The 276794-nt window shown below is 48.1% G+C and overlaps 10 protein-coding genes, 3 long non-coding RNA genes and 1 pseudogene across 23 annotated transcripts in view; 10 read left to right on the forward strand and 4 right to left on the reverse strand.

Moving 5' to 3' along the window:
* Nucleotides 1–1256: 1256 nt before the first annotated feature.
* On the forward strand, nucleotides 1257–7724 carry CCNG2 (cyclin G2). The gene is made up of 7 exons (XM_063157139.1): nucleotides 1257–1611; nucleotides 2559–2696; nucleotides 3431–3681; nucleotides 3833–3911; nucleotides 3993–4091; nucleotides 5170–5375; nucleotides 5874–7724. The coding sequence occupies exons 1-7, from the start codon at nucleotides 1501–1503 to the stop codon at nucleotides 6004–6006; spliced, it is 1017 nt and encodes a 338-aa protein (XP_063013209.1). The 5' UTR covers nucleotides 1257–1500; the 3' UTR covers nucleotides 6007–7724.
* A 14495-nt stretch (nucleotides 7725–22219) lies between these two features.
* LOC134419043 (interleukin-8-like) lies at nucleotides 22220–24219 on the forward strand. Its single transcript, XM_063158029.1, has 4 exons — nucleotides 22220–22304; nucleotides 22559–22688; nucleotides 23199–23282; nucleotides 23770–24219. The coding sequence occupies exons 1-4, from the start codon at nucleotides 22244–22246 to the stop codon at nucleotides 23777–23779; spliced, it is 285 nt and encodes a 94-aa protein (XP_063014099.1). The 5' UTR covers nucleotides 22220–22243; the 3' UTR covers nucleotides 23780–24219.
* Nucleotides 24220–25071: 852 nt separating this feature from the next.
* Nucleotides 25072–26017, forward strand: LOC134419044 (C-X-C motif chemokine 5-like). The gene is made up of 4 exons (XM_063158031.1): nucleotides 25072–25154; nucleotides 25298–25427; nucleotides 25578–25661; nucleotides 25744–26017. The coding sequence occupies exons 1-4, from the start codon at nucleotides 25091–25093 to the stop codon at nucleotides 25766–25768; spliced, it is 303 nt and encodes a 100-aa protein (XP_063014101.1). The 5' UTR covers nucleotides 25072–25090; the 3' UTR covers nucleotides 25769–26017.
* Nucleotides 26018–26324: 307 nt separating this feature from the next.
* LOC134419045 (interleukin-8-like) lies at nucleotides 26325–27753 on the forward strand. The gene is given in 5 exon segments (XM_063158032.1): nucleotides 26325–26386; nucleotides 26848–26983; nucleotides 27243–27326; nucleotides 27432–27476; nucleotides 27478–27753. Coding segments are annotated over 5 exon segments (429 nt in total). The 5' UTR covers nucleotide 26325; the 3' UTR covers nucleotides 27581–27753.
* Nucleotides 27754–29084: 1331 nt separating this feature from the next.
* CNOT6L (CCR4-NOT transcription complex subunit 6 like) lies at nucleotides 29085–49708 on the reverse strand. Its single transcript, XM_063157140.1, has 12 exons — nucleotides 49664–49708; nucleotides 36900–37021; nucleotides 36607–36793; nucleotides 36135–36220; nucleotides 35707–35796; nucleotides 34859–34927; nucleotides 34450–34607; nucleotides 33926–34080; nucleotides 33515–33666; nucleotides 32580–32804; nucleotides 31916–32118; nucleotides 29085–31819 (listed from the first exon to the last, which is right to left on the reverse strand). Exons 2-12 carry the CDS (start codon nucleotides 37009–37011, stop codon nucleotides 31607–31609), a joined length of 1650 nt encoding a protein of 549 aa, XP_063013210.1. The 5' UTR covers nucleotides 37012–37021; nucleotides 49664–49708; the 3' UTR covers nucleotides 29085–31606.
* LOC134418617 (uncharacterized) lies at nucleotides 41849–47199 on the forward strand. The gene is made up of 6 exons (XR_010027825.1): nucleotides 41849–42541; nucleotides 43658–43786; nucleotides 44769–44885; nucleotides 45244–45307; nucleotides 46288–46344; nucleotides 47100–47199. It is a non-coding gene; the product is annotated as an uncharacterized LOC134418617 (long non-coding RNA).
* Nucleotides 49709–51699: 1991 nt separating the features above from the next.
* MRPL1 (mitochondrial ribosomal protein L1) lies at nucleotides 51700–56608 on the forward strand. Its single transcript, XM_063157141.1, has 8 exons — nucleotides 51700–51808; nucleotides 52395–52650; nucleotides 52834–52917; nucleotides 53547–53618; nucleotides 53804–53915; nucleotides 54342–54442; nucleotides 55626–55707; nucleotides 56344–56608. The coding sequence occupies exons 2-8, from the start codon at nucleotides 52483–52485 to the stop codon at nucleotides 56505–56507; spliced, it is 783 nt and encodes a 260-aa protein (XP_063013211.1). The 5' UTR covers nucleotides 51700–51808; nucleotides 52395–52482; the 3' UTR covers nucleotides 56508–56608.
* Nucleotides 56609–60905: 4297 nt separating this feature from the next.
* FRAS1 (Fraser extracellular matrix complex subunit 1) lies at nucleotides 60906–166651 on the forward strand. The gene is made up of 74 exons (XM_063158094.1): nucleotides 60906–60996; nucleotides 63368–63399; nucleotides 93194–93301; nucleotides 94607–94699; nucleotides 95870–96029; nucleotides 96533–96666; nucleotides 99119–99202; nucleotides 99800–99901; nucleotides 99997–100188; nucleotides 103353–103442; nucleotides 104222–104369; nucleotides 106134–106277; nucleotides 106561–106695; nucleotides 111357–111500; nucleotides 112789–112929; nucleotides 113363–113503; nucleotides 114279–114452; nucleotides 116061–116201; nucleotides 117705–117848; nucleotides 123512–123664; nucleotides 125215–125361; nucleotides 128142–128288; nucleotides 128926–129066; nucleotides 129156–129296; nucleotides 129531–129674; nucleotides 130012–130279; nucleotides 131507–131591; nucleotides 133261–133575; nucleotides 135849–136002; nucleotides 137725–137903; nucleotides 138757–138873; nucleotides 140670–140784; nucleotides 141220–141357; nucleotides 141541–141573; nucleotides 142559–142690; nucleotides 142956–143081; nucleotides 143453–143700; nucleotides 144882–145030; nucleotides 145240–145393; nucleotides 146502–146637; nucleotides 146921–147117; nucleotides 147452–147605; nucleotides 147925–148188; nucleotides 148297–148485; nucleotides 148912–149031; nucleotides 149451–149630; nucleotides 151332–151456; nucleotides 151903–152043; nucleotides 152556–152786; nucleotides 153064–153177; nucleotides 154183–154333; nucleotides 154795–154954; nucleotides 155194–155356; nucleotides 155568–155814; nucleotides 156331–156675; nucleotides 156921–157081; nucleotides 157181–157277; nucleotides 157436–157606; nucleotides 157703–157908; nucleotides 158360–158516; nucleotides 159031–159231; nucleotides 159801–159988; nucleotides 160136–160411; nucleotides 160540–160772; nucleotides 161058–161218; nucleotides 161887–162101; nucleotides 163104–163254; nucleotides 163526–163633; nucleotides 163791–163950; nucleotides 164291–164407; nucleotides 164500–164666; nucleotides 164975–165180; nucleotides 165474–165620; nucleotides 166017–166651. Exons 1-74 carry the CDS (start codon nucleotides 60906–60908, stop codon nucleotides 166584–166586), a joined length of 12093 nt encoding a protein of 4030 aa, XP_063014164.1. The 3' UTR covers nucleotides 166587–166651.
* Nucleotides 166652–168027: 1376 nt separating this feature from the next.
* LOC134418620 (uncharacterized) lies at nucleotides 168028–172246 on the forward strand. Its single transcript, XR_010027826.1, has 2 exons — nucleotides 168028–168180; nucleotides 169908–172246. It is a non-coding gene; the product is annotated as an uncharacterized LOC134418620 (long non-coding RNA).
* Nucleotides 172247–172668: 422 nt separating this feature from the next.
* Nucleotides 172669–182343, reverse strand: LOC134418621 (uncharacterized). 3 transcript variants are annotated; one of them, XM_063157142.1, is made up of 9 exons: nucleotides 182321–182343; nucleotides 181861–182227; nucleotides 178401–178524; nucleotides 177182–177252; nucleotides 176958–177080; nucleotides 176137–176351; nucleotides 175612–175766; nucleotides 174397–174522; nucleotides 172669–172910 (listed from the first exon to the last, which is right to left on the reverse strand). In XM_063157142.1, the coding sequence occupies exons 1-7, from the start codon at nucleotides 182326–182328 to the stop codon at nucleotides 175727–175729; spliced, it is 948 nt and encodes a 315-aa protein (XP_063013212.1). In that variant the 5' UTR covers nucleotides 182329–182343; the 3' UTR covers nucleotides 172669–172910; nucleotides 174397–174522; nucleotides 175612–175726. The 3 variants fall into 3 exon arrangements, with proteins under 3 accessions (XP_063013212.1, XP_063013213.1, XP_063013215.1); XM_063157143.1 differs by lacking the exon at nucleotides 172669–172910 and adding an exon at nucleotides 173403–174066; XM_063157145.1 differs by lacking the exon at nucleotides 172669–172910 and having other exon boundaries at nucleotides 174073–174522; nucleotides 175612–175763.
* Nucleotides 182344–183468: 1125 nt separating this feature from the next.
* Nucleotides 183469–187607, reverse strand: LOC134419132 (ras association domain-containing protein 6-like; annotated as a pseudogene).
* Nucleotides 187608–196415: 8808 nt separating this feature from the next.
* On the reverse strand, nucleotides 196416–206758 carry LOC134418622 (albumin-like). The gene is made up of 15 exons (XM_063157146.1): nucleotides 206602–206758; nucleotides 205798–205858; nucleotides 204951–205083; nucleotides 203884–204098; nucleotides 202857–202989; nucleotides 202588–202685; nucleotides 201676–201805; nucleotides 200694–200908; nucleotides 200437–200569; nucleotides 199525–199622; nucleotides 199268–199406; nucleotides 198418–198641; nucleotides 197801–197933; nucleotides 196828–196884; nucleotides 196416–196582 (listed from the first exon to the last, which is right to left on the reverse strand). The coding sequence occupies exons 1-14, from the start codon at nucleotides 206684–206686 to the stop codon at nucleotides 196834–196836; spliced, it is 1848 nt and encodes a 615-aa protein (XP_063013216.1). The 5' UTR covers nucleotides 206687–206758; the 3' UTR covers nucleotides 196416–196582; nucleotides 196828–196833.
* LOC134418623 (uncharacterized) lies at nucleotides 206035–217558 on the forward strand. 4 transcript variants are annotated; one of them, XR_010027830.1, is made up of 5 exons: nucleotides 206035–206112; nucleotides 209070–209272; nucleotides 209379–209458; nucleotides 213616–213703; nucleotides 217084–217558. It is a non-coding gene; the product is annotated as an uncharacterized LOC134418623 (long non-coding RNA). The 4 variants fall into 4 exon arrangements; XR_010027829.1 differs by lacking the exon at nucleotides 206035–206112 and adding an exon at nucleotides 208737–208766; XR_010027827.1 differs by lacking the exon at nucleotides 206035–206112 and having other exon boundaries at nucleotides 208905–209272.
* Nucleotides 217559–238615: 21057 nt separating this feature from the next.
* Nucleotides 238616–276794, forward strand: part of ANKRD17 (ankyrin repeat domain 17) — a 52405-nt gene continuing 14226 nt past the window's right edge. For 4 of the 6 annotated variants that reach the window (XM_063157147.1, XM_063157150.1, XM_063157149.1 and 1 more), the window contains exons 1-16: nucleotides 238616–238684; nucleotides 256593–256746; nucleotides 257333–257489; nucleotides 258779–258926; nucleotides 259192–259339; nucleotides 260423–260656; nucleotides 261580–261674; nucleotides 264626–264863; nucleotides 265007–265198; nucleotides 265568–265677; nucleotides 266379–266466; nucleotides 267020–267147; nucleotides 267544–267687; nucleotides 268323–268425; nucleotides 269920–270675; nucleotides 275815–275963. In XM_063157147.1, the coding sequence (XP_063013217.1) occupies nucleotides 238652–238684; nucleotides 256593–256746; nucleotides 257333–257489; nucleotides 258779–258926; nucleotides 259192–259339; nucleotides 260423–260656; nucleotides 261580–261674; nucleotides 264626–264863; nucleotides 265007–265198; nucleotides 265568–265677; nucleotides 266379–266466; nucleotides 267020–267147; nucleotides 267544–267687; nucleotides 268323–268425; nucleotides 269920–270675; nucleotides 275815–275963 (2877 nt within the window). In that variant the 5' untranslated portion in view covers nucleotides 238616–238651. The remainder of the gene's footprint in view (nucleotides 238685–256592; nucleotides 256747–257332; nucleotides 257490–258778; nucleotides 258927–259191; nucleotides 259340–260422; nucleotides 260657–261579; nucleotides 261675–264625; nucleotides 264864–265006; nucleotides 265199–265567; nucleotides 265678–266378; nucleotides 266467–267019; nucleotides 267148–267543; nucleotides 267688–268322; nucleotides 268426–269919; nucleotides 270676–275814; nucleotides 275964–276794) is intronic. The other 2 variants (XM_063157148.1, XM_063157152.1) reach the window with 1 other exon arrangement.

Below are 276794 nucleotides of genomic sequence, written 5' to 3' on the forward strand. Positions count from 1 at the left end.
CTGTCAGAGTTACCTCCCCAGACTTTTGTCTCCAGTGTGTATACACATCCAATCGCTGCACTTTGGGATTGTCCCGGGACATTTATCCCTTTGTGTTTATCCATGAGCACGTTGGAACAGCCCCACAAAGCCTCCAGACGATATTTATTTTGTTTTTTCTGGTCCTGAGGACTCCATTAAGCAGAGGAGCCCTTTGATGCAGCCTTTGACTTTGGGGGTTGACCCACCACCTCCTTCCTGACCCACTGGGGCTTCGATTCATTCCACAGGAAGGGAAGTTTGGAAGTGCGCATCACAAAACCACTGCAACATCGGGCTGCACAGAAATCTCTCGGTCTGAAGTAGGACACGGAGGGGTTTTAAATCCAGACGGGTCTTTGGGAACCCTCAAGGAACAACATGAGGAGAGTCCCACAGAGTTACATGGAGAGTTTGATCCATGAGGGCTGAGCATCCTCAGGCTGCTCCAGTCAGGTCAGCGTTCATCTTTATCCTGATTCGGGATACGGGAGCTCTGTGGGACAGGCGGTGTGGGGACAAGGGAGGGCTGAGGAACAGGCGGTGGGGGGACACAGGAGGGCCGTGGGGACACGGGAGGGTCCTGGGGACACGGGAGCTCCGTGGGACAGGCGCTGTGGGGACACGGGAGCGCTGTGGGACTCAGGGCGAGCGCTGCCACCCCCTCCTCCCCCCTCCATCGCCTCAGGGCACGCGCGCGCGGGCTCGTCGCGGTTGCCAGGGCTCGGAGCACTGGGCGGGGTGGAGGCAGAACTCGGCTGGCCAATCAGAACAGACCCCGCCTCGGGCGGTGGCCAATCGCCGCAGGTAAACAACACTCCCCTCCGCGAGGCGGGGAAGGGGCGGGGCGAGCGGCTCCGCCGGCCAGTCAGAGGCCGGGAACCGCGGGCCAATCCCAGCGCGCGAGGATTTGGGCGGTCTTTTCAAAACGGATGAGGAGCCGCTGGTGTCCCTTTAAAGGCGTGATGCGTCCCTCGCCATGTTCCTCCGCGCGGCCTCCCCGCCCCGCTGCAGCAGCGCGGTGCCGCTCCGATCCCCGCTGTGCTGGAGCTCCGCGGTCCGGCCGTGCCCTCCCCGGACCTCGGAGACCAGTTGGGGCGCCCTCGGGCCGCGTGAGTGGGGGGTGGACTATTTGTCTTCCGTGAGCCGCCTCACCGGCGGGGATCGCTCCGCGCGGGACAACAGAAGCCGTGGGCGGAGACCCGGCGCCGCCATCTTGGAGCGGGGCCGGGGCGGAGGGGAGCGGCTGGGGATGGTGCCGTGACAGTGCCGTGACTCCCCGCGGGGGTCCAGGCCGCCCTGCCTGGATGCGGGGTCAGCGGCCGAGCCCACCCCCGTCCGCGCGGTGACGGGAGCCGGGCTCGCCTCCCCCTCCCCGAGCGGTGAAGGGCTGCGGGGGGGGCCCGGTGTCCCCTCGGCCCCGGCCTGCGGGGCCCATTTGTTTCCCTGCTGCGGAGGGAAAGGAGGCGAAGGGAAGGGAAGATGAGCAGCGAGGCGCTGTGGCTTTTCAAGCAGCTGAACCTCCATCTGGAGCTGGAGGGGAGGTTCCAGCCCCGCGAGAAGGGACTCAGCCTCATCGAGGGCGCCGCCGAGGTGGGTCAGGGTGTCGGGGGGCTCCTCTGGGCTGAACGAAAATTTCAGAGAAAATTCCGGCTAATGGAATTTAAAGCGCGCTAACTGCGGAAAGTTAATTCTTTTCTCTGTATGCGCCGCTTGCCTTTTGTTTTAATTGTGTATTCGTCTGTAGGTATTAACGTTACCTTATCCAAGTGCTGTGACCTGCAGGGCAAGGCGTTTAGTGCTTTAGGTGTTTAGTATTTATTGTTTAAATTTGGAGCGAGCACGGGAGCGAGAGGTTGTGTATTGTTACCGTCAGGGGAGCTTCCTGCCGCTGCAGGGGAGGTGGGATGTAACAAACAGGGGACCCACTGGCTGTTCATTGGCGCTGTCTGGGGAAATGAACCCAGAACCGTTCAATGCTGAGCAGCAAAATGTAAATAGACCATAAACGTCTCCGCGTTAACGACCAAAGTTCCTTACTGAGTTCGGGGCAGGCTTATTATGTGCCTTCGGGTGCATATGAGTTCTTTGGGAATAGCCTTAATATTTAACAAAAAAAAAAAAAATATCCCTGAGATAAGTCTGCTTGTTTGTTGTGAAAGCAGAGCTGTTGCTTAAATATTGACATGCAAGGCAGAGCGCTGTGTGGTCATTTTTAAGGGCGGGAGTCACTGTGTATGCCTGCAGTTGGTGATTTATTTAAGTCTTAAATGTGTCTTAAAAGAAGCAAGTGGAGAGCAGGAGATGTGGTTATGCTGGCTGTTGCACCAGTGAGGCTCAGGACCTGGCTGTAATCTCTGAACCGCGGGTGTGATTTGAGTCCTAAGTGTCTAAATTTATTTTCTTTTCAATTCAAGTGAAATAAAGTATTTAAGGAAAAGTTTGCTCCTGTTTGAGCTAAATAAAAGGCTCTTTGGGGGGTGAGGCACGGCGATGGCTGCTGCCACAGAATAATTCTGAGTTTGCCTCTCTTGCCATAGAATGAGAACACTCTGTGTCCAAGACAAAGGAATGCCAAGGTGGAAGATCTTTGGAGTCTGACCAACTTCTTTGGATTTGCAACTGAAACGTTTGTTTTGGCTGTCAACATTCTGGACAGATTCTTGGCTCTTATGAAGGTATGAGTGTGGCTCTTGATTCAGCAGCAGCTCCGAGGTCTCCTTTGTGAACCTGCAGTTGAGTGCAGTTCCTTTCACCCCTAAGGACAAGTAGCAGCTTGATTTACTTCCTCTAATAACTCTGTAACCATCACCATGCAGGTGTCTGAGACAGGAGGAATTAAGGGAGACAAGCCAGGAAGTGTTAGAGGCTGTCTCTGGGCGCTGAGCTAAAGCTTAGCTTAGCCTTGGGACCGACACCAAGTGATCATTTCCTGCGTGGTTGTGCTGCTTTAAGGCAGGAAGCTTGGACCGAAAGCAGTTCCTCATTATTAGATCAGCAGAGAAAACGAAGTTGCATCACTTCTCTGGTCGGGCTGGCCTTGAAGTGGCACGGAATGTACAGCGGTAGAGGGGAGAGGGAGAGCAGGGGCAGGAACAAGCTGTGGAGGGATGGGGCTGCCCAGAACAGGCTCAGACTGGATTTGTGTGGGCTGGGCGAGCACTGCCGCTCGGAGGAGCAGGGAATTGCAGTTCCCACCGCGATGTATTTGTGTCCCGGTGAGGAACAACCTGAGGAGAGGCTGCTCAGCTGTGGGACTTGACTTCCTCAGCCCCAGTGGCGTTTGCTCCAGCTCAAGTGAGGGGACTGCTTATGGCTGGGGCAGGAGCAGGAGCTGGCCAGCACGGGGTTTGGTGGAGATGATTCCAAACACACTTGGTGATGCACTCATGGCTCTTCCTGTGGTTTTCAGGTGAAACCCAAGCATTTATCTTGCATTGGAGTTTGCTGCATGCAGCTGGCCGCCCGTGTGGTGGAGGAGGAATGCAACATCCCGTCTGCTCACGAGATCATCCGCATCAGCCAATGTAAATGCACTGTGTCCGACCTGAAACGGATGGAAAAGATAATTTCAGAAAAGTTGCACTTTGAATTTAAAGCTACTACTGCCTTAACCTTCTTGCACTTGTACCATACTATTGTACTCTGTCATACCTCAGAAAGGTGAGCTGGTGGTGTTTGCTGAGCCCCTGTTAATCCTCTCTGAGATGATTGCAGCCTTGGCTGTAGAGGAGGCAGCTCCTCAGTTCTTGCTTCCTGGTGAGGGAATGCTTGTTCATGCAGACCCTTCCTTCTTCTCTTGGATGTCTCACAGGAAAGAAGTGTTGAATCTGGACAAGTTGGAAGCACAGCTAAAAGCTTGCAACTGCCGTCTGGTGTTCTCTAAAGCAAAAGTGAGTAGAAGCAGTTGCTTGTAGCTGCTGAATGGGTTTGTGGTGGCTGTGGTGCTGAGTGCTGTTTCCTGGTCCTTTCAGCCATCTGTCCTGGCCTTGTGCCTTCTCACTCTGGAAGTTCAGACTCTGAAATCTGTTGAGCTCTTGGAGATCCTTCTGCGTGTTCAAAAGCATTCGAAGGTGAGTGTTCTCAGCGGGTTGTTTGGGCTGACATTGTTAATGATGGGTGATGTTGCATTTAGGGTCCCTTAAATGCATCCCTAAATGTGTCTTTACAGGGTCTGTTTGGCTGAAAGAAGCAATTAAAAATAAGCTTAAATGTATAAAATCAGAGGAACTGCTGACCCAGTGTGTATTCAATGCATGCTTTAACAGGCAGCTGATGGAACTTCTACAGCTCTGGCTGTGTGGTCTGGGGAAACTTCCAGTCTGTTCTGGGACTGCTGGGCTGCTTATTCTTTTTGCCTGAATCATTAAACCTGGGGGTATTATTATTATTATCATCATCACCATCACCTGAGTGTTTTCTCCCTGGATGGAGGTCAGGCACTGAACAGGTTTCCCCCCCAGGGAATGGGCACAGCATGAGCCTGGCACAGCTCAAGGAGCATTTGGACAATGCCCTTGGGTACAGGGTGGAATTGGTGGGTTTGTCCTGTGCAGGGTCAGGAGTTGAACTCCATGATGCTTGTGGATTTCTTCTAGCTCAGGATATCCTATGAACTAAAATGGGATTCATGGCCTCTAGCTGTGTGCTGCCTCCCTTGATGGCCTAGAAGCAGCTTTTCACTCTTGCAGTCAGATGGAACAACCCCAGTTTCTTAAGGGATACAAGTAGTTCCTTAAAGTACTGTATTATTCTATTTTAAAATGGTGGTTTAAAGTTTTTCTTCTGTTTTAAAGCAGTTTAAACAACTTCACTTCGATTTGAAAATGGAATTTTAAAAAACTTTTATTCCATTTTAAAATAGAATAACCTTTGTTTCATTTTTCCTTTGGAAGCAATAAAGAAAATGGTAACAAGGACTGACAGGCAAACTGTCAGCCTAACTCCACCTTGAGCAGGGACTTGTCTGGAAGGTGTGTAGGAGTTGGTAGCTCACTTTTAAAAGCAACTTTGACAAAGGTATCACGGTTATGACTCACTTCTGTTTGACTGATATTTTTTCCCAAGAAGGTAAAATGGAGGCAGGAGTTATCCTTAGAGCCTATATGTTATGGACTAACTAACTTCTGGGTTTTGGGTTTTTATTTTCAGATAAGTGATAGTGACCTACTTTACTGGAGGGAGCTGGTCTCTAAATGCCTGGCAGATTATTCTTCTCCTGAATGCTGCAAGCCTGATCACAAAAAACTGGTTTGGATTGTTTCGAGGCGCACAGCCCAAAACCTACAGAACAGTTACTACAGTGTTCCTGAGCTGCCAACGATCCCAGAGGGTGCATGTTTCAATGGAAGTGAGAGGTGGGTAACTCTTGGCTGCTTCATTTGTGGGGAATTCTCCTTTTCCTCTATATAACTAGAGAGGAATTAATTGCTGCTGCTTGGGAAATAACAAAGTGCTAGCTCTGACAGTATTGCTGGGCTTGGAATATGCCTTCAGCACATGGAGGGAAGGGGGAGATGTCATTGTTCAGAGCTTCTTGGCCGGGTGGGGGGAGGCACTGTTGGGTTTCAGGAAGGCTTGCAAAGGTTTTCAGTCCCCAGAAGGAATTGATGCTTGCTGCCTGGAAAACTGGCTGCTTGCTCAGTAGGGTGGTGTTGGCATCAGGAGGATTGTGCCTTGTTAGGATTTCAGCTTTAGGAGCCCTAAGGAGCTTTAGGCTGAGCAGCATTTATTTAGATGCAGGATGTTGCTGCTAGCAACACAAAGTGTGCAAGAAACGCCAGGATTGAGGAGTGCTTTGCCACTTTGCAGGGGCTGTGCTTTGTTAAAATTACCTTTCCCACTGTTCCTTCTAGTGAAGACTCCTGTGAAGACATGAGCAGCGGGGAAGAAAGCCTTAGCAGCTCTCCTCCGAGTGATCTGGAAGGCACCTTCTTCTTTGAACTCAAACCTAAACCCAAGTGGCAAACTCTCAGCTGTGGCTCTTAGCACTGAGTCTGGATTTTATTAGGCTGAAGTGTTGAATGCACCATAGAGTCTTTTGGCAATAATAAATGAGGTGGTGATCTGTAAACTGTATTAAGGCAAAACTTGCTGTGGTATATCAATGCTTTGAATGCCTGCCTTGGTTTTTTGTTGTTGTAATTTTAAGGAATTAAAAAAAAAAAAAAGTAATTCAGGTCCCCAGATCAGCAAAAAAAAAAAAAAAAAAAAAAGTTGTTGTACAGTTCTGTTGTCAACAGCCATGAATGTAGTTCTGTACCTGGTGGTCCAAAACCCTCAGCAGCTTAACACCTGAGCTGATTTCAGGGTCTTGTCTGAGAAGGATGGAGCAAGAGTGAGAAGCTTTCCTGAAGGTTAAATGGGAAGCACTTGGTTGATGGAAGAAACTTGCTCCATGGGTTCAGTCAAGCAAGGGAGGGGCCCAAGAGGAACTGTGCAGGTGTTGTCCTGGGATGTTCTCGGCATTCCACATGACAGAATCCCAAGCTTGGCTTGATTTCAGTGTTGACCCTGCTTGGAGCAGGAGATTGGACTGCAGTCCCTCTCAAGGGCACCTCCACTCCTTCTGGGAGTGGTGTCCTGGGGTTAGATCCAAGTGGCTGGGTGGGTTACATGGAGAATGTATGTGTGTACATAGTGCCAGGCTGGAATGGTTTACTCTCCAGTGGGCCCAACACTGAAACTGCTTTTCCTTTTCAGCAGGGTCTTGAGTTGTGTGCTCCAAGTAGCAATTTTTGAAGCTTGGCTTTTATAAACTTCAGGGATCCCTATTTCACACCAGGAGTATGTGTGGTAAGCAGGAGGTTTCTAGTCAATATAGTTTTCACTTTGAGGTAGTATAAATTGTGTGGCCAGGAGTAATTCCATGTTTTCTTTAGTACGGATGTTTTTACACTGAAATTCACATAGTATACTTCAGTGTGTTTGAAATCCTAACATGTCAATCCATGCTATTAGCTTAGACTTCTTAACTTGGTAAGCCTTGCTAAGTCTACATTCCTTTGAATATTTAACCCTTGTAGTTGTTTTTCAGTATATTCATGTTATTGATTGAGTCATAATCAGACTTGTTTGCATGCTGATGTAAAGCAGTTAGTGCAGGAGAAGTGGAAATTACGCAGTTAAATATCAGGTAAATGTGATGGTGAAGTAGTTAATGTAATGGTTTTTCTTCTGAACTTTGTTATCAAAGCACAAGTTCCAGTCTAATTGTGTTTCTCCCTGGTGAGGACATGGCTAAAGCAGACTAAAGTAGCTCAGAGTAACGGTGTGAGGTGTGGTGGTGCCAAAGTAGAAATGAAGGAGCAGACAAGCTAAAAGCTGTTTCCTAGGTGCCAGCGTTGCTTTAGAAAGGTAAGAGTGATGCTGTAAGTCCATAACTGTTATGTGGTTTCAGTTTTCTAAAAACACACAAAAGTTTACAAAAAGTGTATATGAAAATGTAAATTAAAAAAAATGTACAGAAAAAAAATTTAAAACAAAAAAAGAGCAGAAAATACTGTATTTTTTTACATTGTATGTAACTTTTTGTAGGTCTGTGGCATGTAGATAGTAATTTATTGTGTACTCTGTATGATACAAATAATGTACCTCTGAAGACTTCTTGCTGCAAGTCTCTGCTCACTACAGGAGTGCTTGGGTAAGGAACGTACTGAGTCTTGTTTCAGTTGAGAACAAAAATAAACCAAGTGCTCTGTTTGTTACCTGCTGTGGCAGTCGGTTCCTTGAAGCTTTTGGCTTCGTTTTTTTTTTTTTTTTTTTGTGCTGTGCAGGGTGTGTGATCCCACAGCTGGGTTCCAGCTTTCCCAGGAGTTGTGGCAAGAACAAGGGGAGACTGCACAGCACTGGATGGAAATCTCACCTCAGCATGAGGTATCCCGTGCTCACTGGCACATCCAGAGCTCCTGCCACGGGTTAAGGGTCATTCCAGCTCTGGGTTCTGCAGGAGTTGTCCTTGCTGCTGTTTTTTTGTGGTGCAGCCTGGTCACCACACCTGGAGGTGCCACTTGGGTCCCCTCAGCACGGCACCCTCCTGGCTCGGGAGTCGGCTGGAGCGCGTGCGCAGCGTGGGTGAGCTCAGGCCAGGGTGGGAAGCCATGGGCTGTGTCCTGGGCTTGCACAGCTTGGGTGTGCCATCCAGCCCCTTTCATGTCTGTTCCATGTGGAGAAATGGGCTTGGGAGAAGGTTGTGGGCTTCACTTCTGTGGCTGGAATGATGGAGGCTCAACTTTGATTCTGTCAGGGCAGGTGGCTGTGGATCTCCCCGAGGAGGTTTGCCTGGCTTCCCCCAGAGAGCGGGGATTTTGGTGGTTGGCTTGTTTGTAATAGCAGAGGTGTGCATGGCTTGTAGGTGCTGTTTGGGGCTTGTGGTCACGGGGGTTTAAATGCCTGCTCATTTTCATAACTGCTCTGTCAGTAAGACTGGTTTGGGTGAGGGCTGAGAGGGCTCAAAGGCAATGGTTTTGTGGGGAAGCCATCCCCTGAAATAACTCCTGCCTGTGTCCACTTCCTGGGATGTTGCTTCCTGTGCTGCTGAACCTATTGGAAGCATAATGCTGAAAGTTCACACAGGTTTCTGAGAGCATCTTGAAATGTCATCCTGCTGCTCTCCTCTGGCTGGACTGGGCCACAAGGGATCTGTAGTGGAAGCACTTCTGTTCCTGGTGAGTTGTCATTGCATAATTAAATAATTATAACAATGGCCTTTTAAACAGGAAACTTGACTTCCTCACCACTTGATGACATATGACAAGTGACACTCAGCAATAAAGTGTTCAGAATAAATCATTGCATTCAGACCCTGGTCCTTAACAGCTCCCCTTTTTTTTCCTGGTGGAATAAGGAGGATATTCCTGCCAGAGCTTAGAGCACTCTGAATTTAGAGCAGCATGCACTAAAGAGCTCTCTTTGGCTCTCTCTAGGCCATCTCTTTGCTTGGACTAACAGGTGAGTGAGTTATTCTTGTGATCCCACTTGGCTGTCAGGGCTTTGGAGCTCAGCAAAATGGGAATCAGTAAATGCTTGGCACATATATAGTGTTATTTATCTTAAAATACATGTTGCAGCTGTGGGGTGTCACATGGCTACGCTTTGTGGTGTAAGCCTGTGGCTGGTGTAGTGCATCTCCTGAAAGCAGAAAGTTGCCATAACAACTGAATGAAATCAATTAGAGTAATAAGCAATTAAAATCTCATCCTTAATGTTGCATAAACATAGCATTTCGCTCATGAATTATTAGTGCTCTTGCCTCTAGACCTGTACATTCTGGTTCTGATTTGCAATCTCAACCATTTTTGAATTAATGAAGCATTTAATTTCTCCTTCAAAGAGTGCTGGTGGGTTTTTTTTTTTGGCCATGGCAAGTAGGTGGTTCATCAGGGACGTGAACACTGTTAAACTCCTAAATGGAGGAAACGTTTGTGATGGGATTTCTGGAGTGCTCAGCACTGGCTTTGTTTCCACCCAGTGAAGTCAAGAAGGAGAAGAGTAGCCTGTGGTCTAGGGAAATTTAGGTCCTGGGCCTATGTGGAGGGATAGAATGTAAGAAAATAAAGATAGTGCAGAAGGCAGTCTCACCCTGAGGAGTTGCAGCTGTACCGATCACCAAAGATCAGGAACAGGCCTGCCCTTAACAGGCCACAGCTGTGTCCAGTAAGAAGATGAGTGCTACAAAAGGGTGGGTTAGCTGGGTGAGGGGAGAGCTGGAGTTGGTTGGCTGTGCTGAGAAGGAGGAGCCAGTGCTGCGAGGAGGAGGAGCTGTCTGTGAGAAACCACAGAGAAGGTATGGGACTTTTGCAATATGATGACAACAGGCCTAGGAAGACAAAGGCAGATCCTTCTTCTGTTCCCCACTTCCTTCTTGACTTTCTGTGTATTCCTGAGCCTCTTGCTTCCTTTGTTCCCTCTGTAGAACAAAGCCAGGAATAGCTCCTTGCTGTAGTGCTCAGTTGTCAAGGATAAATCAGCTTAAACCAGGGAGTGGCAGAGCTGTTGTGGAAAGGTGTGAGGGCCTGTGGGGAAGCAGGGTTTGCTGACTGTTGGCTTTGCAAGGGCCTGTAGGCTTGTTCTGCAAGAATTTTGTATGGCTGGGGGTCAAATGTTTCAAAGGTAAGAGTGCAGTTTATAATCCAGAGTCTCCAAGGAACTTAGGAAAACATGTCTATTTAGACCACTAGCTAAATAGTGGTCCTGTCATGTGCAGTGGCTGAGTCAGGGATTTAGGAAGCCTTTGACATCCAGAGCTCAATTATTAACTGGTAGGGAGCAAAAGCACTGGAGGTGATCCCTGGCTTTCTCCTGGCAGGATGACAGAAGCCAAGGCCAGTGGTCTGAGGGTTTGTGCCACAGATGATCTGAAGGTGGGTGTGGTGTCTGTGCCAGCTCCTTGCCCAAGATACTGGCACAGTGGATCCACAGGTCATCTGTGTGGTGCCTTGTGCTTTCCTCAGCTTTTATTGTTCCATTGAATGTAATCCTGCTGCTCTTATCTTGCCTGGGCAATCAGGAAAGGGCCCACACTGAGTGCTGTAAATGCAGCGTGAGCTGAGAAATTAAACAGGGCCTCCTTGAAGGAATTTGGGTTTTTTTCTGGTCCCGGGATGTGCACTTGGACTGTTTACCTCCACAGCCTCCAACTGGCACTGGAATAGCTGGTGGAGTATTCTTACAAGCCCAGGCTGGGATTCACTCCTGCACTGTCTGATTCCCTGTTTTCAGCATGTTTTCTTTAACCCCAAGCAGGTGATGATGTGTTCTCCTCTGATCCATGTGCAGGGACACTCTGTGGCTCCTAGTGCCTGTGAAAACACTGATTTCTGCTCCAGAGGGAAAAACCTGTGCACTTACTGTGCCAGGCAGTGAGGAGGGCACAGTCATAGGATGTGTCCAGTGCTTTTTCCATAGTTAGCTGAGTGCTGAGCAGCTGTTGCAGCTGTTAACCAGTGTGTAATTCTCAATGTAAGAGATTGGGATGCTTTGGATTTCAGTGGGAAGCAGCTGAAGGCTTGCTTGACTGTCAAATAAAGTCCTATTTAGGCTGTATTGAGGTACATTTTAGTGGTGTTCATCTGGAAATGTGCAGTACTGCCACACTTGTTGGGGAGAGACTTGGTGGAGATTTCACTGACTGCCTTACTCTGTTTAACAGCCTTTGCCCACAGTTGCCATGGAAGCCTTGCCTTCTGTCTGCCCTTGGGATTCATCCCTGAACAAAAGGTCCACCTGGAGTCACAGGGCTGCACTCTTCCTATAAAGCCTTGCCTCCTTAGAGGCTGAGAGCCCTGCTGGCTCTGCTCATAAATCATTTTCTGCTTCGCTGGGGTCAAAGCTTTTATGTTACTCTTCCTTCAGATCCTCCCAGGCCCATCTTTCAGATGCTGCAGCGTGTGGGGCCTTTCAGCCTGCACTGGCCATGGCTCGATATTGCTGCTCTGGGATCAGTTTATATCTTTTGACAGCAGGGAACAACTTATTTTAATAGGCAGTAGTAGGTGACAGTGCTCTGTCAGCCCTCAACTGATGCCCTGAGTGCCTTGTTACATAAAAGGCAGATAAAATGCTTTGTGAAATGTCTTGCTTCTTGGGGGTGTTGGGTCCTCAGCCCTGAGGATCAAAGTCCTTTTTCAAGTGGCTGACATCAGCATGCACTTTGTGTCCTTCCTCTTGTCCCTGCCTCAAACCCAGCCTCAAGAGAAGTGTGTGTCTGCCGTGGAAATTCACCCAGCTCGATGAAGCTGCTTTCCCACCAGCTTGGAAATCCCCTCACATCTGCATGCCAAGTTGGGCCTGGTCATTTGCCAGGCTCAGTCTAGGGCTGTCACCTTGGCTGTGGAACAGGGAAGGGCTGGATTAGTCCTTCTGTTGTTGTGTCACTCAGGGATAGCAGGATTCACTTTTTCTGGAAAGGCTGAGGTAAGGAACTACACAGGCAGGCTTTTGCCACAGATCTTTCAACACATTCACACTAAATCTTTAGTCTGGACCACATCCATTCTGTGCTCCAGCTGCCAGTCCGCCTCCTGGGATCCTGGAAACACCTTGTCCAGGCTGGCAGGTCACCTGTCACCTCCACCAGTAACCTGGACTGGAGTCCAGTTGTACAGTTGCAGTTGGAGCAGGGATTGCTCCTCCAACAAGATGTCTGCAGGTATGGAATTCCTTGATAAGTGCTGCTCAGCTAAGACTGATGAAGTTCCCAGCAGAGGGCATTTAGGAAGGCTGTTTGGATGGCCAGACTGGAGCACCATTTTTCCTGCTGTGTGCAGAGAGGGTGAAGCTTCCAGTCACTGCACACCTCCACCTAGCTCTACTTTCTGAAGAGATTTATGAGCTCCAAAATTCATGTCTTGCACATCTTCCCTTATCCCAAAGGGAAGGCTTTGGATGTAAAATACCTAATCAACACCTGGGTTTTGCAAATGGTAGCTTGAGCAAGTTCTCTTTAGTAACAGGTTTTTGGAAACAAGCAAGCAAAGCTGTCCTGTCTTCCTGTGAAATGAAAACGAAGTCAGAATGCTCCTGAACTTCAGGAAATCTGAAATTCAAATCTGCACTTGTAGCTTGGGCCTGTGTCTTGATTTCCATTTCAGAAGTGGAAATACCCTGCTGTAGATTGAGCCAGGAGTAATTGGCCAGACCTTGTTTCTTAACAGAAAGTTTTGAGCAGACAAGATAGAAGGAAAGATCACAGTGTGAGATGGGGGATCTCTGACCATTTTATCTCTAGTCACAAGCATTTTTAGAGCTGACTGGCAGTGCTAGTTGTACGTGCAGGGAGGAGGATCTGGGCTGGAGCATGATTTCCAGGGAATGGGGGATTAGGAGAAACCACCTCCTATGCCTTACCAAAGGCAGAGAAAGATAGATTCTCTGAGTGTAGGATTTTATCATTAAAGGCCTGAAAATAAACTATTCCAAACACATTTGGAAGGGTACCTGAGCGTGATGGCTTCTTTGAACCTTGTGAGAGCATTTCCATGCCCTCCTGGGGAAAAGGAACCTCCCTGCCAGATAAATCATCTGGGACAGAGGTTTTCAAGTGCAGCCTGCAGGGTGCTGGAGGCTTGACAAGCCTCTACGTGCAGCCTGTCAGGGGATTTGTTTTAAACCAAGGAATTGTGTTTATCTGGGGTATTTATGGCACTGTGTGTGAGGGAGATGTGGCCCAGGCCTGGCCACATCCCCCCTGATGGAGAGGGGGGCTGTCAATGGGGCTAATCCTGTGGGAGGGCTTTTCCTAGCAAGAACCTGCTACAGCTTTCTTTAGGTGTGAATAAGGGCAGGTTGAATCTTTCTCAGTGCCTACTGAGAGTTGTAATGATATTTCTGAACTCTGTTTCTGGCTGCATCTGTCCCGGGGAACTGCCCCAAAGTGGCTGGAATAGTGAGGAACCCCCTCTTTTGCAGTGTGCATCTTGTTTATAACAGTTAAAAACAAGCTTGGAGCTGCATCTTTTGTGTGCAAATAGGAACAACTCAAAAAATCTGGCTGCAGAGCCCCTTCAGCCCTCAGGGCTGTGTAAAATGGGTCACTGGAAGTGTGGAAGCAGAATGAAAGGAAAGCCAAGCCTGTTAATCCTGGGGTTTTTGGCTCCTTGGGCACAAATTTAATGTTAAACTGCTTTCTGACTTCAGGGATTGGCATGTGCTGCAAAGCTTTGCTACAAAGAGGGGAGAGAGCAGCAAGGCAGAAATGAAAGGGTACTCCTGTGCCTCTGAAAGCAGCAGTGATTTAGTGATTTTACTAAAACATTTGAGAAGGCATGGCAGAAACCTCTAGGAAAGGACTCTGAGGCTAAAATGTCAGTAACTTGTCTTCTCATTAGCTCAAATGATTTCCACCTGCCTCCTATCAGCAGGCAGTTGAGGAGGGCAGGGAAAGAAGGTGGTTCTCAGGTGGGGATGGTTTGCAAGGAATTGGGCAGCACAGTCATTGCCAGCTGCCCTTGCAGTGAGCTTCCTCCTGCTGCTTGTGGGAGCCCCAGGGAGCACAACCATCTCTGTCAGCAGAGAGGCCTGGGGGGACAGTGTGGCTCCAGAGGTGACATGGCTCCTCCTGCACTGCTCCTCTCACAGCTGCTGACGTGGCCACACTTCTCTCTGTAAGTACACATGGTTTTTCTAATTGTTTTGCTGAGGTTATCCGGTGGCTCCTGTTGAATTGCAACAGGAATTTGTTTGTTCGTAGCAATATGTGCCTTGGCCTCACCTTGTTTCAGGGGCAGGGAGCAGTCTCTATGTGCACAGTGTTTCTCCTGGCCAGGTGTTGCTTGGAAAAACACAGGCTGGTTGGTGTCAGTGCCACTTCTCATGGAAGCAGTTGAGTTGGAATTCACTCTTTGTTAGAGTTCTGTGCCAAGCAATTTTCCAAATGGTTGAAAAGGTGGTCTTAAGGGAAGGGTTTGTTTTCTCTAATGGATTTGGAATGTGGAGAGCAGTTGTTAGCCTGTAATGAACAGCCTTTTGGGTTTCTTGTGTCTTGTTTTTTCTGGTTTGTTCTTTCTGGGGAGAGGTGTAAGATTTTGTGTGCCTGACCAGTCTTGTCATGCTGGAAGTAGAAGGATAATGAGAGAATGAGTGGAGGAAGGAGCAGAGCCAGGATTCTGCTTTTTCCATGCAAACTTTCCCTTTGTGTTTTTGAAATAGCCTGCCTTTCTCAGTGAAACACTGTCTGCAGAACAGAGGGTTGGGACAGCATTTTTATTTCCATTTTAAATGCTTGTAACTTGCTGTGGAAGTTCATTTCATCCCTGGAAATGTGCAAAGCCAGGTTGGATGGGGCCTGGAGCAACCTGGGATAGTGGAAGGTGTCCCTGCCCATGGCAGGGGGTGGAAGTGGATGGTGTTTAAGTCCCTTCCCACGCAAACCAGTCTGTGACTCTATGTGCAGGTGGCTGCAGCTGGCCTGCAGTGACCCTGAAATGCAAGAATTTACTCTGGTTACGTGCGCCTCAAGAGAAGGTTTTTTCTGTAGGTGTGGCAGAAACGTGGGCTTGAGGCTGGGCAGGAGGATGACTAACCTTAGGAGAGGCTGGGGAGGGAAGGGGTGAGCGTGCTGCTGTTCATGCAAACACACTGATAGCCGAGCACTGAGAAAAGAGGGTAGAAAGGGAGGGAATAGCAGCAGGGAACAGCAGCCGGGCAGGGCGGATGGCTGTGGTGTCACCAGCGAGGAGGCGGGGCGGGTGGCCCGGGAGCTGACACGGACGCGTGGTTGGATGCGCACCCTCACCTGGATTGCCCCGCTCTCAGGGAGGGCAGCTGGGCAGGGCTGGGAGGACGCGTCAGGAGATCTGCGGGGACTGTGACCTCCTGCACGTCTTCACGTGTCCGGTGGCTGCAAGGCAGGACGCAGCAGCCTTCCTCTCCCTGCCTACAGCTGGAGTAGCAAAAATATCTCGATGGCATTTAGCACCGTGACCTTTGAACGCTTCCACAGGCTGACCCAAGAGCAGAGACAACGCTTTGGGTGAGGCAGGGCTCGATGGAAATGTGCTGTGAATCACCCTCTTGTGTTCCTGTTGGTCTCTCACTCCCAGGCATGTGAATTTGGGGCAGATAAACATCATTTCCTTTAGCATGACGAATTCAGCTGGGGAAGGCCCATTGCTGTTGCCTCCAAAGGCTGGATAAGTGTTGAAGCAGTGGGATAGACTTAAAGCATTGCTTTACATTGGCTGTAGTTTCCCAAATATTAAAATTCCCGGCTTCTGAAGGTGTTTTGCTTGGAAATGCATTTTGTCCACATTCCCTGCAGAGCTCTGCACTCCCTGGGGAGCAGCTGAATGCCCTCCAGTCCCATGGGGTGACTTTCCCAGTATCACTCCCCTCCAGCTGGAATGATAACCAGTCATACCAGGCAGGAAAAACCAGGTTCAGGGTGGCTGGGGCATAACTGTCAGACAGGCTGCTTCTATCTGCCACTCTCCAGGGCATGCATGAACCCTGGGGGAAGTGCTCCCTCTTTGCCCAGGCTCTCCATCCTTCATCTTTCCTCTCTGGAGCTCTGACATTGCAGGCTGGCACCCGTGTTAGCACTTGCTGTGCTGGGCTGAATGTGTCTATGGGATACAAAACCCCAGGAGAAATCGCAAAGATATTTGCCCTGCACTCTCCTAAACTTGGATCCCACTGTTGCTCCTCTTTGGGATTCAGTGGAGAGATCCCAACTGTGTGCTTTGCCAGGATTTAACCACAAACAGTGCAATCACACCCTCAAGAGATAGAAGCAGGCAGCCTGTGCTCTGCTTGTCCAGCTGCTCCAGCCGTGGTGTTTGTGGGTTTGTGTGGCACTCAACAGCTTCCAGCTGTTCCCAGGTGTGCACCTGGACAGTGTCAAGCTCCTGTCTCTGCTTAGCATTGTTTAACCTCCAGCTTTCCAGCTGGGAATAGGGCCAGGGTGCACAGGCTGGAAAGGCACAGCACATCAGCCTGCATCCTCATGCCTCTGGCAAAACTCTAGGTATGCTAACAACTTGTCTCTGACCTTGGGAAAGCAGGAGTGGTGTGGATTTCATGCAGTCCCCAGCCATGCAGGAGGAAGCAGGCAGCTCTCTGTGCTCCTCAGCTCTGAGGGTGATCCATGCAGCATCTTCCTCAAGGTCCCTTTACATTGCTGCAGGGTCTGCGGGGTCTAACCTGCATTTCTGGATTTCCAGCATGCCTCTCCCCACCCAAAAACCTCCTCTAAACTCTGCTTTGCTGCAGAACATCAAGACAAGCCAGTTCTGCTACTGCTCTTGCCTGGGAATTGGGCAAAGAGCACCAGCCTGTGTGTTTTGGGAGAGGAGGAAGCCCTTCTTTGACTTCAGCTCTTGCCTCGTCTGTCCTTCCCCTGGTCTGCGTTCTGGTGGTTCAGAAATGCTTCTGAAAGCTGCCTTTCAGGAAAAAACAAAAAGCCCGCTGAGATGAGAGTAGGCAGGTGTAGCACTGGAATGATGTTCGTTCCTTTCTTCTGTACAGTCAGTTAACTTGGATTGTGATCCTCTGCCGGGATCTGGGTGCTTGGGCAGATCCAGCTTTTCCTTGCTCGGCTGCTCTCTGTGACGGCGGTGTCTGCTGCTCCCTAGTGGTCCCGGCTCTGAGCCTGCATGCACTGCAAAATGAGAACCTAGCTGGGGCTTTTTTATATATATATATAATGTATATAAAATAGATATGTATATATAAAATATATATGTATATATAAATAAATGTGTATGTATGTTTTAGATTTATTTTTACACAACATCCTCCTGCCACAGCAAGTCGAAACCTTGTAACATCCACAATACCAGCATTTAAGCTGCCCTCGTTCCCCCAGCCCTAACCTAGAGGCAAGAGGAAAGTCCCTCATTTTGTTGTGCTTAGGTTATATTGGGAAACATCTTTCCAAGTGACTTCCTTGTACTCCACACGGCCAGAACTGGTGGGTGAAATGCTCACTCCTGGCTGCCTCAAAGACCATGGGAATGTGGGGTATGGATGGCAGGGGAGATACCCCAACAGCCTCAGCAATGTTCTGTATCTAAGCCAAAGCTGTGCCCTGGGACAGATGTGAGTCTTGAGGCCTTGCTGGTTTTCAGGGTGTGTGTGGTAGGTGACAGGCAAGATAAAAGCTGAGCAAAGATCAAAGCGGGTTTCATGGCTTTCATGGCTTGGTGCTCTTGGTTTCACTTTCATGTGTCTCCTGGAGCCTTTCTTCTCTCCCTTTCATCTCCCTCTGCGTTTCCACCTGGCAGGGTGCAGCTTGGTGACCTGCCAGCCTGGGACACGCTCGGGCCACCTTTCTTGCAGCCCCCAAATCTGGGCAGTGCTGGATGGCTTTAGCCCAAGAGGACTCCTTTCAGTATCAATTTTTTCAGCTGCTGAGATTTACATCCTTTGCAGAAGTTGGACTGGAGTTTCTCAGTCTCTTCTGGCAGCATCTCTGGGTGTGAGTGCTGATTCAGGGGTGCTGGTTCCAAGAGAAAAGTTGACAAGGGGCTTTCCAAAAGGGAGGGCTGCTCATTTCATTGGTATTGCAGCTTCCTTCTCAGCGAAGACCTGGATTTCCCCTCCTTGCTGTGTGCACTTCTACTTGCTGCTGGAGAACAGCAGCTCTTGGCTTGTTTGGGGTTTTTCCCAATAGAAAAATATCTACTCCTATGGTGTCTTGTGGGTGAAATGTGGGGAAAACATCTTCCCCAAGGGAAAAAAGTGGGGAGGTACTTGGCAAGAAGAGATGGGGCCTCAAAACATTAAGTGGACATTAATGAAAGTAACAACCCTAGGTTGTAAGCCCATGATGCATGGTCTAGTTTGGGTCCATTTCTGGTGTGTTTTTACCTTGTGTGTGGTTGAGGAGAGAAGCACTGTTTTCTGTGGATGGGCTGCTGTCTTCTGACTTAACCAGAAAATGGGTCAAGGCCATGTTAAGCTGTACCAGATATAATAGTTACGGGTTATTCTGCAAGTAATGTGGAGACAACTAAATTATGGGCTCAACTAAGATGGAAACCCCAAATAATTGGAAAAACATAAAATGCTGAACTGGACTCTACCCAAACTTGTAGCTGCATTTATCAAGATATCAGGCTTCAAGGGGAAGGGGAGGAGACTTTGCCATAACACTCCTGGAGAGCCAGGGCTGTTGTCAAGTGTTTGCCTGAACATGCTGCCCAGTAGGAATAACTCAGCTCCAGCAATGGCAGCCTTTGAGTTCAGCACAAACTTCCCAGCTTGTGAAGCTTGGGCTGGATGTAGCTGGAGGAGTTTTGGTTTTGTGGATAGACCTTTTGGTTTTGTGAATAGAATGCTTCTTCCCTAGCCCCAGAAGGAAGTGCTCAAAGCCAGAGGCCTTCCTCCATCCAGCGGGGATGTGTAGAACGCCACATCGTGCCATTGACACGAGGGCAGCAAGGCCAAGTCGCCAGGCACGGCTCACTTAGAACACCCCCAGCTGCTGTTCCTTGGCTCCCTCCTAGCCCAGGATGAAGGTTTTCCTCCTCATCCCCTTGCTCCATGGTTGAGCCCTCGCTGTCCCAGGGTGCCCCGATGCAAATGGCCAACGGCGCCTGAGGGCCCGGCGGCACCTGCGGTGTCTAGACCGGTTCCTGTGCCCACATGCAAATTGTGGGGAGCCAGCTGGGCCACGTGGCCCTGGTGACACTTTCTGGGAAAGTCCTTGGCTGCCATTCCTGCCTGACATCCTCTGTGCCAGGCAGAAGTGGCACTGAGGAGTAACGGTGCTCCTGTGCTCAGTTTTGGGTTTGTTTCGGAGTGACTCGGGCAGGAAACCAGTGGAGAGCTCTGGAGCAGCACGGGGGTGCTGGGGTGTTCCTCATGGTGCTTTTCTAGCAGCAAGAATGGGCTGCCACGGAGGTCTGGGGGTTTCCTCCTGCGCTTACTCAGTGCCATTTGTGTCTCTGGAGTGGCCAGGACTTCCCAGAAACTGTCCCCTTGGGTCTGTGCATCCCTGTTTTTGCATTGCTGTCCTTTCAGCAGTAGAAAGCTGCTCCCCAGAGGTCCACATGATGGACCAGGGAGGCAGTTATGTTGGATTTAGGTTTCTTAAGTGTTCTGTAATTTCTCTTGTTCTTGCTCCTAGCCTTGCTCTGTCTTCCTTATCCAATCCCTTTCGAAGCTGCCCTTCTTTAGCCCTCAGCACACCAAATACTTGGAAAGATGCCAGAGCAGGTTTCTCACGTGCTTGTAGTGGTGTCATGACACCACTCTGCTGTCTCCAAAAATGGCCCAAACTCACAATTTTGTCCCCTTGCATCAGCAGCAAGTCATGCATCTTCACTTGAAGGCAGCAAGTAAGAGTAAGCTCAATGTGTTGTTCACGCAGCCTAATTTTGGACTGATTTCGTTAGGTTTTGGCTAATTCTGGTGCTGTCATGTTGACACTGAAATGTGTGTGGGTTTCAGGTTTCTCAGGTTTGGGCAGGAAGCATCTTTATCTTTGAAGCAGGAAGCATCTTTATCTTCACAAACCACAGTGGTGAAGATTCACTGCACTTGGGGTTTTTGGGGGATAATTTAAAAAAACCCCCACAGGTTGGTTTTATTTTTTTTTTCTCTCCTGCAAGGAGCCCTGAGTGAGTTATGGGCAAAGGAGGAGTAAGTTGAAAAATCACTTTCTCTGAAGTGATTCTCTTTGAGAGGTTTGTTTGCTGCAGATGTTTGTGATGCAGCCTCTTGTGAGTCCTCCCTGAAGGGCTGGAGAGCTGCATCTCCTTGGCACTGACGTCAGGGTTGGGTTTCTGCCCATCCTGGTAAACATGGAAAAGGTTTTCCCAGTGGCCTTTAGGTGCTGCTTGCACCACTTCTTTGGAGGGCTCTGATTTAGGAAGGATTAAAAAGTATTACAGGTGTAAGAAATATTACAAAAATCCAGTAAGAATTAGATAAAAAATGAAATCAAAGTCTTGCCTGCACAGGGGCAGCTGCTGCAGAAAACAGAGAAGCTGTGAGGGTGCTTTGGATGTGTTTCAGTTGAGGCTGGCCTGGATGATGCCACACATCCCTACTTGAGGGCCACTCTTCTGAATTCCTGGCATCCAGGAAGCAGTCAGCTTAAATGCAGACATGGCTCACATCCTCCCCCTGCTTCTCCCTTTGCAGAATTACCACTTGTGCAGAAATATCTGCCACCACCATGGCTGTGGCGTTTCCTTCTGAGAAACCAGCCCAGTGCTCATCACTTACATCTTTCTTATCCAGCACAGCACTGTGTCTGCTACCCTGGCCATTCACACAGCCTCCCAAAATCCATCCAGCTGATGCTTCTGGAGCTCCTGCTTCTTTCCAGGGTGGGCAGGAGGTGGCCACAAATCAGGGACAGGATTTGGCTCATCTTGCTCTGTCTGTTGCATGTGTCCAAGGATAATTTTCTTCTTGTACCAATTTCATTAAGCACTGCCACGAATGCTGCTGGATTCCTCCAGTGCTGGAAGTGCAGCAGCTGAATGGTCCAGCTCCATCTTTTCTGGGGAAAGTTGCTTTCACTTCTCTTGTTTTTTCCCAGTTCTAAAAAGCAGGACCATTTTATAGTTAGGAACTTCAGAAAGATTTTCAGATGTCTTTTATGCCTTCATAGCAGTTTGCATAGGTGACCAGTCATCTCTCTGCTAATTTGCTGCCTTTCCCACCATTTTTTCTAAGAGACTCCTGCCACAACCCAGCAAAACCAGTCCTTGGTTGTGTTCCTTCTAATAAGTCTCTGCAAGGAAATAGAGAACTCTGGAAGTGTTAAAGAAAACCCAGTTTTAAGGTCATCTCCTCTTCCACTGCTGTGACAGCAAGGCACCCATTCTTTCTGTAGGATTTTGGGAATAGCTCGTGGAAATTGTCCCTGGCCTCTCTGTGACCCTGGTGTACAGGGAGTTAAACTCCTCACTCATCTCTTGTACTTCACAAAACTTTTGGACCTATCTCAGAGGAAAAACCCAAGATTTTCAAAGAGAGATGTGTAGCTTGAATGAAAGACTTTAAAAAAAATATTTACTATTTTGGTAACAGCTATATAAAATGCTGATGTGATTTGAAAGTTCCAAATGACAACATTATCACACAGCCACATCTCTTTTCTTGTGGCCTCTTCCTTCCTCCTTGCCTCGCCACATATCCCCTTCCCCTTTTGCTTCCCGGCTGGTGACTTCAGTGAATTTATTTAGGGCAAAGCCCGCATCCCACCAACACCTGAGGGCACAGGGTGCTCCTGTGGCCATCCTGGGTGAGTTACTCGCCCAGCCAAGTGTGAAATTTGAAGGATTTGAGTGCAAGCATAGGGCAGGGAGATCACGATTGCTTTTCCTTGGCACGGCGTGAGGCGTTTTTGCTGATGAGAGAGGCGGCAAAAATAGCGTGGGGAAAATATAGCCCCAAGAAAGAAATATGTAAATGTCTGAGTATGCTAAAATCCCCCCTGCTTAGTCAGGGGCTTGGGCTCTGCTTTCATTCTGGGCTTTTTTTTGTGGCTGAGGGGTAAATGCTCAAGGGAGTGAAGGGTGATGTGGGGGGGATGTGTGGGGAATCCAAACGTTGCACTGCGTCCCAATGGCTGGTTTTAGTTAAAAATATTGATCATTGAGCTTCTGGGCTGTCTGTGGGGAGCATGTGAGAAATGAACTGTGTGTCTCTGCTGGCCGGGTGTGACTGCTGAGCTGTGAAATCTGTACCCATGTCGGGGTGTGACCCTCCCTGATAAATAGGGCTGTTTGTGCTCCTGCAGAGCATCTGTGGGGCTGAGCCTTCCCTGAGGATGGGAGCCCCCCTGCTCCCCTGGCTGCTGCTGCTGCTGGTGTCCCACTCTGCCCACGCAGGTGAGCTCCGGTGCCTTTGCTGGCATCATCCTGTACCCAGAGCCACTGGGGAGCTTGGCATCCTCCTGCCTGTTTGGTGAGGGCTTGCCTTGTTGTTTGCCAGGGAAAAAGCACCACCATCCTTTGCAGGGCTCTGGTTCAGCTTTTGGGAGCGGTGTGGGAGCAGGGAACTGAGCAGGTGCAGGTGACAGCCTCTCACTGTCGTCCCTGTCAGCCTGTCTGTGCCTGTAGCTGCCACCTTCTCTGTCTCTCAGCCATCCTGGAGGTGAACGGGAACCTGAGCTGTAGGTGTGCCAAGACAACCTCGGAATACATCAGTCCCAAGAAATACGAGAGCATTGAGATAAGGCCCGTGGGCAGCAGCTGCAGGCGCACGGAGATCATGTAAGTGCCGGGGGCTCCTCTGCTGCCACCATCCCGCTTCTGGAATCTAAACCTTTCCAAAAGCGCCGCCTGCTTCCTGGCTGAAAAACGTCAGGGGCAGAAATGCGGATCCCCAGGGCCTAAAGGAATCTCTCCAGCAGGGGAAAGCGTGGTTTCCTCGAGCTGGAGCAGGGGTGTTTGCAGCCTGGAGGAAGCACTTCCTCCGACACTGAGGCAGCATGAGCCATAACAAGTTTTCCCAGATTTTTCTAGCTGCTTGGTGTTGATACATTTGTAAATCTCCAGAAAAAATTCTTGGAGCAATGTTCTGGGCTTCAAGTGTCTGCTCCACGTAGGAATGTGTTGCGCCTTGCTTGTTCCCAGCCATGCTGTGGCTTTCTCTGTCTCTGGCAGCTTTCTACAATTGTTGGTACTGTGAGCAAAATGTGACTCTTCCCCATCAGCTCTGGCTGCTTGAATCCCTGCCTTTGGAGGGGACAGGAATGCTCAGGAACTCTCCTTGCATTTCAGCATTAAGTTGAGAACCTCTGGGAAGGTGTGTGTGAATCCCGAAGCCCCCTGGGTGAAGAAGCTGCTGAAGCGCATTGCCAGCACGTAAGTTGTTGAGTGGAAACTCCTTTGGCTCAGGTGTCCCTGGACAGCATCCTAGTACACCCACGGTTCTGGGAGGCTCTCGTGGGCCCAGGAGCTCTGGGAGAGCTGCTGCTGTCCAAAGGACCCTCTTCCAAAGCAATGAGGGGCAACACTTTGCTGTGCAAAGCAGTGTTCAGCCCCACATGACCCATCTGTGGGTCGTGCTGCCCCTGGCTTACACACTGCAAGTGCTGCATTTAGATTTGGGGGAGCAGCACGAGGGGAGCAGTGGCGGGAGCAGGGTTTGCTCGTGGCTGGTGCAGCAGTGTGATGATGCTGGGAAAGCTGCCCTGCTGTGTGGTGCCTGTGCTGGGTTTGTGGCCATCCTGGCGAGCGATGCCTGCCCCGGGGAAACAGCAGCGACTTCCCTCGGCTGGGGCAGGAGCTTCCTCTCCCAGACCCCATTTTCTCTATGTTCACACCTTTCTCCTCTTTCTGCTTTTCACAGGAAGAAATAAAAGGTTTCCTGCTAAGGAAGTTGGTGCCCAGAGCCCTGAGGCAGATTGGCAGATGATGCCCAGGTGTGCAGACCTGACTGCTCCTCACTTTGCCCTGTCTTCCTCCCCTTCCCAAAAGCCCCACATGTGGCTCTGGTGGCAGTGGCTGTGGGGAGGGTGCCTCACTGCTGGCCCCAGCCCCGTGGCAGGTTTGGGGGGAAGTTCTCCCCTGCTCTTGGTCCCTGGATCAGCGTGAATATGAATCCTTCATTTATTTAGTTGCCTGTGGACTGTGAAACTGTTCCCTGTCAGGGGCTGCTCCTGCTTCTTTAAGAATGACTTTGTGACTTTTTCCATGTGTAGCGCTCGGCAACAGAGTGTGTGTCTGAGGCTTGTGTGGCACAGCGTGGCATGTCCTGTTCTGGAAGCTCAAGTCCAATAAAATGCAGGATTTTTCTTTCTGTTGTATTTTCTCTGGATCTCCTAGCTTTGAATCTGTGTATGACATAGAATCATAGGACAGCTTGGATTAGAAGTAACCCCAAAGTCCATCCAGTCCCACCTGCTGCCATGGACAGGGACACCTTCCACTATCACAGGTTGTTTCAGGCCCTGTCCAACCTGGTGTTAGACACTTCCAGGGATCCAGGGGCAGCCACAGCTTGTCTGGGCACCCTGTGCCAGGGCCTGCCCACCCTCACACGGAAAAATTTCCCCCGACTATCCCATTTAACCCTGTCCTCTGGCATTATGAAGCTATCCCCTCTTGTCAGGAGTCCCTCCCATCATAACCTGTTATCTCCCCTGGTGGTGATTTGAGGGCACAATGTTGGTGGTACTGTGATGGGACACTCCAGCCGAAGCGCTCCACATCCAAGTAATGGAGCTGGGATTTGTAGGTGGCTGTTTTAAAAACCAGTCCAGGCCAGTAAGGAAATATGTCAGGAATGAGAGTGAGCGTCTTGGCAGAGTTTTGGGGTAAAAAAAATCAAAAGCAAATGTCGCTAGGGCACTGCTGGGTTGTGCCTTGCAGGGGGACAAGGTGGCTGTAGGAGAAATGAGTAATACCTGATCATGCAGGACAGAAAGGCACCCCAGAAAGCCTCCAGACTGGTGGGGCTGTGTGTGCTGAGAACAAAGTTGGAGGAAACGACCAAGAAAGGAAGGGGAAAGCAGAGCCAGTTTCGGGAAGCCAGGCCCCCTGCTGAGCCCCAAGGCACTTTTATCGGCAATTGCAGACTCAGCAGCGACCCTGGGGCCTCCTGTGCCCCTTTACTTCTCCTATTTCCCACTCAAATAGAGGGATGCTGCGGGGCTCGGGCTGGGGCCGGCATGGCTGTGCGGGCAGCCCTGCTGCTGGCCGTGCTGCTGCTGTCCCACCGCCCTGGGGACACAGGTGAGCCTGCCCTGCCCCGTGGGTGGCCCTGGGCATCGTGGGGGCTGCGAGGCTGGCTGGGTTTGGGCTGGGTGATGCAGGAGATGCATTGCCCTGGGAGGCTTTTGGGGTTTTGTGTGAGCCATGGCCGTGTGGCCCCCCAGCAATCCTGGAAGCCAACGGCAACCTGAGCTGCCGCTGCCTCAAGAGCACGCGAGCCTTCATCCCTCCCGAGATGTACAGCAGCATCAAGGTGTGGCCCGTGGGGAGCAGCTGCCGGCGCCCCGAGGTGGTGTAAGTGCTCCCAGGGCTGTGTGCCCTCTGCCCTGCCTGTCCTCCCGGACCTGCTGTGGTTTGGTGCTCATTTGCTCATTGTCCTTGTGACAGGGGTGGGAGGCTCAGCTGTCTGCAGGAGGGGAAGTGTTGTGTCTGTGTGTTTTCCAGGATTACGCTCAAGAGCCTGAAGAGGGTCTGTGTGGATCCTGACACGCCATGGATGAGGAAACTCTTGCAGGACCTTCCTCACCTGTAAGCTCCTCTTTCCCTCTGAGCACCAGGGGCATCCCGTGGGAACCTCTCTTCACACATGCTCCCCTTCTGCTTTTGGCAGGAGGAAGAAGAAGGCTCCCCGCTGAGGAAGCTGCCACGAGAGGCATGGCCAGATGTGCTAGGCCCAAAACTGCCTCCCTTCCCCATCCTGCTGTTGCCTTACCCCAGTCCAGAGGGAAGCATGCTGCTGCCTGAGCCCCTTTTAATGCTTTTAATGCCCTTAAACCCTTAAAAATGCCCATCCCTGCTTCCAGCCTCTCCCCATCCCGTAGCCATGTGCTGCGAGTCCCTTTTGAGCATGACCCAGTAGGCCCAATAAAGGTGGCAGCCCGCTGTCCCTGTCCCTTGCCTCCCTTCACGTGTCATGCCAGGGATTGGGGTGCTCGGGGTGGGAGGCATGGAGGGCAGCAGCCCCTGGCCAAAACCAGGTTTGAGGAGGTGCCTGCGACATTTTCTGCTTTTTGTGGTGCAGGGGCAGGAACAGGTCAGCTCTAGCAGGGGGAACGAGGGCAGGGAAGTGGAGCTGTCCCTTTGTCCTCCCCCTCCTCGGCCTTCCCAGCCCCAGAGGGCGTTGTGAAATCCCCCCTGGTGCGAGGGGCTGGCTATAAAGCGGCCCTGGCACAGCTCGGGGAGGGCGGTGAGGATGCGGCTGCTGGCAGCCCTGGTGCTGGCCCTGCTCCTGAGCGGCTCGGTGCCAGGGGGCGGTGAGTCCCTTCGGGTGTCTGTCCATCCATGGCCCCTCCAAGCGCCTGGACAGGGGCACTGGGTGTCCCAGATGGGGCTGAGCATGGATTTTATCTACTAAGCTTTCAGTTTTGGTTCTTGCCTATCTTTGAGCTTGTCTTCTAAATCCTATGGCTAAGCTGGAGGGGGGTACTGGGGGTGGAGAGGGGGGGTTTGCCTCTTGGGTTTAAACTGCTTCTCTTCCAGACCCCCACGAAACTCGAGTGCTTGGTGGGTGGGCAGTGGGTGTATTTCATAAAATGCTGGCTAAGTTTTCCAACCCTGCAGGTAAACCCCTTCCATATACAGGACAAGAAGCTTTAAGGCTGTGCTGGGAGGGATTAGCCCTGCTGGGTGTCAGGGATGGGATGGGATGGGATGGGATGGGATATGCCTCCCCCTCGGGGGCCCGAGAGCTGGTGTGGGCTGCCCCGGAGCACAGGTCTGTCACTGGAGAGCCTGCTGACCAACATGAGGTGCAAGTGCATCAAATCCACTGCCCACGTCATCAACCTGGGGCTGATCCTCACCATCCACGTTACCCCACCGGGCATTCACTGCAGGAGGAAGGAGGTCATGTAAGTGCAAAGCCTGGGAACCAATCCCTGCCAATTGCTCCTTTGTATACTGGTGCAGAAGTATGTGGAGGGGGGAAGCCCATAAATGTCGGGGTGACTCTTGGTCCCAATTTCAAGGGTGTCCCTCCCTGCGTGGCTCAGGGTCATCAGGTCAGGGCCCCAAAATGTTCATGCTGAGGGAACAGGGGCGTTTTCTCTGTGGGTTAGAAAAGCTTTGGGGAAGGGACATGCATGGGGTGAGGGGCTCATGGCCTTACAGCCTCACCCTGAAGAAGAACAGACAGGTGTGCGTGACCCCCGAGGCGCCCTGGATCCAGCTGCTCATCCACAAGCTGATGCAGAGGTAGGCGATGCCCAGAGGCTGGAAAACACGTACCCAACACCTTTGCAGGACCATCCCTTTCCCCTGACTCTCCTGGTTTCCTTTCTTTCCCTCCACAAACTCCAGGAATGGCATCAAGAAAGCGCTGCCACGGCTGCGGCGGGAGGCACCTCCCCTCGGAGACCTCCGGCCCGTCCTTCCCACTGGCCACATCCCAGGAATCCATGGTTATGAGTCCCTCGTGGGACAGGAATGACACAGCCCCGCTGGGCTGAGTGGCACAACGCTGGCCCTTCTCTGCTCCTGGGTTTTGGCTGAGCAGGAGCCTTTCCCTGCTTTCTCCTCAGGCACCCTCTGCTTCCTTCCCTTTCGGGTGCCTACGCTGTTCCCACATGCAATCACAGCCCATCCCGGTGGCAGCAATAAAAGGATCAATGTGCTCCCCCTCCCTGGCTGTGGCAGCTCTTTCTGCCTGGATTTGGGTAAAAATTGGGATTTTTGGAGTGGAGAGTTAAGGCTGGACTGTGGCACCGTGAAGCCTTTGGCTGCCTTGCCGAGTACGCTTCTGCTCCAGGAGTCGGTGCCTTTTCCTGACAGCTCCTGGCAGGAGCAGGTAATTGCAGGAGTTGGATATGGTCTGCTGCTGGCTCCTGGCTGTGGAAACACAGAAGCGGGAAATTTCCCAGTGACTGGCGGAGGCTTTCTGTGGAGTCCCATTTTCCCAGCCTGGCACAGCAGTCAGCGTGCCTCGGCCACACGCACTGAGGTGACACAGGTGTGACTTGTGACCTGTGCAGGATTATCCCTGTTTGCAGTCTGGCTTGGCCATTCTGGGAGGAGGTGTTTAAGGTCTGCAGGAATCAAATTTGTGTTGCCTGCCCACCCCACTTGATGCCAGTAATGTGTCCCTGGGCAAGCTGGGAAATGCCCACCCAGGCTCTGTATCTCCCTTCTTCCTGCCCTGTGCTCCTCAGGAACCACAGCAGGGATAAGAATGGTTGCAAAAGGGCTGTCTGTTGACTCCAGAAGGATGTGGTGGGAAGAAACCAGTGGATGTTTAGCCTTATCCAATGTGAGTGAGCAATATCCCATCTGCACAATGAGCAAATTAAAAAAAAAAAAAAAAAAAAAGTAATTTTTAAAGGGAAGAAAAATGTAGCAGTTCAGGGTTTGATGACCTCCCTTTCCCTAGCTGCCCGAAGGTCCCGGGCAAGCAGTGTTTCCTCATGCCAGAGGCCCCCAGGTCCCCAGATGTGAAGCAAAGCTGCTATTCTCATGAGGCAGGGCGTAAATCCCCCCAGAACTGTAGTGTAAGCTTGCCCGGGAGTGACCCTGCAGCTGCCCCTGCTCCACGTGCACTTCCGCCTTCTCAGAGATGGCACCTCCTGCCTGCAAAGGCAGCACACAAGAAAAAAATCTGACTTAAAACCCCCTGAGCTCTCAAAGCAACCACTGCAAGGTGGTGTGGGAGCCTCCAAAGAGGATGGACGGACCCCAAGCACTGGGATCACTCTCACCTTCACCATTCCCACAGGGAAGGGTTGTGCCAAACCTGAATCTAGAGGTTTATGATCGCCACCTAAAATTATTTCTAACTGAAGTAAGTTCTTGGCCGATGCTTGGCAGAGAGGATTAATACGTGAGTGGTTCCCACCAGGTTCTCTTGGGATCTGGGTTACCTTGGAACACCAAAGGGTGAGGGGGGAGGGAGTGTGCGTGACCAAACTTGTGGAAGGTTCAGTCTCCTTGCAGTGAAAGAAGGAAGCAGAAATATTCAGCTGCATTGTACAAAATTCTCTTTTTATATATATATATATGTATATGTATATACACACACAAAACCCCGTAATCGGACAGATTCACCAGATTGAGTTTTTTTAAAAAGTTGCTTGTAGAAGGGTGTTGGATTTTGTTTTCTCTGCTGGCTTTAGGCAGTGCTGTTGCTGGGGAGTGGACACCAGGCACCGTGTTTGGGAAGCAAACAGAGGCAGTGAGCAGCAGGGAAGGGCCTGGAGCCTTTTTTCCAGGTATTGCCTGCAACATGCCGGGAACCGAGGCCGGGAAAAAAAGCACCATCCCCTCACTGCTCCTGCTGGGAAGGGAAAACCAGGAGGAAGCCACACAGGAGAGGCAGGTAAACATATGCATTGACTGAAACATGAACAAAACTGGGTTTTTTTGTGCAATGTCTGTTAAAAAACCATTTTGTGTTAAAAACCATGTGGCGTGATGAGCATTGGGAAGTGCAGCAGAGAAAATCCAGTGGAACACCTTGGTGCAACAGAACACTTCCATGGCTAGAAACCCAAGGGAAATCCAGCAGGAGCAGCTTACAACATTTGCCAAGGTTTGGGTTTTCCCATCCCCATCCTCTTCCACCCCCACATTACAAAACATTGGTGCTGGGTTTGGATTTTTATTACTAAATGGGCTCCTCTGCAGTTCATAGACAGTCACGGGCGAATTGGAAATTCCATTTTGTACAAACAGCTCCAAAAATACTGGGAGTGAAGTATGGTTAGGAAACACTGCTCATGCTGGGACCACTGTGCCTGGAGGAACCGGGGGAGCAGAGCATCCCCCCCTCCCCAAAAAACATACAGCAGCTGAATACAGAAAGGTAATGTCCACAGAATTAAGTTTTTCATGCTATTCTACTTTCCAGTGCTCTCCAATCCATGTGCCATGGCCAGGTAGGGAATGCTGAGGTATATTCCAACAGAGATACCTCCACCCAGAGGAAAATCCATCTCTGGAAAGGGATTTTTTTCCCCTCTTTTTGTTGTTGTTTTTTTTTTTTTTTTTTTTTTTTGGGTTTTTTTTTTTTTTTGTTTGTTTTTGGTTTTGCACAAAGCAAGTGCTATGCAGGACTTTCCCCCATTGCTTCCAATTGATCCCAGGCCATAGATGACACCCCCATTTTTTAGGTACTTTTCCAAGGGAGTTGTCACTTTGCTGAACCCATTTTTGCCTTCTGGCCCACTCCACCCCCTCCCTGGCCCCTAGTCAGAGTCAGGGAATAGTTTCTCCTCTAAGTCAAATTGATTTTTTTCCCCCTATGGAAAATGTCCTGTGTATAAAATGATAAAGGAAATGTTTAATTAAAGAGGAGCAGCCTGACTTGGCAGTTTTGCAAGACAGAAGATGGCTCTTTTGTATTTAAAACTAATTTCACAATTCAAATTGGACTTTTTTTGAAGTATATGAACGAGACATAAATATAGGCTTATCAATCTGCTTAAAAATTTCATTCACATCATGGAAAATGCTTTTCATTTATTAAAAATATCACATTTGGAGACTAGAAACAGTAAAGTGCATGAAAAGTTTCAAATAGAAATTCAAGAAAATCTTATAGCAGCAAAAAAGCAGAATAAAGAAAAACTTAAAAACACAGACACGACCTTTTCCTATCACTTGCCTTTTTTTTTTAAACATTAAGCAGCCAAACAACTTGGGTTTTTTTTGTTTGTTTTTTTTTTTTTTTTTTTCTCCAGAAAATTGCATCGTGTTTAATGCCTCTTGAGGCACAAGGTTTTGAACTGGCCACCCAGAGCATTAAAAGGAAAGAAAACAAAGATTTCCAACACATCCAAAGAGCATTAACATTTGGGAAGGAACCAGCAGGTTTTTACTTCAGCCCTGACTGACAACAGCTCCCAAACAAATTGGAACCAGGAGGATTTAGAGCTCGAATTTGATCACAGATACTTGGCTATCTTTGGTTTTCTGATAGTACTGAGATGAGGGGCAGGGCCATGCTGCCAATCGTTTATAGTCAGGTAATTAAGTGCTTTGATAATGTGCAAAATTTATGTTGAATGCAGAGTTGAGTCTCCATTTTGGATTTGAACAAACAGTATTTCTAACATTCTTCCTACAATACAAGCATCTCTAGTTTTGTTTCTCTTTCTCCTAAAAGGTTGGCTCAATTTGCCACGTTCTGGAAAAAAGCATTACCTTGAAATATGTTAAATGCAAGTTTTTTACATCTCTTTTGTCCATTTAGAAGTGCAGCTTCCTACTGAAAAGAAAAAGCCAGTTTAAAGTAAAATAAAAAAAAAACCAAAACACAAACAAAAATTAAATTAAAAACGGGGAAATAATACTTTGGGGAATAATACTTTGGTTCCAGCCCTAGTGCCAAATGATACCGACGTGCACCAAAATGTGCAAAAATCTCTTCTCAAACACATAAGGAAAGGAGCTCGAAGAAGCAGCTGAAGGTTGGCCATACTTCACTCCTATCTAGAGGGATTTACAAGTGTACAGGTCCGTGGGGCGGGCGGGAGCTGCACTCACTACCTGCGGGAGGGCAGGTGCACGCCGTTCACCAGCGGCAGCAGCGGCGGCTGCAGCTCCAGCTGCGTCAGCAGCGAGAAGTGGTCCGAGGGGATGTGCGGGTGCGGGCACCCCGTGATGTTGTTGTCCACCAGCCACTGAGGGTCCAAAGGGCCCAGCACTCCCAGCACGTTCATGTGAGTGTTGGAGTAGAAAATGTAGTCAATCACACCCTGCGGAGAGAGGGAGGGAGCGTGGTGAGGGCGGGGCCCGCCCTCGCTAACCCCGGGGCAGCCGAGGTCAGGGAGCCGAGCGGGAGCGGGGCTTACTTTGAAGTCGAAAGTGTAATTGGTGTAAGGCATCAGGTTGTTCTCGTAGGCGCTCTTGAGCTGGAAGCCGTGCGTGATCCTGCCTTCCGAGGCTCCGTTCTTGCCGTTGCCGCTGAAGTTCATCAGACACTCGTTGTAACGCAGCTCCTTGAAGTCCTTGTGGTTGTCAGCTACGATGCCATTGCTCAGGTATTCCACTACACCTGTGGGCAAGGGGAAGGGTTTAGGAAGCTGCTTTGAAAGACAGCTTTGGGATATTAAAAACCAGAAGGCCACCAAGGCACCATGAGTTCAGAGTTAGCAAAGCAACCCAAACCCCCCTCATTGGAAAGTCTTCATCAGGAACTCACTTCTTTCCTACTTATTGCTGCTTCAGGCATGGGTGTTTATGTAATGATTTATTTAAGATCTAATTGTGCCTTTCTACACTTCTGCAGGTGCAGCCAGCTCTCCTGGAGTGTCTAGCTGAGCATGAAAAGCAGGCAACTCAGCCGGAGGACTCACAGTCTCTTCAGCCAGATTTCCAAAGGCAGCATTTCCTAGGAAAGCTTTCATCCATGCCTTCCCTGGGCAGTGCAAACAACCCCCTCACCTTCAGAAGAGAAAGCGGACCTGAACGTTCTAAGAAGGTAAGTTAAAAGTCAGGCCTAAAAGCCAGCCTTACCTGAGTCAGGCAGTGAGTTGAGATCTGCACACAGCACCAGAGGGATTGAGTTGGGATCTGCTGTTGGGCTACTGGGCCTGCTCGAGGCTTTCTCCAGGATGTTTTTCAGTTCTGAGACGAACATCATGGTTTGGATGAGTTTCACATCTGAGTACTCGGGGTCCCAGTGCATGTGGGCATTGGCCACAATGAGCAGCTGCTTGTCCACGTGAAGCGATTTCATACCTGGACAAACAACGTTAGCAGTGAGAGGCTCTGTGTTCCTGCTTGTGCATACTCGGGGTGTAGCTCCTCAGAGCTCAGACACAGCAGCAGATGGGTGTGTTTTCATTGCTTAAACCTGCTGAAATGCCTGTAAACAGCCCAGGGAGCTCCTTCCAGCCTCCTCTGAAGCCATGAAAACCCCAGCCATGGAGACAGAGCAGGGTGACAGAGCCATGGGGACATAGCAGCTACCTGTGTTGGAATTGTCTGCTGCATCTCATCAAACTTAATGAAAATGTAACAGTCAATCAAGAGGCAGGAAAAGATACCTGATAATCTCCTCCTTCCACATCAGCACATTAGCACTGACATCTAATCACTGGGGGCGGGTGGAAGGAGTCAACCCAGGGGAGGAAAAGAGAGTTGAAAATAGAAGTTGAACATTGTTGCCAACTACTGGTAAGAGCAAATGTGTGTAAACACATTGACCTTGGGAAAGCTGAGCTGCTCAAGCAGAAAGTAACAGAGTAAGTAAGCAGGGATAGAAACCTGAAAGGAGAAAAACAAATGCTGGGCTGCGAGCACAGCCAGACCATGTCATCTCTGCCTGTCTGAGCCACCATGGGCTGGGTTTGGCTGCACTACCAATGGGAACAGCGTGGATTACCTAGGAATAACTCGTGCCTGTCCCTGGAACTAAGTAGCAGTGAGGACACCACAGTCATACTCACTTGCTCCAAATAATTCCTTGTGCACCTCCAGCACCACAGCTACCCCGATGTTGTCCTTGGTCATCACTCTGTTCAACATGGCTTCTGAGCCCTCCGAGTTGGCCATGGCCACCTGATTGAACTCCACCGTGTGCTTCTGCACCAGAGTGAACCTGGGCAAGGAGGGGAGAAACAAGTGAGCAGCTGTGACACAGCCCCTGTGGCAATGTCCCCATCTGAAAAACATCCCTGTCTGCTCTCACAGGCTCCCCCTCTTCCAAACCACTGGGCACAACCCGAGAGCTGCGTTCTTCTTTTGCAGTGAAAACTCTGAGAGTTTTCACTCTCAGGCTTTGGGAAGCTTCCATCCTAAAGACTGGGAGCTGTTCTGAGGTTTAAGTGTAAATTTTGGAAGCTGCTGCTGCCCCTTACTTTTCTGTTTTGAAGAATATGGCGCAGCCATCCACATGCTTTTTCTCCTGCTCCGACATGATTTTGGCACGTGACTTTGGAGAAAAGAATCCGTCATATCCCCGTTCTTTCAGGGCTGGCAGGAAAAGGGTGAAGTATTGCTCCGTTTCCACTTCCTGCAATTGTACACAAACACCTCAGGCTAAAGAAGTGAAGGAAACCCTTCCTTGTGCCTGCCCAGGCTTGCAGGCAGAAAAGCTGCACAATCCATGTCCCTTCCTAGACCAACAGCCTGCTGGGAATGGATGTACATTCCTGCATTCCCTGGAATCCCTCCCACAGGCAAAGTGAGAGGTGTATTTTGGATAGCAGCAGACCACACCTGGTGTGTTTGACACTGGAATATGGATATACAGCTTGCATTGGGAAGACCTGGAATTTGCTATTGAGCAGGTGACTATGGTGCTCCCAAGGGAACATTTAATCCTAAAGGTGGAGGTTCAGGTTTGCTGTTTCTGATGGAAAATGCAGTTATGTTTTACTACCTGAAGACTGATGATGTCTGCATCACAGTTGACGATTTCTTCCATGATTCCCTTTTTCCTGTACTCCCAATTGAGTGCCCAGGACGGGCAGTAGCCATAGAGCTGCCGGGTGGCGTATTTATCACACAACACATTGTAACACATGACTGTAAATGAAGCTGCAAAGAGAGAAAAAAGGAAAGGTTGTCAGCCTCTGGAGATTGTCTCTTTGGCTTGGACAAGAGTGACAAAGCCCAGCGTGGAAAAGAAATGCCCAGCATCCCATTCAAATGGCAAAAATGGTATTTACAGCACAGCCATATGGTAATTTTTCTAGTACAAATGAACAAATTGCTGTTTTCACTCTGATCCAGGAAAATGAAGTCCAAGGTAAGTTTCCCAGTGTGTCACCTTGTGAACACAGATTTACCTGAGGGCAGAATTTGGTCTCGTTCTTTTAAAGTAATCCATGGCCTTGGAGGCAGCTGCTCTGGGTGAACTGCAAAAAATTAAACCAATTATTAATTCAGAGTTTCTATTTGTAAGTTACAGTTCCCAAGTCAAAGTGATGACTGAACAATAATGTGTTTTGCATCCCCAACTCCCCGAGTCTTCAGGGGAGGCAAAAATCATTTAAATGAGTAGCTCTAGTAAGAGAAAAAATGTCATTTGTAAGATTGGTGACTATTTCTGTCTCTTCTTCTCAGATTTAGAAGCACAACCGAAATAAGTGAATACTGAAACATTGAATAATCTGCTGAAGAAGGAGGGTAAACCCTGGCATGGTTCAGCCATCCCTTCTCCAAGAACCTTGCCCTGCATCCATCGTTCCTGCAGTGCCTGAACCTGGGAGACATTGAGTGGCAAAGCAGAAGGCTCAGTTACAGAACCACAAAGCAGGACTCAGGTCAGGTACTGGATGTTCTTAATGGCTTCCGTGTTTCTTGAGCTAAATTTGACATTCGGCTCGCATTCAAATGATTATTTCTGGTGGGGAGAACCAAAATGGCTTCAGCAAGGCAGACTTTGCCCTTGGCTGGTAATTGAAGGGTTTCAAACAGAACAGAGAGAACATTTGGCTGTAACACAGGAGACCCTTAGACAGTACAATCAGCCTCTTCCACTGGGGCTGAGGGTGTGTTTTGGGATATGACTGGAGCCACCAGACGAAAACACTGTGGCAGGGAAGGAATACTCTCCCTGCAGTGGTTCAGAGTCTTGTTTTAACAGCAAATGCTACTTTTAAAGCCTTTTTGCACCAGATCCCTGGGGCTGTACCTGCTAGATTGTCAAGCATGTAGTTCAGTAGCTTTCGGGTTCCGTCTGGATCCTGGTAGAGGCTGAGAATATCTTGGGATAAAGGATTGCCTGTCAACAGCACAAAACAACAGCAGGGGGATCAGCTGCCTGCCTTTCTTGAGGCTTTCCACCCAAAGAAAATTTCCCAGAATGAGAACAGACAAATTAACCCAGCAGGTTAAAGGGTTTATTTCCCTGACTGCAGATTTGAAATGAGCTCCTAAGGAAGTTTAGCAGCACTAAGAAAGAGAAGCATTGTTCCCCCAACTGCCTGGTCATTTTTGGTACCAACTTAATGCTTAAAATAACCTGTAAGAAAAGCCTGAGGTAACAGAGGAAGGTTTTGAGGCCAGCCCCCCTCAGGATTCCCGAGAACTCGTAGGAATATAGAATTGGGAAGAGCTCACCTTTCAAACCCAGGGTTTGCAGCTGGAAGAGCCGTCCAAGTTCATAAGGCAAAACCCGTAACAGATTGTTATTTAAAAGCAATTCCCTGCAGCAAATGCAAAAACACTCTGGGTGAGGATTACTGCAGAACAAACTCCTAAGGTGCTGTACACTGCTCGTCCTCAAAGAGAACACTTTTCACCCTGAACTTTATTATGGAAAGATATGCCAATCTTCCCATGTCAGAGCAGGACTGAAATAGATTCATTAGGGGGGAAAAGGCCACAAAGCCCAAGATGAAACCAGGTATGGAAACAGTGATATATCAACAATCAGTGAACCCAAAAGTAATTATTAGAACCAAAGCTCTGCACCAGCCTGGAGTTTTTCAGGATTATTTGAAATAACAGGCACAGGAAACAAACTGAAACTCTCGGTCGCAATCCCACGCCAGAGATTTGTTGGAAAGTCAACCAGAATAATTCCCCTCACCTGAGAGACACCATGTTTCCTAGTTCTGCTGGTAAACTTCTGAGTTTGTTGGATGACAGATCCAGGTAAACCAGATTGTGAAGCTTGGCAATATCAGGTGGAATGCGAGTAAGGTTGTTGTCATTGAGGTGCAGAGCAGTCAGGTGTGTCAGCGACCACAGCGACGTGCTTAAGCTCCGCACTCTCCCTGCAAGAGCAAAGCAAGGAGCTTAAACCTCTTCAGTCTGGACCCCCTCTGGATCTGGAGTGGCCTGGGGCACCAGCTGTGGGAATTTAAACCCCAACCAACTCACCCGAGATCTCTAGTTCAGCCCAGTGCGACTTCTTCCCGTTGGCCACCTCTTCCGCTGACATGATGGTGTAAATTCTGCGAGGATCTGGAGGATCATATTTTTCCTTTGGCATCCCTGTTAGTCTGAAACACCATCACAACTGTTACTGCACAGCATTCCTTCCTTTCTGTCCTGCCAGGAGCTGACCTTTCCCAGGATACCCTGCAACACCACAGGGTTTATGCACAATACCATAGTCTATAGCAGTTTACCAATGGCAATGGTAAATACCAGAGTTTATGCACAACAACTGTGGGGCTGCCAAGCAGGGCTCACACCTGGGCAGAATCCCAGGACGGAGAAGAGCATTTCATCCTAGGAAGTTGGGGTTTCTGCAGTCACCTGCTGGGTTTCCCAGTTTATCCCCCATAACCCACAGAGTTTTTTGCTGTGTGAAGAGCCTGCAGACAAGATCAGAAGCATTCTGCTGTTCCTGGATTGCTCCCTCCTGTAGCTTCCACAGGGAACCAAGAATTGAAGGGAAGGCTCTTAACTTCAGCTTACAAAGTCCCATTTCTCCACTGCACTGCACTCCAGTTCATGGCTCAAAATTGCAGTCTGAGGGGGAATTAGCTCCATTTTCCCACTAACTATCCAGCTTTTGTGTTCTGTCTTTTTCATCCTCGGGATCAGTGAAGACCTTTGTATTCCTAATGGCCCAGGAGCCACAAAAAGAGCTCAGGTAAAGCTCCCATTTAGCTGTTCTGGGGCACAAAGGGCTCCAGCCCAGTGCAAAATGTGAATATCAGAAGCCTAAGGAAGAGCCTGTGCACGCCAAATTCATCCAGCTGTCCTGATTGTCAGCTCTGATGTCCAATTCAAGAACCATCCACTTGCCAGGGGACACAGGGAGAGGTTTTATTCCATGCCTCCCTAGGCTGTTGTGCTGGGCAGGACTCTGTGTGTGATTTAAAAACACCAGTTTGCTGCTGGCTGATCTTCTCCTCCCCAGACACACAAAATGCACGAGCCTTGATTTTGTACAATTCCAAAGCAGCTGCTCCAGAGGATGCAGCTCTTCCCTCATACAGACTCTCCTCCAGCCAGCTGCAGTAGCTGGGAAGTTCTTCAAACAGCTCCAACTTGAATCTGAGGTAACAAGCTGAGGGTTCTGTTCAGCAAGTCCAGCTAGCCCAAGATGCCACCTTCCCTCTCTGAGGGTCAAGTTCTGCAGTGTTTTCCAGCTGATGCTGACAGCCAGACCAGCGTTCTGGCACGGGGCAGGAGCTGGCAGGGCTGTCCCCTGCCAAGGCTCTCACTCACAGGGCTGCTGCTTCCTTCCCTGACCAGGGCCCAAGGGAACTGCAGGGGCACATGTGAGCCCACATCTATTTATAGCCCCCTGTGATGTCCAGGCGAGGTCACACGGCCAGCAGAGCTATGGGATAAGAGGATTCTGTGCTCACACTGCCTGGCACAGGGCCATGAAGGGAACCAGTTACTTAAGGACAAGGGATTACACCTGGAATCCTTCCATTTTTGCTCCAGAACCCCAAAATCACAACAGCCTTTCCCCCCCCCGCACGAGCAGGCTGCGCTTTGGGAGTGCCAAATCTCTGGTGCTTTGCATTTTGCTGGATTTATCTTCGCTCCTCAAGTGCTGGTGTGAAAGTGGGGAGCACTCACACAGACTCCTCATAGCCACAAGAGCCCCATTCCACCTGCCCTTGCTGCTGCATCTGTCAGATCTCAAACTGATCTGTACCTCTACGGCACCTGGACCCAAGACACAGAGAACTTTGCTGTCCAAACCCAGGATTTGGGTGAGTGCTCTGTGATGAAGTCCTTAAAACCACGGTGCTGAGACCACCTGAGCCACCCCCTGCCCATCCACAGCAGCCCAGAGATGCCCACTGAGCCCATCTGAGAGCTCCAGGAGTGCTCCCTGGCAGGGCACCCAAAGAAATGATGTTGAAATGCAGAAGTGCTCTGCCATTGCAGAGCCATCTGTGGCCATCAGGGGCCTGCAGAGGAGTGAGCCCTGAGCTGGGAGGCAAAGGACATCACATTTTTCAGCTGTTAGTCACTTGAATATTGCTTTGAAATCGTGGTGAGTCAAACAGGCAGCAGTGTCATTGCCACAGTTACAGAAAGGGGAAAACAAACCTAAATCAAATGCGCTTTTTTCTCCTCCTTCTGCATCACAGCAAGACTTGAAAGTCACCATGTGTAATTTTGTTCTTAGGCAAAAAATGGATTCTGCCCAACTCCTGCCATTCCTATCTCCCACTTTGCTTGTCCTGAAACTAAAATAATATCCAGAAATCCCAACCTGGTTTTGCTCAGTCTTCAGGGAGCTGTACTGAGTTCCCTGGATCTGTTAACTCCAAAATCCAGTGTGCATCAGTGCAAATTTTGGCAGGCCTTTCTCCTAAAGGCTCCCCTTGGAAAACTTCTGAAGCTACTAAAACTTGCTCTCTGCTACAGATCCAGCCCTGATTTTGTGTAAATTAAACACAGAATCTCTTCCTCATTTTGTGTAAATTACAGAAAACCCAGAGAGGAGGACATCAGCGCATTAGTAAGAACAATATTTATAAACTCTGGGGGTTCCTAATGGAATTCTGTGGGTCCAAAAAAACCCAGAGGGGACTGGCAGAGCAGGATTCTTCAGTTGCAACTCTAAATGTGGTCCTGGGTGAGCCTAAGCTGCTCTCTGAGGTGGATATAAAAAGGGCCAGGGGCAGGTACTGTGTTCCCACCAGTAAGTCTGTGCCTGCCTTTTCCTTGGACTTTTGGGCTTTTATGCTGTTTTATTTGCTGGGCTGTTTTTGTATGTATGTATGAGGCATGCAAATGACTATCATTTAAAGCCTGGAGAAAAGAAATGAGTACTGGAACACTACTGAAGGTGTGAGGAGTGTCAGAGAGCAAAGGCTGAGTTACTGGGCTGCAGCAGAGGCTTTAATATGAAGAAATGTTTTTTGGGCAGCAAACAACAGGAACTTCTGGGTTTGAGACACACAGTCCCTTCCCCAAAGGGTGCAGAAGATGCACTGGTTAAATGACAGTGCCCATAAAGTGTTTTGTTCAAGTTGTTTGATACCTCAGTGCCTCAGAGAGGAGACAAGTGGAGAAGAGCTGTGCCTGCCTCCTGCTGCAGCCCTGTGTTCATGGATGTTGGGCACAGCTCCACCCTCGCCTGCAGCCCTGTGACATTCCTTGTGACTCTTTCCTTTTCCCCCCCAGCCTCTGTACATGGGTGAGTCAAGCTGCCAAAGCATGTTGGAAGCAATCCAGCAGGCAGGCCTGAGTGGCTCTTCCTTCCTGTGAGCACAGCTGAGTGTCCATGCCCTCCCATCTGCTGATCCCTCCCAGCAATGAGCCACGCTGTGGCTGGCAGGGCGTGCACGTGTGTGCACACACGTTGTCCAAGGCTGGGAGCTGGGAACAGCACCCTTTGGATCTCCTCATCCCCATGGCCATTCCTGTGCTTGGGAATCAGGCCTGAGTGGCTGCACAGGCTGCTTGTCTGCACTGCTCTGCTTTTAGGGGAATGGGACAAAGTCTTACCATTTTGGCCTCCCCGAGGAGAAGAGAAGCACAGCCAATACCACAAACACAAAAACTGGATTTCCTCCTCTGTGGGGCAGGAAAACCAGGTGATTGTTCAGGGGTATGGGAAGGGCATTCAAAGAGACCTGCCAATGCTGGGGTATGTACAGATGTGTCAGCTTAAGGTAAACTATTTGCTATATCCCTATATACAGCATCTAGTGGGTATAAATCAGCAAGAAAATATTGGAGAATGGGGAATTCTCATGGTCTTTGGCGGGGATCTGAGCTTTTGTCATGGTGCTTTCCTGCAGGACTGTGTCCAACCACCTCTGTATACACTGCCTCTGCCAGGAATTCAAGGAGCACCCTGAGTCTGCCCTCCCAGGTACTGTGTCTTTCCAGCTTCTTTCTCCAAATACCCTGACTGGGGATACAGATTAGCAGGGAATCAAATGTAAATGCCTCATCATGTTTTTTTTAATTGTAAAAACCCAAACAATTAAAAAACCATGTTTGAGGAGATTTGAAAGAATCCCTGAGGGAAGTGTGACACAGAGCACAAGGAAATTCAAGTTGAGACTAGGGAAAGGCAAGAGGTAAGCAGAAACCTCCAGCTGTAAATTTAGTGGTGCTGGCGTCCCAGGGGGCTCCAGGTTATCTCTCTGAGCCCAGAGAAGCACAGACAAGTCATAGAAGCAAACAGCAAAAGCCAAGGGGAGGGGTGGGAAGGGAGGGAAGGAGCTGTATTTGATTAATTCCAGAGCCAACTGGCACTCACTTGATGGAAATGCTAATTGTCCCACTGACATACACCCACCAGTTATTCCCCTCATCTCCTCTAAATGAAGCAGGCTTTTCTTAAATCACAGGTAACACAAGCACATCCAGGTTTCCACCCTTCCTCTTCCTCCATGTCACACCCTCACTTACAGGACCAGCTGAACTATTTACTGCATGGAAATCCTCCACAGCATTACACAGCTGCTTTTTATTGTTGTGCTTGGTTAAGAGTCAGTCCTCCCTCCAAAGGAACAGTTCCTCCCTGCTGGGAGCAGCCTGTTACCTCTCAGGGTGTGCATGACAACTCCTGGAACCCACACCAGGTCTGCAGGTGCATTTTACACTTGGTGTTTCCAGAGCAGCTCTTGGAGCAAGCACAGGGCAGGCTGCTCCCCAAAATAAGGCTCTGCTCACCAAAAATGCATGCAAGGGGCCACTGTAGGGCAAGAAGTGTTCCCAGCAGTCAGCCTGTAAATAAATGTCATCAGAAGCCCCCAAAGGGCTGCTTTAAGCAGTGTGCTTGTTTGTTTACACAACTATCTTGCACTGTTTCAGAGAAATGACCCATTTGCAATGCTGCTCCATCCCCTGGGGAGTGCTGGGCTTCTAATGAGATCCAGGACAGAGTGGCTTAAAGGATTAGGAGCTGAAGTCACCAGGAGTCTGGGGAAGGAAGAAGCCAGTGCTGGATCAAGACAAAACACCGTCCTGGGCTGTGGGCATGGCAGAGAAGCAGCCAAGGATGGCTGCAGCTCAAAGCAGGAGGTTTTCCTGGGACTGGGGAGACAGAAAACCCCAAAGAGCACGAGTGCTGTGAGCTGGGAGTGCCTGGTGTGCCAGTGTCCCTCTGGGCCAGGAGGGGAAGGGCTGCTCTACTGACAAGGCTGATCTGACACCCGTGCAGTCAGTCACTCAGAAATGATACACAGAGCCTGCTCAGGCACTGTGCCTCACTCAGCTCCTCAGGATCAATACCTGGAGAGGAGTCAGCTATTGACCTGGCTTTTGAGCAAAACTCCACAGGAATTATGAATCCATGCACACTGAGGTCTTCTCAATGAACCAAGCTTAGGATACAGCTGGAACCATCAATACCCTTTCATCCTTCAAAGCAAAGTTTGTGCTAGGAGAAAAGAAATGAGATTATTTCCACAGCCAAGGTGTCATCTTCCCTTTTCAGTGGGAGACTGCCAGCACTTCCACAAAATAAGCAAAGCCCAGCAACACTTCAGTTACTCTCCCTCAACAATCCAAAGAAAATGTGCCACTGAAAAACTCAATTCAAACAGCTTTAGGGTTACAAGGCTTGCCTTGTTCAACCACAGGTAAGTTTGGATGAGTCAAAGCTCAAGGTTTTAAAAGGAAGGAGGAGAAAAAGGGGGAAAAAAAGCCAAAGGAAAAAGCACACACTGATAGTGGAAATGTTTTGCAATCACTGGCACAATAAATGAGCCTTTTCAGTCTGAACAGGGCCCAGGATGCTGCACAGTGCTCAGAGTAGCTGGGCTTGTATGCTCAGAGAAGAGAGAAGAGATCTGTTAAACCCCCCCAGTTTATAGGAATAAACCCTCTTCTCCAGAGGGTGTGTTTAAATGTACTTTACATTTAAAAAAAAAGTTTGCCTAATAGCCTGAGCAAAGCATACTATTTGAATATTGAAAGATAGTTCAGCTGCTTCTGTATCTGATTATCCCAGTCTTTCCCCTGAGCATTTCCAACTTACTTAAACTTCCAACCAGAATCCCACACTGGTTTGGGTTGGAAGGGACCTTTAAGCCCATCCAGTTCCACTTCTGCTGTGGGCAGGGACACCTTCCAGTGTCCCAGGCTGCTCCAAGCCCTGTCTAGCCTGGCCCTGGGCACTGCCAGGGATGCAGGGGCAGCCACAGCTTCCCTGGGTAACCTCTCCTCAGCTTGTGTGGGCTCCTCTCTGCAGCCATGTGCAGGGATTTCACCCAAAGCCAGGGAATACCTTTGGCAAGTTTCGCTGCAGCTTTTCAAGCAGGTTGGTTTTCTGGTATTTCTGAACATACTGGCAGGTGAGAGGTTAATTACAGAGCTCTCTGAAAGGAAGCTGAAGAAGACAAATGCAGTCCAAGGCCTGGTGCTACCTCCCCTGCTGTCCAGAAGTGGAGAGTAAAGGAAGAGCACAGACACAGTGGGTAGGTCAGGAGGCAGGTAAGGAGTCAGGAATGCTGGAGCCTTGTTGACAGCCTGAGGTTTTCAAGCAGTAATTTGCCAAGCAGAAAATACTTGTGAGTTATACTCATCTCCCCACGTCCAGGGTTGTTTTGTTCAGACCTGCAGCTGCCATGAAATAAATGGCCAATGACTTAAAACTGAATTATTCCCTCTTTACCTGCACCTGGGGGTTCCTAGAGCAGGCAGAAAAACACCTTGCAGAAAAACACCTAGACTCAAACCTCCTGGTCTGTCCACAGGTCTCAAAATACTCCACAGATGTGCTTCTCTCATGCACTCCAAACATTCCTAGTTCCTCTGGTGCACTCCACTGCTTCCCTGTCTTTTGCTCCAGACTGAGGAGGAAGAGGAAGAGGCTCCTTGCACAGGTACAAACATGTCCCTGGAGACTGACCTGCTCCCAGTGGCAAGATATGACTTGGATGGGGGGAAAAAAAAAGGCAAGCCCAGCTCTTCCTGGCACCTGGCAATGTTCTGGTATGTGAGAAGTCATCTGGCCCTGCTTTCCTTTTGCTTTCTTAACCTTCCAGAACAAAAAGGGATTCAAGGAAAGGCATTCACATGTGGGAATTTTTGCCTGGGCAGCCGTTCATCCTGTGCTAGATCCTTCCCACTGCCAGGGCCAGTTGTAAAATAATGCAACACAAGAAACAGAAATTGAATTTTGAGCTACAGGGGAAGCAGGAAGAGCAAAGGATATTCTCCACATGTCGAGGCTGACTCAGGATAAAGAACTTTTTTTTGGTCTCATACCCTTGTGATCTCACACAGGATGGGGATATCCAGCAAAGCACACAAAGTATGCTCCCTGCTTTCCCCCTTCCTCAGTTTTCCTGGGAGCATCCTATGGAGAAAAAAGAGCTACAAATCTGCAGAAGGAAGGCTTCAGCCCTCTCTTTAGATGGTCCTTAAATCCAGAGCCTTTTGAATGGGCCTTTAGATTGATTTCTTAGGAAGGAAAAAAAAAAAGCAAAACTAATTTGTGATTAGAAGGCACAAAGATGTTCACTCAGATGGAAGCATTCCTGAAAAGCGAGGGGAAAACCACCCAAGCAATTCATTCAGCTGCCCTAAAGGGTAAACAGCAAACTTGAACACCAGCCACAAATCCTGATTATTATTAACAGCTTGACCAAAAGCTTATGGGTTTTGTACTTTCTTTTGTACTCCTGGAATCTGATCAACTTAAAAAGATGTGTTTGACACCAGAGCAAGGAGGAGGCTGCCTCTGCAGCAACACAAGGCTAAACATTCCTCCCTCTCCTGCAGCCTGACATGCTGCCTCAGCCCAGGAACTTTTCCTGCCTTTAAAAAATCATGTAAAATGTTTAATTGGGCCTTTCCTTCCAGGCCATTGGAAGCAGCAGTGTGGGGAGCTGTTGGCCTGGAGAGCTGATTGTGGAAGGGCCAGGATGAAGGAGCTTTGCTTTGCATTCCTGTTCCCAACACAGCCTCTGCAGAGCACAGGTGGGTGCAGAACCTGGCAAGGGGAAAGGCCCACGGGACAAGAGCTGCCTCCATAAAAATTCCTGCTGCTCCTGGCTGGGGGCACAAGAGATTTCCCTTTATGCTTTGTTTAGGGTGTAAGGAATAATCCAGATTCAAATCAACAGGGATGGTGGCAGGGTGTTCTGAAGGATTTGTCTCTTCATGTCTGAAATTTCCCAACCCTCCAGCTGCAAGTGGGGGGGAACCCAAAACCAAACTCCTGCTGAAGGGAAAATTTTAATTTAGAACATGCATTTACACCCCAGCCTTCATATCCTGCAAATCTGCATTTGGAGTCTCACAGCCCTTTTATTCACAATTTTTCTGTCTTTCTCAGAAAAACCACCAAGCTCCTCCCCAGCCAGGCAAGCAGAATGGGGAAGACAGCACATCCCACCCAGGTGAATGCTGAGCATAAACGGTGCTGTGCAGTCCCAAACAGCACTAATGACTGCCCTCAGGAAATGCCAGAGCAGGGGTGAGCACACAACACCTACAAACTGCAGGTCAATTACTCCCAACAGCTCACTGGGCTTCTCTTCCCTCCCCTGGTGTGGGTGCAGCTCCCAAAACCCCTGTGCTGGCTGACTGCACCTGACTTGGAGCTACAATTGCTTGGAGCTGCTTTTTGTTGGTCCTGGAGCATTTTTCTAAGTGCTGGTTGAACATCTGCCCCTCCAAGGGATAAAATGTGCTCCCTGTAGGACAGCACACAGAGCATTTCTGCCTGTCTTTAATTCTGTTTGCCATGACCACCTGCCCAGTTGCTTCCTGGTGGTGGCTGAACACTCCAAAAGCTACATCTCTGTAAGGAGATGTCCAAGAGACTGCAAAAATTGTTCTCCTAAACAGGATTCTAGGAAGACTTTCTTCCAGTGCTCCCTTTTACTCAGAGTAACTTCAGTTTGGTTGTTGTTTTGGGCAGAGTGTGAATTTTTTTTTTTTCTCGTTTTCAACTTGGAGAGAGGAATTTTGTCCCACACAGCAGCCCCCCAGTCAGGCTCAGCACCTTGCCATTGGAGGTGGGTGTCACGTAGCCCTTTTGTGAATTTACTGAGCTGCCAGCAATGCCAGTCAGCAAGTTCAGCTAAAGGCCTTCATGGCGCTCTCTGCATCCAGCCCCGAGATCTGAAGGCACAAATGGGACCAGAAAATCCTGGGCATGTCAAGTTCTTTTTGCCCTTTCCTGCCAGACACTTCAGTTTACTTTAATTTGAACTTTTTGGGGTGGTCTTGTGCTGGGAAGTTTGATGACAGCCCCGAGGTGCACAAAAGACAGGGAAGGAGAGCAGCAGAATTCCAGAAACATTGTCACCACGTAGGGATCTTGATAAATAAACCTCCTTTTTTGCTGTTGTTTTTTGTTTTCAAATCATTAAAGGTGACATGGAGAAGCTGCACAGACAAATCACTGGAAACCCAAAGAATTAATCAGAAGGTGAGGTTACACCACACTGTCACTGGAACGAGCACCCAAGCCCTGATTACAGCCTGCCACCAAGAGAACCACAGAATCTGGACAAAAAAAAAATATTACAAGAGGCTTAGCATTTAATGCTCTAAAGCACTAAATCCACAGCAAATCCTCCTGAATCTAAATATGCCTAAGACATATTTTAACTTATTTTTTAAAGTTTTCACAAATGCCATCTTATGCTCCCAAAAAACTAAGCTCCACTGTTACTTTTGCTTTCTCAGTAGTCTGCAAATCAGGTTACAGTCCTGTGCCTCGAGTGCCCTTTTGGCACTCCCCAAACCTCTTCCCACTAAACAGTAAGCAAGTAAAAAGTAAGCACTTATTTGGATTTATCTCCCCTTTTAAGCCCAAGTAACCCAAAAGTGTCCAGCAGATTAGAGCTGATAAAAGCAGAATTTTTGGGGGTGATTCAAGAAAGTTCGCCTGGAAATTATGCAAGTTACTGATGGCTAATTTTACCACCTAAAACCTCGGGGAGGGTTTTAATAAGAAGAAACACATCCCTCCATTTGTGCACACTGGCTCAAACAAAAAGGCCAGTGGCTGCTGTGATCTACCTAACTCTAAGTTTTAATTCTTAGTGGTTTAGATTTAAATTAAGTAGAGGCTTACCCAGTGTGGAAATTAATTAATTTTTCTCCACTGGTGCTTTTTCATTCTCCTAATAGAGTCCACACACATACCTTGGGATCACTTTCTGGCTTTTGTTCTCCCAGGACTGGTGTGAAAGCTAAACTTGGTCAAAACCACGACTGTTAATGGGAAACAACAAAATGCTCCCACGGAATGGAAGTTTTATCCCATGGAAAGAGAACAGCCAACAAGAGAATTCCCACTGCAAATGTGATGGGGCTCCTACAGGTTCTGGATGGGAAGAGGATGGTAAATACACCTGGAGCAGCCTTCCATTTCTCTCTCCTTTCCTTCCCAGGCAGGCAGATCCATGGAAGGAGCACTGCTCCCAGGGCTGGGGAGAAGCACTCTGGAGGCAAGGCAAACAAGCTCTATCAGTGAGAGTGCACTTGTGCAGATAACTGTGCTCCTCCTGCAGCTGGGCTGCTGCTGGCACTGCTCTGGCACTCATGGGTCACGCTCCGGCACGGCACACACGGAGCTGTGCCGGCAGGAGCTCGTCCTGCTGGGTGGGAAACTCCACAGCCACTGCAAAGTTCTGCCTTCCCCATGCTGCAGCCAGGGTGAGTCTGACCAGCAGGCTGCTGGTGGGGAGTCTCAGCCCTGACACATTAGGGACTGGCCCTCCAAGGGTGCCACAAAACTAAACTCTGCACAGGAACACCTATGGGCTGCTTACACTGAGTTTTGTCCTTCAGTTAAACGCACAAATGAAAGGAGAAAGAGCCCATGTAGGAAGAGATAAAAGGGAATAAATTAAATTGTGCTGTACTTCAGCACTCAGAGCAGCCCCCGCTTTTAATAGTAAGAAGGGAACAAAACTGAAAGTGTTTAGCAGGGTTTGTTTAGCAGACAGCAGAGCACTGCAGAATTTCCACTGCTCTGTGAAACCCTACAGGCACACTGCAAGGGAGCTTCTGGAGTCACCTCCAGTCTCCTCAGGAGGAGATCTGGTGTCTGGGCTGGAGCTCCAACACAAGTTGTATTTGGGTGAGCCGACCCCATGCTGCAGGCTGGATCACTGTTCCAGAGCAGGGAGCAGTGAGGTGCCAGCAGTGCACGCTGTCCACCTGCTCCAGAGCCAAATTCTGCAGCCAGGCTGGAAACACCTCCCTCGGTGGGCAGGGAGCAGGACAGGCTGTGGGACAAAGCAAAACTCAGCGTCCTGCCAGCCTGGATCTGCTGGGAGGCACCACAGCCGTGTCCAGGGATGCTGCCCTCCGGGACAGGGATGTGTGGCAGGACCATTTCCTTGTTTTTCACAGAAATGAAATCCCTGGCAGGCAGTGCTCTGCCCTCACCAGAGCTCTGTGGCCCTCCAAACCGGGATACGGGATGATACAATGATTCTAGGAATTCCCTGGGTTGAGAGGAATAATGTGCTATTTTTTTTTCTTTTTAAAAATAAGCACGTTGCCATCATTTTCATTATCAGCCATGTCTACACACCATGAACAACTCCTGGGTGGGTGTTTGCCCCTCTGGGTTAGCTGTGAGTTTTGTGGGTGAGCGTCACATTTTAATTGTAAAAAATTCCCTGCTTAACCATGGCCGTGTAAAATCTTTATCAGCACGGTAACTCAGGAGAAGTTGTACCTCCCCAAAATAAATACTCAGCCTATTCAAAGTTTCCAAAAGGGCCCGATAAAAGCCATTGGTCTAAAGATTTCCAGAAGGTCAGAAAAAATGTGGCGTGGCTGGGAGCAACAGAGCCCTCCACCACCACATTGAACAGGAGCACTGCAGCTTAACAAGCGAGCCCCAGACTGGAACCAAACTCAGTGCTCAAGTGCGTGCTTTCATTTGCGAGCACCACGCCTGGGCTGGCAGCCCAGGTTTTATTGCACTCCTGTCACCCTCCTCCTCCCACGGAACTGCTGCGGACCACGGGGAAAAGGCGGCGAGACCAGCATCTCCCCAAAACTCCCTAAGCCCTAAAGTACCCTCACCCCAAAGACACCGTCACCCCAAACACGCTGGGGTCACCCACTAGTGCCAGGCCGAGATGCCATCACGGCACGTGGCGGGGATTGGGGCCAAGCCTTGGCCCCGTGGCCAGGATTCGCCCCACGGCCACGCACCACCCTCCAGCCCCGGTCTCCTCACGGCTGGGATCAGTCCCGGGGCTGAGGTTCACCTCCAGGCTGGGATTCACCCACAGCTGGGGCTCACTCCATGGTCGGGATTTACCCCATGGCCGGGATTTACCCCACAGCTGGGGCTCACCCAATGGCCGAGGTTTACCCCACGGCCGGAGTTCACCCCACGACAGGGATCTGCCCCGTCGCTGGGGCTCACCTCACGGCCAGGGTTCACACCGGGGCCCGGCTTCACCCCACGACCGAGATTAGCCCCAGGGCCACGGCTCATCCCACGGCCAGGATCCGTCCCCCCGCGCCGGGAATCGGCCCCACGAGCACGGCTCTCCCCACGGCCGCCCCCCCCGGCTCCGAGGTGAGCGCGGCATCCCCTCGGGCAGCTCCGGCTCCGGTGGCAGCGCGGCCGCGGCCTCCGGGGCTGCTCGGCGGTGCCGATCGCCATCTCCCCGCGGCGGGGGCTGCGCCCGCACCCCCCGCACCCGCGGCCCGGCCGCGCCGCTGCCGGCGGGGCCCGACATGGCGGCGGGGCCGCTCCCGCCCGCTCTCACCTGCATGCGGCGCGGCGGGGCGGCGGGGCCGGCGGCGGCGCGGCGGGGCGGGCGCACACGACATGCGGGCGGCGGCCCGCGGGCAGCGGGGACGGAGCCGCGGGGCCCGGACGGCAGCGGCGGCGGCGGCGAGGAGGAGGAAGGAGAGGAGGAGGAGCAGGAGCGGCGGCCGGGGCGCGCAGGGCGGAGGAGACGGGGGCGGGCGCGGGGAGGCGGCGGCGGGCGGTGCCGGGGCCGCGGCGGGGGGAGCGCGGGCACTCGCGGGGCCGTGTCAGCGATCACGGAGCGGCTCCGGTGGGGGCACGAAGGAACCCGCCGCCCCCTTTATCCCCTCGTTTCCCTTCCTGTTCCCCACTCGGTTTCACAGCCGCGGTGGGAGAAGGAAGGGACGCCTGGGAATGCGGGGCGAACGGCGGGGATTTGAGTGTGCGGGCATCTGCTCGGTGTCTGCCACCTCTGTTTCTCCTCCTCCAGGCAGTGGGGTTTATTGGGCGCCCAAGTGTCGGTGGCACGGATCCTCGTGGGCAGCCGGAGCAGGGAAGTGCAGGTAAAAAAAAAAAAAAAAATTAAAAAGCACCAGGGAAGCAACAAGCGGTCGGTGGAGCACAGGGAGGGACAAGAGATCAGGCTCTGGGGCTTTTAATTGGAATTTGCTTTCTGCTGCAGCTGCCCGAGGTGATGCTGGACCCAAGAAGTTCATTGTTGGCCGGAGAGCGGGAAGGGCCTCAGCGATGGATCAGGGGCTGTTGGTAGGAAACAGACTTTGGGGAGAGTGAGGTGTTTGTGATGGGTGAGCATTATCTGCGAGCCCGTGTATCTCCAGAAATCCATGCTCCATCCGTGCTCCAGGCAGAGACCTGCTGGGTAAAAGGCCAGAGGCTCACAGGGGACTGAGGGACAGGGGACAATGCCAAGTACCTGTCCAAAATAATTTCATTTTACACCTGGAGCCTTAAACAAACGGCTGTCACTCCTCAGCTGAGGTGTTTTAGCCGAGGAGGGTTCCTTTTCCTCCCGTCGCCCTCCTGCCTCCCCATGTCCATCCTTTCCGAGGACACTGAGCCAGATGTTGGATTGGATGAACACAGTTTTGTTTCAGTTTGTTTTACACAGCCACCCTTGTCTGGTTTAATAATCCTTGCACACAGATCCATTGGGGAGTTCTAGGCAGCCACATATCCCTGATGTAAGAGCACTTGGACACACACTGATTGGGAAAGACTAGGAGATTGGAATGTTTTTATTCAAAAGCACATCAGTGTGGAATAGAAGCCCCCTTTAACCATTACAATTTGTGGTGTGGATCTGAACAGCTCAGGACATGAAAGTGAATGTTTGTAAGTGGATGCTGCTCCAGGACAGTGAATTAGGTGTCTCTTTTCCCACCCACCCCACAAGGGAGTAGGGGTGCGATGGCAGCCGCAAAATCTCTTTTTGGAATTACACGTGGCTTGCAGCAGGCAATGTTCTCGCACACAGCCGTGGCTGAACAGGTGTCAACGCCCCCATGGCTGAGGGCCGCGGCTCTGACTGCCCTCAGGAGCCGCCGCCATGTTGCTTCAGGGAAGGGGGACCAGTTAGGCCTGCAGCGCTACGAAACAACCCGAGTTCACCCTGAGACCCCTCTGAGGCCGCTGAAGAAGCGAGCTGGAGGCTTTTGACCAGCCCTGGGCAATGGTCGCCTCTCTCGGGGCAGCGGAACCCGCGCACCCGCGGAACGGTAGGCCCGGGCGCGGCGGGTTGGGGGGACGGCGCTAGGTGGCACACCGCTAAAGAGCCTGGGCCTGCGGGCTGCCGGAACGCTTCTTCTCGGCCCCGGGGAGCGGGTTCCGCAGGGAGCGCTTCCGGTGGCGCACTAGGGCGGCTCGGCAAAATGGCGGCGCCCGGCGCCCGCTGCCTGTGGCGAGGTGAGGGAGCCGCGGGCGCTGCCCCGCGCTGCCGCGGCCCTGAGGGGCTGCAGGGGGGCCTGTCCGGGCGGGTCGGGGGTGCGGGGGCCGCGGCGCGTGTCTGAGGCAGTGTTTGCTCTCTCCCCGCAGCGCTGGCCCCGCGGTGCGGCTGGGTCCTCCCCGGGCTGCAGCAGCGCCCCGCTGTCCCCGCCGCGGTGAGCCCCGCCACCGCCCGGCCCTACGCGGCTGCAGCAGCCAAGTGAGTGCGGGTCCGGCGTCCTGGGAGGTGTTGGGGGGTGTTTGGGGAGTTTGGTGTCCGCAGGGATGGTCCGACAGCCGGCTAACCCTCAGAGGCTCGCGGAGAACAGCCTGCGCTCGCAGGGAATGTTTTCTGTGCTGATGGCATAGGGAAAGCTTGAGGCTGTGGTATTGGGCTGTGCTTTTGCGGGGTGTAGCAGGATCGCATGTCAGAGTAAAAGCTGGTGAGCTTCTGGAGTCTGTTTGAAACCTTTCCTGTCTTTTAATTGGCTTTTCATTGTTTAATTTGCCGTCTCTGTAATAACAGCGTGGCTGGGAGAAGCAAGAGTAGACAGGGGAATGAAGTGTTCTCAAGTGCTGCAGACTCTTTACAGAGGGATGGAGGGTCCAGTTATTATTTTAATATTGCTTTCCTTGCCTGGATACCCTCTGAAAATAGGGAGGAAAATGAGAATTGGGTGTTCAACTGAATGCAAAATGCCACGGGAGAGGGAGGAGAAAACCTTGCTTTATAAAATCAGAGTGCTGTGAAAATACGATAACTGATGACCTCACAACGTGCCTGGGGTTTTTTTTTTTGGTTTTAGAGCTGCCAAAAAAGATGGCAAGAGGAGCCGGCAGGAGAAGGCGAAGGAGGCGGCCAAGGAGAAGCCCCTCCCTCGGAGGCGGCCGCTGATGAGCAAGCCCGTGGACGACGTGTACCTGACGTGGCTCTACCGGAGACCCTCCTACGGGCTGGAGCAGGCCGTGGGCATGCTCAAGAGGTTCCAGGAGCTGGACTTCACCCACCCCAAGCAGTTTGTGTACATCAACGTCTTCCTGGACATGGCACTGCAGAAGAAGGTGGGGAGGCAGTTCTGACACTCCTGAAGGCTTTGGAGCTGCTCAGACTGAGGGCAGTTCTTCACCTTGTTTACATTTTCTTTATTTCATTTTTAGGGGACCAACTCCCTGTGGTGATGTAATTCACACTCAAGTCCTAATTTCTGTTTGTTTGCTTTAATTTTTTTTTTATTCCTTTGCCAGAAAAAAGTGGATCCTTTTTCCAGCGGTGTCGCTCTCCCCCATCGCTTTACGGAGGATGTGAACAAGGTCTTGGTGTTCACAGAGGTGGGTGAGCTAGAATTCTTTCCTTTTCGTGGGGTTTTGTGCTCACAGAAGTGGGTGAGCCAGAATTCCTTCATTTTCATGGGGTTTTGGTGCTCACAGAGGTGGGTGAGCCAGAATTCCTTCATTTTCATGGGGTTTTGTGCTCACAGAGGTGGGTGAGCCAGAATTCCTTCATTTTCATGGGGTTTTGTGCTCACAGAGGTGGGTGAGCCAGAATTCCTTCATTTTCATGGGGTTTTGTGCTCACAGAAGTGGGTGAGCTAGAATTCCTTCATTTTCTTGGGGTTTTGTGCTCACAGAGGTGGGTGAGCCAGAATTCCTTCATTTTCATGGGGTTTTGTGCTCACAGAAGTGTTTAAGCCAGGGTTCCTGTGTTTTAATGGGATTTTTGGTGTTCACAGAGGTGGGTGAGGCAGAATTCCTTCATTTCCCTGGGTTTTGGTGTCCAGCACACTCTTGCAGCTGTCCTTTGCCAATGAATCATTTTATCTCTGTGAGATGATCCCAGAGAGGTGCCATGGGTTTATTTGGTGGCTCTTTGGACTGAATTGTTTGGAATTCTCTCCCTGAGCTCTGCTGGCAGCTAATTTGCAGTGCAACTGTTTTTAATTCCTTTTTTCTCTCAACAGAATGAGCAGGAAGCTGAGGTAGCTCGAGAGCACGGGGCTGCCATCGTGGGAGGAGTTGAATTAATCAAATGGGTGTGTATTTTTCTTAAAGAATTACATAAAAATCCTAATTGAAATTGGAGCCTGGAGGGGAGGGGAGGAAGCCTGATGTCCAGTGAGCTCTGGCTGGGAGGCAGCAGGCAGAGAGATGTGTTTCTGTGCTTGGATCCTTTTATAAACCAGCTTGAATGCAAGGAGTGGAATTGTGCTTGTTGCAGATCCTGGAGGATGAAATCCAGGCTGATTTCTACGTGGCTGTCCCTGCCATCATCCCCAAGTTAATCCCCCTGAGGAACAAGCTGAGAAAGAAGTACCCCAGCACCAAGAGAAGTAAGGAGCAGTTCTTGCTTGCAGCTTTTAGCAGTTCCTGAGGGGGCTGGAGCCCTGGGGGTGCCCCTGGAATGGTTTTTGTCAGGATGTGGGGTTACTTTGGGAGTTAGGTTGTGGCTGCACCGCTTGTCTTAGTCAAGGGAACTTTAGGGATCCATTTTTTCCTGCAACAGGCAAACCTGCGATAAGAACCCAGGTGCATTTGGCTGCTAGGTGCCCTTATGGTTATTAATCCTGCTGAGAGGGGAAGGAGGGAACAGGGAGACTGTGATCTCAGTGTGGGCACCATTGTCCTCTCTGTGAAACTGTGTTTTGCACTGGTGTTTGCTTTAATGAACAGATTGAATGATCTCTTTCCTGGTGCCACACCCATCTGTGCCAATAAGCATTGCTCAGCCAGCTTCTTTTGTTTTTGTTTTTGAACAGATTCCCTGGGCAGTGACATTCCCAGAATGGTGCAGTTCTTCAGGGAGTGTCACGAGTACTCGGTGGAGGACGAGAGTGTCATCAAGACAAGGATAGCCAGAGTAAGTTGTGTGCAGAGCTCTTACATTTTCTGTCCTGAGCAGAACTGTAGTATTCAAAGAGGGAAAAGAAAACATCTCTTCAACCTCTCTCTCAAAGTTTTTGACCACTTTTTCACTAACCTCTGGAGAAAATACAACTCTTTTTTGTGTGGCATCTTCAGCTGGTTTTAAACTTTTTGGTTGTGTTTTTATTTATTTTTTTTTTTTGGTAAGGAATAAACTATGGGTTTGTAAATCCATGGTCAATATGCAGAAGAGTCAAAAAGTCTTTGCTTTAACCAAATAATTAAAGAATTCTAATTTTGATAACTGGAATTGGCGTAGGAAGCAAGAGCTGTTTGTGTTACTTGAAATAGAAAATAATTTTGGCTTATTTATTCATTTTCTCCGCCCTAAGCTCAGGTGGGTTTTTTTGTTTTCCTTCTGGTTTGCATCTTTGTAATCCTGCCTGATGTTTGGTGTTCCTCTGACTGAGGGGGCACAGGCAGGAAGGGTAGGAAATGCCTGGAGCTTTGCCTGGCAGTGCTGGAGACAGATGAGTTTATAAACTCTCAGTAGCTGCTCTGAGCTGTGCATGGACATTCCAGGGGCTTCCTTGTCTGTATTTTTGTGTGTAGCTGGAATTCTTGACCTTGCTGTTGGAGGAGTCTGACTTAGTTAAGAAATAAGAAGGGAACTAAAGGATTTACTGTGGGAAGCTGGCATCTTCATTTGGGAACTATTTTGGAGTGCTTAGAACCCTCTGAGCATGACCTGTCCTCATCATGGAGGTGATGAGCTAGTTCTTTTGATGGTTCTGTTCAAGCTCCTGATGCCTCCAGTTCTAGGTGCTGATGCATTTTGTGGCCTTTGACAGCTCCTTCATTATAGTGAGCTTTTTGCAAAAGCACTTGTGTGTATGTTGGTTTTTTAAGAGTTGTTTTTTTAAGAGTTTTCAGCCCTTAAAGCTACATGTTGTTACAAAGCCCTGGGAATTTTGTGTCCTGAGTGGAACTAGGGAGAAGAGTGAGCAAATCAGCATTTGTATAAGGCTGTTAATGGGATTTGTCACTCCTTCACAGGGAGCACACAGAAAGGAAACCTATCCGAATGTAGAATAAACATCAACAGCAGTGCTTTCAGATCCATTCACCTGGGCTCCAGGCATCATCACCATGACTAACTTGGCACTGTCCTTTTGCAGCTGGATATGCCCACTGAGCACATCATTGCCAACCTGAAAACAATTATCCAGGATATCTGCACCTTCAAGCCATCTAATTTTGGTAAGGTTTGTTCAGGCTGCAGCAAACCCAAGTGGGAGATGGGAGTTCTTTACTGGCTAGTCGTGCAGTTACCTTGCTGCTCTCCAAGTATCTCTAAAATTCCTGCTCCTCCAAGGGAAAGTTGATTCTTTCTTTCCTTTTTTTTTAAATTTTAATTCCTTAGCCAAAGGAATAATCAAGTCAACTTTAAGCAGAGTGCATCTGCTTAGCGGGACAGGAAATGGTGATTCCTGAAATAATTTTAGTCAAGGAGTTTTGTGTAAGCTAAAATCCCATTTTTTTGTGTTGATACTTGCTTAATGTCTGCCAGAAGAATGATCTTGCTTCTCTCCCAGTGATGCTGCTCAGAGTAGCTGCAGACACCAGACCATATAAAGCCAAGTACACGTGCCTTGAGAAGCCCAAATAAAAACTATAAGGGGTTGCCTGACTTGAAATATAAAGTAGGTGCAGAAAGGAATGCTTTGTTTTGATTATTTTTTAAAATGAATTTAAATCAATGTACATCAGCCCATTTTAGTGAGGATTAGCTTTTCTACTGATTTGGAGTGTCAAGCCTGATTCTGGTGGTGTTTTCACTGCCTTGATGGCAAGGGGTGGAGTGATCAGTTGGGTGGTGCCCCCTTGTGTTCCTAGATCCCATTGTGCAGAGGCTGGTTATCAGATCCTCCACCAGTGAAGGCTTGCTGCTGAACCTCGATGGAATCCTACCTCAGGTGGAGAAAGCAGAGGAGAAAGAGGAAGAAGATGCAGCTGATGAGGATCAGCAAAAAGCTGTCCAGGAATCCGTTAGTACCTGATGTCTTCTCCTTGTGGGCCTGGCGCTCCAGCTGGGGAAGCAGATGTGAAGTGTCACTCAAATCATGCTCTGTGAGAACAAAAAATAAATGCAGCTTGTGGATTTCATGTCTCAATAGGGTGTAACGTTGTCAGGAACAGGAGCCTGTTGTCAGAACCCAGCAAGTGTTTTCCTCCAAGGAAGAATCAGACGTGTTTTGTGAGGGGAGCGAGCATTCACCTTGCTCCCATGTTTTCTGGAATACCAGCTGCAGACCCGGCTCTTTGCCGCTATTTTCCGCTTTCTTTCCAGGAGGTGGCGCTCCCGGCCTTCCCTCCTGTGCAGGCGTTGGAATTTCCTGGAATTTCTCCTCAAGTGGTTTTTTTGGGGGGTTCTGTTGCTGAACACTTGTTCGTAAAGCTGCACCCCGAAATGTAAGATGGTCCCAGAAAGGATTGGCTGTTTACCACAGGGATGAGCTGGTCCAGATCTGGAAAGGTTTAAATCATTCCTGTTACTGGAGGTAGGCCTCCTTTTTCCAAGAGCTTACTGGGATCTGGCTGCATGGGAGTTCTTTTAGCTCCCATCAGAAGCATTTGGCTGCTGTCAGTCAGGGTGACCAATTCCTGCCAGGCCACGCTGATTATTTTTGGTTGTGTGTGGGGTGCTTTGCTCAGAGTTTGATCCAAAAATTCCCTTTGAGGTGTGTATAGGAAGGTTTCACACTGACTTAATAGACTTTGCATGTTGCAAGTGGGAAAAGCAATGCCAGTGCACTGGGATGTCTTTATTGCTTAGGAATTACACATGTAAGGGATATTATGAGGCATTCCAGTGGTTGTGTGGTGTTTGTGACCCAAAATTTGAATGTGAGTTAGCTGTTGGTGTAGAAAAGCAAAGCCTGTGGTATTATCTGAATATATTTCTCTTTTCTCTGTTCTTCTGGCTTATTTCCAAGACTTCACTGTCCATTTTGGGAAAAGATAGGCCTGCCCTCTTTGATGGGTGGATTTAAAAAAAAAGTGATGCTTAAGCAGAAATGCACAGGTGAGCTTAAATCAGAAGCTCTCAGACTGCTGAGTGTGCTCTCAGAGAATAAAAGCATGGAATAACAAAGGTTCCTGCAGGGATCTGCACTTGGAAAATCCCAGAGCTGTGGGGACACAGGAAATCTGGGCCTCTGGAGGTCAGGGGGGCAAGAGAAGGAGCTAGTGGGCTCAGCAAGTTTTCAGGTGCAGTTCTGAACTTGTGCTACTGATTGCTCAGGGAGTAATGCCCCTGGTCTGTGCCATGCTGAAACAGTGCTGTACAAGCTGTTGAGTGCCTTGGGACTTCTTTTTATCCTGGAATGTTGGATTGGCATGGGGAGGGGAGAGATGGAAGGGATGATCAACATGAGATGGTTCCTCTGTAATGAGCAGATTCCCCAGACAGGCAGAGTGGGACTTGTACATGTGGTTCTTGGGCCAAGGTGCTTTAGAAATCCTTATAATTGTCCCACTGAGCATGGCTGCAGTGGCACTGCTGGCTTCTGGAAGTGACTGTGGGATGGAGGGAGGCAGTGCTGCAGCATCTTTAGCCCTGCAGATGATGTATGATGGCTTTTAGGTTTGTTTTTCTGGCCCTGCTGTTAGTTTAACTAAGGAGAAGAGCTGGGATTCAAGCTCAGTGAAACAGAAACATTTGCCCAAAGAAGGAAGAAGTTGTCCTGGGAGCCTGTGTGCAGCTGTGGGGAGTGCAGGGCTGACACTCAGCCTCAACCTGGACTTGTAGGGAATTTGTGGCACTCCAAAAAACCTGGAATTCCTGTGGGTCAAGCTGAGTTCATGGGAGTTGTGCCACGGCTGGAGGAGCAGGGCAGGGATGTTGCAGCTGCCACCAGTGCTGACAGGTTTTTAGTGCTGAGATGGGTGTTCTGAGTGATTAAATAGGATTTTGTTATCCATGTTCTGCAATACCACTGGTCTTGCCAGACTCTGAGAGAGAGGCTAATGCTGTAGCCAAAACTGTCCGTGTGGGAATAGTTGGATTGACTGAAATAGGACAGAGGAAGGAAAAAAGCTTTTGAGGCTGACAGAAAACGCTGTGAGGGATAAACTTAATTTTCCAAGCAGTTATTTCTGTCAGTACCTCAGCTTGCAGGTGTCTAGAGGCTTCATCCCACCAGGACATGAAGGCAGAAGTGTCAGTGTGTCTCCGGCTTGGAAAACAAGAGGAAAATGCCAGTCTTCCCTAATTGTCAGGTACTGGGAGATGCTGGGTGAAGGTCACACGTGGTGACCCTGCCATGCCATGTTGTTTTTGTGGGCTAATCTCATGGATTTTAAAAAGGAATATTAATAAAATTGTAAAAAAACCCAGTTAAAAGCTGGAAAAATATTTAAGTGTCAGGGGTTCTGGAAGTGGGGAATGCACATGATGCCAACTTCACTTGCCAGAGATGGATCCTTCTCAGAGCCATGTTTGTCCAGCTGTTCTGTGCAAGTCTGAGCCAGCACGTGGCCAGCTCTCCAGGAACACAAGGTATGTCTGGCTCAATATCTTCAGCCAGGGATTTGCCAAGTGGAGGAATGGCTCTTTCACACCAACTTGCAGAAAACTGACCTCTGCCTAGAGGTTTGGTAAAAGGGAGGCTAAAAGTGGTTAATTTCTACAACCCCAGTGACTTTTTGTGGCATTATTTCAAAGATCTGTGGCAGCAGCTGACAGCTGCATCAGTGCTTTGCAAGTTGTACCCTTCAGGCTTTCAGCCTTTGAACGATCTCATATTTCTCCTGAGAGAGTCTGAAGCTTATTTGATAATTTTATTTGCTGCTAATCTGTAAGTAGACTCAAAACAGAAATGCTGCTTTTGTGTTCAATAGGATGTGAAGGACAAAACTTTAGCAAGCTTTGAATTTCTGAAAATTTCAGGTCTTTTGCGCTGAGTGCTAAACTTAAGAAATGCTGGAAATGAGTGCTTGCTAGAGGGAAAATCTGAAAAATTATCTATGTTATGGGTCTGGATTTCTCCTGACTTTTAACAGGGTCTTTGGAGCAGTGTTGTGGGAACAGCAGGAAGGAAGGTAGGAGAAATAGGGAGGAGTAGGCAGTAGCTGGACTAGGGAAACAAGTTGTCAAAGCCTAAAGAACAGCAGCAGGAAGATGAAGAACAAAAATGGTGAAAAGATGGACTGGACACATTTATATGAAGCTTGTTCTGTATGAAGTTGTTGAACACTATGTGCATGGCTTTAATTATTTTCACCTGTTCTATATGAAATTATTGAACCCTCTGTGTGCTTGGTTTTAATTATTTGCACCTGTTCTTTCTTGCTGGTGTTTCTTTGAGTTTGGTCAAGTTGTCCAGAGTTTCACCTGAGGAGTTAGAAGGGACCTAGAAGGGAGCTGGGGCTTGTGTGTTTTTTGCTGTGGGAATTCTGGCACAGTGATTAAAGGCATGCAGTCCTGAGGAGGAAAAAAAAACCCTAAAAAATCATTAGGAAGTGAATCAAAAGTGAGCAGATGGAGTTACCACGGGGAATTGTTATCAAATTGAGCTGCCATCGTTGCATTTAATCAGGTAAGCAGGAGATGAAGGCAGCAGCAGCAACCCAGCCCTGTGCAACCAACTGCTCTGTGGGAACTAGGGTACTGCTATGAAGCGGGAACGCTGAAATTGGCAGGGAAAAAAAAAAAACAACATTTCATTCACAGACTAGTAAAAATAAACTCACTTTCCGAGTTCATTTTAATTTGGGGCTTGGAATGGCTTTAACTTCAAATTGGGGCTGTTTTTCTTTATCCTGTGACTTGTAGGAGCCAAACATTCATTTGGAAACCTTGGCTCTGAGATGTGTTGAGTGTGCACTGCTGGAGGAAGCTTTTCTTGAATGGACATGGTACTGTGTGTGTGTGTGTGTGCACACGCCAAGAAGAAATGGACATGGAAATAGACTAGGCTTTACTATTTCTTGTTATAATCCTACAACCCAAACTGACACCCAAAACGCAACAAATCAGAAGCTTCCAACCCGGGTTGAGAGGGTGACCTCTCCCTTGCAGCCACCGGGATGGCTCGAGTCACTGGGGTCAGGTCCAACACAAACACGTTTGATTTGCCTGATCCTGGCACGGCTGCGGGATCGCCGGGGGCTGCTCCATGCCCAGGTAGCGGGTGTGAGGGGGAGGAGAAGCCGGAATCCTCTGCCCCCCCGGCGCAAGGTGCCGGGGAGTGGGAGGAGGAGGAGGAGGAGAGGCTCGGGTGCCGGGAGGAAGGAGGGCGCAGCGCTGCCCGGGGCGGGGCGGGGGCGGGCTGCGGCGCGGAGCTGCCCCTTTGTCTGCGGGCGAAGTTTGGCGGCGGGGCGGGGGCTGAGACGCTGCCCCGGCACCTGCCGCGGGCCCGGCGGCACTCCCCGCTCGCTGCTCGCCGCCAGGGGCCATGGGCGCCCCGAGCGCCGCCGGGGCCACCGTGCTGCTGCTGCCGCCGCTGCTGCTGCTGCTCCCAGCCGCGCTGGCCGATGCCGCCTCAGGTGAGTCCCGCGCCGAGCGCGTCCCGGTCCCGCGGGCGGGGGATCCCTGAGGGGAAAGCGGCTCCGGACGCCTTTTCCCCTGGCACACGGGACGCCTCTGCCTCGCTGCCTCGCTGGTCGCGCTGCCGGCCCGGGCGGGGGTCCGCCTCCGCCCCCCGCCATTTTGGCGGCTCCTCCACAGGCGAGGTGAGGGGCACCGGGGCGAAGCCGTGCCCGGCCGGTGGGCACGGGGGTCCCGCTCCGGGCTGCCCCTCACGGCGGGCGGGAGGGAGGGAAGGCGGCGGCGCTCGGCCGTGCCCAGGTGAGGGGAGCTTGCCCCGGCACGTTGTGTGGCGCTGAGGGGCCGGGGCGGGCAGCGGCAGCCGCAGCCCTCGGGCAGCCCGCGGGTGGCGGGGCCGTGCGGAGCGGAGCGCTCGGGAATGCGGCGTCGGGAGCCGGGCAGGGCCGGGAAAGCGTGAGGGGGAACGGGCAGCAGCCCTGCTCTGCTCCCTGCGGCTGGAGCCAACTTGGGCGCTCTCGGGGAGGCACACCGGCATTTGTCTCGGGTGCTGGACGGACTCGTGGCCAGCGCAAGGCTGTGCCGTGCTGATGTCCGGAGTTTGGGGGGGCGGGTTGGATGCGTTCGTGCTCCTGGGTGGTTTTGCAGCCTGTCCTTTGGCTGTAGGTTGTTGGCTTCTGAAGTGGCAGTCTCCCCGAGTCTTGCTCCCACCGTGATTCCCGATTTTAAGTGCTGCCGTTCCCAGTGAACAGCAGCGGTTCAAACCAGCGATGTGCGTGCGAGCCGAGGCGCTGCTAGGTGTGGGCTTGGACATTTGCTACCCAGTGTTAACTCGTTGGGTAGCACTCCGACAGACTTCACTTTTTCTGGTTTCAGAGCTTTTATTTTTGGTAAATGACGGTACCAACAACCCGAAACCAAGATGTCCCCCACAAAAATACCACAGCAATAAGTCCGGGGTGCTTTTTTGGGTGCTTCAGTTTGTGCAAGTCATAATTTGCAGAATGCTTTTCAGGTGTGCTTTGCAACAGGTGGTGATCACACCTGGGGCTTTGAGTTTCTTGGAAAATCAGGGCACTGTTGCATGGCAAGCTTAATTAATTAATGTGTGTAGTGTGTTTGGCTCACCCATAATTGGGGACAAAAGTAAAATTTATTTGTAAGTAAGGATTGTCCAAGTCCTGCTGAGCTGGGTTGTATCTTAGTCTCCCTTGGTAACTTGTAAAGGAGGGAGCTGTGTCTTTGCCCTTTGTGGGTAAGAGGGATCAGAGTTGGTGAATTTGCTTTCTAGTCCTTCATGGTCCCTATTCCCTGCTCTGGCCCCGGAGGGGATGAGCACACTGGTATTTTAAGGAACTCTAGCTGTCAGTGAGCTAAAAATGAAAGGCAGCCAGCCCTGGAGGGGTAAAACCGCTGGGTTGTGCTGGTCTTAACTAACTGATGTTAAATTTTGGGGTTTTTTTTCCCTCCACCCCATGCCTCCCAATAATGTGTGACTTTGCGTTTTGCACTGAATTTTGAGGTGGAGCTGGATGATGAACCTTGAAATTATTTTCTCTTGCCAAAAGAACAGCTATTTGCTGAATTTGAGAGAAATATGGCTGGGCTCCTGTGGCTCATCTTCTTGGCAAGGGAAAATAATTCCTGGGGGTGCCTCCACAGCCACTTGCAGCTGAGCTGAAGACGAGCTCAAAGGAGGAGCTTTTGATTCCAAGAAGTGTAGCTCACAGACTTTCTGTACAGATTGGTCTAATCTGCATTTCTCGGGAAACTCCACTTTTTGGCAGGGAAATTCTGACTTTTCTGGGTGGTCCCTCGAGGCAGCCTTTCCGTGGTCTCTTTCCCTTTCATCCTGGAGCTCCTTGGGTTATTTTGGTTTGTGTATTCCCCTCACCCTTTTGGGAGACAGATCATGTGCAGTTGCTCCAGGGTGACCATTTCCAGAAAATCGATAGAAGAGCTGTCATTCAGCTTACTCCTGGTTTTACTTCCTAACCTCTTATTTGATTATTGGGGCGAAATATTTGAATATATTGGTTGGGTCCCTGTCCGTGCCTGGGACAAGGTTTCTCTCAATTAGCAGGGCCAGGACAGCTGAAGCAGGAGAGCCCTGTGAGCCTGTCCTGTTGTCCATGCAGGAGAGGTTTAGGAATGAGGATTCACACTGGCTCTTCTCACACTGTTATTTTGGCAGGCCCCCTCTTTTCTCCCTGCCTTTTTGAGACGACCAGAGGTCCTGTCCCTTACCCCGAGGTTGCCCAGCTGCCCCAAAACTGTATTTTTTTGTGGCTGCCCAGTTCAGAGCAGGCTCACTGGAGGATGTGCTGCTGCTCTTACTCGTTCCTAACCTGATTTTTTTTTCTGGTCCCTCAGGTGCCTGTGTCTCCCACGGCCTCTTATTTGAGGTAGGTGAGCTCGAACGTGCCGTGCTGGGGAAAGGTTGGAGAGGGTGCTGTTCAATGAACTTGACTCCAGTTCCTGCTTTTTGTCATCCCTGTGGCTGGGGTGCAGGTCTGGCAGCTTCCAGTCTGCTGGAGAACACACATCCCTCTCATGGAGAGGTTGGGAATTCTCCCTGGGCCTTAGGACCCAGCCAGTCCAACTGGGTGAGAAGATGTGAGGGACTTCTGGGGTGTTGGAAGCCACAGATGTGCAGTGCCGGGCAGGATGGAGGTGGTGCTTTGTAAAACATGAGTGAAATGCCAGGCTATGTTCTTTCTGTGTATTTTTTTCCCTGAATTAATGAGCTGTTAATGACAGCAGCTTAACACTTTTTGCCCTCAGCTGGTCACGGTGAGTCTGGTGTACCCTGACAGATCCTTACAAACGCAACACATTTTCTTTTCTGGCACCTCTAGAAACGTAATCCGTGAGTGACTCGGTACAAGAATCAGAGTTTTTAAGTATTCATGAAGAGTGTTTTGCTCGGTAACGCTTGTCTGCCTTGCTCTGGTACTACTCTGGGCTAAAAGGAGGTGCCTGAGCTACTTTGTGTCTCTGGAATGCTTCTAGATGTGTTTGCTCCTCTTCCTGGTGCGCTGTGGAGGGTCCTGGCAGCCCCCAGGAGAAACCTGTAGCGACTTTTCATTGTGTTTTAGACGGTGCTTGGAAACACTGTTTCCTTTCAGTGTCTGGTGAGGGTTTTTGTCCGTGTCTGGTGAGGAGGAGGATGATGATGAGAGGGATAGAGCACCCATTCCATGGGGAGAGGCTGAGAGAGGTGGGATTGTCCAGCCTGGAGAGGAGAAGCCTTTGGGTGGCCCTTACCTGAAAGGAACATGAAGGAGAGATGGAGAGAGGCTGTTTCAAAGGGATGGGCTGTTTCAGGACAGAGGGGAATGAATGGATTCAAACCAACAGAGAGGGGAGGTTCAGGTTGGATATTGGAAAGGAATTCTTGGCTGGGGGGGGGGGGGGGGGGGGGTGAGGCCCTGGCACAGGCTGCCCAGAGGAGCTGTGGCTGCCCCTGGATGCTGGAAGTGTCCGAGGCCAGGAGCTTGGAGCAGCCTGGGTTTGGGGGAGGTGTCCCTGCCCATGGCAGGGGTGGCACTGGATGAGCTTTAGGTGCCTGCTAAGCCGTTGTGTGATTGCACATGGAAGTGGCTGCAGGTGAGCTGCTCCTGGGTGATTGTGGGAATGCTGTTTGCTGCACAAGTCTCTGAAGTCACCTGGAAAGCCCTTGGTGCATAAATCAGACCTTGAAGTGCAGCGATGCAGGCACTGCAGGTTTGCTGCAATTGTTAATGCTGCACAAGTCCTGCCTCTTGCTTGGCTGACTTAGCTCCAGGGTCAGCTGGTGTCTGTGGCTTTGCTCTGAGGGAGGGAAAGCACCTCCCTGAGTGTGATTCCCAGCTGAGCTGCTTGGTGTTCCTCCCTCTGGCTTCTCCTGTCAGCGAGTTTTCAGCTCCCTTTACTTGGAAAGAGGAAAATCCACTTTACTTGTTCTTAGCTGCAGGCCACGAGGAGACACGCTGATGTCACTCTGGAAGTCAGGGTGTGTGGGAGGTGTGGAGCAAATCCAAAAAGCTGGAGTCTTTCTGCCAGCTGGTTTGTGCCAAGGGGGAGGGGAAGGACGGGGCTGTGCCTGGAGGTGCTTTGAATGGTGAGTGTGATTGAAAAATGAGTTTGTGTCTGGTAGAGGCTGCAGCACAGAAGGACAAGTCCAGCTGAGCAACATCCATTTCCATTTTGTCCTCTTTCAAACATGGATGTTATCTGTGGCACCAGCTGCTGGTAGTGCACCTAGGGATGGGTTTCTGGGCTGGGTTGTTTTGGAAGTTTCCTGAGACACAAATGGGCTGCTTGGTTTCAACACTAGAAAGCACTAAAGAAGTGTTTTTTGAAAGAAAATGTTTGTAGTCTTTGGGTCAAAAATTGTGAAGAGAATGAAAAGCCTTAGCTTAATTGTACTTGTGCTTCTACCAAAAATTTTGCTTTCTTTTGTAACATCTGTGTGCGTTTTGTTGTCAGAAGTTTAAACAATTCCTGATTTTATGCTTTTTAAATCAGATTTCTGTTTCTATCAGTAGTTTGCACTGGGCAGAATGAGAGTGGAAAGGTAATAAATAAAAAATGCTGGGAGTCTCTTCTCCCCCAAATTTCCAATCTCCCATTCCAGAGAGCTTCTACCCTGAATAAATTCAGTGACCTTTAAAATAAATGTTAGCCAGTGCAAAGCACTTCTGGTTAGGGAATATATCAAATTAGCAGTGGAAAATGGGCTTCATTTTAATTTCATTAGAAAGGTAAGGAGTTACTACTGAAAAATGAGATCAGAATTGAATATTTCAGTTGAAAGGTTTGCTTGTTAACTCTTATAATGGTGAAGATATTTTGTTTATGTGATGTGATTTAAATGGCACTACTTAGCCTGGAGCTGCGTCCTCTGGATGTACATGAATGTTTTGCAGCTAAGATTTATGAATACAGTAATGCAATGCCTCTCACGGAGCAAATCTCATCTGCTTGTGGGTTTCAGAAAGCTGGGATCAACTGAGGATCAAAAATAAAAGTGATTTTTGAATCAAGTGTGTGCTCTATGTGTGTCCCTTCTTTGTGTTCCTTGAAAACAGCAGTGAAATACAGAGGGATGGGATAGGCTCTTGATTTCATGATACCAGGTAAAAGAACCTTAGATGTAAGAGTTTTCCTCTGAGGATGAAGTGAGTTTTTTCCCTTCATCAGCAAATGAAGGGGACTGAGGAAGACATTTTAATACAAAATAATTTTTCTGTTTTATCTTATTGGATCTAAATGTCACCTTCTTGCCCAAGCAAATGCACCCTCATGCAGCAGCAGCATCTCTCCATTCCCCCTGAGCCTGGAGCTGGGCAGGGGTTCAGATCCACAGCCCTCCTGTCTGGGAGCAGCAGTGGCACCTGGAGAGACACATCCCTTTCCATGAGGTGTCTGGGCAGGGTGGAGGCCCTTCCCTGCACCAGGCACACCTGCCCTGCTGCCAGAGGCGCACCCAGCCGCTGTCTGCTCACCCTGAGGTGATTTATCTCACCAGGTATTCCACAGTGGGCTGCAAGTGCATGGGATTCACCATCCCCTTCCCTCCCCTCCAACCCCTCTGAGCCTCTGGGGTTTTTTCTCAGTACCCTCACTGCTCACAAGTTGTTCTTTCTCCTTCTTTTTCTTCTTTTTGGATCTTGTATTCCAGCAGTCCAGAGCCCAGCAGTGAGGCTGTGCCCCTCTTCAGTTGTCTGTGCATGTCTTTGGCCCCCTGTTGGAATCCATGGGGTCTCTTCCTAAACAGCCAGGTACAGGCAGGGTTTTTTTGGCAAGAAGGGATTTTTAAAAAGACTCCTCTTTGCTTTGGATAGGAGGAATTAATAAATCTGGAGAAATTCATAAACTACAGAAGAGCTCTGGGAGTTGTTGTGCTTTTGAGCTTTAATCTGACACTCTGGTCTGTTCTCCTTGGAGCTCTGAGTGTCTGCTGGCTGTGATGTCCTTCTCGGAGGCCTTTCTTCTCCATCCTGCTTGGTGCAAGACTCATGCCTTAATCTTCTCTGTGTTGTGGGAGTCATCTGGTATCAGCTTTATTTGGAGATCAGGGTCTGTACAAGAGCTGCCCTGTTCCACATTTTCCATCTGTCTTGGTTTGGAAAGACCGGAGTCTGCTAAGGAAGGCAAGAGCCTCCCCTGAAATGGAGAATGTAAACCCACCCCACCCCTCTGAATTGCTATAAATTTGAAATTAAGGGGCTCTCAGGCAATAATGTGAGCAGGAAATAACAGTTCTTTAATAGGGAAGAAAAATAAAAGGATAAAATAAACAATGCAGTTACACTAGAACAACACTGACAGAGTCAGAACCCAGCCTGACACCCTGTGGGGTGTTGGTGGCAGTCCCATTGTCATTGTGGCTGCAGCCCTCCTGCAGTGTCAAATGTGGTTCTGTTGGAGCAGGGGGATCTGTAGAGAAGGATTCTTCCTCCAAAGATCCCGGGGAAGAGGAGACAGCTGCTGTTCCTCTGGGGAATCCAGTGGAGGGGCCGTGCTGGTGTCTCAAAACCTCTGGATTATATCTGGGTAGCAATGCTTGGCTCCTCCCTCTGGGCTCACATCTCCCAATGGGATGTTATAGTTCTTATCAGCCATGCAGTGACATTCAATAGCTGTTATCAGCAGATGTCCCCTCCCGAGGGAAGAGTGATTGTGGTCACTCAGAGAGAGAGATAAGGCAAACTGCCCACTTGACAAAGGTAATCTGCCATACAGATGGCAATGGAATGCATCTTGCCTTGCACTCTGGAACAGCATCCCAGTGAGCTCCTGGGACAGGAGCTGTTGTGCACGGGCACTGACTGAAGTATGCACATTTAATAGCACAGTGCTGGGAGCTGTGGGCCAGAGCCTTGGCAGGAGATAGCAGCTTTCCCATGGATTCATTCACCAGGACAGGAATTCAGCAAGTACCAAGCGTTAAGACATTTTCCAAGTCATTGTGCCTTCCATCTTTCAGGATGCATTTGAGCAGCTCTTTATCACACCTTATAATTCATCATTTACTACTTCTTCTTCAGTCTCCACCATGCAAAATGCCTTTTTCCTTTGCTGGATCTCTTCCTCATTCTTTCCCTTTCCTTAACCCCTTCAAAACCTTGGTCAGGACTACCATTTGCATCTTCTCTTTAAAGGAGGAGTTGCAGTGTCTAACTAATTGGTAAGAGAAATTTTAGAACTTTGCTGTACCTTTTCAGTGACTTCCAAAGAGCTTAGGGACTTTGTAAGATGGCTGAGGGAAGTGGATCCCCACTTTGCTGACAAATTGAACATCTGGAGTGAAGAAGTTAAAAGGAACTGAATGTCCTCTCAGGCTTTGGAAATAGATTGTTGGTGGTTTAATCCATCGTAAACCTTGGGCAAAACTGGACTGTTGTGTCTGGACAGTGGTCCCATGTGGAATTTCTCATCTCTAGGGTGGTTTTGTGTTCCTTTTCCCCTTTCTTTTTTCCCCTTGACTAATCCCCATCAAAAATGCCATGATAGTTAAATTAGAATGTTCAGTGTTCTCCAGGATACATCATTCCCTGTGCCTTTTCAGCAGACATTGCCTCTCCATTGCTGCTGCTTTAACCACTGACTTCACCCGAGGTACTCCTTGGCACTTTCAGGAAGACACAAACTCCCAAATCTGAAGTTATTCCCAGGTGGGTGCATTGATTTTATGTCAGCCACGTGGTGCTCTGAGGTTGGTGATGCCAGGATGCCAATATTTCTGCCAGGCATATTGAATAGCTCCCAGTGGGAATGCAGGCAGCAGACTTGCCTGGGAAGGCTGCTGTATTTCTCCTTGTGCTGTGGTTTATTGCTCAGCCACAGATTAAGGAGGCCCTTTAGGATAAAACACTCGATTTTGTAATCATTGTATCTACTCCAGAGTCATTCTGTAATGAATCCTCTCACTAACCCCAGGAGCACAGCAGCCAAAGGATCTTTATATTACCAGCTGCTGCTCTGCAGCTAAGGGAGAGTCCCAGGATCTGTGTTTCTGAGGATCAGCCAGGCGGAAAAAATCCTCTCCCTCCTCCCTCAAAAGATAAATCCTGAACATGACTTTTTCCCAGATTAATTTGAGTAATTTAAAGCCAGATGTTTTGTTACAAAAAAAAAAAAAAAAAAAAAAAAAATAGTTTCCTAACCTGCTTTGTTTGTGTTTTATGGACATGAAAATGAAACTTCTTGCAGACTGAAAACTGGGAAATTTTAGTTTAAGTGTAATACATTTTTGGGGACATCTGCAGGAGCTGAAAGATTGCAAAGATTAGAAACTTTCTAGTTATCAAATTAGAAATCTTGTTTCTAACAGAGTAGCTCCTTGAAAATCTGAAACTTTTCCTTTCCTGGGACTTCACCTGTTGTCCTGCCTGAATAGATTTGGTCATGGTCATGTGGAATTAATTCCTTTTGGGTGCTCAGCCAGCTCAAGACTGACATGCCATACATCAGGTGTTGTGGTTCATGGCTGTTTATGTGTTCAGAGGAAACACAGGGTTGGTTGTTTAATTGTGAAAAGCTCCTGCTGCTGGAGACACAGTTGTCATTACTGACATGCCAGGAGACAGTTCTGAGTTAGTGGATGCTGTAAATCCTTTTATGCATCGAGCCTGGAAAAGTGGTTCCAGGGGAAAACATGAGCAAACTTGTTAGCAATTTCTTTCCCACATTTTTTTGCAGTTTTATGGATTCTTCTGTGTATGTGAAAAGCTTGGTTTTCTTAACTGCCTAAGGAATTCACAGTGTTGTAGAGTAGAAGTAACTTGCTATGCTTTTATTCCAGTGGGTTAATTTTTTGTTGTTATTTTTAAAAATCAGAATTCAAAGAGTGTTCCATTTTGAAAACCTGGCTTTGGTTTTAAATTGAAGGCACTTAAAAACTGCATTTACTCTTTTCTGTCCTGATTTCTCTGTGAAATTGTGAGACCATTGTGGTTATGGAAACAGAACCCTCAAAGTGTCTCAATCTGCTGTTAAATGGAAATATTCCAAACCAAAAATGAATTATGTGCTCCTGTGGAGTGACATAAAGGGTAATTCTTAGGCCTCTTTTCCATGATTTATTTAAAACAAAAATTCCCTCAATGAAACAATAAACTTAATGAAAACCTATTTAAATTTTAATGAAATCCTTAGGACAAAGCAAAGTCGAATATGTTACTTCCAAGGACATTGGGAGACTTCATATTAGATAAAATGGAACCAATTGAGATACAGTTGATTAAAAATTGAGCAGAATTTGTCCCAGAATTTAGGCTTTAAAGCCTTGTTACCTAAGAGGAGTCTGGCCATGAATGCAGGGCAGTGTTTTGCAGTATGTTTTTTTTTATTTCCATGTTGTAATTTTACTTTCTGAGAGGTTTTTGGAGGCTTGAATGCAATCCATGGAGGAATGCTATGGATGTGTGGTGTGTGATTAACAGGTGTATCTGTGATGGCACAGTATAACTGAGACCCATCAGCATGGGAAAAGTAGAATGGATTTTAAAGACATTTACCTCTGTAACGTTGGGGGTTCCTTTTCTGTCTGGTCCCTTAATACTTGGATTTTTCTGAGTAGATTAATTAATTAAACAGTGGTCCTGCTGTTTGTTTTGGAAGGTGATGTGGCTTTAACCGCCCTGTGCACATCCTGCTGTGCACCTCAGAGTTCCTCTAGTCACAGGATCCTCTGCAGGGGGCTTCAGAAGGATTTGCTGGCTTTAGAAGAATGGTTAGGCTTCACTCTTTGGAGAGGAGTGTGCTGGAGTTACCACAGATCCTTCCCTCTCCTCTGACCTCGTTTTGTGGGGGAAGATCTAAGCTCACAAGATGTAAGACTGTCAGTTCTTCTTCTTCTTGCTTCGGGCAGAGAAATATCTGTGAGATCAGAGGCAAGCCTCTTGAAATCCCTGGGAAAAGGCATGATCCATGATACACTGCAGCCTAGGAGCGAGCTGTGCAGTTCAGCTGCTTGTCCTGCTGGGATCAGCAGCCTGGGTTGCCCAGTTATCCCCTTGGATGGCATTTCTGTCTGGGCAGAGCTGCCCGTGGGCACCTGGTGTGTCCAGGCTGTCAGGAGCACTGATGTGTGACATGGAGCCCTCTCATCACCAGTTTGTGAATGATTATGGTGATGCTGATTTCCCTCATTAAAATAGGAAGTGTTAGTAGCAAGAGTAAACTGGGAATGATGCTCTCTAAGCAAAATGCTTTTGCTGGTCTTTCGCTGCTTATCAGGAAGCAGTGCTTGATGCTGTTGGGCCTGTGGCTGTTTGAAGAAAATGCAGGATTGGAATCTAGCACAGGGAACCTGCAGTTTGTTCACGTGTGATGGTTTCCCTCCTTTTAGTCTAGCATGGGAACAGGCATTTTATTCTGCAGGTCTACCTGATGTGATCTTCAAGGTCAAATCTTCTCCTCAGCATCCTGTTTATACAGATGCCTTCATTAGCCTCTGCAAATAGCTGCTAAATCCACATGTTCAAGCTGAGGAGATGATAATTCCTCATCTGGCAGCCTCAATAAATAACCTCCTTGTTAAAATCAGCTGTTGGGCCACATAAAAGGTGCAGTGAGGTCTCTACACTCAATATTTTTAGTGCATTCTGCATGGTGCCAGCATGTTTCTAACCTTACTGAAGTCATTTCATGCTTCTGTAATTCATTGGGTTTTTAGTGTATTTATAGATGCTATTTTATCAAGCACTGCAGTAGAAGTGATGAGAGCATCTGGTGAAATCCATCACATCTCATGCAATAGCCTCTGAAAAAATAACCTTGGTAATCGAGCCGTTCCCCCTTTGGATGGTTCCACTAATGTTTTAAAGGCTTTAGATATTTAATGTCACTGGGGTGCCCTAAATGTCACTTTCTGTGACATCAGCCAGCAGTGACACCCGAAACAGCAGAGCCACACTTCAGCTGGCACCCAGACCCTCAGCTGTGACCATGTGGAAACCACAAAGCTCTGATTTGTTGGGATTCCTCTTGGGAAACTTCCCTGAGGTGGTGTTGGCAGCAGCATCTGTGTGGGGTGACAGAGCAGGGTTGTGTCAGGAGTGTTGGGCAGGCCAGAGAAATGAGAAATATTTCCCTGTGCTGGCAGGGAGAGCTGTTCCCCTGCTGCATCTTCCAGTCTCTGGGAAGTGATGCCTGAGTTATTTGGGTGGGGATTGCAGCCCTGCCAGCCTGCAGCCTTGCAGAGGAGCTGGAGGGGAGGCTCATGGAAACATGATCAGCGCGTTTCTATTTGGGGAGCCCGCATTCCTGGGCTCCTCTAAGTGCTGCAGCTGCTTTGATGTCGGTGGAGCTGGGCATTTTCCCAGCTGAGCACTTGACCCTGGTGCTGGCAGTCAGCCTTCCAGGCACTGAGCTCATGTCATGAAGCAGGGCTGCAGGCTGGCCACAGCCTTGCCAGTTGGTGTTTTCCAGAGAGAGCATGGATTTGCCTTCTCATTTCCCTTCAAGGGATTTGCAGCAAGCCCAGCTGTGCCCTGTCTCTTTATCATACCTTGTCTTGGCCCTATATGTGAAATTTTGGCTCTTGTGAGCCAAGCTCTCACCTACACACATAAAAAAAACTGATTTGGTATTGGACCTGGAAGTTTAGAGAGGAAGCTGGCTTTGGGGGATGAGTTAAAGGTGGGATGGAGATTCCCTTCACGTGGCTGCCTTTAGACACCCTATTGCTCATCTGCCCTGGATGGGAATGCAGTTCCTTGTGTGATTCCTGCGCTTCTGGACCACTTCTGTGAGGGGCAGCGTGCTGGGGCATCCCGAGGCTGCAGTCCAGGCTGGAATGCCAGAGGTGTTGGGAGGTTGGCAAGGTCTTTGCTGCACCCATTGTGGTGTCCTGGCTGTGGCTACGGTGCCCAGGTGATGTTCTCATGACTGAGCTGGGCAGCAGGGGCTGTGCTTTGTGCTCTGTGCATGTTCCTGCAGTAGTTCCAGCAGGGTTACTCTCACTCCAGTCAAACAGGACTATCCTTGTCTTCCCAGGCACCTGGAGTGCTAGAAATCCATCCCTGCTTTGCCTCTGGCTTTCTGCTGGCTGTGCCTTGTGTTCGTGTCTCTGCTTCCTGGCAGGGCTCTTGCTGTGGCTGCTGAGAAGTCAAATGAGGTCCTTGACTGGGCTTTCTTTCCCCTCTTTGCACAGTCAGTTTGGTCACTGTGAAGGTGATGATCCCTACGTGTCTGAAGGAGTTGAAAAATGGTATTGTAGGATTCCAACCAAAACTGCGTTTCTCTCTCGCCTCCCCTCATTTCCCCTTTCTCCTAATCACCACTTGACACAGACTTCCAGAGGGTTTTCTGATGAGCTTTTGGCCTCCTTGTGTTCCAAATGCTGCTTTATTGACCCTGTTGTCAAGGTGGGGACCTCAAAATGAGAGCAGAGCAGTGGGACTGGTGTGCAGGAATCTTTTGGTATCCTCTACACAGAGAGTAAATTTTCAATTTTATCAGTGACAAGCGTTCTTTCTATAGAGTGTTTTCCCTGGCATTTCAATGTGAGCATATATATGAATAAATAAAAGTTCCTGCAGGCATCTTACTTTTTTTTTTTTTTTTTTTTTTTTTTTTTTCAAATAGCTGCACTTACAGGAGCCTGTTTCCAATTTCATCTGATTTTTTACAGACCTAGGGAAAGAAAAGGCCTTTCCTGTGGACTTTAGACTTTCAGAGTTTAAGTCCTGTAGGAGAAGATCAGCAAGGGGCAACCACCCTGACCCTTTGAAGTGTTAAAAGCAGGTGTGCATCTCCTGTATCCAACTTTGGGCAAGGTGTGTGTACCCTTTAAAAAAAAAAGGCAACTTGGAAGCTGAACTAAGCAGTGGTTGGTTGTATTTCTGTGCCCTTGGGTTTGCTGGAGGTTTGTTTTCTGCCAGATGTTTTGCTGTTTATTTTGTGCGCACTACATCTGAAGAGTTGCTGTAGGTAAGGCAGTATTTTGGGTAGTTCCTTGGAATAGTATTAAAACAAAAAAACTGCAGAAAAGTCCTGCAGTATTTACCAAACAGAGGATGCTGTGCATCAAGGGGTTTGTTTGTTTTCAAAATAGTTTTTTTTTTTTGAAAGTTTTTGATTCAGGATTTAGGGCAGCTGTGATAAACCTGTCACCTTTGCTGGGGTTGTAGATGAAGGTATTTGGGAGAGAAAAAAACCCTTCTGGTGTGTCTTGGATCTTAATTTCCATCTTAATTTCCTCAGAGCCCCATGTCCTAGCCCCAAGGAGAGGAAGAGGTTCAGAAGCTCAGGGCTTGCTCGTCCTTGTCTGTCTCAACCAGATTCATGCACAAAACAAGCACAAAGCTGGATTTTCTTTGGGAAGCAGTGATTTATGGTGTGGAGTCACTAAACATGTTTGCACATGAGTCCTTTGGGCACACATAACAGCTTAGCTGGGGAACCTACCACAGAAGCATTCATTCCTTCTTATCTTGCCCCAGAGGCCAGGGCCAGTGCTGTTTTTGTTTCTGGTCCCAAAGAACTGGCTGCAGGCAGGGGTGAATTAGAGGGGGGGTCTCCAGGCTTTCTGAAAGGGGGAAAAAAAGCTACACTTCAGTATTTTTTACAAAAAAAAACCCACATTATGATATATTACATCTGAATACAGGATACAAACATCCTGGCTTGTACTGGAAATAGTGGAACAGCAGGACCAGAGCAGGGACTGTCCCTGTGTGCTGGCCACTGCTGAGGCCCCACCTTGCACCCTTGGGGACAATTTAGGGCTCCTGGCTCCAAGGAAGGCACAGAGGGGCTGGGACATGTCCAGGGAACAGAATGGATCTGGAGCACAGGTGTGGTGAGGAGTAGCTGAGGGGGAAAATAGGAGGCTCAGGGGGGACCTTCTTGGTCTGCAACTCCCTGACAGGAGGTCACAGTGACAGGACAAGAGTAAATAGCCTCAAATTGTACCAGGGGCGGTTTCCATTGAATTTCAGGGGAAATTTCTTCAGTGAAACAGTGGCCAGTCATGAAAACAGCCTGCCCAGTGCAGTGGGGGAGTCCCCATCGTGGAAGGGTTTAAAAGCCCTGTGGATGTGGCACCTGGGGACACGGGTTAGTGGTGGCCTTGGCAGTGCTGGGTTGATGGCTGGACTCCATGGTCTTGAAGGTCTTTTCCACCCTGAGGGATTCCATGGTTCTGTGACTCTGGGAAACATTCTGGGGGCTCCTGGTGTGTTCAGACTCGAGTGTTAAGGTGTGATAAAATTCCTCTGTGAGTATTAGGGGCTTACAGTTCAGGGGGAGCAGTGTTACATGAGCTGGGTGTTTGGCACTGCTGTCACAGCTGGAGGAACATTATTCTGATTTTTCACTGTTCATTTGTGCTGAGATGTGGGGGGGATGCACAGGGATGGAGGACATCCAGAAGAGGGTCATGATTCCTCATTACAAAGGACTTGAGCACTGTCTGCACCAGTTCTCAAAGGGAAAGTTAAGGGGTAATTTGTAGAATGCTACAGAGGGAACAGAAATTATTATAAATAATCCTCTTCTACCCATAAGAGAACGGAGGAGCCAGAAAATGAAAGCTAGATAAATTCAGCCTAGGAACTAGGTAGGTTTTACTGTGGAGATTGGAAATTGTTGGAACTGTTTCCTGGTGTGTGCTATGAATTATTCTGTATCACTAGAAATCTTTAAATCATGGCTGGCTTCCTCCCCACTGAAAGTTACTCTTTTGTTAAATTGCAGCTTTTGGCCCAGAGTCCAGAATGAATTGATTTATTGGCAGAGTCAAGCAGCACAGCCCCCCTGCATTGCAGACCAGGCGGTTTTGGGGTGGATCTGTGGAAGTGCAGCGGCACAGGGACAGCCTCGTGGGGAAGGTGCAGCGTTCATCTCTCCTGCCTTTTCACATCACAACTAAGGGGAAGCTGAGGGAATTCTGTCTTGCTCCACTGACACTCCTTGTGTGTGAGTGGAAGGTAAAGCCCACTCCTGTCCCAGGATTAAAAGCTGTGTCTCGCTTGCACGTAACTCTTGCTGAATAACAGCAGTATACACAGAAATGGCCAAATCACTGTGTGCTGCTTGCTTCCTTGCTCTGGGAAAAGGGAAAGGAAGGAGGCAAAGGCATCCTTCCCACCTGCTGGTAACATCCAGCTGATTTACACCCTGTCCCTGTGGCTCTTGTTCTCCACCAGCTGGGGTGAGTGGCCAAATGAATGCCTGGGAGTTATGATGGCATAAAACTGATGGGAGAGCGGAATTATGGAGGGCATAAGCTTGTTCCACATTGGAAACCAAGGCTGCAGGAACAAGCTGTGCAGCGCCCTGGCTCCTGGGAGGATTAATTACAGATGGTGGCTGTGGCAGCTAAATCAAGTGCCTCTAATGTTGTGTAAACTTCATTAAACAAATGCTGAAGCAGGGCTGTAATCTATGCCAAATGGGATAGGATGACGAGAGTAGAAAAGGAAAATACTCTGTGGGAAGTTAAAAAAAAAGAAACCTCAGTGTCTAAATCCACTGGAGCAATTTCTTCTACCTCTTGTGCTTTAATGGTAGAATTTTAAACCACAAGCTTTTAAACTTATTATCTCGTAAAGCCTCAGTAGCTTGAATTAATAACAACTTCCTGCTAATGCCTTGCTGAATTCCTCTTAGTCAGCAAATCCTGGTTTATCTGATATGCTCAATCCTTCCTGATATTCTGCCACCACGTGCATTTGGCCATTTCTTTTCCACTTGTGGCAATGGCAGAGGAGGAAGCACTGACCACAAGCTTGGTTGTGGCTGCTGTTGTTGCTGGACTGATGTGGTGCAGGGCTTATGGGAGCCCTGGATTCTCATTTTGGCTGCAGGTTTGTGTTTTAATCTGAAAGTTAAGAGCTTCTGCATGTTGATATGATATGCTAAGCAATGTTATCTGATTTAAGGTCCAAGAAATGCAAGTTCCTCCAGCTGTCACCGGTAATGGGTGCAGTTTCATTCTGCTCTGACTCACAGGCACTCGTGTGCGGCTGCAGAAAGGGGTGCTGGCATTCCCCTGCCCCCCTCCGAGGAGGCAGCAGCCTGGGTCAGGGAAAGGGGAATAAATCTCTGCTGACTTAGCAAGTGAAAATCTGCTCAGCAGAGAGTCCCACAGATGGCAGCGCTGGGGCTGGGAATCAGGGCACGGAGGAGGGCTGCTCTGGGGAAGAGTCCAGGGCATAATCCCACAGTGGGATTAATTCATCTGCAATTTGTGATTCCACCCCTGGCAGCTCAGGTATTGACGTGGTGAGGGGCTGAAAGGCCACTTAAATGAACTGAGCTTTTCCAGACAGGGAGAATTGACTGGGGAGGAAAAGCCAAGAGTGTACTTTAAAGTGCTTTTGGTGGCCAGTGACAGAGTTTTTGTGCTTGTTTAGTTCAGCTGTTTGTTTGAAGTTGGACAGTCAGGGTTGTGTTGGACATTTGTCACTACAGACACTCTCAGTGTGACCCTGTGCCTGGCTGAACAATCAAGTGGATAGCAGCTTGTCCTTAAAGGAGCTGCAGGAGATCTAATACCCAAGGGAGTGCTTTTTTAACTATTATTTTATCTCAAAATTATATTTTTGAATTATTTCCCCTGCTGTGTCTCTATCCTCTCCCAGATCCCTGTCCATGTAGGGTGCTTTAAGGTGACTTGTGTAGCTCCTTCAAGATCAGGAGCCTGAAGTCAGGCTGTGGATTTAGGGATCCTGCCTGTGGTTTGATTCTTTCCTCTGCTGTTTTAGCTGTGTGGTGGCTCCACAGAACTTGTGAATGGTCAGCTGAACATGGGGCTTTTGGAGAGGAGCACTGAACACTTTGATGCATAAATTTAGGCTCAGGAGCTTGACTTAGCTCAGCTGGTTTGGAAAATGCTGACTTTTGAAAATGTCATCTTTCTCTTGCAGTTTAGGAGGGCTTAAAAGGAAACCAGTCTTGCCCAGTGTCCCTTTTGGATGTAGGAAGCAAGTTAAAAAGTTGTACCATTTAAATGAAGGTAGATTTCAAGCAGCAAAAATATTTCAGCTTTTATGTTGGCATTAAGTCAGTTTTGGTTTTGAAACGCATTTTTAAGTCTTCTTTAAGGGATCCAGGACTAAAAGCCTGGCCCTGCACTGCCCTGCAGGTAAGTGCTCAGAGGAATTGCTTTTGGTTACCCACAGTTTAGATGCAGCTGAAGAGAAATATTTTGGCCTTTGGGCTTCATCAGATAACACAGCACAGGCTCTGTGATCAGTGGGAACAGCACATGTTCTTAGGGGAAGCGCTGGAATTTTTATATTAGTCATAAAATGCTGCAAAATGTCTTTTCCTTTCCAAGCTGTTCTGCTAAAGGGAATCCTCATTCCTCCTCTAAAGCTGCTCCTTGCAGTAGTAAAAGCAGCACAACAACCAAATGTTCTTTTCTCCCTTGTCCTCAGGAGCAGCTCAGGGGTGCACGTGTGTTTTGTGCTCAGGGTGATTAATGCTGAGGAGTTTTACAGAGCTGATGAGTGCAGTGCCAATGGGATCTCTGTCAGCTTGTTTTTCAGGAAGGAGGGATGTGGCTTTCCTCAAACAGGGAGCTGGGCAAGCAGCCAATGGGGTACCAAAAATAAGAAAATCGTGCAAGTCCAGACCCAGCCGAATTGCTAATGGCTTTGAATGGGCCTGCCTGGAAAATCCTGGAGCCACAATGATGGAAAGGTCTTAATTGCTTTTTTTTGAAGAAGCATGTCCAATTCTGACAGTCCAGAAGTCCACATGGATGGGGGGGAAGGACTGATAGATCCATATGTGCAAACATTTAGTCATTGTATTTATTTTTTGGATGCTTTATACCTAAAATGAGGGGAAATTGGAATTAAAAAGTAGTTTGCTGCTGGGTAACACCTGTACATTTCTATTTGCCAAGGCATTTATTTTGTGTGTGAGATCTGTGTCAAGCCTGGGAAATACTTTTCTGCAGATGCCTTGAAAAGGAACATTCCTGAAGCAGTGTTGGGTTTATGATCATCTATTTTACCCCATTTACTTCCTGCTAATTGCTGCTGCTTGGATTTATCTGTATCACTGTGAGTTTGCTTGTTTGGATTTATCTGTTGTTTGGATTTATCTGTATCACTGTGAATTGTCCTTGCTCAGGAAAGGTATTTTCCAAGAAGAGCATTTTTATGTATTGAGGATAATTAGTTTATTTATTTCTCCTTGAGGGGTCGGTTAAGTGTATTTTCTTTTAAAAAAAAATTATTTTTTGAGTCTTCTTAGCCCTGTTGTGGTGCATTGATGGGAAGTTTAAAAAAAAACAAACCTATAAATCATGGATCCTTTGGGAGGATTTCCAAAAAAATCTCATGTCAGGACAGTTGGGTGGTGCTTTGGAGCCAGGTCTTTTTTTTCCTCCCTTTAAAAAGACTAAAGTAGGTTTTCTGGCCTTCTGGGTAAACCTTGTCCTAATTTGCGTCCCTCTTACCTGCCTTGGTCTACGTGAAGCTCCAAAATGCCTCTAATTAGGGAAAACAATGAAAAGCAATTTTAAAAAGAGTTGCTTCTAACGAGGCTTTGACACCGGTGCTGAGGGTGAATTTCCAGGCAGGGAAAATTGCACGGGGAGCTGTGTCTGGCAGGGTTTGATGGATCCTCTTAGCCACTGGAACACGTTTTGCTGCTTTGGGCAACGCTGAATTTACTGTTGGCTCTGCCTTATTTTTTGCCAGCTCTGCCTGGAGGGAGGCAACAAGCCATAGCTGCTTGGGAAAAGCAGCCTGGGAAGCCCAGGAGTTGCTGCTTGGCCGGGGATAAAGCGCTCGCTGCAGAGCTGCGCTGGCCTGTGGCAGCGTGAGCAGTGTCCTTTCAGCGGGGTTGGATGCAGAGGTGTCCCTGCAGCTTCTCCTTCCTCTCCCTGGCCAGGGCCCAGCGCCCTGGGATGGAATCGCAGGTGCCCGTTTGGCACTGCCAGACAGCACTGGGAACGAGCGCGGCCCAGCAGCTGTGCCTGGCTCTCAATTGCAGGTTCCTACAAGAAAGTGGCTGTTGGATGCGGTGCAAAGGAATTCAATCCTAATGGCCCGAGCAGATGATACAAAAGGCCTGTGACAACTGGATGGATGGTAATGGTTCCCTCGGTCACTGGAGATGTAAACAGGCACTTCACACCCCATTTTCCCCGCTCTAACTCCGCTCCTAACAGAAGGATGGGCTGCCTTGAATTAAGCAGATGCGAAGCGGCAAGGAGGGGAGAGGAAGCCTGTGCTTGCTCACGTGTCTGTAAAATGCTGAACACACAAAGATGGGGTAATTGACACAAGCCAAATGTTTATACAAGGGCATTTCTGGTGCGCCCATCCTTAGCAGGACCGGAGTTCAACTTGCCTGGGGGAGAGGATGAAATGAGACCAGAGACTTGTTTTATTTTGTTTATCCGCAGGAGAATCAAAGCAGGGCAAGGGACAGCTTTGATGCGGGTCAGACGTGCGTTTTGTTAAGTGCAGGGCTTGGTTTGGATTCATTAGCCGGATGCAGAGGGAGGAGACCTCGCCCGGACGAACACCAGCAGGAATCATTGCTTTGCTGGGAGAGGAAGAAAATCTAACAGTGGAGTCAGGGTGGGTTTCTGCTGGCTTGGCTGCGCTGCTGTGTTTGGGCAGTGAGGAACCATGGCTTTATTTCTGGATTGCCCAGTGGCAGGCACTGAAATGGCCTTCTGCCTTTAGCTGGTCCCTTTTAAAGAATTTATTGTGGAGCACCTCCTCTTACTCCTTTTTACAGTCTTGCTCTCGGGTTTTTTTCGAAGGGACACACGTCTCCTGATGAGGAAGGTGGTTTTGCTCACTGTCATGAATTCCCTCCGAGCTAACAGCTCCTGGATGAGTTTCAGTGTGGCACCCTGCTCGTCCCCAGAACAGCCAGGGTTCTCAAGCTGGCAGCAAATGTTCCTGGCTCCCACAGACAGAGATTTTGGAGAGATCAAGCAAGTTCCATTGTACTACACCAGCAAATTATTGGTGCTTAATACTTGTCTTGAAAAAATTGCTAACAAAGGGCATATCACAGCCAAAACTTGCACAGGTTTTGGCTGCTCCTGGCTGTGTGATCGAAGCGCCTTGGGGGGATCAAAGATCCCTCCACCCTCTTAATGGGGGTTTGGCTCTTGGGCTGGAATTGCCATTCAAGGGGACACTTGTATCCCAATGGGATTTAGACCTGTGGCCGTGCAGGGGCAGAGCTGACACTGCCAGCTGGCTTTGTGAAGGTCACCAAGCGGGAGTGGCCGTCATTCATTAACAGCCTTCTGAAACACAAAGCTCTGCTTTCCTGCCCGTTTCCTGAGAGGCTCCCTGCTCCCTCCTTCCTTGGAATTCGTGCGGTTTGCTGCTACACTGGAGCAGCGGACAGAGTATGAGTATTGTGTGTGACAGGCTGCTCCTCCTAGGACTTCCATCTTGCATAAATCACTTCTCTTATGCCTCTCTATAAAATTTAAATGACATCTGAAAGGAAGGGATTTGCCAGCCCCGTCCAGCTGAAATATTCAAGTTGTTTTACATTACATTGGTATTGCTCAAATCAAAATCTCAGCCTTTAGGATGGGACTTGTGACCACCTAAAAATTAGGGCACAGCATCCACAGGAGAGATTTTGGAGAGAAAATGTGATATTATTTCTTACCCTAAGGGTATGTGAGCTTTTGATTTTCTTCTGGTATTGCACTGGCTGCTGTGTCTTTTCATTGAAAGCAATAATTGCTTGCAGTCCTTGGGTTTTGGGTCAGCAAAAAGGGCAGGTTTGGGTCTACTTTACATTCTGGTCCATGAATAAATTGTCCCTTGTCTAAAGTGATTTTCCTTTAAACTGTTAGGTCTTGGAAGCAAGTGTTTTTATGAGACAAGGTGGTTCACTGGAATACTTCACCCTGTTTTTCCTCAGAGGTATTTCAAAGCACCGGTAAAATGTCATCTCCTTTCAGAGTCTCTTTATGTTCTGGGAAGGTTTAAAAACTCAAATATTGAAAGATAAACAGGCTTTGCAATCTAAAAATTGTAAAGAGATTTGAATGCTGAGATGGTAACACAATGGCAAAATTTGGTGAATGCCACAATGGCACAGTGGTGAAGCTGGTGAAGTTTTGGGAAGTTACAGCAGTTAGCAGAGCCCACCCCCAAAACAAGCAGGGAAAGGTAAATGATATGAAATGGGCTGAATGTTAAGAATGTAATGAATGATGTCTGTAAGAAGTGGAAAAATATCAGGGAGAAGAAAGGAGAAATGACAGGAAAGAAGGACATTCTGGGAAGATGTGGAGAATGCTTCCCTCCCCTGTAGTGAAAGCATTTTAAAATAACTCCTGCCATCGTGGATTTTCTCAAGGTCCTTGGTGCTTTCCCAAACCAGCCCTTTGCCAGGCATGGGGATTTCAGTTCTCTGCCCTGAGTGCATGCAGCAGGGCTGCTGGGGGTCATGGCAGGAGGCTGGATTAACATTCCCAGCAGGCTCTGGGGTTTGGATAGTCTCTGTGATCTTTCCTTATCCCCTGCCATGCGGTGGGAACCATGTACTGACGATTCCGAGCAGGTGATGTGGCTGGAGGGGATTATTGGAAGCACAACTCCCTCTTCTTTCCCATGGCCACGGCTTGGAGGTCCAGCAAGGAGCCTGGGGGCCTGTCTGCTGTCCTTCTGCCCCAGGTTTTCCTCCTTTTTCCTTCTGGAGATAGAGATACTCACTTTAGCACGGCAACACAAGGAAAACCCCATCCTTTCCTGCCATCCTGGATGACATTTCCTTACCCCTGCAGACCCAGGGTGGAAATGCAGCTGTGATCATGTCTGCATAAGCTTGCTACAAAAGCTCCAGTGGGATGGCTACTCCTTGTCCCTGAGAGGAGAGCTCTCTTTAGGTACAAACCTCTGTTTTTCCAGTGCAGATGCTGGGGTGGGGAGGGTGGGGTGGACACGACAGGACTTGTGCACGTAGCTCATGGGCACTTCAGTCTCGCTGTGCTCTGCCTGCAGACGTGGGAGTGGTGCCCAGGTTAATCATCCAGGCAAGGGGAGGGAAAAACATCTATGGCTTGGCTTCTTTTCAAGTCAGGTGTGCTCCGAGCTGGGCTCCGAAATTCTGCCTCCCTCCGTTCCTCATCGCGGGGAGGGAAAGTTCTGCACATTAACAGGGGGTGAAGCAATTTTTTCTGCCTTTGTTCATCCTCATTTCCAAGAACAGTGTGTCTGGGCTGTCTCAATGTCTCAGTCCTGTGGGAGCTGGTATGGGCTGAGGGATTTGGGATTTCCCTGGAGCAATCTGCTTTTGCAGGGAGGGCCCTGACTGTCTTGAGGCTTTTATCAAGCATCTTCCACTGGCCTCTTGAAGGTGAGGGGAAGCTGGAGGATCTTTAGTGTGCTGTCTTAAAAAGAGTTGCAGGCTTGCTTTCCTCTTTGTTTTTAGGAGCCTCCCCTCAGTGTGAGGCTCTCTGGTGTGTGTTTCGAGGAGGGGATGCTGGATGGCTGCAGTTCCCACTGGGTTTGGCTGCTGTTTTAGCAGGTTTGTCCTGGAAGGTGATAATGCAGCCACTTTCCACTCACCTGTCATGCACATCCTCTGTTCAACATCCCCTTGTGCAAGGTCTTCTGTGTATTCCTAGAAATAGGAAACAGTCATAAATGACATCAGTGACCTAAAGCTCAGCCATTTCCAGCCCTCTGCCATGGGCAGGGACACCTTCCACTAGACCAGCTTGCTCCAAGCCCCATCCAGCCTGGCTTTGAGCACTTCCAGGGCTGGGGCAGGCACAGCTGTACTTGCCAGCAGCTGAAGGTTGCATTCCTAGCAGGACTTAAGCAGCTGTCAGGTGGATTCCAAGTGCAATATTTACTGCACTGTAGAAAAGAACACTGAAATACTTCGTGTTCCCAAGCTCCTGAAAAATGGGCTGTCTCATGATGGCAGTTTCTTCCCAGAGCCTGAAACAACATTGTTCATGGCCCTGAGAGGGGAACACCAGGCACAAGGTGAAGGCTGTGTTTTGGGGCAGGCTCTCCTCTGGGCTGGTGCAGTGCAGGAGCTGTGGCTGAGCCGGGCACCACTGACCCAGGGAGCCAGGGATGTTTCCCTTCAGGCAGGAAGGGAGGGAGCCTGCTGCCAGCTTCACTCTGGTGACCCACACATTGCTTTCCTTTTTTTCTTTTTAAGATAAAGGTAACTCAAGATGCAGGGAAGAATGTGGCCTCTGGAGGTCAAATGAAATGATGGATGCAGGTGTTTGGAAAAGCCATCCATGCATGCTGGTGTGCACAGACCTCTGGGAAGGGTGCCAGTGCAGAGGAGTGGAAGAGCTGTGCAGGAAAGAAAGTTAATTCATAGTATCCAATCTCCCAGCTCAGTTTTTTTATTTTGCTGAGGGGGAAAAAAAAGGAGGGAAAGGGAAGGAAGGAAAAATACAACAGAGTATTTTTCTAAATCCCCTACTCTTTTTTGGTATCAGGTTGTGCTTTGTTTACATGCTGCTGGTTTTGAAAGCATAGGGAGTAACAGGTAGGGAGACACCTGAAAGTGTTGGAAGCACCAAGGCCTTGCTGATGGGAATTCCCACCACCATGATCTTCAGGAGAGATGGGTGTACTGAAACCAGGATTGTGATTGGAGCTGCTCTAAGTACCTGCAGTTCAGGAAATGTTCCTTTGTGCTTTGCTGTAATGTTCTTAGAAGTAACTCTTGTGCACCAAGGGAGATTACCCTGCCTTTTCTCTGGAGGGCTTCTTCCTTAGAACTGAGTTAATCCCTGCAATCAGGTGGATCCCATTCATCCCTGGTGTGGGATTTCTGTATCTCTAGGAAGGTGCCAGGCTGGTGATGGCATCAGCTACAGTCATGGCACAGACGGGGTGAAGGTGGGGAAAGGAGAGTGTGGAATCATCTCCCAGGTTTTACAGCTGTGTTACAGGGGAACATCTCCCTCTCCATCCTGGGCTTTTCCTTCCCGACCCATTCAGTAGAGAGGACACTTCCCTCAGGTGTGTTTCCTGTGCCGCTTTTCCGAAATCTCTGCATTCATCAGGGAAGCTGTGAATCGTTCAGGGAACAGGCAAGCCCTCAAGTGTGGCACTCTTCTACTTTGAGACCTTCTCCAAGTAGATGCACACGAATAAAAACTTAAAACCCGAGGATCCTGCTGGAACCTGGAGTTAAAGGCATAGTGAGATGTTTCTGAAGAAACATGTGAGATGTTTCCATGTAGAACTTTATGAACAAAATATTGGAAAATGGGATTTCCTTCTTTGAGGAGGAAAAAAAATTAAATTAAAACTACCTAAGCTGCGCAGTGGTCAATCTGTTTCACATCATCTTCGAGAAGGAAGAGAAGGAGATTGCAAGGAAGAGTTCTGCCCTATCACAGTGTCATGATTAAATTTGTAATGAGGCAGCAATTATTTCTAACCAAGCGTGAAGCAGCCTGACAGGAATTGGCTCACACCATGTCAGGGAGCAATCTTCAGCCTGGCAAATATCCATGGCATGGAGAGGGATGTGAGCAGAGCCCTGTGCTCCTCCTCTCACTGAATCTGTGTGGACAGTGATCCCTGAGGCTTCATGTGAGCCAGAATACACATTACCAAGCGCTGCTGCAAGCTTATTAAAGAGGGAGAGTTAAAATGGTTAACAAAAGCACCTTCTCAGGTATTACCTGGTGTAATACCCACCCCATTCTTGCTGCCTCAGGACGGAGGGAAGATGCATTTTCTTCCTCAGCCTGAACTTAAGGGATGCATATGCTTTGCCTCTGCTAAATATTTCATGGAGCAGCTTCTGTAGATTGAGACATCACTACACTGAAGGAGCCAAGTGCTTTGATATAAAACTGTCCCTGTTTTACACGATGGGCACTGGAGAGATTTAGGAACCACCCCAGTCTGCTTTCAAGAGTCTAAATAAGTGCTTGTGCTCCCTCTTAGCCTTGCTGCTGCAGCCCCCATGACGGGCTTGCTGTGTAAATTGTTCCAAGATTTATTCTGAGACAGATGTTCAGTACTGAGAAGGGGGTGAGAGACAAAATTCATGTGCAGGAGCTCTAGAGGTTATGGTAATCTTTGTCCTTGGCTTGCTTCTCCTGTGGACAGTCAAATTTTGTAAAATCAGTTTTTCTATAGAAGGGTAAAAGGGAACAAATTGGAGAGATGCTCCAGGTATGGATCATGGTTATTTCCAGAGCAACTCCTGACATCTCCCTGGCACTGTGCTGGAAATCAGGTCCAGATTCATGGTGGTGTGCACTCATCAGAGTCATGGTGGTGTGCACTGAAAAAATAAATATGCTTTACATAGGATTACAGGGCTTCGATTTTAAATAAATATTTTTTTTTTGCCATGACCCTACACACGGTGCTTCTGAGTAATGAAAGCAAAAGGAATTGTTCCAGCATGAGCTCAGAGACATGTGCAATTTGCTTCCTGCTGAATGCTGCCATTTAGCAATGGATAATATGGTTTATTTCTGACTGATGGCCAATCATGCTAATTAATAGACTGGTACTTCGTCTGCTGAGGCCAACCCATGCCCTGTTTCTCTGTCCATCTTTTATCTGCCTCACGGGAGGGAGTTTCAGTGCCTCATGGAGCTGCTTTTTATGCCTTCTTCTCTGGAAAGCCATGGTTTGTGATCCATCTGACCCGCCTTTCCAGCCCTGGAGTTACATTTTCCTCCCCTGTACCTTCTGGCCATGGCTGCTTCCCTGTTGGTGTTATTCCACAAGTTTTGCCTCTTCTTCCTCAGTCTGCTCGTCACTCTTGGACAGGATAAGCTTTTGTAACCCTGGCACTTTCATTTCATAGAGAGAGGGGCAATTAGCTGTAGTTCTCCTGAGTTGTTTGGTGGGATTTTGTTGTCACTGTAAAAAAAATAATGATAATTTTTAAAGCACGTGTGACCCAGTGAATGCCAAGAACTGTGCTGCTTAACTTCTTCCCTCCTTCCCCTCATGCTGGCCCTCTTGATCCCAATGAACTTGATTCCACTTCACAGCACTGAAGCACACAAACACATCTATCATCTTTGCCCTCTTCAGGATATTTTAAACCTGATTTTGTTTTTTGGGTGTGTAATTTCCGTGTGCCAGAGTCAATTAATTGACTCATTTGTAAGAGAAGGCAGCAAGGAGCCTGTGTTTGAGTCAAGCACTGAGGTGTCACCCACTTTCTGCTGCCATTATTTCCATTTGGTTTTGGACATAAGACTGTCACCTTCTTGAATCTCAACAGCTCCCAGTGAACCAGAGCAATACTGGAAACAGTTCTGGAGGACGTGAGGATACTCTGCACATTTCCTTATTGTACAGGCTTTTCTTCATAATTTTTGCTCTTTAGTGAAGCCTTTGCTCTCCAAGATTAATGACTGTGCAGGGGTCCTCTTTCCCTTTGGAAGGGAAGGGAGAACCACTTCATTAATCTGCTGCCCAGGGAGCTGAGATGGAAGATAAGGACATAAAGGGCTGTATTTTCTGGGGGCTGGAAGGGACATTACTGTGCTTGGACCCACAGTGACAACAGCAGGATTTGAGGTGTGTAATTCCTTGCTTGGAAAGGACACTTCCTAAATATCCAGCCTGGAACTGGAGATAGCTCTACATTTGCTGACATGGCTTGCAGAATTGCTCAGGAGTGGATTGTTGCCTTCAAGAAGTAGAATTAGAGTTACCTTTCACCTGGTGCAGAGCTTCTGAGGGCCATGACTGGTACTGAAGGAAATTTCCTTCCTCTGCTGAATCAGCTGCAAGGGTTTTCATGGCCTGATGGGATTTTTTTTTTTTTTTTTTTTTTTTTTTTTTTTTTTTTTTTTTTGTTATTATTGTTAGAAAAGGGATAAAAGGCTTAGTCTGTCTTGTTCACTCTGCCTTGGCTGAGGTGATGCAGTTAACATGGCAGCATTTGGCCCCCCATAACCTGCATTCCAAATTGAAATCCCACATTCCCCTGGCAGTCTCACTTCATCATTTGACACATCTGTCACTGGCTGATGGCTGCTGGCATCCTGGTGGCTCTCCCAGGTTCAAGTTTGGAGCAAGCAGCATCACTTGAAGGGGACAGAACATGACCTGCATCCAGAGCATCACAGAGCAGAGATGGGCACCCCTGCTGCTCCAGAAGTAGCCATTATGCTGTAATAAGTGCTATCATTAAAGCTGTGATCTAGTTTAGATTAAATTAATCCTTTGCCTCCCTTTTTTTCCACAGCTGTTCAGTCAAGCACTTTGGGTTTGACATCCATTAACAGTTTGATATCCACTCACAAGTCATTTTGGGGGCAGGATGTTTGAATTTTGCCAGTTGGCAGGTTAGGAGCTACTTGGGCAAAGGGGAGAAAAACCAGCAGGAGGACCCCAAATGTTATTCCTGCATGCTGAGAAGAATTTCTGGTGTGTGCTGTTCATCAAAACACACAACTGGGCGTGGAAAAATTCTGCAGCATAAGAAGATGGGAGAAAATAGTAATTGTTTTTCCTATTTAGTCCATTTATAGATTGATTTAATGTGAGAATAAAATTTGCAAAGAGGCTGCAAGTTGTTTTGGGTGAATCTAATAGTGACAAACCAAAAGGTATTAACCTTTCTAAAGGAACACTGCTGCTCCCAAAATATTGAACAAAGACCTCTGCGTGCTGATTTAAATCCTGGTTAGAACCAATAATTTGAAACCATAGTTTTACATAGTGCATTTGGTTCATTTGGGGCCCTTTCCTGGTGTCTGTGTGAAAGATAGGATGAAGATTACAACAGTGCCTAAGTATTTGAAGAACATTTTGGAATATCTTATCCCTAAAATATCTCAGGACTGCTGGGAAATGTTATTTTTAGACTCTTGATTTTTACGAGGCTGGTACAACTGGTGAAAGATTATCACAGTTGGAAAACGTGGAAGACTGTTGAACTGTGAAAACAGTACCTTGTTTTACTTTATGTAACTTCTTAATTCCCTGACTGGAAGAAGGGGAGAGCTGGTTCCCTTTCCTGGAACAGTGTGTTCGTGTTGCTGTGCGGTTAATCAAGCCCTGTGCTTTACCTTAGCCGCTCTGTGCTCTCCTAGGACATGGGACTGAAGCTGTTTCCACGGAGAGGAGCCGAATTTCCATGTGATTCCCGAGCCCTGTGTTCCCGTGTTGCTCTCTGGCTGTGGGCATGCTGGAACGAGCCCATTAAAACCCCCTTGTCAAGGAGCTTCTATTATCTGCCAGCAAATACCAGATCTAAAAACCACACTCAGCAGAGCAACAGCTCCCCGTTGCCAGAGATAAAACATCAAATCCAAACCCAGTGGACACTGGGAATCCTTTATGTGGCTCTGAATTGCTTTCATCTCCTCATTGCTCCACTAATGGGTATCCCCACAGACCATGCAGTGCTCTCCGTGCTTCCCCCTCCTTGGGGCTTCTCCTGCCAATTTTCTGGCATTGTCAGGTAATTGGAGTGGAAATGACAAATGAAAGCGGTGCTGCCAGGGCTCCTCGCCTGGCAGCCGCTGGGTGATGCTGGTAATTGTTACCAAAAGTGTAATTGCTCCGGGCTCTGCCTGCCTGGAATTCCTCCTCTGAGACACCCGATCCCTGCCTGTTCTCAGTTGTCTCTGGCACAGGAACGACTTGGGAGGTAAATCCCACCTGGCACTCAGACTTGGAGCTCCCTCGGGGGTTTCTCCCCGTGGTTTCTCTCCCAGGGGTCTCTCAGCTCCCTGCTCCCCAAAGCAGAGTCTGGGGCAGAGCAGCCTCTGGGAGAGTTACCCACAGAATCCCAGAATGGCTGGGGGTGGGAGGGAGCTCTGCAGGTCACCCAGTCCAACCCAGGCAGGGTCACCTGGAACAGGGATGGGTCTGGGTGAGTTTGGTCCCTGGGCAGCTGTCCCAGTGCTCTGCCACTCTCATGGAAAGAAGCTCTTCCCCGTGGTGAGGTGGGACTCCTTGTGTGTTAGTTTATGGCTGCTGCCTCTTCTCCTGTCACTGGGCACACCAAAAACTGGCACACCTTGGAGATGCTTGTATGGATTGATGAGATTCCCTCTCAGTCTTCTCCAGGCTAACCAGGCCCAGCTCCCAGTCTCTCCTCGTGGGAGAGGTGTTCCAGACCCCTCATCACCCTCAGGTGATTGGTGGGGTGCAGGACAAGCAGCAACCCCCTTGTTTTTGCTGTGACAGCACAAACGTGCAGCTCGACCCCTGGCTGGCACAAGGGCTGCAGCTGTGCTCTGCTGCCTTCACCCTGCTGAGCAACTACAGCCATGCCACCACCCCAGGGACCGGCTTCACAGGTCCTGCGTGCTGCAGGGGACACCCCAGCACCCAGGGACATTTCAGGCATGGACTGGGTATTTTCAGGGAGCCATAAGAGGATGCAAACCAGCTGTTGTGTGCTTCTTGTTTCCCCTGTCGCTGCACCAGAATAGCTCCCACAGTGTTATCTGGTGTGATGATATCCTGAATAAATTACTGAGGCTTTTCACATATTAATAGCAGACTGGTTATTTGTGATTTGTTGGGTGGGGTGGGTTTTTTTTGTTGTTGAGGTCGAGGAGGGACAGGTGCAGCTGTCTGAAGTGCTGATAGCCAGTTGAAAAAGAACTGCTCCAAGAGATTTAGGTCTTTCTGTGCTCTGGTTCATGTGACAGGGTGACAGCAGCAAACCAGGAGCACTCACAGCTGCTCTGGGCTCCCTTTGCTCCATGTCTGCTCTTTGGAGCTTTTTCTTTGCTTTTACTGCTTGTTGTGTTCTTGCCTCCTTCTTTTATCCTTTTATAAATCCTCATCAGTATTCTCCAAACCCATCACACTGTGCTCCTGTGTCTCCAGTTTTATCTCATTTTGTCTTGGTCTGGCTGTCTGCAGGCTCAAAAGGTTTGGGAGCATTTCTTGGTTTTTTGGCCCCTGTTCTGCAGGCTGGCCCAAGTAATGTAGATGTATCTCTTCTTGCAGCATGGTGTTTTAAAATTCAGTTGAATTAGGTATCATTTCTTCTTTTGATGTAGGGAAATCCAGGGAATTAATAAATTATAATGGCACTACTTGGTGTTTAAGGAATCTTTTCCATCTTCAAAGCGCTCTCTGCATGGTATTTCATTATTTATACTGTTAATTATATTAGTACTGGTAAGGAAAAAGCCCCTGAAATTGTCATTGATAAAAACACACTCTCAACAGGATTGGAATCCAGCACTTAGCTTGCAGCAGATAATTTGTCCAGTGAGGTGCAGAGCCTTGGAGAAGATGCCAGGCAGGTTTCCAGCAGTTCTTTGGGTGTCTACTGCAAAGTCCTCCTCTATGTTTGGAACTGCATTGCCTGGGAGCTTTGAGGTGTCCTTGTGCCTGCTGGGTGAGCACCAGCAAACTCACCTCACAACAGGACAGATAGGTGGGATCCAGACTTTCCAAACTGGACACTTTAGGTCTGCTGCCAGGAATCCTAATCTAAATGTTGAATTGTCCAAAGAGCTGGACACTGAGACCCGTGAAGTGCTTGGGAAACTCTCATATCCCAACAGATCAGGTGGTAATTTCCTGACTGTTAACTAGATAATGAATTTTTTAAAACTCTGCCGGGAAGTGTTGGTTTTGATCCTCTACCTGGCAAAAGGAATTTAGAAGCAGCTGATTTGAGCCCACAGACAGGAGCCAGCCTGCTTGGGCTGTGATAGAAACCAGGGGAGGAGGAAGAGCAAAGAGGGGTTTTCTTACCACAAACCTGAGCATTTAAGTCTAAAAATGTGAATAAGGATGGCTCTGTGTTGACATTGTGCCATGAGGTTCCTTTGGTTATTATTCCATGGAGAAAATGATTTTCCTTTTTTAAAAGTTTTACTAAGCATGAGAGATCAGAGGTGAAGGTTTAGGAGAACCAAAGGATGGGGCACTGAGTCTGTCCCCTCCCTTCCCACTCCTGGTTACCCTGTGGCTGCCTTCCCTGCCAGCTTTCCAACACGGAGCTCTGCTGAAGCCAGCAGGATGAGTTAACTCCAGTGTATGTGTTAGCTACAGCTTGGCACACACATCACTTAACCTTCATTTCTTCCCTAACTGCACCATCAATCTGCTGGCAGAGATGATGTCAGGGTTTCTGTTCTGCAGCCCTGTGTGAGCCAGGGGAGAGCCAGCTGTGTTCCTGAGCAGGAATTACCATCCCTCTTTGCCTTGCCCAGGGGCTGTGCACCTTCTAAGGTCAGCATTGCCACTGATGTGGGAGAAATGCTTTTGGAAAGCAGGGCAGAGACCCAAGGAGGTTTTTTTTTAATATTTTCAGCCATCCCACTATTTGCAGATTGATGTTCTTGAAGTGCCTGAGCAAGTGGCCTGGTTTTTCAGGATATTTTTTCTCTCATTAAGCGTCCTAATGGGCCTTTAAGGCACATTTCAGTATTTTATCATTATGCTTAACAGTTTTAGTAGTTAGCTGTAAATGTGCTCGTGGCAGTCAACTGTTAATCATCCTTCCTAAGTCCTGCCTAGCACTGTGAGTATATTGAGGTAAATCACTACACGGTGTAAATGAACAGCAAGGTCTGGTCTCCTTAGAAAAGAGGCTGGATGACTGGGCTGGGGGCTGTCCATCCTACCCAGGAGAACATCCTGTGTGGTGCCAGTGTTTGTCTATACAACAGGGACAGGGATTGTCTAGCTGCAAGCAGTGTTTCAGCTGAGAAACTGATCCTCCTCTTGCCCTTTTCTTGTGGAGGCAGCGTGGGATCGTGACCTCAGCGGGGAGGGAATGGAAGGGGGTCAAGCACGGCTGGTGGAAACCCTTGTGAATTAGCTGTGGGTGTTCCAGCTGGGTGCACTGATGGAGTGGTGGTGACAGCTGTTTCCAGATGTTTCAGGCTCTCTGCATGGCCAGAGTCTCCTCCGTGGTGTTTGGGAATACACGTGCCCAGGTAGAGCAAAGCCCAGGAGCGGCTTTGTCTCAAAGCCACCTCTGCTGCCTCAGCACCACCTGGGATCACCCTGCAGTGTGGGCAGTGTGAGCCTGATCACAGGGAAGTTTTCCAGAGATGTTGTACTCACCTGGGGCTCTTGGAGGTTGGATTGTGTTGCTGTTGGAGCTGATGATTGGCCCTGCATGGCCTCGTCTTTCAGCTGTGTTTTGGAAGCTGCTGAGTGACAAGTGCCAACACAGGGCCTGAGAAGCGTGTGGGAGGGAGGGGCTCCGTTGCAGTCCGTCTCTGTGGAGCTATTTGAGAGGTGCTGTCAAGACAGGACGTGCCCTGTGCTGCATGGGCCTGGTTTCCAACTTGCTTTGCAGAATAACACCTCCTGGAAGCCGGATTCCTGCCAGGACTGCCGGTGCCGGAGCGGCGTTGTCACCTGCCAGCCTACAGTCTGCAGAGCCCCTCAGTGTGACTTCCAGAAGGTAAGGGCTGAGTGCCTGTGGCTGCCCAGAGCCAGGCACGGGCTCTGAGTCCCTGCACTCCTCCTTGGAGCGACAACACATCGTGGGGGAAGCCTTTGTCCCCTTGGCTGCAGCCAGAGGCTGGGTGTTGGAGCAGCTTGATCCCAAAGGAAGCCCCTGAACTGGGCTCCAGCCTCCCAGCATGAGCCTCCCTTCCTTTGGAGGTGGGGCTGGGGCTCCCTGGAAGGTGCAGATGGGCACTTTCCACTCTGCTGAGCAACAACAGAGCTGAGATTGTCTGTCCTCCAGTTTCTTCTTCCTCGTGATGGTTGCTGAGCTTTCCTTGTCTCCTGCTTGTTTTTGTCTGGGTCTTCGTTAATTGGCCATGGGATTGGCCTTGCATTAACATCTGGATTGCTGGGGTAGAGTGCACAAATAGCAGTGAAAAAGAGTGTTTTAAAGAGGCTGTCAGGATAATTATATGGCTTTGTGAAGCAGGTTAAAATGTTTTCCAATATGACAGCACTAATGAGGAAATAATTTTGATTCTTACTGGTTTTCCCCATTATTATTGCTGTGTATTGATTAAAGCTAGACTGAACGAGTAGGAATTTTTGTGCTAAAGAGGAGGGAGATCAAGTGCTGTCATGGCACATGTAATAATGAGTGCACTAGATAAAATGATAAAAATCAGATAAATGAAAAGGTAGCTACTTTAAAGCTCATAAAGGGAAATAGGTTTATAGTGTCAAGCGAATCTGTGTGACTCCTCGACATGGGCAATCTCCAAGATAAAATGTTTAAGTGTTCCAAAAACATCTGGTCATTTAAACATTGAAAAGGATCACCAAGGATCTCAGAAGAAAAAAATCCTTTCATGCTTCAAGGCTAAACCGCCAACAGAAAAGCAAGGTCAGAAATCATCGTCTTTCTCTATGGTTTATTTCTTATCTACTCATTATGAGATTTATGCAAATATGGCTGATCTTGTTTCAGCAACATCTGTCCCATGTTTCTCAGTGGCCTTTTAGTGAAGAACCTTGAGTTTTGTTTTTCATTCTTTGAAAACTGGTTCAGCTGAAGAATTCCCAGCTGTACTCTTGGGGGTGTAAATTCTGCTGTTATTTTGAGGGCACAATGTCAAACACACAAAGTGCTGTGCCACCTCTCAGAAAGGCAATGTAGTGCAGCAGCATTCTGTATTTCACCTGAAACCTCTCCTTTCTGAGCTGAGAGCACCAGGTCCAGCCAGGCCTCATGGCTTCACTTTCATTTTAGAGTCCCTGTTTGATGTCAGCTGCTTGTTGGAATCCTGTCTCTTTTCAGGGAGAAGTGCTCCAAATAGCCTCCAACAAGTGCTGCCCCCAGTGTGCCTCCCGAGCCGAAGGATTCTGCCAGCACGAGGGACAGATCCACAGCGTGAGTGCCCTGCCCCCTGCCTCATCAGGGACCATCCTTACCTGCTTTTAGCTCCCTGTTTGCTGCAGCCAGTGGAGGCTGCTGAGCTGCTGTGCAGGGGAAGGATGGATCTCTGCATTTGTATCCTGTCACTGCCAGGGAGTGGAATTTAGCAGGAGTTTGGTCAGCAGGGTTTGCAGTTGCTGAGCAGTTGTGTGTCCTGCGTGGCTTAATGGGAGAAATTCCCCTACTGATTCCTTCCCTTTGCTGTTTCTGTGCTTGGCTGAGGCAGTACAGTAACATCAGAAGGGGAGCAAAGCACAGAGAGCTTGACATATTAGCTGTGCTCAGAGAAGCTTTCCTCTCAGCAGCCACCTATGCTGCCAGAGATTGATTGCTGCTCTGCCACCTGGGTTCTGTGTTCTGTAATCCTGAATTATTCACAGAGCAGGTTCTGGGATGTGGTTTCACCCAGGGGGGCTGAAAGGCCAAAACAATCAGAATAAGTGTCTGGAGATGAGGAAAAAAATCAAGATTCATGGGTAGTAGTTAATGAATCATGTCAAACAACTGGCAAATGTAGAAAAATGACTTAACAGCAAACTCAAGTCCTATGTGTGGTCTCTTACAGACTTTTCTGTTTCACAAGAAGCAAGTCAGATCCAAACTCAAGAAATATGCTAAAATGCCCAGACATATTTGCAGGGCTGTGCATATTGGAGGGCTGTGCTCTCCACACCTGAGATGGATGTTGAAACCCTTTGTTCCAGCATGAGGCATGGCCAGCATGAAGCTGGTACAAGCTAAACAAAATCTGGAACAGGAGGGGTAGCATACGCATCCTCTTCTCGTGTTTCTTTGTGCCTGTCATTTGGTGGCACTGTGTTTTATCATAATACATTACATTTCTTCTTGTGCTATTTCTGCATTTTCCTGTGCTGTTCTCCTGCTGCAGCTTTTGTCTTTTGGTTCTTTTTGAGCCTGTTCTTTGGGCAAGCATCCCCACAAAAAAGATACGGATGTATTCGTACCTCAATTGCATTTCACATCCCAATCCTGCTGCCACGTGGTCAGAAAACCACTTTTTATCAGTGCCAAGCCTCATCCTGGAGAGAGGAGGAACTTGCAGGGGGACAAGGCTCATTTCCAGTTCTCACTGTGCCCTTGGTTGTGTTGTTGTGTTGTGTGCAGCACGGCACGCAGTGGGCCAGCTCGGCATGTGTGCGCTGCTCCTGCGCCCACGGGAAGGTGACCTGCAGCCCCAGGACCTGCCCAGCCCTCACCTGTGCCCAAGGGGAGCTGCAGGACACTGCCCAGGGCTCCTGCTGTCCCAGATGTGTGGGCCCTGGTGGTGAGTACTGTCTGAGCTCAGAACCTCCTTTTAACCCCAAATCTGGAAAGCTTTTCTGTTTTTGTGCAGTTTTGTTGGGGACACACTGTGAGAAATTCCCTTTCTCTCCTGCTGCCATCTTTACATTTTTAATGGCTTCACTCATGGGCCAAGAGGTGGGGGCAAGCTTTGAGCAGGGAGCAGATGTGCCTAATGTTGTCCTCATTTTGGAGATTAAAACAGGGAAAGAAACCTCAGGTATTCCCTGTGCACTTGGAGTGCAAGTTCCAGAAATGCTTCTTCAGCTGTTGGGTGCCTTTCCTTGTAGAGTCCCAGTGGGAGTGATGCATCCAGAGCTCTTAACGCACAAGCCCCTTGGAAACTGGGGGAATTGTTGCCCTCTTAACCTGCTTTGGCAGTTTGGAATTCTGAGATGCACAGGAGCTGTGTTTTAACTATGGGTGACAGAAAGGGATGAAAGGGCATTGGAAAATAAACCTCCTCCTTGTTTTCCTGTCCCTTAGAGCCTTGCTCCTTTGATGGCCGCGTGTTCCAGGATGGAGAGGGCTGGAGCCTGGGTCGGTGCTCCAGGTGTGTCTGCAGGGATGGTGCAGCTCAGTGCTCCACAGCTTCCTGCCAGCCTCTGCTCTGCAGCCAGGTCAGCACCCTCCAGCCTTCTGGGAATGCTCCTCAGCACCTCCCTTCCTGTGGGCAGCGTGCATTTCTCATGCTGGGGAACAAACCAGCAAGCAAAGCTTCTGGGTGACAAGTGGGTGGTTTGGAAAAGAGATATTTGCCCTGCAGAAATGTGTGGAGTGACGGTGAAGCCTGTGTGTCTGTTCCCTAATACTTTCTTTCCTCATCATTTCATTTTTATCATCCCTTTGCTGGTTAATTAGGCAAAAATTATGTATAAAGAAACTATTTGTTTCCACTCAAAAAAAATTGATCTGGAGTTGATCAGGAAATGTTTTTGTTTCTGTTGGGTGAAGGAATGAAAACACAAGATTTATAATGGGGTTTAACTTTACAAATTTCAATGTTTGGTTTGCAGCTGGAAAGCTTGATCTACAGATTTCATTACTTTTTTTTTTTTTTTTGTACAAGAACTCTAGAAGTGCATTTGAGAGTAGTCAACTGTGGGTGAAATTCCCCTTTTGCCTTCAGAAAAACAAGGCAACTTGAGCTGAAAGAAAAGTCTCAGAGCAGTGTTCCTTCTGTCTCTGTGTTTAGAAAACAACAAAACTGGGAAGAGAAGTTAGGCAACCTCACGGTTTTAGTCCAGTTAGGAGAGGAGGGACACTGCTGTGTCCAAGGTCTTTGCTGTGGACAAGTGATGAGTTTTTAGCATTTATGCAGGGATCAACACAGCCAAAACCCTACAAGACTCTACACAGCATTAACACAGGGTTAGGAAAGGCAGCAAACTGTTCACAGTACTCCGGACTCAGGGCAAATCACTTAGATTTTGGAATTCTTGTTGTTGTGTTGGAGGGTGTGACTGTGCTCTTTGGATCTTTTTCATGGGGCCCATGGTACCCTGGTTTTGGGCCCCTTGGTGTACTCCTTTGCAGCAGCATGCCTGGAACTGTTTCCCTGGAAATCCTTGTCTCTGACCTTGACTTTATGTTTTAGGGACTGCCATTTTCCAAGTATTTTTGATATATCCAATGATGAATCCAGGAGCTCCCTGAATGAGAACTCTTCACTGAGAAAATCAAAAGCAGTACTGACAAACCTTTTTCTCTATTGATGCATTTCCAGCTTTCTGTTACTGGACAGATGTTTGGACAATTAACACTTTTTTTTTTTTTTTTTTGATAGATGAAACCCCACCTGTTAGTGTGTGTGTATGTGTGTGTGTTAATTGTGTTTTGCTTTGTCCTGAGATATTCCATTAGTATTCATTTACAAAGTACTGTGCATTAAAAGGAATTTTTGCCTGCTTTAGATCCCTCCTTTCCCACTCCAAGTGGGCTGGCGTTACCTGCTGAACCATTGCACTAATGTTTAATCAGCTAATCATTAGGATGTAATTTATGGAATCAGGAGTGACTGGGTTGTTGCTGGGATGTATTTGAGAGTAATTGGGTAGCAGCATCCAAGTTAATGCAGCAGAAAGCCAGTTCTGATGGTGTTCCAGGCATTTCCTAATGTCCCACTGGAAGGGACATTAGCAGGGTGTGCAAAGAACCTGTTCTGATCTCAGCCAAACCAAAAATTTTCTTGCATGGGCCTTTATCTCTGTCCCTTCCTTTGTTCTCCACTCCACAAAAGCCAAGACAAAAATTCTCCCAGGATTAAACTCTCATCTTCCATCTTTCTGATAACTTTGCTCTTCCCTAGGAGCTGAGGGAGAAGAATGCCAAAAATTCCAGTTGCATGCCACCAAAATACACAAAAAAGGTCCTTTAACTCTGCTGGGAAATTTTGCTTGGTAACTTTTGTGCAAAGTCTTCCACTGTTTCTTTGGGAGCTCAGGGTTTGACTGATGAGCAGTGCTGTTCCCAGCTGTAGGATATACATGGACTGGGAGCAATGGAATTAGCCAGGTTTTGGATGGTTGGAGTTGAGGCACACAGGAAAATTAATATTGGTGTGAAGTGCCAGCATTTTCCAACATGATTTAAATCCATTGTAAAAAAAATTGAAATTGGAAAAATCCAGTTTTAAGCATAATTTAGCATCTGCACAGACAGTATGGATGGATTTAACTAAAACAGTGCAGATGCCTGAGAGGTGGTGAGTGTAAATCACACCTTCAAAACCTCAGAATGTGGCAATTCCAGAAAAAAAATTCTCTCATCCATCTCCTGCTTTATTGTCTTCCCTGCAAGCTGTATAATTATTTTTTTCCTCTATATACCTGAATGTAAACACTTTATGTCATGTGTATGAATTTATCTGCATCTCTCCATATATTCACACCTGCCATCTAAATAAGCACAGAAAATGAGGTGGTGAAAACATCTTTAAAGCCTTTTACTCTGCTCCTGTGGGGCCAAAATGAAGCCCTGAGTGGCAGAGGGTTATCCCATGGATGCTAAATGCCTGGAATTCCAAGCACTGATGTTCATGCTTTCTTTCCCTTGTCTCTGCCTTCTGTTTAGGAGGAAGTCATGGTTCTGCCTCCTGGAAAATGCTGCCCAGAATGTGTCCCCAAGCCCTGCTCGGTGTCGGGAAGAACGTTCCAGGTGACTTGTGACAAACCACACCAAAACCACTCCCAATTTTTGGCACATCTCTCTTTCCCTTCTCCCCAGCCTCTGACTTTGTGCCAGCACTGATAGCTTACTACAAACACTGCTTTTTTCCCTCCTGGCAAGGCAGGAGAGCTGAAAGAAATCAGGACTTGATAAGAATTTGCTGGCCAAAGCAGATGAGGCACTTTCCTTCTGCATTTGTTTTGAAGGAGGAAAGCAGAAAGCACTGGTGGTCAAAGTATTTATAGCTTTCATTGTGTCATCTGGAATTAATTGAGTGCATTATTTAATGTGTGTGGGATTTTCTGTCAATGATTCTTTTTGGCTAATAATAGTAGTTTAGGCCTCCCCAAAGCCACTAGCTTGCAATTAATGAGAAATACACATCCACAGTGTGATCTAGACCTCAGCCCCTCTCCTTCCTGTTTGCTGAGCACGTAGAGATCAGCATTTTCTAAGGAAAGTTTATTATCTGATACAGACATGCAGAAGGAGCCATCATATTTCATAAGCAGCTCAGGTTTCTGGAAGGAATTTGGTTGTTTTCCAAGAGTGTTTAACAGCTCTATCCATGTTCTTTTTCAACAGCACGGGGAGCAGTGGCAAAAAAATGCCTGCATTACGTGTGTGTGTCAGAGAGGGGAAGTCAGGTGTCTGAGGGAGACCTGTGGCTCTGTCACCTGTGAGGAGGTACTGAAAAATCACCCACCTCTGAGAGCCCAGCTGCACTTCTGCTGTGCCAGGGGCCTCAGAGAGCCCTGCTCACTTCTGGGTGCTGTTTCCAGGGGCAGAGCAAGGTGCAGCGCCCTGGGAAGTGCTGTGAGGAGTGTGTGTCTTCCAAAGGGAGCTGCTTGGATGGTGGCACCATCAGGTACCACGGGGAGATGTGGAACAGCACCCTCTGTGACTTCTGCATGTGCCAGGAGGGGGAAGTCACCTGCCAGGGAGCTGAGTGTGCCAAAGTGGAGTGTGCCAAGGTGAGAAAGGCTTTCTTCTCAAGGCTTGGGATCTTATTTTTTCCCCTCCCTTTTTTCTTGTTTCTCAACTTGAGGCACTTGAAGAACCAGCCATCGTTTTGTGCAATCCCCTCAAAAATATTTCACAGAGGATAGCAAACCTGGAATTTCCCATGCAAGTTTGCACAGTGGGCTTCCACTGTGAAGCAAATCCAGTTAATTTAACTTGGATTCCCTCCCATGCTGTGTCTGCTTGCTGTAGTGGAGGGTCAGACACACAGGGGATTCAGTGGTGATCACTGGACTTAACAGGAGCTGAACATGGGGAAAATGTGCAGGTCAGAGATGGTTTAAAGCCTAAGAAATGTTCCTTTTATCTTCATTCTGCATGCTGCAGTGGTCTTCAGGAAGGTAGTTGGACATGGAAGTCAGTGTTCTACTTTTCTTCATTTTTTCCATGTCACTCTCAGCATGGAAGTGAGGCTGGCAAGGTGTTTTATTCCCAGTGCTGTTTACTCCAAAACTAATACCCTCCCTGCCAGGTTATGTTATATTTGCTCTGCAGTGGATGTGCAAAATGCATTCGATAGGGTTGAATGCTTCCCCCACATGCTTTGAATTGGCTTTTTTTGTAGTGGGATAAGACTTCTGTGTTGTCTGTCACTGCACAGGCTGAGAGGATTGGTCATCCTGGAGAAGAGAACGCTTTGGGGTGACCTCATTGCAGTTTCCAGTACCTAAGGGGCTCCAAGAAACATGGAGAGACTTTTTGCAAGGGTCTGGAGTGACACAATAAGAGGTCATGTCTTCACACTGGCAGAACGTAGGTTTAAATTGGATATTTGGAACAAATCCTTCCTGTGAGGGTGCTGAGGCCCTGGCACAGGTTGCCCACAGAAGCTGTGGCTGCCCCATTCCTAGAAGTGTCCAGGGCCATTTGTCCCTTCCAGCCCAAACCTTTCAGTGTTTCTGTGATCTGTTTCAATTGGTGGGTTCTTACCTGTTTTATGCCTACGGCTCCACAGTGTCAGTGAGGAAAAGGGAAAGAATTGTGGCCTCCTGGGTTTTCTGCCTCAGTGGTGATGCTTTTCTGGTGACCCTGCCTGTGTGTGCTAACTCTTGAGCAGCAGCAGCAGCACCCTTGTGGTGTGTCTGAGGTCCAGCCAAAACCCAGCATAACGGTTTCACTGGATTAGCTTGTTTTAATGAGTGTTCAGAGGAGTAAAAACCCACACATGGGCTCCCAAATGGGACACAAAAGGGCGCATCAAGGCATAAAAGTGGATGTTCACCTGTGGCTGTGCCTTTGAAAGAGCCAAAATGCCCTGAGTGTGGGACCCAAAGTCACCCCTGGCGTGGTGCTGCTGCTGATCACGGGAACTGAAACTGCTCAGAGAGATTTTGCTGGATGAAAAGTCGTGGTTGCCATAAAATCTCGTGCACTGAGCGAGCTGCCTGCGTGCTCCTGGCTGTAAATTGGATCATTTACACTAATGATGATGGCCTGCTGTCATGGCTCAGTGGGGAGGATTAGTTAATATTCATGCTACATCTTGGGTACTGACAAAAAAAATCCACTGTTCAGAAAAGCCAGAGGTGTCTTGCAGAGCAACAGCTGGAGATGTTAACGTGTAGGTTCAAAACCCCTCAAGTCATGTTCAGTCCTGGTTTGCCTCAGTAGTGCAAGGTGTGCATTAATTAATTACAAGAAAATGTTTGCTCAGAAAACAATGCCATGTTTTCTTTCTCCTTTGTATTTTCCTTCTAAAGTTGCAGATCTGTTTGCTCAGGCACCTGCCTCAATAAACCAGAGCCAGTGTGAAGCCAGGAGCTCTTGGATTTCTCTCCTCACAAGGCACTATTAATTTCCTGGTCACATCCTCCTACTGGAAGTGTAATGAGGCCACAGATAGGAACTGCAAGCGGTTCAGCTCCAAACCCTTTCAAACAAACTCGCCCGGCAAAGTGTCCGTGGTGATTCTGACCTAATCCTCAAAAAACCATTTTCAGCAGGCTGTGAGCATGTTCTCCACCTGGAATATGATCAATCTCTCTGCAGCAAAGCCACATGTTATCTCCCACAGCCTCTCCCTTTTCTGAGCCTTGGCAGAGCAGCACAGCTGCATTTTTTTGGGGCTAGGCAAGCTGTGTTCCATGGATAGCTGCACCCAGTTTTCCTATAGCCTCTGTTTATGGATGTGGGTGGGGATGGCAGGGTTTACAGTACACAGCAGTGACATGAGATCCAAACCCTGCCAAAGGCATTTTGGAGTAATTGAAGAGCAGAAATGTATAGAAGCAGCAGGGAGAGATTTGGGCTGTGTGTGGTCCTCAGAGACTAGGAACCAGGTGGTTCCTCCTCTGTTTCCCTGCTCAGGAATGCCAGAGTGTGGCCTGGCTTAGGTGTTCTTCCTTGGTGACCCTAGCAATGACCAGTGCTGCTGCTGCCCTGTCTATGTCCCACACAAAGATTGAGTGTGCCAGTGTGGCATAGGGAAAATGATCCTGGAACAAACACCCAACTGGCATAAATCAGAAAAACTTACTGGTAATCCTGGAAACCAAAGCTGTTTCTTGTGAGCTATGTCCTCGTTCCCTAGGAAAAAGAAATCTCTCTCTTTTCTAAATATTCAGCTTCCACTTGGGCACAAAGAGTCGTAGTGAATTGGGGCACTTTATTCCTTTCTCCTGCTGCTAAATTCTTATCTTCAAACTGAAGTTATTTAAGTGGAATCTGCGGAGCTGTACAGTTGTGACAAAGAACAGGCTTTTTCCATCTGGGATAAATAGAGCATGTGCTTTGAAATTCTCTTGGGGAAGTAAAAGTAGAACATTGAAAAGGAAGGTAAGCCTCTATGCATTGAAGTCCTGAGGTTGGCCTGGTGAAATCCCAGTGATCCATGGGAGAAAGGGGGAGTATTTCTCTGCGGGATTTGAGGATGAGGTAATGGCCTTAGCGCTGAATTCCAAGGCCTTTCCTGGGGTTTATTCTGCAGCTGCAATATTGGCCAAGCACGTTTTCCAACCTCTGCCTACAGAGGTGAAGCGGGATAGGGAGAAGATAAGGTGAAATTAGATATTGGAGATTGCATTCCAGGGCAAGAGCTGTTCTGCCTCGGCATTCCACAGTGGTTTTGGCGGTGTTGATTCCGTTGGAATTGCTGCAACCTTTCTCTTCTTCACAGGGTGAAGAATTAATTCACTTAGAGGGGAAGTGCTGTCCTGAATGTATCTCCAGCCGTAGCGACTGTGTTTACAAAGAGCATACCAAAGCTGTGAGTACCCTTGTACAGGATTGCAGCAGGGAATAGTGAGTTCTGCTCACAAAGGTTTGGAGGGGCTGGCTCTCCCCCTCTGGTTCTGAGAAGGATATTATTTGCAAGTGTGGTAGCAAAATAATCCATTAATATAGTCTGCAGATTGCTTTTGCAGTTTGCAGAAACACTTGTGTGCATCTGCTGCAGAATTTCAGTTTTCCTTGGTCTCCTCTGCGCAGCTCAATCAATCATTTTCCTTTAATATTTAATATCCCTACTCAGAGGTTTCCTGCACATTTCATAATGATAGTTGATTTTAATCCTATCAAGCAGAAGCTACAGAGCTGGGGCAGTCTGTAGCTTTCTGCCAATGTATCCCACTGATTATAATCTTCACTGCAGCAGGAGCCCATTATTAATATTTTCAAGGAACTTCCCTCTGAAGTTAAAGAGAAAAGAGGGAACATTGATTTAAATATTAAGTTTAAATATTCCAGTAGTGGACTTTTCATTGCCCTCACTGATGAGGGCTGGAGCTGACAGCTGCTCCTTGCCAACAAAAGTGGGAAATAGGAAATTTAATGTTGTGTGGGGCTATTTTTTTAGACGCTGAGCCTTTCTTTGCTCAGATCCCTTTCTCTGCCCCAGGTGAGGTAAAACACTGAGGTGTGAGTTTTTTCCCAGTTGGTCGTGGCAGAAAAGCTTGGTGAGCGTTTGAAATACCTGCTGTCTCCTTTCTGTGCCGTTCAGCTGCCGGCCTGGCACAGGCGGCTTCCTGAAGGCCTGTTCTCCCGCAGGCCGCGCAGCGCTGGGCCGAGGGGCCGTGCCGCGAGTGCGAGTGCCGGGACGCGGCCGTGACCTGCTTCCAGCGCTCCTGCCTGCCCTGCCCACCGGGCAGCCGGCCCCGGGAGGCCAAGGGACACTGCTGCCCCCGCTGCCAGCCAGGTACGGAGCCCTGCCTGCTTCTGGAACCCCTGCTGCCCTCCTTCCTTCCCCCATCACCGCTCTCAGCCAGCCCCCAGTCTGCAGGCGCTGATTAACTCTACGGTTTAGCTCTTAGATAAGTTTGAGGCTCCCAGTGACTTCCCCTGAAATGTTTTGTCTTTTTTCTTCCACTGCTCCTTTCTTGAATCCCAGCGTGAGTTTTGGAGTTTATGGGCTCCTGATTATTTCTTGGGAGTGGGAAGAAAGACTGTGCGCACACTGTTAATGCCACAAGCTCACCCGAGACTGACTGGCTGCCAGTTAATAATTGTTTGGAAAGACTAGCCTAGCCTTGGCCTATATGATAATTTTGCCTATAAATTCCTTTTTCTCCAGGATATTGTCATTCCCTTGGATTTACATTTCATGGTTGGGAGGCTTTAGCTGTGGGTTGCTCGTTCTTTTTGGTAGCTCTTCTTGTTGCAGTCACATAACTTTGGTTTTATCAGGGTGCTCCAGTTAATGCTTTATCTTAGTAAAAAAGAAAATAGCTTCACAGTTTAATTGTGCTGGAGTGCCCGGGCACATTTGCCATCTTCTTGTTTTAAAGCTTTTTATTTGCTGCATGCTAATGGAAATGCAAAGCACTAGAGATAGAAAACTGAAGGAAACAGGCTTTAGAAAGTTCTGATGGAATTGTCCTGGATTTTTGAGACTAAACAGCATCTGCACAGGCTGCCGAGGAAGAGATAGATGATACAGTGTTCTCAGCACCTCTCCCTTCTCCTTATCAAGAATTGCCTCTGTCTGCTGGCTATCCTTGAAAAAGTGGTCATTTAGCTTCCATCATGGTAGCATGTTGGAAAACCTAGGCTTTGGAGTTGTGGTATTGGACATTCAGAGCCAAGCCTGCATTTTTGTGTCCTGAAAGGTAACTGACAGTTTCCCTCATCCAAACCTACTCTTTTCCCTCTGTGTTTCTTCTGTCTTGCAGTGGTGGGGGATGAGAAACAAATGCTAAGTGCAGCCTGCAGCAGTTTGATCTGTGAGCCCAGAACACCAGCCCCTGCTGCATCTGCTTCCATAAAGCCAGCAAAAATTGATTGCTGCTTCTCAGAGATGTGCTGGAAGGAAGAGGGCAGAGAGAACCCACTCCTTTTCAGCCAAGAGAAGGCAAAAAGCCCTGGGCACTGCTGTATTTATGTTAAAACCAGAAAATATTCCCTCTCACTGAGAACCTTTGGCTTGGAGCCTCTCTGAGAACACTTGGCTGGGAGCAGAGGGGCTTTTTTGTAGCTAGAGAAAAATTGTTCTGTTCTGAATCTCTCCACTTACCTGTGGCCAGGAGATCCTTCTGTGGTGCTGGGGCATCAAGGTTTTTGTGTAGGGGTAGCAGTCTGCCAGCTCTGCTGTGACCTGGCATGGACACAGAGTCATGACTTACTGCAGGGTTTGGCTTTAGGAGTCTCAAATTCAGGTTGCTTCGGGCGATTGATTCCTGGTGACTTACAATTTTCACTGCTGAGAAACCATGTGGACAGTGAATATCCCTTTAATCAACTGCCTAGAAAATCTGAGTCTCTATAATGGCTCATCACATACTGAATAGAGCAATAAAACATTTAGCCCCTTTGAAATAATCTAGTGTATAAAAACTCACTCCAAAGCTAGCACACCTTGCATCACCCAGGGAAACAAGCCGTGAATTTCACTTGGGTTTCAGAGTTGCTTTCTTTTGCTCCTTCCTGGCTGCCAACACTGCTCTGTGTGTTGCCCCTGTGCCAGGTGAGTGCCACCCAGACTGTGTGAGCTGCTCCCAGGCCTCTGATCGCTGTGACTCCTGCCGGGACCCCAGGAAGCTGCTGCAGGATGGGCGCTGCGTGGAGATGTGTGCAAGGGGCTTCTACCTGCACGGGGGGGCCTGCCTGGGTGAGTTCTGCAAGGGGCTGGACCCCCCTCCTCTGCTGCATGCTGTGCTTTGGGCTGTGGGATCCCATGGGCTCGTCCTGAACAGGTTGGGAAAGCATCCAGGCATGTGCTGTGCTGTATCCATGAGACTTTGGGAGGTTTCAGATGGAAGCAGAAGCAAATTCTTGAACTCTTGAGCTACAACGAGGCAAAATAATCTCATTTTGTCAGACCGGGGGGGGGGGTCCGTCTGCATCAGGGATTTGGGATTGATTTTCCTTCTCTCTTTCCTTTCTCCTGGCAGCCTGCAATGAAACCTGCTCAGCCTGCAGCAATGGATTTGAGTGCTCCTCATGCCTGGCACCTCTGCTGCTGAAGGACGGGCAGTGTGTGCCTTCCTGTGGGGAGGGCTACGTCCAGGATCAGCTCCTCTGCACAGGTACCTCCGAGGACAAGGGGCTGCAGCCCTCTGGGATGGCAAAGCAGCAGCAAAACTTTACCTGGGCTATGAGAACCCTCTCTCTTGAGGCATCTACTGTTGACATAGGTGTTAATGTTCACCCTTGAGTAAAGGAAGGAGTGAACAGAGAAACCAAGCCATGCAGGGTAACGTTGATCACTGCTTGGGGAAATATTCATGACAATTCCTCAGTGGATCGATTCTGTTGTGTGATTCTTTGACTTCAGTGCAGACTGCCTGTAAGTGCTCAGGATATGGTACTTTGATGTGTATGGAAAATTGCTTGCAGGGGTGGGGGATTGATAGAACTCAGGAAATACTTTCTGGGAAAGTTTCCTGCTTGGTTTTGCTGTTCACTCAGTCCATACCATGTGCTCTTCCTGGAAGTGCACTGAGCTCGTTGCTCTCAGGAAGCATTCTTACAAGGTAAATTGGTAGTTCTATAAAACACCGAGCGCTGTCTAAATAATTTTTCTTAGCAGTTGGAAAGACTGAGAATAAGATTGGAAAGTTAGCTTTCTCTTTGATGGGACTATGACAGTGCTTTTATGAGCTTCCCCGGCTCCTTTGAAATACTTTAAACTCTTCCCAAACTGTAAAGCAGCTGCTTTTTCATCATGGCAGTTTAATTGTTTTCTCTAAAATTAACACTTTTCTCATCTTGATGTTGGCCTTTTTAGAAGGCTTCTAATTATTTCTGCAGTTCTGATTCAGCAGAGGGGTGGAGCAAATGCTTAACTTCTGAGCCATCGCTTCAATTTCTTTGGAGCTAACCCTCCTGCTCAGAATTAAATACAGACTGAGGGCTTCTGGCACATTTCAGGGCAAAGGACTTTAGAGGGTAAGTCCAGCTTCCTTTTCTGAAGTGGCTTCCCTTGAAGAGCTGACTACTTGTTTCAGGTTGTGAAAGTCTGAAAAACCTCTGTCCTCCAGCAGCCACGACAGCCCAGGGCACCATTGTGGATGTATAAACAGACAAGAGAGAACCAGTCCAAAAGAATTTGTAGGCTTAAGTATCAAATAATCTTCTCCTTCATTTGGTTTTATTTTATCATTTCCTTTCCACCTGCTGGTGGTGGTTTAATTGGCAGTGCCCATGTACTGCTGAAGGGGTAGGGAAAGGCTAATGTTTCATTTTATTGCTGGTTTGTAGATTACTGATTGTACACTCCATCCAAATTTGTAGTCACGCATGCTTGTGGCTGAATGTTGCTGGGAAAATTTGTTCCTCTTTCCTCAAGGGAATTGAATCAATTTGCTTTAGTTCTGCATGGCTGCATTTTCTGCATAAAGTCAAACCAGTGGAGAAAGTCTTAAGTTTCAGATGCTGTCCGTAATTCATGGCCATTCACTCTTTTCCTTGTATCCTCTTTATTGCTGCAAATCTCTAATCAGATTGTCGAGATGGGCCTCAGACTGCTCCAAAAGATTTTCCTCATAATGGTATTAACATCTACAATAAGCATGTTCCAAAAGCACAGAAAGGATGAACTAGACTGTGTTAATTGCTGTAGCTCCAGTAAACTCCCTCTTGAGGAATTTGCTCTGGACTTGAAAGAGACTTAACACAAGGTTTCTTGCTCTAGCCTCTTGTTGGAACACTGTTGTCTGCATTGTAGAAAAACACAGTGAATTAGCCTTTCCTTTTGTTCATGTTTTATAACAGCTGGTTTAATTGAGTCTCTTTTGAATTTTTGATTACAGTTGTTTGATCTCTGCCCTATTTGAATCCTACACTGGGATTGTTTCCTGCCCCCATCCCTCCACTTGCTTTTGTGAAGAATTAAAACCATTAAGAGAAAGTAGAGTTGAGAATAAAAGGTAATAAGTTCAGTTATGTAGCAGTGGATTTAAAGTTCATGGTTGAGTTTGTGTCAGGCAGAGTGGTGGGCTCTCCCTTGGCAGAAACAGAACTCCCTTACCAAAGGCAAAGCAAAGGGAAGCAAAAATAAACTATGTCAGCATGGTAGAATGGAAGGGCTCAAAGGAGTCGCAGTGTTCAATGCTCTCACTGCATTTTTCTTACTTAATTATTTATGTTTTCAGGATTATTCAAAAGCCCAGGCAGAACTGGAGTGTTCCTGCTTTCATCTCCCAAAATGCCAATGTTGAAGTGTGTAACTTGACACTAACAGACCTGCTCGCTCTGGGGGCAAGGCACTTAGATTCCTGCTGCCTACATGTTGCTTTTCCCTGCTGTCCCTGGGCTGTGGGGGATGCTCCAGGATCCAGCACAGCTCAGCTGAGCTTGCCAAGCTCCCAGGGAGGAGTGCAGGGCAGAGGTGGCACAGATCCATGGCACCCCAAAGCCCAGCAGTGCCTTTGTATTCTTACTGGAATACCACTGGCATTGCCCTCCTGTTGTGGTCACACCTGGGAGGGTTTCAGGTGTTTGCAGAAGTTTGGTGAGCTACAAAAGAAGCCCCTACACATCCCAACTGGAAATAGCCAGGGGGGTGGAATCAGCTTCCTGGCTGCGCAGTCACTTCTGTTGATTTATTTTCACACAGCCACTTGGTTGCTGCAGGCAAAGATGTTTGAGCTGACAGTGGCTCGTGGAATGCTTCCATTTCCCCCCTGTTCTTTCTGTGGAGCTGGTGCCTGGCTGCTTGGGTGAGGAGCAGCTGCTGAGCCTGGCAAGGATCCAGTGCTGAGGGAGCCAGGGATTCTGGAGTCAGGGTGTGTAATCACAGAATCAGGGAACCACAGAATGGTTTGGGTTGGAAGAGACTGTAAAGATTATTGTGTTTCAACTCCTCTGCTGTGGACACTTATCTCTATCCCAGGTTGTTCAGAGCTCCATCCAATCTGGCCTTAAGCACTTCCAGGGATGGGGCAGCCACAGCTTCTCTGGTCAGCCTGTGCCAGGGCCTCACCCCCTCACAGGGCTTTGCCAAGGGCCAGCAAGAGCTAACAGGGAACTGTTCAAAAACACAGCCAGGCTGCCAGCAGGGAAAAGTGCCTCCTGGAAAGGAGCAGCACATCTAGGGAGGAATTGAGAGCTTTGCAAATGGCTGTGAATGTTCAGATGTGCTGACATACTGAGGCAGGTTAACAGGCAGGGGTCCCAGCTGTGCACTGGGAAGTCTGCAATTAAAAGATCCAAGTCCTGGCACCCACTCTTTAAAAAACATGTTGAAAGTTAGAGTGAGCTCAGAGAGGAGCAATACAGGTCTGGAAGGTGAAGTGAGGACATTTCACTGCTTAGAAATTACAGCATGAACTCATACTCTGCAGTCAACTTTGAGAAATCATCCAAGCTGGAATGAGATGCAGGTTTTGTATCAGCAAGGGAAATTATCGACTGGAGCAGGAACTGTGCTCAAGCTTTGCCTTGGGATGGGATGGTTGGTGTTTGTGTGTTGGGATTGTGAGAGGAGGATCCTACCCAGTACAGGATGCCCAGGGTCCTTTTGAGACATCCCTCACATTGGGGTGCTCAGGAACCAGAGGAGCCACAGCATTCTGGAAAGATCAGGAAGGAGGTGCAGGGAAAGAAGATGCAGGAGGGTGAGAAGGACGAGAGCAAGCAGCTAATCAGGACAAGGAAAGGGAAAATAAACCAGGGTGGAAGTGTGGAGAAGGAGCATCCAGAATGCCCAAGGACCAAGGGCATGAGCTCAAATGTCCTGTGTCTTGCCGCCTGAACACTCCCTGTTCTAACCCCAGGTGTTCAGTTCCCTCTGTGGGAGATGGAGCTGATAGCTCTCCCCTGCCTAGGGCAGCAGGGAAATCCCCTGGGATGGGATGCTGTGCCCCTCTGTGCCATAGGACTCATGTATAATGTGCTCTCAGTGCTGTGGATGAGCTGCTGCTGTGCCTGCACGTCCCTGCATTGCGCTGATGCTGCTCACACATGAGTTTTTCTTGGGTGGCTGCAACTTCAGGGCAGTGTTGGCAGGACAAACATCAAGAAGTTCCCTTTTCTCCCACCTGCCACAGACTGGGAGCACAAGCATTGGAACATATTTGGGTGTAATTGAGGAAAATAAAAAACCAAACAACCTTAACAGCTTCAAGAATTGTAATTTGCGCTGTTCCTGCAACACTGGTAGCACAGGATTTGATAGGAGTCTGTGTCCCATATTTTCCCCAGGAATTACTCAGGCTGAGCACATGAGGTTTCCTCATAAGTCAGTTCCTTCTGCACCTGAAAGGACAGCAGGAGTTGTTTCTAGAAGCAGGCTGGCTTGCTTTGCTTTCTGCCAAACCTTGACTGCAGCCCTGCAGCACAATTCTGTGCTTGTGCCTGGAGCTCAGTTACTGTCAGCAGCCACCCCGAGCATCTGAGTTTTAAGGAGCCTCTGATGGGATCTCTTCCTATTTCCCTTTGTGCTCCAGGGACTTTAGAGTGTTCCAGCACTCCTCCTGGGGTGGGAACAGCTGCACCATCTTCTCTGCTCTGTGCTGCTGCCATATTCCAAAACGTACAAAACACAGCGGGGAGTTATCCTGCTGGGATGGCTTGGATGAAAGATTCCAACCTCAGAGCAGCAGTGGGTTGTGTTGGTTATTTTTCATCTTCTGTAGCAGTGAAAGGCTGAGCACGCCTGAGAGGAAGGGCAGTGTTGCAGGCCCTGGGCTGGAAGGAGCTGCTTGGAGGGGGTTGTTGGCTAATCCTGCGCTTCTCTCCCCTGCAGCCTGCCATGAGTCCTGCTCCTCGTGCTGGGGAGCTGCTGAGAGCCACTGCCTGTCCTGCAGGGACCCATCACACGTGCTCCAAGCTGGGCTCTGCCTGGCCAGCTGTGCCCAGGGGTTCTTCCCAAAGGATGGTGTCTGCACTGGTAAATACCTGTGAGAGGAGTGCTCTGCGCAAGCAGCAATCAATATTTCATTTTGCTGTGCAGCAGCTGGGGCTTTATTCATGTCTGACAAGCCATCTGCACCCTGAGCATTCATAGGGGATGAGGGAAGCTGCTGTTTGTTTGTGAGATTATTAATTCATTTGCACTAATCAGATGCTGTAAGGTTTGAGGGGTTTTTCCTTGCTGAACAGCTTGAAAAACTGGGCTCTTTCTGAGGGCTTGACAAATCCATTTGTCTGTGGAAAGAAAAATGGCCTTTGCCAGCAGCTTTCTGTAAATTTAATTATAATTCAGCATCACAGTAACTAATACCTGCACAGCAGATGTGCCTTGGGAGATGGGAAGGTTTGCTGGGAAAAAGGGAGAAGAGGTGGCTAGAGGGGATTAAAAGACATAAGTCAAACAGATCCTGAAAGGGAGAGAAAAAGATCTCAGATAAGGAACCTGGCATTTGCCACATGGATTCCAGTCCAATCTGGATTGCTGTTGGCAGCCACCTCCAGCTGCTTGGGAGGACTGTCCATGGTCAGTCAGGGCTTGTTGGGCTTCAGGTGTGTGGCTCACACAGGTGTGTCTGGGCTACAGCTCAATAGAGAGAGCTTAAAAGCTGGAACATGGTGGCAAAATTGTTGCTGTTTGTGCTTATTCTCAAGGACCAGATTCCCCTTCATTTTGGTCAGTGTTTGTACCAGGCAGCTTTATTCACCTATGTTTTAATTGTGCAGGCTTGAAATCTTACAGCTGAAAATAATTTAGGCTGAAAAGGAAATTTAGCTTAGGTTTGGTTCTTATTGCCAGTGGTTTCTCAAAATCCCACAGTTGTTTCTTGAAGCCTCTGAGAGTCAGATCTTTCACCTTCTACCAAAACCCATACATTTTGATACCCAGCTGGAGAGCTGCTTTGTCTAGTGAAAAGAAACAGAAATTGGTTAAGTAAAATGCTTGACTCTTCTAAAACTCCAGCAGCATATTGCCTTAGGAAAGCCAGAGTTCCATGGACATCAGGTCAGTTCACTTCAGAGCTGATTGCCTAGGACAATGTATGGACCACAGGAATTGATAAGAAAAATTATCATGCTGGAGTTCAGCTGCATTTTCCCACTTTGAAGAGAAGGTGGAGGGGGAAAATTACCATTTTTTAAAATCACCTTTCCCCCCCCCCCTTCCTTCCTGAACGGTCTGGTAACTGCTGCTTGTGAAAATGTATGGGGTGCTTTCTATCCATGGGGAGAGGCTGATGGCTTTGCTGTTCTTCTTCTCGTGGCAGCTTGTGGCCAGTTCTGTGAGAGGTGCTCTCCAGAGGCAGGCAGGTGTGTGAGCTGTGCTGCAGGGAAGCTGCTGCACCAGGGGGAGTGCCTCCCTCAGTGCCCACACGGACATTTCCCCAGCAGCACTGGAAGGTGTACAGGTAAGAGGGGTATTTTTGCAGGTAAGAGGGGTATTTTTGACCTTTTCTAAGCTCTCGGGGCATCCTCCTTGTGTTGTCTGCTCTTCCTCAGTCATGGGGAAGGAATTTTGAGAGCGCAGAAATGGGAGTGGGGACAGGGAATTTGACTTTTTTTGGTTGTTTTCTTTGGTTCCCTTGTGATGGATTGTCTCAAATAACCTCTCTTCCTTGCCAAACATGCTGAGGTACACATTCAAAACATCGTGTGAGTGAGAGTAATTACTGGTAGTACTTATTAATACATGGGCACTTCTGCTCTCATTAGTTCACCTAGCTGAGTCTGACTCCAGCTGGGAGTTTTCTGCAGCTGGAGAAGGCTGTAGTCAGCAGCAGCACCACTCTGAAGGAGTGGAAATGGGAATTTTCAGCTCTGTGTGCTCTGTTTCTCTGTCAGCTTGTCACGCTTCATGCTCCACATGCCAGGGACCTCTGGCCACTCACTGCACCTCCTGTTCCTTCCCTCTGGCCCTACGCCAGGGCCAGTGCCTGGAAAGCTGTGGAGAGGGCTTTTACCAGGATCACAGCATCTGCAAGGGTAAGCTCTGCACTTTGGATAAGTTCCCCAGCTGCTGTAAACCAAGTTTTGTTTTTCCTGTATCCTGTGCTGAACCAGTCAATGCTTGATTCCTGCCTTTACTGCTGATTGTTTTCTGCTTTGAAAAAAAGTGAATTTTCCCACATACTTTCTGATTTCACACCCCCAGGATTTAGTGATTTCTGGGACTATTTTTTTTTCCCTTCTCTGTGTACATTGCTGAAATAAATGTACATTGCTCCCAGGTTTTTTTCAACACGATTTAAGAGGTGGGTGAAATTCCACATATACCTGGTATGAAACTCCACATATACCTGATATGAAATTCCACATATTTGTGATATGAAATTCCACACATATCTGGCTGATTTGCAAAGACTGAGGTCATCTTTGCAGTAGTGGGAAAAGAGAAAATTGGAAAGGTGAATTTCTGTTTTGTGTGAGCCCTTCACATGAAGGGCTTTTCTCCTGTCATTTCTTGCTGTCCCTCCTAATGAGATTGAGCTCACTGTAGCAGTTCCAGAAATTAAAGAGAATTGGCTGTCTGTGGCCCAGGGCTGCAGTTTATTATTTGTTCACCAGCTTTGCTCAGGAAAAGAGCTGCTCCTTGGAGGTGGGGGGGAGCAATGTCAAAGTGTTTTTCTCAAATCCTGTTCTGTTGTAGAGAGCAGGACCACATGCTGCTGAGACTTGTCTGTTGGGTCTCTGGGAAGCTGTCCATGCCCTTCTCCCTGGGAAAGCTGTGGCTCTGATGGCTCTGTCCCCCTGTGCCCAGGTTGCCACCCATCCTGCCGCTCCTGCACCGGCCCGGGGTCCGCGCAGTGCCTGCAGTGCCGGGCACCCCAGGATGTCCTGCAGCCTCACCTGCCTGGGGAAGGAGCTCTCCATGGCCTTTGCCTGCCCCTCTGCCCATCCCATTTCCATGTGGACAGCACAGGAGTCTGCAGAGGTGAGAGGAGCTGGTCAGAGCCCTGGGGTTTGGGTGTTATGGGGGAGCTTGTAGAGCATTTGATTTGTATAGCCCTGTGCTTGCCTCCTGACTGTCATGATTGTTTAAACTCTGTAACTTTCAAAATGACACATCCTAGTGCTTTTGAGGGAAAATGTAATCTACATAAGTCTCCTGACTAAAGGACTCAGGTACTTTCTTTTTGAATGCCTGTGTTCAAGCCTGCACAGCTCAGCTCCTTTCCATTGAAGCTGAGTATGTGATTTTTAGCACTGACTTACTTTGAAGCAGGATCAACCCTTAAATCCTTTTCAAAAAAGACTGAGCTTTCTCCTTCTTAGCCCTTGGAGCAGGTCAAGACATCCCACAGCAGTCTTTTCTTTTGAGGAAGCTCTTCTGCTACATGCCCTGCAGCACAACTGCCATTTCAGCCACTCTCCTGAAATACCAACTAGGAAGCTTTTCCATGAAGGCTGGACTTTGGAAAAGGGGGTGATGGGATGTACACTGGGGATATGTGTGGTATCCCACCAGTCAGAGAGATAGTGACTGAAGTAAAGTAGTAGTAATAGCAATAGTAACAACTCTACAGGTGACTGTTTCTTCCTGTTAGGAAAAAACTATCTGTAAAAGTGGACGTAATTTAAAATCCAGGTTTTTTGGTTTATAGTGCTTTGAAAAGCAAACTCACAACATTGTGCAGAACAGAAGTATGTTTGTATACTTATATATATATATACATAATACATAATCATATACATATACATAGGGCAAAATGCTGGTTTTGTAGAGTCATAGAATGGCCTGGGTTGGAAGGGAGCCCTAAAGATCTCCCTGGCTGCCAGCTAAGTGTAATTGTATAAATTACTTTGTTTCATTTAATTTCCTCTGTCCAGCCCTGTGTAGTTGTATAAATTACTTTATTTCATTTAATTTGCTCTGTCCAGCCCTGTGTCGTTGTATAAATTACTTTATTTCATTAATTTGCTCTGTCCAGCCCTGTGTCTTGTCTCCCCAGAGTCCAGAGGTCTGCGTTCAACACACACAGTAGAACCTGTAGCCTCCAGCCACTCTAATAAGTGTGAGGTTTTTGGCTAGTGAGTTTATGTATTTATTTAATCAGATGGCTTGGCTGAAGATGGTTTGGTTTAGGGCCAGTTCCAGGAAAGAAATGCAGTTTTTAACTGCTCTCCTCCTTCTTGCTGGGCCATCCTTGTGGTGAGTGTTTGTTGCAGGTGGCCAGTCCACCTCTGTGGGTGTTTGCTCCAGAATGGATGATAACTGTGCAGTGATAGGAAACCCTGCCTGGAGTGGCTGCAGGGTGATAACAGAAGGTGACTTCAGCAGCTGGTGAGTTTGCAGAACCCCAGAGCTCTTCCAGGGAGGACAAGAGCTTCACATGGTGTTGGGCAGCTCAGCTTTGCATTTCAGTGGGTGCAAAGACATATCAAATCTGCAGCTGTCTCTGCTTGCCCCTTATCTTAAGGAACTGCTCTCTACTTTGCTCTCCTTCCTACCTCTCCCAAGCATATTTTGAGGCAGTAAGGGGCGAAATAAGGCGGAATTAACGTGGCTTTCTGTGTGTTGCTGTGTCTCCCTGTGCTGCAGAGTGCCACTCCTCCTGTGCAGGCTGCGTGGGGAATTCCTCCCAGGACTGCACAGCCTGCCCGGCTCCTCGCGTGCTGCTGCAGGGCAGGTGCCTCCCCTCGTGTCCTGAGGGGCTCTTCAGCCACAGGAACCGCTGCTCCCGTGAGTGCACCTGCAGTTACAGAGGCTGTAATTCCTCTGAGGGTGTTTAGGTATTTTCAGTCCGATTTCAGGGAATGGAATCTCCTCCTAATGGGAGAGAGAACGTCTGCCGCTATAGCGTGTGAAATGAAACGGCGCGGACACGCGGCTCTCCAGGGTTAAAAAGAGGGAAGTTGAATTTCTTACTCCAACATTTATAGATTTCTAAAAGTGACAGTGGATTGGGGGATGACAGTGCCACCTCTCCAATGGCACTGGACAAACCAGCAGTCTCCATAAAAGAATTTCTTCTCCATAAAAGAATGCAAAACAATAAGTTATTTACATAAAGTGTGTGAGAAAGTTCGTTTCAAGAATGTAAACATCAGAAGGCTTAGAAAATCTTAAAAAACTAGGGCAACAGACATGCACGTGGAATCATAAATTGCAATAAGTTTTTCTCCTCAGGGCTGTTTCCCTGAAGATATTTTGTGCTTGATTTCAGGGTGGTGTTCCTAGCTTGTGTGCTGTGGAAAAAAACTCTTTAATGGACAACACCAAAAACATAAAATGCTTTTATTTGGCAAAGCCTCAGATTTAGAGAGAAAAACCTTTCCTAAAAAGTCCATTGCTCTATTTATTTAATTTATTCAGCCAAGGACCAACTCTATAAATAGATTTATTTGGCAGGCCATTGTAAAGATTCATCAGTTCTGAGGTGTGCACTGTCACCTTAGAGCTGAGGTAACTGCTGAGTGCTGCTTTATGCCGTTTCAGGCTTATAAAAATGTCTTAGAAACAAAATTTTGGTGTCAGGAAAGTGCCGTCTTGCAAGCTGTGTCCTTTTATTCCTAAAGAACTTTGAAAGTAGCTTTTAAGAATTTTTTACTGACTGGTAGCCGTAGTGTTTTTATCTCCCTCAGATCTGTAGCATGGAAATCTGACATCTGTCATTAAAGCTGGGAGGATACAAAAGCAGCCCATGAAATATTTTTGAGTGCTCTTAAGCCACTTTCTCTGCCATGTCTTTGTTGAGCTTTTGGCAGACAGAAGTGGCTAATGAGCTGGCAGGGCATTCCTGCTTCAGAGGTTTCAGTTTGGGAGGGCTTGGTGGAAAAACCATTCCCCAGTTTTCCTCTCATGCATATCAAGCACCACAGTGATGTTGACAGAGTCCCGAGAGAAGTTTAATTTATCTCCCCTGTGCGTCCCACTCTGGTTTTTTATATGCACAAGCATATGCTGGAGGGAGGAATAACAGGGCCAACCCATCTCTCTCTCTCTTTTATGTTGTGTCTTGATCTATACCTTGATTAATGCAGGGAACAAATCACTGACAACCCATTTCTCACCTTGTTTATTCAAAATGAGCCTTCCAAGCCACAACCCTGCAGTCCCTGGTGCCATGAGACCACTTTGTGCCCATGTTTTGTGGGAACAAATGATGGTGGGAGCTGGTTTTTGGAAAGGGAGGGGAGAGGGTTCACCAGTAGCCTAACCAGGAGTGTTGATTCTCTCCCTCAGCCTGTCACCCATCCTGCAAGACATGCCATGGCCCCTCTGACTGGGAATGCTCCACCTGCCACCCCCATGCCACTCTGGATGGTGGCAGGTGCAGGACAGGCTGCAAGGAGGAGCAGTACCTCAACCTGGTGGGCTACTGTGTGGGTGAGTCAGGGCAGCTGCTGGGGCATGAGCTGTCTGTGCCATTGAACTGCTGCTGCACACTGCCAGCAAAGCTGCTTGGGTCCTGCTCAGAGCTTCAGGAGAAGGAGCTAAGTTGGAATTTGTGATCCAAAGAAGCAGCTGATGGGGCCCTAAAGAAAAGCTGGCGCAGCAAGAGTTGCTGTGTGGATTTTTGGGAGGTAATAGGATTTCTGGATGGGGGTTGTGCTGTGTGGGTGCTCACTGCCTGCACTTAAGCCCATCATCTGAAACCACTGATTGCATTTATCTGTTTAAAAAGAAAAATCGCTTTTAATCCGTCCCACAGACACGTATAAACATATCCTGGGAACTGCTCCAACCATTTCTGAGCTTTATCAAGCCTTTTCTTTTTTCTTTATCAGAAAAAGCTACGGTGTGTGAGGCTTAATCCAGGCTGAACAGTTCCAAATGAGATAAGGAATCCTAAGAAAAGGGAAAAATGCATTAGGAGTAATAAATATATCCATTGAGAGGCTATTGTTCTCAGTTTAATATGATTTCCCTTCACAGAGCCTTCTCTGCTGAACATCTATGTCCTGGATGTTTTTAAATGAAAGACTTGCTCTCCACAGCTTAATTCTATGAACCATTTCTTCATCTCCCTTTTAAACAACAGTGACTGTTTTGTCTGCAGGGACAAAAAGAGCAGGAAAAGAAAGTGTGTGAGGAGCAGGAAACTATCCTAAAAGTACTGTACAGCTCCTTAGGAATTCAGGCTGGGGAATCAAGATAGAGCCAGATAACTGCAAACTGGAAATAATTCAGCATTTCAGTGTAAAGAGGTGTCTCTGTCCTGTACAATTTTGGGGGATACAGTGGTACTTACTAATGTCCTGGCATGTGAGAGTTCTGTATTTCTTCCACCTTATTTCCCCATTAATTTGCATTATGATTCCTATGAAAGAAGTCCTGTGGAAAAGTGGCCTTCCCCTGTGAATTGTATTGGGAAAACCTAGTGCCATTTATCATCAGTCAGCACTCTTTCTGAGGAGGATTTATTCTTTCATTATCCCTTTGTTTGGTGTCATCGACCAGTTCTCCTGCTCCCCAATCCCAGTGATCATCAGGGAGATGTCCCAGGAACTAGAAGCAGTGTGGAGGGCATTCCTTGTGGCATGGGAACCTGCAGTGTCCAGGTGTTTCTTTGTCCCGCAGAAACTGTGAGAACCCTTGCAGAGCAACATAACTGAGGTTTTTCACCTTGACCAAAAAGTTGTGCTCTGGCCCAGGATCTGCAGTCTGAAGTGTGTTGCTCTTTGTGCTAAATTTATGTCTGGTGTTTAAGGAAAGGATGTTTGTGGCCAGTTCTCCTGGAGGTAAAGTGCTCCACATCCAGGTTGTTAAGTTTCACTCAATCTTCTCATTTAGCACTCATTGAAATGCTGAATTTGCCCTTGCAAGTTATTAATTACCAGTTAAAGAGCAGCTGTCCCATAAAAGAGCACATTAAAACTCCTGACACCCTCATAAGATATGATTTGCAACAGAATCTAACAAAGCTTTTTCCTTCACCTCCCAAAGCAATATATTTTTACAATTATCTTCCCATTTATCTTTAATTCCCCACCCTGCAGGCAGAATTGTGTTATGGCTTATAGGGCCTGCTGTGCATCACAGTCACCTGCCATCCTTTATGGACCTGGAGGGGGAAATCTTTCACAGAGGCTGGAGAAAAGCAACTGTCACTCCAAACCATTGCCTGGGAATTAATGGTGTTATTGTGACTGTTACCTGAATGAGGATTTGAACATTTGCCTTGTTAATAGGAACAAAAAAAGGTCTTGTTTTCAGCAGTTAATCAAATAAGCATTTTACATTTAAGCAGAGGAAAGATAAAATGTCCTCAACTTTCAGAAAATCAATGAGTCCCTGAGCTCTGTTTTGGGCACAAATTGAGCAATTGGCAAATTGGCAAATTTGTGCCAATTCTCCCCTGAGAGTGCTCAATTGATTAATTTCACTTTATAGCCCAAATGTACAGGAATGTGCTTGAGACTTGAGCCATCCCCCGTTGGATCTCACAGCTTCTGTGGTGTTTGTTTTCCCAGTTCCCAGATGTCCCTCTCCCTCTTGCTCAGCTTGACCTCAGCTTCAGGAAACTTTGCAATCAGCACTCTGAAAATCCCAATCACTGCTGAAAGCCTTGTCCTGCCCTTGCTTTTCTGATTTGAGGTTTCCCTGTTTATCTGGAAGCTTCCCTGGCTTTTCCTGACTGCATGGAAGGGCAGAGGGACTAGTGTGGAAGAAAACTGTGCACCCCAGCTGATAGAGAATCCATCTCAGCCTGGTTTTAACTCCAGCTGCAAGGGAGCTCCCACTCCCTGTGTTCCTCAGGCCCTTGCTTTCTTAGCCTGTGTGCAGTTGGGAAAACCTTCAAAGCTAAACCAGAAGAGCTCGCTCAGGAGGGGGCCTGTAACAAGCTTTGCTGCCTTGCTCTTAAAATTCCAGAAGGGACACTCTGACAACAAGAAATATCCTCAGCTCCTTGTAAAATTAATGAGCTGTTGCTGTCCGTTTAGAGAGACACTGATATCATCACAGAGAGCTGGAGCAAGAGGGGCTCAGCTCCACTCCCTCACTGCTCTGCAGCCTCCTACAGAGCCTGCAGCTGAGCTGACAGAGGAGGGAAAACCCTTTCCCTGCTTTGCTCTGGGCTCCTTTGTGCCAGGGACCTTCCAGCTGGGTGTCGCACCTCACACTGCCTGGGGAGACTCTCCCAGAGCAGGCAGATCCCTGCAAACCTGGTGTCACTTCACCAGGAATTCACTTGGCTTCTTTCAATGACAGATTCCCTCTCAGGTCTTGGAAAAGAGACACAAGAAAAACATTCCAACAACCAAAGCAAGCCAAAGATCCTGGTCAGTGTTGCATATCCTTCTAAACCAACCACACTGACTTGCTTTCTGGAATTACTGTAAGACCAGAGGCTTTTTTGCCCATTGAGGTGACTATAAAGTGTGTGGTGTTTTCAGTGCTGATTTTAAGTCATGCTCTGTTGTAAACCTCAGGTCTCACCTTAGAGCACAGCACAAAACTTGCATCAGGAAATAATTTCCTGGAGAGCCCCTAAGAGGGATGATGTGTTTCAACAATATATGCTCAGCAAGTGGTGGAGCTGAGAGGCAGAAATGCCACTGGTTTCCTTTGTCAGCATTCACAAACACTTCAGAGATGGTTGTGTCTCCCCAAGAGCCTCTTTTGTCTTAGAACAACCTGTAACAGATAATTTCCATATAGGAAGGGCACAGTTTTCTTGCTTTATTTGCTAAGAGGGTGTGGAAGTCAAGTAACTCCGGAAATCCATGTAAGTACTTCCATTCTGCTTTGCAATGGAAGTAGCTTCACAGGAAGATTGGTGATGGGGGTTTTTTTTGCATAGAGGTGAGGAAGAGGGAAATCAGAGTCAGCTGGCAGGGGAGGAGGGAAACATTTTGCTTGGAGAGTGGGAGGAAAGTCAGCAGTCTCAGAAAGATGAGGAGGGAGGCATTGGGACTACCAACTAAGGGGTGACAGAATTCCTAAGAATTCAGTTGGAAGGGATCTAAGGGATTTAACTAACTAGTGTGGCACTGACCTGCAGCCAGCTGGAGATGTGAAGGCTCCAGAAAACCCAAATCCCACAGGCTGTGCCCGCTGGCTGAGCTGGAGGCAGGACTGACAGGGATAAGGCAGAAGCAGGAAACAAGAAGGGCTGGGGAATGACTGAGAAGCACAAGTAAAACATCCCCCTTCTGTTAGTCCTGGCTTCAAAGGGAGCCTGCTGTGAAAAAGTGAAATCATCTCTCCCTAAACAAAGCCCTTTAGTTCTTCCCTCGCTCTCTCACTCACTCCCCAATGTCCCTGAAATTCACCATGAGCAGCAGCCCTGGGTTTTTTGTTGGTGCTGTGTGTGCTTTGATCTCCAGGCTTGCAAAGGAACAAGAGAGTGATGGGGCTGATTCATCCTAAAACAGTAACTGAGAAAACTCTTGCCACTCGCTGGAGCAAAAATAGAGGCTTGTGAAGGGAAAACTCTGCTGCAGCAGCACTGAGTTTTGTAGATACTTGGATTTTTGAGTGTTAGTTTGTGAGAATCTGGGTTTTTGCTGCAGATACTGACTGTGTGGATACCCTGCATTTTCTCAGCCTCATTTTTATGCTCTGTGTATGAAACCTTTTGAGCGGATTTGTTACTCATTATACCCTGCCAAAGCTCTTTATTAGAGACCAGGGGCTCTAGCAAGAGATTCAACTGGAGGAGTATTATTTTAGCAGTAAGGAGAGTCAACATATTACCAGGTAAATGTGGAAGTACAAAAAGCTAATTGGATTTTTGGTAATTTTATTGGTTATAAGTACATAAACCTCATCACCCCACCTCCAGCCCATACAAATCACAGGTACTCAGGGCCTTTGGGATGATCTCCCAGTCCTTGCTCCCTAAGGTGGGCTGCATGTGATCCTTTCTGGCTCCAGGGACTCCACCTCTGTACCCCAACTCTGGCTGGTCGTTTCCTAGCTCCAAGGCTGAGAGCACAGGGCAGAAACTCCATGGGTTCTGCACCCTGTAAAAGCAGGAGCTAAAGGAGGCAGCTCTGTAAGAAGCTTGGATTCCTGCCTGCAGTCAGGACTGGATCAGTTTCTGGGCTGCTTCTGGGCTTTTGCAGCAGTGAGGGGTGAGAGTCTCCTGTGTGTGACATGCAGGAGATGTCAGCTGGGGCCAGGCTCCTGCAGCTGTGGATGCAGAATTCCTCCAGGCTCCCATGTGAGCCTGTGCTCAGCTTGTAAATCTAGATTGCCTGACAACCTGTAGTAGTGCTGTCACAGGAGACAAAAGACAGAAAGGTGAACCTGCAGCAGAAATCTGACAAGAGGCCAGGCACTCCAATCAAGCCTCATTGTTACATATCTTTCAAGACAGTTGTCATTTCCTTTATAATTTTCTCGATTACCATAATGAGGATTAATTTGGCTTCCAGGTTGCCTTACACTGCACCTTTGTGCACACAAAAGCCTTGTTGTCAAACCTTGTGAAGCACCTAAGTTCAGGCAGAGGTCAGGAGACGCAAGCTTGCGTCCTGCTGGGGAGAAATGGAAAAAGGAAAAGGTTTTGAGGCACTCTGATGCCACTCTTGGCCTGGCTTGGAGGGCTGCTGTGGCTGTTTCAGGGTGTGGATGGCTGGTTTGTGTGGGAAAATGGGAGCAGCAGGAACTACAGGAGAAGGTCATGCTGCTGTCCAGGTCCTGCTCCTCGTTTTGCCATGGTGGGAGCAGAGGGAGGTGGGTGCCTGAGGCCTCCAGTGGGGCTAAAGAGGAGCCTTAGGCAGAGGCACTCAGCATCAGAGAAAGGGCTTGGCTTTGTGCAAAACTTTGTGCAAAACTTTGAGCTGGCTTTGTGCAAAACTTTCCCTTAAGCTCACTTAAGGATGGAAAGAGGATGCTTCTGTGGGGCAGGAGGGATACAGAGGGAAAGTGAAAATGCTGTGGTGCTCAGGAAGAGCACAAGATGAGGAGGCAAGAGGAAAGGACGCGGGAGTTTCGGGTGGGGGGATTTGCTCTCCAAGTTCCATCCCTGCTGCCCTGCTGCCGTTCTCAGCCGTGCTCTGTGCTGTCCCTCCGTGCTCAGTGTCCCTTGTTCCCTGCAGACTGCCACCCCCTGTGCCAGCGGTGCGTGGCCGACCTGCGGGACAGCGGCAGCGTGTGCCTCAGGTGCCAGCACGGGCGGCACCTGCTGCTGGGGGATCACTGCCTGCCCCGCTGCCCCCCGGGACACTATGCCGAGCACGGAGCCTGCAAACGTGAGTGCCTCCTGCAGAAACCTCGGGGAGCTGCAGGGAGCTGCCTGCACCCCTGGGACGAGTCCCACCAAGTGGCTCCTGTCCAGTGGAGAGGCTTTGTCCAGCTGGCAGGACGCTGCGCTGGAGCAGTTTTGTTTTTGTGCTTGTAGGAGTTTTTTCAGGATGTTTTGCAGCCTAAGGTCTGTTGCTGAGGCTTGTCTTGGTGCAATAATGGCCCTGAAGGTGATGGCTTGTAGCAGCTCCCAAAACAGAAAGCCAATTCCATTCAGCTTTCTAGGCTGGTGCAATGGATGCAGCACCCAGGGCACATTTCATTTTCTGACATGTGCCTGCATCTCCTCCACTTGTTGTTGTTGATGTGGTTTCATGTTCCAGTCATTGTCTGAGCTGCTTTCTACTCCCTGGGCTCTTAGAAGGAAGCAGATTCCTTTTCTTGTTCTGAGCCTGACAGAGAAGTGGTAAAGCTCCAAGCTGAGCAGAGGGTATTGCACTTCAGTTTGAGAGAAAAGAACCCAGAGCAGAAATTCAGCACAATGGAGATGCTCCTTTTGCAGGAAGTGGCATTTCCTAATCTAGTTCAGGGCAGGTAATATTTCAAAGCTTCTCTCCAGCATTCTGGGAGCTGTGTGTTTATTTACCTGGTTTTGACAAATGAGATCTCAGAGCTATGAAACATACTCTGTGTCACTTGATTGGAAAGGCCCCTGAGAGAGGTTTTGCCTTCCTGGCAGTGTAAGCCTAGGGATAACATTTCTTCCCTTTGGTTTGAAGGTTTGATTTAAAAGGAGTTGTGCATTTTTCAGACTGTGTCACAGCCTGTAGGATATTTTGTTCTGCCTTGTAAGATCCCCAGCACAGCTTCTGATCCCTTTGCCCCCTCTTTCTCATGATTAATTTTACACCTATCATGATAGGTGTAATGATGGCATCAATCTTTAAATAAAGGCCTGTCAAGAAGTAAAACAGATTAATCATTTTGTACGTAACCTCTCTGGAGAAAGTAATAGGGTACATTTGCCTCAGCCCCTGTGATATTTTAAATCCCTTTGGTCAGACTAAGAAATGAGCCTGAAAAGTCACGAGGGAAATGTGGAGAGGGTGCATGGAGGTGGTCTGGTCTCCATCAGTGCAATTCCTGCTGAAGGGATGGATGTGAATCTTCAGGGAAGTGTGGAGCTGTCAGAAAAGCACTGGATGGCTCCTGCACAGACACAGAGGATCTAACCTGAATCTAGCTGGGAGAAAGCATGAGGGGGAGGTATGTGCTAGCCCTTTTTTCACTCTTCTCTGTTAGACAGGTCCTGGCCACATCCTGCAAGGGTTTTTCTTAAGAAGGAAAGGCTGAAGAGAAGAGGGTAAAAAGAAAGAAAGGAGAGGATCCTTTCTTGGGTGGGGGGCACTGTGCACCACTGAGGGCTTAGACTTGGCAGGAGCTTCTGGTGCTCACCACCCCTGCTCCCAGTCTCAGAGTGTTTCTGCTGAAGCTTGTGACACTTGCCCTGAGACCTGTTTTTCCTTGATCAGAAGCCTTGTTTTTGCTGTCCCTGCAGCGTGCCACCCTTCCTGTAAGAGCTGCACTGGCGAGGGTCCCTTGTCCTGCTCATCCTGCAGTGCCAGCCTGGTGCTGTCCCACACGGGCGCGTGTGCTCGGCTCTGCTCCCTGGGCTACTACAGGGATGACAGCAACACCTGCAGACGTGAGTGCCTCTCCCCCAGCCCCCTCTCCTTCCCACAGTGCCTTGTCCAACCTGGCTTTTCTTGCTTCTTTGCTCACCGTGGCTGTTGCCTGGGAAAAAAAAGGGTTCAGGTGCCTAAAAATGTGATGTGAGTTGACAGAGGTGATGAGCTGCCTCAGGAGCAGAGCCTAGAGCAGGGCTGAAATTTCAAAACAGTTGCAGTTTTGTTATTGACCTCAAAAGACAAGAGGCTTTGTGTCCTGCTGTAAAAATCTGCAGGAGCATTTGTGTAGGTTTCCCTGTGATGGATCCTGGACTTGATGAAAACTTGGCAAGTTGAGACCAGTTTTAATGAGTCCTTACTAAGGCAGACCCCCTCCCCACTGCACTGCCTGCCAGTACATGCCATGGAAGCTGCACTGGAGCTTTTATGTCCATTTCTCCTCATGGGAAACCCCAGGAGAGTTGAGGCACAGCTTCGTAGACACAGACCTGAGCTGATCCTAATGATCTGGTGGAATTGATCTGGTGTTAGGCTATGTTTTATCCCACTATTGGTATCCTTTATGCATCTCTCAGGGCCTCTCTTTTCCTTTATTATTTTGTGTTCACTCTGACCTTGGGTTATTCCTCTCAAAAATTATTTGGCTTGATGTTCTAAAATTCAAAATTATATGGCCCAAAGATACAAAAAACTGGAAAAAGCCCTGCTTGAATTGTCCCACTATAATACACATACCTAAAAGTGAGTGAATGCTGATGTGGTTTGGTCACTGTGAACCTGAACACTCAGATTAGTGAATTCCTGTGTTACCCTGATTCAAATTATCCCAATTTATGATAAAATAACTCTGTTGCACTGAGTCCAGGTATCAGTGTCATCCTACCTAGACCAAATTTTGTCACTGATGAGGTCCTGTAGGAGGAAACTGAAGTGGTTGTCAGCTTTACCTGCCTGTTGTTGAAATAGATGGTTCTCCTGAAACTATTATTTCCATCTGATCAGCAGAAATGGAGACACCTTACATAAGTTCAAGGAAATACTTGTACCATTCTTCTGTTGTGGAAAAAAAATGAAAAAGGGCATTCAATAATAACAATAATAAAAAAAAAGGGAAAGTAATAAAAAAATAGGAATTAAAAAAAAAAGTTCTGGCTGCCTTCTTACAAGCTCAATAAAATACTCGGTTTTCTCCAGCAGTAGGGATTCTCTTCTTGCTTGCTGCACCAAATTATCTCCCTTCCTAATGAACATGTCCCTTTCTAATGAAAGCTTTCCTGTTGATAGCTCCTGCCTCAGGATATCAGCCTAGACTGGGAAAGTTCATGAGGCCTGCACCCTTCCTGAATTTGGTTCAGGGGCTCAAATAGATTTTTTTTTTTTTTTTTGCAAGCCAATTTATCTACTCTAATCTCCTTATTGCAAATGGCTTTTTAAGAAGTGTTTGTAATCCTTGGAGCAGGGGGCTCAAGGCCAAGTGTGTTGGATTTTTGTCATTCCAAGTGTCACTTGTGCCTTTTCAAGTGGTGCTGATAAGCCAGGGAGATACAAATTGTCCCAGGCTGCTGGGAAACTGCCACTTGGAGGGAATGAAGATTGTTTAATCGGAGGTTGGCTGCCAGGCTGAGAAAATCTGGTCCCTTTTCAATGTTTATTTTAGTCTCTTTGCACTTTTGAGGAACTCAGGGTGGAATGAGGTTCAGAGAGATGCTGAGTGCACGTAGCCCTGAGAGATATTTTTAAACTCAAAGACATCCTGGCCCACGAACAGTGAGAAGCTTAACGGGCTTAAAAATGCAGATAGGCAGTCGTGCTGATAAAATAAGCAGACAGGTTTGCTTCCAGATACAGTTTTTGCTTACTCTTCTGGCATGCCTCCATAGGTAGCCAGATTCCCACAGATGTAGACCTCATGTAGAATGTTTTACTGTATTTTTAATAGTTGGTTCTTTGGAGCACTTGAAAAAAATAATTTTTTCATGTAGTGTTCTTAAGTAAAGAAAAATCAGAGTGGCACCAGAGCACCTAAAAGCAGCTGCTCGATTCTTTAAGTAAATATTTTGCTAGAAATCATTTGTAGATCAATAAAATGCAGACCTTCTGTGACATTTTTTAGAGTACTGTTTTGAAAAACACTGTGTTCCTGCTTCAGGGAGAGCAACATGGGTATTTTCACATTTACTTTGGAGGATTTTTGGTTATAAAACTGTGTTTTGAATGAACCTGTCAGTATTTATCACCCAAACTGTTAGTACAGCTTCCTGCAAAGTTTAGTTCCTGGACATCAAAGAGGTGAGTTGAAATATTCTGAACCTCTGGACTTTGATCCTAGATTCAGTAAATCCCTGAATTATTTTTTTTCCTGGCATCTTTTTTGCTCCCTGCAGCTCCAGAATTTCACACTGTGCGCAGATAAAAAGGTACAAACGTTAAGTGAAATTAAATGGGCCTTTGGTCCCACCAAGGATTGCAGCAGTCTACTCTGCTCTCCAAATTTGTGTGTTTCAGTTGTATGAAAAAGGAAATTAAAAAAAAAAAACACAGGCAGGGAAAGCTCTTATTTGGGGTTTTGGATTCAGGGTCCATGTTTTGCCCTGACCTGTCCAGAGGAAAGTAAGAAGCAGCGTGAGGGGACATTCCAGCCTACTCCAAATGGAACAAGGCTTTTTACACTTTGGAGATTGCGAAAAGGAGCAAAACAAGCAAAACCCCTGGAGTGTCCACAGAGGATAAGAGGGGTAGCAAGGCTGCAGGATAACCAGAGTGAGGAATGAGCCTGTTTTTCCTTGTGTTCCCACAGCTTGCAGCAGCCAGTGCCGGAGCTGCGACTCAGCCGCCGGCTGCACGTCGTGCAGAGATGCAGCCAAGGTCCTGCTCTTTGGGGAGTGCCAGTACGACCGCTGTGCTCAGCAGTATTACCTGGACTTTTCCACCAACACTTGCAAAGGTGAAAAATGCCTTCCTGGTATCAAGGGAGAAAAAAAAAGGAAAGAGAAAAAGGAATAAATGCAAGTGACCTTGGCTAAGAATCCGTTAGATGGCAGCGGGAGCTGTGCAGGTGGCCTGCTTTAAAAAGGGTGCAGGAAGGGGAAAATTGTTCAGTGACAGGTTGCTTGCGAGGTTTCTGCAGGTTTTTTTTGCTTTTTGGGCAGCCTGCTGTCACATACTTGAGCCTTTCAGTGGAACAAGATGATTGCAAATCGCTCTCTTGTAAATGATTTTGTAACTGAGCCAGCAAAGTTTTCAGGGGTCAGGTCCAGCAATTCATTTAGTCACGGGTCAGCTGATAAGGAGTGAGCTTGCCAGGCTAAGTCTCTTTGCAGGGGCTTATCTGGCCTTCTGTACTTACCTGTCTCTCTCTCTGTCTTACTAAATCCTGCATCAGCGGATGGCTGCAGAAACAGCAGTTTGGAGGGATTTAAAAGACACATGACTTGAAATATTTCCAGAACTCCCCAGCAGAGTGTTCCATGATGGAAATAAGTGATGTTTTCCCACAGCTTGTAGACCCCAAGTGCGAAGCCCTTGTGCAGGGTGAGCACCCCAGAAAGGGCTGCCCTGAACTGATTTCTGTTTTCTTCCAGAGTGTGACTGGAGCTGTAACGCCTGCAAAGGTCCCCAGAGGACTGACTGCCTGCAGTGCATGGAGGGCCACGTTCTCCACGAAGGAGCTTGTGTGGAACAGTGCCCTCCAGCTTTCTACCGGGAATCAGACACGTGCCAGAGTGAGTTTTCATGGAGCATTCCCTCCAGCATATTCCCTGCTTGTCTCCCAGGAGCTGCCATGCTGAACTCTTTGCCTGTGTCTCTTCAGGGTGTGACCAGCCCTGCCTTCAGTGTCACCAAGCAGACAAGTGCAGCCTCTGCCCAGCCCCGTTCTTCCTCCTGGGCAGTGCCTGTGTTCCCAAATGTGGGCAGGGATACCACGCAGACGAGGCACAGCGCCAGTGCACAGGTGAGCACCATGAGCTTGGTGCAGGCACGGTGGGCAAATGAGGAAGGAACTGCTTGCCAACTTTTATCATAGCTCTTTGCCCACTGTTTTGACTCTTTTTGTCAGGTAGGTAAGACACACATAGTGGTGTTTCTGCTCTGAGCCTGGGGACAGCTCTGCGTGCCAGTGGCTGTGCTGGTTTTGAGACTGAGACTGGTTTTGTCTCAGTGGGGTTGTACTTTCCATCCCATGCAGCTTGTCCTCCTGGATGCCTGGAGTGTGACAGTGGCAGCCTGTGCCACCTCTGTGACAGCAGCACGTTTCTGAAGAGTAAGATCTGTGTTTCTGCCTGTGGCCAGGGTTTCTATGGCAATCCACGGACCAGAGAGTGTGAAGAAGGTGAGTGCTTCTCAAGAGACAACACCATTTATTATCGGTGTAAAGCCAGTGACAAAATGTCTTGGGGGAAATCCCTTCCTGAATCAAACTGAGTGGTTACTTATCCATTCTTTATTCTAAATGAAGATTTACTAGTCTGTCTGCAGCTGGCTTTCAGTTCTGTGACAGGGAAATCAAGGTGGGAAGTCATTTGCCCAAGTCGTGGTGGGGATTGGGATGGCTTGCAGTTCACCTGGGTCAGGAATGAGCAGGCCACCCAAAACCAGTGCTGGCAGGCACGATGCCAGCACAGCCCGTGGTGGTCCCTGCAGTGACAGCTCTCCCCCTTTCCCTTCAGGCAGCAGGCATCCCCGGAGCTCCCGTGTGAGCAGCACCCTGACGGTGGGCATTGGCGGGGTGCAGCCCCTAGCCCCGGCCCTGCTGGGCTGTGATCCGGCCGGTTCCTGGCGCCAGCCGCAGTTCCAGCTGGACAACATTCCCTCCAGCGGCCGGCTGGTGATGCTGCGGGCCGGGCGGGAGGCGCCGCTGAGCCCCGGGCAGCGCTTCGGCTGCGCGGACCTGCGGGACAGGAGGGTGCGCTTCGTGCACGGCACACAGGAGCCCAGGTGACTCGGGGAGGCTTCTTTACTGTGCTCGTGCCTCACAGAAAAATTGCTGTATCTTGAGAACGGGTATTTCCTTTTCCCTTGGAAGCATTCCTACGGAGAGGCACACTTCCCACTGCTGCTAAATCGACTTGCAGCTTCTTGCACTGTACCGTGGTGTAACTGGTGCTGCAAAACTTCTCAGTTCGTGGTGGAAGAGCTCACTGTGACCCGATCCCAAACCTTCTGTGCTTTTGCGGTGCAGGGATATGTCCCATCCTCAGGGCACTCAGCTGAGAGTTAAAACTGGCGTATTAATCTGATTGTTACCATAGTTTGTTGACATTGTTAGGTGGATGCTCAAGCGATGTCACTGCTGTGCTCTCCGGCATAGTTTGCCTTCAGCCATTCCTTGTTTGCCTCCAGGGTCAGCTCTGTTAGTACCCTGGAATAATTAGTGGTGATTAGTAGCTGGCAAAGTTCACACTGCAAGGGTGTTGCAGATTTTTCCTGCAGCCAGGCAATAAGCCAGCCACCCTGCCAAATCTCACACTTGATTTGCATCACCATAAAGCCTTGGCACCAGAGTGACATGGGTGGAACTGTTGTAAATTTCTGGCTGTTTAAATCAGGGAGGTTTTCCATCTAAATCAGATCTGAAGAAGACTTTCAGGGTGTCCTGATGCCAAGGGTTAGCTGGTGCTCACCAGACTTCAGGCATATGTTCCTGTATTTCCTGTATCCTGCTTATTTTTTTTTAGTCTACCTGATAGTCACCATGAAATGTCAGCATCTTGTCTTGAGAAACAAAGCTGCTTTATTACCAAATATCACTCTATTTATTATTTATACTGTTACTTTAAACCTCAAGGTGTTTGGGGTGGCATCACTGAAAAGTAAATGGGAAGAAAAATTCCTGGCAGGTCCTGAAGCCAGAGAAGTGAGGTTTTTCTTTAGCAGCATTTAGAATTGGCGCTTTATCTTGGGGATGCCATCTGATATTACTCAAAGGGAGATGAGGGTATATTATCACACAGCTAAAGGTGCTTTATTGTCTGTTGTGACTGTTGTGAATCTTCAGGAAAAAATACTATAAAAATGTAATTGAAGGAAACTTGAGCTAAAGCTTCTGTCACTGAGCCAGTCACTTCTGCTGAATATATAATGTGCTTATCATTGCTGAGTCCTAGAAGAGTACTTCATTAATTTATATTATCCTGTATTTTGCCTTGCTGGGGACCTGTTTAGGAAAGGACAGTTTTCCTTGAAGGTCAGTGACCAAGAGTCATTCTCCCACCTTGAGGTGATCAACATTCAAGCCTTCTCAACACAGGTAAGAAAGCATGGAAACAACCCCAAATTTGGTACCATTTGAAGCCCTGGTTTCTTGCAGGGGTAACAGAGAAGCTGGGCACAACTTGAGCAGGGGCTCAGATCAGGCAGGTTTGGCTCAGCTCTCCCTTAGGGCAGCAGCCAAGTGTTACATGGAGGAAAAGAACTTGGGGAATTGACTGGAGAGGTTGGCCTGTGCCATTTTGCCTGTGCAGGGAGTGGCAGCTGTGCAATCACAGAGCAATTATCAGTGAGGGCTGAGGAATCCCTACTGCTCCAGTCCTCCTCTGGATCTGCTGATGCTCCCATTCAGCCTCTTGCTGCAGGCCAATTGGGCCAGGATTGATCCTGACTGCAGGAGAGCTTTGACACTCTGTTCTGGGGCAGCTGGGAATTAAATCAGCGTGAGCTGAGCTAGTTAAAGTGTGTCTCTTAAACTTCTCACCACTTCTGAGCAAGGTGACGGTGCTGCCAAGTGTCTCCTGTGTTATTGTTATTTAAAGTCTGTGGACAATCTGTGGGTTTCACCCCAGGGAGGGTACAGGCACCTGAACAGGTTCCAGGTTTCCAGGGGGGGTTTGCAGCTTACACTGAGCTTTTTCCAGTGTGGAAAGCTCTATCAGGAGTTGTGGCTACTTGGCATACCCTTACAAATAGAGACCCTAAAGTGCAAAAGAGAATCTGCTACTCTTAAGGCCCATTTACATCCTAAGAGGGGCACCAAATGACTTGACAGAACTGTTCTAGTGCTGGCTCCTTCCTGCCTACAAGCCTGGCTCAGCCTCCACCCTCCCCATGGGTAATTTATATTCCATAGTAGCCATTCCCATAACTTCTGGAAATCTGAAGTGCTCTAGTTTGTCCTTTAGAATAAGACAAACTGTGGGTTTTGATCCCGCAGTGTTTATATTGATTCTGGCTGGTGCTGAGATCTTGGCTCAGCCTAATCTCTTGTTTGCCTCAGTAGGACGTTCACCTGAGTAAGAGCTGCAGTCACTGCCCCAGAATACATAAGTGAGGTTTAATGATAGGAATTCTGGCTGCTGATCCCTAATAACCCTGGGAAGCCGTGCACAGGTGAGGTGGCTCCCTGGTGGGTGTTCCCAGGGCTTTGCCTTTGTCTCTGTGGGAACGCTTCCTTCCCGAGGCAGTGCATTACCCATGGCAAATGGTGTTTATTGGGATCAATAGACACTGCAGATTGAAACTTTTCTTGATGACAAAGAACTGGAGAACTAATTTAAACCAGCAGAAATATGGCCTCTAGCAGGTTTTTGGTATAAGTTGAGTAAGGCAGTGGGGAGTGTTGGGAATGAAATAAATACTGATGATGAAGACACCCAGTTTTGCTGTCGTCTCAAAAGGCTCATGAGGATCACCTAGAGTCACATGCTTGCTATATAAATGTCCCAAGTTTTTGCCTCTCCTAAGCCAAATGTGGCATGAGAATCTTCTTTTAAAGGGACTAATTCGGTTTAAATGCTAAATATTCTTAGATCTGCCCACTGGGGGAAAAGGTGTGGAGAGCAATTCTCTGCTGCTAAGAAATAGGAGATTTCCAGGGATGAAGTGAGCTGATGTCCTTATCCCCAAACTTATAATTCCAGCCTTTGATCATGATCCAGCCTCCCAGGCTCAGCAGACACCTCAGAGCTGCTTTTGTGTTCCAGGCACCGTTCGTGTTCAGGAACGAGCCCCTCTTCGTCGGCAGGGGGCAAACTGGGACCATATCGGAGCTGGTGCTGGGCGTGGGGGACAGTGACAACCCTCAGGACGTGGTGCTGGTGGTCCTGGAGCCCCCAAGGCACGGCAGGCTGCTCGGGGCCCCTGGGGACCCTGCCACCTTGTCCCTGGGTGACCTGGCAGCAGGGCGGCTGCGCTACGCCCACGACGGCTCCGACAGCCAGCAGGACGCGGCTCTGCTGCAAGTGAGCGACGGGTACCACTTCCAGAACATCCTGCTCCTCATCAGGATTGCTCCCGAGGTATGTGCTGGCACATGAACCCTGGCAGGCACGCTGGGGGTCTGGAGGAGGGCCACTCTGACCCTGAGGTGTCACTAATCCTGAGTAACCAGCCGGAGGAGGTAGTGGGTTGAGTGGGTTTTGGAGGTTGCCTGAATTTTTGGTTTGCCACAGCTCCAGTTGTGCAGCTTTGCTGATTCAAAGTCCATAGTTACTTGATAAAAGGTAGTAAACTGTAATAAAGCAGAAGGAAAAAAGCTGAAGATTTGTTCATTCCTTCCTAATGTGAAAGAGTAGCAACAAGTAGAGCTGTCATTAGAGGTCATGGTTTGCAGTTTTTTATGTAGAGATCTGACACACTGTCTTGGAGTTCCCCACCTTGGAAGGAGCTAGGAGAAGATGACGTTGCCCCCCTTTGGCCCTCTCTGCTGTGTGAGATGTCTTTCACAGCAGCTTGGGCAGGACAATTTAAGGGAGCTTGGTGAGTGCTCCGTGTGGCGGTGGAGCTCTGCAAAAGGAGGCCCTGATCCCATTTGGACCCTGCAGGTTCCCCTAAAGCCATGGTAGTAATTAATGTTAATTAGTGCTGTGACTCTCACAGCAGCCTGGGGATGAAAAAGGGATTGTTTTCAAGACTGGTGCTGCTATTAGACTCCTGGAATAAGAGGAGCCCTGCCTGTGGTTTTCACCCAGACCGCTTCCATGGCCCTAAGGAGCCTGAACAGGATCACAAGGGCGGTGGAAATGCTTGGACACCACTCTGTGTTCTTTGTAACACCTTCTTTTCCCCACTGCTGATTTAGCAGCTTCCTGTAAATGCCAGTGAGGGTGAATAACTGAGAGTGGTTTCTTTTATTAACCTGTTTTGTGCTCCCTTGTCTCTCCTTATCATTCCACATTTCTCTGTGCAGCACTTGGCTACGGAGGGGAATGAGGGTGGTGACAGAGGTGAGAGCAGGGCAGCTTTTAGGGCTTTTCCCAGTCCCTTTGGTTGCTTATGGCTGCTTTTCCCATCCAGACCCTTTGCTGGAAGAGTTGCAGTTCCAAGGGACATGGAAGACTTTCTTTTCTGAGAGGCCAGGGGGAACACAGAAAAAAAAGGCAAAAGATGTTTATTTTAGGGGTACCCCGGACCTCTACAGATCCAGCTAAGGGAGGCCTCCAAGATATTTGCAAGGCAGCTGACCTTGCCCTGCCTGGAAGCAGGTAGATGAAAACACTTCTATATATAAAAAATATTTTTAAAATAGATTACCAAGCAAAAAGAGCTGTCTCATGAGTCTGTTCTTATTAACAAGCAGCATCGAAGCCATGTGGGAATGGTATCACAACGTGCTGGACAGGTTCGATGTGGCCAGTGAAGGAACATTCAGTTATTTAGTGACCTAAGAGCTGAAGGTTTCCATGTTTATAACAAACCCACAGTGTAAGTGCAGTACAAAATAAGTGGGTGCACAGCAGACATGCCAAAAAGGAGGTCAGGAATCATCCTGTAATGTGGTTCCTTTTCACAAACATCGTTTTAGCTTTCTCTCCTGTCTCTGTGGCAGATCCAGAAGAACAGAGCAGTGAGTCATTTATCAGTTTGGGGGCTGATTATGTGGAGTAGCAAGTGAGGAGGGAGGTGATCCCTTAGATGGAGCAGTCAGGATTTTGACTGATCACACAGTTCAAGGCGAACTGCAGCCACAGCCAGTTTCAAGGTGAATGTGCAGAAATCCATAAAGAAGTCACATTTACAGCAGCTGGGCTTATACAAAGGAACCATGGCATGGAAGAGGTCACAGGGATTTTGGTGACCTGTCCAACAAAGCAAATTAGAGCCAAAAAGCTGATATAATCCTTGAATGCCAGAGTAATGTTACTGAAATAAATGGAAACTGTAGTGAAACTATAATTGCAATCCAGTGTTGACATCCACATTTCAGGAAGTTTAAATTAATATTGGAAAAAAAAATTTAAAAGCCACAGGAATAGTTTGAAGGTGAGGAAACCCACAAAGTAACTAAAGACTTGGGTAGATGCTCAGAGAGAATGAACATGCTGGTAAAAGAAAAAAATATGGAGGGAGACTTGAATTTAGGGTGAGCAGCAGGAAATTAGGAATTAGAGGATGAGGTCAGTTCTACAGGCTGGGAATGGGGTCTGAGGGATACAGCAGAAGAATTCTTCAAGCAGACAACCAGGGTAGAATGCCTAAGAAATTCCAGAACTCTCCTTGATCCTCTCTCTTCCCTTGGAAGTGCCATTGCTGACGTTGTAATCAGTCTTTCCCTGCTGTCCCCTGCCTGCAGGGAGCCAGGAGCCCCCGGCTGGTGAGCAATTCCCTGGTGTGGGTGCCCCAGGGAGGAATGCTGCAGATCTCCAGGACAGTCCTGCATGCCGAGCTGCCCGGTGCCAGGGACTCTGACATCACCTACACCATCACTGAGGGGCAGCCCACACATGGTAAATGCCCTGCAGCCCTGCTGCCCCACAGCAGAGCCCTTCCAGGCTGTTATGTGCACGTTTGGGGGAATGTTTCCTTCAGATGGTGTGGTGGCTGAGTGTGCTGACCTCATCTTTTTCCACTCCTAATGGCTGTACAGAGGAACAAAGCACTTTTGCCCTTCCTGATCATCTGTGTTCCTCCAGTTGTGGTGGAATCCTGGCGTGTTTACAGCCCTGAGAGAGCAGAATGTTAGTGCCAAAATATAATCCTCCATGGTGAATGCCTGCCTTGAGAAGCACAGAGCAGTATCTGCCTCTGGAAACTGCTGAGCAGAAATTTACCTTGAAGAATTCCCTACATTCTGTGACATTTGATTTAATTTGGCCCAGAGGAAGGGGTTGCTGACCGAAACAGGATTTCTGGTGTTGTTTGGATCTGTAGATAATTCTTGTCTCCAGATTCCTTCTGAGAGGCTCTGAGCTCAGCTCTCAGAGGAGTGACTTTCACCAGAAACCCCATGCTTAGGGAGGATCTTCTGGGTACAGGGTAAGGAGGCTGTGGAAAGTTCTGGGATTTGTGACTGAGCCATAAATGGAGAAACATGGGATGAAAAAGACATGTCATGTGAAGGGAATTGAAGTATGGAAAGAAAAGAAAAATGCTTCTTTCTTTCTCAGCATCACTATTTTCTTCACAAAATCCATGTGTTCAAATAACATGTTTTGCATTTCTAAGAAATGATACTGCATATAATTTGCCTGGGAAAATTAGAGGATCCCTCTAGCAACATCCATGTGTTTTTTTTATTTTCTTTTGCTGGGAGGACAGGCTGGTTTCCATCAGCTGCCAGCACCTGATGGAAACAGAGATAATGAGAGTTTTGCAGTTTAGAAGAGAAGTAATTAATTTGTATTCCCCCTTTTGCTTTCTGCAGATGAAGGTCTGTCTTCCATTTTTTAATAAGCATTTACAGGAATACAGGAGTTTTTCCCTGAGGAGCTTGTCTCCTGCTGCCTAACCCTAACTAAAATTTATAATCCTGTATTTGTATCACCATAATTCTTGCTGCTGTGATTAATTGCAGTAATATAAGCAGGTTTGTAGCTGCAGAAAGAAGCAGCAGAAATCAATGATCCCCAAAATTTTATCTGAAATACTGTTTTGCAGAAAGGGAGGGAAAAAGTAAGAGAGAAATGTGGAAAATTGGTCCTGAATCCAGGAGGCCTTATCTGCTTAACTTAGTCTGTGAATAATGGGAAAGATATTCATACCTATAGAAAATATCTAATTTGATTTTTAGGTTTTTAGGGGAACTCTCATAAGCAAAACCATAATATCTGGAATGTAATTAGGGTACTGAAAAAGGAATTTTAGCCCAGAGTTTGATGATGGAATGGAAGTGTGATATTGCATCTTGCTGAACCACTTTTTTTTGTTGCTCCAACTTTTCAAGGGTGGTTTGAGGAAATGAAATGGGAGAGCTTACGATGGATGATTCACATAACAGTGTGATTAATTATCAATCAGCAGAATTATCAACCCGTTTAATGGAATTAATTAACAAGATTGCCCAATGTCACCGGGATGTCTCAATGACTGCTGATGGCTTCTGGGAGCCCTGCTGGCATTTCTGTCACTTGACCCTGCGTGGAAGAAAGCTCTGAGTGGGTGGGCATTTGCCTTGGCTGCTCCTTGGCTTGCTGCCTGTGTTCTCCCAAGCTCCTGCTTGCCTTTCTCAGGGGAAGTGGTGCTGCTGGTGCCCATGGCGGCGGACGGCCCGGCGGGCTCCTGGCAGCTCCTGCCCGATGGAAGAGCGGCCTCCCCCACCACCTCCTTCACCCAGCAGGACATCAGCGACGGCATCGTGTGGTACAGGCACTCGGGGGCTGAAGTGGAGAGTGACTCCTTCCAGTTCCAGGTATTCCTCGTCCTTTCCCTAGAAATACCACGTGGCAGCTCTCTGAGGTGACTCCACTCGTGTCCTGTGGAGTCAGGACACAGCGCCCTCTCATACAACCTAGAATATTGACACCGAGTGAAAAACATTCCAAGTGACTTTTTAAATATTGGTGAGCCCCAGAGTCACACAGCCCTTGGTTTCTAAGCTAATAATTTCATTTTGGCTTCAGAGTCCTCTGTCTTGCGTACAGGCCAAAAGGTAGAAATACTCACCAGCAGCTGGGAAACTGAAATAAATCTCCACTCCTCAGAGGTTTAAGAGCCATAAAATTGCTCAGACAGGCCCTTGCTGTTTGCTGGGAGGGTTTCACAGCCTGCCCTCAGTAAGCCTACGTGAACACTGGCACACAGTGTTTGTTACATCTGGTTTACAAGGCAGGAGCAATTACTGTAGCACCGCAGAGGCAATTAAGGTAATTTCGAAAGTAATTAACATAAGTGATAACAAGGAATTTGTGAGCGTCAGTGTTGAACAAGCTAATCTTTGGCTTAATTGCTGCATTCCTCTTAGAGATTATGCATTTTGCATGAGTTGAGTGTTTGGGTTCAGTATCTCAGTAGCAATAACTGCACAGAGAGCTCAGAAGGGAAGCTGGGAATACCTAGTCACATCAGGACACCATGGCACCCCTGTCCAAGTCCAAGCCTTGAACTTTGACTTGGGACATTTCATTGGTTTTAGGACAGAGCAGGTGCAGCAAATGGCTAAAATGACATTGTTCCTTTCATCAGAGCTTACATTTTTATGCATTTTCTAAAAATTAAGGCTTCAGGATCTTCACTTATCCATTCCTGTGGCCTTTTCTTCCCAGGTGTCCAGCTCTGCCAGTCCACAAGCCAGCCTGGAAAGCCACGTGTTCAACGTTGCTGTTCTGCCCCAGACACCCAAGGCCCCTCAGCTTTCCCTCGGCTCCTCTCTGCACATGGCTGTAAGTGACAGCACCACACATATGGCTGGAGTAGGAATGGGAAAAAAGCAGATTAGAAGAGTAACTGGGCTGGGGGATGCAGATAATATCCATGAAAAGCTGAAAAACTCAGTATTAAAAGTAATGAATGTACGGACTGGAAAGGAGAGGGGGAAAGAGAAGCAACATCAATGTTTTATGTAATTCTTACCCTTTCCTGAGAAGCCAGGAGGAATGGCAAGAGAGAAAAACTGTGGCTTAGACCATAATGAGTGGGGTTTGCTAGTAGTTCCACTGCAAACTTGATCCTACCTGCTGCTCTGGGAATGACTATTTGAATGAGAATGGTCTCTCTAAGCTGGTTCCTTCCCCAGCTGTGTTGTTTGGAAAGATGATCATAGAGTTTCAAGTCAGTTTTGTGGGCTTTCAGGCTGTGGTGCAAGCCTTCCCTGTGTGTCCCCACCACCTGTGGCTGTCCCTTCTACTTTTCCTGGCCTGCATGCCAGGCATGGGGCCAGGAAAGGCACAGGAAGCAATGGGAGAGGGATTAGTGGGAAGCCCATGGCACAACAGCCTTGTCAAGGTTTGAAATAGTGGCGACCTTTCCCGGGTGATAATGAAACATGGTCAGACTGCTACTTGGAGCCATTCATCTTCCTGCTCCTGACTTTTTGTTGTTGTCATTATTGACAGAATTGATGGGAGAGATGTGTGGCAGAGCCACACAGCACTGGGTTTTATAGCTAATTACTCCCCACAAAATTCAATAGGGCCATAAAACACCTTTTACCTCACCACCTACAAGTCCCACCTTTGGAAGAGACAAATAGACCTTGGAGGCAGCGAGGAAGAAACATAACCTTAAATCTTTCTGTCAGAAAATCTCACTTCCCTGCCCCAGTGTGATGGAGTCCTGTTCATTCATCTTCAGACTCCTTCAGAATGAGACTTCCAAAGCTGAGAGGAAAGCACAATACTGTGAGTCCTCCCATCCCTCTAGTCTTGACTTGGACTTGCTGCTGGGAAAAGTCCAGAGAAGTTGGATGACTCTTTTGTTAAACTAGACACAACATCTATATTGGTTTTTCTTCAGTCAAGTAAACCTCATTCCCCCATGTTGGTAACCTTTCATGTTCCAAAGCAGGTTATTTAAGTGCCCAAATCCTTAACTTAGCTTGTTCTCTCCCTGTTTTTGCTCAAGATTATGAAATGAGCTGGATGCTTTTCATACCCAGCTGAGCAGTTTAATTTGTTAATTCTGCAGAATTAAGGTTCATGAACATGTGGAAATTAACTGGTTTTGGGCATTTAAGTCTCTTCAAGTAGCACTGTAATTCCTTTAAGGCCCTGCCTGCCTTTGGTTCATGATAATCTTGTTATGGAAGGATGAGAGCAATTTTAGTCAGGTGTAAAATAAAAAGGAGAGCTTTGGTTCCTCTGTATTCCAATTGAATGGGCTGAGTAATTTTCAGTCATTTTCTTTTGAAAGAGAATGAAGTCCAGCCACATCAGACTACATGAGAAAACTACACAGACAATGAACTAAGTGTTCATCCAGGGGATTCTTGATCAAACTAGGTTTTCCTTTCTCTCTGTTTAATTACTGTAGGCCAAAAGAGAAACCTGGCCACCTGTGAGTGTGGAGGTTGTGCATCTGCAGGGGACAGGGGCTCAGGGTCAGGTTTCAGAACTGGGCCTTTACATCTCAAGACTGTCTTATATTTACTAGAGCAAAGCAAATTCTCTTTCAATGCATTTTTGGGTGAATCTTCCTCTGTCTCTGGCCTTGATGCTCATGGTCTGATGTGTTTATTGAGGTGCTGGAGGACCGTGTGACAGTGATTGAGCCCCATCACCTCTCCTTTGTAGACCCGGAGGTTCCCAGTGAGAAAATCCTGTACAACGTGACTGTGCCTCTCCTTCCTGGGCAAGGCAAGTGTACCTGCTGCATGCCACATTTTCTGAGCACATCTCCTCCTTCCCTCAGAGCATCACTCTGTGGAGGCACCTGTTAATCCATTTGGCCTCTTTCCTTGGCTTTTAAACACCTTGTTCCTTAACCCAGCTTCTTTAGGTATGTGCTGCAGGGTTCAGACAGTTTTTGCTGCTGTCTGAACAATACTGAATGTTGTGTCCCATGGCTTTCTGCTTCCCACCTCTCGAGTGAGAGGTTCTGTGAAGAAATGCCTCAGTGAGGAATCATTGCTTCATTTCTCTTGTCCTTAGAGCCCATCCTCCATGCAGTTGCATCCGTGTGACTTGTTCTGGAAGCGGTACAAAGAAGTACCCAAAGGGGAAAAAGCAAAGGAAGCTGTGGAATCAGGTACTTAACCCCTCCTGGTAATTCTGGTGTCTCTGCACCCACAGGTATTGTGGAGCACAGGGACAAGCCTCTGTCCCCAGCCAGGTTCTTCAGCCAGGCCGACATCAACCACGGAAGGATTGCTTATCGCCCGCCGGCCGCCGCCCCTCACCTCCGGGAGATGACGGCCTTCTCCTTCGCAGGTGAGCTCCCAGTGCTCCTGCAGGGCTGGCACAGCTGCACTGCTGCTGCTCCTCCCTGCTGAGGAAAGGCTCTGCCCAGTTCAACATCAGCACTTCAAATTACCCCCAGATCCTCCGAGTCCCCATCAAGGCGTGCTTTCCCGTCCTGACCACATCACTCTGTGCTTGTGTTTGTCCCGCCAGGTCTCCCGGAGTCCGTGAGCTTCCGGTTCACAGGTATGTCTGTTGCCAGGCTTGCAAGGGTCTTTCAGGGTGAGAGAGAGATGAGAGTCTTGATTCCATGATCAGAAGGCTGGATTTATTATTTTATGATATATATGTTACATTATGACTATGCTAATAGGAATAGAGAGAAAAGTCTCAGAAGCTTGCTATGCTAAGAATAGAATAGGAATGAATAAACAAAGGAGCTCTGATTCTGTCCCTGAGAGAGCTTGGCCTGTGATTGGCCTTAATTGTACACATCCAACATGGGCCAATCACAGGTGCACCTGTTGCATTCCACAGCAGCAGATAACCAGTGTTTACATTCTTCTTCTGGGGCCTCAGCTTCCCAGAAGGAAAAATCCTAAAGAAAGGATTTTTCACAAAAGATGTCTGTGACATATGTCAGCCGCTTTTTCTTTCCTGGCCACAGCAGTTTTCATCCTTCTTTTGCCCTTCCCATTGCCTGTTGCCCCTTGGCCTTTGCTCTGCTGCAGGCACACCTGTGGGCACTCAGTAGGAATTTCTAGAAATGCACGTGCCTGGGGAATATTAATTTGTCAGGTTCCCAGCAGTGCTTTACAGGAGCTGAGCTGCAGCTTGCTAGAGACATCTTTTTCCAGTGATTGCCTGGAATCAGTCCTAAAAGCCTGATTAATCCCCATTGTCCCCCAGTGTGAACAAGGAGTTTTACGCTCTCATTTTCTTTAATACAGCATAGAGACATTTCTGCAATTAAATTGCCACAGATAAGCTGCTTGCTTGTTTAACACATCCTTCTGTTTCCATGTGCTTTCTGGCTTCCACTAGCGAGGAGAAGTCCATGTTCTGAGTTAGGGGCAGAGAGAAATGCTCTTGGCCTGAGTGAAGCGTGTGTATGCTCACAGATAAAGGTGGGAGATGAGTCAGCCATGTGGAATGGTGTTTTTTGTACAGACAGGTGAATTTCCCAGGTGAAGGGTCCCTGCACTCAGGCATGGTTTCTGTCTGTGCCTAGTGTCTGGTGGGGACCACACGAGCCCGGAGATGGTGTTTGTCATCCACCTGCTCTCTGCTGAGCAGCAGCCTCCAGTCTTCCAGATCGCAGCTCCCTTCCTGGAGGTCAGCCAGGGGGGCAGAGCCACCATCGGTGAGTGGGGTGCATGGGGCACGGGCTGGGGCTCAGTTCTCTGCCAGGAGGCCCACCTTCATTTGCCCAGGGGTCACTTGAGAGCTAGTCTAGGAGAGAATTCCCTGACACAGCCTGAGCATCATCAGGGCACAAACTATTTCCATGGAACTTGTAGCTCTCAGGCTGGGGGAGCTCCAGAATTATTTACTTTTCTTGTACTGACTGAATTACAGGGTTTTTTTGGCTCCATTCACATCAGCTATGCTCTCTTTCCCTGGCACAGGGATCCAGTTGGCTGTAAGTGACACGGATACAGCTCCTGAGGGCCTTTTCTTTGAGCTGGTGAAACCTCCCCATCATGGCATCGTGCTCAAGTACAGCGCAGATGTGCAGGAGCTCATGAGAGCAGGTGAGTGGAGCAAGAGTTCCCCTCAGTGCAGGAGAGGGGTCAGCCTGGCTGGTTTATATGAGCAGGAGGAGACAGATGCACCTGGCAGATCAGGATGCATCCATAGGGAAGCCTTACCTAGCTGTGAGCTCAGGAAGCAGCTGGGAAGAAAAGGAGGGTTGGTGCTCTCCTTGAGAATCATGAGGAGTCGCTGGCACTGGGAAGGTCACAGCTTTTCCTCTTCCCTGCCAGCTCCTTAATGAACATCCTCATAACCCACAGCCCTGGCAGGGTGGGATGAAATGCCAGTTTAGTTCTTGATGAAGGTCATTTGAGTTGGATTCCTGCTCTGAGCAGGGTCTTTCTGACTCGCGTGTCTCCTCCCTGGGCAGGCGACACCTTCACCTACGAGGACGTCACCCGGAACGCTCTGCAGTACGTGCACGACGGCTCGGCAGCTGCAGAGGACAGCATGGAAATCTCTGTCACCGACGGTGTCACCACAGTCACCACAGTGCTGAGGGTGGACGTGTCCCAGCTGGACACCCACGGCCCCCAGCTGGCCCCGGGCTGCCTGTTGGCTGTCACCGTGGCCAGCAAAAGCTCTGTGACCCTGTCCCGACAGCACCTGGCTTACACGGTGGGTTTGCATCTGCTCCTAAGCCCAGGGAATGCTGCCAGGCTCCCTTTCCTTATCCCCCACACACCTCCCTGCTGTCAGCATGGATTCTGGATAGAGAGCTCAAGTTTTGGCTGCTGCCAAAGAGAGGATAACAGACTCTTTCATCCCACAGGGATTTAAGGTTATCCCCGTTTGACTGTACCAGAGGTGAACTGCCATGCTAAACATGAGAACCTAGTTAATCCCAGATTTTTCTGTCAAACAGTCTTGCTAGTAAAGCACGTGGATTTGCCAAGTGTTAATCCCTTGAAAACTTCAGCCTCCTCACCCACCTTTTTCTGGGCAGATCGGAAGGGGGAAGGAGTAAACAAGCCTAGGATGCTGCAGAGCTTGGTGGCTTGAGTTGGTCCCAGGGCTTGTGGGCTGTGCAAGAGTTATCCTGCTGGTGACATTCCCAAGAAAGCTCTGTACTCCTTGCAGATGATGTAGCACTCTCCTGAGGGAGGAGAGATCACAGTACAGATGCAAGGCGGGAGAGATCTGACCTGAGCTGAGAGAGGCTGGCTGTTAGAGAGATTATTGGGAATTTTTTTTTTTTTTTTTTTTTAAGGGATCTGAATAGTCTGAATACAAGTCTGGAATCTGTCCTGTCCTCCTCTTAAGGAGGAAGGCTGACTAGGGAGATGCTCATGTTTAATCTGAATAAGAGCAGAGATAGGGAAAAGAAGATTTCACTTCTGACCCATATGCTCAGGATGTGTTGATTTCTGCTCTGGGCCTTATTTTTCAATCACCTAACAAAACTCTTCTAAGAAAGATGATATCTGAGTTGTGATACCACAGTGTGGTTGTACCTAATGTGGTTGAAAAGACACAAAATCAGCTTTTAGTTCATTGTGAAGTACTTTGAAAATGAAAATACCAGGCTTATGTCTGGGATACTGTGTTAACGTGACACAAGGACATAGAGAAAGCCTTGCTGAGCTGAGAGAAAATGAAAATACATTTCATGGTATGCTTTGAAAATGTCAACCCTCCTGACTCTCATCAGTAGAGTTTCACTTAATATTCATCTGTGGGTATGACCCAACTAGGCAGGTATAAAACTATAAAACTTTTATTCTTCCTTCCATTTTTAGTGGGACACAGCAATGGCTAATTCTGCGCTGTTTTCATTTGGTTTGTTTCTTCATGCTTAGGACAACAACTCCCCTGACTCAGAGATCAGAATCCAGCTGATATCTCTGCCAGCCTATGGAACCCTCCTCAGGACATCAGGCTCCCACAACGAAGAGCTTTCCAAGGTTTACAATTTCACCATGGAAGACATCAACAGCCAGAGGATCAGGTAGCAAAGAACACTGTTCTCCCTCAAACCATACCAGTTAAAAGCTCACTGAGCTTTTCCCCAGGGATCTCTGGGCTACTTCAAAGAATTCAGGGAACGAAAGCGATGGAGGGTTGGGAACTGAGACACCACCTCTCTTCCAAGAGGATGGGATGGATGTGCCTGGGGGTCAATGAGGCTCCCTGACTCCCCATGTGCTCATCCCTCAGCTACTCCACCACGTTTGAGACCAGCAATCAGCCCGTGACTGACGTCTTCCACTTCTCAGTGCTGGATGCTGACAACAACAGGCTGGACAGACAGATGTTCACCGTCACCATCACCTCCGCCCCAGCGCTCATCGCCTTCGCTGACCACGTCACCGTGAGTGCCTGGGCACAGGGATGTGGCTCTGGGTGCCTGGGCACAGGGACATGGCTCTGGGTGCCTGGGGACAGGGACAGCCATGGCTCTGAGTGCCTGGGGACAGGGACATGGCTCTGAGTGCCTGGGGACAGGGATGTGGCTCTGGGTGCCTGGGGACAGGGACAGCCATGGCTCTGAGTGCCTGGGGACAGGGACATGGCTCTGAGTGCCTGGGGACAGGGATGTGGCTCTGGGTGCCTGGGCACAGGGACAGCCATGGCTCTGGGTGCCTGGGGACAGGGACGTGGCTCTGGGTGCCTGGGGACAGGGGCAGCCATGGCTCTGAGTGCCTGGGGACAGGGACAGCCATGGCTCTGGGTGCCTGGGGACCGGGATGTGGCTCTGAGTGCCTGGGGACAAGGACAGCCATGGCTCTGAGTGCCTGGGGGCAGGGACAGCCGTGGCTCAGATGGGAGCAGCTGAACAGTTTTTCTGGACTGAGGGGAAGTGACTGAATAAAGTGTAGTGTTACTTGTGCCCCCCAAAAGGTGGACAAAGCACTTGGAGGCTGGAGGAGGCTGACAGTCCATCTGCATCCCCAAACCTCATCTGTTTATATCTGTCCACTCAGGAGCTGCTTGTCCCTAGGGTGTCTTCTTGATATCAGTGGAACAAGTCACATTTAGCCCTACTCAATATTTCATCCCTAATTTCACCAGTGTATGCGTAAGAGACTCTTCAAGTCTGAGGACACCTGGTGCTTTGGGCTGACACAGATCATTTCACACTCCTTATCAAGGCCTTTGGAAGTCATCTCCCTCCTTTCCAGCTGTGCATTCCCCCTCCCTTGCCTTCAAAAGGCTCTCCACAACAAGAACTGCAGGTCTTGCCTTCCAGGAGGTCACCATGACACTGACAGTTCCCTTCCTGTCCTGTCCAGGCTCCTCTTGGATGCCAGATGGGCTTTGTTCTTCCCATCCCACGTCACCTCACCTCACCTCCCTGCTGAATTCCTGATTAACAGACCCAGGGGAGGGTGGGACAGTGCTCCAGTGCCCGGGCAAGCCTCTCCCAGGGAGGCAGCCTTGTTCAGTAAGGATTTGTGTTGTCTGCTGTTGCTTCCCAGGTGGATGAGGGGGGCAGAGTCCCGCTGCTGGCTCATCACCACTTGACTGCTGACTATGACACTGCTGCCAAGGAGGACCTGAGGGTCACCATGGTCACTCTGCCTGTGTATGGCTGCATCGAGAACACCAGGACAGGTAAAACTGCTGGGCACTCCCTTCTTTCCTCCTCTGGGCTCCTAACAGGATGACATCTGTCATATCCCATGAAGGGGATGGCTTGTGCTGCAACAAAAACTGCAGCTTCCCCAGGGCCCACTCTAATACAGCAGATGTTTTCTCCCTCAAAGGCCACTAGGTGTGGGAAGCCAAGCTGTAGAAGGGAGCATCCCTTCCTCTGCAACCTTCACAATGTGCTGGGTCTCTGTTCAGTTTATCAGCCATTTGAGCATCTTTTCACCAGCGATATTCTGGTTTGCAGGAGAGAGCTTTGGCCCACAGAGTGAGTCTGTGGGGAGCACAGGTGTGTCCTTTTCTCTTCATGATGTCCTGGAGAAGAGCATTTACTACTTCCAGAGCGTCCATGAGAGCATTGAGCCCACAAGTGACGCTTTCAGCTTCTATGTGAGTGATAGCTTCAGCCAGTCAGAGGTGCAGAGCATCAACATCACAATCCAGGTATGCCAGCTGCCAGAGCCCTCTCCTTTCACACAAACTCTTTTTCAAGGCTTTACTCCTTCCTTTTTAGTATGTGGGAAGGGGAATTAAAGGGAGATTCCTTCCTCTAGCACAGGCACATAATTTACCTATGATGCCCAGGGACAGTTGTGCATTGTAGCCTCTTCCCCAGGGCTTACTGCTCTGGTGTCTCCTCCATCTTGGAAGCAGCCGTGGTGCTGGATAGGTTTGGAGGGACTGGTGATGCCAGCTCCAGTTCTGTCATTTGGGAGCTTGTGTTTCAGTCAGGTGGGCCTTTCCCTGTGCTCATGTTCCTTTTCCTGGCTGTGTGCAGCGGCAGAATGACGAACCCCCCAGGATGGTGCTGGAGCCTGTCCGGGTGCAGGAGAGCTCGGCCGTGGTCGTGACCAACGCCTCCCTCAGCCTGCAGGACTTGGACACGCAGAGCAGCGAGCTGGTCATCGTGGTCAGCCAGAGCCCTGAGCATGGTACGTCCTGACAGGCTGGGGCTGAGAGACAGGGAGTCTGTCTGTCTGTCCGTGTGTCTGTAAGAGCCCCTGCTGCAAAAGGGAAGCCTGGCATGTGGGAAAAAGCACAATCTGGACCCAGGACTATGCTTGAGGAGAGCCCTGTTCTTGGCGGGCTGTCCCTGCTCTTTGCCAGGGAGCACAGGGGTGGTTCAGCTGTTTCCCTGGGGATTCCCTGCTGGCAGGTGCCTGTCCCTGCAGTGCCCAGGGCAGGCAGGGTGCCAGGTGAGGGCGGGCTCTGTCCCCAGCGGGCTGTGCTGAGCCCTGTGTGGTTTGGCAGGCCAGCTGCGTAGAAGGCAGAGCGCGGCGGAGGCGCCGGAGCAGGGCCAGCCGCTGTCCCGGGGCTCCTCCTTCACCTACCAGGATGTCCTGGAGCGGCTGATCGTGTACACCCGGAGTGGGGCCGCCGCACCCACCGACGGCTTCGGCTTCTCCCTCAGCGACGGGCTCCACACGCAGGCAGGGAGGCTGGAGTTCTCCATGGAGCTGCCCAGGACGCTGCCACCCACGGTGGCTGTCAGCAGGGACCTGCAGCTGCCAGCTGGTATGGGGACAGGTGTGAGAGTGGCATTGCTGGGCGCTGCTGTCGCTTGGCCGGGCTGCCTGAGGCTGCCTCTGAAGCTGATTGTGGGTTTTGCTCTCTCTGGTGCAGGCTCTGCAGCTCGGCTCACGGCTCAGCACCTGAAAGCAGCAGCTGGACATTCAGAGGACACGGCCATCAGATTTGTCCTGAGAAGGGACCCCAGCAGGGGCCAGCTGCAGCTGACCACAGCTGATAGCCCAGTCCAGATCTCTGCCAAAGGACCCCTCAGAAGTTTCACCCAGGCTGATATAAACAAAGGTGAGAGTGCTGGATTTTAGGTAGTCACAGCAAGTATATCAACCAAGCCTGGTTTAAGGTAGTCCTGTGAGGAGCAGGGAGTTGGACCTGATGATCTTTATGGGTCCCTTCCAGTTTCAGATATTCCATCACTCTGTCATCTTTATGAGAGGGGAGTGATGAGCTGAAGTAGGGAAGGGAGAGGGAAAGAAGTAAGCTCAGGTTGTTAAGTTAGAGCAGAACCATGTATCATTAAATATATGTTAAAATGTCTCTCTCTCAGCAGAAGAAAGAGAATAAAGAGAGAAAAAAAATGTTGAAACCCAAATCCAGGAGCCCTGTCAAGCCCCAGGTGCCTCAGCTGATGGTGCCAGCCTGCTTCTAAAGTAAGGATTAAAAGCTGCAGCCTGTACTAAAGCATCTCTTTTCTGCTCTCCCTCTCCCCAGGGCACGTGGTGTACAGCCATGGCAAAGGGGATCCCGGCGGAAACTTCCCCTTCACCTTTGATGTGATGGATGCAGATGGCAACAAGTTGATGGACCAGGTTTTCCACATCCATGTAATAGGTAAAAAGTTCTGCTGAAGTTGTGTTTTCTTTGCTGCAGAGCTTGAGCCTGCCCACAGATTCCCATCCCACATGTACTGCAAGGCAAAATGTAATTTTTGAGCTGTGATTTTGATGAGCTGTCAATTCCAAGGCCTTTGAAGTGAGGGGCACGGGGAGATTTTGCAGATGCAAGGGTTCAGTCTTTGGCTTCTGACAAACTCACTGAAAAGGTAGAAAAATTCCCCTTAATGCCTTCATGCTGTTTAGATAGTCTTTAGGACATGATAATGTTACCATCCCTGATAAATGGGATGGCCCCAAGTTCCTGTTTTGGAATTACCAAAATGTTTGTGCGTGTGCTGTCTTTGCTTGAGCACAAGTACCTGAGGGATGGAGTGCGACTGTCTCCTAACTCAGCTTTGTGTTTAACCCTTCCAGAGGACAGATTTCCCCCCTCCATCATCACCAACAAGGGGCTGGTGTTGGATGAGAACTCAGCCAAGGCCATCACAACCCTCCAGCTCTCAGCCACTGACCAGGACAGCGAGGCCTCCCAGCTGCAGTACAAGGTGACCCGGCAGCCACAGCTGGGCCATCTGGAGCACGTGGCCTCCCCAGGTGAGCAGGGAGGTGCTGGGCCCTTGGAGCAGCAAAACACTGGAGCCTCTTGAGCCCTAAACATTCACTGCAGGAAAAACGTGCCCAGAGGCAGCAGCACAGAATTCCCAGAAATTGTTAGAAATCAATCCACAGAACAATTCACAGAATTGTTAGGAACCAAAGGGCCATTAGCCCAGAGGGTTGGGGAATAAGGTGAGTGGAGGCAGAGCAGCCCAATAATCCCAGTTGAGGATTTATGTGAGTTTATGGCCCTACTGCTGCTTCTACATGTCAGGAAAACCTTTGGCCTTTGCTGTGAACAGCACAGTGCCCCAAAGAATCTATCCCTTGAAGTCCTTGGAAACAGCCCATCTTGGTGAACAGATGACTTGTCCTGCACATGTGATCTGAATTTCAGAGCTGCCTTGCATGCCTGCTGACAGTGTGAGTGTGCTGTCCCTCTCTGATGAATTAATCTAAATCTGTGGTGTCACATTATACGCTCTTCTGATTTTATTGTACTCATCTAAGATTATATTTCTTCTTAGCTTTAGATTTCTCATTAACATGAGATTAAAGTGGAAATATCTGCTGTGTGTTTTCAAGATGCAGACAGTCCCTGTACAGCTCAGTTTGAGTGTGGGGTTTGCCTCATCTTCTCACCAAAAATGTGTTGAAAGGGCAGGAATAATGAATGAGTTATAATAACTCACTGCTGAGAGTAAATTAGAAACATGCACTGTTTTTGCCTAAATTGCAAACTAGCCAGTAAATCTTGTACTTTGGAGACTTCAATTAAGGACTTTATTCCTCCTATTATTTAAAATCTGATGATGATTCTGATTTCTGTTTTTTTTCATGTCTGTGAGGGACTAATAAGGATACAGAGTCACAGACTGAGGAGTAGTTGTAATCATTATTTAAACAGCCTAAACATAAGAAGAGAATACTGAAGTGTTCAAAAGAGAACCCAAACCTTCACAGCTGATGAGCTCTGAAGAAATATTAGCTGAATGTTCCATTTTGGCTCATTTATTTAAATCAGATCCTGGTGTCTTTTGTAGTGTGGCCAGCATCTGTCAGCAGCCATTTAGTGTGATATATTGGTGGCAAACTTCTTGTCAGGGTGTTTGTTGACAACAGCAGTAAAACTGTTGAACACAGCAACGAGATTTAAAAAGCTCAAGTGCTTTTTGAAATGCTTGTCAGGTACCTTTCTGTGGCTGTGTCACACCTAATGGCCTGTAAAGATGTCACTATAAATCAGTGCTGAAAAAGGGACTTGGTACGAAATGCAGGGGGTACAAGGAGGGGCAGAGAGAAGAGACACTTGGAAGGCATTTTGGAAAACTGCTGTGAGGCCAGCAGGCCTTTAGCTCATCCTCAGCGATGCCTTGGTTGGGTTAGTCCTGCCCAGCAGTGACAATCCAAGTGTTACATGGGCCATTTTTCTCCCAGCTTCTCTCCCCCTCTGCCCCAGGAGGCCCACTCCCAACAGGATGAGGTCAAAAGAAGCCTGGACTTCTTTTGGAGAAGGAGATTTTAGGAGGCTCTGTGCCAGCTTAAATCCCTGGCTCCACTGAGATTCATGGGGCAGCCTGACTTGGATCAGAACCAGCCAAAACTGAGTGCTTATGGCTAAATATGTCCTGTTTCCTGTAGTTTTTCCTTGCCTTGCTCTTTCTGTTGCACATTTTCCCCCTGTTGTTCATTTCCCAGGGACAAGAATTAGTTCCTTCAGCCAGGCAGACTTGGCCTCTGGCAGCATCCAGTACATCCACACCAGTGACATGGAAAAGCACAGGGACACCTTCACCTTCTCTGTGTCTGATGGGACAAACGAGGTCAGTCCCAGCCTGACCTCTGCCTGAGAAGGAGCCTGGGCAGAGGTGGCTGTTCCTCCTCCTCCTCCTCCTGTTGTGGGATTCCCCACATCCCTGAGGGCAGGGAGCAAGCCCTGTGCAGGGAGCAGGGAGCCACACAGTCAGACCCTGGAGAAATGCCTCTTTGCTGCTTTCTGAAAGAGCTGCATGTAGAGGGAGAGGGGCAACACAGACTGAGAGAGGGAGGGAGAGTGCATGTCCATAAATATCACAGAAAGAGGGAGAATTAATTAGTGAGGAGGGATAAAGAAGGGCATGTTCATGTGATCTGGGCTTAGCAGCTCAGATTTACTCACCAGACAAGGCTGAAATGAAGTGACCCAACCTGAAGATTGCTGTGCTCTTGCCATGAAGTCGCACTCTTGGAAGGCTGAGTTCATCAAGAGAGGTTTTTCCTCCTGTCCCAGGTGAGCCAGACCTTTGACATCACCATAAACCCCGTGGACGACTCCTTACCCGTGGTGCAAATCTTTGGGATGACGGTTCAGGAAGGGGTGAGAAAAACCATTACTGAGTTTGAGCTCAAAGCAACAGATGCTGACACAGAGGTAAGGCAGGACCCCCCCCAGCCTCCTCCCTCCCCTCTTCTGCTGCACATCTGGGCTGTTGGGAAAATGGGCTTGTGTTTTAGGACTCATAAACACTGAGTTTATGCTTAGCATGGATGAGAATGGCACTTCCTCTTCTTGCTGGGTCTGGCCAGAGGCTGAGCTGTCTGACCCTGGCTCTTCCTCACTGCTGCTTCCCCTGCAGCGAGAGATCCGGCTGCCTAAGCCAAAATCCTGCCCCAAAGGTTTTTGCTGCTCCTGCCCTGGCAGAGTGGCAAGGGACACATTGCCCAGCATGGCTGCAGGGCTGGGGGCCGCTCTTGTGTTCCTGGAGCTGTCCCGGGGTGGGAGCTGTCTCCAACCCGCTGAACCAGGAGTTGGGTGGGACGTGCCTTGCTTTGTCGGGAGCCGCCTTGGGAGAGGGATGAGGCCAGGGCGGGGCTCAGGGGGAAGCAGGAACGTGCTGGCCCTGAGGTGGTGTGCCAGCCTTGCCCCTCCCTGTGCGGGCACAGGTGGAGTCCATCACGTTCCGGGTGGTGCAGCCGCCCCGGCACGGGCTGCTGGAGCGCGGCGGCCGCGGGCAGCGTCCCCTCCCGGCCAGCACCTTCACCATGGCTGACATCTACCAGAACCTCGTCAGCTACAGCCACCACGGCGGCGGCGCCGCGCTCAGGGACCGCTTCACCTTCACCGTGTCCGACGGCACCAACGCCCTCTTCGTGGTGCAGGAGGGCCAAAGGAAGGTCAGGGGGTGGGAAGGGGCCTTGAGAGCTGCCTCTTCTCGGGGCAGGGGCCTGAGCTGCTGTGGCTGCAGGCAAGGGCTGAGTGCTCTCCTTTATGTGATCCCTTTGCTCCTTCCCTTTGCTCCTTCCCTTTGCCCCTTCCCCTCCCTGCCCTCTGGGTGTGCAAACTCACCCCAGGACCTCGATGGCAGCAGAGCTGAAGGGAGCTGAGCTGGTGATGTGTTGGGGGAGGCTCTGCCTCCCAGAGTCACCCCCTTTTATCTTGAACTGTTGTCAGGTGGTGACCGCAGCGCCACAGCGCTTCCAGGTGGAAATCCTCCCTGTGGATGATGGGACACCCAGGGTTGTCACCAACGTGGGCTTGCAGTGGCTGGAGTACACGGATGGCAAGGTAACACCTGCCTGGCCTCGGCCTGGGCTGCTTCTCAGGCTGCTCCAGGAGAAGGGGCTTCTCAGGAAAACATCCTCATCCTTCAGCACTTCTGTTTTTGTGAGGGAGAATGCCCACCCCAGGGTACATTTTTAGCTTTGCTGATGGTGGAGATGGCTTGATGATGTGCTGTAGCAGCCATGGCAGAGATATGTGGCTTTCCAAGCATATGATGCAGGAATTTCTTGTTGTGACATGCCTTTGTTGTGCTGAAGTCCAAACAGAACCCCAGGAAACTCTTAGCTTGTTTTTGAGGAGCCAGTATTAACTGTAAAGAAACACTTTGATTCCTCCCAGAAAAAAAAAGAGTGGAAGATGCTGCAGCAAGAAATTGTATTAAGAAATGGCTATCTCAGCTCAAACTCCTCACTTCAGGAAAAGCACTCCTGCAGCCTCAAGCAGCTCAATTTTCTCTCTTTCTCCTGCTGTTAAAAACATTTTGTTTTTGAAGAGGAAGCAAAATGTGGTGGAACTGAATCAAATCCCTGTGAGGGCATTTGAAAGAGGCTCTCATGGAGACTCAGCAGAGCTGTGTGAACAGTCTTGAGTGACTCCTTCAATCTGAGGCTGTTTGCAGATTTGTTTTTTTGCCAAGCAAGGCCTCACCTGAGCATCAGCACAGCTCATGGAATAGAGGTGTCTAAGAGAAACCCAAAGATTTGTCCTAGCTTTTAGCTCCAGCTAAATGAGGCTGGGCAGCTGCTTTGGAATTTGCTTTTCTTTGAGCTGCATTTGTCTTTTAAATTCAAGTAACCAGATGTGAGGCAAAATTTGAATCCTTCTTGTGTTGTCAAACACGTTGTGGGTTATCACTGTTCAAGGCTGCTCTGTACTTCCACATCCCTAGATCTTCCCTCATGGAGAGCTGTTTTGACAGAGGGATGGTTGGGTTTTTTGTGTGAACAGTCAATCAGACTTGCACTGCTGGAGCCTCAGTTTTACTCCCTTGATTTGGCTTTAATCCAGGCCACCAATCTCATCACTAAGAAGGAATTACTGACGACAGATCCTGACACAGGTGACAAACAGCTGATCTATGAGATAACAACTGGTCCCAGGAATGGTCATGTGGAGAACAAGCTGAAGCCAGAGACAGCTGTGACCACCTTTACACAGGGTATGGACCTGGGCTGTGCCCTGCTGCTTTTTTTTTCCATCAGTTGATTCAGTTTGTTAAAATAAGAAAAAAAATAGGTGGGAGGGAAGAAAGCCAAGGGGAAGCATGTTGAAAACAAGCATTGAACTTTGCTGTCAGTTGCAGAAATCCTACAATTTCTTAGAGACAACAACCTGTGTCCTGTAGGTTGTCCCAGGTTCTCCAGGCTTGTTAGAGCTGGAGATGTGACTTGGGGCAGTAAAGAGGGGTTGCAGATCTTGCAAGTGCATCTGATCATCACAGTCTGGCAGAGGTGCAGCTGTGCAGAGTCAGCACTGTGGGGGAGGCTCACTCTTGCAGGGCTGAGGGGGTAACTGCTTCCTATGCCACTGGGATCCCCAATCCCAGCAGATCCACACTGCTCATCCACAAAGCTGCCTTTGGATTCCTGTGTTGACTCACTGGCTGTTCCCTCCTGGCAGAGGATGTGAACCAGGGCCTCATTCGGTACGTGATGCACGAGGAGAAGGTTCAGGAGACCACGGACAGCTTCCAGTTCCTGGTGAAGGACGGCAAACCCAACGTGGTCAGCGGCAACGTCTTCCACATCCAGTGGTCCCTCCTCAGCTTTACTCACTCCAGGTAAGTGCCATGAGGGTCACAGCACTTGCCTGGCAGCTGGGCTCTTACCTGAGCTCCCTACAGTGTGGGAAGGAAATCCTGCCAGTGAGGAGAGGGCCCTGCCAGGCTGAACCACGGAGCAGCTGCCCAGTTATTTCCCTGCCTCGGATTTTCCACGGAGCCTCACCCTCAGTGTCACACAAACACGCAGGGTTTGCTCCCCAGCCTGTTCCTCATGTGCTTGCTTGATCCCTTTCCAGCTACAAGGTCAGGGAGAGCGCTGGCTCCGTGAGCGTCACCGTGAGGCGGCTGGGGAACCTCAACCAGTACAGCATCGTCCTGTGCCGCACCGAGCAGGGAACGGCCGCCGCTGGATCGGGAGCACGGCCCGGAGAGCAGGACTACGTGGAGTACGCGGGGCAGGTGGGTGGCACACAGCAAAGGGACGGGCTCACCATGCCTGCCACCAAGCCTGGAGCAAAGAATGGGTGGGAAGTGACCAAAACACCAAGGAGGGTGTGTTCTGTTAGTAAACTCAGGCGGGTTGTTTGCTGTTGGAAGAGGGAGCACCTCAGGAAGGATGGGGAGCTCCAGGTGGCACTCCAAGGACAGCAGTCATCTTGCTGCCCTGTAGGTGCAGTTTGAGGAGAGGGAGGACACGAAGGCCTGCACCATCGCCATCCACGACGATGATGTGTTCGAGGGCACGGAGAGCTTTTCCGTGGAGCTCAGCATGCCGGCCTACGCCCTGCTGGGCAACGTCACCCGCGCCACCGTCACCATCTCCGACCCCGAGGACGAGCCCACGCTGCAGTTCGACAGGAGCACCTTCCATGTCAGTGAGAGCGCCGGCTTGCTCTCGGCTCCTGTGCAAAGGAAAGGTGGGTTGGGCCGTGCTGAGCCCCGTGGGAGGGACACGTGCAGAGGGGGAACCCTTGGCCTTCGTCTGCTTATGGTTTTGGAGCCTTCTCCCATGTTTTGGAAGAGGTTCTGGAGCACAATGCAATGGCAAGCAATGCATGGGGCAGCGTTGTTTATTTTTTTAACCTTTCCTGTCTTTGCTGTTAAAGCCTCTTGGGTTTGGATTTGTTCCAGCTCCTGGCATGAGCAGGAGCAAACCTTTGTATTTGTTTGCTGCTTCTCTGTGAGCTAGGCAGTGCTTTATGTGGAGCCTGTCAGTGTCTGTGTGTTCTTTAACAGGCAAGTGCCACCTCTCGGCTTCCTGAGTGGGGTTTAGGAGCTTGCCTGGAAGTCATGTCTAAGCCAGCCGCTATCCAAGTTCAGCATTTCATTCCTCATCCTCTTTTCCAAATGCTGCTTTATTATTTAAGTGAAAGGTGTCTCCACCAAGTAGATTTAAAGTGTTTCCACTATGGAGTTTTCCTATTGCTTCCTAGGGGATGCCAGCAGCACTGTGTCTGCCATCTGCTACACCGTCCCCAAATCAGCCAGGGGCAGCAGCCTTTACATGCTGGAATCCGGCTCTGACTTCAAGTCCCGGGAGCTGTCGGACGAGAGCCGCCTCGTGTTGGGGCCGGGGGTCACCGTGGTGACCTGTGATGTCACTCTGATCGATGACAGCGAGTATGAAGAGGAGGAGGAGTTTGAGGTGGTGCTGGCCGACGCCTCGGACAATGCGCGCCTTGGCAGCCGGGCTTCGGCCAACGTGGTCATTGCTGGTCCCAACGATGCCTCCACCGTGTCCCTGGGGAATGCCACCTTTACTGTCAGCGAGGCTGCAGGTGAGGAGCAGAGGGCTGTGTTGGGATGCTCCCTGTAGAAGCTTTCACCATGAAGAGGTGTCAGAAGGAGCGATTCGGGGCACAGCAGAACTAACTGCAAAGGTGTGCTGCAGAGGGGCTCTATGCTTCCCTCTGTGCCGAGGGGGAGGCTGGGGGCAGGAGCAGTGCTGAAGGGAAAGGGGTGGGCTTGTGGAACGTGGCTGCTCTCTCAGTTTGTTCTCTGTCATGTGCATCTGGTGCTGCAGGACGCATTGAGATCCCAGTGCTGCGGCAGGGACCCGACCTCTCCACGCCCACGTCGGTGTGGTGTGCCACTCGGACATCGGACCCGCCCTCGGCCAGCCCGGGAGTCGATTATGTGCCCAGCTCCAGGAAAATAGAGTTCAGGCCAGGCAAGACCGAAGAGGTGAGGAGCCACTTGGACTCCTGCTGAGTCTGCTTTGCCTGGCAACACCTGTCTTGTGTTTCTGTGCATATCTGCCATTTGTTTTGAAAATCCTCTCAGGGCCACTTGAGAACTGTTAATGATTCTGCTAGGCACAGATTCCCCATGCCATCAGCACTCCAGCCTGGAGAGATTTGGTCATGCCACCTCTTCCGGGGCAAGGATCGCTGCCTGTTCTCTGAAATGATAGGCTGAGTTTGTGTAGAACATTCTTTACATTGATTAGTGGACTCAGAAAACATAATTACATAATGGCTTTACATTAGACTCCCAAACCTGAGTGCTGGGAAGGATAAAACTTTGTATGTCTAACAGCAGGAATTCCACTTTCCTCCCAGTTCTGCCCCCTGACAATCCTGGATGATGCCCAGTACCCAGTGATAGAAGGGCTGGAGACATTTGTTGTTTACCTCAGCTCCCCCCACGGAGCCGAGCTGGCAAAGCCCTTCCAAGCCATCGTGGCCATCAATGACATCTTCCAGGACGGTAAGTCATCCCTGGCAGCTGTGACTGCTCCCTCCCTGCCCCTTGGCTCCCTGTGCATCCCCAGCACTGCTTGGCTCTGTTTCTGCCCCCCTGCAGTGCCCAGCATGCAGTTCAGCAAGGACAGCTACACGGCCAGGGAGAAGGAGGGCACCCTGCACGTCCCCATCTTGCGGGCGGGGGACCTGAGCTACGAGTCCTCCGTCAGGTGCTACACCCGGAGCCTGACAGCGCAGCTCATGGAGGACTTCACCGAGAGGAGGGATGCAGAGGAGTCTCGCATCATCTTCCTCAAAGGGGAGAAGGTGAGCTGCACCTGCCTCCTGGGGGAGTGAAGAACCAGTGCTGGGAGAGGTTCACATCTCCTCCTCGGCCCTCTGTAACCAGAGGGGCTGGTAGACTGCTCCGGGCTGGTTTCAGATACAAATTCTTGTCCTGGCAATGTGACCCACTCTGAAGGGGTTGGATGTTCCAGGATGGAACTGGTTAAATTGTGAAATGCAAATCTGATGCATCAGGAGGACCCAGGATTGTTGTACAGAGAGCTGTGGGTTTGTGGAAGGAGATGCTTTTGCTTCTTTGTCTCATCATGCACTTGGTCCACACTGAAGGAGCAGCCCTAAAAATGGAAGGGTTTCTTCCAGGATGGACAGCACTCCAATGTGCAGCCCTAGATAGGGAAGTACACCCTGGCCTTTATGTGGCTTTATCAGATTTATCAGAGTTTGCTGCTTTCTCCTCTTCACTTGGCTTTAGGTGAAGAACTGCAGTGTTCACATCAGTGACGACTCTGCCTTCGAACCAGAAGAGCAGTTCCAGGTCTATCTGGGGAGCCCCCTTGGAAACCACTGGAGTGGAGCTAGGATTGGGAAGATGGATGTGGCAACCATAACTATCACCAACGACGAAGATGGTGAGTGAGGCTGCTCAGCAAAGGTGTCTGGGGGGTCCCGGGGAGTCAGCACAGCCCCATCAACGTGGATGCCTTCGGTGCCACGGTCACAGCCTTGTGTACAGGTCACTGCGGTGCACTGGGCTGGGCTGAAGGGAGAGGCTGGATAGGAGTGCTCGGACCCCCCACCTCTCCTATTTCCCATTCCCCTGTAGCTGGAGTTGCTGTGCTTCCCTTGGGAGATGTTCCTCTCCCTCCACAGCAGCACAGCCTGGAGAGATCTGTGGGGGAGAAGAGGGATGCCAGGCTGGATCACCAGCACGTGGCAGGGATTTGGGGACGTGTGGGAGGCAGGGATGGGAGAATCATTTGCCATTTTCTGTAGCCCAACACCCTCCTTAGGTTTTACCCTAAGTCACACCCAAGCCTTTTTGGCCCCCGCTTTGAGGAGCTCCTTGCCCTGAAGGTGCGGGGATGAGCCTGAAAGGTGCCAGGGTGCAAATCCGGGGCTTTTCCCTCCGTGCTGTGCCCGCAGCCCCCACCATCGAGTTCGAGGAGGCGGCGTACCAGGTGCGGGAGCCGGCGGGCCCCGAGGGCGTGGCGGTGCTGAGCATCCCGGTGGTGCGCAGGGGCGACCACAACCGCACCTCCCGCGTGCGCTGCAGCACCCGCGACGGCTCCGCGCAGGCCGGCGTGGATTACTACCCTAAGAGCCGCATGCTCAAATTCAGCCCAGGTAAAGGGGCCCCAAGGGGAGGGTTGGGGTGGGGGCGTGGCCAGAACGCCCAGGGATGTGGGAAAAGCCACTTGTCGCAGGAATTTTAGCTGATGTGTTAAACGAAGGGTGATGGGACCAGAGGACGGAGCACTGGCACCTGGCAGAGTGAAGTCCTCCTTGGGGAATGTAGGGCTGTGAGCACCACAGACCATGTTGCTGGACCCTCACTAAGCAGCTCTGCACACCTGAGGGAGAGGAGGGATGGCAATGTGCTTTGCATCCCAGGTTTTTCCTCCAGACAGCTAATAGAAGACAGTCATTATTAATCCTCAGTCGGCATCTGCTAGTAAATCTGTCACCGGATCGATTGGATCAGTTGTCATAGCTGGAGTTTTATGTTGATAGTAGACTCCTCTGGGTAAATTATTAGCAGCAATGAGTGGAAATAAAATTTATAATGTGTATTTTATCATAATGTCTCTGTGGTCACAGCCTGGAGCAGCTGCGCAGGGCTCGGACGAGAACTTGAGAGCAGTCTCTGGTGATGAATCAACTTCCCTCTGTTTCTCTTGCACTCGCGCCCCCAGGTGTGGCCCACATCATGTTCAAGGTGGAGATCATGTCCAACGAGGACCGGGAATGGCATGAGTCCTTTTCTCTGGTGCTGGGCCCAGATGATCCAGTGGAAGCAGTCCTGGGAGACATCAGCACTGCCACAGTGACTATTTTGGATCAGGAGGCAGCAGGGAGCCTGATTCTCCCAGCACCTCCTGTGGTGAGCGGATGTGATTTAGTGCCCTGCAAGTACAGATTGGAAACCGCAGTGGGATTTTGGAAATAAAATGTAGAGCTGCAGTGACAACGTGGGAGGGAAGGATGGCATTTTCCACCCTCTCCCTCAGCCCCTCTTGCCTCCACACAGGTTGTCACCCTGGCTGACTACGACCGCGTGGAAGAAGTGACCAAGGAGGGCGCTAGGAAATCCCCCTCCCCAGGCTACCCCCTGGTCTGTGTGACTCCCTGTGACCCTCACTTCCCCAAGTACACCCTGATGAGGGAGCGCTGTGCTGAGGCTGGCATCAACCAGTCCTCCATCCAGTTCAGCTGGGAAGTGGCCGCCCCCACGGACGGCAACGGAGCCCGGTCGCCTTTCGAGACCATCACGGACAACACCCCCTTCACCAGCGTCAACCACAGGGTACGCAGACATTCCAGACTAAAGTCTCCTTGGATCTGAGGCCTGGGGGTTTGGGTTTAGAAAACTGAGTGCCGCTTTCCCTTAGCCTGCTGGAAGCACCAGTGGTTTCCCCCTCCTCGTTCCCTCAGGTGCTGGACAGCATCTACTTCAGCCGGCGGTTCCACGTGCGCTGCGTGGCCAAGGCTGTGGACAGGGCCGGCCACGTGGGGACGCCCCTGAGGAGCAGCGCGGTCACCATAGGCACAGACAGTGCCATCTGCCACACGCCTGTGGTGGCGGGGACGGCCCGAGGCTTCCAGGCACAGTCCTTCATTGCCACGCTCAAGTACCTGGATGTGAAGCACAAGGAGCATCCCAACAGGTATGAGGCTGAAGAAAGGGGAGTGCAGCCCTTCCCCAGCCCCCCTGGGCTTACAGGGGTGCCCGGGCTCACAAGCACGATGTGTGTGTGAAACACATCCCTCAGGCAGTATGGGCTGCTCGGGTTCCTGCTCCCACTGTCGTCTCACAGCCTGCCCAGCTGAGGGGGTGCCCTTCCCCTCAGCAGCGGGGAGCTGGGGGGACACAGCTTAAGGCTGTGCTGCTGGGGGGATCCTGTGCCTGCCAGGCTGCTCTGTTCTGCTGTCTCACGTGCTGCTTGTTCCAGGATCCACATCTCGGTGCAGATCCCCCACCAGGATGGGATGCTGCCCCTGATCTCCACGCTGCCACTGCACAACCTGCACTTCCTGCTCTCCGAGTCCATCTACAGGCACCAGCATGTCTGCTCCAACCTGGTCACTGCCAGGGACCTCAGAGGCATCTCAGGTAACCTTCAAAGCTTCCTGAAGGTGGAAGCCTGGAAAGAAGTCAGAGAAAGGGTCTTTGTGTTCCTCTGGGCTCTCTTGACGTGATGTAAATAGCAATGAATCTTCCTGGTCTCACAGCAGTGACCAGAGTTGCCCCATTGGAGATGGGATTCCAGGCATGGGAACATTTGGGGTTGTAGGTTCATGTTGTGCTAGTGGTTTTCTGATTTTTAAATCATTTTTGTGATACCTTCCCGGTTAGAGAGGGATCTGCAGGGCTGGATCACTGTGTCTGGGTCACTGAGGTCTCCCATGAGGCAACAAAATCAATTCACTGCTGAAAGAAATATCAGAGCTGAAAAGAACAGGCAGATTTTGTCTCTGACACTCCAGGGAATGAAGTCCATGCTAGATCCAGGCAGGATCGTGTACTTTGTTCTGATAATCCCACACTCAACCCATTCCTCATTCCTTAAAGGTTAACTTCAGCCCTGAATCAGTCGGTCCCTAAGTTGGATTATTAGGATGCTTGCCCCATTCCTGTAACGGTTTCTCCTGTGAAGACCTGAGTGTGTCCTCCAGGATAAGGAAGGGAGAGGAGCTCTGGTGATTCAGGAGTGAAGCGAGCATGTGGCCTGGGGCAGTTTAAAGCCGGGAGGGGTCACTGTCCTGGTTTGTGTCCCTCAGAGGCAGGGTTCCTGGCCGAGGTGGCCCCGGAGAGCTCGGTGCTGGGCCCGGGCTATGACCGGCCCTACCAGCTGGACCCTGCAGTGCGGGAGCCCAGGAGCATCCAGCTGTACCAGCACCTCAACCTCAAGAGCTGCATCTGGACCTTCGACGCCTACTACGACATGACCGAGTTAATTGATGTCTGTGGGGGCTCTGTCACTGCTGACTTCCAGGTGAGAGTCCATCCCCAGCTCTCCCACTATCCCAGATCTCAGCTCTCAGGCACAGCTCTGCCTTGCACTTGAGTGTAGCTGCTGCTCTGCTCTGTACAGGTGGAGTGTGCCTTTCCCTCCCTGTCACCTGGAAGAGAACAGTGCTGTGTGCATTTATTTCATGTATTTTCCTAGGAGTATCACAGGTTTTATTCTTTTAATCTTCAGAGCACCAGGAAAATATTTGTTTTTTTAATGTATAGCCATACTGGAAATATAAAACATTCTCAGCTGGGCTCTCTTTTATAATTTTGGATGTGTTCTCAGCCAGTAGAAATGAGCCAAAGACAGAGCAGAAACAGCTTAGTTCATGCTCTACAACAGAGCGAGGCTATGGGATATTTTAACTCATTTCCTAATTAACAGGCTGGCAGACAAAAACCCAGCAATTTTCCTCCATAAATGAGTGGCTTCCACTATGTGAGGTGTCTCACCGCCCTCTCGTGGCTACATTATCCATGTGCAGCCCACTCCACCTCCCCTAAGCTCAGACATTAAATTCCCAGGCACTTTGCTAGGACCAGTATAATCTCTTTTAATTCCTGCCAGCCTGGACTACTTCATTAAGTTTCCTTTTATAGCTCCAATTGTTTGCACAAGCCCAGAGAAGCTACTTGGCCTGAACAAGTGCCCACTGGAGCATGTGGAGCCTGGCACCAGGCAGGCTGGAACATCTCCCTGAATTCTCCGGGGCCTGCAAAGTGCAGCTGCACTCTGCAGATAATAAATGGAGAGCTCTGGGAGGCCTGAGCAAGCAGAATTGCTGATTTTTAATTCCCAGCCTTGGAAGCTGGGGGGTTTTGAGGTGAAATTGCACCTAGAGCTCCTCTGTCCCATGGTCCCAGCGATCCTCAGCACTGCCCCTGAATTAAAACCCAGGTTTGTCTGAGGTAAAGAATACCCAGAGTCACCTCTGACCTCCCCTGAAGGTGCCTAACCCCCTTTTTGGGGTTTTATTGCCAGGTGAGGGACTCTGCCCAGTCCTTCCTGACAGTCCACGTGCCTCTGTACGTGTCCTACATCTACGTGACGGCGCCGAGGGGCTGGGCTTCCCTGGAGCACCACACGGAGATGGAGTTCTCCTTCTTCTACGACACCGTGCTCTGGAGGACAGGTGAGCACTCCAAGGGCTGTGGAATAAGTGGCTCCTTCGTGTTTCCCCTGAGCTCCTGCACTGCCACCAGAGTCCCGAGGGAGTGGGCACTCGGAATATTCCTTCCTTTATGCCTGTGGGGGACTTAGACAGCCGGGGGGGAGGGAGGAAGTGTGCAGCTGGCTCAGTGGAGGATGATGCCAAGGAAACCCTGCCTTTGGGAGGTCTCCCAGAGATCCTGGGGCTGGCAGAGGCCAGCTGAGCAGCGAGCGTGGCCCCGCTGTGCTTGCAGGGATCCAGACGGACAGTGTGCTCTCGGCCCGCCTGCAGATCATCCGCATCTACATCCGCGACGACGGCCGCCTCGTCATCGAGTTCAGGACACAGGCCAAGTTCAGAGGTGAGGGCACTGATCTGGGCAGGGACACACGACAGGGTCACACACAGCTCTGCTCTGGCACCACGGGCAGCAGAGCAAGTCCCTGTCCCCGCCAGGAGCCCCTCTGTGCTGACAACATGGGACCTCTGTGCCCTGTCACCTCCTTGTCCCCCCCCAGGGCTGTTTGTCTTGGAGCACCACAGCCTGCCAGATGTCAGGTCCTCCTTGATGACTCCAGAGCACCTGGGAGGGATCGAGTTTGACCTGCAGCTGCTGTGGAGTGCTCAGACTTTTGACTCTCCCTACCAGCTCTGGAGAGCAACCAGCTCCTACAACAGGTGAGGGCTGGGGGTCCAGTCTCCTTCAGCAGCTTCCCACAGCACGAGGCTCTCCCTGGCACCCCTCCAGCAGCCACTGCAGTAGTGTGGAATGCTCAGGAGCTTGGCCAGAGCTTGGAACACTGTTCTACTGAGAGGAAAACCAGCTCAGCCTTTTGTAAAGGAATTTTTCCAGCAATGAAGCATGTGGATAGGCTGATCCCAGAAGTGACGGTGCATTTCAGAAGGTCACGTTCATCCCTCAGGGACTGCTGGATGACATTGCCGGGGCAAGACAGAGCTGCTGCCCTGGGTGAAGAGCTCAGAGCTCTGCTTGGTGACTGCTCCTGTCTGTTCCCAGGAAGGACTACTCTGGAGAATACACCATCCTGCTGATCCCCTGCACGGTGCAGCCCACGCAGCCATGGACAGAGCCTGGAGACAAGCCCCTGCCCTGCACGGCTCACGCTCCCGAGCGGTAAGGAGGCCCCGGCCCCAGGGCAGGGCCATCCCCTTTGGGCTGCACAAACCTCATCTCCCCTTTTCTTTCCTTCCTTCTCCCAATTCCAGGTTTTTGATCCCGATTGCCTTCCAGCAGACAAACCGCCCGGTTCCGGTTGTTTACTCCCTGAACACAGAGTTTCAGCTCTGCAACAACGAGAAGGTTTTTCTCATGGATCCCACCAAGTCGGAAATGTCTCTGGCAGAAATGGATTACAAAGGGGCTTTTTCCAAGGGTAGGATTTACCTCACCTCTTCTGCTTGTTCCCACTGTTTTTCCCTGCACAGCTTCCATTTCCTGGAGAGGAAAGGGCAAAACCCAGATGTGGCTTTGCCTCTTCCACAGCAATAAATGGCATTTTGAGCATCTTACAGCCCTGTAAAACAACAACATGCTCTGGCACCTTGTTTTGTCACTCGCACCCCCCAAGCCCTTCCCAAACAATCCAAACCCTTCTCAGCACAGACTCACCTGTGGTCTGGCACACTTGGCTCTGGCAGTGTTCCCCTGGTTGGGGGATCACCTGCTCCTCTTTGTTCCCAGGGCAAATCCTGTATGGGCGTGTGCTCTGGCACCCGGAGCAGAACCTGAACGCGGCGTACAGGCTGCAGCTGGAGAAGGTTTACCTGTGCACGGGCAGGGACGGCTACGTGCCTTTCTTCGACCCCACGGGCACCGTCTACAACGAGGGGCCCCAGTATGGCTGCATCCAGCCCAACAAGTACCTGAAGCATCGATTCCTGCTCCTGGTGAGTGCTCTGCTCCTGCTTCCCCTCTGGGATTTCCTCTGGCAGCAAGCAGATCTTGACTGCAGAGGGATGAAGAAAGGAGCTCACTGGATCTTTTGTACTGCTGGTGCAAAGTGTGAGCACAGGACCGGTTTTTCCCCACCCTTTGTCCACGAGTGTCCCTTAATCCGTGCTTGCATGTAGGTGTGGAGATGGGGCATTTGCATCAGAGCCCTTACCCAGGTAGTGCCCTGCCTTCCAGCCTCTTTTGGGAAAGCAGACAGCATCCCTCAGGACACTTCTCTGCCTTCCAGGACCGAAACCAGCCGGAAGTGACGGATAAGTATTTCCACGATGTGCCTTTCGACGCCCACTTTGCTTCCGAGCTGTCCGAGTTCCACTCGGTCAGCAGCATGCCCGGAGTTGACGGATTCACTCTCAAGGTGGATGCTCTCTACAAGGTATGTACCCAGTCTTTTGATAGCCCAACACTGCCTTGTCTGTCCAGGATCTCCCAAAAACTTGGTGAATTGCAGGCTCTGGGCCCTCTGGGCCCTCAGAATTCACCTCTGACACAGGAAATGGAGATTAGGATATTATTCTGGTGATTTTATTTTTTTTTCTGAAGCATTAATGAAAAAGCTCTTTAAAAGCATATTATTCATGTTCCTGAATAAATTACTGCCTCTGGCAAAGGCTGGACATCCCACTGGGTGGTCTGTGTTACTGCTTAGAAAAACCCACTGAGATGAATTTGTCAGACACAGGACACAAAACACACCAGCTTTTAACAGAACACTTGATGTAAAACCCGACAGATGTTAATGACATCTGTCCGTGCCTTCTCTTTGGGAAAGGTGGAAGCTGGGCACCAGTGGTACCTCCAGGTGATCTACGTGATCGGCCCGGAGGGCACGGCCGGGCCCCGTGTGCAGCGCTCGCTGGCTCGCCGCTGGCAGCGCGGCCGCAGGGACCTGCCCGAGGCGCTGGATGCCTCCCTCGTCTATGACAACGAGGGCGACCAGCTGAAGAACGGCACCAACATGAAGTCGCTGCTCTTGGAGAGGGAGGAAGCTGCTGCCGCAGCCTCCTTGTCCCAAGTGGGTGCCTCCCTGGGCAGCGCCTTCGCTGCCCTCACCCTGCTGCTGCTGGTGCTGTCCGGAATTTGCCTCCTGGCCAGGGAGTGCCGCAAGCTGCGGAGGAAGCGGGAGGCTGCAGGCGGCGCTCCCGAGGAGCACCCCTTGAACACCAAGGTGGATCTGCCCCGGGGCGGCCCGCAGGCCGTGGGCAGCCGGTGTTGCACCGTCAGGAACGTTCATCCCCCGCGGGACTACGGCGGCGGCTGCCAGGGGCACGGCAGGAAGGTGAAGCAGGTGAACTTGGAAGTCAAAGTCCACAGCAATTTGCACGACGGCACGGAAGTTTAACGGAGCACACGCGTTGGGAAAAGCTTTTTATAAACTGTAAAATAAAGATAATCCCAAACTGAAAAGCCACGTGGGTGTTTTTTTAGTCTGCTGAGGAGGGGCAGCTGTCAATTCCCGCTGCTCCTGTCCTAGCAACTTTGCCGCATGGCATCGCTGCCCTCTCTCGGTGCTGCTCTAGCTCGGCGGGCTCCAGCTCTCCCCGGCGCTGGGCAGCGTGGGGAAACAATCCTTCATCCCCGGCATGTGGGAGCTCTCAGCCAGTCTCTGCGTCCTCTGGAAGAGAGTAAAGCTGAAATAAAAACCGGGCTGTCCTGTCCTCTGCCGCCCTTACGGTCCCGCTCATTCTCCTGGGGTGCGGCGGGAGCCCCTCGGAGCTGCGGCGCCGGGGAAGGGAAGGAGGGAGTCACGGGCTGCTCTGGCCCGGGGGCGCCGCGGCCTCGGGGGGCACCGGGCCGGGAGTGCTCCGGGGTGCGGTGCCGGCCCTGCCCCGCGCCGCGCTCCGTGTCCGCCAGAGGGCGCCCTGCGAGGTCCCGGCCCCACACGGCGGCTCCGCGCCCGCACCGGGGAACGGCCGCGATCCCGCACCCGGCAGCGCCCCGTGCCCGCGGCCGTCCCGGGCCCGAAACCGATCACGGGACCGAAACCGATCCCGATGCCGCCTCGGTTCTCCCGACGAGGGAGAGGCGGCACCGCCCGGGACCTCGGCAGACCCCGGCAGGACCCGAACGCCCCATCCCGGCTCTGGCTGTGGGCTCCATCGCCCGCTTACGGTCAGCGTGGTCCCGGCATCGTAGCAGGAGCGGGCATCGAGCCCAGGCTGGGCTTTGCCCAGTCTCAAGCCGAGTCCGGCCGAGAGCCGCGACCCTCCCGCCGGGGCAGAGGCAGCACCGCCCCTCGAGCGGGCACCGGCAGGACTCGGTCTCACAGCCCCGTCCCCAGTGGCGGCCCCGCCGCAGCGCTCCGGGCTCCGAGCGGTCCCCGCCACACGGGGCCGGGGCTCACACAGCGCCGAGCGCGGGTCCCGGGACAGCGGGAGGGGGCCACAGAGTGCGGGCACGGGATGCTGCAGCGGGGCCGCGACGGCGGCCGGGGGTGCGGATCCGAGCACTGCCGGGGTCTGCCGAGGTCCCGGGCGGTGCCGCCTCTCCCCCATCGGGAGGATGGAGGTGGCACCGGGCCCGGGATCGGTTTCCGGCCCGGGACGGCCGCGGGCACGGGGCGCTGCCGGGTGCGGGATCGCGGCCGTTCCCCGGTGCGGGCGCGGAGCCGCCGTGTGGGGCCGGGACCTCGCAGGGCGCCCTCTGGCGGACACGGAGCGCGGTGCGAGCGCGGCGCCCCCTCGTGACCACGGGACAGCGGTGCGGGGGGCGGGGCCAGCACAGGTGTGAGGGGCGGGGCCAGTGGCCGTGCCGGGCGACACAAGGGGCGGGGCCAGAGCTCAGATGTGCAGGGCGGGCAGAGCTCAGGTGTGCGGGGCCCCATGGCGGCTGCGCGGGGCGGAGCCGAGGTGATTTAGACCCCGGAAATCGCCTCGATCGCCATTTGCTCACTCAGAGCACGGTGCGGACAGGAGCCCTCTGTGCGGGCTCCGCAGGTGAGGCGCGGAGGCTTCGGCCTCCCCTTCTGTCCCTCTCTCTACCCCTCCCTCCTTCTCCGCGTATTCCCTTTCTTTCTCCCCCTTTCCTCTCGCCCTGAAACGCTCCTTTCCTCTCCTCCCAAACTGGACCCACTCCCACTGCTTCTCATCCTGTCCCTTCTCCGCTTCTCCCTTCTATTCCTCCGCTCTCCACCGTTCCTCTTCTTCCCCTCGGCCTTTCCCTTCCTCTCCCGCTTCCCTCCTCACTCCGACCCCTCTCCCTCCCCGTCCTCACCACCCCCATCTCTCCTGTCTCCCCGTTCTCCCCTCTCCTCCTTCCCTCGCAGCCGCGGGGCTCGGGGTGCCGGGCATTAATAAAGCCCTGAGGGCCGGAGCCCGGCGCCCCCGCCCTCGCTGGGGTCCCCACACGGGGCCGGAGCCGCTCTGCGGGTCCCCCCATTGCAGTGCAACACAGCGCCCCGCACCGCCGGGGCTCCGGCTGTCCCAGCATCACAATGGGGGGGTCCTGGGGTGGGGAGTCCGAGTTACAGGGGCCTCCTCGTTAGGAGGGGGTCCCAGGGGGGAGGGGGGCTTACGAGGGGCCGTCTCCGGAGGAGGGGGTCCTGAAAGTGGGCGGGGCCTGGGGGGGGTAACTCCCCCTCCAGGCCCCGCCCACTCCCCTGGCCCCCTCCTCCGGCCCGGGTCCCGTCCCGGCTCCCTCCCGAGGACCCCTCTCCTCCGGACCGGGGCCCGGGGGGAGGGAGGGGGCAGGGCCACGGCCGACGGTCGTGTGTCAGGCAATTCCCCCCCCCTCCCCCTCCCCCCGCCCTGTGTGTTCACACTGCAGAGTGACGTATCCCCCTCTGCTTCCCTCCCACCTCCGGGCCTCCCTCCCCCCGGGCCCCGGTCCGGAGGAGGGGTTCCCGGCAGGGGGCCGGGGCAGGAACCCGTCCGGGGGAGGGGGCGGGGCCTGGGGGTAACTCCCCTTCTGGGCCCCGCACACTTCCCCGGACCCCTCCTCCGGAGGGGGCCCCTCCTACCAACCCCCAGGGAACCCCCCAGTGTGATGCTGGGACAGCCGGAGCCCCGGCGGTGCGGGGCGCTGTGTTGCACTGCAATGGGGGGACCCGCAGAGCGGCTCCGGCCCCGTGTGGGGACCCCAGCGAGGGCGGGGGCGCCGGGCTCCGGCCCTCAGGGCTTTATTAATGCCCGGCACCCCGAGCCCCGCGGCTGCGAGGGAAGGAGGAGAGGGGAGAACGGGAATAGGGGAGCAGTGCGGTAGGTGACGGGAAGGTGCGGAGAGGTCGGGATGTGCAGGGCAGCAGGGGAGAGGGCTGGGAGGAAGGCAGGGTGGAGGAAGGAGCAGGACTGAGGGCAGGTGGGGAGCGACTGGGGAGGGGGGTTAGGGGAGCAGGGAGAGGGGATGGGGGGAGCTCGGTTGGGGAGGGAAGGAAGAGGGAGGGTGTTGGGAAATTTAGGTGACTAGAGACTGGAAAAGTACAAAGCCGTGGCTAATTCCAAGTTTTGCACCTGCTAGATAGTGTGTCCTTGGGCCTAGCTGTAGTACAATAACAAATAGTGAAAGAGACATGAGAAAAGAGAGATGTAACCCCTAAAGAATGAAAAAGAGTTCATGGTATAGTTTAACCAATAGATTGCTTGGCTTACAGAATATTCATAAGCATATTATTTGCTATATAAGTGTTTAATGCTTTCTTCAATAAACTGGACCTGTGATGAACCAGCTGGTGTCCTGGTCCCCTTCCTACGACAAATGGTTGACCCCGAACGCTGACCCCCTCGAATGAAAAAGGGGGAGAGAGCATGCCACGGTCGAGGAAGTTGGAGCTGGGTCCTGAGCAGCCAGGACTGTGCCGGAATTTTGAAGCACCCTTGGGGTTCACATCGGTGACTCAAGCCATTCACGTGCTGCCGGAGCCTGGAAAGCTGCAAGAGCGCTCACGAAAGAGGTATGAAAAGGCAAGCAGCATATAATTCATTCGCCGCGTATTTAGAAAGGCGAGGACTAAAGGGGATAGATTTAAAAAAGGAGCTACTAGGGTTGTTACCCTACGGCTATGCTAAAGAAGTTTTCCTTAACCCTCATATGGTCTATGAACTCTCGGAATGGACAAAATTTGGGAATATACTGTGGGAAGCGGTGTTAGAAGATGATAAGTCAGCAAAGAAACCGAGCAAGCCATGGCGGGTGATGGTCTCTGAGCGCAAGGCAGCAGCCGCGGCTCGGGGCGCCTGCGGGGCTGTGCCCCTCCGAACTCGGCGTGGGCGCTGCGCCATGGGGAGCAGCCGCGGCGAGCGGCCGCCTGGAATATTACGCTGCAGCAGCGGGAGCAGCGGGAGCGGCGACAGCGGCGGGGCGAGCGGAGCCGCCGCGGGGGGAGCGCTTCTCCCTCCGCCCCGCAGCCGGCAAAAGCTACAGTTTAAGACCTAACAGCCGTAATAATTGTGACTCTTGTCAACAAAAGATCCCTACTGCAATTGAGAGACCAGTGATAATAAACAAGCGACACCAAGGACCATTACTATCAAGAGACGTTTCTCACCTAAGTTAGAAAGATCTTTTGTCCTTCCTAGCAGAGACTGTAAAAGAGAAATCAGCATAGTGTGAATGCGTAGGTCAAATTTCGGCCGATTCGGCTTAGCATCCGTTATGTTGTTTTAAAATCACCTGTATTAACAGAGACTTTAAACATCAGAAGTATAGACTTTAATCAGTGAAACATCAAACTCTGAAATTATATTTTGAAAAATTTAAAAATGTTAAAAATATGTTAAAAAGATTGTATAAGTAAGATGTAGTGAGTATGCTTTTTGTATTCTTTGAGCCTTGCTTGGATGTGATAGAGGTAAAAGCAAGCACTGAATTCAAAAGAATTTTTCCACAGGTATACCTTGAACAAACTTCTTATGTTTAAATGCATTTAAGTATAAAAATGCTGCAACAAACACGTGAAGAAAGTTGTTTTAGCTTAGTATTTTAAAATCAGGCCTATAAGTAAGTTATAGTAAATGCTATACTTATAATTCTATACTATTCTATAGTAAGTTTTATTTGTTGTTAAGTAGTTTAGGTTAAATTATCTATTAAGTGCCATTAAATGTTAAATACTGTTAAGGTTTTAAATTTTGTTAAGTTTAAGTAAAGCTAGATTCTGTTTAAATTATGTTAAGTTTAAGTTATATAAAATTTAAAATCAGCTGATTTTTGTTAAAATTAAGTTTAAGTGATGTTAAGTTCTGTTAAGTTTAAATATTTTAAGTATTTTAAGTATAAATGCTATTAAATTTAAATGATGTTAAATAGATTTATACTTTTTATGATAAGCGTTTATTTTATGACTTGTGTGCAAAGTGCTGTTGTGAACATCAAAGAAACTTTAGTTAAAAGAAACAATCAGAAGTATTTGTGAGTAAAGCCGTTTCTGTTGAAAGTATATCTGCTGTTTGAGAATAAAAAGCAAACTATTTGAAAATAGAAAGCAAACGACGCAGATAAAACCTGCGCACATGTTATTCCTTTAGCTTATTTTTGTAGGTTGTATTAGCACACCTGAGTTTTGTTTGAGCCTTATAGCACATAAAATTCTTTATGTATCTGTTGTATAGCATATCCTATAAATAGTAATAGCCTTTTTGGTTTGTTTCCCTGGCTTAGATCCCTTGTAAGAGAGAAACCTTGCTAGCTGAGAATATTGTTTAGTTATTAGAATTGCCTATTTTTGTGTTGCAAAAAGTGTGACACAGTTAGCCCATAGAACTTTGCTTTTTTTAAAAAAAATAAAAACAGGGGAAGTGTTGGGAAATTTAGGTGACTAGAGAATGGAAAAGTACAAAGCCGTGGCTAATTCCAAGTTCTGCACCTGCTAGATAGTGTGTCCTTGGGCCTAGCTGTAGTTCAATAACAAATAGTGAAAAGAGACATGAGAAAAGAGAGATGTAACCCCTAAGGAATGAAAAAGAGTTCATGGTATAGTTTAACCAATAGATTGCTTGGCTTACAGAAGCTTATTATTTGCAATATAAGTGTTTAATGCTTTCTTCAATAAACTGGACCTGTGATGAACCAGCTGGTGTCCTGGTCCCCTTCCTACGACAGGAGGGAACAGAGGAGTAGGGTGGGGTACGGTAGGGGAATAGAGACAGGGGGGCGGGGGGCGGCCGTAGGGGAAGAGGGAGGGGAGGGCTTGGGGGTAGTTGGAGGGGGGGATTTGGGGGGGGGGTGTAGGGGAGGGGTGGAAGGGAGGGTAGGAAGTAGAGGTATAGAGAAAAAGAAATACAACAGAAAAAAAATGTAAAACAAAAGAAACGTAGAGAAGAAGAGCTATAGAGTCCCGGGCAGCAGCAACCTCCCTCACCGAACACCGAGGGGTAAATAGCTCCGCCGCTTCCTCCCCGCGCCTTAAATCCCCCAAGGCGCACTGGGGTCCCTCGCACCTGTGCCGGCCCCGCCCCCGGGGCCCCGCCTACCCCCGCCCATAAATCCCGGCGGATCCGCGCCTGTCGCTCTTTCGGCGGGGGATGCTCAGCTCGGGATGGGTGGGAGCGTCGGTCGGAGCGCTGTGCGGCGATCCGGATCGGGGGTTGCTGGTGCTGGTGCTGCGCAGAGTTCAAGACGCTCAGGAGTCGGGATCTGGGCCCAGGAATCCGGGTCCGGACCCTGCCGGTGTTTCCTGTGGGAGCCGGGCCGAGCCGCTTCTTCCTCGGTGGTCAGGGTGTGGGTGCTGGGGCTGGAGGATCGAGGTGGGATCGGGGCTGGATCGGGACCGGCATCACCGCAGGCGGGAAGACCCGCTCCGGGACAGGCGCTGTTGCTCCAGCTGCGGCCGGCGCAGGGCTGGGTCCCGCCGGGGCTCCAGGCCTGCTCCAGCTGCGGCGGCAGGGAGCCGGTGCTGTGGCACTACCATACCCGCCAGGAGAATGACGCTTCCCGGGAGCAGCCTTTGGATCATGGCTGGACGCGGGAAGGACACGGAGACCACCCGTACCGGCCCCGGGACCCCATCGGTATAGCCGCTTGCTCAGCGCTGCTGCTGCCCCCGGCCCGGTAACCCCGGGGGGACACAGACGCCCCTCCGGCCCGGTAACCCCACGAGCCCCGTGCTCCCCTACGAGCCCCGTGCCTAGGACGGCCGCTGGGGCCGAGGCGTTGCTGCTCCTGCTCCAGTTGTGCCTGCGTGGGACTGGAGCCCCAGGGAAACACAAGGGAAAAACCCCCAGTGTTAAAAAACCAGTGAAAACTGTTTGTTCTTTATTTCCAGAGCAGTCAAACGCTGAGAACTGACTGGCCCAGCTGCACATTGAACACAGAATTTCGGTCATCTCAGCACCCTGCTCCAAACACCTGGGCCAATCCCAGGGCTGTTCTAAAGGCCCTGTGTGGGATGGGAATGACTGCTGCCAGTAAGAGAACTCCTCTGCAAATGCAGCTCCTTCCCTTCTGCTAATGCTGCTTTACACACCAGCCCCTGCAATGGCCGTAGGGCACAACTGGCTGGCACTCAACATGTCAGCACCAAACCCTTCCCCGTGACCCTGATTTTTCTGCCCTTTCCAGGATTTACCCAGCAGCTGGAAACGTGCTCACACAATGTCCCTCTGCTTCCCCAGAAGAAGTGAACAAGACAAGTCCTGAGGGTGACCTTGCTCCGTGGCCAAAGTTCCTCTGGAGAGTGGCAGGCGGCCTTTCCTGCAGGTGAGCGCCGCCAGGCCAAAGCGATGGCGGCTGCTGAGGCCGGGGCTGTTTCTGGCCCAGAGGCCTCGGTGTCTCCTGCTCGCTGCCAGCCGTGCTCCCTGGTGTTCCCCCAGCGTGTCCCAGCTGGCTGGGAGCGCAGGGCAGGAGGAGCCAAAGCCCCTGAAGGCAGCAGCCCCTCGTGTCTGTGGGATCTGCAGGAGGAGCTGTGCCTGCACCGTGGCTCCTGGGCCCGCTCTGAGCAGGCATGTGGAAATGCTCCAGCCCACACAGAGAGCACCAAGAGCCCAGAAGGACCCCAAGGAGCAGCTGGCATTACCAGGGAATGGAGGCACAGGCTGTTTGCAGAGGGGCTCACACAGCAATTCCCAGTTCAGAGCTCCCACACAGCTGCAGGTATGTCCCAGCCACCCCAAATCCCTTCCCTCCTCGCCAGCCTGAGGCCATCATCCATCAGCAGCATTGAAGCCCAGGCAATCTTCCCCCACAGATACTGAATCCCAGGCAGTAGCCCTCAGAGATACCTGAAAATCAGTGGGATGGAGTTTGGAGTTTTTCAGGGATCCAGCAGCAAGTGCACAAGTGAAGGAAAGCTTTCACAGGTAGGCCCCACTGGAGGTGTGCTGCAGACAGAGCTGTGCATCCCCTTCCTGAGAGAAAAGAATTTGGAGAGGCCACTGCTGAGGCTCTGAAAGGAGCTGAGCTTCTGCAGGGAGAGATGTCTCCCCCTGGGTACAGGGGCTGCCCCAGCACAGGCTGGGGGCACATTTGGCCACTGCCTTCTCCTGCTTTGAACACCAACTGGATGTTCTCCACTCTGGAGCTCAGGGGGGTGAAATCAGCTCAATTCCAGGCAGCTCTGTCCAGTGACCCCAGGGACACCACAGCCAGTTCTATGGAATATAACCCTGTCCTTGTCCCTGTGCTGCTGAGCTTCCTTGGAAGCTCTGCTGGCTCCTGGCACAGCTGCTGTCCAAGGCAGCAGCTCTGCATGGCAATGCCCACACTCCATGGGGCACTGGGAGGTTACTGCAGCGGGAATGGAGCAGGGAATTTCCCAGGGGCTCTGGGAATAATTCATCAGAACTAGCACAGCTGACATTGAACCCCAAATCTGGGCCCCACACAGAGAACAATCTTTGTCCTGCCCCGTCAGCTCAAACCCCTGGGCTGGGAAGTTTTGGGAATAGAATAAATGGAATTACACAAATCACAGCAAGTGCCATCACCCAGAGGGACAATCCAGGTCCCAGACAATTCCTCCACAATCCACTATGGGGGGAAACACCCTGTGCCTGCCAGGAGCTCTGAGTCTGCTTTTCCTACCAGCTCCTGAGCAGTGTCAGGGCCACCATGAGAGCTTTAAAATCCAAATAAACCCCAAATCCCACACAGTGAATAATCCAAATAAAGAAATGCATTCTTGTCACCAAAGCTCAAAACTGTGTTGGGAGTTCTGACAACAAGTTAATGGGATTCCCAGGAATCTCATTAATGCTCTTGGTTTCATTTTTATGTATTTTTAATCCCTCAGTGGGCAGCCTGTACAACTTACCCTGGGATTTAGAGGCTGAGCACGGCTGGCTTTGGATTGACCTTCACCTCTGGCCCCAGCCTGTGCAAACACACCTTGTGCCAGGGTGGGTGAGCTCATCACCTCAGCTTTTCCCTCCTAAATATCCCCTGCTTATTTCCCTGCAGATTAACTCACACTTTGCCCCAAACCATCCACTCCTCACCTCCATGTGGCCTCCAAGTGTCCATTCTGTTCCTCACAGGTGCCCTGGTGACACCACATTGGTCCCTTTGCCTTTCTCCAGCCCGAGGCCGCTCCTCTGCTCGCTCTCTCCAGTCTCATCCCACAGGGATCCTCTTGTCCCTTCCCTGCTGGCTGCTGCCAAGGAAGGAGCACACAGTGAGTCTCAGGGCTGCCCCCTCAGCCCTGGAGAGCCCTGGCTGTGGGCCCTTGGATTTCCCAGGGGAATTGTCTGCTGCTCTCCCTTCAATGACCTCGGCAATTCCCTCACAAATGCCACCTCACTGCCCCTGACATCCCCTCACATTGCATTTCCCCACACAAACAGTTCTTGTATCCCCTCTAGATTGCCCCAGGTTTGCAGCTACATGAATGGCATCATCTGTGCCCACTGCTCGTTACTCACCCAACCAAACTCAAGAGCAAATGTTGGTTGGGCTTTAATAACAACTTGAAATAACTTTAAAGCAAAACAAGTCACCTTTTTCTTCTGTGTTTCTGGACTTACCTCTGAGGATGTGTGCTGAGCTCTGGGTGGAGGGGCCTGTCAGGCTGAAGGGCTGAGTTTGTGTTCTTCTCACTGGGGCACCAGAAATCCCCCAGTCCCTTTTCCCAGGCTGTTCCCAGGCTGTGGCAGCACAGGCAGATGCAGCTCTCAGCACTCCCTGCTCCAAACACAACTCTGGCCTCCACTGCAATCTGTCTCTGCTGGGAGGTTTTCTCCTAGAGAAATCAAAGGATTGCTCATGGCAATTGGGAGAATGAATTTGCACAAAGGGAAGTAAGGAATAAAATCCTGCTCCAGGAGCCCTTGGGATCTGCAGGGCTGCTTAGGGAAGGGGACAGTCACTCCCTGCAGTGCCCCCAGCCCCACCTGCAGCACCAGCACAGGCTGCCAGCTGGGCTCTGCCAGCCCCTCTCCGTCACCCTCCCGGTGCTGCTCCCTCTCAGTGCCCTGGGCAATCCAGCCCTGAGCCTGGGCAGCCCCAAGCTCTGGCTGGCAGCCCAGGGACAAAGGGACACTGCCAGGGATGAGGCACATTCCCAGCAAACGCTCCCAGCAGAGCACACAGGCACCCCTGGAGCTCCTGTGGGGGCTGGCAGGAGGGCACAGCCCCCGTGGGGTGGCAGTGGCAGTGACAGCAGCAAACTGCCACGGTCTGGTGGCACAGCAGAGACACCAAGGGCAGCAGTGCCCACGGGAGGGGCACAGTTAATGCTGCTCCCTGTGCTGCCCCATCCCAGCAGAAAGCTCCAGGGGGATGGACACTCCTCCCCTTCCCCCAGCCCCAGGTAAGCACTGCTCAGTTTCACACACCCAGCTCTCACCTCCAGCTGCTCTGGGGCTGCTGCCACATCCCTGCCAAGGTGCCAAAGCCACTTGGGACAGGGCTCCCTCCGTGTCCCAGGGCTTGGGGATGGCAGGGACCAGGGTGCTCCAGCAAGGACAGCCTGAAACCAGAGCAGATGTCTCAGGGTCAGCAACGGGCTGGGGACAGGAGTTCTAAACCCAGATTGCTGAAAACAGCCCCCAAAATGTTCCATGATCACACCTTTAAAATGGCTCCAAAGGGCAGCAGCTCTGGCCAGTACCTGCACGATTCCCTGTGCCAGCCCTGGCTCACTGAAAAACAAAAGAGATCAACCATCACACAGGCCCTGTTTGCAGAATTCCTGATCCAAAGCCTCACCTTTCCTGCCCAGCACTGAGGGGAATCTGACACAGCACTAATAAGTAACCTTTGCTGAGAGCAGCCACCACCTCAGCCTTGGCAAGATCTGCAGTGAATGGACCTAAGTTCTAATCCTGAACCTAAATTTCTGTCAGTTTTTGTTAGAAAGATACTGGACAGTAAATCATGCAACAGAATTTAAAAGTTGCACAAGGAATAACAAGGCCCAGAGCAAACCCAAACCACCCCCATCACTGCTCCACCCCAGTTTTGGGAGAAATACTGATATCATTTCAAATACTCCCCTTCCCTCCCACTCAGTCCTTCCCTGCACATCCCTGGAGAGGACTGACTCCATCTTTTGTTCCCAAGAGCCCCTCTCCAGCCCAAAGCCCATTTCTCACAGACACAAGCTGAGCAAGCCTGAGGCATTGCTCCCAGCAGCAGGTGCAATTGCTGAACTCCCTTCTCCCTGGATTGCTCTTTTAAGCACTTGCAGGAAACTCACCTGAGCCCAGAGCCTGTTGTGCTTTCCCAGAGGGAAACAGAGCCTGATGGGCCACAGCTCTGGCCACACTGCCCTTGTTCCTGCTGACCTGGGAGGCCACAGGTGAGCCCGGTCCCTCAGAGCCCATCCTTGGGCACCAGGAGAGCTGGAGCTGTTCCCAGATCCCAGTGCCCTGCAGGGCTGTGCTGACAGAGCACAGGCTGAGCTCTGTGCCCACACCATCCCTCATTCTCCTCCCATTGCTGCCAAACTCTCCCAGCCCTGCCCCTGCATCTGTGCCAGGGCCAGGGCCTGCCCCAGCAGGAGCTGTCACCCAGCCCAGCCCCAGCTGCCCCCCCTGGCAGAGCTGGGAATGCACTGAGAGCTCCTGAAGCCCAGAGCAGTCCTGGGGGCACAGACAATGCCCAAGCTGCCCCTCAGGGCACAGCCAACACCACAGCTCCATCATCCCCAGGGAACTCTGGCATTTGTCCCTTCACCTCTGCCCTTGTCCAGCAGGCACAGCTGGGGCTGGGCTGGCACAAATGGCATTGCCATGGCAGGCAATGCCAGCAGAGAGGAAAAGAGGAGCCCTGTGTCCCTGTGACTTACCCCACAGCGTGGGCAGGACCAGAGCCCTCCAGGGCAGAGCCTGGTGCTGAAGCCTCTTGCCTTTGGCTGCCCAAACACCAAAGCTTCTGGCAAAGATGGGAGGAGCTGGATGATTTTTCCTGCCCTGAAAGAAAGGAGAAAAGAAAATTAAGTCCACTGTGGAAGTCAAAGGATCCCAGCTCTCATACTTCTGCTCTGATTGCTCCCTATGGGGTTTATCCATGACAGGTGGCACCAATTCAAACACAAACGTGTCCTTTGCCAGCATTTTTATTCCTGACTATTTCAGACAATAACAGGAAGCTCATTTTTCATATTGCATTCTCTGCCCAATTTGAACAGAACCATTTTTATCCCAGACCCCACATGTCAGTCATTCAATCCTTCACCACTGGACTTTGCACAAAGGCAGGGACACTCAGGGTGCTGCATCACAAGAAATCCCAAAGAGAATCCCCTCCAAAACCTCACAGAGAAAGGATTTTTGCCTTTGGGACACAAGAAAGGCCTTTGACCATTTGCATCCACGTGGAAAGCCCACACTGAGCACTTGGCTTTAAAGATGTTGCACTTGAAGTTACAGATATGGAATTGCTCTGGGATTTGGCATTTCCTGCACCCACACAAACACATTAAGGGAATGAAGTGCAGAGTCCCAAAGTTTGGTTATTCCAATGCTGCTTTGGTAGTGCCACTTGACACACCAAAATCCACAGCAACACTTCAAAAAATGAAAAGCAACTTTCACCCCACATCCCCCTTCCTTTCGATTTTGCAGTTTTGGGCTCCTCTTAAGAACAGGTTAAAGGAAAGAAGAGAAAAGCCCAGGACCTGCTACCAGCCAGGGCACCAAGCACCTGTTTCCCACAGATTCTCCTTACAGCTGATGGCTTTTCTAGGAAAGCTTCAGTTCCCCTCACCACAATCACCTGCAGCACTCAGTGCCAGCCCCAAAGGGCAGAGCACATCTCTGTGCTGTCCAGGGAGCTCAGTCCCTCTCTGTGGGACAGAACCTGCTCTGGGCCCCAGAGCTGACTCCAATCCCTGCTGGCTGAACTGTCCAGCTGTAGGATCCAGCTGGATGCTGAGGGGCAGAGTGTGTGACCCTGTGTGAAAGCCAGGCTCCAAAGGCAGCCCTTGGTGCCCAGCACTGCTGCTGGCAGCCCTGGCACAGACGGGATGGGGCCTCCCCACAGCTCTGTGCCCTGGCACCGAGGGTGGCACAGCAGAGGCTGCTGGAAGTGAAACCAGCGCTGCATTTCCATGGACACTGATGGCACTGAGAGCCCAGCCCAGAGCTGCTCCTGCCCAGCACAGGAGCCCCAAGTGCTGCTGCAGGCACAGGCTCTGGGGGAGCTCTGCAGCTGTGACAGGCAGGCAGCAACAACAATTCCCAGGCACAGAGAGATCCCTCCCCAGCTGCTCCAACAACTGAACCTCTGTGGCTCAGCCTCAGGGCTGTCCCTGCTCCAGGCAGGAGGAGCCACACAGCCCCGAGGCTGGGGCACACCCTGCCCTGCAGCAGGAAACAAGGGGTTAATGAAGCTTTGGGGACACGTCCTGTCCCCAGAGGGGTTTGACAAAACACCCAGCAGTGTGCATCTTTAATAAGGACAGCTTGTACCTATCCTTGCAACAGACTCACCTATGTTATTTCCTCAAAGTCCCTGTTTTAAAATCTTTTGCTACTCCAAGTGTGTAAACAAGATTGACCATGAGCTCTGCACCCTGGCCATGCTCCAAGGCCTAAGGAAGAGCTGGACATCCTCACACTCATCCAATCCGAGGCGCTGCGGCAGCGTTAAAACATTTAAAAGCCACCCCTGCCCCGAGGGTGCCAGCCCAGCGCTAGAGATGGGACAGCAGGAGAGCAGCAGCGACAGCCACTGCAGCCTCGGCAGCCTCAGCGCTCCGGCTGCACCGTCCTCATTGCCCAGCGACGCTCGGCTCTGTTCCCAGCAGCCCAGCACGAACCCGAGGGCCCTTTCCAGACGCAAATGCCCAAAGAGCCGCTGCTCTCCCCTCTGCCCACCCTCCTGCCCCAACTCTGACCCCTTTGATCGCCACCACCCCACCCAGGACACAGAGGAGGCTCTCGGGCGCCAGCTGAGACCCAAATCGTTCCAGTGCCTCAGGAAATAAATACAAAGAAACTCGTCCCTTCTAGGGTAACAAAGTGTCTCGGTGCCCAGCTCCCGTTTCCTAAGGCAGAACACACGGAGCAGGGGAAATGCCAAGTCCCAAACCCAACAAAACCTTGTTTTCCCTGGGTTTCCATCAGGACTGCTCAGGTTTCCCAGCGCCCCCCAGCTGCAGCCACAGGAGCAGCTTCTCTCTGGGACCCCGGGGTGGGCACAGGGACCCCCATCACGCTGCTTCCCGGGACACAGAGCCCAGCCCAGCCCAGAATGAAACATAACAAATGCAGTTATTGCCTCTGCCATTCGTGTATTAGCTCTGGCACAGTATGAAACATAACAAATGCAGTTATTGCCTTTGCCATTCGTGTATTAGCTCTGGCACAGTGTTATTGACCACAAAACTCCTGAGACAGTACAATCTGTAACTACTGCTCTTGATAAAAGCATCATCTGTCAGTTCATGTATGCACTGCAGAGCTTTAATAAATAGCAGTGCAAGGGATACTATTTTAGACTGTAGCATAATAGAGACTGTGAAATGGTAAAATGCTTTTACATGTAAGGAACTCAGAACATGGTGTAAGATAATTAGGTGATTTCCCACATTTGGGGACAATCTTATCTGAAACACAAGATAACAGAAACAGAAACCAGAGCACCGAGAAAAAAGGAAAAAATTATTGACCCTCGTTGTCAAATACCGAGGGAGTGAAAATAAAACAGGATGGCACCACAGGAAGAAATAAAGTACACTGGTTTAATCCACAAGATGGCACGAAGGTTAAAACCAAGCAAAAGAACATCTAAACTCCAAGGACTATTTGAATACGTACAAACTCGAATGAATATGCATACACCACTGCAATGGAACAGAATCTAGAGAACACGGTTTAAGGTAACCGGCTGCTCCTGGCAAACAGCCCAGCACCCCAGCGCTGGCTTTTATCCCTTAACAAACGTGTAAAAATTCTAAGGAGTGAACTTTGTTTCTCACACAACAAAGCGCTGCCCCCGCAGCCGGGACGAGCCCCAGCTTTATTCCACGGAACGCGATCCCAGAGAGCCGCAAGGCCCGGGACAGCCCCGTCCCACCCACAGCGGGTGCCCCGCAGCAGCAGCGCCCGAAGCAGCCCCGGCCCGCTGTGGGTGCCCCGGCCCGCTGTGGGTGCCCCGGCCCGCTGTGGTGCCCCCGGCCCGCTGTGGGTGCCCCGGCCCGCTGTGGGTGCCCCCGGCCCGCTGTGGGTGCCCCCGGCCCGCTGTGGGTGCCCCGGCCCGCTGTGGGTGCCCCCGGCCCCGCTCCCTCCGCTCCGGCCGCTCACCTGAGGACACCGCCCGCCGCCTCCCGGCGCCGCTGCCGAGCCAAGGCCATTGGCCCCGCTCCTGGCTCCGAGGCCGCGTTCTGCGCTGCAGGGCGCGCTCCGGGGGACGCGGGCCCGGGCAGGGCCAGGGTGACCCGGGCTGAGGCGGCTGTGCCAGCGCTCTGTCCCTTCACGGGGCTCAGGCCGGGCAGCGGGGCCCCGCCACCGGCCGCCATTGCACCGCGGAGCAGAGTCAGGGACGGCCGAAGAGCCGAGTGCGGCCGAGTGGAGCCGAGAACAGCCGAGTGTGGCCGAGAACGCCGAGCGTACCCGAAGGGCCGACTCTGGCCGGGATTTGCCGAATCGATCCGAGTTTAGCTGAGGTGAACTGAACGGAACGGAACCGCGTTCAGCCGAACCGAACTAGATAAGCCGAACCGAACTAGATAAGCCGAACCCACGCGAGATCAGCCGAACCAACCTGAACATTACGGGGTCGGTCGAACCGAGCCGAGCTGAGCTCCGAATGCTGCGATCGGCTCCGAGTTCAGCCGAACGGAGCCGAGCCCGGCCGAACCTGGCCTGCTGCTCTCGTGCCCATTAATTAGCGCGAGTGCAGCCTCAGCCTAATGAGCGCTGAACGTGTCACAGACACACCAGCCACCCTCCTGACACTGATGCTCCCAGGGATTTTCCTTTTTCCAGGGTCCAAACTCATCCCAAGGAGTGAGAAAATGATGTCGGCATAAGGAGCTGAGCAGTTCTTGGGAAGGGCCTCGCTGGACAAGGGACACAAATAGCACAGGGAGCATTTAAAGCAAACCAAGTGACAAAAAGCCACCTTTAGGTCAGAGAGAGGCTGAATCCCCGTAAAGAAATCCACTGAAACAACAAGTTAAGTGATGGAAATTTAGGGTTTGGCTGTGGCCACCACCTTCTGGTAGGAAATGTTATCATATTATCCCCAATAGTCACAGAACAAAACAAATAAAGGCATTTTAAATCCTAAGCTTATGAAGTGTAAGTGCAAATGAGATCAAATGCACAAATTCAGGTAAGATATGGACTGTGATCACTGTTTCTGTGGTTAATGGCTTTGTGTTTGAACCTGAGTGACCTCCCTCTCCTCTGTCACCTGTGTGTCCTTGCTGTGTTTCCTTGAGTGTCCCAGAATACCTTGGAAGAGATTCTTCCCCTGCTCCTGCCTGTATTTGTCAGAAATGGTTCATTTAGACAGCACAGCACTCACAAAGAACCAGCCCCTCAGAATCACAGCACCATTGCCCTCTCCCTGAAATCCTGGTCAACAGCACCAGCTCTGTGCCCTATCCCCAAACTTCTGTCTGCCCAAAGTTTTCAGTCACAATGCAGCAAGACCAGAGAATTGAAAAGGATTCAAGTCTTGAACATCAGATGGTGACAAAAATGGCCTATTTAATTCCTACCTCTTAACCATGACTTATTGTTATTTCTGCCCTCTGTGCTCCCTTGTCCCTACCCATTCTCCTGGGCAGGATTATAAACTGTACTTTGAAATAACACACTTGCTGCAACCTGAGGATCTTCAATATCAGCACCTTGACCTTTCCTTTCTGAATTCCCATCCCAGTAACAGGATTTCAGGCAGTGTAAAGTTTTAAAATTTTATTTACTCCATACAATTTTGAGGCCACATGTTCTGCACATCCCTTTCCTCCCTCACAAGCATTTGTTACCTGTCTGAGACAAAGCAGCTGAGGTAAGGCACAGATACCAGGTGAAGACAACCAGGTAGTGCAGGAGGACAAGGAGCTGTGCAGAGATTTATTTTATTTACGTCTCTGTAACTGGAGCTCTAAGATGGAGCACAGCTCAGCCAGGAAGGACCTGGCAGGGGCTGCAGTGCCCTGCGTGGGGCTGGGCTGGAGCCAAACCACATCCCTGGGGAGGCTGTGGGCCCAGCCCTCCCTGGCTGTGACACACAGCCTCTCACTGAGCACCTCCATTCCCGTCAAACACAACGCTCAGGAAGGAACACAATCAACAATTCCAACTACAGAAACCACTGAGGTGCCTTTCAGGACCCCACAGTGTTCAGTCAGTTCTTACTTTGCAGTGCATGAGGTATTTCAGCAATAAATTCCCTGTCATTGCTAAGAGCTGAGCAGCTCCTAAGTGGGAGGGTTTCCAGTTATGTTTTTCTAACCGCAGCTCAAAGCTAAAGCAGTTTCTGCATCCACCAGCCTGAAGCCCATGGATTTCAGGCATATTGCATGGATGTTTTATAACTTAACTGGAAATCCTACCTGCAGTCTTAAATACATAAATATCTTCTGCCATTGACTCTACCGAGAAGCTTTCTGCTGATATAACACAACATTTCTTTAACAGAGGGATAACCATATTCCTAGTTTGCACATTTTCTACCAGCACATTGGTTATTTTTCTATGCCAGCCTCTTGGTGCCAGGTCCCACATCAGCAGGATTTAAAGCCTTGGGCTTTTCAGGGGAGTTTTTGCCCAAGTTCCAAGTCAGAGCCAGCATCTGCAGTTTGGGCAATGTGCATCTCTGTGGGTGCTCGCAGCCCACAGCCCAGCGCTGCAGGGGTTAATGGTGAGGGGACACTTCTCCCACGGGGCACTGTCACTGCTCAGTCCCAGCCCAGAAGGCAGCAGGACTGTCCTTCAGCAGCCCAGGCGTTCCCGGGGCATTCCCAGTGCTCTCCAGGGCCGTCCCATCACGCCGTGGTCTCTGTTTTCTGAACGCTCCGACTGCGCAGGTGCTGCTGGATCAGCCTCTTCTCTTGTGTGTACCTGAGAGGGAGAAGGCATTGAAATAACCTCTGCAAACCTTCAGCACAAATTCCAGCCAGCTGCTCACATGTGGGTCCATTCCCAACCTTTGAGGCCATGGCCCACTTTCCCAATGCAGGCAAGTCTGGTATTTTCTAAATGTTTCCTGACACTTGGATTCAAGGTGATTATCAGCCCATCATGCAGTAACAGATCTGTGGCTGCTGCAGCCTCTTAGTGCTCCTGGACTCAGGAGAGGCTCACAAATATGGCAGCTCCTCTGGCTTGCACCTGTGGGACAATCCCCCTTTTTGCCAGGGGCATTTCCATCACTCACCTCAAGTTTTAAGGGGACATCAGGCACTGAGGTGGCTGAAATGGTACAGAACCAAAATGGTGCCACGTGTGGTGCTGCATTTACCCTTTCCAAGGGAACAGCAGCAAGTACCGACCAAGCCAGTCAAAGACCCAGAAAGCAAACAGCAGACAAAATAAAGAGAAGTTACCCTGAGGGTCCAAATTTTCTGAGGCCTCCAGTCTGTGTGTAGTCAGTGTTAATTATGGAATCTTTAAGAGCAGCAGGATAGGGAAAAGATTACAAACCCTCCCAATGCCTCCAGCCTTCCAATCACAGTGTTCCACCTGCACTCTGCTACATCCATATGTTCTCCTCATGAGCCAATTGTACAGATTGCCCTGGACTCTGTGACACCTCATTTTGTGTCTGCTTACCTTGTAGTTTTCTGTTGAATCTCCAGCTCCTCCTCTTCATTTATTCTGTGCAGAATGGATTCCAAGAGGGAAGATGGAATTAAATGTACTGAGCCACCTACCAAGAAGAAGACAAGAAAGGCACTACTGACTGTGGTCACTGAGGAAAACTCCATGAGCTTTGAGAAGTGAGGATATGCATACATCACTGCTGATCTCCTCCACGTCCCCATCCATGAGAAAGGATTTGCCAACCTTCTCAGAGGGCCCCTGCAGCAGCCTGTGCAGCAAGGGAACATCTCTACTCCTCAGCTGCTTCCTTTCTAGAATGTATAAGCAGTGTCACAAAAAAACACAGAACCAACCACAGGGGCTCCATCTACCACCTGCAGACATGAGCCTTTTTTCCTGACAAGGATCCCATACTGACTCGAGTGCAATGACCAGATACCTAACAGGTCCCTAATGTTGTGCTATTTAAAATACCTTCTCCCCCAGTTCCCTCCTATTCTCTCAGGTGTTCCCTTTAATAAAGATCAAATCTCCCTTTTCCTGGAAAAGTAAACTGCTATGGAAGTAACCTTTTTCCACTGACCAGTGAGTGAACTCAGCATAAGCAATGCAAAGCTGTCAGCTGAAATACACAAAATTATTCAGCTTTTCCTCTCCAGAGGAGACATCTCTGAAGGGTCCCTGAGAAGGCAAGATGTCACAGCACACACACAGTGCACAAACAAGGACAGAGGCCTGGCACAAGTCCTGTTACTCCAAGGGACACATTCCACACAGACACAGAATGATCAGAGCTGAAGTGCTCATGCAGCAGCGGCTGGTTTACCTCCAGATGCATGGATAACGTAAAGTGCAAATTCATGGGGGCTGTTTTCTAGCTGTGAAAAAAAAAAATTCCATTCGGACTCACAGATATTCCCAGCACTTCCCTCTCAGCACATTTTCCCTGAGTGTGTCAGCTCAGAGATTTGGATCCTGTCTGTACAAGAGTTAAAGACAGTGGATCTGGATGAGGCAGAAAGCTGTGCTGCCACGTTCACTGTCCCTGTGCCAGCCCTCACCCTTGTGTTCCCATGTGCCCAAACCAGTAACACACTGCAAACCCAGATCTGTCCTGCCTGCTTTCCTTGCAGCATCCTTAACTGCTTCCTAGAGCTTATTCTCCCCTCACACGTAGATCTGCTGTTTGTGCTGCCATCAAGGTAAACCTCTGTGACCTACCCTCGTGCCTGACAGCCACATTCTGAAAACAGCACAGCTTTTGTATTCCCTACAACTCTACTCCCTGCTCTGTAATTCCCTTCCTTGTTACTCCTAGAAGTTGTTTTCCATCCAAGACACTCACAAGTCTTAATAACCACACAAAGTAATTCTGCAATAGTGAAGTCTCCAGACAAGTTAAATGGGAAGCTTAAGACCATTAAAGTGCAAATTAAATACTAAACAGCCATGGAAAACCAAGGTATTTGAGAAATATGCAGCAGCAAGGGCAAAGCTACTTCTGACCACATACGACATTGTTGGTGGGAGATGGTTCCAAGGAACTTAAAAAAAAAAAAAAAAAAAGGTAGTTTCAGACAGCATGGCACTGGCCTCGAGCAGTACTTGTAGCTGTAACCTTCCCATCTTTCCACACGCCTGGCTCAGAGAAAGCCCGTCCCAGACAGGCGCTGGGATAATCGCCGCTGTTTCAGGCGAGGCGCAGTTCCCGGGGCTGTCCGCGGGAGGGCAGCACCACAGGGTTACAATTGTCCGTCTGGGTTTTTACACTGCGCTCCATGCACTGTCCTCACCCAGCCATCCCACACCTTTCCCGCAGTGCTGGGGGGAGTGCACATGGGAATGAGCGCTTCCAGAACACGGCCACGCTTCCTCCTGCCGGCAGACTTACCTTAAACTTCCGAAGCAACTGCTCTGTCACTTGTCTGCTCCTCATCTGGCTGTGGATCCTTATTTTGGTGTCTGACCCAAAAGCCGGAGTGAAAACTGATGTCTGGGAACAGGAACAGCCACACCACGGCCTGGGCCTGCGGCACACCTCACTGGGCAGGGCTCCCTGTCCCTCAGGTGACAAAGCCAAGCCTAACATTTCCTACCTCGTGGTCGTAGAAGTGGCCGTTGATAGAGAACCTGTGAGTTTCCACTTCTGTCCTGGTGCTGGTGGGGAGCTCGGTCCTCCTGCGCGCGGCCGCGGCATCGCTGCTGCTGCGGGGCACGGTGGCACAGTCGAGCTCCTGCTCCCTCTGGACCTGAGAGTGCGACTTCCATAGCATGGATAACCTGGACAGAAGAGAACCACGCGTCCTGTGCAGCTGCCAGCACCCCCAGAGGAGGGAGGCTCTCAGGGAAGGGCTTCATTTACTGTTTACTATTTATTATTTTTGGGGGGGTGGAGCAGGAAAGGAACGAGGCAGAGGCATACAATGAAGAATAGGCTGCTTGCAGGAGTTGCAGTTTGCTGATTTGCTCCCTTGGGAATGATTTCTTGGATGAAAGCACAGCTCATTGCCACTGGCTGTTCACCAAGTCACCTGCAGAGCCCTAAGCAGCCCTAGGTGGGTGTTTCCCCAGCTTGCAGGGCATGTGACACACAGCAAAGAGATTTCCCTTGGCTGGCAGGGAAGGGCTGATGTGTGTGAGAGGCCTTTTGCACTGTCACAGAACACAGAGTTTTTGGTTAACCTGAGAGCACCGACACTGACTTTTCTCGAGGTCTGGCTGCTCCTCAGTAGATTTCAGTGCCTCCCCACTGATGTGATGGAGGTCATCAAAGTCTCCCCAGTGAGTCATTCCCCTGAAAGACAAAGAGAGTTACCATTGACTGCTCCTCAGTAACTCAGTGGCTGCATTTATCCTGTGCCCAGGGGTCATGTCATACATTCCTATCCCTGCTCAACATACAGACTTCAGCATGGTCATTTTAGTTCAAGTCATAACACAATCATATTAAAATACTGTATGACCAGGGGTCCCAAATGTAACACATCCAATGTAAAACCTGTTGAGTTGAACACCAACCAGGACACAACTTAAACAACTGGCAGTAATTCCTGATCTGTTTTACGCAATATCCTGGATTCATCACACTCAGACTACCAGGCAGGCACACAAAACACACATGTTGTTGTTTAATAGTTACAGGACACAGGTCTGTTACACAGGTTGCACTTGTGCTGTCCAAACCAGCTGTGTAGGAGAGCAGGAAGTTCCATCCAGCCTTTCAGATGTCAATATTTCCACAAATCATTGCCTAAACTCTTCAGCATAAGGTCTTCATCCAGTTACTGCTCTGACTGAGAATAAACCAATTTGTAGTGCAATATTAAAAATAAATTTCATATGTATATGTATACATAAGTATATATGTATTCCCAAAAATACTCAGCTACCCCCAATTTACATGCCAAACAAGATCTTGGTTGTATTGCACACATTTACCAAGTTCCTTTAAGATCAGACAGCCAAGCTGCTCTGCATACCTTAAAGCATGTCAGGGCAGCCCCACATTTCTGGGATCATGACTGAATGTTTACTTTAGCATACAGATTTCCACCAGCCAGAAGATTTTTAAGAACTGCCCTGCAGGCCATATGCACCCCACACCAGCAGACCTGATCAAGGTAAACTGAGAGCCAGATTTGCCTAAAACTCAGGTTCTTTCCTAGTTACTCCTGTCAAAATTCATCCCTGAATTTCAGCAGCCAGAGATGGGTAAGAAGACTTTACTGGAACTCCGCAGCTGCAAAGGTTGCAGAATTAAATCCCCAGTTCAGTTCCAACATGCCTCACATGCAACCGAAGACAATAAGTAATTAGAAAAATAAACTCTGCAATACTCAATTTATAAGGGAGTCATTCAGGGTGAACATTGGCTCTGCCCCTGTATTACAAGATTCAGAATCAGCTCATCAAATTTACCAACCAAGGCTGGGGAAACAGTGTTCAAAACAAAGGAAAAGTACACGGAGTACCTGTATTAGCTGAGCAGAACACATTCGGATATAAAATGCCATTGGCAGATGCTGGAACAGCTGGTCTCTGAGTGTTTTAAGAAGTTTTTACACCAAATTTTGCACAGACAAAGCCAGTATCCATTCCCTGACTTGAACTTCACCTGAGCAGCAATGGTTGCAGACCTCACATACCTGTAAGCTGGGACAGACAATCCTTCAGCACTTACCCACCAGATTCTGGCTTCATGCTCCAGTGTGCACCAACATGAGGCCTCTCAGGGGCTACCAGTATCAGGTGCACATGGAAACACAGGGGGATTGTTTGGTCTTTTCCTATATATTTATATACATCAATTTCCCAGTCCTTGTATAGAAATTGTCAGTTCCCATGAAAAAGAGCAGCCTCCTTCCAGCTCCTCAGGCTGAGGGCCAAACAAAGGTGCTATAAACACACACCTTCCAGCCCAGCAGAGGCTGTTCAAAGGCTCTGCTGTCCAGCAACCACCACAGCCTTTGGGGAATCTGGGATATCCAGGGCAGCCAGCCACAGCCATTGAAGCCACAGCATGAGCTATCTTGCATACCAGCCTCCCTAGGGAAGTCCATCCATTACCTTTTACTGGGGAAAAAGCCCAAATTCTCTGTTGATTTCAGGGTTACAAAAGAGAGTATCTGCTTCTCATCCTGAATCTTTAATCTGATAGGATGCCGTACGCCCCAGAATATCGACAGGATTCCTTCAATGAAGGGGATGCTTCCTTCCTGCTGGAGAAAAACAGGGAAATAGTCAGTGCTGCATAATAATGGAGTAAAAATAATCAACTAATAATAATCTGTCTCTCCTCAAAGTAACAGGACTACAATGAAATCTCTGAGGCTGACACAGCCCTGGAACAGATTACATGGAGGATGTGTAACCTCAGTTTTGAAGAAATTTCTAAAACAGCCAAAGCTGCAGGCTGACCTGATCAGTTCAATAAACCAGTTCTGGTTTATTATATTAGATGGAACCTGTCGTGCAATAACAACACCACAGCGAGTGGAGCTGAGTCCAGTGCTGGGAGGAGAAGAGAGCACTAATTTGTGATGTCCAGATTAGTGGAGTTTCTCACCCCTAAATCCTTACCTGATTATATGTCAGTTGCAGATTCTCTTGATCTGAATAGTAAGAGTTATAATTCTTCAGAAGAGAATTGAGCTACTCTCTAGAATAAAGATCACAATGAAAAAAAATTTTAACATCACTGTAAAATGCAGGTGGTATGTGACAGAGTAACACCCCATAACTGTACTACCCACTGCACCCCTGTATAGGTTTATTAATGATCCATACATCATTTTCTGAGAGAAAAGTTTTGCCAGGTTACTGAGTTGCTCATAAATTACTCCTTTAAAGACCCAGAGGAAATTAATTAGTCAGCCTTACATGACATAAATAATGCTGCCCCAGCATAGCTTGTACTTTGCACCTCTGTAGCAGCCATGAGGAGGATGCAAACAGAACAACATCCCCATGCACCAATGCTCCCCTGCCAAGAAGAAGGAGCCATGGAGACAAAGCCAGCTGCAGCTCAGGCTATGGAGGGCTGAGCAATGACAGAATTATTGAAATGCATTTAGAGGCCATGAGAATGAAACACTTTTCCCCACACCATTTAAAGACGGCTCAGCCTGTAATTCAAGCAAGCAATTCCCAGCAGCAGAGGCGGTTAACCATGGGGAACAACTGTATGGAAGTGCACAAATCCTTCCTTGTGGACTAAGGATTACGATGGTTTCATGTCCTGCCTTGCAGCGAGGTGTGAGGACACTGAGTTTGTTTCCAAATACTGCCTGTTATTTCCATGTTTGTGGGAGTTTTGGAACAGCAGACCCACAGATGGAACACACAGCACCTGCAAACTCTGCAGCACACATTCCTTAGAGAGCTGCTGGAGCTGTTCACAACTCATGCACCATCAGAAACACTATTACAATTCCTCCACCAGTTTAAAATAAAGAAGTGCCTCAGAGAACTGACAACCCAGCATGGGGACAGGCCCCAGGAATGTGGCTTTCCCCTGGGCCCAGGTGTGCACACACCAGAGAGGAACCAGGGACAGCCAGGGGGGGCAGGTAACACGTCCAGGCTGTGCTTGGGGCAGAGGGCCAAGCAGAGATGAACGTGGAGAGCTTTCCCTGGCATTCCTATCTCTCCCTCTCCACTTAATAAACAGGACAGTGTCCTGTTGCTTCAGACAGCCTTTTCCCATGGTGAGAAGGGAAAAGATCAACTGGGCTTTTACCTAGCAGGTAACATGAGGACAGGGGCTGCAGCACTAAACTCAGGGTTCATTGCATTCCCTGCTAATTCTGTGGATGTAAATGATTTACTTTACATTACTGCAGTTCCACACACAAAAATATTTTTAACTAGCTTTATCAACTGAATTCTAAACAAGGATTTTCAACATTTACTTCTACTTAGTTCTTAAATTCTTAAATCCTCAGAATACTGGTGGCAAAAGCCCTTCTTTGCACTGGGTTGAGATAGCTCATTCCAGGTTCTTTGTGTCTCTGTGAGGGACCACATTCAGGTCATCCCACCAAAAGGGAATACAAGGAGGTTTAGATATGAATCAGAAGCAAGCCCAGCTCTGATCACAGAACTGGCTACATACAAGCAAGATGAAGCACACCTTGGCCTCGTACACAGGCAAGCTCCAGATGCAGCTCAGGATTACCAGGCAAGTAGGAGATAGATCTGCAGTTCTGTCTGACAGATGTTATGACAGACCTGCTGAGCCTGCTCCAGAGGTGCTTCAAACTCAAGTCTCTGCACTTCCCAGCATTTGGCAATCATTTATTGACAGCTGTTATCTCACAGGTTTTTTCCAAGTAGGAAGCTGAGAAGGTGAGCTCCTTGAAGATGGATTAGAAATACTTAAGGACTTGGGGCACACTCTGAGGCTCACGTATTACTCTTAGTCCACGTTGACTGCAAAGGCAAATAAAATCATAGACTAACAGCAGTTAGTGGTCTGGTAAGGGTCATCTCTGAAAGAGGTTCTGTTTCTCAGAGCAAGCCCTCAAGATTTTCACAGTTTCTTGCCTTGTCTAGAAAAACTTGCCATTACCTTCCTCAGAAGTTTGCATAAGTAGTTCTTTCAGGTTTCAGCCTTGCATTAGTGCAACCAAGAGTGACAAACCACACAAACAATTAGAAAAGCCCTGAGGGAGAGATTATCAGCAGCTCACTCTGACTTGTTTGTCCTTGTGTAGTAGAAACATAAGAGAAAAAAAAATATTTTCCTTCATTTTGCCCCAGAAGGGAATATGTGCACCAGCCCAGTTCCAGGAGTGGCCTTAGTGTAACACATCTTCCTGCTGCCCTAACCTAGAGACAGATGCCATCTCTGCTGAGTTTGGTGTCTGGAAAATCAGCTGCTGTTGTGACAACAGCCAAACACAGCCATTAACAGAAACCAAAGTCAAGTAACTGGCAGAACAACTCAGAAGCCCAAAAACATAACATGCACTGCAGATTCACCACTTTATCCAGTAGCAAAAGCAGGATACAATGGAGCTGCAAGGTCAAATGCCCCAGTGGTGAACCACAACAGAGCCCGGACTGCTCTCTGGAAACACCAACCCAGGACAGCTCACCTGTGCTCTCTCCTGCCCAAGCCCTACACACGATCCCTGAATATTTATGGCAGTTTTGCTGGAGAGGCTGCAGTTCAGCCAGCCAAATCATCCCACAAGCTTTGGTCAGCTTGCCCCATCAGCAAGATTGCAGCATAGAACTGGAAGAGAAGCAGTGTAACAGCAGATTCAAGGCAGAGATGAGGGATGACAGACTGGAAATTGCATTGGAAGCAAGCCTGAGTGCATATGGAATGTCAGTGGTTCTTGAAACACTTATTTCCCTTCATGCAAGGTGAAGAAAGTTTTAACCATAGTCATGCAGAAAGGTCTCAACTAGGATGCACATTTTACCACAGGAACAGGCAAGTGCATAGAGGAATAAAGCCCCAGAGCCTCTGGTACACCTGGTACATTTCCAAAGGCTTCTGCATGCCAAGTTCACACACGTGAATTACCTCTGGCACAAAAGCACTGTGTCCCAAATTAACAGCAGCGTAATGGGAACAACTCTTGAAGAGAAAGAGAGTGATGCATCTGCTGCCTGTGTGCTCTGGGCAAAGCCCTGACAGCCTTCCTTGAAAAGGGAGAAACCAGCATTGCCCAGGCCACACAGGAAAACATCAGGAGTCAGGAACAAATCTCTCCTCCAGTGCAATAAATTCCATTGCAGACCCATCCCTGGCTGAGTCCACAGGTAGTTTCTTTCCCATGGGAGGACAAAGAGCCATGGAGAGAGAAGAGAGAGAAGAGAGAGAAGAGAGAGAAGAGAGAGAAGAGAGAGAAGAGAGAGAAGAGAGAGAAGAGAGAGAAGAGAGAGAAGAGAGAGAAGAGAGAGAAGAGAGAGAAGAGAGAGAAGAGAGAGAAGAGAGAGAAGAGAGAGAAGAGAGAGAAGAGAGAGAAGAGAGAGAAGAGAGAGAAGAGAAGCTCCTTCCAGCTTCTGCACTCTTGTCACCAGGGGAAAAACAATTCCCTAAGAAAGGGGATGGAGCTAAAGGCCAGGTGGCTCAGAGTTTGGGGCAGCAGTAGGAAAAACTCCTCCCAGGGAGACTGAACTGTGGAAAAGCATCCCACCAATGAAGTTAGACTGCAATTCTGAGCTTTTTCTACAAGTAGGTGAAAGAGACACTTCCTCTGACCACAGCAGAGAGCTAGCAGCCTAAAAGTCTTTCTGCACAGATTCCCTGCCATCCAGGGCTGCCAAACCCCAAGCTGCAGACAAGCTGAGCTCAACTCTGGAACTTAGGGTCAATTCCAACAGATGTCCAAGGCAAGAAGGTCTTCTTCCCTAACTTGTAATTTTATTTCAGAATCCTCTAGAGGGGCTGTTCTCTTTAAGGAACAAATCACACAGACCCTAAGGCTTAATGCTCTGATCTTTTGATTCCATGTGAAGGCCAGCTCTGCTCTGTAGACAGCTTAAACTAAGTGGTAGAGATTGCTGTGGCTGCAGACTCAGCTGTCTACAGGATCCCCTGTCAAGGAATACATGTGGAATCACTTGAAAGAAATCAGCAAACTCATTAAATATTCAGGGTTTTAATAATTTATCTGGTTACGAACTTCTCTTCATTGATGAAAACAGAAGGCAGATGTTGTGCCTTCATAGTCCCTTTCTTCATTTACTCAGAAGAGATGAATCTAAGCAAAAGGTGAAAAAAAGTAAATACATCCATTACTGCTACTACAAAAGATGGAATAGTAATCAAGCACAAAGCTTTAGCTGGCTAAGTGACCCAGGCTGGGACAGTCAAGCTGAGAGCTCACTACACCATATTTTGACTACTTCACACTTAGCCTTAATACCCAAGTATTTCCCACTCCTCAAAAAAACCCCCATAAGCCATTCCCATCAAGTGTATAACAGTAGCTTAAATCCCAAGCACTACATCTACCAGGACTTTCTCAAGCAGTTTTAAGACTTGTTCAACTCCAGGATTATGCTGGAGTTGTTAGCAGTCTGAGACAGCAGCCCAGCTACTGGCCAGGATCCATGTGTCCACTATGGCCAGAGCATGACCACTGTGACTCTGCCAAGCACCCCATCCATATTCCTAAAACTAGGCAAGGGAAGGAGTGGTGATGGTCAGCAGTGTCCTGCAGCACACCAAGGAAGCAAGTGGAATAGCAAAGAGAGAACAAGACAGTAATTTCAGGGAGGTAGCAATACAATTTATAGATTTGCACACAGGAGTTCAAGCATATTATGCAGGCACCAAGCCAGAGCCATGAGACTTCAACAATGCATTCCTCAATAAACTTAATTATGGAGTCTAGGCTCCTTCTTTCACCCTCAGGTACTAGAATAAAAGGAAGACTGAGGAGTTAACTGAACAAGTAGCATCACACATGGCTGGGGAAAAAAAAAAACACCTCAGAGAATCCCATGAAAAGCAGTAACATCTCCAAAGACTGCACTGGAAGTTGATCATTCCATTTACATTTCTCTTATTTGGACACGATGACAGAGGAATTTGGCTCACAGCACTTGATGTCCATTGTCCCTTATGCCAGGGGATTGACTTAATTATGGAGTCTGGGCTCTTTCCTTCACCCGAGTTGGGCCGAATCGAGCCGAGCTCGGCCGAAGGCAGCGAGCAGGCCTGGCCCGGGCGCTGCACGGCAAGGCAGCTGCCGCCTCCCGTTACACACCGGGCCGCTCACGGCAGCCGCCACCTCTGCGTCCGGGCCGGAGGGAGAGCGGTGCCCGGCTCGCCCGGGGCAGCAGCGGGCCGGGCTTCTTCTACAGAGCCTGGAGCGGGGAAGCCGGGACAGCCGCACAGGTGTTCGGGGGCGGGGCGGTGCCTGTGCGGGTACAAGAGCGGCAGCGGCTCCTCCTCTCCGGTTCCGCGGTGGGAGCGCCCGGAGAGGTAGCGGCGGCGCGGAGCAGGTGAGCGGCGGCGGAACCGGGAGCTGCGACGGGGCCGGGGCAGTCCGCGGCCTGAGCCTCGCCGGGGCGGTGAACTGGAATATGTCCTAGCAAATCACAGGGTTTTGTGGGCATAGGAGGAGGAAATGTCTCTCCGGGGAGTTTGCCATAGTAAAGGGCGTGATTTAGGTGGTGAGCTTTTCAAGAGAAAATTTAAAACACTTCCTAAAAATCGAGTTAAGAGATGCAAAGCGTCTTAAAAGCAGGGCTGTTTGCAACTCTTTGCAAATGAAAAGATGCTTGATTTGTGGTTGGTGTAAAAATGATATTTTTTTTTTTAGAACAGGTCCTTGCTGATCATTTTCTTTAGACCGAACAGTACTTTTGAAACTTCTTTTTCTATGTAATTATAATGGCCGAAGTAAAGCCTAAAATGAACATGCAATTGAATCAGGGTATTAAAGTCTAGCTAAATTTTTGTATTCTTTCATAAAAACTTTCTAAGAGCAATAAGCAGGAAAAAAAATCTGAAGTACAGACTCACTGTCCATATATTCTACTTAGAACAGCCATTTGGTGTAGGCAGTACTGCTGAGCTTTGCCTTGTGGCGGTCACCAGCAGACAGGGACAGGTGTGGTTTTGTAAAGCCTTTATTTTTTATTTTTGTTTTAGAGAAAGAATTGAACAGCGCATAGTGTGACAAAAGAAGATTAATGAAATATTCATTCAGTACCAAATGAAAAAGGGTAAGGGGTGGCAGAAGTTCCACAGGTTTTTCTTCATGTTTTTCTCACTGGCAACCTAGATTGGAGAGACAAAAGGGAGGATTTTGTAAATGTAAAATCTTTGTAAAATGGCAGCATACTGGCAGCACCTCAGTTATTTGAGCCCTGTGCAGTGGCAGGTGGTAAAACAATTAGGGAAAGCACAGGTGGTGGTTAAAGGGAAGCTGGATGCTCTCTGGGGATAAGGAAGTGAAGTGGGTGGAAGGAAGGGGCAGACAGACTGACAGACAAAGGCATTTGTGTATTACTGCTGCTACCTACCTTAGATTAAGCACCAATTCCTAATATGGCTCTGCTCTGGACTATTAGGGAAGCACCCTGGGAAAAGGAACACAAACAGTTGTCAGAGACGAGCAAGGGAAAAAGCAGGTTGTGCTTGAGAAGGAGATGTTAGAAACTTAAACTTGTGCCTGAATTATGGTTCAAGGGATAATTCTGATGGTACTTCCTGACCCTAGGAGCCATGTGCCCCTGGATGTTGTGTGTCTTCCAGTTTTGTCAAAGTAGCAAAGAAACTTTTGGAACTGGTTAGAGACAAAATAACTCTTTCCTAAGTCTTCCCAATGTATTTAACTATATAACACTTGGGATATAAATAAAACAAGACTTGAATTAACAACCACTTTAAGATAATAGTAATAGTTCTGTGTCCTACGATATAATGACGTTGCTACTGCAAGCTGTCATTTATCCTTGCTGGCAATGCCACATGGCTCCAGATAAACCTTTTCTGTGACATGATCAGCCCAACTCCCAGTAGATCTGTATTTGCTGGGCACTTCTGAGAATGGATCCAGATGCACTTTTTACTGGTAATCCCAGAGTTTTGTAAGGAGCTGTAGCACAAAAGGAAGCTTATGTATGCTAGAGAGAAAGTTAAATTCTGCGCGTGTTTATTTTTCATCTGTGACAAGACCTGAGAGAATTTAACCTAATCTAGGACTGAGATGTTCTTTGAGCAGGTGGTTTGACTAAATTACATCCAGACAACTTCTCCATGTGAAATTGTTTAGTGACTGTAATCTGTGCAGCCAAGATAAACAGTGAGCTCTGGCCATTTATTGTAAAGGCACAGGGACAAGTGACCACAGCAGTTTGCAGAACAGCTTTCTATAGTACTTAGCTTCCAGGTTCCTGTATATGTGGTTTGAGGGTTTTTATTTGAAGATTTTTTTTGTTGCTTCGGTGGTTTGTGTGTGTTTTGTTTTTTTTAAAAAAAGGAGATAGAAAGTACCTCTTCTCCAAGGCACCCTTCAACATCTGCCTGCTTGCAGCACTTTTCCACCATGGCAGTGAAACTCCCACCAATTGTCTTCATTTGTTCTTCTGTCATCTGGGGCTTGCGCTTGATGAGGTTGACGAGCATTCTGAAAAGAAAGCCACAAGACAGAATTAATCCTGCCTGCTGTAGGATTCCTGCTTTACAAGACATCATTCCCCCAGGCACTGCTCATTTCAGGGTTTTTTTGTCATGCCTAGATGAGCCTGTTCCTGTTGGTGACTCCAAACTCCCAGTCCAACACAACCATCAGTTGCAGCTGAGTAAGAACTTAGGGGAAAGGATCTGTGTGTTGTCCTAATTAAGTACATCCCAAGATTTGCACTGGCAGTGGGCCTACATGAAACTGGTCAGTTAACGGAATGATTTCAGTGACTAAAAAATTCTCTTTTGCCTCTTCCACACTATATGATGTTATATGCTGAGCAGGTCAGTGCAAACACATAGTTCCATGTGGATTTCTGTGTCGCTAGTGTAGTCCCAATCAGATGACACAACAGGGTGGAGCTTCCTTCTGTACTCCCAAGTGCTGCAGTTCAGGACCCCCCTACAAGGTGTTTCTTGGGGCTTACTTGAGCTGCCCTGCTTCGCGCTCAGCCGGAGCAGCAGTGCACAGCTTCTCATCGAAGTTGAACATCATGGGGTCAAAGGGTGGTGGCACGTATTTGGTGTCTACACCCATGGCAGTGAAACATGGCCTCCTGTATGAGTAGAGCTCGTTGCAGCACTGGGAAACCTGCTCATTGATGGGGGTGCTCTCCTGCCTCTTGCACATGTCTTCAATGATGATGCTCAGCTGAAAAGAAAAGGGCAAAGGTTAGTTACATCTTCCCAAAAAACACAGCAACTAAGTGATGTTTTTATCACAGCATAGCTGGAAACACCTGCTGAGATGTGGTACGTCTTTAAAATTTAAAATACATAGGTACTCTTGGAGTGAAGCATTTCTTCATCTGCAAACAGGCAGGGCATTGGGCTACAATCAGTAGGTTTGAGGGTTTTAGGGCACTGTTTTAGGACATTTCCTAAATGCAACCTGCCACAGTCTCGGGTATGGAGCTCTGGGCAACTTGGTCCAGTGGAAGGTGCCCCTGCTCATGGCAGGGTGTGGGAACTGGACGATCTTTAAGGTTCCCTCCAACCCAGGCCATTCTATAGTTCTGTGATTCCCAATTCTATGAACTCACTCTTGCTTGCTGAGACAAAGCAAACTTGAACTAAAATTCTCACAGGATACCATCAGCTAGGTATTTAAGCTCTCACATTCATTAAAAAATGAACAGACTTGGAATTCTGTTAGGTAGATGCTTAGTGTGGTGTTTATGGAAAGATACTGTTTGCTATCTCAGCAGAATTCAGTGTTTTTGTGAACAGGGAAAATCTCCAGGAGGAGGAGGGGAAAGAATAAATCCATGTACTCACGTAGTGCTCAGAACAAGACAGGCGTTTCTGCTCAGGGAGATTGCAGCACTTCTTGCCAACCCCTGTCATTTTCTTCCCGATTTCAAGCAAGGTCTCACTTGATACCTGAGGCATTTTCTTGGTGTAGCGGACCAGAATTCTGCCAAAGTCAAATCAAAATGACAGTTAGTAGAGCGTTCCTCAAATAGGAGCACATCTGGGCCACTGAAGGGAAAAGCAAAGTGAGGACTCCAGAATGTTTCTCAGGAATCGCTCACCCTTTAAGGAAGTCTGCCTCGCCATGGGTATTGAACAGCTCACAGTTGGTCTTCACCACATCCTCGGTTTCCTTGACGTGCTTGTTCAGTTCCTCTTGCTGCAAACAAGTGCAAGTTTATTAGTGATATTAGAGAAGGAGTTGCTGCTAACAGTCATACAAATGTAACTTCTGACCTCTTCTAAACCTTATGTATAAAATATTCATTTTGTGAGGCTGATCACTTCTGCATAGCCAGGCTGGCGTAGGCAGGATTTGATTCCCTTGTGGGTCTTAAGTTCTAACAGAAATTTCCTTGAAAAAGGCAGCTACATTTTTAATTTAGTTTAAATTAATTACCTGTTGGACTTATTTTATCAGCAGTGAGGATTTATGTTGATTTGCTTAAATCAAGTAAATATTTCAAATTATTATCAACTACGAGGGGAACATCTCTTGGCCAAAGCTTTCAGGAACTCAGCTTCTGCTGTGTCTTGTGTGCGACTGAGTTGTGGATCAGACCTGTTAGGTGTCTCTGTGTGCTGGCCATGCAGACTCTCTCCCATCACAATCCATGAGCAGCCATACTCAGTGTAAGCTATGGAACTCAGACACTGAGCTATTAATTGTCAGCCTCAGGACAAGCAGAATCACATCTGAGATACAGAGGCATCAGACAGTTAGTTGAGTGAGACTAGTCTGAAATAATGTGATGTGACAAATGAAGTTATCCTGTAATCTGAGATAACCCTACATCCTTGCCATGGGCCATGGACTGCTTCATCTCCCACCAGGACATTGACCCCCCCCCCCTGGAATTAGTCTCTCCAAAAGCTTTCTGTCTGCTCTGCTGTGGGAGATCCTTAACACAGTTCTTTGATGACAGGTACCAGCCCAGCATTCAAGCCAGACGCAAATACAGCTTTGCACCTACAGCGTTCCCGTAGCACTCAGCAGGGTTGTCTGTCTTGCAGCACTTATCCAGGAGTGTTTCATATCCCTTGGTAATCCTCATAACCAGCTGTGTGGAGAGCTCAGGGTGTCTTCGTGAGTATTCATAAACAAACCTGGAAGGCACAGCAGCAGCCAGAGCTCCTGAGTAACGTCCTGCTGTCCTCAGCACAGTGCAGCAATAACAAGGACATTTCCTCAGGGGGACAATGAGCCTGCAATGCTCTGGGCACTACTTACTCTGACAGGAATGCATCATGGTTTGCCTCATAGCTTTTACACACTTCCTTATCTTGAATGTATTTTTCAACTAGTGAAGGAAGGTTGTCGGGTTTGTCATCAAACTCCACCTCCATGATGCACTTGGTCCTTTCCACAGCTGGCAGCTCGCAGCAGGGCTTGAGTTTACTTGAGAAAACATCTTGTTTAGAGCACAGAGAGGCCACGAGCTCGGACTGTAAAATTAATACGTAGTATCAGACAAGCTATGAAATAATAATTTAAAGACAGGTTAATTAATCTGCTCTCTCAGCTTCAGACTCTTCTCTTTTCACTCAGGTCACTTCTTTACTTAGCAGTTTGCTAAAATATGCTGTCTTCACACAAAGAGAAATAACTGGGGCATGGTTCCCTCCCTGATCCTAGACACTCTGGTGAGCCAGGGCACATCCCTGAGTGCCCTGTCACAAGGATGCTTGATGGATCTTGGCAGTCCTGACAGGATGCCCAGCTCTGATGGAGTACTAACCCCAGAGCCCTGGAACGAACAGGGTCAATGAGTGTGTTCAAGGTGGAGTCAGCCAGGCAATATTGACATCATCTCACTATTACAGGGGTTTGTTCATCTGTTTTCTAGCATTCATTGGCACTACAGGAAAGCTGGATTAGTTGCAGTATGCTCGACAGGGCAGGAGAAAAAATTGCAGCCTTTTTGCCTCTGCTATTTTTTTCCTTTATTTGTGATTGAATTGAAGTGAATAAATACTATCAACTAGCCTCCCTGATAAATGTTCTGACAGGGCTAGATCCAGAGCTGGGCTGAAACCTATTTCCAGTAAGAGTCAACTGTGCTTATCCTGAGCTTTTCAGTGCTTGAGGAACCTTCCAGCAGTACTGAGTACCAGTTTAAGTTCCCTGGACTGTGAACATGTAGCTGCACAAATTACTGTCTTTCTAAATATCTTTCAAATATGTCGACTTTGATCTAAAATAGTGAGCTCACCCAGTCATCCACACACTCCACCATGTCCCCATCACAGCACTCTTTGTAGACATCCTTCACATCGTGGACCATCTTAACCAGCTCTGCAAAGGGAGCCTTGGGGTACTTCTGGCTCAGACGAACGAGTTTACTGGGTAGAAAAGGAGAAAAAGACACTTGTTTTAAAGCACTGTAGGGAACAGAAATCTTGCAAGTCACTAACATGGTAAGGTAGGTCAGGATTGTTTCAAGAAAACACTCATTGTACTCATCTAATTCCTGGTGGCTAAAAAAAAAAAAGGGCATCAACATCTGCCCCAGTAAAGCCAGAAAGGACCAAGTCTGTGGTTTTCCTGTTCTGCCTGAACTGTGAGAATCACACCCCAGTAATCTGCATCACTCTTGAGCACCTGGAAAGTGCTCCAGGTTTCTTGGCACAGGTAGATACAGTCCTGATGACACCTTTAAATGAAAGCTGACTATGTTTATAAAATAATCCTAGTCAATGTTGGTATATCAGACTGGCAACAGAATGAAAGCACCTCTCTGTGCCCTAACAGGTTGAACCAGTTATTAAATTGAAAAAGCTTTTCTTTGTCTTACAATCACATGTTTTAACAACTGTGGTTCTGCCAAGACTTGACTTTTTGGTTGGCTTAAGGTTCAAACTAGCCCCTTACTCTGCTGATTAGTGATGTGTCCATCACCAAAAGCTGTAGGCACTGGAGTGGGGTACAGCTTTGGCAAAAGTGTGCCTTAAACACACTGTGATCTCTGGTTCTGGAGGGACACTCCAACAGTTAATTCTCCATCCTCCAGACTGGTTCCTGAGATGGTTTAATTGCTCTGCAACTCTCACAGCTGAGTTTTTCGTAGGTCTCTCTCACAGGCTGACAAGCCTACATTTTATCCAAAAAAGTGATGGGAACTTACCTTGCTTGGAAAGTCCTCTCACCATACTTTTCGAGGATCCTGCATCCGTGCTGCTGCTTCACATCTATCTTCTTGGCTCTTTCCTTGATGACAGCTGCCTGTGGTACAGGACACACATTGTCACATTAAACTCATTATGTGCAATGGATAGGATTAATCCTGGCCTGTCTCTCCAAGTTCTTCATGCAAAGCTTTGCATGAACAGAAGCCTTCTGCCTGTGTCCTACTCAGTTGCTTAGTGTTTATCCACAGAGACCAAGCTGCTGTACCTTTTCCTCCAAGCAAGCACCAACATCACTCTCTGAGCAGCAGCTTTTAAGTGCGTTTTCATACTCAGCAGCCAGGCCCAGGATCGCTGGGGCGTGCAGGAAGGGGTTTCTTCTTGCAACACTGTAGACAAAACTAGAAGCAAAAGGAGAGTATTAGTTCTGTGTTCCAGTAAATGGCCTTAAACCTCTTGTGGCTTCTCTAACTTGTTTTCTAGTTTAGAAATCTACTTCAGAAATCTAGTTTAGTAATCTGCTTTTGAGACATAATGCCTGCATGATAGGAAATGCTCTGCTAAATCTCACCCTTCCCAAGGCAGGACTCACTAAATGTGGGTAAAGGGTGAACTTCTGATGTTCTCAGCCATCTGGTTTGACATCCATCTGCTTTTTAAAATGTGTTGTCAAATGTTGGGATTTTAGCTGACTAGAGACTGGAAAAGTACAAAGCCGTGGCTAATTCCAAGTTTTCACCTGCTAGATAGTGTGTCCTTGGGCCTAGCTGTAGTACAATAACAAATAGTGAAAGAGACATGAGAAAAGAGAGATGTAACCCCTAAAGAATGAAAAAGAGTTCATGGTATAGTTTAACCAATAGATTGCTTGGCTTACAGAAGCTTATTATTTGCTATATAAGTGTTTGATGCTTTCTTCAATAAAATGGGACCTGTGATGAACCATCTGGTGTCCTGGTCTCCTTCTCTTGACAGTCAAATACTTGAAAATTCTAGTTTTCAGTGTGAAAAAACCATCTATGGACCTGCCACCAAGATTTTATTGCCAATTTTTGTTTTCACTGTTACCTTTCTTCCTTCTTGCTAACTACACAAAGAGAAGTGGGAAGCTGGAGTGAATAAGTTATCTAATCAGGATTGGAAACACTGAGTTTTCAGTAGGTTTGGGGAAGAAAGTTTATCCAAGAGGTATAAAATGGGATCCTTAACCCCTGTTTGGCATGCAAAAACCTGCTCTTGCATGACATGAGCAAATGTGATCAGAGTAAGACAGGACAAGTGGCCATTTCCCTTACTTTCCCAGGAGCTGCACGCGGTGGTCCTTGTACTCGTTGCAGATGACATCAGCAGCAGGTCTCTGGTAGCGCTGGACAAAGTCTGGGTGCTGCACTTTGAAGGACAGGAAGCACTGGTTTCTTTCGGGGTCAGCTTTACCACAGCAGTCAGCCATGTCACCGTATGAGTCACGGAGTTTGTCCACTTGGCAGATTTCATCCAGGAAAACAGAGGGCTGGAAAGGGAGAAGGGAGGGTCACAACTAGTGTTGATATATAGACAGCGCCATGTATTGTCTGCTTATCTGCAAAAGAAAAGCCAGGCTGAACAGTAAATAGGTTTTTACTGAATAAGATTTAGACCATAAATCAAATTAATCTACTGTTTTTCAATAATTTTATTAAGTTGTATTTTAGGTAGTCTGTTATCAAAATGGTTCCAATGCTTTACTGAAAAAAAAATTAATTATAATTTAAAGTAGTCTGTGCAAGACAGTGATCTACTTTTACTTATAAGCCAAACTGAGTTTTATGAACTAAACTGAGTTTTCAGATGATTTGAAGCAGAATTTGGTGGAAACCTTTAGGGAGAACTCATATCTAGCTGAACCTGTTAGATGTCCAGGAGTCTTAAACACCTGCACACTTCTTTGGTTACCTGATTTTAGAGGAATTTTTTAAACCCTCATAAACTAAGTGCTTTAAAGTAGCACAGACACCTTTTCAAGTCACCCCAGTGTGGAAATCCATACACTTGGGTCACTTTAATACCTAGAATTAGGCCTGCACTTCACAGCTGGGGTTTTGTACCAAGTGCTAACGTGTATTTTCAGGCAATTCTAGGCTGAATGTGCCAAAGTGTGTTATTTGGTCTCTAACATAATGGCTCCATGGATCATTTAGGCACTTGTTAAAGGCAGAGGTTTAGAGCCTCACAAAACCAAGTTCTTTGTTTAAGCACTGAAATCTGAGCATTGGCCTGTGACAACAGGCACACCTGAAAGGTTCAGGTGTAAGCCCTCAAGCAGGGTGATCCTGGCAGCTGCACAAAGCGAGGAGAAATGCAATAGTGAGGTTTCACTGCCTACCAGTGGTTTTGAGCACTCGGGAGCATCCTCGTTGGCCACACACTTATGTGCCAGGTCAACCACATCCTTCACCAGCTTGGACAGTCCATCGTAGGAGCATCTCTGCAGGTACTGGGCAAATGTGATCATGGCACTGAAATACAAAGCCCAGTTTGACGCTGAGGAACATCAGGCAGTATTTTCAAAGGTGCCTCTGAATTGAACTGGTTTGTTCAAATGACATGCACAAAGGTTCACCAGAACGCCATCCAGAGCACAGTACCATATCTCACCTCTGTCTTGTTCTCTCCTCCTCTCTGAACATGTTTTAACCTTCCCAATAAAAAAGTCTTGAATATTAAATTATAAACAAACCAGAAGGACTGTGATTGGAGTTGTCTGTTGCTTTTACCAGTAAACTCATAAATGCCATGACCTAAGCTGGATTTGGCCACTGTTACCAATTATGACCTTCAGGCTGCTTTCTGTCAGCACTTATGTGTTTGTCAGGGCCCTCTGTCTTTCCCAAAACCAGTTTCAAATGAAGGTCACTGATTTGTCTCAGAAAACCTGTCATAGGTTTGTTTTTTGAGGTTGGTAATTTGTGGTTTTTCTGGAAATGTTGCCAATGCAGCATAATTTCTCTTCATTCTAGGAATAGCAAACCTACAGTCCCCATGCGTATTTTATTTTCAGAGAAGGAAGAGGCTTTTTCGCAAGGTTTGCAAGGAGTTCTTTTCCCAGAGAGTAAGTCTTTGTGACATTTGCAGGTCTTAAAATATTTCTAGGTTTTGCAGTAACAGTAAGTCAGTGTGTCTGACTTAGGGACAAAAAACCCGTCAGAAGATGAAGTTGAACATTCACTTACACTGCCTTAAATGTCTCTTCCTTCAGGTCATTGAAGCGGTGGGCAATCGGGCTCTTGTGCTCTAGGAAGGAAAACAGAGGGAGCGGTGGTGCTCACTGTCACACTGGCTGTGGTGGACCCTGCAAACACATTATGGGCACCATGGGCCAGATTCTCACCATGTTCAGTGTTCACCTGACTCCTTTACTTGATAACTTAAGAACTTGAACTCTTTCTTATTCATTTGTCTGCAGATACCTGACTCTTAGCTCTGCTAGTCCTTCTGAGGGAACCCCAGCCTGTGATTTTTATGATCCTAATAGAATATTTACCTCAGTAAGCAGCTACTTCATTAAGATACTCAAAATGACTGTTGGGACTTTACTATTTAGGGTTAGCAAATGTGTCCTTTGGGTAACCACCACCCCCCCCCAAACGCTGCAAATAAAGCAGTGCAGCTGCAGTTTGATTAGAGCAAACCTTCTTCCTCTGAACACTGAGTTATTAACTTGTCAAAAGACAGAACTCCCACAAGCACAGTGCAGCTGCTTTTTCCCTGGTGGGAAGGAACAGATCCTGACTCATTGACATCTGTTCATGCACCACACAGATGTTGCAGAGGCATGGCACCACACTTGCTCAGCTCAGTTGTCCTGAGTGTCCTACCCATCTCCCCCCCGTCTCTTCACTTCGTTTCTTTTCAAGTCAATCATATTTTTCTGTTCAATATGGATCAGGCTCCCACGAATTGTTAGTGAAGCTATATTAAAGACATTAAATTGATAGAAAAAAGACTTCCAAGAGAACTAATAAGTCTTTTCTTACCTGCATCTCGTGCAGTTCTTTGCAGATTCCTGGAACTGGCAGAGCTCAGGAAGATAATAAATGAAATTAATGTTAACCACTTCATGGTTGCAGGTTATGATGTGAGCAAAATTGCTCAAAAATGCTAGGAAGATTGAAGGAAGAGCATTTGCTTATATACCCTTCACTACCTGTGCCTGTAAAACATTAACTCTTGAGCTGGCATTTGTGGATTGCCATTTGGCCTGAGGAGGATTACAAAACTTCAGCTGTCCTTGACAAAAATTAATTCGATATTAGTTATTTATTCTGTGTTGTTACTTTGGGCCTTTTTGTCCGGAAGAGGTCGAACCTCACAGCACCCAAAAAAGATAAAGTTTTGCGTAAATTTCCTTATCAAATGACAAACAAGGAGTTCAAGGCATCAGACAAAAATGTCATCAAGGCTAATCCTATAGCCTTCTTTTTTTTGCTACTATTTGTTCAAAAGCAAAGCATGTTGGTTTTGTATAGCAACAGCTCACCCAGAGAGGACTCAGTCCACCTGAAATTAGAGAATTTTAATTGTAAATCACTTTATTGAGATGACATGGCTAATCTAGACATGTGTGGCTGATTTGAGCTCCTGAATTTGTTAGGTCCTGCTCTGGTTTTCCCTGGGTGCTGCTGTTCACTGATATCCAGAAAACAGCCCAATGCATGGGTAAACAAGTACAAGAGCTGTCATTTCAGAATTTTTGCAATTTCTCATTTGTACTGAAATCTTCCCAAGAGTGATCTCTTAATTAAACATTGCTCTCATCTCTGTAAAATTTCTCATTGATTAGTCAGTAACTTAGGAGATCAGACACAGGAAAAATGTGCAGTTTGCACAGAGCCCCAGGACATGGAATAAATCAAAATTACTTTTCAGGAAACCCAGTGAGATGCTTCAAAAATTCCCAAACAAGTACAGGGCTGGATCCTTGCTGAGTGCAAAGTGGTGTAGCTTCCCAGTGGGAGATAGTAGGATTTACTGTAATTAATTTATGTCCCTAGTGCGTGGATATCAGCCCATACAACTGGAGCTTGTGTGCTGCCGTGCAGCTCTGCTTTGTGAGCACCCACACGGTAGAGCCAAGCCTTTGGTCTCCAAACCCTTCCTCAGTTTTTAAGGTTCCCTTTTCTGCTCTGTTTTTGTTCCTCTGGTGAGAAGTTTTGCCATGACTCCGTATTATTCCTAATGGGAATAGTAAGATCAATTCCATGATCGGTCCTGTGGAAATTTGGCTAAGTACATGCCTAATACTTCCTTTTGTTTCTGAGTGTGAGCTTTTAAAGACTTTTGAAATAAAGCAAATGGTATGTCTAAGCCCAAAATATTTGCAGGCAGTTTTCATTCAGGAAAATGCCTAGGCAATGCATCTTATGTTCTGGAAAGGTTGCTCTTTTCTCCAGGAATAACCACATAAAACTGAGATGAGTTCATAGAATAGTTTGATACAATGGCATTTCTACAGTCTGCTGCTGTTGCAAAAACTTTCTGCATTTTCCTGAGTCTGCTCCTGATGTTTTTGTAGGTGAAAGGCAGCATTCTGATAGTGATTTCAATGAACAAGGCTCTATGTTGGGAATTAAAAGGTTATTTGGATAACTCTTACATGAAGGATGGTGCAGGAAAGCCAGGTTGGCAGAAAAGCAATGTTAGAAATGTCATAATATTAGACATGGGGCTTGTTTTCAGGTGGTTTTAGCAAAATCCCACATTTCTGGAGAATGATGGGAATTGATGAGCAATCTGGAGCTTTCAGACCTATGCTGCTTTAGCCTAACAAAATCTGGGGAAAGAGCTTGTTAATTCAGTCTGTAATTATTTCACTGACCATATCCCTCTGTCAGAGAAGAGCCATCTCCTTTCAAATCTTAAGAGAGCATTCAGTGGGACAGAAACACACATTTAGGTATTTTGTGGATAACTACAAGGTAGTAAAAAACTGTGTATTGGTGAATGATGTCTTGGAATAGCTCTTGAGATGCTCTCAGGCTGTACCAAAGAAGTCTCCAGAAAACTACTGCTAATGGCGGGGAGAGCAAAGCTGAAATTCAGCACATGATTGCAGTGTTGCATCTTGGAAGCTCTCTGGAATTTTCCCTTGCAGCATTGTGCAGTGTTAGCAGGAACACTCCTGGTCCCCTGGAGTTAATATGTAAGTTTGGAATACAGGGTCCATGTTTATTTCTAGATATCTTCTGTTGTCTGTCCTGTACTTGATGCCAATGGTTCATGTAACTGCTGAGAGCTGAACTCCAATGCTCATGTTTGTTTAACAGTATTAAATAGTATACTGAGTTTCTTGTTACTCAGTGCTTTCACACTGCATTGATTTCACTCCAACAAAGTTGTCCTGGTATTAGAAAAAGGAATTTATTAGAAAATGGCATTTTAGGATGATCCATTTTCACACTCATTTATGTCTAAAGTTACATATGATGACTACTTTTTATTCCAGGTGTGGGGAACCAAAGGGCAATAATTCCAACAGTAATTGAGCTGGAAATAAAAAGGATGCATCCTTTTAAAATGTCATCATACCAGCCTGTGCAGAGTGGCAGAGCAGAAACAAAGTGGACTGAGATGTACTGATACGGAATGAGGCTCTTGAGAAACAAATGTGCTGTACTGTGAGAACAGCTGTCAGAGCCTTTCTGGGAAGTAAGTGCTTTTCAAAGTAATCTCTCAGAACCCAAAGGACATCAAAAAATCCTTTACTTTTGTGGCCCTCCGTTTTATTTACTGCTGTTTCTTCCTTTTTTTCAAGACCTGTAGTTCTGTTTGTGGGACTGGACCATGAGGCACAGACCAAACCTGGAGACAGATGTTGCTGGGCCAGTAGCCACAGTGAGTAGCTGTTTATTAATAACTGTAATGATTAGTATACTTCTAAATAAATGTCTGTAGCTCTGGACATAAGGACAGCTATCAGGCATTACTTTTTTTTCCTGCTCTGGTGAAGGATGTTTGCCATTCTTATCACCGATGTCTGATTCCCGTGCAGAACAAGTCAGACATCTCAGATATATGGCTTTTGTTTGAACAGAGATGGACTCATGGATACAAAGCAAACATAAAGACTCAAGGGGTTTGATCACTGTGGCAGAACGGGCAGAGACTGCTCAGCTGTAGCTAATAGTATTCCATGTCAGGTGTATCTCATGAGCATATCCATCAGTGAGTTCTGGTACTCAGCTGTTCCTCTTCTGCCATCAGCCACCCACCTGCAGTGTTAGTGAGTTCTGGATCATTCAGATAAGGGTTTTTGAATCACCAAGATTACTGTTCTTGCTGATCCTGTGCACTTGATCCCCAGGCCATTCTAGCATCCCTACCCCTTTGTCTCACAAGTCCACAGTGTAGTGATGTAGCTGTTTTCCTTATTTGTGACTGCTTGCCAACATCATTCTTTGGCAGCAGGAACAAGAACAGCTTTGCTTTGCCTATAAAGCATTCGATTGCCTGAATATATCCAAATATACAGCCTTCAGTGCTTTTTGAGGGTGTCAATTCTGAGACTTCTCAGGACTTGTCTCTACTTTCCATGTCTGTCACTGTTATATTTTCTGAAAAATTCCTTTGCCAGGATTTCATCTCCTGGGAGGCTGAGAAGCCTCAGAAAAGAATGAAAACAATTATCTGATTGCTTTGGAATGTGGTCTGGAGATTGTTTACCACCAGGTGCATCTTTGGTTTGTTCCATGTGAATTGTTTTAACTTCATGACCAATCACAGCTAGCTGTGCTGGACTCTGAGACAGTCAAGAGTTTTTATTCTTCATTCTTGTTAAGCCTTCTGTCCGTATCCTTCCCTTTCTCTAGTATAGTTTTAGTATAGCATTCTTTTAATATAATACCATAAAATAATAAGTTAGCCTTCTGAGAACATGGAGTCATTCTCATCTCTCACCTCGTCCTGGGGACCTCACAAAGACCACACATGTCCCTATGACTTTTTGCTCTGCCAGTACCAGTAGGTAATCCACAAGATAGCTGAGTATTGGCATCATCTCTTATCCATTTCTAAGGTCCCTCAACAAAAATCAGTGTTGTATCTTGGTATGGGTGTATCTAAATACAAAATAGATGTGGGAGAGTAATACCCGAGGTGCAGCATTGCTCTATTCAGGAAGTCCTCCTCAGGGGGAGATTTTTCTTCAGTAGTTCTTATAATGCTTTTGATCATTGTCTCTGGAACTGAAATCGTTGTGGTGCTGTGATTGAGGTTTGGCTCATGATAGGACTATCGGTGGAGATCTATTTTCTTCCTCTTGCATAAGTCCCAGAGACCTTTGGAATCCAGTGCATTCACTTGTGGCCTAGAAACTTTTTGGCACTCAGTTTCCAATTTCTGTGCTGCTCATCTATGCTACCTGATGGCCTTTGGCAGGAGAGAAGAGCCATTTAATGTGGTACAGTCAAGAGCCAATGCTGAAAGCTTCTGCTTGGCAAGATATTGTTAATATTTCTTTCCTAAGTTTGATGTGCTTTAGCAATAAAATAAATAGTGAAAACTTTTGAGGAACAGCAGGAAATGTTTGGAGCATTTTTTGTTTTGCTTTTCTTTAGGCCATTGATCTGTAACCTTCAATTTTTTTAAAAAAACTGGTTTTGTAACTGTAAGCTGTTTTTTTGCTAAAATCAGAAACAAAACGTGTAAAATGAATTAATGATTCTGGGAGCCACTAGGTTTGCTCTCAACTTGAAACACTTTAGGAGTTGAAAAAAATTCTGTGTGTCTAGAGGGATTGTAGGACTTGTGGAAAATTTCTGCCCACAATGTTACTGCATCATCTGGCAGTACTGACATTCTTACTTGCCTTATTTTTCATTTAGTTTCATTGTAAACTTAGGGTTTTCCTATTCTGGCCTAAAAACTGCTAAGCTGGTAAATATTTTCCCCTTCATGTCCATCTCCATAGAAACAGATTCTGTTACTGCTAGAATTGTTCTCTTGTGCTGTTTTTTCTTTTAGGACCTTGGGGTTTCTTTGCTGGTTTCTTTCTTGGGAAAATGCTAGTTCATCCATTTAAGACAACTTGTAAATGTTCAAGCATTAAGGACATAAAAGGAGTTATTCTTTTCTCAGCCTTTCCTCTATTCCTGAGCAAACAATTTCTTTAGATAAAGCCCTCATAACTTTGAAAAATTAAAATATAGTAGTTTTACATGACGTCCTGGAGCAAGAATAGTGTTTTCCACCTCTAATATTTCCTACTGTCTTTGGAATTTCTTTAGCTAACTGTCAGGGGCCTCAGGTGGCACCTCAGCAGGAAAAGAAAAAATGGTAGAGCCATTTTTAGGTCCTTGTTACTGGAGCAGGCAGGACAAGACATTTTAAAATTTGGCACTGCCATTTACTTGCTGACATAAAAAGATAGTCCACTTCTGCATATTATGCTGCAATTACAAATTCTAGGCTCTATGAATGAAATGGGAAGCATCTTTCCCCATAAGTGAAATCCAAAGACAGGGTGAAATATTTCCACATTCTGCCTTAGCCTGTGAAGCCAAATTCAGTTAGTCAAATCCAAGTACCTGTACTTTTCTGTTGTAAAAATCTTTTTCAAGCAGCATTCAACTAGACCACTTTTATTAGGTGAGCTCTGGCTTGTAGTTCCAGGTTCAGTACTTCCTTCAATGTCAATCAGATTGGCAATGATATTACCAGGATGTAAGGATCTCTTAAAGAGAACCGGAAAACTGAGGAAATATTGCTCAGGTTTTTTGTTTGTTTTTCTTAAGAGTAGTGCTTATAAACTCTGACTTTCGAAGGGGTGAATAGCTGGGGTTTGAAATTCAGGCTCTCTAAGGGCCTTCAGGAAGACTTGATTTTAGAAGAAAGGTTCCTCAGTATATTTCTAGAATCAGAAAAATTTAATCAGAGACCAAAAACTGCAATTGAGCTTAGCAATGATCTGTATAGTTCATATGGTTCTCTTAAATAAGTTATCAAAAGATTGGTCCATACATCAGAGGAACTAAAGAAATCTATCAGGCAGATCTGTGTCTGTGCAAAGCCCAAATATCAGTGATGTGTTTTTTTTTGTTTTTTTTTTTTTTTTTATTTCAACACTACACTGGGAGTCCTTCTCAAGCCATACAAAGAAATATTAACAAACTCTTTGCACATGAAGCATTTGGTGTTGTCTTTTGGATCAATTAGGTAGAGGCTACACTCCCAAGGGCATTCCTCTGTGGTGCTCTCCAACCCCATGCTGACAGTCCTTGACATTTGCTTTCTGCCCAAAGGCTTTTTTTGCTCAAACCAGCAGTGCTTCAATATTGCCAGCCAGGCATATCCACAGGTCTCAGAAATAACTCAGGAAATTCAATTATAACAGTTGGTGTAGTAGTGCCCTTCTCTGGTACCTTCAGTTCAGTGTGAACTTGGGGTTCTGACGTTGCTCCTTGACTGTGAGTGCAGAAAAGCAGAGAGTTTTCCCAGTGCAAAGAGGCTTAAGGCTTCCCTTAAAGTCAGTGTAGATCTAGGCAGATGCCTGGCTCCCTGGACTGGGAGATTGGAAGCTGGGCAAATCATGTTTGATCCAATTTCTCCCAGTTCCTGCTGGCAGAGAGGGCAGCCTAGTTCTAAGTCGAGACTGAGGGCACTGTTCCTGGTGAGCCCAGGAAGCCTGAAAATGCTGAGAGTCTGAGATGAACACAAGCCTCATGGTTTCTGAGGTCCTGCTGCACTGTTGGGCACTGCAGCCTCTCTGCTGTCAGCAAGGAGGAGTTCTGGGATAGATCCTTTGACATGCCAGAATACAAATGTTCTTGTGTCACTTGACAGAAATCTCTCAAGTTCAGATTTTGCCCTCCCTGCAGGTTTGTCAGAGCCAATATGGAAATATAACTGGACTTTATGAAAGTTTATCAGTACTCTGATGTTTTCAGTGAAACATTTTGGATTCAATTCATTTACATGCTTTATTGGTGCTGGGTTATTGGTTGAATTTGACGATCATGAAGAGACCAGTTTGGTCAGTCACAATTTGCCCTTAGTGAAGCTGTCCTGGGTCACTGCTCTGTCTTGGATATGCCTCACACTGATTCCATGAAGATCTGCTCCAAGATCTTGCCCGGCACAGAGGTAAGGCTCACCAGTCTGTAGGTCCATGGGTCTTGCTTTCTACGCCTCTTAGAAAAAGTTCCCCTGTCCCCAGTCCCTGAAAACTTCACCTGATGGCTGTGACTGTTCCAAAATGATGGACAGTGGCTTGGAGACCACATCAGTTCCCCAGGACCTTGGGATGTGTGTCATCAGAGATTTGCAGCTTTAGAATGTTCCATGTCATTCCCACTATCCCACGGTCACAAAGCAGAAACCCCACTGACATGGGCTTAGGTTATTTTGCCTGTCCACCCAAAATAAGAAAACTTCACACTCCAGCTGCTCATAAAATTCAATCCAGAAGAACATAACATCAGAATTGAAAATTGTGTGGAGAAACTGAAATTGAGACTAGGCTTGCCTAGGAACTTCTGTGTGTTGTGTTATGTTAGTTAGTTTTCAAAGAAAAGTGAGATTATTTTATTTGATTCTTTGTTATCAGCTAGGTAACCTCTTTGCTTCCCCTTCTGAAAGAGAAATCAGGTTTTCCATTCCTACTTTTAGTATATAACTGCACTTTAGGCAGAGACTCCTATCTCTTGGGCGCTGATATTGCTTAAGGAGCTTTTTGGCAACTCACTAAGGTTACCAGGTCTTCTGTGCAGGATTTTGAAATATATCCAGCATTGACCTAATTCTGGTCATGTTGAAGTCAGTGCCAAAACTTGCCTGATTTCTCTGGAAAGCGAGCTAGATAAAAGGCAGATTTTCAACCCTCCATTTAGGGAAGTTATTTCACAGCAAATCACCGCAACGTGTTTAGATTGGTTAGTGGATGAGTAGGATGTACCTGCAAAAGCAGGTCTGGCTCAGGTCATACCGAGACTACTCTAAAAACGATGTTCAATCTTTTCCTAAAGGAGAGCTCTGACGGAGAAAGCTGCGCTGTGTCCTGAGTAAACAGGTATCAGCATTCCATAAGAACTAGCCCCATGAAGCATTTTCCAAGCTCTCAGGCAGGAGCAATCTGCCACCTACTGTTAACATAGCTATTTGCACAAAGAGGCTGTAGACCTCAAAACTGAGAAAAATTTCATATTCCTGTTGGCAAAGACAGTGACAATCGTAGAGAATTGCCACAATGATGTACCTAAAAAAGAGATCAGCCCTCACTGGAATTGGATTAGTAATCGAGAGAAAACTCAGCTTGTTGATTAGTAATGATGTGTGATTTATTTGGTGCTCTTATTGCAAATTATTTGTGTAATCCTTATGGAGGCACTTTTCTTGGAGAGTGTTTGCATTGTCCTTACAGGAGTCCTTTTAAATTAAAGAAACACAGAATGTGAGAAGTTCCTTAAGATATGAGGTACTGCTGGTAGAGCACTCCACAAATTCTGGACTCATTTTCTGGCTTGTGACAGCCATATCTAACCAAGAGATGTACAGGATTTGGCATTAGGGTACATAAATGTTACATGTCAAGTGCTTTGCTGAATCCAAGTTTAAAACTCACTGAAATTAAGCAGCATTTAAGCGTTTTGGTGTACATAGAGAGACTGTAGGGATGTCTGAATGTAAGCCTGGTAATTTATATTCAAACTGAGTTCTACAAAGTTAAGTATTGGAAATAAATATATTGTCTTTAAATTTGCAGACTTGAGAACTGAGCTGAGGCATTGAATCAGCATTCATGAATCAAAATAAAAGTTATAGATTTACCTTTTGAGACGCTCATAGGCTCACTCACCAGACAGTTTTAAGTTTGACATTTGAGATATTTCCTCATAAAAAAAAAAGTAAATTAACTCAGAGTCATAAAGAAGAAAGTAAGAGAATGACAAGTGACAGAAAGAAAATTCACCACACCAGCAATTTTTCTCTTTATTGAAAAGGTCCCTAATGGAGCAACACAGAGCTATTCAAGGCAGTTCCTAACTTTGTAACTAGCTAACAATAAAGTCAAGGGCATTGTAAATGCCACGCACACACAGAGAAATGCTTTTTTAGCCTGCTGAAAATAAATTGCATGTAAAAAAATAATTTCATATTTACTGTCAAATAAAAAAAAAATCAAGACATAGATATTTAAGAATCAAATGCTTTAGTAAAAATTAATTTCCAAAGCATTGGAAAGAATTAAAATCAGACTCGTTTTAGCTGCAGGTTTGCTGCCGGCTTTTAGCTCCACCTGCTGAGTCCAACTGAAATAACAGCAAGCTTGAGCTCTGTTTTTAAAAACCCTGTCCCAAGGGCCCCTAAAGCTGAGCAGGAACCCACAATACCAGTCAATAAGTGAAATAGCACACAGTTAGCAAGTGAGGGCAGGTTCTGCTTGAAAACAGAGGCTCCACGGGACCTTGGGGGTTAGGGAATTTTAGACCGTCAAAAACTTGTAGATGGTTTTCTAGTTGTAATTTGAACTCTGTAAAAATGTTCTTCCATTTTAAGTGCCTTTCTGAGATAGCAAAGGCATTTCATACACTGCCTTCACTGAATCCAAGGTCTTACTGAGTTTTACATGGAGATTCCCACTCCCTTCCTTATCCAGAGATAAAACTACCCTGGGAGGATAAATATTTTCAAGGCACACTATATGAAGAGAGAAAAAACAGCCTGAGCCTTGTTGTTCTGCATGCCAGCAGAAGGCTGCTTGCATTGAGATCTTCCAAGCTGCTCCAGGAGAAGCTGTTTCAAGGACTAATTTCAGAACTAATCAATTGTTGACTTTAAAAAGTGGTTACTATAGAAATTATCATTATGGATTGGCTGAACCCAGGCAAAACACTAAGTGTAAGAAATGTTAAACCTTCTAGCTGACTTCTGTGCAACCCACAGCTGATGCTGCCTTAAATGTCAGCAATTAAAAAATAAAATTAAAATAAGAGAAACAACCAACAAAACATTTATTTGACAAGTAAGCTTTAGGGTTCAAATATAGGTGATGCAGCTTTGGCTTGAGAGGTGTCATTTAGAGTTTTGGATTACAGATCCCTTTTACACAAAATACACAAAAAAAATCACTTTATCTTATGATTTGTCTTGTCTTTGTTTTATGTCACCTGTGACCACGCTTGAAGAGAATGAGAATGAATCCAGAATCTTCTCCAGATGCCCTTTGCCTCTATTTGCTATGGTGTTTTTCAGGTTTATACTCACAAAGGATGATCATTTTGAAACCTTATCAAGCAAATTAGGAGCCTAAAATGAATAATTTATGCATGTTAAAATGTAAGGCTCACAAAGCACTAATGCATTTTAGGATTTAAAGTGCTTAAGCCATTTCTTAATGAAGACTCCCCAAGTACTACATATATTACAGAACCAATGTTTTGTTTTTTAACAGAGCACTTGCAGATTTATAAACTGAATCAATTGTTGAAAGGTTTTACTTTCTGTATTTGTTTTTCCTGTCACAGTTCTCCCTGTGAGGAGGTGGTCACAGCTGATGTTCTAAGAGCACCATCAGTGTCTGGTAGGGAACAGGAACAACTCGCAAGGCACTCGAGCGGGACGTGTCTGTGTGTTTGCAGTGCCATGGATCGTGGGTCAGGACAGCCAAGGGCAAATCACCTGCCTTACTGCACCCCAGAGGCTGGGGCTGGTCCCAAAGGGGCTCTCACACTGCAGGGCTTTGAGTGTCAACGGTAATGTCAGTGCACTTTGGGTGTGAACAGGAAAGTAAATTTACCTTCTGCTGTACCTCTGTGCACTTCTCCTGGGCTAGCACTGTTCCTCTTCAATTCTCCACCTGTCTGGATTGTCTTTATTTTCTTTACTCACAAGGCCACACCACCTGAGATGCTCACAGGAAACTCGCTGTAATGAAGAAAAGCAGATAGTAAGTGTAATTTAAAGCAAATGATATGGCTCCATAAAATCTGTTCTAAATGATTCTTTTCCAAGTGCAATTTACTGGGATTAAAACTGAGTGGTTTAGACAAGGCTTAAAATATCTGTCATGGAAAACTGCATTTCTCTGAATGTTCAAACATTTGTGTTCCTCTCCTTCTTTCTCCCTTTGCCTTGGACAGCAGGCATTGCATGCTTGCTGAACAACTTCACTTCTGTTACTTCTGTTTAAAATCAGTCATGGTGGTGTAATTGTAGCTAATCTTACCACCCATTTCCTAGATGGATCTTCCATCTAGGCACCAAGGAGGTCCAGTGAGCGAGTCCCTTGTGTGTGTGTTGAAACAATGCAGGCTGGGGTTCACAGTTCCCTGAATGATACGCATCAAAACATTCCAGCACATATAGAAGCTGCAATGGTGGCAAAACTGTACATCTCAAAGACAACACAAGCATTCACCAGTCAGAATGGCAGGACTGGGGTTTGGATTGAAGTTTATTTGGATAGTCAACTTGGTAGCCTTGTGGAAGTTAGAGCAGTCCTGAGTTTGGGTTAAAAATTCAAGAAGTTTTGAACTTTTTTCAGTCCCTGTATTAATTACAAACAAAACTCATGCTCTCTTGCTCCCTGACCTTGACAATAACACTTCTTCCAGCAGCTGTAAAAGAAACTGAAAGCAGATCCTTGAGGATCATTATACCACAGCAGAGGTTTCAACACATTGTTTGTCCTGTAGAACTTTTTAAGGAATCTGGCACACAGGAGACAGTTCCTGAAAGTATTCACTGAATCCAGACCCCAAGCTTTCCCACTACTCCTATGAAGTGCTCAGTGGGAATGATCAATAACCTGGAGAAAAATTAATAAGTGCAGAATCAGAAATCACAGATGAAAAAGAGAACAAAGGATTTTCATTTTTCTCAATATTTAGGAGGGTGGTGAGGCCCTGGCACAGGTAGTCCAGAGCAGCTGTGGCTGCCCCATGCCTGGAAGTGTCCAAGGCCAGGTTGGACAGGGCTTGGAGCACCCTGGGATAGTGAAGGGTGTCCTTGCTCGTGGCAGGGGTGGGAACTGGGTGGTCTTTAACATCTATTCCAACCCAGACCAGTTTGTGGTTCTATGACTATGATTTCCTGCAGCTTTATGCTACCAGTAACCCCAAGCACCCTAAGTTAACCAACTTCACAGACTGGCCAGAGAAGGAAATGTGGTTTTTAGGAATTACTGCCCTATTTAGAGCCTACATTGACTTTTCAGTGATCTGCAATCCATTCCCTAAGAGCCCTATGAACAGGAAACACAGCTATGGGTCGTACACTGTTGTGGAAACTGGGACACAAAAAAACCCTTAATTAAAAAAAAAAAAAATCTGGATTGTTTACTCCTTCATTATGTCTTGGTGATTATCATAGTATTTACAACAACGTTTTAGTTTGGGTTTCTAAAATATAAAGTGCAGGAGAAGTGTTGCACCTTCCCAAGGCATTCAAACCGTCCAAACCAGGATGCTTAGGAGCAGACTTGTGTTGGCAGCTTTTGCCTATGACTCAATCAATTCTTATAAGCCTCATGGGTTTAAGACTGAGTGTCTCTAAAGAACTCAAGTGCTTTGCTTGCTGCTGCACTCACAGAATCTGAGTCATTTAGGTTGGGAACCTCTTACACGGCCATGGAGTCCAAGCTGTGACCAGTCTCCCGCATGTCAACCAGCCCAGAGCACTGGGTGGCCTGTCCAGCTGTCTTTTGAGCACCTTCAGGAATTGAAATAACCGTGGGCAGAAGTCTTCTCTCCTTTTTAATGCCTTTATTAAAAGTGATCAGCTCTGGGGGGAGAATTGAGGGGTCCATGCTCACATTGCCACTTGTCCCAGGAGTGACTCTGGAGAGGAGAAACGGTGCAGCTTTGTCCACTGGTCTGTGGGCAGAGCCGGGGATTTCATCCCCACGAGAGCATTGAGAAATTCCTTGTTCCTTCGGGCTGACCTCCAGGGTGCTGCCTCTGGCCGAGGTCCTCCCTGGCTAAGGTGAGGGGCAAAAAAGGGTCTCAGCATCTCTGCAGGCTCTGGGCTTTGTTCCTCACGTCTAGTTATCACTTTGATTCGTCACTTTTGTGTTGGCTCGCTGTTTTAGGGGGTTTTGGCTAGGTTTGGTGGGGGTCTCTCCTGCTGCATGCTGGATCCAATGTCGTTTGCATGTTGACTCGATGTCCCTTCCCCTCCGCCGTCTGGGTGTCATCTTCTAGGAAGCAGCAGGGTGTCACTGGACAAAAGGCGGAATTCTTAACCATCAACGACAGGTAGTTAATGAAAATGACTGGTGCTTACAATAACAAACAACCCTGGCACCAGCTGGTCCAACTTGTTCACTCTGCAACCTTTTAAAAAAATTGGCAGCTTTTTCTACTTATAACAGGAATGGTAACTCCACCCCTTCCCTGAGCAGTCCCAATGCCTGACAACCCTTTCTGCGAATAAATTCTTCCTCATTTCCCACCTGAACCTCCCGTGGCACAACCTGAGGCTCGTTTCTTCTTCTATTGCTTGTGAACTGGGAGCAGAGCCCAAGCTCTACCTGGCTGCACCCTCCTGTCTACAGGGAGTTCTGGAGTTCCTTGAGCCTCCTTTTCTCCAGGCTGAGCCCCCCAGCTCCCTCAGCTGCTCCTCATGATTTCCTCTCTAGATCCTTCACCTGCTGCACTCCAGCACAAAAGGCTCAAACTGGGGTGGCGGGGAGAGCAGTGAAACGGAGGAAAAGGACTTGCCCTGCAGTGCCGAACGAGGAGGAGCCACTCTTTGATCAGAACAGAGGTCACCGCCATAAAAGAAACGGCACAAACAGACACAAGCGGCGCTGCTAACCGCGCTCCATCCGACCCCGGCCTGGGGAGAACCCCACACACATTAAATACTACGGCTGCCTTCGGTAGCAAGAAGCTGGAGCCTTTCCAAGTCTAACAGCCCGAATGGATACTTGCAATAAGGCGCAAAGGCAGCCGGTCTCACAGGCAGATTTGTGATACAGTGTAGCCCAGAGTGAGCGCAGCCCGAGCTCGGCGGCAGAGCCGCTCACTGGAGGCCATTCCCCGGGAAGGGACAGAGAGAGGGGAGAAAACAGCTCCAAGGGTAACACCCAGCCCTGCAGCCACCCTTCCCGCACACAGGCGGGTCAATGTGGCGCATTTGGACCCTTCTGGCTGCTCGTACAGCCAGAGCCATCTCAGGTGTGTTTTGTTTAAAGTCACCCACCTCTCGCATCAAACATTGAAGTGACGTCCTTGTCACACCACAAATCTCAGCTGGTAGGGCTGAGATTACCTGTATTTACTCCTTGTGATGACAACAAATAATGCATAAATGCTAAAAAATATATTTATTATATGTAATTGTAACAAATAACAAAGGTTTCATCTCTGCTTCCGCCCCGATAGAAACCACTAAAATCAAAGCATTTGCATTGATTTTAATGCAAAAAAAAAAAAATATATATAAGAGGACAAAAGTATTATTGTAACTGATCTCCCATCACACATCTCATGCTGGTGTGGTTTGAGATTTCTGCACAGTCACACCAGGAAGTTGGAGGTAGGTGGCTTAGAGTATTCAATTTATTCCTCCTGGAGTACATCAAACCATCATCTGCAGAGATATTTATAAAGGAATAAGTAATAATATATATATATATTATATATATAATAATAATATATAGACCTTGCACCTGAAGATTAGAAGTTAATCTTCTGCATTGGAAGGCACAATGAGCACCAGTTGAGGATTTATTTAAAAAAGAATGTGTGATTTCAGAGGAGCTGCACACCTGACCGGTGCTGTCCACCATCAGCCAAATAAGAGAAAACACCTAATTACTCAAATGACAACAATCTCTTTTCATTTCTGTAAAATATAACCAGAACAGGCATTGTTGGTTTGAACCACCAATTCCAAGACACCCATAGTGTACCAGTGCATAGAGCCATTACTGATCTTTACAATCGTGTGTTTCTGTGGTGAAAATAATTTTTATTTCCAACAGGTCTAAAAAGACTTGGTCTGCCCTAATGGAGGCAACAGTATTAATAACCCAAGTGCACTCTGGGGATGAAAATCTGGGCGGGGGGGCCTGAGGGCTGAGCCAGGGCATGATGGCATATTCAAAGGGTTTCATTAAAGAAATACGGTCAAATTGGCATGGGCATCTTAATGTTGGTCGTTTTTAGTGAAATTGTAAGAAAATTATTGTAAAAATTTGGAGGTTACTCTTGAATGCAGAATGCTTGGTGGGAACGAATTGTGTACAACACAGAATCCCAGAAACACTTAGGCTGGAAAAGACCAAGGACTTCAACCTCTGACAGATCACCACAGACTGCCATGTCCAGTCGTTCCTTGGACATCGCTTTTAACTGGAATTCCGTGCTCTGTGGTTTCACCGACCACCACTTTTAGCGATACTCTACCAATTTATCTTCTGACCCTTTCAACGACGCCCCCCCCCCGTAATTTCTATTATCAGACGCGTTAGGAGGTTGCTTTTTAATGCATATTGTCCTCACGGTGTGAGAGACCATCACTTTTAGGCGGAATTCTGAGTGCTGTGGGGTTTCAACACGGGCCTTCCCTCACGGCGTTTTCCCGCTCTAGGAGCGCTCCCAGGACCCCGCCGGGCCCTGAGGGGGTAACTCGGCACCTCCGTGCCCACGGGGGGGCCTTCGGGGAAGGTTCCCGACGGAGACCAGGCCGAGGCACCGTTGCCCTTACCGAAGCGCAGCGGGCCGAAGGCTGAGGGTGATGACGAAAGCAGCGGTTCCGGCGCCGGGGCGGTGACCGAGGCGGCGGCGCGGGCGGAAGGAAGGGAAGGAGGCGGGGGGGAAAGGGGTGTCTGGCCGCCGCCGCCGCCGCGGTTCCACTGCCGGGAGCGGGGCAGGGCCGTGAGGGGAGCGGGAGGCGTGAGGGGAGAGCGCGAGCGCGCGCCGCGTGAGGGGAGCGCGAGCGGCGCGAGCGGCGGCCGCCGGAAGTATCGCGAGAGTTGGCGCGGCGGCAGCGCCGGCGCTAGAGGTGACCGAGGCAGCAGCGGCCGCGGGCGCCTCCTCCTCTTTTTCCTCCTCCTCCTCCTTCTCCTCCTTCTCCTCCTTTTCCTTCCTCTCCGGCCATGGAGAAGGCGGTCGGCGCGGCGGTAGCGGTGACGGCGGAGGAGGGAGGCGGTGAGGGCGGCGGCGGCGAGGCCGGCAGCGCCACAGCGGGGCCCGGTCCCCCGGAGGGGCCGAGCGGCCCCGCCGCGCCCCCGTCGCCGTGCGGGCCTGGGGCGGCCGGGCTGGTGCGGGTGTGCGACCTCCTGCTGAAGAAGAAGGCGGTGCCGGGCAAGGCGAAGCGCGGCGGGCGGGCGGCCCGGCCGGCCAGCAGCAGCGAGAGCGGCGGCGGCGGCAGCGAGAGCAGCAACAACGGCAGCGACGACGAGGAAGAGGAGGAGGAGGAGGAGGAAGACGAGGAGGAGGAGGAGGAGGAGGAAGAGGAGGTCTCCGAGGTACGGCGCGGGGGAGGCCCCGGGGGTTTCCCCGCTGATCCGGTTTCATAATTCCAGCTGGCTCCCGGCTTCCCCCGCCCTCGGCCCTGCGGCAGAGCCGGGAAGGGGCAGCCCCTCGTGGCGGGGCACGGCCGATCCCGGCCTCCGGTCACCCCCGCCGCGGGGAGCGGCCCCGGGCCCCCTGCTCGCCGGGATGCGGGGCCAGCGGCCCCCAGCTTTCCCCAGGGCTCGGGGGCTCCCTGCGAGCCGCAGCCAGCGGCCGCCTTCGTCCCTGGTGTGGTTTATCCCGAAGGGAAAGCGCAGGGGCCGCCGCAGGTGCTGTGTGCCATGTGCTGTGCCGCGGCGGTCGCGGGAGCCGGGAGAGCGAGAGCCGAGCGGTGGCAATGCTGCTGGCTGGCAGGGCCGGCATGAGGCTCCGCGGGCAGGCCCCAGCGCTGCCTGCCGGGCTGGGAAGGTGCTGGCGCGCCCAGCGGTGGGAATAGATCCTCTGGGAGAGCGTGTGCAGGTAAAGCGGGTGAAGGTGCAGCTGAAGGTGCAACCAGGCGAGGGTTGCCAGAGAGCCCAGGGTGTTGAACTGTTGAGTGGCGTTTTCTCCGAACCTGAAAGCCGCCCTGATTCCATGCAACGCAGAAACAGGAAGCATTAATAGTCGGTTTTGTCTGGTGTTAGGATTTTCAGGTAGGTATGGTTGGAAAAGGCCTGTAAGGCTAGGAGCCCCTTATTTGCATATGTAGCCGCACAGGGTTGCTTTGTTGAATGGTGTTAATTCTGTAACCTCCCCAGCTGAGCATTCACTTCTGCTTTGTTTTTTTTTTTTTTTAAGTAGTGTCCGCAGAAAAGTTCTCTTGAAGTTTTTAGCTTTTCTTTGAACTTGGTCTCTAAGCGGTTTGGCTTTTGAGCGATATATCTACAGTTCTGTTAGAAACTGGGCAGGAAGGAAGGGTCTGATAGGTTCGAGGAAGGGCTGGGCTGGGCTGGTGATAGCTTTTTCAACAGTTAAGCAGCACTCTGCATTTCATTCCTGCTGAAGTTGATACAAGAAGCATTTTATCCAGCTGTTTGAGATAAAATGCACGCAGTGAGCGTGTCTCAGAGTTTGTACTCTCCTTTCTGTGGTGTTGATTTTCAGCAAAGTCAATATCATTGTCTAGGTAGAAGTTTTTATGGCATAAGACTTGTAGGATAACTGCTTTGCTGCTGATCTATGTTGTCCAGCAGTCCCACAGGTGCTTGGAAGGCTCTGTTGAGCACAGGCCTTTGGGATTTGCTGGTACTCTGTGGTGAAGGGATGGAGGCCCTGCAGTGACTTCAGTGTATCGGTTGACAAGCCCTGAGATCAGCTGTGTGTGGTGGAAACATTCAGCAGAATTTGTGTCAAGACAGGTTTTTGTTTAGTGGTCCACAGCCGTTCTTCCCAAGGGCTCCTTACACTGAGAGCTTCCAGTGGAATTGTGTGTGTGGCAGAGAAGGGCAGAGACAACTGAAGAGTGCAGGTAGTGGGTGAGGTGAGCCTTTGCCTGCTTGCTGTGCCTTCAGAGGCACCTATTTCCCATTATTTGGGACCTGCAGAGGGTAGGAAATGGCAGTGATCATTAAATATCGTGAGGCAGCAGAATAGTTCACTTTTATTCTTTAACAGAGTGGCACGTGCCATAGGTACTGAGATAGGTAATTTGTGAAGGGAGTTTGGCCATCTGGAAGCTTCCCCAATGGTTTCATCTTATCCTAGGTGAGGGCTTTCCCAGGCTGGGTGGTCTGGGATTAAATATTAAGCAGGGCTAAGTGAGCAAGTGAATAATACTGAGAGGAAGAAATTCAGGATTCACAACAAAATACATGCCACGTGCTTAGTTTATAATTGTTCTTGGTCATGCAGGTTGCTTGCAAAAATCTGTTCTAGTCTTTCTCCTAGTGACTTCAGGATGAAAGGATGCAGCTTGTAGAATGTGCATGGCTGAAGTCACAGTTTTTAGGAATGTGAACGTGAGGATGGCCTGGTTACTGCAGCAGAGCATCCAACTTGGACATCATTCCCAGCAGTTCCTGGGAAGGAAGAGTGTTTTGTGTGATCTCTGTGCAAGGGAGGTTTCCTTGTCCAAAAGGAACCTCAAAAGTTAGCTTTGGCTTTTAGAAGCTTTAAAAAAATCCCACTGGAACAAAGGGCTTTTTAGTTGTTTGAGGGTTAAAATTTCATTTTATTTCACATATTCTTGAGTTGTGCCCAGCTCTGCAATTTGATTGTGGTCTTCTGACCACGGGCAGTGTGGAAGGCACATCAAGTGAAAAACAGGAAGAAGTGCAAGTTGCTGGTTTTGCTGTGAATGGAAACTTCTGTGGGAATGCTGCAGAAGCTGCTGTTCCCTCCCAAGCGTTCCCTCCATTATCTCTGTAAACTTAAGATAGTTTGTCTTAGGCTATTTTTTGCCCTTCCCATGCTTAATACATTAAGACTTCTCTAATCTCCAAAGCAAAGTGCTTCTAGATTGGACTGCTAGTGAGCCTGCTTCTAAAAATCAGGAGTACTGTAGCAACAAGTCCAAGGGGTTCTGAAGGGAAACCTGGTGCATCCTGAGTCACAGAAAGCCCAGGAGCAGAAAGACATTGTTCTGCTCAGTTGTTGCTGAGCTGATGGAATGGAATCAGGAGTTACAATCAGCTGTTTTCATCTCCATGTTTGAACTCCATCAGATCTCAGTGTGGCAACACAGGCACCGTGGAGAGCTTTGGGAGAAGTTTAATGGGAATTTTATACCAACAACCTTATGAGTTCATGGCAACCTCCAATGTTGGTCTTTCAAATTGCAGCAAATTACTGCAAAACCCCAAGACTTTAGGTAGTGGGATCCAGTGTTGTCTGTAAAAGGTCAATAGCCTTTTCCCTAAAAAACAGTTGCTAAAAAATGGCAACTTTTCTGGGTATACAGGAAGAGGAATCTTGAGGTATGACAAGAATGGCAGTAGGTGTTCCATAGCAGGGGAGGTCAGCTTGTGGTCCTTCCAAGTGTTCTTGTACGTGCAAATTTTGTTCAACACTGCCATTCATAGTGAAATAGTGTAAAAAATGAGCAGGTCCTCGTAGCAAGGTGCTGCTTAGAAACCCAGTGTCCAGAGTGCATTAGGGCTTTTCTTATTTAACACTGAAAGGTTTAGTTGTGTAATAAAAATTGTTTACAAGCTTATTTCAAGTCTGTGAACTTGGAGGATGTTTGCTGCTGGCAGTGGAATTTATAATTGCCCTTTATATCCATCTTGGGAATTTGTGAGTTAGGTTACATCTTGCCCATGAACCTTGTGATGATCCAAGGTGTAGATCCACCTTGGATTTGTGTGTATTTAAGGCAAAGTTAATGTGAAATCTTGGGCGTCCTGGTGTGGTTTCAAGAGCATCACAGGCACATGGTTGTAATGTTTAAATTGGAAAAGACTTGAAGAGCTTAAGTGTTCAAATGAGCTGATTTGAAGCACAGAATTTATTCTAGCAATCTGTTTCCTTTTTTTTAACCCTGACAGTCTTCATCAGAGTCCTGGAGTAAGGCCTTTGGATTCTGCAGGGCCACCATGCCTGGCTTGACCCCTGTGTGCTGTGTTCCCTTCACTGCCCTTGCTCTCATGTGCTTGGGTCCTCACAAGTGACTGAGCTTGCAGCTGATGGGCCCTGTCCTTGTGAGTGTGGAATCCTGAGGTCCACTTCAGCCTCACATTCTGCTGCAGTGTTTATCTTGTAATTATTTCTTTCCCTGTCTGTTTCAGCTGTCTTTTGCCTGTACCACTTAGTTTCTTCCATTCAAAAGAGGAAATAGGAGAGAAATACTGTAGGATGGCTCTCAAAAATCCCTGGAATCTCAGGGCTTATCTCAGGGCTGTTGGTAGGGGAATCCTACAACCTGCTGTAGGTGACCCCAGGAAGCATTAGTCAAAACTGCTTAACATCTCTTCCTTACTGTTCCTGGACTAGCTTCCAGCAAAATCAGGTTGGTTAGACCTGATGCTTTTTATTTTTTTTAAATTGTTAAATATTACTCTATTTTTATGTGCTTTATTTAATTCAAGTAGTCAGTGAATATCTGGGTTGAAAAAGAAACCCCCCAGCAGAAAGTGACCACTGCAGAAGGTGGGGTTCAATATTGGTGGCACCATGTGAATTTGTTTACTTCCTTAGATATTTCTTCAGGAAATGTCCTTATAAACACAATTCCCATGTGCAGGCTGGAGCCAAACACCTCACATTTTAAGCCAATAATTCAGTTCTGTAAAGAGAATGGTTTCTCTGGAAGGAGTTTAGCTGAGAGAATTTCCTCATCTGTCTAGGTTGAAGGCAAATGGGATTATGTGTGTTTGGTTTTGGTTTTTTTCCTTCTATCTGTGTTTTAAAACCAAAACTGTTGGTGTTTATCTATGATATAGCTGATTTGCAATTTGGTTTAGGAATTGAAAAATCAATGCTGCAGATCCAGGATAAGTAAGAAGCCATTTTTTGGAAGATAAGGGGACAAGCCCTTCTAACTTGGTGTAAAATAAAATTGCCTAAATTTGCTGTTAGTGTCTTTGGGCCATCTGAGCAGAATCCTTGGCTGCCTGGGGAGACATGGTGTGTTTTTTTCTGAAATGCTGTGCTTTTGGTTTCTTGGTGTGGCTTTGTAGGTGACTCTAGTGAGATGACATGCTGAAGATGTGTCTGTAGAGCTCTTGCTCGTGTGTGGGACTTCCTTTGTCTTGTCCATAACTTTGGGTCTGTTGAGTAAGAAAGCTCTTGGTGAGGAAGGACCAATGCTGGCAGATTTGGCTAAGCTCGTAGAGCTAACCTGTGTACTTAGGGAAAAGGTCTTCCTTCATGTGAAGTTGGCAGTGAATATCAGTGCCTTGGTGTTAGTGTGGGAATTCTGGTGACCTCCATCCAGGCATTGTGCAGAGTCCACAGGAATTCTGGAGGAAAAAAATCCATTGTTGGCCAATGAAGGGCAGCATTTCCTCTGTGTTTGCACTGGCAGTGCTTTGTGTTAGTGGGTGCTGGGAGAGGTTATCTCAGCATTCCAGATGTTTTTCAGCTGGGTTATCCCCCTTAGGCTGTCCTAAGCTCATGACTGTGCAGAGAGCTGAAGCCACATGGAGGTATTACTTAACTCTTGTGTCACCTTGTTTTCACATGAGGTAATAGTCGTACACCAGGCTAAAAATCAGCCACAAAGCCAAGCATACATCCTTTAATACATCCTTGTTTGTGCTTGCAGTATTTTCTTTTGGGCTGCATGTTGTCATTAGGGTGATTCTGTTGGCGTTACCCAAAGCAGTTTTTGACAAATTCAAATTACTGGTGTTTGATGTACAGGAGTCGTTCCTCTTCTGTATTTTACCTGCATCCTCCAATTCCTGGAGCATAATGATATATTTTAGGAAATGAGCTGAAGTAAACCTTGATTTTATGTTTTTCCCTGCCCCACCCCAATTTCTTGTGTGGTATTGATCATCAAGAGTGGATAATGTGTCCAAATAAGCAGCTGCTCAGAGCTAGAAAGATGTTGGAACATTAAGAAATATGATGAAATATTGCAATTTAGAATATCACTTTGGGGTTTTGACTTCCATTCTCCTCGAGTTTAACCTGAGACAATCAGAAAGTGTCTACTACGTTCTTTATTTTTTAGGTTAAAACTGAAGAGATTTTGCACTCAATAATCCAAACTGCTGCTGAGGGGGCTGCCTCATATTTGGTCTAGGGTTTGCTTTGCCTTGTGCTGATGTACAGGGAATGGTTCTTTCAGTATCTGTCCAGCTGTGCAGGAGCAGTTTTGGGGACTGCAGTCCCAGCAGAATCCCAGGGGAGTATCTGAACCCCCCCTCTCGGGCAGAGAATGATTCAGAGATAAGAGGAGGAAGGTCGCTCTTATCCTCCCAGCTGTACCTCCCAGTCCTTCCCACACACAAGGCAAAAACCAAACACTTGGAGGAGAGGCTGGAGCTCCCCTGTGCATCTGTGTCTGGCAGGTGACTCACATGTTTTCCTGTCCTGGAGCTTTCCCATCTCCAGACTTCAGGTATTCTTGCCTTTTGTTCAGTCTTGTCCTGAAATGCTTTGCCAGTGGAATTTTCCTCTTGATGCTGTTCTGCAGGTGTGATTTGTTCTCCTCCACAGAATGGGGAACAATGCTTTAATGAAGTTGAAATGTTCAAGTCATGATGTGACTTTAGTTTTTTTCCTCAAGTGCCTGGTGCTGTTCAGCCCCTGCACCAGCGTGGGTATCAATCCCACTGAAGTTGGGGGAGTTGGGCTTGGAGGAAGGCAAAAAAAAAGGCATTCAGTGCTCCTCCCAGCCACTTGGGAAATGATGATGTTGAAAAAAAAAACCTCAGTAAGAGAAAAAACACATTTCCAGTTGATCAGTTCCTGGATCCAGTCTGTCAGGCACAGGAGCTTGTGCTGACACAGCGAAGAGCAGGAGCTCAGGCAGGGAGGAGGGTGAGAGGGTGAGCACTTCCTCTTTTGGTGGGATAATTCACTGAAATCCCTGTCATGGAAAACGTTGCCGTTGTTGCTGAGGACTCCAGTTTGTAAGGATGGCACAGATCAGTGAGAATTTTTGTCTTCAAGGGCAAATTAGTCCTCTTGACACTTCCTCTGGATCTTCTGTTTGGAAGTGACTGAAACAGATAAATCACACAGGTTCTTTTTTTTTGTTTCTTTATTTTTTTGTGTGTGTGTAGCTTAAAAACTTAGAGCTTCTTCAGATAAAATCAGCACTGACTTTTGTCTCCGGTATTTGTTCAAATTCTCAAAAGTAGCATATTAAGGATAGGGAGAAAGAGAGGAATTAAGCAGGATTTTATTAAAATATTGCAGCCTTTTGGTTTATCACCATCACTTTTGTGTCATTTAGTGCACTGCAGCAAAGGAGTCACTTTGGAGATTGACTAAAAAAGTCACAATTGTGATCATAATCACAACACAAAAAACCAAGCTGGCTTAAAGAAAAAAGCACTTTGAATGTTACAGTCTGCTCCAGGGATGAACATATGCCTTCTGTCCATCTCTGTCACTAGCAGAAGTGAAAGCTGGCATAACAGCATGCTGGTATTTTTGTGGAGAATCAGCTTGATCAAAGAACTCCTCGAGGATAAATATAGTGGGCAACTTTCTGTGCTGAACTTCAGAGAAGGCCTTTTCTGGAGCTTGCATGAGGAGGGAGATGTTACAGTTCTGTGTGAAATCACTCCCTAAATGCACTTGTGTCTTCAAGGTGAGAACATTTCCTAGTGTCTTTAGGTTGGGATGGGTTTAGAAACCTGCTGGTACCTGCCCCACAGCTGGGTTCTGCAGAAATCCTTGGGTTAGAGAAAGGCCCAGTGTGATGGGTTGGCTTTAGAGCTTCCCTCTGCCCTCTGGAGCTGAGCACTGCTGGCACAGCTGTGCCAGGGGCCTTGTCTGTTATCAAAGCTGATCTGGATGCTGATTCCTCCTGTGCTTTGGAGCTGTTGTGGCCCAGCACTGTGTTCAGTTAGGTCAGAGTATGGCCGACATCTCAGTTAGACGTAGAAAAATCTTACAATAATAATAATAATAATTTAATAATAAAGTGAGTCAGGAAGTGACACCCAATAAGCACTTGCTTGAGTGAATTAGATTTGAAATAAAGTTACCAGTAGAACTCAAAGAACTTTATTTAAAAAAAAAAATACATTAAAAAAATTGCCAAAGTGTTCTCAAGAAAGGCAGATGGCCTCGATGGTGGCTTTCATTGTAATCCAGAATTGGCTGTTAGGGAGCACACAGTCTTTCCAAAAGCCATTGGAATACTTGTTAATAGAAATAACACAAGCAGTTGGTTTTATAACAAACTACTGTCCAGAAGATACTTAGCTTTTTAAAAAACTTTTTGTCAACTTCCCCAGCATTTATTAAACTCGGTCATAGTAAAATAATTCTGTCAGGCTCTGTGTGTATGGTGTAATTTAAATGTGGTGGAGGGGAAGAAGTTCTTCTGTGGAAGGGGTGTGTTGGGTTGACAGGGGACCTCAGCTTGCCTGCTAGGGCAGTGAGGGGTTTGAGGAGTGTTTAAGGTTTTTTGGGTTTGGATTCTGATATTAGCCCAAGACTTTAGGGTTAGTCTTGGGCTAAAATCAGGCTCTTATTGTGAGCACATCTGGAATTGAGGGCAGGTGTTTGCCATTAAAAGTTTTATCTTCTTGTAATGTGAGATAAACTGAAGGTGTGATTTTATTTCTGGAGGCCCAGCAAAGAGGAGGTGGGGAACAGGAGGTGCTGAGCTCCAGAGTTCAGCTAGAAGTGTTTCTGTCTGGCAGCTGGTCCAGCTGCCCTGGTAATAAATGCTGGGAGTTGTGCTGTGTGGTCCCCAGTCTGTGCTGGTCTTCCAGGTAACCTCAGATGTAAAAGGTAGTGAACAACCATATTAAACAAAAACAGAGATCACATTAGTATCTTATTTTTTTAATTCAGTTTATGTGTTTTTCCTTCTTCAGCCTAATCCAGCTTGTTCTGTTAAACTCCAGGCTTGATATTGCTGTCAGTGAATGGAGTGGGTTTTCCAGCCATTTTAGTCTGTGAATTTGAAGATGCCAACTGAGTAACTCTGATTATTGATAGTTTTGTAAAAGAAAGAAACCTCAAGTACATTGTTATGGTTCCTGCTTTTGGAATAGGTTTCAAAATCTGGTTATTAACCCAGTCCAAGTTCATGATGAGCAGCCTGGATGTAGAGCTGTTGAAACAACCATCCAGTTCACAGCCAGGAAGAGGAAGACAGGGACATCCTGATCCTGCAGGCCCTGGATTGGAATTTGATATGAGAATACTTGATATAATATTCACTCAATTTATGTGTGGAAGTAAATGCTAGATGAGACCACTTAAAAAAGGAGTAGGAGACTTGGTCCCAAATAGTGGCTTTTCCTGGTTTAAGATTTCCTTATTCCCTTGACAGGGAACATGTCTGCACTTGAAAACTTTTTAAGAACTTACACTCAAATTTTCATGTTCTCATGTGGAGATACCTTGGATTAGTATCTGCCTTAGGATTTGAGAGGTGTTAGTATGAATCTTCAGCGTTGGACTGTATATGCTGCTTGGTTACACACAGCTTCTCTGTCACCAGTATTTCATATGTGGAATGAGAAAGGAGTAGAAGTTCATTTGTTTGAGGAAAGATCTTCCATGTCCCAAGTTGTGTTTTCTGAACATGTTCCTCATTTCACTTGTGTTTTTCCCAAAACCGGGGTTCTTGAGTGTGTTCATAGCCCTTGGCCTGAGGACTTGGAGCATTGTAGTACCCAGTGAAAACTTACTGGCTTTACTCTATGGATAACTTCAAGGAAGATCTCTAATAGGAAGACGTGAGAGTGTCCACCAGTAATCTTGCATTTCTGCCAAAAAACCCTTTCCAAATGCTCGTGTGATTTTGTCTCCCCTTTTCAGGTCTTGTCTGGTGCATTTGGATTTGCACTGGGCAGTTCCTCCACAGCAAAATCAGAGGAGCTATCTTGTCATGGTTGTTTTTTAGTGATGTTGTAGTTCAGTTCATCTTCAGGGCAGTGCTGTGCATGAGTAAAGGTACTTTCTTTGCTCCTTTTTTCATGCTTAGGTTTGCCTTAGGGAGTTGGAATCAGGAAGAACAGGGCTGATGCAAGCACTGACCAGGCTGGAAGGCTCCTGGCTGATGAGCAGGGTTTCTCTCTCTCTGTGCCAGGGTACTGCTTGCTTGGTGGGCTGTAAAACTCTGCCCAGGTGTCAGATGCATTTAGGCAGAGATAAATAAGGACTTAATTCAGAAATGGTTTTATATTGTGCCTCTGGCTCCTGGCTCAAGATGGATGGTGTGACAATAAGAGGCTGCTTATTGATAAAGTGGGGCTGATGAGCTCACAACTCTTGCCCAGTGCTGCAGTCTGCCTCCAGGCAGAGCTTGCTTTTGACATTCCCTGTCTTCAGGTTCCTGGGAAAAGTGCTATGAGCTGAGTGCTTTGGCTGAGCTTGTATGGTCTGGTAGTGAATCTTTGTATTTCTGTTAACTTCCTGGCGTGATGGTGCTAACTCTTAATTCAGTTGTGGAATTAATCACCTTTTTTATTGACCCTTGAAAGAGAATTACTCTATGAAATGGTAATGCAGCTGGAATGCTGAAATTCCTAATAGCCTAGCTATAACTGGGAGGAGGGCTCCACCTCTTTGAGGAGGTTTCTCTGGGCATAGAGTCCTTCTATCCCCTGATCCCATCCTGACAGCTCATGCAAGCTGCCAAGTCAGCTTCCCCAGCACAGTGCTTCTGTTCTGGGAGAGCAGATTGGAGGAGGGCTTTATGCAGGGAATTGTGGAAGTTACTCCATCAGACAGGTCATAACCATCCCAGTCTCTCAACTCAGGCCTGAAACCTTTTCTGTGTATGCAATCTTTTAAATGGGCATAAAAAACCTCAGGATAGGCTAATTGTGGTGCTTTCAAAGATAGTTATGTCAGATACTTTTTCCAGATTCTAGTTTCCTGGAGCTGTGGAAAACCTAAATTTCATGGATAGCATAAGGAAAATAATTCCATGCTTTCCAGCTTTGTCCCTTGACCCAAAGCAGTAGCACTAACTGAACAGCAAACTCTGAATGTGTTAGAAGGGTCTGGAATGCTGCCCTAGGCCAAGGGAAGAATAGGCTGGAGAGAAATGCAAGATCTGTCTTGGCAGGAAAATGAGTTTTTGAGTGGGAAACCATCTTGGATGGTTAAAAAAAGTTGTTACATGTTTGTTAGAGAAGAAAAATATGTGGCTTGGTTATCAAAGTTTCCTTGTCTGTGGGAGATAACGGAGCTGAATCAAGGGTGGTGTGATAATGACAATGGGCAGCAAGGATCATCTTGTGACTGTAAAACTCGTGTGAAAGCTCCACTGCAGCTTTTGGCAGCAAGGTCTGAAATGCTCAGAGAGACATGGGACTTTTAGGCTGAGGGAATAAAAAAATCAGAATAAAAGTATGTCTTCAGTATTCATCAGGTTGAGGCCCATCGTCCTTGCACATCCCCACCACAATAATAAAAATGAAAGGAAGGAAGTAGGTTTCTTTTATTTGGAATTCACTAAAGCACCTGCCTGAAGGATGCTGGAAATTTAGCCAGGCTGACAACCGCAGAGCTGTGATTGCTGCAAGAAGTGGAGTAAAAGAAACCAATATACAATGTGAAAATAGGAAAAACAGATGGGAGTCATGACTTCAGGTGGTGCCTGAGGTTTGGGTTTGGGCTGACTTGTTTTTATGTAACCACTGAGGATCTACAGTTGGATCAATTTCTCTGGAGGGAGAACCTGAAACAGTAGGTTTAAAACTCATTTTGTTTTGTAGTGACATAGAACTAAGGGACCTTAAAAATTGTACCAAGTGGTGACTGATGCAAACAGCCCCAAAGCAGAGGTGATGCTTTTGGGGTATAACAAGGTTTTTGTGTTTAAAACAGAAGTAGTAGAGAATAATGGTTTTAGTGTCTTGGTGGTTAAACTGATATGATGGAGAGCTGCAAGTTATAGGCTGTTGTTCCTAATGAAGGTGGATAAATCCTAGTGCATTTATCTGGAGCAGTGAGTACCCTTAGGGGTATCTGTTGGATCTGTTGGGGGAAACATTCAGTTCTGGCTTAGTTGTAAAGGGTTTGAAAAATTGTTTTTATTGGGAGAGCAGCTATGAAGAATTGGGTTCAGTCCAGCAACATGAATGTGGGTGGGATTATCAGCGCTCTAAAAATGGAAGAATTGGGCCCAACACAAGTTTGAAGCAGCCTTTGAAAAATCTGTGTGGATATTCCTTGCACTGAGTATTATTCTTGTATACTAACAGCTGCTCCTGCATCTTGTCATGGTTTTTTGTTTGATGTTTGAAGAGCAAACTTGGTCATTTGATGGTTTTAATGATGGACTTTTTCCCTTGGTGAATTAACTGAGTCTTCTGATTTCAAGTGTATTTCTAATTAATGTGAAATGCCATCTTGTGTATGTGTCTTGTTTGGATTTTTCATTGTGATAGGTACCTCAGTTTTCAGGGTATTCCATGTGACAGTGGTGAATGTTTTCCTCCTGGCAATGTAGCAGATAACCAGAATGTCACAAAATTTCGGCTGGAAACTTGCTCTGGTTTTTGATCTTAATTGTCTCAGGAGCTTTATGATTCTATCTGACTATGTACCCACTTCTGGAGAGGGAAATACTGGGGAATGCCTGCTGAAGGGTATAACTGATAATTGGTACTGTATTGAGGGCCTGTCTGCAACCCTCCTTTTTCTCTTCTCAGAATGATTTGGTTTTTTTAGTAATTAATGCACCTCGTGATCTTGCTGAATAAGGTGTTAGCAGCTGCATGGGACAGGGTTTAAAGAGCCCAGCCTTGACACTGTGCTCTGAAAGCACACACAGAGAAGTGTGTTTGTGTGCTTTGGGCCAGTTGGTGACCAGTACTGCTCGATCAGCTGGAACCAGATAACAATGTGCTTTTGTGATACGAGAGTGGCAATTGTCTGATCAATTGTTCAATGCTCACATTTCTGGGTGCCAGAATCTGTCTGGGATCAATGGTTGAAATGCCTGTGCCTCAGGGTGACGTGATGCCAGCTCAGAATTGCTGGTGGCTTGCGTGCTACCGCAAGGTTGGGATGGAAGATCTTCCTAAAAACTGCCTGTGAGCTCTTGGGCGTGCCCAGCTCTGCTCTGCATGAGCAGCAGGATTCTCTGGAGGGTTTTGTTCTCCCCTTGCTCATTTCCACAGAGTTACCAGTGCTCTGTGGGGAGCACAGGGCAGAGCAAACCAGCCTTGGTTTGTACCCATCCCTCGGAAGGCTCTGAGGATTCCCCTTGGCTTAACACGCTTTGGGGCTGCAAACAGGGCTTTTGTTCGCTGTTTTTAAATCTGTCTCCTCAAGCTGCACTTCAGATGTTTTCTCTGGCACCTTCCGTGGGGAACAGGAGGGTTTGGTGTGTTTTAGGCTCACAGAGTGTAAGGGAGGTGATGGATGGACATGCTATGTGGTTTTAGGGCTCCACTTGATCAGGAGAACGCGCTGAGTTTTAGTAGTGGATGGTGACAAATGAGGGCACTGAGTGGATCATGCCCTTCAGCATAAGGCTAAATAAAGATTGTTAGCTTTCAAGGAGGAGCTGAGATGTTTTGAAGAGATAATGTGTTTTATCTTTCCTAATCAACTGCTTCAAGTAATTCCTAGAGCTGGACTTGAAGGTGAGGACGAAATGGGTTTGTGTTTACCTGTGCAGAATTGAAGATGTATGTCCTGACCTGTGTGTGAAACCTAAAATCAGAAATAGAAAAGGAATAGAAATAGAAAAGGAATTAATCATAAGGGCCTAAATATTTTTTTGCTTTTTCCCTCGAAGTTTTTTTGCTTGTGTTTTTTTTTTCCTTTATTTTTCAGGAACAGAAGCATGTGTTAAAGCCTTTACTTAACACTACTATGAGATCTTCAGTAAAACCTCAAGAGCTGGGGATGGGCTTTTTAGAATTTGGTATTCCATACTGTAAATATTTTTCAAGTATGAAAGAAAGTGTGAGATCTCATTTTGCAAGCAAGTGCTTCTTTCTAAGCCAGCACCAGAGAGCTGCAGATTCAGGTGGACCAGGGGAGAGGAGGAAGGATTGAGTATTGAGATTCTGAGTGTGGAATTTGGAATGTTTGGTTTGCTGCCCTCGAACAAATGTTGAGGGTGCCTTGCTTTTAGTGCCAGGAAGGTTTTTCACACAGCTCACATGTAGAGTCCTCCCATCTCTCATGGTGTAAGGGAAGCTCTGAATGGTTCTTTTAGGTAGGTTTGTCACAGTTTGTAATGCTGTTGTAGGCAGGGCTCTGCAGTTTGCCCAGCAGAAGGGGAAATGGTTCAGCTTTGAAGGTGTTTGGTGTTCCTTCTTGTCCTGAAAATCTGGTGCTTGATTTGTGGGTCCATGTGGGGAGCCCATGCTGTGCAGTTTGCCCTGTGTGGAGCAGACAGCTGCTTTTGTTCCTGTGTAATACTGCCTTTGCAATTGAAAATGTTTTCAGTGGTGTCATGTGTGAAGTGTCTCTAGCTCTGTGCTAAGTTGTGTGCTTTAAGCTTCTTTTTTTTTTTTTTTTTTTTTTTTTTTTTTTTGGTGTGATATAAGGTATCTGTTAATTCTTTCTGAGACTCAGAAGACTGAATAACTTGTCTTTGGAGACATCAGTGTTATGTGGGAGGTGGTGGCTGGTTTTTTCCTTTTTTTTTATATATATACAAAGAAATCCTTCAAGCTGTCAGGGACAGCTTTGTACTTGGGCTAATGTTTGTGCATTATTGCTGGATTTCATGTACATTGGAACAGTTGCAAGGGGCTCCTGGGGATGTTGGAAATGCCACCCTAAAAGCATGACTCCAGAGGAACAGTGGAATATTGTTCTGTGGGTCTTCCTTGAATTAGTTCTCAGTAAAACTGTAGAATCTGGGCTGTTCTCTGAAGTGGAAAAAGAGTGGAAAAACAGACAGCCTGGGCAGGTGTTGAGTTTTTGGGAAATGAGGGGCTTTGTAATAAGCGAGTAGGATGTAATTCCCATTTTTGGTGGTTAAATAACATTTTGAAATGGAAGAATGCAGCTACGCCTAAAATTGATAATGATCAACTGGAATTTCTCTTTGTGATGTTACTAGCCAGTCTGGCCAGCTTTTTAAATCCAGATGAGAATATTCTTGCTGTTAGGCGAGTGTTTTTAGCAATTAGTATTTTTTGGGAAAAGATAGTTTAACTAAGTGATTACTATGAGTGTTTCTTCAAGTAAAAATGGGAATTTAATTCTTTTGGCCATTGGACTCCTTTGTGCTCTGCTGAAATGACATCATGAGAGAGGAGATTTTTGGGGGGTTGACAAGATTTATTATGCTGGATGTTTCGAACTGGAAAATTAGTTATTTTGAGAGCTGCAGATATGATTGCTCAGTGATTTTGACCTGCTGCGTACAGAATTGGTCTCACTGTCATCTAGGGTTGTGGAATATGTAAGATATTATCTTTTGGCCCATTTGATGGTTTGGGTTAGGCAGAGACGTGTGTAGGTAAGAAGTGGGTGCTCATCTGGGTGGCTAGATGATGATGTTTCTTAAAGCTGCGTTGTGGAAGAGGTGCTAACCTTGCTCCGTGCGGTCAGCACCTTTTTCTCCCGGTGTCACAGCCAGTTTCTGCAATTGCTGCTGGCCGGAGGAGGGAGGGATGCGGGCAGCTCATGGAGCAGCACTGCAAGAGCTCCGGGAGGGTCTGGTCTAATGGGAAGCCAGGTCACAGCACAGAAACAAATGTGGCATGGCACGGATCTGCCTAACCCAAGGGCTGAGGCTTCTGCGAGTTCGCGGCGGGGAAGGAGGTGAACTGGTCCACGGCACGTATAAAAACGAGCTGCTTCTGCTCGGTTTTTTTCCGTTCAATTGCTCGGTGTGTCCGTCCCCGCGGCGCGGGCGTTGGGGAGCGGCGCGCAGCCCCCCCCCGCACGCGGTGGTAGGCGCCGGGCGCGCACGGGGTGGAACGGTCCATTTCCTGTTCCCGTGTCGCCGGCGGGGGGGGCCCGGCCGTGAGGGAGGGGGCGGCGGGGCATGGCGGCGGCGCGGTGAGGCGGGGCGCGGGCGGCCGCGATGGAGGCGTACGTGCTGGAGGACATCCTGGAGGTACGGCCGGGCCGCGAACAAAGGGGCCCGGGAATGGCGGGGGGCCGCGGGGCCGGCACCCCGGGCCCGGCCGTTGGGGCTGCGGCGCTCGGTGGGGCCCGGGCGGACGGGGCCGGGCAGCGGCGCTGCCCCCCCGGCGGGAGGGGTGCGGGACGCGCAGCCCCGGCGGTGACATTGCGGTCACATTAGCGGGGATTTCAGCCACTGCCTACCATAACTCACTCTCTCTCTCTCGTAATCTTTGTTGCCAGTGTCTCCGTTTCATAGAATCGTGGAATCACAGAATAGCTTGGGTTGGAAGGGACCCTGAGGATCATCCCATTCCAGCTCTGTGCTGTAGGCAGGGACGACTCCCACTATCCCAGGCTGCTCCAGGCCCTGTCCAGCCTGGCCTTGGGCACTTCCAGGGATCCAGGGGCAGGCACAGCTTCTGTGGGCAGCCTGTGCCAGGGCCTCAGCACCCTCACAGGGAAGGATTTCTTCCTGGTACCTAAATCTACTCTCAGTCAATTCAAAGCCATTCCCCCTTGTGCTGTCACTACACACTCTTGTAAGTAGTCTCTCCTCCTTTTTCCTGCAAGTTCCCTTCAGGTGCTGGAAGGCCACAATTGGGTCACCCTGAAGCGTTTTTCTTCCAAGCTGAACAATCCCAATTCTCTCAGCCTTTCTTCATAGCAAAGAGGCTCCATCCCTGTGATCACCTTGGTGGCCTCCTCTGGAGTCTCTCCAGCAGCTCCATGTCCTTCCTGTGCTGGGGACCTCAGAGCTGGAGGCAGGACTCAAGGTGGGGTCTCAGCAGAGCAGAGAGGCACGTTTGTTGCAGTATATAATTCCTCTTACTGCATTTCCAGTTGTCTAAATGTAGCCTGTTCTTACTTCCTCTACAGAAGTAGATCTCCCTCTGCAGCAGTAATTTATTATGAAATAAATGGCATAATCTCTTCCTGTGAGGGTAGGCTGGAAGTAACCTTTCAGCTAAATGGAGAGGCCAGCCAAGAAGTCATAGAGTGAAGCAGGTCTGTATTACAGGTTATATTTGCTGTAATAGTTCAAGGAAATGTTCCCTGGCCCAGGTTGCCCAGAGAAGCTGTGGCTGCCCCTGGATCCCTCTAAGTGTGCAAGGCCAGGTTGAACAGGGCCTGGAGCAACAGGGGGCTGGAGTGAGATGATATTCCAAACCATTTTATGAAATACCTTTTTCTTGTTCCTGTGGTTTTTCAGGTTTTGCAAGCAAAAACATGGCCAGATGACTTGTCAGAATATTTGCATGTGTTCTTTATTGTAACGAGAAGCCGCAGCCTTGTTAGCTGCTGTCAGAATTCTGACAAAACAGTGCTTCCACAGTGCTTCTCCTGCAGGCTTTTTCCTGTGGTAGCCACACTTAGGTTACCCTAAAATTTTTGATCAATAGGAATACTGCTGTTAACTTCTGTGTGGACTTTGGAACTGTTTCACATAATTACATACAGAATATTAACTCAGCTGTTACTTTGTGCTGAATAAACTGGCACAGGTGTATGAGCAAGACATTTTCACCAATATCTGTGTGTGTGGCTGGGTTTGTGTGGGGAGGTAGGAAGAGCAATTGTGAACTGGGCTTTGTGCCATCAAATAAATATTTCAGTACTTCACTTGCCTCATTGCATACTGAAAGCTTTTCCCTTTTTTTGTTCTTTATTTTAACCACAGTTGCTGTATGCAGTTTTGTAGTATGTCAAATTAATTAGGTACATGGTGCTTATCAATAGTCCAGTTTGGAGGGGCAGTTGGGAAGTTAATTTTGTCAATTTTGGACTTCTGTGAAATGAGCAATTACATTACATCTTGCTTCCCAGTGGGATGTGGTGGCTTTTCTTTTTGACAGTTTTGTCACACATTCACTTCCTGTTCTCAACACCAGCTGGATCCAGGTAAAAAACACCCTCAGGAGTCAGGCATGGCCTGCCTGGCTTTAGGTGTGTGTGTGAGGTATGGCTGAGCCAGTTGATGAATCTCCCAGGTACTCTGGTACCAGTGCAGTCTATTGATGGTTTCTTGGCACATCACTGAAAGCCATGTTCTGAAGTACAATTTATAATTCCCTCCAAACTTGTGTCTGTTGTAACTTCCAACAGTGTTTACAGTGAGTGTCTTATTTTCCCATTTCAGGGCTTTTTTGTTTTTCTCCCATGGAGCAGTTTCTGGTGCTCATTCAAAGGCAGTAGTGTGGAGATGGAGAGAACTGCTCTTGCTTGGGCAGCAGATCTGTCATCTCTGTTGTTCTGAAAGTAACTGGTGCTGCTTAGTATTTGGTTCAGTTTGGAGTGATCGTCAGGCCTTGCCTCTTCATAAAATCTTCAAGAACGTTCTCCCTCTAAGCTGCTTATAATTTAAAACCAGAAAAAAGGTGTTTGCTGTAGTGTGCTAGTTGTGTTCAGCTGCCACAGAGACTGAGGTAGATGGTGTTAGAGGTCCTTCCTGCAAGGGCTGCCTCTGGGGCCAGGATCACTTGTGAGTGCCAAAACAGAAGTAAGTCTTCAGCAAACGGAACGCAGCTGCCCGCAGCCGTGGCTGTCAGCCCAGAGGGTTTCCCACCATGTCCTGGCTGCCCTGTGCTCAGGCCACCTGGGAAGAAGGTGCAGGTGGTGCCCTAGTGGAGCTGGCTTTGCTGCTCTCAGCTGAGGATGGCATTGTCTCAGCCCTGTCACTTGAATGTGGCGTGGAAGGCTTTGTGTGGGCATGCAGGTGGATCCAAGGGCAGCACTGTGGGGTTACCCTGCAGTCCTCACCCGGTGCTTTGGCTCCTGTGTCCTCAGCATGTGTGTTTGTTGGTGTGGGCCTTCACTGACACAAGGCTTTCTGGGTGGCTTTCAGCTTTCAGGTTTTGGCTTGCACGTGCCTCATGACAGCAGAGCTTGGTCTGGTGTACACCTGGAGTTGTGGTTTGGTGCTTGGATTAGTCAAGATCAGGACTTGGGTGGGAGAACAGCAGGTTCAGTGCTGACAGATGACTGTGTGGTCTGTGTTGTGAGGCTCACAACTCAGAAACGCACTTAGGAAGCTTATGACAGTGGAGAGGTAAATTTATGTTCCCTGTGTTGGTTTGAGACTTTCAAGAGCAGCAGCCATGTGCTCTGACCTTCAGGTCCTTTGAAAGCTCATTTGTGCTTGGCTTTAGGGAGACAGGCTGGGCTCTAGCACAGGCCCTCACGTGGGGCTTGCTCTGTGTCCTTACTCAGTGTTTTGTGTCCTTCACCTTTCAAGCTTAAGGTGGATATCTTCCACCTGCTTTGAACTGAAACTAAAAATCACTGTGAGAAAACCTTTCTTTGTTACTGTGATATTGGGAGTGTTTCCTGACTGCAGAAGGGTTTTTTTCATTTGACTTCATACTGGAGTCATGGGGATAATTTAGTAATGGCCAAGATGCTGCTTTGTATGTGGCTGCCAGTGGTGCAGGTGGGAGGTGAGGTGATATGAAAGGATCAGGTGTTAGGCCTGGGATTGTGTGGCTGAAGCACAGTGAGGACAGCGGAGCAGTTCAGGTGTGAGCACAGGATTTACACAGAGCAGGGACTGCCCTGCCTGAGCACGCAGGTGTTCCATGGAGCTGCTGGGAGGGACAGCAAACAGCAGCAGAGTCGTGTCTGCACTGCACGTTCTGAGGTCAGGGAGGCCTCTGCAAAGCAATTTTTCTTTTCTTTACCAGGCCAAGTCTTTTAATATTTATAAACATTGTAGTCTCTCGGTCTGAAGATTAAAATCGGCATTATATTGCAGTGTTGGGGCATTTGTAGCTTTCCCATGTTCCAGCTCTTAAACAGGTTAATCCTTTCCTTGTTTTCTTTCTCACAGTTTCTCTTAGTAATCTTGTCTGGTTTACTTTTTACCTGTTTTCTTGTCTTTAAAAAGAGATTTCCCATATGAAGTTGGTGTTGGCTGCTGTGTGCTTCAGTATTTCCTGGTGTGTTCAGTCATAGAATCTCCTGAGTTGGAAGGGACTCAGAAGGTTTCCCTCTGAAGTGCAGCTGGACATCCAGCAGAGTTGTTGCAGTTGTTCATGGGCTGCCAGGACAGGCTCTCTATGCCTTATTTCCAAGGAAGTTGGAGCCCTGCTGTAGTAACCCTTCCATTGAGGCACCATTGCTGAGTCTGGGCCAAATCTAGTCCCAGCCCCAAATGGGACAGAAAATCTCATGGATAGAATTCCTCTGAGTCTTAACCTGTTTCTTCTTGACTTGCAGGGAGAGGTTACAGACTTAATGGTATAATTTGAAGCTGTTCTTGTTGTTTATACTTTATTGCTATATCTCTTTCAGTAACTGTAATATGAAAATGCAATTATTGTGTGAGAAACCTGTAAGTAACTGACTTCATACAGGGTAACTATTTAAAAGATCAGTATCATTCCATGGTTGTCTGCCAGTGAGGGTCTTAGAAGCTGGGAAGTCTTAGCCAAGGACTTGACAAGCAGATGGGATCAGTTGATCAGCCAAGGTCTCTTTGGACCCAGGCTCTTCAAATGAATTCCTTAATGAAAAACCAGTGAGAGAATTGAGAGGGCTATTTCAGACAGATGGATTTATTTAGATTTTTTCTGGTTTTTCCCACCTCTTCATAAATCCTGTCTTTAAATGTTCATACAAATGTTTAAAGAGGTTGTTTCCATGGCCAAGGTGCTTGTTACTTTTTTTCTGCATGTGACTGAAATCTCTTCAGATCTTTGCCTCCCTGGAATTTGCTGGCTGTGTTGACTGATAGGAAGTCACATGCTCTAAAGCTGAAACCCACACTCCAAACAACCTGTTGCACTGCCTTGGCATCAGAATCCTGCAAGAAGGAAATCCAGGGAACTGGCTGGTATAAATAGTGGTTCTGTGTCACTTAATGGCCATGTAAATATGGAATAAATAACATTAAATATCTTCATGGAACAGATGTGATGGGAAGCATTAAAGAGAGAAAATTGTGTTGATTGCAAGGAAATTGGCACATGATGTTTATATCTAACATGGGAAGCAAACACTGAAAAGCCAAGACTCCACTTCAACTTGTTGTCTTTGCCCTTAAACATTGATTTACTTTTTTAAAATAGAACCTCTTTTTGATAAGATGGGAAAAATAGATATATTTGGACTTAGTCATACTTGTGTCTTGCTTTAACTACCTTCACAAGTCTGTTCATTCACCATATGTTAGAAACTGTTCAAACCTTTCAACATGCTGCAGCTTTCAGTTGGGTGTGCCAAATAGAGCAAAAAAAATTGTAACTCATTTATTAGATATGTCTAACAGTAGTTTGTATTGAAGGAAGAATTCAGGGACTGTCAAGCTTGTCAGAATTTTAACCAAATGAGTTGAAATTATTAGAAATAATTCCTTCTGTGCTCAGTTCCCCAGGCAGTAACAATAGGAATTCTAATCAGATACTGAATCCAACTGTCTCCTGCTGTAACTTTATCCTTTCACTTCTCGTCGTAAGAGAAGATTGGTGAACTAGGCCATACTGGTTCCTTCATTGAAAAAAATACTTGCCTTGTAAATGCCAAAAAAGGGAAGGAAATCTGCATTACAGTTCAGCTGGTTCATTTCACTCCTTTGTTGGGTTCATTTGTTGTGTGTGTGAGTGTGGTTGGTGGTTTGGGACAGTGGCACAGCCATGTCTTCATTTGACTTTATAGGACAGGAGTAAATACTGATGAATGAAACTGGAATAACTTGAAGTAATTTCAAAGCTCTTGACCTAACTAGTCATATCTTCCCAAACTATATTTGGTTAACATTATTAATGTCTCTGCTTAAAATGTGAACTTGGTTATGCTGCATGATGAGGGATATCAGCACTTTTTAATATCAATAATTATTTCAGCAAGATAATAACATGAAGAAATGTAGATGTCCTCTAAGGACCTCTGGTTTCTCCTATCCCCTCCCCAATCCTGATGGTTAAATTGGATGTGGGCGGCAGAACTTGTGGAGGCAGGATAAAAGCTAGTTCTGATGGAAGTCATGGGCACAGGGAGAAAAAAGGGATTTCTGTAGTTTGCCATAAACTGAATCTTAGGTAGGGTTTGATCTCCAGGTTCTGCTGTGATGGTGAGTTTCAGGCAACAGCAGCTTTGCTGGTGTCTTTGCTGTTTCCTGGCTTGGGAAGTGAAGGTGAGGGAAATGGTGGCTAAACCTTCATACCCTGGAAGCTTTCACAGTTTCACTTAAGCTCTGGGGAGGCTGCAAGCAAAATGCACATGTCTGCAACTTCTTTTTTTATGATTAGATATTTGAAATCTCAGTCCTTCTGGTAGCAATAATTTCTGCCATGTTGTGTTGTATTTTTTGTTTCTGATATGGATTAGAGTCTACACCTCCTGTCCATCAGTCACCTAGCATAGCATGGCTTGAGATAAGGAGCCTGGTGTCAAGTAAGATGAGTTGTGGGGCAAAGAAACCACATCTCTTTGGCTTTTTCAGACCTTGGAATTGTGTTTGGCATTAAGACTGTGAAGAGAGGGATAGTCCTCTCCTAGGGTGTCCTTTCAGTGAACTGGTGCTCCTAATTGCTTTGATGATGGCACAGGAAAGCTCTGACTAAGCCAAGCTACATGTGTTGCTTGATGAAAAAATTTGTTCTTGCATTCCTGCCATTTTTTTTTATTTTTTAATCTATCTGCTCAGCAGTAGATGCTGTATTGCTGTGAGAAGCCCATGCTCACGTCAGTGTTTCATTCATGCCAAAGGGAATTCTGAGCTGGACTGGAACAGAGTAGCTGTTTGTGTGTTCATCCTGTCCCTCCTCCACGTGTCCTCCTTCCCTTCTGCTGCCTCATCCTTCAGAGCAGAGCACTTGCTTGCTGTTGTGAGGAGCAGCCGACCAAATCCACTTACAGAAGGGAAAGATTGCCTGCCAAATTTGTGTAAGAAAACATGTGGGCAGCTTAAAACTATTTCTGTTTGAAACCCAACTGGTGCTGTGCAGTTGAGGCCACTTGCTCGCTGTGCTTTATGCTCAGTGGCCACAGTGAATGGTTGAATAAATTTGTGTGTCCTACGGGTGACTGTGGACCTGGTGCCTGAAAGGGCCATGGCAGGGGGTGTGCAGGAGTGATCAGAACTGAGACTCTGAGAGGATTTTCTTTTTGCAGGAACAAGGAGGAGGAAATGCTGCCTGGGTGTGCTTTCAGTATTGTGTTTGAGGGCTTTTAATCCGCAGTGTTGTCTTGTGGGGGAGAAACACAGTTCTGGGGGGAGTGTGGGTTATACATTGTGGGCAAAGCAGGCAGACTGGAGTGGGAGGAGAACAGCTTTTCTTCCTTGCAGTGCTGGGAGAGATGGATGTCTGCCACTGACATGTCTTTTCCTCCCAAGTAGATCTTGGTTTGCCTGAGCACAGGCAGGGAGGCAGTCTGCTGCCATGGAGGGGACAGACAGGGCATGTGAGTGCCTTGGGTGACAGTATTTTTTGGCACAGTTCATTTCCAGCACTGCATCAACTCACTGTGCTCCTACTGCAAAATGCCATTTTCTTATCCTGGGGTTGGTATATCATCCTTTCAGTGGCTAAAAAACAGTGGGTGTGTGTTTGCTTCTTGCTTGATGTTAACTTGATGTTGTACAGGGGCTGTTAAAGCTTTGAGACACCACAGTGTTGGGTGACAGCTCTTGTAGAGAAAGCTCTCCAGGTGATTTTTGGGCATGAGAAAATGTTCAAAGAGCTACTACAAAAATAAAATTTACTTGTCCATGAAGCAGTGAAAGTGTTTTTTCTTAGTTTTGCTGGTAACTGAATGGCTTTATGGTTGGGAAGGGGAATTCCCTGAAGCCTCAGGTTTGTGTGCACCCCAAATCCAGTTAGAGTAGTAAATTGGTTCTCACAGGTGGGTGCCGCTGGGTGCTGGTGGTGGGTTTCTGCCAATGCTGTAGGGAGGCCTCATCCCAGGAGAAAACAGAGCTGTCACCTTGGAAGGTGTGGGGAGGGCAAGGGGTTCCTTAGAGCTTTTTAGGATGCAGTGTTTGAGTCCATAGGAGAGGACATTAGGAATCAGAATAACTTCATCGTACAAGATACCAGATCCTTTATTTCTGCTCCTGTTGTTTCTCTTGTCCTGTGGTCTGACCAATCTGTTTATCTCAATATATGTGTGTGGGGATGAAATGTGGACAAACATGGATTACTGACTTGCCTTCTGATACTGTTGAAGTGAAATAGTGTTGACTTGATAGCTTGTCTGCTGTCAGATTTCCATGGAATGGAGATCTGTCTTCTGTTTGGAAGCTTTGTGATGTAAATGAGCATGTGAGCTGTCCTCTCTTTTGACAATGAGTTTGACTTTAGGATCAGAATTGGGAAACAGACAGAAATAAGACATCTGACAACAGTTAGGAACCAGGAGTAAGCTCCTTATGGGAATTGTAGGTGCTGTACTTCTGCTGTAGTCACTTGAGGATGCCAGAGGAATGCAGCCAAGCTGACTAGGCTGGTTGCTGAAGGTCTGTGCTGGCTGAGAAATGCTTTTTGGCACATTCAGTGTAAAAATTTAGAGCATTTATTGTTGAAGACTGGAAGAGTCCGTGGTTTGTCTCTTCTTAACCTTAAAAATGCAGCATGCTTTGTCAGGGAGAGCTCTCCGTGCAGAGGCTTCCTTTTGGGAAATTGATTTTGGATGGCCATAGATGGTTCTGCTGGAGGGGTAGGAGGGTGGTCTTGCCTGTGACTGGCATGATGACCTGTAAATGCCTGTCCTCTTTTTCCTCTGGATCTGCATGGTTGCTAAGTTCAGCAGCTTGCTTGGCATGGGCTCTAGGGGAGCTGCTTTGATCCGAGGGCTGGCTGCTCTGCAAGGAGGGATCATGTGCTCAGATGGGAGAGAGCTGCTCCTGCATGGACACACTTCAGCTGTGCTGGTAGGAAATGTGGGTGAAGGCAAGGCCCCACAGCTCAGTCTGCCCAGAGCTTTGTTGCTGCTGGCTTTGTCCACTTAGGAGCTGGGATGTCGTGTTTCCATTGTTCAGCTGTGCTGAGCTGCAATCCTTAGAAAAACAACTTGTTTCAGCTGGAAATGGATGGGTGTGCACAGTTCTGAACTGAAACTTGGACACCGTGCACGAGGCCAGGCAAATGGAATGGGGGAAATATTCCAGAAAAAGTATTTGTGAGAAGTTGTTCCACCTTGAGTTGTGCAAAGCTAAACTCCCTTTTCAAAAGATGGGTGAAGGGTTGAGGTCTGGTGCAGCAAAGTCTGAGTGTGACATAGGAATGGCTGCTTATTGAGCTGTGAGAAGAGGGCTCAAGGTACTTCTCCTTGAAGGCTCTGCAGGCAAGTAACATGTGGAAAGCCCTCTCAAGTTAATCAGTGATAAAGATAATAAATTATCATTGGGATTTGAACCTTGACTCTTGTAGAGATAAGATTGAAACAATGCATTTGTGTTTTTGAGAGCTGAGGGTTTTGGGGTTTCTTTTAGGTCTTCACCTTTTCCTTAGGTGTCATTTTAAAGGAAGATGCTTCAAGGATCCAAGCCAGTCCCTGTGGATCTGTCAGTGTAACAAGGTGCTTCATGGCATGCTTGGGAGTGTCTTGTATTGAGAATTAGCCAAATCTATCCTTGGACAGTCAAGGCAAAAGGTGACTCTGGTGAAAAGGAACGTGATTAACTGTTAGAGGAGGATTTTCTCTTTCTTGGGAGCTCACCTTCCTTAAACAAGGCTTAAGAGAATAATTAGTCCCTTGAAAGTAGGGCAGTGAGGAATAGGATGTAACAGTGCACAGCAGGACTCCAGTCCTTTCTCAGCGATGCACAGGTTGTCTGCAGATGCTGCTGCTGCTGCCAGTGAGCTGTGCTTCAGGTGGAGGGCTAAAATCTTCTGTTCAGAGCGGAGTCATGCTTCGTGTGCTTCCCAGATTGTAATTACTGAATTGACCAAGTTGAAACAACTTCATGTAGCACCTCCTGCAGAACTACATTGTCCTGTGCTGCTCGTGTTCTTTGCCTTGTTCAGTTCTCGCTGCTGACTCCGTCCGAGCTGGCTGTGTCATGTTTAAGGATCTTTCCGAGTCTGGTGATGATCCTCAGGATGTGCTTGTCCAAGGAAATTTAGAGTCCTTGAGCTGTCCTTCAGGAAAACTCCAAAATGCTATTTCTGTAGCTTTTGTTACTGAGCCTGTGGCACAGTCTGGGGAGTCAGAGGGAACGTAACCCCTCTAAGCTTTTCAGGGCTGTGGTGAGGCAGCTCTGGTTTGAGTGGCCCTGTAAGTAATTTGCTAAGTAGCTTAGGTGGTGCTTACCTCAGGTACTTGAGGGAGAGTCTTAGGGGGCTGCAGTTGTTCAGATGTGACATTTGGGGATTTTGGCAATGAGGGTGATTCTGGGAAGCTCAGTGGTACCATCTTCTTCATGGTTATGTGATCCCTTTACTTGGTCTCTGCTAAATAGGTGTGACAGTGAGGAAGACTTGAGAGGGGACTTGCTCAGGGTGGCTAAAAATGCCTGCATAGGCTCAAGCTGTCCCTTTAGTACCCCTCAACTGTTGGGTCTTTTGCAGGGATTGGTTTCCATTTTGGTTCTGCAATGGCATGGGAAGAACCTTTATTACAAGTGCTGCTGTTTGTCTGTGGCTCTGATGCAGACCACCACATCCCCAGTGATACATAGGAGTTATGCATACACTGTCCAAGCTTTGTTTCTGAGGTCAGTTCTTTGAAAGCTGCTCCAAAAGAAGGGGTTTCTGGCAGAAGTTCAGTTTGAGGGAGGGCTGGGAGGAGAGTGAAGGTGCGAACTTGTGTTGAGGGCTTGGATTGAAAACGTGGCAGCTTTATATTGTTGATGTAACAGTGTTGTCTGAAGCTCAGCTTTCAGAGGCATGAGTGTGTGTTTCAGTGGCTTTTTTTATAGTGATGTTTATATCTTGTTATTCATGTCAGAGACTAAAATGTGTGTTTTTCCCCCACATAAATGTGAAATTTGGGCAGGGAAGTTAAAATGATAGTGAGACGAGGTGTTGCTATTTTTACACGGGCATGAATTTTTTCTCGCATGAACGGTTGCAGCTGAATACCAGTTAATGCATGAATTTGCTTCATGTGGAAGTATGCCAAGTGCTTGGAATGAGGGTTTGAAATGGAAAAAGAATATTATTCCTTGCAGTTTCACAACCTTCTCATAGCTCCAGCTTTAAGCATGCCTGTCCTTGTGTCTTTATTGCTGTGTATGCTGCTGGGAATGCAGCGTGCGGAGGAGAGGAGGGAATTTTCCTGTGAATACCTCAGCACCTGTCTCGTCATCAGAAGCACACTGCAGTCCTAATGCAGGTGTCCCTGCAGCAGAGACTCGGCTGGTGCCAGTCCTGGGGACTGTGTTATGCCATTTCAGCAGCAGGCTGCTCCTCTCACCTCCCTCTTCTCTCCCCCTTTCCATTTTTGTGGCAGCAGCGAGAGAAATGCAGAGTACAGTCAAAGGAATAAAATGAAAGAAGACACTGTTGAGATGTTCCAGATCTGCCAGCCATGGGATTTGTGCTGATGGAGGCATTTTGGTTTGGGAAGGGTCAGTGCACGTTGAGAAGACAAGGGATGTGATTGTGTACCCCAGATCAGGGGGAGCAATCCTCGCCGTGCAGGGAAGGGGTGCTGCTGTCAGACGTGTCTGTGCTGGCAGTGCTGCTGTAGTAGCAGGGTAGGGCAAGTGAGAATCACACAGCTTGCTCCTCTTAGGAAATACATCTGAGGAAAACACACAAAATCTGCAGAGCTGAAATGGAGTGGGCACTTGATCTGCTGCGCTTGGCTTCCGTGTCTGCTTTCCCTTGCAGTGACCAGGAGCTGATCTCTATCTAATAAAATGGTGTCTTGGGTAAGGAGCTAGAAAACCATCACTTACACTTCAGGGATATGTCATCCAAATGGGATGGTACTGAGGGTTTGACCCGTAGAAATGACAGGCACTGCCAGAGCCTTGGCTTCAGTAAAGCCTTGGATGGAATTTTTTCTATGATGCATTATTAATGTTGCGAAGATCTGCAAAGGGCCTTGAAACCTGTGTTTCTAAGTGGTGGTTTTACCTGAAAACATGTAGGTGAAAAGGCAGAACCCTGTACTTGGCCTCAGTAGCTAGTTTGTGAAAGTCAAAATCCATTCTCACTGTTGTGTTTGGAGCCACGTGTAAGTTCATTTCTCTGTCTTGATGTTTCAAATCCGAGTATTTTTTCCAGTAAGCTGTCCTGACACTGTGATGGGCTCACGTATTTTGAAAGCATCAGAGGTGATATTGTGAAGGCTGAAAGGTAGCAGGGTGTGGGAGAGCAAACATGAAGTTCTTGCTGTAGTATGGGATGTTGTATCTTGCAATTTGCAGAGGTTTTGGGTTGCCAATTTAAATAGTGTGTTTTGGATCCCAAAGTGAAAAATTGGTGCTCGAAATACTTGGCCCAGTTTGTCACATTTCAAATGATCCTTGCTTTGTTTTTATTCACTCCTGCCTCATGAATCCCTTGATGTGCATCAAATGGTTAGATATAAGGCATGAAAAAGCCCTAGCAGTGTCTTGCAAAGTGAACCTAGCCTGTTATTAGTCAGAGCTGGACTTTGTTCTTGCTCTGGGAATGGGGGTTTATTTCCTCTGTGTGTTCCCCTTGCAAAGTAATAGTATGAACATTGCTATTTCTGCGTGAAACAGACTTCAAGTGTAGTCCTGAAATGAACAGTGGAAAATACGCTGTCAAGAAATGCTCAGTAATGTATGAAGTGTAGATAGATAGATAGATAAATTATTTTTCAGTGCAGTGTGAGACCTGAAATGGTTCTGGAGGGAAAGCTGAGATTATCTTGGACAGGAGTTGCTGGAGCACCAGGGAAAGCAGTGTGGGTGTAGGTCAGGCATGAGGAGTTCCTCCTGGAAATCAGGATTAAAATTGCTCACTGGAAGGGAGTAATTTTTAGCTGAGTAAGGAAAGAATCTGAAACTTCCTTGCTCTTCAAGCAGAGAAGTGAGGCTGAAGTCAGCAGAGTAGGACTAAGTATGACCTGGTCATAGTTGTGGTTTTGCTCTGAAGGTGACTTTGCAACACCAAACAGAGTTGACAGTTCTTGCTAAATTTATTGTTGTTTTTAAAAACCTGCTACTCTCCAAAAGTTTTGGAGCTTGGAAAAATCAACTGTTCAAGTGCTTGCTAGCTGGCAGTAAGTGCCTCACAAAGAACTGATCCTGAAGGGGTGTCAGGTAAGGTTTGTCTTAGGGGGTGCAGTTTGCTGCCTGGTAATGGCAGTTCCTTGTCCTTAAAGTTCTCCTGAAGGGCTTTGCTCTGGTCCTCTTAGGATTTGTTTGGTACCCTCTGGGTGTCAGACACCAAAGGTCCAAATGCCAAGGTAAGAATTTAGCAAGTTCTAAATTTTTTTCCTTGCTTAATAGAAGACAAAAGTCCTCACTCAGAAAAGCTGAGATATGAAGTATGTGGAAAATAGGGGCCAGCCCCAAAAAATAAGCAAAAAGATTTTTTTCCTGAGAGGTGGAATTTTTTTGTCTTTTAATACTTGTCTGAGCTGGTGTGGTTTATCCAAATGCAGTTTCAGGTGCTGCTGTTTTATACTGTGGTGCTTAAAAACATTGAAGCTTAAAAAGTAAATCCTATTAGGTTAATGAGCCTGACTGGCTGTTTCCCAGCCGTGCAGAGCTGCTGTGCAGCCTGGCTGCCAGACCTTCACTGCAGTGCTCTGCTGCCTTGGTGCTGCCTCAGGAGCTCTGCACTGATGCTCTGAGCCTGTCAGCAGACCCTGCATCTCACAGATGGCTAAAGGCTGCTTCCAGGGAGATGGCACTGGGTGTTTGTCCCAAGGTGCCACTCAGGGCCTTCTGAGCAAGGCTTTGGGCTGACTAGTGAACTTGAGTGCCAAGTTGTGCCACTCGTTGCTGCTCTGCCTCCACATGGCACGTAACAGAGGTGATTGCAGCTTTTGTAGTTTAGACAGAGTTTTGTAGTTTACACAAGATTTACCCAGCTTGCTCCGAGTCAGTGCTGAAAGGCAGGAGCAAATCAGCACTGGGTGCATGCAGGATGGGCTGAAGGAGAAGGAGCAGGGAATGGGGTCAGCAAAATGGCCTCTTGGAATCAGACAGGGAACCTGAGATGGGAAGGAGAACATTGCTTTTTACAGCCTTTTCTCAATGCTTCAGGGTTGTTCTTACAGTGAAGATGTCATTTAGGAAAACTGTAACTCAGTGATACCCAGATGCTAGAGATGCTCTGTAAATGAGCAGAGCCGTGTACCGATTCAGTGGATGAAAAATGGAGCTTGTGGCATTTGCAGTGAGGCTGGTGGGTGCTGGAAACCAAGTGTTTTCTGCCTGGTTCCTAAAGGGATTGTTTAAGAGGTGGTTTCATTCTGGTAGAGCTCAGTTCATTTTAAAGCTCTCAGGTAATGGAACTGGTGGCAGGTCCTTCTGCTGGGAGTAAGGCTGGAGTTGCTATTGTTCAAACATGCAATGTTAATTTAGGCATTGTACACTCATTTTGGGACTTTGCCTAGCTTGGTGCCTTAGTGCATGGTGTGGTTCTAGAGGGGCTGCTTAGTGTTGGGTACTGTGTTTCTTCCTCCTAGGAGGAGATTGTGTGAAGAGACAGTTGTTTGTAGGTGGGATGTACCTTCCCCTCTCCCTCCCTCCCTGGCCTGGTGTAAAATTAGTAAGATGCTAATCCATGTTTAGCCTTAAAAGCAGCAAGTTTGAAATCAGTAAATAACCCAAAGCTTTTCTTCAAGTCCTTAATGCTAGAGAGTTGTTATTTGTTTGTTTGGAGTTTTTATGTGTGTGTCATTACTTGGGGTTTTGTTGTGTCTTCTTACTGTGAGGGACCCTCTGAGAGGAAGTTGATTCTTTGACCTTAGTTTACATCTGTGTGAAATGATGTGGAGGCTTGGGTCCACAGTGGGATCTGTGCTGGTGGCAGTTCTGTGTGTGGGTGGCTTGATGGAGAGAGGTGGATGAAGTCAAGAGTTAGGATCAAGAGCTGAATTCTGTCTCTGTTTGGTTCAGCACTATGTGGTGGCAGAGCCACACCAGCTAGGGCAACTCAGGTGTGCTTAGTCTTCCTGTCCTAACCTGGCATTTGTTCAAATGCATGTTCAGAATTTGGTGTTTGTTAGTCAGAACAAACTTATTGGCATCTTCCAGGGCTGTCTTCAGGGTGTGCAGACATGAGTCCTGTTAAAGAGCAGCCAGAACCTGGAACTTTTGTTCTTCTGGCACCTTTTTGATAGTAGAAGTATCAAATATTACTAAAAATTGAGCAAAGTAAAGCTAGGCCAGGACAGAACATGATATTCTTAGTGCAGGATGAGAGGGTAGGAGTAATCTTGTAAAAGGCCTGATGCTGGGGCCCTGAACAATTGAGTTATGTCAGAGTATTGTTGGATTGGAGCAGTGGTGATGGAGCATGCAGATGAAATATTCTGATATGTAAGGTGGAGCATTTGTATGCTATTCTACTTTTTTTAGTCAAGGGAAATAAAATACGTCTGAAGCCCTTTAAAGGAAATGTCTGTTTACTTGACCTGGTACATGGAAATGCTTTGTCTTCATTTGCAGCTTCTGTGGAGAAGGCAGGGTTTTCTGAGAAGCAGAAGTAGAGTTTTCCCTTCTACCAAAATAGGGTTTTGTTCCTTGCTTTGGTACACCATGTCTTTATCACTGTCCCTGTATGGTACTTGGTGTTGTGTAGAAAAACTGAGAAGACAAGACTGTAATGAAACCCTGTAGGTAAATAACAGTTTTGAAACTGCAGAGGAGATGAGAAGTTCTGAAGCTTCAGGTTGAAGGTGGATCTCTTCTACCTTGCAATAGAAAAGATTTTTACTGTGTATTTAATATTAAAAAATAGTGTCAAGTGTTTTCCCAATTGGTTAATTTCTTGTTCTGTTCTGAAATGTTTTCAGTGACAGCACATAGTATAAACATTCCCCAAACTTTATTGTGAGGATGTTTTCTGCTGGTCCCTCACGGTGCTGTGTTTGTGGGTGGATTTCTGCTTCTCCCTGTTCTCCTTGGGTGTTTATTTAATCACACCATGCACATATTCTTAGCTGGAAGGAAGATGGGAGGATTTTTGCATTTGAAACTTTAACTGCGTGAAAGACCTAATTTTGGGGAGAGATGTGTGGGGGAGAGTAGTTTTCCTATTTTGACTTTCTTCTTAGCAAATATTTCATAGTGTTAGGAGGAACCATGACCAGCTGTTCATTATTTCACTTGGAGGAGATTTTTTTCAGTCAGTCTGAGCAGTTGGGATTTTGCATGTGTTGGGTGAGCCAGGAATCCTTGCACAGCTCTGGAGTTTGCCTTTCCAGGGGTGAGAGCTGTCGCTGGGCTCCTGAGCAGCGCAGCGGTTCCGCTGGCCTGCCTCAGCAGGAACACACATGGCAAGTCCTCAGATGAACCACAGCAGGCCTGAAATACCAGTGTAGGTGCAGGGAGCGGTGCTGGGCAGAGGACCCTGGCAAGGCAGGGTTCCTGAGCACTGGGGGGCAAACTTGGAGCTGCCTTCACCAGTTTGCCCAACTGCAGAGAGCAGCCCGTGTGAGTATGGCTGGAGAAAACACTGCTGAGGAGCAGATGGGCAGTGCTGCTGGACTGTCCTGCTCTTGGCATCAGAGCCACTTTGGTCTGGAGCTGGAAGTCCTCCCTTTCAGCTTGATGTTCTCAGATTTGCAGGAGGAGGGGAGAGTGGCTGCAAAAGAGCAGAGGCAGCCTTTAGAGGTGCCCTTGAGATGTGTGGTTGGGTATTGCCCAGAGCTGGCCAGAGGCTTTGTTTCTCAATGGTGGTGTTGAAGGGGTAAAATGAAGAAAATGGGGAAGTAGTGCTCAGCCTGCCCTCCTTAGCAAACAGGGGATTTGGGTTGAAGCTGAATGTGTCCCACAAGTGTGCAGTGGGAGACAGAAGGCAAAAGTGGTGTGAGCTCCCTGCTTGTGACAAGAGAATGGATGGGGGAGGCTGGAGGGACCTTCCAGGAGTCCTTAGATGACCTGCTTGCTCTTCTGGTTTGTCTGCCCACATGGATGGGTTCTTGGGGAATTTATCTGCAGGAATCTGAACTTGTGATGCTCATGGGACTGCTTTGAAATTTTGGAGACACAAATGAAGCTTAAGAATAAAATAATTTTCTGTTTCAATGAGGTATATTCCATTTGAAAACAGATGCAGACAGTGGCTGCTTTTATCCAGAGGTGACTGCAGTTTCTAATTGTTGTAGGGGTGGCAGATGTGATTTCTCTGTTGGGCAGACTGGCATTTAAATTGATTCTGATTTTGTATTGGGATTGAGATTAGGGTTTTGAAACTGGGACTTTTGGAAGCTGTTGAGCTTTGTAGGGGGATGTTTAACTTGGTCTTTTTAATTTGATAATTGTTTGTGTGACTAGTTCACGGGCTGTGGAGTGAGCTCATGGACCTCTCAGAGAAGTGTCTTCTCTGCACTACTTGTCCTCTAGCAGGCAGGATAACACAAATGAGTGTTAGGGCTTTCTTCTCTAAAGCACTCATCTTGTTCCAAATTTCTACCAATTTCACAGCAAAAACAGATGGACAGCACAGAAAAGTAGGGTCTTCAGAAGAATTCAGATAGCTCAGCATCTGTTTTCTAAAAAAGGCAGATAAACAGTTGCATATTTTATAGATCAAGTTCGAGAAAATGTTTTCTTGAAAAAGATGCTGTGACATAAAGTAATTTTACAGTGGCATTGATAATTATGTGGAAGGTGTTGCTTGTCCTTGTGGTTCTTTTCTTTGGATGATGGATTAGGGGACATCAGACCCGAAGTGAGATACCTGAAGCCAACAAAGTACTTAAAAATAAAATGCTTAAATAATAATTTCAGCTGTAGGTTTTTTCTGGTTTCAGTCTGTTTTGGTCAGTTATACCATTCTTAATCCAGGTCTGTTACTTTTCAGGTGGAATCATTTATCTTGGATCAGGATGATCTCGAAAACCCTATGTTGGAAACAGCTTCTAAATTGCTGCTGTCGAGTACTGCTGATGGTACTGACCTGAGAACAGTAGATCCTGAAACCCAGGCGAGATTAGAAGCTTTGCTCGAAGCTGCGGGTAAGTCCTCGTGTCCCGTACGGGTTTAACCCCAAAGCCCTGACAGGAGTCCCTGCTGGAATCGCTTGCGTAAGGCTAATCCGTGGGAGCAGGATACAGCTGTGAGATGCACGGCAGGGTGGGGTTTGGCAGGGGTGTCACTGAAGAGAAACAAGTTCCTTTTAGAGTATTCCAAGGTCTGGAAAATCAGAATTTTACATGAAGATGTTTCCAATCAGGTTTCTCCAATGTCGGCATTTTAAAAGCCTGAGTCAAAATTGATGCCTGACTTTGGCGTGTGCCATTATGTCAAACCCTGAATGGCTCAATAGGTTTTATTTTGTAGTAGTTGCTGTATGAAAAGCTTTCATAGTTGTTTATATTACGTAGTTTCAGTAGCTGAAAACTGATTCCTTCCGTGGCTTGGAGGGTTTCAGTCACATGCAGCTTGGAATGAGTGCTGTGAACAGTTGAAGCCATCGTTTTGGAAGCTGTAGTGGATGGTGCTTGGAACATTGGTGCCGACAGCTCTCAGAGGCTCACTTTGACCTTGTGTGCTCTCTCCTTGCTGGCACGCGTGCCCCCGGGCTGCGCTTGGGCACGGCAGGCATAGGGAAGCTGTCCACGGCGGATGGGAAGGCGTTTGCGGACCCCGAGGTGCTGCGCAGGCTGACCTCGTCCGTCAGCTGCGCCTTGGATGAAGCGGCCGCCGCGCTGACCCGGATGAGAGCCGAGAGCACGGCCAGCGCAGGACAGACGGACAAGTAAGGCAGCCTGGGCCTGGAGCCTCTCAGCCCTTTGCTCCCTCTAGAAGCGGTTTTTCTTGTTCTAGCGCTTGCACTGAGGGCATGATGAAACTCTTACTCAAGTGGAGTTGGTGCCAAGTTATCACCTTTGCTTCTCCTGCTTAAATATTTGTGGACTGGCAGGTCTTGCAGTAGGGAGTGAAGCAATTCATGCTGCTCAGAATTACGGAATGAAACTCCAAGGAGTTTATCGTGACCAGCTGTAGAAACATTTCTAAACTCTTCAATGGTATGGGCCTTAGAACGATTCCAGAGAGTTGTAAATTCCCACGTGGGTCATTCAGTGACAGCATGAAACAAGATTTCAGATGAAAAGAATCTTTTAGGGAATTTCAGAGTGCCTTTTTTATTGAGGAAGGGAAACAGCCTTTAGGGATTGGAGCTCCATAGTAGTCAGTGTCGCATCAGCCAGGGAGTTGCTGCTCTTGTGCTGGACTTGGTGGCTTCACATGTGCAATTTTTTCCACTGGGGTATTCAGGAGGGAAAGAAGAAGGATGTTTCCTTCCAGACTGCCATAAGGCTTCAGTGCAGTGGAAGCGTTGTTAGTAGGGACAACCAAGGGTGCTGTGCTAGTCAGAAGTTTGTTCTTTCTATACAGAATAACTCCAAAGAAAGATTTCTTGCTGTAGGAACAGCTCGAAGAGCAGTATAATTTTGCATTATGTCTGCTTCTGTTCTGTCTGCATCCCCTCTTCTCCTCTGCACCTCTTTCTTGGGAATGGTGGTACTTGCCAAAGTTGTTATAAAAACAGAGGTGCTTTGAAATTAAAAAAAAAGGTCAACATGTAGTGAAGAGACACATTTCAGAACTGATTCTCCATGTATTAAAATTATGTCTGGTTACGAGACCCTGGTATTTTCAGCATAGGACAGAAGGGAAGTGGTTAAGTTTTCTACAGGAGAACACTGATGTTGGTGATTTGTTTTAGTTTAATTTATAGTTACAGTGCTGAACAAATAAAGTTTTCTGAAGATTGGCAGGTGATTTCCGTGTCCTCTGGTCCTGGGCTATCCTGCATCTATATCTCTTGTAAACTTCTGTTAAAAATTCATAGCAGGAGTGGATATGGACACAACTTAATTTTCAGCCAAGTTAGCTGGGAAACCTCAAGTGTAAAGCTGGCACTTCTTTAATTAGCAGTTGGCACGTTTTTAGCTGGTGTTTCTTTTTTTGCTGATGTGTCCTCATGGCACACTGGAGCTGAGGCAGAGTCCCTTTCCACTCTGAATGCTTTCCCCTTGTTAGCCGCAGCCTGGCCGAGGCCTGTTCCGAAGGAGACGTCAATGCTGTGCGGAAGCTGCTCATTGAGGGCCGCAGCGTGAACGAGCACACAGAGGAAGGGGAAAGCCTCCTTTGCTTGGCCTGCTCAGCAGGGTATTATGAGCTTGCACAGGTTGGTTTCCTGGCTGTTTGTACCGTTTGTGTGTTGTACATAAAGAGATGTTAAATCAATTATTAGCATTTTGTGCACCTGGAAGAGGGTGTTAAGGTAGTGAGAAATGGCAGACAAGTCTCACACATACACTAAATGTTGCTGATACATTCTGGGTGCCTATTTTGTGCCAGGATTGCTCACCCAGCACTGGGGTGAAGGTGGGGGTTGGTGATGCAGGGGCAGGGTTTGTCCCTCGGTGTTGCTGATCGGTGTCTCTTGGCAGGTTCTCCTGGCAATGCATGCCAATGTGGAGGACCGGGGAATCAAGGGAGACATCACACCTCTGATGGCTGCTGCCAACGGCGGGCACGTCAAAATTGTCAAGCTGCTGCTAGCTCACGGTGCTGATGTGAATGCACAGTCATCCACAGGTAAAGGGGCTCTTGGGAGCCACTGCAGAGCTGGCATTTGCTCTGTGCAGGCAACTTGGTGTGGAAGTTCGGGAGCCATGGCTCTCAGCCCAGCTAGGCAGAATGCTTCCTTGTGGTTTTGCCATTTAAATTCCCTTTTCTAAGTGGAACTCTGAAGTATTGTTGGATGCAGATCAAGTATTGTGGAGACATAGAAAGGTGGATAAGGTCAGTCAGTAACTCGAAGGTGTTTGAGTACCTAGGATTTGTTATCACATTTTAAGCACAGTTTGGTAAATTTGTGTGTAGGTGGAAAAGTTATGTGGTGGCAGGTCAGGAAACCCAAGGGGAAAAGTGAGAAGAGGGCCTCCCCTTCCACTGTTCCCCTGGTAATTTGCTAGCGATTTGTGTTGAAGTGACCAGATTGGGAAATTCTGTAAGTTTTTGTAACCTGGAAGTGGAGAGCTGGTGTGTAGTCAGCAGTACCTGATAAGTGGAGAGCTGACCCTGAGTGAGGGGGAGAGGGGGATTACCAGAAGACACCTTATTTATTTTTTAATTTTTTTTTTCAGTGAAGCAGTTTTCTCAGTGGTAATATGGCCTTGACCTGTAACATTTTTCAAGGTGTCTTTCACAGAGGCAGATTCTTTGGCTGTTGTGTGCAGATCCATGTTTTTGTATTTTTTCCGAAGTTTTTTTCCTCTCCTTGTAAAGACTGGGAACATTTTGGAACCAGTCCCTTGCAGGTGTTTAAGACCTGATTTAGAAGCAGCAGTTAATTCTACTCTGGGTTTTGAGCTTTCATTTTACAGCATTACGTGCTTCTGCTGATTAACAGGAATGCGGCTGGGGGTTTTGTGACTGGGCTAGAAATGGGAAGAGAGGTGCATAGTGCAGGCACAAGGAGGTCAGACACTCAATCTGTCAGCACCAGGCTGCTTGGTGCCACGGCTGATCCTCCCCCCCCCGTAGTTCTTCTGTAGTGTGAAAAGCCCTGTTCCATCAGGTATCCAGCTAGAAGGGGTGGAATGGAGCACCAGGTGAAGTTTTGGGTGAGGAAGGCCATCAGGCTGTGTTCCCAAGCCCTGTTCTCTCTGGCCCAAGGCAACACAGCCCTGACGTACGCCTGCGCCGGGGGCTACGTGGACGTGGTGAAGGTGCTGCTGGAGTCGGGCGCCAGCATCGAGGAGCACAACGAGAACGGGCACACGCCGCTGATGGAGGCGGGCAGCGCCGGGCACGTGGAGGTGGCCAGGGTGCTGCTGGAGAACGGGGCGGGGATCAACACGCACTCCAACGAGTTCAAGGAGAGCGCCCTGACGCTGGCCTGCTACAAAGGTACCGTACCGGGTGGGCACAGGGGTCAGGGACAGCCAGGAGTCCTTCAGCCTTGCTGCCCATGGCAGGGGAATTGAAAGGTGTGAGCACACCCTGTGCTGCTCTTGTCGTGGCTGTGATACCACTCAGGGCCAGCGTGGATTCCTTCAGCCTTGCTGCCCACCACCTGGGGAATTGAAAGGGTGTGAGTGCACACTGCTCTTGTCCTGGCTGTGATACCACACAGCACGCCTGTGCCATGTGCAGAATCATCTGTGTGCAGAGTCTGAGTATCAAGATCTAAAACTTTGGTCTTAGGTATGATTATTTAGAAGATGCTCTGTTAAACAAATGAAGAGACAAGGAGCTAATGTGTTATATTACAGAAAAAGTAAGCTAAACTTTCTGTATTACAGCTGTTTTATACCAGGTACCTCTGCTTAAATACAGCAGATACTTCATTTTAAAGGACTGGCACTGGCAAATCATGGAAGGTTTAGGACCTTGCCTTTTAGGTGTCCTTGCTGAGGCCTTTTCCTCCCTTAAAGCATTAGGCAGAAAAATTGCAGCACCCCAGAAAGGGATGAAGATGTTTAATTAAGATGCAAAATCTGTTCCTACAGCCCAGCAGCTGCTGTTTTAGTCACTTAGGACATGTTTTATTAGGCCATTTGCCATCATGGAGTACTTGATTTTGGTAACAGAGGTTCTTGTGTGGCACCTGTGTAGAAGTTGGTCTTAATCTTTCAGGTATATTTTTTACCAGCTACACTGATAAGCTGCTGTGCACGTAGATGGCAGAGATACAAACACACCTTTCCAGAGTGGACTCTTTATGTTGTATCACAGACATCCATGACCTTCATTATGTGCTTTAGAACACTATGAGTGTTGAAATGCACTTTCTCAAGCAGTTTCCTTCTGTTAACTATTTTTCCACACAGGCCATCTGGAAATGGTGAGGTTTCTGCTGGAAGCTGGTGCAGACCAGGAGCACAAGACAGATGAGATGCACACTGCTCTCATGGAGGCATGCATGGTAAGAGACGTAAGGCTCGAGCAGTGAGGTCTGTGGGCTCTCTTTTCTTCCTGAAGATGGAGAAAGTGGTTCCTTTGAGTTTCCTTCTGGTACAGAATCTAACTGTGATGTTTTGATTCTCTTGTCTGCTTCATGGGAAGTGAACTTCATTGTTAAACTGAGAATTATTTTCTTAAATTTTCTTTTTATCCTTCTCTCCAACTAGATTCCTCATGTGTTGGGATTTTCATGGCACTATTAGACTTGTGTAATGTCACACTGTGAACCCGTGGCTGTAGAGGAGGGCAGTGAATCCCTGTTTAGTCTGCCCTTCCCTGAAACAACTGCAATGGTTCTAAATCGGCCAGTTGTGTCTGCTGAAAGAAGTTAATGGTTTCACATGGGGGAATGATTAACAGAAACCATTACACTTCTAGAAAGTTGTTCCAAAGAAAGTCACGTAGGTAAACAGAACTCGAGCTGTCCTTTATCTCACCCTGAAATCTTACTAGAGCAGCCACATGAATATCCTTGGCCATGGTCTTGCAGCCAGTTCCTGGGAGTTAATGATAAAATTACCTTGTTTAATGTTGCAGTTGCCTTCTCATCAGGATGTTTTTTGTGGTGAAGCTATGGATCAAGCCTTCCTTTCCTTGTCATTCTCTTCTGCCCTTTTAACTCTTCTAATAGACCAAAAAAATTCCATCAGACCCACAGAAGATGTTAAGACCTAATTTTTGTTAAAAATTACTGAGCAGTAGGAAAAAAATTCTTCTCCCTTATTCCTGCAGGAAGCTGTTCCTAGGGAGGCAGTTCCATGCTGGTGCTCAGAACTGGCAGATAGTTCAGTCTCATACCTCAGCTCTGCTGAGGAGAGAAGAAGCAGCTTTCTCTAGCAGTATTTAAAAGCCTTGCAGTGTGAAATGAAGCAGAGCAAAGACTTCCATCTCAGCATGTTCTTTGTGCAGAAACGGTTACTGCTCTTCAGTGGCACAAGACAACTTCCTTCTCTGGAACAGCTTTGAGCTTGAATGTGTGCTCACAGAATTGTCTGTCTGTGGCATAGCCAGTGCGGGTTTAAACCCTTCTGCAGCCTTGTGAATTCAGGAAGACTTGTGCCTGAGAGTTTTTTCAGACAGCAGTTAATACTGATTTAATGCACAGGAGGTGTTGGACAGTGGCACTTGCCTTGTGGGAGCAAAAAGCAGGGTGATCTAGTTGGTGTTTCCTCTTGCTGAAGGACTGCTGCCCACAGAGCTTCAGCTTTAAAATGCAGCTGATGATCTTGTGAAGATTGCTCAGGTGACTTTTCCTGTTCCCTTAGCAGTTGGTAGGCTTTTCCTGGCTGTTGTAGGAGAGCTCAGCAGCCTCACCCCACTGCAGGGTTTATTAAAGCATGGATCCAGTTCCCTTGTGTGGTGGAGCTCCAGCAGTTCTCCTGCAGGCTGCTTGGCCCACATAGGAAGCTTTGAAGCAAGCCTGGGTGCTGTGTCGTGCCATCCTCAGCTTGCAGCAGGGGTGAGCAGGTAGCTGTCTTGCCAGAGCCTGATGGATGAGGCACTGTCTCTGCATTTCCCTGAGGAAAGATTCTTTATGGAGGCTTGGAGTTTTTCCCTAAAATAGTTCTGTCATTTCATGTAAAAGGTGAATATGTCCTAGTTAATGTCCTAGTTATTTTTCCAAGAGGAAGCCGTGCTTTGCTCCCTGGATATCAGAATAAGGTATGAAACACTTGAGAAAATGAAGCGGAAAAATGTCAGATGCAGTTTGGTGTTTTGTCTGGAAAAGAGCTTTTTGGAGTTGTGGTTTCCAGCTTGGCACGGATGGCTGTGGATGAGATTTGCTGCCTCTTAGGAATTAATCTGAAATCAAGGTGTACTTACCTCATTCAGAGACAACCTTGGGAATGCCTTGTGTTCCTGGTGAGTGGCTGTTTTATTTGCTGCAGCCCTCCAGTGTTTTGTTTGTCAGATTTTGGTTCCTCCAAGTTGGAATGGTGGCCATCTCCTCATGGAGAAAACCAGCTTGGAGACTTCTTGCTGTTGTTGGAGCGCAGCGACCCAGCCAGGCACTGCTTCTGTCTGAACAAAGCAGTGTGGAATGGCAATTGGATGTGTCACTGTCAGGCCTCCAGTATAAACATGGAGCTGAAAAGCCACTTCAAATAGTTCCTGACTTTATGGAATACTGAAAATGAGACGGAGATCCTGTGTTGAAGTATTTTGCAAGGAAGAAAGCAAATTTAAGAGCTGCCTTTTGGTAGAAGAGGTGTGATCACAGTGGAGCATGATCATGGTGTCTGGAAAACCCTGCCAGAATGCTGCCAAGGGAAAGCTGTTGCTCGGGTGGGTGGCTCCTGGGATGTGTAAGGAACCCCTGACAAGTGGTCTCATTTTGGCTTTTCACTTGGAAGGAGAAAGTAAGTCTTGACTCTGCTGTTAAATTGAGCAGTGAAATGGTTTTGCAGGGGCCATGAGGCAAGCCCAGGTCAGTGTGCATAGCTGCTTCGTAAGGAAGGGAGGAAGCAAAAGAATCTCACTGTTGTTCTTGTGGAGGAGACAAGCTTCTAAAATAGTCGTGAGCTCCCTCTTGACTTTCTGGGCTTTATTTTGGAGTTCCTCCCTGCCCCAAGGAAGTTGATCCCAAACACCTGAACTGGAGTCTGATACAAAGTTGTCCAACTTGTTGCTTACACCATTGACAGAGAGGTCTGATATGAGGTCCATAGCACATATTTAGTAAAACGTGCTCAGCATTTCTGCAGGTGCGTGTTCAGTAGGAGACCTTGTGCTTTATCCAAATACTTAGGGAAAATAGCCAGAAAAACTGTTCATTGTATTTTTGGACTCATTTTACTCCCTCAGGGCTTTTTCTGTATTTTGAGGGAATTTCAGTCTGTGGCAAAACCATGGAGAAAAGCAGTTTTTCCATTTGGTCAGTCTTCTGATCTTATTTTTTTTTTGCCTTTGCAGGATGGTCACGTGGAAGTGGCAAGGTTACTCCTGGACAGCGGAGCTCAGGTGAACATGCCTGCCGACTCCTTCGAGTCCCCGCTGACCCTGGCAGCCTGTGGTGGGCACGTGGAGCTGGCAGCTCTGCTGATTGAACGTGGAGCTAACTTGGAAGAGGTCAATGACGAGGGATACACGCCGCTGATGGAGGCAGCTCGGGAAGGCCACGAGGAGATGGTGGCACTGTTACTTGGGCAAGGTAACTGCTGCTCAGCAGGCTGGGGAAGAAGCTCTGAGCTGCTTTGGTTTTTGCTTTCTTTGGTTATAAGATGCCTTGTGCATGTGGAGGTGGTTTGTGTGCTGATGCTGCCCTCTGTAACCGGTGTTTTGTGTTGTTTGCAGGAGCAAACATCAACGCTCAGACAGAGGAGACGCAGGAAACCGCACTGACTCTGGCTTGCTGCGGAGGGTTTCTGGAGGTGGCCGATTTTCTCATTAAAGCAGGAGCTGACATAGAACTTGGCTGTTCCACACCTTTGATGGAGGCTGCTCAAGAGGGGCATTTGGAGCTGGTCAAATATTTATTAGCTGCGGGTATGGAGTTGTTTTGTTAATGCTTTTGTAAATGCTTAATCTAAAGAGAAAAATACTTTGTCCGATAGTCATTACATTTTCTTTAGCAGCTTCTTGAACTTGACTGTGAAGGTCTTTGAAGCCCAAAGTAATTTACTGGTTGGACTCTAATTTAGCTTGTGAAGATTGAGTTGATGTAAACTTGTTTGGAGCTAACTTGCAGTTTGTTTTTATTCCTCTTAGAGTACGGTCAGGTTATCAGTTTAATAGATGCTGGATTGGAAGGGGGAAGCTTCATTTGCTGTTTGATCCTGTAAAGATTGTGAAGGCTTGTACGTTTTCTGTAACGCCCATCATAAAGCTTCCAGTGTTTTGTCCTTGCTGTTTCAGGGGCTAATGTGCATGCAACAACAGCAACAGGTGACACGGCACTGACGTACGCCTGTGAAAATGGCCACACTGATGTAGCAGATGTCTTACTTCAGGCAGGTGCAGATCTGGTAAGTCATTTACCTTCCTTAAAAATGTTAGTAAGATATGAAATTATCAGCATCTGATATTCTTCCTGTTTCTGTGTTCATTGATGAAAATTTACACGTTCTTTAATGTATTTTGGGCTGTTAGATTACCCCAAAGTACAGAGGTCAGTTACAGTCCTCTGGTGATTGATGTCTAAAGCATTTCCAAGCCATTCAAGGTTGCCTGGACAGGAAAAGAGGGAATTTGATTCTTTTGACATGGTACTTGGCTTCAAATTGTTGAGTTGATTCTGGGTTAGTCCTTGTACCTGCAAATCTGTTCTATTCCTTATGCATCAGATAGTTGACAGTCTGTTTGGTGTGCTGTAATGGAATTAAGATGATGGAGGTAAACTGGTTTTTCCTTTCCAGTACACCAGTGTGTTATCAAAAAGTGATGTTAGGCGTGTCAGAAGATGTCCTGCTTAACTAAAATCCCCCTCATGTGCCTTGACTGCTTTTTGTCCAGGAGTCCCACTTGTGCAGAGACGGGTGGTGAATGGTTCACCTGCATTCAAGATACCCTCAGTTCAAACATTAGCTGAATATTTATGGCTAAGTGTGTGAAACAGTAGAGAAGGATGTTCCGTGTCTAGCATCTTTCCATTCAAAAACTCAGGAGGCTGGCTTGCCTTCTTTCACATGCCACTTTGGATTTTGAAGCCTTTCTTTATCTACTCTAGGAGCATGAATCAGAAGGTGGAAGAACCCCACTCATGAAAGCTGCCAGGGCAGGTCATGTTTGCACTGTTCAGTTCTTGATTAGCAAAGGTAAGAATGTGGAATGGTTTGCGTTTTCCTGACATTAGAAATATTTCAAGTTAAGAACATGTCAGAGCTAGTGTAACTTCCTTGGATTTGTTTTAAATGTCCTAGCTCCAGTAGGCAATTGATTCTCCAACTAGGCATGCAGTGATTACCTGTGGTTTCTGCTGAGATTGGTGGAACTGCATGTAGTTGTAAAAATAGTGTATTTCAGTCTAATTCCTAGTAAAAGCAGCAGTATTAGGGATCCCTGGGGTCTTCATGCCCCATGGTGCAGCTTTGGAGCACAGTATTTGGCAGTTGAACTACAAGTCCCTTTTGGTTTCCAGAGTTTGACTGTGGTTTGCTTGATGTTTCAATACAAACCAGGATTTTCCATTTTCCTTCTCCTGGGCTGATTGTCATGAGATTTCTTGTCCCTACCTTGTATGGAGTAGGACATGTGGCAGGATGGAGTTTTCCCTGTGTAGATTGCAGAGCAGTTAATTGTGTTAGATTTGACAGAGGTGCTACCTGTTGAAGTGAGTTTCAGCTGATGTTTGCCCTTGTGTTTGTGCAGGAGCAAACGTGAACAGGACCACAGCGAACAACGATCACACAGTGCTGTCGCTGGCCTGTGCCGGAGGTCACCTGGCAGTGGTGGAGCTACTGCTTGCTCATGGTGCTGATCCCACACACAGACTCAAGGTTTGTCTCTCACCTCCCTCATTTTCCTCTGAAACTCAGGATACCCAGCTGGGTTTTCTCCTTTTGTATTCCCTACAACTCACCCAGCTTGTGATGATTTAAGTGGAAGCTTGCACAAGCAGATGTTCTGCTCGTGTATGTGTTGTTGGAGTTAGTGCAGGTCTCTTGATCATCATGAATATAAAGTGCTGATTGTGGAAGGGGAAAAATTTTTAAAGTATTATTAAATTTTTTTTTAATACTTCATCAAACCTGTAAGTTTAGATGTGAGCTTGTGGAGATGGAGTATTTACTAGAGCAGAAAGCAGTCCCATAGGTAGTGTGTTGTGTATCCCAAAATGCTGCAGTGCAGTTTTCATGATGCTCTGTTCTAACTGTGTGCTCTTTCCCTGTCAGGATGGATCGACCATGCTGATCGAGGCGGCCAAAGGCGGTCACACCAGCGTGGTTTGTTACCTTCTAGATTACCCAAACAACTTGCTTTCTGCTCCTCCACCTGATGCCACTCAGCTGACCCCACCATCCCATGACCTCAACAGGGTAAGATTCCAGGGCTCATGGTATGCGTGGTTTTTTTGCACTTGGTTACTCAAGAGTTTAAAGGCGAGAGAAGAGTCAATCATGTCCTATCGTAAACTGTAGGTGAGCACACTTAAAATTACTTAGAGTTGCAAATCTGTTCTATTCCTTACGTATCAGATAGTTGACAGTCTGTTTGGTGTGCTATAATGGAATTAAGATGATGGAGGTAAGCTGATTTTTACTTTTGGGGAAGACTTTTGAATGTTATGATGTAGTGCTCTCATCATTCTTACTGTTCTCTAAGTATTGCTGGAAAAAAACACTGAGGGTGGACAAAACCAGCAAGTGCAAAGATCTGCTTAAATGGAACTCTACAGAATTGAATTTATGGCTTGTATTTGCTGTACTACAGTACAGCACTGTACCAGGCTGAGTATAGTTCTGCAAGTAATTTTTTAGGTTAAAAATGCAAAGTATGTGGAGATCACGTGATCTGTAGGTGTTAATTGTTGTACCCAGCATATTAAAAACTATATTGAATGTTGTTAGTCACCATTAAAGTCTACTTTTCTAACAGATTTTGTTTGCCTTCTGTTGAATTGTAACTAGCACAGAGTATGAGAAAAGTAATCTGTTAGTATCCGACGTTTTAGGCTCCTCGAGTACCAGTGCAGGCGCTGCCCATGGTCGTCCCACCCCAGGAGCCTGACAAACCCCCTGCTAATGTCGCCACAACCCTTCCCATCAGAAACAAAGGTCAGTCCTAGTTCTGCAGCTTATTTTCTAAATATCCTTCCTAGGTAGAAGATAGAGGCTTGCACTTGTAGCAGAGTAGCTCCTATGAAGGGTGTTTATGGATTCAGTCAAGGAAACTGCAATTTTGATTTTTTTTTTTTAAGGATTTGTTTGTCCACCAAGTCAGTCATCTAAGCCTCTAATCATAAAACATCAAGAAATCTGCCTAAGTAAATCTGTTAAAATCTCTAGTCTGACACGCTGAACTAATGCAGAATGTTACCCAGAAGTCTATAGAAATTGGATAATGGAAGTTGCAAAACCCATGTTAATCTCCATATCTTAGTTGATTTGATAAACTTGTGTTTCCTTAGGGTAGTAGTCTGGGAGTGGGTTTGACTAATTGGATTGAAGGCGGAATTTCTTGTGCAGTAAAATCTTTAGTCTGATGTGGCTCAAGTCCTCCTAGGACTAAATTTGCATCTATTTTGCTCTCGCCATTTTGACACTTAATGCTTTCTGTACTTAAGAATTCTCGTCAAAAACCAATTTTTATCAAGCATCAGCAGTAGCAAATACAGGCGTGCATGTCCTAAAATTAATCCTGTGTGTACACTTGTATTGTTCTGGAGATACAGCGAGGATGGCTGGAAGAAACTGGGCACCTCCACTGCCTCAGATCCTGAGTTTTGAGTTGCCTTTCGCCCTTCAAAATTAACCGATTGTTGCTTCTCCACCTGGTATGGCAGAGCATGTCAGCTGTGTTACTGGGGACTTCTGCATAAAACACCAGTTGGATTAGTCCATCGCTTGTTCTTGCAGGAAGGCTGAAATACTTGCCTTGCCTGGACAGAGAGCTGAGCTTTGACACAGGCAAAATCGTGTCTGCTATGGATAAAACCTAGTGGCTAAAGACACCCTGTTAGGTCCTGCTAAATGTAAATGACAGTCCTGGGTTCTGGCACTCTTTGTCACCTGAGCAGAGCTGGATACCTGGAGTGAAAGGATGCCTAGTTGTAGAGAGCCTAGCACTTGTTACAGCCTACCAAGTCGGTCGCAAAGCCGGCAGCCTAGTCCCAGTCCTAGAGGTGTTTTTGTGTCCCGTGGGCTGCGCTTTCAGGGCTGTAAGCGTTTGTTTATGTCCCAACACCACACCAGACACAGAGCACCAAGTAAAGAGGCAGCATATCCTTGCTTTTTGTTCCCAGTTTCCGTGTAGCAGCACTCGGTAGCAGCGGCTCGAGACAATCGCTTCCTTTGGCAAAAGCGTGCCGATTGCTGGAGCAGCCCTGTCACCGTAGCACAGGGCTCTGTGGGGTGCATGTGCACTGGTGTGGCCTGTTAAATTGCAGTCTGACTGCTGGGTACCCGTTGGCAGGTGTCCTTGGAGGGCCTTGGGGACACGCTGACCTCCCACGGGTGCCGTGCCACGCAGCGGCCCGGCAGTAGCTCTGTAATGAGGATGCCGTTGGTATGCACTTCCATTGCTTCTGAGGGGGTTTCTTTTTCACACAGCTGCTTCTAAACAAAAGTCCAGCAGTCATTTGCCAACAAACAACCAGGATGTACAGGGTTACATCACCAATCAGTCTCCAGAGAGCATTGTAGAAGAGGCTCAGGGCAAGTTGACAGAGCTGGAGCAGAGGATAAAAGAAGCCATAGAGAAGAACGCTCAGCTGCAGTCCCTGGAATTGGCACACGCCGACCAGCTCACCAAAGAGAAGATTGAGGAGCTGAACAAAACGAGAGAGGAGCAAATTCAGAAGAAACAAAAGATTTTGGAGGAACTGCAGAAAGTGGAGCGAGAGTTACAGCTGAAAACTCAACAGCAGCTAAAAAAGCAATATCTAGAGGTAAAAGCGCAAAGAATTCAGCTCCAGCAGCAGCAGCAGCAACAGTCTTGCCAGCATCTGGGACTACTGACTCCCGTTGGGGTAGGAGAACAACTCTCAGAGGGAGACTATGCACGATTGCAGCAAGTGGACCCCATCTTGCTCAAGGATGACCCTCAGCAAGCTGCTGCGCAGACGGGTTTTGCACCAGTTCAGCCTCTGGCCATGCCACAAGCTTTGCCTCTGGCAGCAGGTTCCTTACCTCCGGGGTCCATCGCAAATCTTACAGAACTGCAAGGTGTTATAGTTGGACAGCCAGTGCTGGGCCAAGCACAACTAGCAGGGCTGGGGCAAGGAATACTGACAGAAACACAGCAAGGGTTAATGGTAGCCAGCCCTGCTCAGACGCTCAATGACACGCTGGATGACATCATGGCAGGTGGGTTTACATTGTTATGAGCAGGTATAATATTTGCTTGACCAGTTAAGGGTATGTCCACTTCTTTTTATGTGTGTGTGTGTGTGTGTTTGTGTATTCCCACGAGCTCTATGGCAAGCACCACTCGTCCTCTGATCCTTGTCTCAAGGAGTTGGGAAAAGTAGCTTTTAACTTTTCAGTTTGCAGGGTGAGCTGAGCTGTGCCTGTTGGTCAGGTTGGTATGGCGGAGTGGCGTTTTTAACTCGTCATGGTTTGGGGAAGGGTGTATTAAAGTTCATGTGGCAGTTCTGTTTTGGCCTGATTGTAGCTCAGGAATAGCACCATGATGGTGCTGGGTAGCTGAGAGCTGACTTGCAGTAGGCTGAGCAGCTGTAGCACCACAACTAGCCTCTAAAATGTGAGGGACCCGTGGGTTTATCTTCAGAATAAGAGCTGCTCCACTTGGCCTTATGTAGTCTACTTATTGGAAGCTTTTATTTCTGCTTGGGAAAAAAAAAGGTGATAATCCTATGACTTTCTGAAACATCTCCTCATAAAAATGGCTGCCAGCAGAAAGCATGTTTAGCCTTACCAAACTCTTGTCATTGCTTCAGAGAATTCTCTGCCCGGTGACATGAATGCTCTAAGGCCTTAAGCAGTAAAACAGGAGAATGAAGCAGGTTTTAAATGAGAGTTGTCACTGCTGTTTTAGTTTACACCTCACTCAGTTGTGCTTCATCTGAACCCTTTCCATGCTAAAGCAATCATTGAAATACCCCTTAGCTGAACACAGGTGAACTGGTAGGACACAGTCTTGAAAAAAGGTCACTTGATGAAAAGGTACCAGATGCTCTTGGTTAAGCTGATGCGCTGTCATTTTTACAAGTGCTGTCCATCTGAACAAGTCTGCTTTGCAAAGCTGTTGGCATGAGGGATGTGTGCCAGAGGAAGGCAGGTCTCAGAGAAAGTGTTGGCCCAGAGCTGTTCCTGCATGTACTGCCCGAACTGGAGCACAATAGTAGTACAGAGTCATGGAAGGTGTGCTAACTGATTAAAACTACCAGGTGGTGATTTTTTAAAGCACTTGGAACACCACTTTTGTGGTGAGACACCTGATGAGTGACCTTGTGTCCCGACAAAGCTTCATTAAAGGTGACAAAAACTTCTTTGCTGGAAATCTCGTGTTAGAATTGAAGCATAGGTGTAAAGATTGGAAGTGGATGAAAACACAAACACAAATGTAGGCATGAAAAAGTAGATTAAATGACATATAATATGTACTGACAGTAACAGTTTCTCTCATGTAGCTGCTGGGATGCAGGACAACATGAATTTAAAAGCTGGGATGTTTGCAGTTGTCGGTAACTTACAAAGAATCTGTGCAATGCACTTGAGTTGTGTTTAAATACAAGTTAACCTGGAGTTAGGACGTTTGGGACCTGTGTTTAGCTGCATGTCACATCCTGAGCAGGTGTCATTCCAGGTCACCTGCTGCATACCTGAATGCCTGTTTGTGCCTTTTTGGGCAGTCAGGTATTTCCAGTGGGAATTGGAGGGAATATTCTGGTTCTGCTGAGCCCCACTTGTTGGTAGTGCGTGCACACATGCAGTTGGGAAGGAAGTCTGAATTCGTTTTCTGTCAAGTCCCTGTGATTATAAGGTAGTTTTTTTTAGCAAGGACAGACACAGGCCTGAGTACAGAACTTCAGTGCTAGCCTGTAGTGAGCCCACAAATCACAGTTTAAAATGTGGAGCTGAAATTGTCTCAGTGTAACACACAACATTTAAGTAGCCACTAAATATTTGGTCAATAACTCCGTGTACTGCTTTAAAAGAAGCTTCTAGTGTATTCTCAGAGATGTAAATTCTTGTTTCAGAGATGCCCTGAGTTTAGTTCCATTGCAGAGCTGTGTTTGCAGCACCAGTTGCAGAAACAAAGCTTCACCTTGACTGTACAAACGTGATTTAAAGTACATCTCTGTGCTTTATTAGTTGAAAACAATGTCTAACTAGTAAATAATAGTTAATTTTTTCCTTTGGGCTCCTTTATGATCCTGCTGGAGTTGAGGACAAGCAAAAGGTTTGCTCTTGAGCTTCAGATGTCAGGCAAGTTTTTTGCTTGCTGTGAGGCACATAAAAAGAAGTATTTTTTAGGGTTAGTTGTGTAAGGCTTGTATGGAAACATTGCGTCTGTTAAGTGATTTGGTAAAGATCTAGGGAGAAAAATCACCTTGTTTTCAGTAGCAAGCTTTTTACAAAGTAGGAACCATTCCAATGATTGTGTCCAGTCACAGAGCTTTGCAAAGAACTTCAGGAATCTTGAAGCTCTTGATAAAATGCATTCCTGGAAGCTCCCTTGTGGGTTGAGTCAGTTGGAAATGCAGCTGTCTGAATTAAAATGTCAGAAAGCAAGCTGTAAGCTTTTCACAGAGACTCAATACTGGAAAAACAAACGACAATAGAGTGCCAGCATCCCCGGAAAATCAGGTTGTGTCCCACTTGGGGCCTGAGCAGGAGCTGGTTTCACATGGGGCTGGCCTGCCTTAGGCTGCCTTGCACACTGTTGACTAATAACCACCAGGACCGCAGGTGTGCAGTGGTTCTCAGGCACCATCCAAGGAGCCCTTCTTGCACAGCAGCAGCCCAGTGTTGATGTTGGAATTCAGAACATAACCTGCACTGTTACAGTCCAAGGCATGTTCTGCATCTCAAGTGCTCTAGAGTGATTTTAATCCTGTGTGGCACCAACATGGTTTGTAATAACTGAGGTGCTACAGAGGAATTGGGGGCAGAGAAGGAACTGATGTGGAACAAGTCTGTAGAACTGGCTTGAAACCAGCTGGAAAAAGCTGAAATGTCTCATACATGTCTTGTAAAGTATGTTTTTATTTGGTCCCTCACGTTGCCTCATTGCTGTGTAGTGAGGCAACGTGAGGGATAACGTTTTTATCTGTCTGCTGTTGACAGTGCAGGAGATAAGGAATCAGTGCATAAGACCAATGCTGTGCTCACAACAGGACAGCACTTGTGGGACATGTGATGGCCACATGAGAGAAGTGGGGTTACAAGGCCATGTCACTCTGGTGAGGCCAAGTGGGCACAGGGCAGGAGGTAGCTGCTCTGAGGGTGTCCTCTTTTCATCCAAGCTAAGAGACAGTTGAGATATGGACAGAAGAAAATCAAGATGAAGAGCAGGTCTGTTCCAAATATCAGTAAGCACAAAACTGATTGTCTGCTAGCCCAGCAAATGTCCAGGACTGGAACTGGAGTAGTCAAATGGTGCTTGGTGGTGTCTTCTGACCAAGAAGCTTGATGAAGGTGTAGGTGCTGCTATACCAAGTTCTTGTATATCCAAAACATTCCAATAGTGACCTAACTTGGAAGACTTGGTTATCCCAGGCATGAAATAAGGAAGTTTCTACGGTGAGGTACAGACTTGAGTTCACTTTGCCACTAGGCCATTAGAGTAGGGCAAGGAGCAGAGTGCAGAGATAAATATTTGTGTCAGTGTGTTTAGCATGTAGAATCAAGTTGGTTACTCCTCTCAGAGCTGCAGACTGCTCTGAAAACCTTTTGGGTTATTGAAAACTTTGAATATTTTAGTTTGGGCGCCATAAAAATTCTGTTCATCACCCTTAGCGTGTTCATTAGAAATTTGAACTCCACGCAGGTGATGTTGAAATAAATATAATCAAAGTGATTACCCATAAAAGTGGATATTGTGTCCAGTGAACTGTGCTGTAGGTATCTGAACTAAATTTGTGAATTATTGCTGGAGCACGTCTTTCTTTTTTGGGTTGGTTTGTTTTGTATTTTGGGGGTGAGGGGCAGTAATTTGGGGTTTTGGCTGCCTTTTCTTCCCTCACTACAAATGTAAAAAGTAGACTTTATCTCAACTGAGACCTTCTTAACTGACTTGATTTTATTTTTTTTTTGCCTGAGAATTTACTAATGTCTCCGGTAATAGTGAAGATGCTTCCCAGTCTCCTTTTTGGGATTTGAGCAGGAATTCTTAGAAGCTGTTTAAAACACATGCAGTTTTTGACCTTATGTCAAAATATTTTGGCACATCTTCAGTATGTTAATTTTAATCCATACCTACTGTGATTTGTGAGATAACTTTTCCAAAGGCACTCAAAGATCTAGGTCAAGGGGGTTGGAATTCTGAATTCTGACTTTGGTATGAAATTTTGTGTAGGAAGTCCAGAAATTAAATTAGTTCTGGGTGTAAAATACAGCTGCCTTGCAGAGGTGGGAGCACACAGCTGGGCCTGTTAGGATACAGGTTTTGTGGCATCAGTTGGAAACTGTTCCATTTTGCAGTTTAAAGTGCTTTTGTCAGCTGGAAAGAAGCGTGTGGTGCTGCTTCACCTTCTCCTTTGCTGTTACACCTGAGAAGCAGCTGGAGAAACACTGGAGAGGTGACAGGGAAAAAGCAGTGAGTTGTTGTGAGGAAAAGCAGGAAGAAGGGTGTTGGGGTTTGCTGTGCACTCCTGAAGGTGCCCTGCACAGAATGAACCTTGGGAGGCGTGGCAGTCGGTGCTGTCTGTGTTGTGTCCATACACTGTTATCCCTGTCACTGGTGTTACCTTTGCTTACCTAACACCTGGACCAAACTCTCTGCAGCCTGCTGTTCCAAAGCTTCCACTTCTCTGGTTTCAGCAAATTCTGCTGTGTGAGCATCCTGTTGCTTTTTTGTTATGTTTATGGAGGGGTGGGGGTGAAGGCTGAATGGACTTCTACATGAAAACATTAAAACTTTTAAGAAAAATTGCATAGGTACCCGTTGGTTGGACTTGGTCTGCAGCCCTGCTTCCAAAGGTATGGAGCTCCAGGTCCAAATTATGGCTGATTTGTTGTAGGAAAGATCTTTGGGTTTAAAAAAAAACCAAAAACCTTTTGGTGGGCTTTTAGAATACATGTCAGTCTGATATTTAACTCTTTCTTTGATTGAATGGAGTAAACCTTTTCCATAGTTCAAATTCTGAGAGTTAAAGGATCAAAGGTTGGGCTCAATGTGTGGAATACATATATTTGTGGAAAACAACAGTTTTTGAGGAGTTCCATCTGTCGGTGGGAATTCATCCCACTGTCCCTTTATTGTCACATTACATTGGGAAGTGTTTTGCTTTGACTTAGTGTGGTTCTTCTGTCCAACAGCAGTGAGTGGAAGAGCATCTGCAATGTCAAACACTCCTACCCACAGCATTGCAACCTCAGTGTCCCAACCTCAGACGCCGACTCCGAGTCCCATCATTTCTCCTTCAGCCATGCTGCCCATCTACCCTGCTATAGACATCGATGCCCAGGTGAGCCTGCCACTCCCACAGATGCACCAAGCTGCTTTTTCCTGCATCCTGAATAATTCACTGGTGGCAAACAGCTCTGCTGTATAGTGGATTGAGCTCTGGAGACTGGGTTTGCTGCTTTTGGATAGGCAGGGCAACGCCCCCGAGAGTCACAACCCACTTTCCTCTGTGCTCACACCGAACAAAAAAAAGGTCTCTGAATGACTAAACACTTGCATTTCTTATTCCTGTGTTGTCATTGCCATTATGAGAAACAGCAGAGTTGCCTACTGACAGAAATTAAATGTTTCCTGGCCTGGTATCCTAAGACAAAAATAATCCTTAAAGCATTGCACACAGAGTTTTCGGTTCTACTTCCAAGTTATTTGCCAGAGATCATGGATGTGTGAAAGTCCTGAAAGTAATAATTGCTGTGATTTTTTTTTTTTTGAGCAAGAGGCAATAATTCAAGCTCTCATTTCCACTAAGGGAAAGACTTTTCTTTATGAAAATAACTGTTAAAAAGGCAGCTTTATTTTGACTTGGAGCTAGCTGGCCATCAGCAAAAAGCATACACATACTGCCTGACATATGCACTGCTCTGGGCTATACATAACATGACTGAGATTGGGCAGCATGGAGCAGAGCAAAGGCATGAGATCATTGGGGAGAAAAGGAGAGAAACTTCTGGAAACTCAACCCTTGCTACTTAGTTGCTTGTGACACTTGGCTTGGATTGTGCTCTGATAAAGCCTTTGGCTGGAGTGCCGAGCATTAAAGACAGAATTCTTACCTTCATTATACCATGCAAAGGTCACAGTCAAGTAGTGGTAAAGAAGTTAATCTGGTTAG

This window comes from Melospiza melodia, chromosome 5 (assembly GCF_035770615.1).
Source record: "Melospiza melodia melodia isolate bMelMel2 chromosome 5, bMelMel2.pri, whole genome shotgun sequence".
Taxonomy (NCBI): Eukaryota; Metazoa; Chordata; class Aves; order Passeriformes; family Passerellidae; genus Melospiza; species Melospiza melodia.

What these genes read in the sequence shown, in the direction of transcription:
- LOC134419044 (XM_063158031.1), top strand. Translation starts at nt 25,091, where the DNA reads ATGGCTGTGCGGGCAGCCCTGCTGCTGGCCGTGCTGCTGCTGTCCCAC. An exon ending in CCACCGCCCTGGGGACACAG is followed by an intron (nt 25,155 to 25,297) that starts GTGAGCCTGCCC and finishes GTGGCCCCCCAG; the next exon opens with CAATCCTGGAAGCCAACGGC. An exon ending in TTGCAGGACCTTCCTCACCT is followed by an intron (nt 25,662 to 25,743) that starts GTAAGCTCCTCT and finishes TGCTTTTGGCAG; the next exon opens with GAGGAAGAAGAAGGCTCCCC.
- CNOT6L (XM_063157140.1), bottom strand. Translation starts at nt 37,011, where the DNA reads ATGCCAAAGGAAAAATATGATCCTCCAGATCCTCGCAGAATTTACACC. An exon ending in AGACCAAATTCTGCCCTCAG is followed by an intron (nt 34,608 to 34,858) that starts GTAAATCTGTGT and finishes CTCTCTTTGCAG; the next exon opens with CTTCATTTACAGTCATGTGT. An exon ending in CAAGGAATTATTTGGAGCAA is followed by an intron (nt 32,805 to 33,514) that starts GTGAGTATGACT and finishes TTGTTTGTCCAG; the next exon opens with GTATGAAATCGCTTCACGTG.
- LOC134419043 (XM_063158029.1), top strand. Translation starts at nt 22,244, where the DNA reads ATGGGAGCCCCCCTGCTCCCCTGGCTGCTGCTGCTGCTGGTGTCCCAC. An exon ending in GTCCCACTCTGCCCACGCAG is followed by an intron (nt 22,305 to 22,558) that starts GTGAGCTCCGGT and finishes TCTGTCTCTCAG; the next exon opens with CCATCCTGGAGGTGAACGGG. An exon ending in TGCAGGCGCACGGAGATCAT is followed by an intron (nt 22,689 to 23,198) that starts GTAAGTGCCGGG and finishes CTTGCATTTCAG; the next exon opens with CATTAAGTTGAGAACCTCTG.
- FRAS1 (XM_063158094.1), top strand. Translation starts at nt 60,906, where the DNA reads ATGGGCGCCCCGAGCGCCGCCGGGGCCACCGTGCTGCTGCTGCCGCCG. An exon ending in GGACCTGCAGCTGCCAGCTG is followed by an intron (nt 148,189 to 148,296) that starts GTATGGGGACAG and finishes TCTCTGGTGCAG; the next exon opens with GCTCTGCAGCTCGGCTCACG. An exon ending in TGGAGTACACGGATGGCAAG is followed by an intron (nt 153,178 to 154,182) that starts GTAACACCTGCC and finishes GCTTTAATCCAG; the next exon opens with GCCACCAATCTCATCACTAA.
- LOC134418622 (XM_063157146.1), bottom strand. Translation starts at nt 206,686, where the DNA reads ATGAAGTGGTTAACATTAATTTCATTTATTATCTTCCTGAGCTCTGCC. An exon ending in GAAGAGACATTTAAGGCAGT is followed by an intron (nt 205,084 to 205,797) that starts GTAAGTGAATGT and finishes TTTGTATTTCAG; the next exon opens with TGCCATGATCACATTTGCCC. An exon ending in CTGAGTGCTACGGGAACGCT is followed by an intron (nt 199,623 to 200,436) that starts GTAGGTGCAAAG and finishes ACTTGTTTGCAG; the next exon opens with CAAGAGGAACTGAACAAGCA.
- CCNG2 (XM_063157139.1), top strand. Translation starts at nt 1,501, where the DNA reads ATGAGCAGCGAGGCGCTGTGGCTTTTCAAGCAGCTGAACCTCCATCTG. An exon ending in TCATCGAGGGCGCCGCCGAG is followed by an intron (nt 1,612 to 2,558) that starts GTGGGTCAGGGT and finishes CTCTTGCCATAG; the next exon opens with AATGAGAACACTCTGTGTCC. An exon ending in GTGTTCAAAAGCATTCGAAG is followed by an intron (nt 4,092 to 5,169) that starts GTGAGTGTTCTC and finishes TTTTATTTTCAG; the next exon opens with ATAAGTGATAGTGACCTACT.
- MRPL1 (XM_063157141.1), top strand. Translation starts at nt 52,483, where the DNA reads ATGAGCAAGCCCGTGGACGACGTGTACCTGACGTGGCTCTACCGGAGA. An exon ending in ACATGGCACTGCAGAAGAAG is followed by an intron (nt 52,651 to 52,833) that starts GTGGGGAGGCAG and finishes TTCCTTTGCCAG; the next exon opens with AAAAAAGTGGATCCTTTTTC. An exon ending in CTTCAAGCCATCTAATTTTG is followed by an intron (nt 55,708 to 56,343) that starts GTAAGGTTTGTT and finishes TTGTGTTCCTAG; the next exon opens with ATCCCATTGTGCAGAGGCTG.
- LOC134418621 (XM_063157142.1), bottom strand. An exon ending in GCGGCGGGCGGTGTCCTCAG is followed by an intron (nt 178,525 to 181,860) that starts GTGAGCGGCCGG and finishes CCTTTCTTTCAG; the next exon opens with GGCAGGAAAAATCATCCAGC. An exon ending in CTCAGCACACATCCTCAGAG is followed by an intron (nt 175,767 to 176,136) that starts GTAAGTCCAGAA and finishes CTTCCTTGGCAG; the next exon opens with CAGCCAGCAGGGAAGGGACA.